Consider the following 288,358-nt stretch of genomic DNA (forward strand, 5'->3'; position numbering starts at 1 on the left):
TTCAAGGTCGGAATCGACGGCCAGATGGAAACATCCAGCTTCCCATGTGGAGGAGGAAACATTACATTTTTACAACAAACTACACGTTGGGAGACCGTAACGATGTAAGGAATTCCTGCCAGCACCCCACAACAATCTTCATTATTTAAAAGTAAATAACTACTGTTTGCTAGTAATGTGAATGTGGGTGTGATAGCAGGTGTCGGTGAACCTTTTAAGACACAGTCCAAAACAGGCGCATTCTGATTACACGAGCCATGCAATTGGATATTCCTACACACTAACAAGTGATCAGGTGTTCTTGTGCAATCTTCACCTTTCAAATAAACCTCTTTTTCCTCCCTCAGGCACCTATAGGTAAATGGTAGTGACCAAGCTTCATGGAGATAAGCAGTGCCCAGAGGTTCATACCTGCCAATAGCATAATACTTCATGCATGCTTCGGATTTGAACAAAGGAAAAGGTAACGTTATTAACCCATGGACGAGCCACACAGCAGAATTTGTCTCGGCCACTGAAAACGGCAAAGGTTCTAACTTTTCAATAAGTAACATAGAAAAAGTTGCATATTTCATAGACATAAATTGCTGCTTGTCAGTCAAATTGAAAGGGGCAAACAATGAGGATATGTTCATGTAGTCCCAAGGCACCTTCTCTGCCTTTAACGTTTGTAAAGTCCATGCAAAATGCATAATGGAATGCAATTGATTTTGACCACGGTACAAAACAGAGACATCTTCCTGCACAATATCAACAACAGACGAAACAATATTATCTAATGTGTAAATGCGGGAAGAAAGCGTGTTAATGCTGTTATCTACAACTGCTCGCACTTTTTCTAAATTTGCTTGATCTTAAGCTCTTAAGCGGGAAGCAGCCTCAATTTAGGACAGTTTCCAGACGTATTGATTGATGTTACATCCAAGGAATTGTCTGAGTGTTCAATAGACGAATTGATTTATGGACACCCGAAACATACTGTTATGAATTCGATATGGAGTAACGCATCTATGATGTTTTTATGACTACACACTGTTTTTTTGTTGTTCTCTCGTTTTTAATTGTTTTTTAATTGACATACAGAATCGCTTTTGCCCAATGAATATATTATGAATTCACTCATATGAATATTTTTAATCTTGTTGTATACCACATGTAATTTTATTAAAATTTTGTTTGGTTTTTGCACATTAGTTTTCTATCTGTTTTGCTTTATATAATTGATTGTGGGGATCCCGACGGTGTGTGAATGGTGCAATTTTAGCTGGCGTGGATGCCTCGGTTGGATTGGAAACCTTGATTAGATAGAGTTTTGACTAATTGATATCACTGATTTCAGTGTGGTGCAACTTTCCCCAGGAGAAATCTGATTTCTTTAACCCCTCCCATGCTGGTGACGAACCCCAGCCGTCACGCCCCGCGGTGGGCGTGTGCTGATGACGCTGGGGTTCGTCACGGCCCGCCCTGTTCTAATATTTACCGCACAGCGGAAAAATCGCGGCCGCAGCGAAGGGGTTAATAAACTGCATAATGGAATGCAATTGATTTTGACCATGGTGCAAAACGGAGACATCTTCCTGCACAATATCAACTACAGACAAAACAATATTATCTAATGTGTAAATGCGGGAAGAAAGCGTGTTAATGCTGTGATCTACAACTGCTCGCACTTTTTCTAAATTTGCTTGATCTTTAGCTCTTAAGCGGGAAGCAGCCTCAATTTGGGACAGTTTCCAAACTTCGTTGTAAATAGCATATATCCACCTTTTGGATCTGCCGGAGGCAGGGCCCTTGTCAAAGTCATTCAGATCAACATCGTCAGTCAATTTAGACAAATGAAGCTTAACTGACGCTAAAGTGGAGTGTTTGAGCCAATTCTGACACAGCTTGCCTACGGAATAGGTAGTTACAGAATCGTCACTCTCAAAACGGGGATCCACCCTAACCTATGTGTAGCCAGGGGCTAAACCCAGAAAATGATGTTGGCATGAATCTGCACTTCTGTGCCACAACAACCAACCCTTGGGATCCAAACTGGATATGTTAAAAGTAGAATTCAGCAACAGGGATTGTAGCTCTCTAATAGAAATACTGGTATTATTATCCCACCTGGGGTACTCTTCCAATTCTGGAAAAGAAGGAGCATTTAATTTTGTTGTAGTAGCCAATCCAAAGCAGGTGGTTTGTGAAATAGTTGAATTCAAAAACAACATATGGTTCGGGATGAGACATGCACGATGCAAAGCCTCTGTGCCCTGTACCTGCCAACTTTTAGAACCCCAAACAGATTTAAGACCAATTGTATCTTTCCACAGTTCATAGCCCCCAATAGCCAATTAGTCAAGAAAGGAATATAATAATTTTGTGTGGGTAAGTCTAACTTTGGAAGAGGACATTTCAGTCATCTTAAAATAAAATGCATTAGGATTTGACTGATTGAAATCAGTAAAAAAAAAGTAAATCTCTTTAAAAGAGAACTTGAGCTGCCTTCCACAGGAGCGGGGTAATGTTCCCATTGCGTATAATTAACCATATTCCTCCTTGTGTTTGCCTTATGTAGCTAGTGATTGCCATAGTGTTGATAACAGAACAAATCACCATAATTAGCCGAATCTAAATATAAATCCTCAGCATCAAAAGCAGAATTATATTTCAAATCTGAAAATAAAGCCTCTACGGCTTTAACATCCCAATCATCAGAGCGTATATTTTGTTTTATCACATCCCCCATAGAAACTCTTAGTACGTTTGGGACATTTATAACCTCTGTGGGACCATGAATTTGAAATTTAACAGCATCCCATACAATCCCATCTAAGACGGGCCAAGTAGTAATGTTTACAAAAGTCAGGTCCCTCTTTAATATGTGTGATGAGGAATGAGGTGCCAATGTTCCATTAATTAGTCAAATAGCAGTCCCCTCTACTACGTAGTGTCCATTCACGAGATGGAAAAAATACACCACAAATCCAATTGATATAAACAAAAAAATTGAAAAAAGCACCAACCAAATGTAAGTCCAAGGAGGAATCAAAAAATGTTTTTTAAACCATGTTGCAAAAACTGAAAGTTTTGAAGGGGACTTCGATATGGTAGAGTTAGTGTCAAATGAAAATCTGGACTCAGTGGCCAAATAGGTTTGTAAATCGGGCATCGACAAGTCTGTGGGGTACGTATATTCAGTCTCATCAAGATGAGCATCAGGCAGGGTATTCAATAAAGGACTAGAAACTGCAGGCATCTCGAAGGCAACGTCAGGCCTGTTGTTAGGAGCCGGAGCTAAAACAGAATTTCTCAGTATCGATGGACAGGAGACCGCAGGTGTCATACAAAGAAGAATCGGCCAGTCTGTGTAATTTGACATTGTCAATGGAGATGTACCTTTTTTCCTTTCGTCCTGGAAGTGGAGGTAAAATAATTGTTCTTGTGCCCTGCACGCCAAGTACAGGAACTGGAGCTCGATATGAGGGACCAAATTCTTTCTTGTTCTCGATCTTCTCTATGACCAGTTCTCCAACTCGGGGTAGCCAGCCAACTACCGGAATCTGCAACGCAGCATCAGATGTGGAGGGCATATGTTCCTTCGCAAGACTGTCTCTTGTCTCTTGTAGATTCTGTAATACATTACAATGTTCATCTACGTCAAAGGGGGCAGCAGCCGCCGCCTGGTCCAGACCTTCAAGGTCCGGGACACACATTTTGATACCAAAGAGCATCTCATAATGGGTCCGCCTACCCAGAGACCTTCTAGTTAGATTATTAAGTGCCGGCTGTACGCTATTGAGATGGGCCAGCCAGTTCCTGTCGGTAGAAATAACCCTAGCTATCAATGATTGCTTTAAGTCATGGTTCACCCGCTCCACAACACTATTACCCTCAGGTCGGTATGGAGATGAAAACTTGACTTGGACCCCCAATGAACTCATGGCATCCTTGTACCCCTTAGAGGCGTACGCTGGACCCTGGTCCGAATGGAAGGTGCCACACGCAAAAATTCCCACAGAGACACGCAAATCTCTTATGACAGTTCGTGAATCAGCACTTCGGTGGGGCCATACCCATGCAAAGCACGTGCAAGAATCAACTGCAACTAAGATGTACTTATATGCAGTATCAGAGGAAAAAGGACCGCAGTGATCCAAATAAACACAACCAAGTGGTTTATTGGAAATGTACAACTGTGTTTGGGGCAGACGTGTAGCAGACGAAGGCTTGATCTGCTGACATATGTCACATTGAAGGACATAATCACGCGTCTGTTTATACAGTCCCCGCCACCAAAAACGCTGTTGTAGCTGAGATACAGAAGCCGAGATGCCCGCATGCACGGATGCAACACCCTCGTGGACAGCTGTAATCAGCGCTGTCCTGCGGTCCGCGTTGGAAATCAATCTGTCACCGACGTCTGGTATTTTCACATAAGGAACTTTATCAGGACTTACATGATAAGAATACTTTGAAGTAAATCCAGTTGGATATTTACTTCCCTTCTCAGTAGCGGCAATTTCTGCCAAGATGTCATCATCAATCTTACTTTCGGAACGTGTAACTGCTGCAACCAAATATGTCGAAACTGCTGTCTTCGCGGCCTCATCGGCCAAACTATTGCTAACAGCGTGAACTCCCACTCGCTGATGACCAAGAGTATGAATTACATACACGAGTGGCAGTTGCTCTTTCAGTTCAGACAAGAAAATGAAAAGGGAGGTCTCCTCACAATCCGTTAGGGGACGAGGAGAAAAACAATAGTTACAGCGAACAAGTAGTCCCTAGTTGGCCTATAGGTAAGGCAAAGAGGGAAATTCCTCAGTTAGATTGACGATGGGGTAGGGGGGAGGGAGGGGGAAGCCAATCGGCCAGCAGATGCCATCACCACATGAAAAATAAATCACAAATAATGAGGGAAAATTTTAGAGACACACTTCAAAACACAAGGTATATGTATTTGCACAAATTTTTAATACACAGTATACAAATATTGATATAAAATGTCAGTTTAAAAAAAACATAAAAATGTACAATGAAATGTACATGGGTACCAAGCAATAATTTAAAAACACAAGAACACAAGATTGTCGACGCAGCGTTTCGGTTTCTAGGATTTGACCTTCATCAGGACAGGGTTTCTTGAAAAGGAGAAGACGAGATCCTCTCTGTTGGGTTCTATGATTGTGTTGTGACATCCAACCTTGTGGTGGCACGTTCCTTTGGATGATATAGTAATTCTTAATAATTAGTATTCATGGTGTATTCGTTAGTCTTAACACCGATAAGATGGTTCGAATACGAACTCTGTGGAGGCTACCTTCTTCAATTGGTAAGTCTCTATGAGGGTCCTGTACTCTTAAATCAATTTGGTATTCTTGGTGTATAGGGGTAGGGGAGAGCAGGTAACCACCGTTTATTCAATGTTCACTGGTCATTTCCAGGCATATATAATTTTAATGTATTCCTTGAAATAGTAGTCCAATTGCTGATGTCCCGTCGCAGGGAATAACTTGCTGCGGGGGACTGTGTTATCTCCACGCTGGGTACGTTGTATCACCAGGCTCATGAATGTAGTTCGGCCTCCCTGCTACCTCGCGTCTCTCTGGTCCCCTACCTTGCTTACGAATGACATAAGGACGCCCGAGGACTCCCACAGAGAACTACTAATTGATGAAAGTAACCTCTAAAGAGACCCATTTCATCAACCTCAGCGGTGTTTAAGATTTAAGCATACACCAAGAATACCAAATTGATTTAAGAGTACAGGACCCTCATAGAGACTTACCAATTGAAGAAGGTAGCCTCCACAGAGTTCGTATTCGAACCATCTTATCGGTGTTAAGACTAACGAATACACCATGAATACTAATTATTAAGAATTACTATATCATCCAAAGGAACGTGCCACCACAAGGTTGGATGTCACAACACAATCATAGAACCCAACAGAGAGGATCTCGTCTTCTCCTTTTCAAGAAACCCTGTCCTGATGAAGGTCAAATCCTAGAAACCGAAACGCTGCGTCGACAATCTTGTGTTCTTGTGTTTTTAAATTATTGCTTGGTACCCATGTACATTTCATTGTACATTTTTATGTTTTTTTTAAACTGACATTTTATATCAATATTTGTATACTGTGTATTAAAAATTTGTGCAAATACATATACCTTGTGTTTTGAAGTGTGTCTCTAAAATGTTCCCTCATTATTTGTGATTTATTTTTCATGTGGTGATGGCATCTGCTGGCCGATTGGCTTCCCCCTCCCTCCCCCCTACCCCATCGTCAATCTAACTGAGGAATTTCCCTCTTTGCCTTACCTATAGGCCAACTAGGGACTACTTGTTCGCTCTTTCAGTTCAGCCACTCGAACCCAGATCATTTTATGTTTTATTGTGCTGCCTTTGGAGTCACAAAAGTCATTTTGAGTCCAAAAGAACAGATTGTCATTGTAAGACTGGACACAGTAATAGGAGTCACTCACAAAAAGAGTAGTCACACCAGGGTCTGCATACTCCAATGCAAGCATCAGAGCACTGAGCTCCGCTAACTGGGCGGTACAGTCCCCTAATGTCTGTGTATGCATGACATCAGACTGGAATTCTCCAGCCACCATGGTACCAACCACAATTGCGCAAGCTGAGACATATGCAAGCTTAGACCCATGCGCGACTTGCGCCGAACCATCAGTGTAAAAGATACAATGGAAATCCTCCAAAGGGTGCATAGCCAAAGGGGCAGGATGAACAAATTCATACTGCAAGAACTCCTGCGACTGTAAGGAGGCATAAAAAAATGAACGTGACATCCGGAGAAGTCAATGATGTTGCCCATTGTATCCACCGTGGATGCAAAGCTTTAGAATTAGGTACACTGGCTTTCGTCACTGCCTCCAAGGCAGGATACGGGGTAACAACCAACATGCGTTTTCCCTGCAACAGTGCGCTTTTTTTCAGAATCGCCATTTGCACCGCTGTCAAAACTTTTTCCACAGTGGAAAACCGCATTTCAGCCGAAATGTACAAGTGTGACTTGTAAGCGATAGGTACTGTATCGCCTTCATTAAAAGTAAGGTACGTGAAACCCACCACCTCAGGGACGATTCTTATCACCAGGTTGGTGTGGTTATCACGAGTCAGTAAGAATTTAGATTCTAGCAGATCAGCCTGCAAGGATTGCAAAATGGCTGAATGTTCAGGCAGCCAGCACGATTTGGTAAAAGTTGGTTGTATCAAAGCATATAACGGCTTGATACGCTGGGCATATTCGGGAATGTAAGTACGCCCAAAATGAAAAAATCCCAGCAAGGATTGCAATTTTTTCAGTGTTGTAGGAGCGCACAGTTGTACTCATTTCTCCAAGAAGTGAGGAGCCAATCCTCGACCTTCATTGTTGAGCTTATAGCCCAGGAACAACACTGTGTACTCTGCAATGTGAGACTTTGCAAAGTTAAATTTGTAACCTAAGTCCGTAAAATTACAAATAATGCGGTCAACGCGGCACAGATACGCCCATATCTCGTCGTCTGTGAGATAAATGTCATCCACATACGAACACGCATCTGGGTCGATTCTCTCTTCTCTCTAAAAGAGAAACTATACGGGCAGCAAACACACCTGGACTATTCTTATAGCCCATTGCTAAACGTTTGAATTTTTTCTGTCTGCCACCACTGGTGAAAGGGGTCCATTGACTACTTAAGTCGGATAGATTGTGAGCAAAAAAAACATTGGATATGTCAAGTGTGGTTTTAAACCTTTTACGCACAAGACCATCCACCAGGGCAGAGCCGTGGGTATTCTGTACTGCACAGGTATGACAATGCGAGTTTAGATGCCGGTAATCCAAAACCAAACGGTAAGAACCATCAGGCTTGGTCACAGTAAAAAGAGGGTTATTCATCGGAGACACACAAGTTTCAATCACACCTTGATATTCCAATTGTTCAAGGATTTCTGCGACTGAAGCTTTCGCCTCACGCCGCATGGGATATTGGGGTTGAGGCTGTGGCATAGACCGTAAGGGAATCTCATGTTGGGGGGGAAATTTATCCCAACTACAGTGAGTAAGGTACAAAGCAGGCGCAAGGGCCTTAGCCCACTCTTCTGCAAAATTCAGCGCATGCTCCTTTTTACACGGTGTGCGTGAAACTAGGGAGGATTACCTCCTCCCCTCGCGGAGCTGCGAGAACAAAAGGTGGGGGCCATTCAGCCTCTGCTAACAAATGTCATACGTAGTTTTATGGTACGTTGTATGTCACCTTCAATTAAAAGGTCGATTTCAAATAATCTATCAGGTGGAGCTACTCTAGTGTCAGCTGTCTCAACAACAAATTTGTTAGTCGCTGTGACCTTCTGCCCAAGTCTGATTCCGAAGCTGCGTTCTCACTATCTGTGGCATATCTCGCTGTTAATGCGGCAACTTTCTTTTTCTGAAACTGGGGTCTTTTCTGAGAAGATTCGTCCTGCTTGCCTTTTCCGTCTTTCGGGCGGGGTTGGTAGTGACTCTGCTAGCCACCCCTTCCTCTGCCGCCACCTCCACCACCGGACGCTGAGGCCGATGTGTCCTGTAAAGAACGAGGAGAACGTTGATCAGGAACCTGAAATCGATCAGGGGACTTAATAGTAGCACGGTCGTGCAAGTCATAAAATCGCTCAGTATACGCAGGCACTGGTGACGCGGGACGTGAATCCTGTTTCTGTTGTTGTTTTCCCTGTTTTCTGTTTTTGTTCTAATTTTGCTTTGGAGCTTTGGGCTGATCGTCTTTTTCAGACTTTGATCCCTGAGTTTGTTTTTTATCTTTAGCAGAAAAGGGCTTGACACCTAAACTATTACGGCCTATGGTCTTATAAGCCGCGGTAATCATTATCGGTAACTGTCGGGGTTTGTCGGCATCGGGTACATCGCGCAAAGCATTCGTCACTTGGAAGTTTACCGCATCTCCCTTTATATTAGAAAGGACGAGATCGGAAACCACATAACGAGTCTCATTCCCAATTCAACCGCAGCCTCAGTTCCATGTTCATCCTGAACATGTTTAATGACCGTGGGCAGGACAGCCATTGACGGAGTGCCGAAGCACCTCGTGTACACTGCTGCAAAGATTCTACCCCATGACTCGCAGTCACCGGCTTCCGGTACCAAGTCCTTGGGTAAACTAATCGTAAGAATCCTGTGTTCTTTTACAGGACTCGAATTAGGAAAAACCACATCCAGCTGGTCAAATTTCTCGGCAAGCCAGAAAGGCATATCATCCTTATCCTGGGGACGCTTGCCCATAACCGCATTAACCATCACACGACTAAATTTCATCCTGCTCGGTCCAGGTGGGAGTGCCGCAACACCAGGGGCCCGCCCCTGGAAATTGCGGGTAATATATTGAACCAAGGCCCTAATAACTCCAATTGTGGAGGTATATAGGGGCCTCAACTCATTAACGGGGACTACCCCCGCATGAGGATGTGGGGTAAATCCAGCCAAAACAGACCAAGAAGCACCTAGAATGGACAAAGGACCTAATCTAATCGCCGTTAAACTGTGGGAAAGGGCGCCATTAAACCAAACACGGTGCTGCCTTGCAGAAATTGGAATTTCCTGTGTCCTATAAGGAACGTATTCCACGGGCACAACTGTGTGAGTGTAAGTGTAAAACACCTGAGTAGCTGCATACACTGCAGGAAAAGTCACCCATGAGTAGAAAATCTCAAACGGGTAAGCTATCTCAGCACTCACCACTAAAATAAACGCCATGCCCGCCAAGGCGACATTATAAGCCTGCAAATGATTGCAATGCAACTATGCTGCGGTATGTCAATTTCACCCATAACAACACAGACAGGAGAGGTACAATGCAAAACAATGTAGCACAACTGGGTAGTAATTCAAAAGGAAACCGTTTTGAAAAATTCAAGCTTGAAAAGACCTATGTAACTTCAGGTAGGTTTATCCGTCACCACTATTAGCCGGAAACAATAGTGAAGGGGTTAAGGACTGATATAAGCACTTCTCAAGCATCATGAAATAAGAACACCACTGTTAGGGCGTCATGTTGCAGGGATTCTGCTCAGTCACAGAACTGTGCACAGAGACTCAAGACCTCAGTGAATTAGGGTGTACCAAAAACTCACCTTAGTACCCAAAATCCCCTACCAGACTAGCATCACTGTCTCATTAGCTCTTCGTCCTATAGCAAAGTTACCAATGATTAGACAACCCAGAACATGCGACTAAAGATACCTCAGGTAAGGTGGGAAACATGAGCACTCTTTCGTTATACTCTCATACCAGTCCAGAACAGGGAGTAAAGGGAAACACGAGCAAGTTTAAAATGTTTATTTTAACGCCGTGATCTCAGGTGCAGCATCTTAGCTAATACAAGCAGACATATGATAAGAAATAAGATTGTCAGCATAGTTACTATTCCATAAAATACAAAGGGAGAAAGCATGTTATAATGCTAAATCGACACGGGTTACATATATACCTATATTTCACGTCCCTTGCTAGTAGGTTATTTTATAACTAAAGAAGGTCTCTTAGGCTTGCATAGGCAACCCCATAACTCAGAGATTAGCAGGAGGGAATCACACTGAGGTCAGCACAAGCTCTCAGCATACAAATGTTCTCCAAGTGTGTTCAATCATGCCTACACAGTGTATTATTAAAGGCACCAGTATCTGAGCTGTCCACAGCTGCATATATGTTATGTCTAGAACGTGTGCTGATCAGTTCAAACAACAGCAACAGTGTTGATATAACCTTGAAGGCCTCGGCACTCACTGTTCAGACTAAGCTTACGAAGCAAGTCTAGCAATGTAGAAAAACAAGCTATTCTCATGTGAAGCAAAACACTCAGCCTAACGCGAAACAATATCTAACATGTGTGCCGTGTGCAAAAGAAAGCAAAAGGTAAAATGGTGTTTAAACTTCTAATAAGCTCATGCTAACTCAACCTGTATGAATGCAAGGCTCAGCTCTACTACAGTACCCATGGTCGCGGTCTGACCGCCGTGAGCTCGGCGGTCCAACCTCCATATTATGAGATGGCCTTATTGCCTTTGCAACGACCTTGGCTGAACCGCTGACACCGCCAGCACACCACGACCACCAGGCTCATGGTCGGGGGAAAGTAGCTGTCATAGGGTGGTACATAAGAGCTACACTCCCGTCGCATTACGAGTTGGCTTCTCCATGAGCTAACCGCCACGGTGGGACGGGCGTCTAAAGGAAGGCGGAAACAAAGGATTTGCGGTCTATACTCATCCCTTCATGTTCTTTACAGCAGCAGTTGATGTGGATTCCTTTCTCCAGGTCACCCTTCACAGCAGCATCTTCACCCCGAGGAATAGAACTATGTCAGCGGCGATCTACAGGTAAGTCCCTTTTGTACTATATACCCATTGCCAAGACTCTCCACAAATGGGTCAGACTCCGGCAATGGGTAGGTGGTATTTTTCCACGTGTCATGCATATGTGTACATTCTAATAATGCAGTCAAAATACTCGTACATGTATCGATACATATGGAAAAATACTCGCAACTGACGCAAGACTGCCATAGAAACACCGCAGACACCACGGTCAACTTGTATTACTGCGGTCGGAAGACAGCTGGCATTGCGGTGCCCTGGAGGTCATGGCCGTGGTCTTCAGGCAGTCGGACTGAGAAACTCATAATCAGGCCCTAAGTGAGGTACTCAGATACTAGTCAGTTGGCATGCCATGCCAAGCACAGGATTCTACTTAGAGACTCTAACTCAGCTGTTTATGCACACCTTTAATTACATAGCCCAGGATTCTTGGAAATAAGTCTTAGTTACACTTTAGCCATGCATCTTTTAGAGACTTCCAAACTTATTCCATACCACTCAAAGCATTGACCCACCATGGTGATATGACCATCAGCATGACATCGAAATTATGGTTATAGAGCTTAGTCCTATGGGAAACCTCAGTAATGCCCCCAACATTAAAGCTAAAGGACCCCATGAAATTATTTGACCCTCACCTTCCAACCATTTGAGACAAGTAGCCTGAGCATGGGTAGAAGAAAACTCTTCATGCTGCTTTAAGGTAAGGTGAACCAAGGCACACCTGCAAAGAGATAATGCGTGCATCAGGGTGACATCTAGTGGTGGATTCAGATAACAGAAAAAGGTTCTGCTAATTTTCTTGCCTTCTGTGTATCAGAAGTGTTTTCAGAGGAAAATTGTCCAGAGCATTGAAGATTCTTGCATCGTTCTGTAGAGGTTAGCAGAAGAAGTGAAGTGTTTGTTTACTAATGTTTTGAAAGGCAATGACATGGCACAAAGCAGCACGCTGATTTACTTGCCATAAAAAGGATCAACAGGCGCAGCATAAAATTGTGAAGTGCCACACTATCAACCACACAATCCTCAGTAAGTCTAGGTCCTTGGATTGAACAAGGAGGGGCCACCAGTCAGAGGCCTCTAAATGTGCATGGAAATGCCGCAGGCCAGACCACTCAAAAATAATAGGGAGGGAGCTGCTGATTGTAGGAGAGTAGGGTCTGCTTTGCTATGATCACCCCACTTTTTGCATTGCTGGTTTTTGACTAAATGTGGCTGTGGGCCTGCTAATCAGACCCACAGCCCAGCTGTTCTCTCTCTAAATTGATACCATGTACTTTAGGTACATACCTAATTGGGTATTGGGTCGCCTTTGTGAGCCCCTGTATAGTGTACCATAGGTACCCAGGGCATAGGTGCATCCAAGGCCTACCAGGGACTGCAGAATGAATTATGCCACCCCTGGCTGGCCATCCAAACTGACACAACTGGCTGATTACTCAGCTGGGGCAAGGTCGTGTAATCACCCCTTGCTTAGATATAGTATTCCTATATCTAACATTATATATAGACACATACACCTATAAGTCACTCCTATGGCAGGCCTTAACAATCCTGGAGGCAGAGGGCTTAGTTTTATCTGAGATGGTGCTCTAGCATGAGCTGAGCCTGTCTGCAGCTTTCGGGACCATGTCCTTATAACTGTTCTATGATATAGCCATACCATATACTCTTAAGTGCGTTATGAACATAGCGGTTAAATGCTAACTCTGGTTTGGCTTTATCAAAACATGTCGTGTAAGGTGTCATACGCTTTGGAATACTACCCCCTCGCCAGTTCTGGTGACAGGGGTAGCCTTCCACCCTTCTAGAGGGAAAAGACATGTTGTTCCTGTTAATCCCGGTTAAAGTTAACCACAGCCTCAGCATCACAAAATGGATGCTGCTGCCACAGACACAAGTCTGACCTCCTGCTTCTGGGAGTCCTTCCAGCGATCCAGCGATCTGCGGTTTACTTTGTCGATGCTCTTGCCGGAGTCCGAGCACAGAGTCCGACAAGAGCCAGACTTCCAGACTTCTTTGACCCCGATCCACAGCCACAGCAAAGCTGAGACCCATGGAGGCGACGAGAGACGTGGGACCGGCCATCTTGAAAAGCCTGCTCTTCGCTACTTGTGCAGCTTCTGAGGCATCCTTGAAGTTGTGCATTGGAGATTGAGAAGCCCCAGCCCCGAGCACCTTCTGCACCGACGCCCAGCCCTCCACACTCCACGAGTGCCGCGTGGGGCCTGCTGGTGTTTTTGTGCTTGACGCATCTGTCCGGTTACTTGCCCGTTAGCTAGTTGCCTCTGTGACAACGAACCTTTAAATCTACACCACTAGCCTGGTTGCTCCAGGCTGGCCCCTGCTTCCCTAAAAAGGAGAAGCCCCTCAGACCTTGCTGGTCTGCAACAGACGCCATCTTTGATTCCTCCGTGGGGTGCCTTTGCCAAGGCTTGTTGACTCCAATCCGGAAGCCGACACCGCCGACAGCGAGAGTCTTTGTGGAACAGTCCCTATCCAGCTCCTGGTCATTGTCGACACCTCCTGGTCCACGTGGCTTCAAAGACAAGCTTCACGACATCACCTGATTGCTTCGCGACATCGCCTGGTTCCTTTCTGGTTCCTTCCTGGTCACTGGCTAGTGACCCAGACTCTGTCCCCTCTGCTTTCAGGTATTCTTCATCCTCGATCCAACCGGACACTTCTCTCCTGGTCGCCTGCAGCATCTTTTTACAGGTCTCCATAGGAATCAGCGACGAAACTCGACACACTTTGACACCTATGCACCCGGCTCCTGTGGGTGAGGTAACATGAGTATTTCGGTGCTCCTCTGGGTATTGACTATCCTAGTTTCCTAGTTTTAAGTAGCTTTCTCCTAGTCCATCCGGAAGTGTCTTTAAAGAACTAGTTTCCAATTCTTTCATTCCCATTGTATCCCTATGGTAACTCGCGTGTGTGTGTGTAGACACTACACACGCTTCCAGTGGGCCTCCTGCTTCCTAACTCTTGGTAGTACAGCATAGCCCCTGCGATTCCTTAGGCCCTAGGCCTGTTCCTTGTCTGTGACGTGGTTCTTATACCACTATTTTAGTATATGGTTTTCTGTTCCCCTAGGGCGCTACTGTACATTGTGCAATTTATTGTATGATAATTAAGTATCTTGTTATGTGCTTGTGCCTCTGACTTCATAAAGAGTTCAGAGGGGTTGTGTTAGTAATAAATACATATATATTTTATATATAACCTGTGTGGTGTCCTTTCATTTGGTATTCAAGTGGTTACATATGGTAAAACAGCTTGCTTCACATGCTCTCTGAAGTTTTAGCCTAAGACTGCTTTGTCCATGCCACCACTAGGATAGATGGTCTATAAGGTTGACTTTACAACCATCACCATAAGGGTTGTTTGGACTGGTGCAAGGTGCTCACTAGAATAGTGAACATCATATACCAGGCCAACTTCTCACACTGATGAAACCCCCCTCATCCCCCGCCCAGTCCCACATCATCCATTGTATTGTATTGCAATATTTATATCGGGCTTACTACACCTATGTGGGGTGCTGAAGCGCTTGCCTGCATGGCTAGTATGTTACACCGTGTATGGTGTTTGGTTGGAAGTGTGTTGCCTTTGTTTTGCTCCTGTGTGGAAAGTGTTTCCATGTTCTGTGTGAGGACCACTGGGGTGCAGTTATTGTGTTATGGGACACAGCGCTTTGTACTTTGATGGAGTAAGAAGTGTGAGGGACAGGCCCACAGTTTATGGTTTACAGTAATCTGGCAGTTTTGAGCAGCCCTTCTAGGCTCTTTTTTTATTTCTTATATTCATATGTTCATAGCCCACATAGCTGGTTACTGCACTGGCTTGTCCATTCTAAGATATTTTGTTTAAGATTCATGGTCTTGAGCAGGCATAGGTTAAAAGGTAGAAATAGTAGAAAGATCTGCTGGCATGGACTTTTTTTAAATTTCATTTTAAAATCTGATTATCATTGCGAGATGCCAAGAAGTGGCCGTAATATGTAGCGAGTTGGAACCTGCAGATAATAACTAAATTAGAGTCCTCCATTGGCCAGCAGCATGTGGGAGATCTCTCTTCAGTTATTCCATGTCTGATAAGATGTTAATGGTGGGTTTATTGCTGTGGACCGGTACACTACTGGGTGAGGGACACAACCCTTAGCAGTTTTATCATATGCGAGTGTAAAAGTGTCAACCAGTAAGGGATTCATTAGGCTGCCTGCATGAACTACCATTGACTGTCTGACTGCTGAATGTCATTGCATTTGTTTTAGGGTGGATTATATATTGCATTGTATTTTTATTTTTTTAAATTTTTTTATTGAAAGTTCATGACAATATAGTGTACATTAGGCACAACAATATAAATTACTATACAGATAGATATAAATACATATAAATACGCATTGTAAACAATAGGACACAGAAATTAAGGGAAAAGGAAGAAGAGGGAGTGAAGGGCAAACCAGGGTCAGACGATTGGAATGAGCTATGAGACCCCGGACCTAGACAACCTCCATATAGCCACAGGTGCCCAAATCCGTAGCCCCATTTCCCTAGATTTTATTCCCTTTAAAGCGTACAATTCTGACTCGATGTTATGAATCCCTAGCATCCTGCAGATCCACATTTGGAAGGTTGGGGCCTCGACGTCCTTCCATGCAGCAGCAATTAATATTCTAAAAACAGCTGATGATATAAAAACAAGCGCCTCTATCTCTGTACTTAAACCCAATTTGGCATCACAACCAATAATTATAAGTGTCGGGGATAGGTCTATTCTGACAGCTAGCAGCCCCTCTAAAAACCTTTCAATTTCCTTTTTTATGGGGCCTAATTTTCCACAACTACAGAACATGTGCAGAACATCGGCTGGCCCATTCCCACACCTAGGGCAGTTGTAGTCCACCCTCTTGCCCCAATCAAACAATTTGGCCGGTGTGTAATATAAATTAAAAAGGGTCTTAAAATGCTGTGCTCTTAGATTTGATGATCGCAGAAACCTTTTATCCATTAATATGGCTCTATCCAAGTCGATATCTGGGTCCCCCAGTTTAGAAGCCCAAACTGCCTCTGTCTTAACCATATCGTCGGGGAGCCTTTCCTGAAATAGCCCATATATTTCCCTAATTCTGCGACCTCCACCCTTCAAATAATCTAATAATGGACATCCTTTAGATATATTTATACACGGTCTTTTTGATTTTATTATATTGACCAACTGCATATACTTGAACTCTTGACAGCCTCGTAATGAATACCGTGACTTCAGCAATTCGAGGGGCCTACATACATTTTTTATCATTACTTGACCTAGTGTAGTGATTCCCTGTCTTTCCCAGTATCTCCAAGGGCCATCACAACTTAAATGCGGGAATAATTCTGAATTCCAAAGTAGAGGGTATCGATTATACCTTGGGATACTCTGATTTTTCTGTACAGAAGACCATATCCCCCAAATGTCTTCCAATATTCTATATCTTGGTGCCTTAAAGAAACGCTTATCATATTTCCTCAGCAATACCCCATGTGCTTCACTACCAAGAGCCAGCTGATAGATAGAGGGAATATCTCCCTGGCTGTGCCTAATATCCTCTGGAAAAAAGAGTATAGCCATTTCTGTGAGGAGACAAGCCCAATTGTAAAACCTAAGGTTTGGTATTCCCAGCCCACCCTTTTCCTGGGGAAGAGACATGAGTTTATTTGATCTCCTCACCTTGCCGTATTGCCAGACGAAGTTCATAAAGATCGACTCCATTTCCTTAATCAGATTATCTTCTATTTTAAAAGGAATAGACCTGAATTTGTATAGAATCTTAGGAAACATTGACATTTTAATGACATTAACCCTTCCTATAATTGATAGGTGGAGATTATCTATTCTTTTTAGGTCCTGTTTGATCTTATCCAATAACGGGACAAAATAATCTTTGATGATATCCCTTGGCTGAGCATTAATTGTTATGCCTAGGTATACTACTGTGTCCACGTAACTGTCATCCGATTTAACTATGTTTCTAGAGCATAATACCTGTGTCTTAGCTACATTTAAGCGGTATCCTGATAGTCTCCCGAAATCGGAGGTAATTCTAACTAATCCCCTCATGGCACTATTGGGATCTGTGGTGATTATAGCTAAATCGTCCGCGTACGCAAGAACCTTTGTGTGGAATCCATTGGTAACAACTGGCTTAATATTGCTATTCATTATGAGAGTTATTAGGGGGTCTATAAATAGTGCAAAAAGGATGGGTGAGCACGGGCACCCTTGCCTCGTGCCTCTTGATATATGAATCTGCCCGAAACACTCACCCATAAGATGGATACTGGCGGTTGGATTGCAGTACATAGCCTGGATTGCCTGCAGGAATCTGGGACCGAAACCTCTATCTTCCATTACTCTCCACAAGAAGCTCCATCTAACGCGGTCGAAAGCTTTTTCCACATCTAGGAGGACCATTGCGACCCCCCCCCCCCCGGCAGCATGGATGTCAAACAATGTGATGGCTCTTCTTATATGGTCGGTCGTACCCCTGCCCGGGACGAAACCATGCTGCCAGGGGGAGACCAGAGTCGCAATGATCCTCCCCAGCCGTATCGCCATAATTTTAGCATATAGTTTATTGTCACTATTTATTAACGATATTGGCCTATAAGAGCCGGGGCTTTCCTTAGGTTTCCCCCTCTTGTGGAAAACCACAATATTTGTTTTGGTCCAAGATTCCGGTATAACTCCGGTGGTCATAACCCCATTGAATAGATCCAAAAGAAGAGGTGACGTTTCTTCCTTCAGGCATTTATAAACCTCCAGAGGTATGGCATCAGGGCCTGCTGCCTTACCAGCTGCTAGATCTTGTAATGCCTCAGATAATTCGTCTATAGTAATACTCTGTTCCAGAACTTCTCTCTCGCTAGCGGTGAGTTTAGTACCCATTTCCGGCCAATTTATACCCAGATCGTCGATACCCGATTCTTCCTTATATAGATCTTGATAATATCTCCTAAAAACATCCAAAATTTCAGCTGGTTTATTATAGATTCGATCCCCTTCTTTGATTTCAGTAATGATGTTCTTAGAAGTAGCCTGCCTTATCCGTAGAGCTAAAACCCTACCAGCGTTTTCCCCTGTTTCGTACATTCTTGCTCTATGGGTTTGATATTCTGCTGCAGCTTTTTTAGCCAGTTGCCTCTGGATTTCGGCCTTCATACTGTTCAACCGTTCTAAACTTGAGATGCCCTGGCTCCCATGAAGTACGTCTCTCCTATGTTGCTCCTCTGCCTCTGCCAGTTTACCCAACAAACATTCTCTCTCTTCCTTGGATCATTTCCACGTTCGACCCACATAACTAATTGTCTCCCCCCTCAAGCCTGCCTTAAAACAATCCCAGACAGCGACACGAGAGGCACTGTATCTGTTCGCATCAAAAAATGACTGGGACCAATCCTTTACGTGCGCTATATAGTTACTATCCACTAAGAGCTTTCTATCGAAAGTCCAGGGTCTAGCTTTTTTCCCTTGTTTGTTGATAGCCAATGTTAAGACAAGAGGGTTGTGGTCTGATATCAACCTGGGAAGCTTAGCTATTTCCACTTTAGAGAGATAATTAGCCGATATCATAAAATAATCCAGTTTTGTATGCTTATTGAATGGATGTGAGAAATATGTAAACCCGGGGTCGTCTTTCTTTAGACTTCCCCACACATCCCTCAACCCATGGGATTGGATTATAGAAGACACTGCTCTGAATACCCGGGGCTTGCAACCTGTATATGGAAGTCCGTTTACAAAATCTGCTGAGATATTTAAATCTCCGCAAATTACGATGGCTGCTGGCCAGTTGGTTAGTTCCTGCTCTATTTGGTCCATCACCCCCGGGTCATCCAGGTTGGAACCGTATATTGAGCAAAATGTGATGCCTAGATTCATCTCGCATATTGCCCATCTTCCCGATATATCGGCCTTACATCTTTTTGCCCCCCCCAGCCCTACCCTGCCAATTATTGCTACCCCCTTTATCATTGATGTCTGTGAGGAGCAGGACAGAATTTCATACCCCCTTAATTTTAGCCAATGTCTCTTTTTCCAAGGTAGGCGAGTCTCTTGTAAACATAAAATATCTGCCCCTATTATTTTGATATACTCCTCAAACCTACCCCTCTTTTTCCAATTATTCAAACCGCCTATATTTAGGCTTAATACCCTAAGCTTAGACATAACCCTGAAGGGAACATAGCCATTGCATCAACCAATCAGATATTCTCCTGGACGTATCATACATATACAATTCTTCTTTCAGCATTTCAGATATATTGATATACACTTTAACTGCATGAACTTTCTTTTCTTTTGCTTTCCCCCCCCCGTCCCTCCCTCCCCCCCAAAACACACCCCCCCCTGACCCCGACCCCAACCCCCACCCTAGTGGAGTGCGCAGACTGAGTCTGTGCATGTGATGGATGCAGCGTAGCAGTGGACTCATTACATACATAAAAATTCAATAAAGATCCCAATCTAAAGAAAAAACCAAAAATCCTCTAATCAAAAACCCCGGAAATCAGAGAAACCTCAGAAATTCATACAATGCCCACAATAGCCACTATTCTGCCTCCCTGGGCTTATCATACCATACTTTTTAAATATCTCGTAAGAAAACTCGTAAGAAAACTAATAGGAGGGTATGATAGGGATTGCTTTTTTTTTAAACATAGTCCGATACTATACTGAGTCTAGATACTCTCGAGCTTTAATTTCTGAGGAGAAATATATAGTCTTGCCCAGGTGGATTACCTTTAGCTGGGCGGGATTGATAAGGTACACCTGTATCTTTTTGTCCTGGAAAGATTTGATTAACTGTCTTAACCTCCAACGCCGTTCGACGGTGGTATGACAGAAATCGGGCCTTACGAAGAAGGAACCCCCCTCGAAGGTCCTTTTGGCATCCGGCCTCGCTTTTTCTGCAATAGATTGTCGCAACAGAAAGTTCCCTATATAGATCAGGATTGCTCTGGGCTTATCATCTGCTCTGGCATTCTGCCTCAACTTAAACGGTGTCCGATGTGCTCTCTGGATTTCAGTGGTCCAGTTCCACCCGGCAATGTCTGGAAAGGCTTTCTCGAAGATTTTGACGATGAAGGCTTTGACATCTTGCCCTTCACAACCTTCCGGAATCCCGAGGACTCTAAGATTGTTTCTCCTTAGGCGATTTTCTAAGTCCTCCAGCTTCCACTGGACATCCTGTGCTTGTGCTCCGAAGGATTCCACTTTGCTTGTTGCTGCTGCCGCCTCCGCTTCAGTAGTGACTATCCTCTCTTCCAAGTTTGAAACCCTATCTCCTACGTTCACACAAGCTTTTGAAAGCTTTCTGACCACTCCTTTCATTTTTCTCATTGCAGCTTGGGCCTTGAGACTGTCTGATCTTGTCTCTTCCCGGTGCGCTGTGATGCCTTGATGGATTGATTCCATCATTGTCATCATTGAGGTCATTGAAAGTTGTGTGGCCTCCTGTGTGTTCTCCTGATTCTGTGCGTGACTCAACACCTGATTTGGATTTCCTTGTGGTTCGGTTGTTGGAGAATGATCCCATGTTAATTCAGCTTGACCTCTTTGAGGAAACATTGCTTTAACGGCCGTTGGTGGTAGCCCCACCTCAGGGTCTCTCTCTGTTTCTGGGTTGCTGCCGTCAATATCAGAACTACGCAGCTCCTCCTCCTCATCTTCTGACCAGTCGGCCTCCTCGGTTACGGAGAAAAAACACTCACTAGGGGTCTTCTCTTTCTCCTTCTCCCTATGGATCGGACCACTCTGATCGGTGTTTCTATTTGTTGTTAGTTGTCGTTGTCCTTGTCCTTGTCCTTGTCCTTGTCTTAGTTCACCCAGCGCCGTGAGAGCCGTGGTTATCTCTTTCACTGGATCGCCTGTGGCAAGAAGAGCAGAGTCTTTAGATCCTCCTGAGATATCCGCCCCTTGTCCGGCTTGAACACACTCGCTGTTGATGTTAGTGGCGGGAGGTGTGGCAAGCTGTGTCTCCTCACCATCTGGCGGCGTAGTTATCATGTCGTTGACTGACATAGTTTTTCCCTCCTTACTTATGCCTTTATCGGCTCCCACTCCCACTGCCACTGGGATTGACTTCGCCGAGGGGGCCATCTTGCCCTGAACACTATTTGAAACAGCATCCTCAGCTCCAAAATCCAGATAAGGCTGTGACTGTACTTGAAACTGAGGCTGTGGAACAGGCTCAGGCTCCGGCTCAGGCGCTAGCTCTGTTGCAAACGCCTCATCCTCAGTAGCTGATAATGATATTGTAGCTGTAACTGTGGCCATTTCTGTGTTTTTAAGCTTTTTTGCCTTTTCCTTGCGGTTCATCATTTCCACTACACTTATAGTCGCAGTAGCGGAGGCTGTGGCAGCAGCTTGTCTAGTTCTAACAGTTGGGGGCTTCATCGCTTTAGGGGTACCCTGTACTAATGCCAATTGACTTATCCGGCCCCCAGACTCTACTTCGAGTAACCCTGCCTCGGCTCCAACGCAATCTGCAGGAACACTTATAACATTCGTGGAGTTGTCTGCTAAGCCGGCATTCTCAGCTGCATTTACATTTTTCTTCTTGGAAGACGGCTTACCTCCGGTATTGATTTTCGGGGCCATCCGTGGGGAGAGCTGCCGCTTTGCTCTTGCCCTGCTCTGTCGGCTACTCTGTCGGCTGTCTCTACAGCCCCTGGATATCGCACTGCCGCTAGTGCTGATGCTGCCTCTACCACCACTCGGCTCCGCCTGACCTGTGCCGCACCGCCCCTTTGCTCCGTGAACTCTGCAGGAGATCCTACCGGCCAGCCCAATCCTTAGGAGCAGCACGGCGGCAACCCTTAGCAGTCCGGGTGGAAGCGTCTTGCGGTAAGGAGCGATCAGAAGCATCCAAGCACGCGATGTCGATTCTGGGCGTTTTCAAACGTTTAATCGCTTTGTTCCTCCACAGCTCTTATGTCCCGATTACTCCAGGATATCTCTCCGTCAGTATAATTTAAGTATTTTAGGCGTTTTTAGGCATTTAAAACAGCGAGTATTCCGAGGTTAACCCCAGCTGAGTCCTCACTGCTTGCGCTGCTTCTCAGCCGTGCATCACGGCCGCCATCTTGCTCCCAAATTATATATTGCATTGTAATTGAATTTATATATCGCTTAATACCACTGGCTGGGCATTTTTGTTGTTTAATCCGGGCAGCAGGCTGCTCCTAGTCCAAGGGTTAGCGCTTTGTAAATTTCTTTGTTATTGGGATCCGTCTGGTGCTCTACGGGTTCCATGCCTTTGCTCCACTTTCTATGTGGTAGATTACATAAGTAGGAAATTAGGTGTGATCTTTAGTGGGTTGAGAGTGGGTATGAGAATGTCATGCATTAGTTGGCTGCATTTATATATGAGCTACAGGAGATGAGGTACTGTAGGTTGCAAGAGTATGATATTTAAAAGAGAAGTTGTGATCTTTGAAATAAGGCATGGGCAAGTTGCAGATGTAGAATAATAGGGATTAAGGCAAACACACTTGTGTATTGGAGTAGGATGTACTCAGAGAGTGCAGTCATGTAGTGGATGGAAAGGAAGGAGAGAGTCATTTGAAAGAAAATTTTAGTCGACCATTGGAACAGGAATGTTGCATTTTATGTTTTTTTGCTCTATACGCTCCTCTGCTTTCCCTCTGCTGATCAGGGTGGGATGAAGGAAAACAGAGACTAAGTGAATTTGTGTAAAAGTAATGCTTCTCAGGGCAGATCGCACTGGGACGTTTTCAGACTAGAGCACCCACAACATAGGCACAATGAAGTGTGAGTTCCTGTATCTGGCTGTCACTCCGTCCTCCTGTAGCAGTAATCAGTCACACATAAGGAAAGGCCCTGCCTAGAAACATCCTCACCTGAGCAATAGAAACTGAGGCCTGACCCATCATACTTCCCATCTCCCAAACAGCAGTAGTGAGGAAGAACAAGTAATCACTAGCCTCTCCCCAACCTAGTGGCTTCAATTGGACAATTATGCTTTGGGGTGGACTGACAAACACCCAAAAACAGTGATGTTCTAGCATCACTCGTAATATATGCCATTTCTACAAAAGAGAAAAAGACTATGATGGGCCAGTTTTCTGAGTAGCGACGATCACACCTCATGATGACACACATGTGCTGCTACTATGACCAAGGCTTTCTTGAAGACACGAATAAGCACATTCACTTCAGAATACAAAGCTGAACATAGTCTAAAAAGTGGCTGTCTTTCACTGTTGGCATTTAATTACAGAGTATCTAGACATGGGTTTTTGCCCTAATTATGCCTAGGGGTTAAACCAGGGCTTGTTAGGAGGCCACTGTAGATTTGCACCACCCATTGCCCCTGCCTGCGCTGGCAATAACAGCTACTAAAAGTCAATACAAAAATGGGCACTGTTCCAACAAGGTTAATGAAGGGAAAAGGAGCGTTTTAGGTCGCGGACTCTATGTCAGAGAGTCAGTGTCCGCTCGAGCGTTAGAGTTCGAGGGCATTGCACCGCCGGCCCGAGGAGGAGCAAACGCCCGATGATGAAGCATGACATCCTGCGGGGTGTGTGAGGGCAACAAGAGACAAGATTTGTCTTGCCTAACACTACCCCTCACTCTCTGACAGGGAGTCCGCGACCTAAAACGCTCCTTTTCCCTTCATTAACCTTGTTGGAACAGTGCCCGTTTTTGTACTGACTTTAAGGTTAGTTTGGAGCACGGGCACTAGGCCATTAAAAAGCTCCCGGTCCCCACCTTCTCCTTTGATTACGCAATAACAGCTACTAACCATGACACTTCTACAAGGGTGACAATTTGGACTATTCCAGGCCGCCCAAAGCTATAAGAATGGCTTGAGCACTGGTATTAGTCATTTTATTGTATTACGCACCTGTTGTTGTGTTCATTAGACAGACAGTGCCACCATGTGGAGGATTGCTATAAGTACTGGTGCCGACACTTAACTGCAGGTACCTAGCACCAGAAACCACCAGCTAAAATTAAGCACTAGACTCAACCCACAAAACACTGACAGAGCTAAAAGTAGACAAATCGTGCCTGGGGTGCTTGCAGTTCTGAGGGCCAATGCCCCAGCAATAGGGGTTGTCTGCTACATTTGGAATGGTGCCTGACTGCCTTGCAAGCAGTTGATCTTTTATTCATGAGGTGCTGAGGAGAACAAGGGACATGGGATGAAATTCTGCACACTGGGTGGATCCTGCCTATAGACAGCAAATTTTTTTGTTCTAATCTGAAAAGGTTTAGAAAGTCCTTCCTGCTCTACCGAAGGTGCTAGAAGATCATACTAATAGCAGGCTGTGTGTTACATAAATGTCAAATAACTAACAACAATATAAGTGCTATGTCTACATCTAGATAAGTTCTAGTTGTCAGCATTCCCAACACAGTCTTTGGATTTCAGCTGAAAAGGTTACGGATATCTGCAGTAGATGACTGGAACATTTTTACTATGAAAAACACACAGACTCTCAAAAACTGTCATTTATGAGAACTATGGGCCCAATTCACGAAAGTAATCGGAGACAAAATCCTAACTTTATAACTAGGATTTTGTCTCAGTTAAACTTAAGTTTGTCTTAAGTTTAACTTAAGACCAAAACTTAAGATTGACTGAGAGAAAATCCCAACTTTAGCACTCCTAAATGCCTTCTGTGAATACCGAAAGTCGTAAAGTTAGGATTTTGTCTCAGATTACTTTGGTGAATCAGCCCTAAGTGGCTATATTTCCTTAAAGGAAATCCGGGCATTCCCTCACTGAATCACATCCATTCCTCTTATGAGTAAGCCAATGATAGTAGGAGAAACAGAACAATAAACAAATTATTGGCGTAGCAAATAAGCCTCACCCACGAGTGCTACCAACTCCGTCAAAGCCTCTCCTGACGTGTTGTACAGCAGCGCTTTCCATGCATAAGGATGGTACAGTAGCATGTGCAGTAAGTCCGGTTATCATCAGGGGTCCAGTGCTGTAATGAATGAAGCCAGATCATGGATGCAGCAGCTATTATTGAAGCAGACCCGTCTTGCTCCCGTGAAACGTGCTGAATTTCTCCTGGTGTAATTTGCCAACACCGGGACACAATTCAGCAGCACCGCATGTTGTCTGCTTTCTGGTCACAGCAGCAATGTGCAAGCATGGGTGGCGTGGGGGGGCTTTCTTATTTTACATTCCAACTGGACCCAAAACAAAGGCCAAATTTAAAGAACCATCAGATCTCCTTTTCTTCGAGCTTGACTCTGGCTGGGAGCTAACTGGAGCCTAACACCTAGATGCCCACAATGGAGTGGAAACAAAGGCACACAGCTCAACACTTCACAAGTACTTTGATTGGAGGCAAGCTATTGACTTTATTTGACTTTTCTCAATTCCTGTATATGAACTGGTTATTTACTCTTCACACCGAGTAAGAATGTCAGATAGAGCTTTCTATACAAGTATTTAAATGAATAACAATTTAAATAACACCTACTCATTTTTTTTATTTAATTCTTTCATAGCGCTACGCACCCCAGTTTTGGATGTCACAGCGCATTACTTAGCACACACACATTTTACATTGAATTTAAATCATACAAGTGTGTAAATTACAGTACAGGATGCTACTAGGGGCAATGAGGGTTTTAAAGTGTAGGAGTCACACATCAGCTTTAATAGTAGAGATTATATGTTAAGGGTGCATGGCTGGGAGAAACACAACATCAGGATTTACAATGTAACACAGTGCTGTGGTTGCCTGTGCTAATAAGGCGTTACTACTACCAACCCTTGTTAGAAGACTTATAATAACAACAGATCGAGAAAACACAATAAGGTTCTAAACCAATACATTTCGGTTTGCATGCAGGTCATTGATGCCGGTTCATAGCTCACTGTGCTATATTACAAGGAGAGCAATTTATGAATGGCAAGTAACAAAAGGATTTCTGCATTAAAAGCAGTAACCCACTTACCTATCTACGTAAAATAAAAATCTGTCATATGCATGTTACACACTGTGCTTTGCAGCATCTTTATGAGCAAATCATGACTAGACAAAACACAGATCTCTACAGCAAGCGGATTAACCACCAGAGTTATCTTACCATTATTATTATTCCCTGAGAGTCACTGGGCACACAAAGCTATTTGTAGCAGGTGCCTTAACCCCATGTCCCATTTTTCCTTGTTGCCAATTTCTTTGTGCCTGAGTTTTTGGATAAGTTGCCTGTCCGATTGCTTTTCATGACCCTGCCCAAGATCGGACTGGCCATACCGGGCATTGGGAGTTTCCCCATAAGGCTAGAATGGTGGTGGCGAGGTGGTGTTGATACTGGGGGCCGGATTTGTAGCAGTGCAGCAGTTTAAAAGCCCTGCAGAGTTACTTATATATCCATCAGTTTTCAGGCAAAGTGCCTAGATTACTCTGGTGATTAATGCACCTGCTGGAGAGAGATGTGGGTTTTGTCTAGTGGGAGGTTTGACTCATCTAGGCAGGCAGTGTAGAGGGCTAATATGCCTGCAGCAAAGAGTGTGTACTATGTAGGTCACAGAACAGTATTTTCTGGGCATAGCCCAGTTGTTTACTGCTTTTTTTACAGAGATCCTTTTGATACTGTGCAGTTCATAAATTACTATTGTAATCTAGGTTGGAAATGTATGTCTTTTTCACAGTCTTTCATTATCCTAATTTTACTAAAAAGAATTTGCTTGGGTAGAAATAAATTCTTATTAGTAAAGTCACCCCTAACCACTGTATTACGTTCTGAATCCTAAATCTGTGCTTCCCTGGACCAAGCACTCTTAAAGAATGCCCACCAGTATGGATGACTTGTGAATCATACACCTTGTGGTCTTCTTTGTCTTATGTAACTTTTTCTATACACTGATTTACACGAGAGAGAGATGTACACTGCATCAACACTCTACACTGGTATGAGACGTTTCTGGGTAATACCCTTCATTAGCCAGGCTAGCTTGAATCCAGTGAAACCTGAGGTGGCGAAGAGAGCTAAAGCACGATGATGGATTCAACCGAGATCTGTGACTGGGGGTGAGTGTCTGAAAAGTTTCAGCGCTCCATCCATCATCTCCTTGTGTTTGCTTTGCTTGCCCTAAGTTGGCAGGGTATGCCCAGACGTGGGTCCCTTGCTCACTTTGCCACTGGATTCAAGCTAGCCTGTCTGATGAAGGGTGTTACCAAGAAACCGCCCCCAGGATGCTTGTTTTTGGTTCAGGGAAGACGTGGCTTGGCAGATCGAGCTGGACTGTTCCAATGAGGCAGAGGGTCAAGACTGATTTGCATCTAGCTGGGTCTGAACTGAGGTGGGGAAGTGAGCTAAAGAATGATGAAGGATTCAACCCAGATCTGTGACTGGGGTGAGCGTCAGAAAAGTTTCAGTGCTCCGTCCATCATCTCCTTGTGTTTACTTGTGCTGCCAGACCTAGGCTAATTGTACTTCCTAATGTCTTGTTCCATGGGATAACCGGACTTGTGCTCTGTATCTGGAGATCTCCATTTTGCTGGGCGGGGGGGGGGTGGCTTATGCTGTTACATGCATTATGTGTAAGGCTCCCTGTTTTCCGTTTTTATGGATTTTTACAGATAAATACAGACAGAAAACAATGTGTTTTCCGTCTGCATTTATTTTTAAAAGTGGATAAATACAGAAAATTGTGCTCCTTTTAAGTGACTCTCCATGCTGTCTTTGAGGAATTATAGGTCAGCAGCTGAGCATATAGGAAGCATGGGAAATTAAAACAAGCATTTACAATGCAATAGGTCTCGCATTAGGAAAGTTTGAGCTATTGGTATTGTAAATGACAATTTTTTTATTTATGTTTTGTTTTGAAAATAGTGAAATTATTAGCTTTATCATTTACAATGCCAATAGTTATAACTTTCGCAAATGTGACACCTATAGCATTTGTAATGCAATATGTGTTGTATTTACGTGACTTACATGTATTGATATTACAAATAACAATGGCTTTTAATTTTTTTCAATAATTGATAATTAAATAAAAGTTATTGTAATTTATAATGGCAATAGCTTAAAGTTTTGTAAATAACTTTTGTGAAGATTATGTTCAGTGTATTTTATTGTGACGAAAATCTAAGAACAGAAGTGAAATATTAACATATTTTTGTTACATTTGTAATAAAGCTTGAATTATTGAGAGAACATTTGAACCAGGTGTTGTTCAATGGTTGCACAGATTGATGCTGTGGTGGCGCTGAGTGATGTTGTGATGGCGAACGAGTAATGCTGTGCCTTTCAGTGATGCTGTGGTAGCACATAGTGATGTTGTGGTGCCCCTGGGTGATGTTGTGGTGGTGCGGAGTGATGCTGTATGCTATGTTTTGTTTTGCTATCCTATGTTTTGTTTTGCTATGCTATGTTTTGCTATCCTATGCTTTGATTTATGTTATGCTATGCTGTGTTTTGTTATGCTATGTTTTGTTATGCTATGTTATGTTTCGCTATGCTATGGTTTGTTATGCTATGTTTTGTTGTGCTTTATTATGCTTTGTTTTGCTATGCTATGTTTTGTTATGCTATTCTATGTTTTGTTGTGTTTGGTATACTATGTTTTGCTATGCTATTATATGTTTTGTTTTGCTATGCTGTTTTGTTGTGTTTTGGTATCCTACGCTTTTTGTTATGCTATGCTTTGGTGTGTGTTGTTATGCTATGTTTTGTTGTGTTTTGCTATGCTATGCTTTGTTATGCTATGCTATGTTTTGTTAAGCTATGCTATGTTTTGGTGTGTTTTATTATGCTATGCTGTTTTGTTATGCTAAGCTTTGTTTTGTTATGCTTTGTTGTGTTTTGTTTTGCTATGCTTTGCAATGCTATGTTTAGTTATGTATGCTGTGTTTTGTTATGCTGTTTTGTTGTGTTTTTCTATGTTTTGTTATGCTATACTTTGTTTTATGTTATGCTATGTTTTGTTCTGCTATGTTTTGTTGTGTTTTGCTATGCTGTTTTGTTCTACTATGCTATGTTTTGCTATGCTTTGTTATGTTGTGCTATGTTTTGCTATGCTATTTTGTTTTGTTATTCTATGCTTTGTTGTGTTTTGCTATGCTATGTTTTGTTTTGCTATCCTATGCTTTGTTATGCTATGCTGGTGAGTGTGTGTGAGGGTGAGTGAGGGGGGAGAGGGTGAGGGTGTGTGAGGGAGGGTGTGTGAGTGAGGGGGTGTGAGGGTGATAGTGTGTGAGGGTGAGGGTGTGTGAGGGTGAGGGGATGTGAGGGTGAGGGGTGTGAGAGTGTGTGAGGGTGAGGTTGTAATGGTGGCGAGGGGGTGTGAGGGTGAGTGAGGGTGAGTGAGGGGGTGGGTGGGTGAGGGTGATGGAGTGTGATGGTGTGTGAGAGGGTGAGGGGGTGTGAGAGGGTGAGGGGGTGTGAGAGGGTGAGGGGGTGTGGCCGGGACGCCTGAGAAGCTCACTGAAACCTGGTTATTGCTGTATTTTATAATTCCAACATTGGCCAGGGGGTCCACTCCTTCCTTGCACTGGGGCCCATTACTCCATTGACTGTGCTATGGCATTTATTGGTCATGCTTGCTGGCTGAGGCACCCCGCCCTGACCTGCTGAGCTGCAAGTAGTCCTGGCACATGATGCACTCCATCTTTTCTGGTGAAAGCCTCTCCCATGCATAAACCTTTGCATAAGCCCCACAGGCTATCGTCCAGATTGTGTCGGTTTGTAAAGTGCACACCATACCCTTGGTGTGGCCTGGCAGCACCTTCGATAAACTGTGGTGACTTCTCAAACAGTTCCAGGATTTCCATCGCGGGCCACTGTTTGGATTCAGATTATGAATCTTTCCTACCAGACTGCCAGGTCTGATGGCAGAGATGACTTCTGCATCTATGGCAGGGATCTACATATGATTCAGATGGACACAGGTTCAAACCACAAATTCTCCTATGAGCGGTCAATCCTTTCGAGGATTTTTTTTTTGGGCAGTTTTAAATATAGTGTGAACATAGCAGGCGCGCAACACCCATTAGGCTCACCAGGCTTCAGCACCCACTACCTGTCATATCTGTCAGCCTCGATGAGAGAGCTTTGCGGGCTGGCGACCCTCTGATTGCAGCCGCACCAGAGTACTTCACTTGCTAATGAGACTTTTGTTGTGTTTTCACCCCTTCTTAGAGCCACTCTGCCTATGGCTGAAAGAATTAGATCCCCCCCTCTCTCTCTAAATCAAGCCCGATTTGCCCAAAATCATAGGATGTTGAGCCAACACTGGGATTGGAACCTGGTTCCTCAGTTTCAAAGTCAGCCGCTCTGGCCTATGGGCCCCTTCCCTTAGACCAAATGCATATCTTGAGCTGTGTAACACCAATAATCTGACATTAGCACCTAAACAACTTTTCATGGTGAGTGTGCGCTTTACAAATACACAAGTCCTATTAATAGTGCGCATGGATGCGTTCCTAGGGCAGATGAACGCAGTGGTGTTGGGAAAGTTTTCAGAGTGGGGTGCTGCCATCAATTTACATCACTGAAATCATAGGGATTGTGAAAAATGCAAGCATCACACAAAAGCCACGCCATTCAGCAAGAAAGTGGTAAGGTTGTAGCATGTAGCTGGCAGTGCATTTTGACGCAAATATAGTATTAAAGCATGGTGGGGTTGCACACGGTCATTTACAGCCAGTTTGTTTTGGTCACTAAACTTGCATAGACATGCAGTTTTACTGATACAACTACATAGTGCACAAACAATGTGTGAATATCGGGTTTCTGTGAATATTTATCATTTGCACAATTAGTCTTGATTTGGAAATCTTAGTTTCCATCGCACTTCAGAATTACACAAAAATGTGCCTCATGTTGTTTTATAACACATTTATATATAATTGTGCAGTTAATTTACAGGTACTTAAATGTTGTGCAATAGAATACAATTGACATCCTGCAACCTTTCCTTTCACACAGCCTCTAACCCACAAAGATTATCTCATAGCTCGCTTTAGAAAATCCTCTCACCTTGCAGACCGAGAAAGAACAGTAAACAGCAATCTGTGTAAAATGAAAAAGCAGCAATCGGTCAGAAGACAGACGGGCATTTAACTTTTGTGTTTGAAGGCACAGCAAATGTGACGAGATTAAAACATGTAAAGGACTCTTTATTGCCCATTCATCTTCTAAACTCCAGCATGGTCACGTTGGGGTTCTGCAAGACCTTCTACACCCCTACTCCCAGCGCCAATGGGTGAATGCATCATCTTCAGTGACCTTTGATTAGTGATCAATGGATCTTTCACTGTATGTGATTTTTAAGGTCTCACTTGGGTGTGGCAGCAAAGCTGCCCCGCCCTCGGAGCCATCTTGTAAACAAAAAGGGAGCCTATGCCCCGCCCCTCCTTTCTATTGGATAGCATCAGCGTTCATGGTAAACGCTGGCTTCCCATTAGAAAGGAGGGTTTTCTGTTGCCGCCCTGTCCGCTTTTGGAACGGCCCCTTTGTGTATGGGTAACGGAGAGAGGCAGCTGTGTATGCCTGAGGGAGTGTGTGTGCAAGGGAAAGATAAGTGTATGAGACATTGCTGTTTATCTCAGGGAGAGCGGCAGCAGAGGGAGAGCGACAGCAGAGGGAGAGCGGCAGCAGAGTGAGAGCGGCAGCAGAGGGAGAGCGGCAGCAGAGGGAGAGCGGCAGCAGAGGGAGAGCGGCAGCAGAGGGAGAGCGGCAGCAGAGGGAGAGCGGCAGCAGAGGGAGAGCGGCAGCAGAGGGAGAGCGGCAGCAGAGGGAGAGCGGCAGCAGAGGGAGAGCGGCAGCAGAGGGAGAGCGGCAGCAGAGGGAGAGCGGCAGCAGAGGGAGAGCGACAGCAGAGTGAGAGAGACAGCAGAGTGAGAGAGACAGCAGAGTGAGAGAGACAGCAGAGTGAGTGTGTTCCAAAGAGAGCAGGGTATGCTTGTGCGCTTACACGGTGCACTGACACACAGGAGCTAAAACAAAGAACAGCTGAACACGTGTCTTGGGAGCTTCATGGAGGCAGCCGGCCCTCTGTGAGGGGAGCAGCAAGGAGGGGACGCCCCAACCAATCAAGCGCAACTACTCACATGTGACGGTCTCAAGGGGTGGGTAGGGGGCAGATCCTCTAAGTGCTGGGGTCACTGTAAGACCCAGGTCTGAGGTCCTTGACACCCCGGGAGCTTACAGGTAGCCTGTGGAAAGCAAGACCTCCCCCCCCCCCCCTCCCCAATCGAAGCACCCCAACCCCGGAGCTGACAGGGAGCCCGTAGAAAGCATGAACCCCCCAATCGAAGCACCCCAACCCCAGAACTGACAGGGAGCACTCCCTCCGTCGGCTTCGATGTCTAGTGCACGACAAATAGGTTCGAAAATGAACTGGTGTGAACTCAGAGAACACGAATACATTAAAAAAAACAGCTGTGAACATTTAAGCCACACAATGCTATATTTCCTGTAAACCACACTTGAAAAGGTTAATCTAAGTAAAAGGGCTTGACCTCAACATAGTGTGAGGCATTTAAAACCAGCAACAAAAGATGAGAAAGGTAAGATCACACCACGTGCTCCCTTACATGGAAACACAACAAGATGAAAAGATGCGTGTTGTAGGTCTCAGCACTTCCATGAACACCTTACAGAGCATCAGAGGTAGCGCCTCATTTCATGAATCAGCCTGAATATTGTATGCTGTTCAAACCCGCCCCCACCCCAAGCTAGAGGAGCAGGCTAGTGAAGTAAAAGTTCTGCAATGACATCCTTTATCTGTTGACATTGCCAAGGTTGTACGGTCAGGGTAAACAAATGATAGACCCATGCACACGTGCTCGCAGAAGCCTGGAACATGTGAGAACTCGAGGTTGCCATAGCAAACCTTCATCCACTTTGCATCTTCTTACAAAGAGGGATTTCTGGCTTGTGGGTCCCGCCATTCCATGTTCCCGGATGCATTTTATTTAATGAATATACCTTGAAGGTACAATGAGTAAAACTAAAAAAACAATGCAATAGGTTTCGCAGTTATGTGAGTTTAAGCTATTGACATTGTAAATAACAATGCCTTTTATTTTTGTTTTCTTTTTACAAACTTAAATAAAAGCCATTGTTATTTACAATTCCAATAGCTTAAAGGTGCGTAACTGCGAGACCTATTGCATTGCAAATGCTTGTTTATGTGGAAAACCAAAGGGTTCGTCCGAATCGCTTGCACATCTTGGAAATCGGGTGAGCGAGATGCTTGATTCTGAATAGCGCCCCCTGCTGGGGAACGCTATTTACGAACCCATTGTTCAGCTACAACGAAAAGAAAATGGGGCGAACATTTGTTGAGGGTGCCACAATACATTGAGATGGCCCTACACCTGATAGAAAGGTCAGTAGCATGCCAGCTGTACTGCAGGGCCCGTCGCCCAAGTTCTCCCCAGCCTACACCCGGGTAGCAGAGATAACTGTGTGACCATCGAATAAGAAAGACAACGTCACCTTTTTTTAATTTATATATTCATAAAACGATCCCAACCCCTCGTCACTCAGCAGCGAGGACTCGTGAATATTTTATCAGCCCTCCTACAACCAATGCGAAAAACTACAACGGCGAACACGGGGGCGGCAATGGAAAAAGCGTCCCATCTGCTGCCCGTAACCACTTCCTGCTCCTGGGACGGGGAGCCGCCTCTCTGCGGCGGTGACCAGGAAACTGCGCCAGCGCCGACGCCTCTCTGACGATCCCGGGCCAACCATTTCCAATGAATTAGAAAGACACGAAAGGTTCTTTTGTGGATGGGTCCAAATGTCCCATTTCTTATGAAGTGGATGATATTTTGAATCATCGGTCTGAATCTAAAATTAGTTTGTGCTCAAATTTACTATAGTTTGGTTTAGCAAGGATGATGCAAAGCCGTGCAAACATAATTAGATATTAACTTTCCCGTTAAAAGATATATGTAGCCGAAAATTAATAGCCAAAGTGACCAAAACATCATACATTTCATAGGACCAGTCCCGTGGTAATAATGTAAGTTTATGGGACGGAGGCGCCAGCGCATAGAGAATTATGGTTTGACACAGTTATTCAACTAATGTAGCAGAGTTTGGCAATGTTTGGACTCCAACACAAACTCAATCAAGAAGCAATTATTTAAATATCGGAATATCGTATGATTTTCCCACACATACTGGGTAATTTCCCCTACTGCGTGTACACTGCCTTTTGCTCACGTGCTGCTGATGACATCACCATTCCACAACTTAGTCGATTTGCTGCTGCACCCCTTTCCCTTGTTCGAGCAATGCAGTGCACAGCACTCTGTTGCCTGAACCTAGGCAATATAGGCCTGAATATTTTATTTTATTTTTGCCTTAACTTTCCTCACATCAATCTTAACACGAACAGTTCTTTCCTTACCAATAACCCTTCCACTTATTTATACTCTTTCATTAACTATAAACCATTAGCACTTTATGCCTCATCTTAATCCTGTCCCTCAATTTAAATGCAACACTTACCATCACCCTAATGGTTTAACTCTAAGGCCAGTCCACAGTGCTTTCCTAGATGCAGAGATCCAAGTGGGTAGGCAATGGGGATACAACGTTCCAATGGTAAAATAGTTTGTTCAAAACAGTTCCTATGTTTTGTACTTCAAAAACAACCATTCTTGGATTGTGGAGTTGCCATAGGTTGAAAGGAGAGAACGGTTGGTGAGGGTGTAGCCTCATGGCTACAGCAGCAGACTTTGGAGCTGGGGAACTAGGCGGTTCAGCCTCTGCGTCAGCTCTACATCCAGTGTTTCTGGGCAAATCACTTGGGGCCAGATGTATGAAGCTCAAATGGGTTCGCAAACGCCGAAATTCGCACTCATTTGAGCAAAATGGTATGTATGTAGCAAATTTCAGTGCAAAATAAGGAATCGCAAATTTGCAATTCCTTATTTTGCGATTGCATTTAAGGAATCGCAAAATTTGCGATTCCTTAAATGCAATGTATGGTGCAAAAAAAAATTTGCTAATTGTCCCCAAGGAATCACAAATTACCACCAACTTCAAGTTGGTGGTAATTTGCGAATTTCTTGAAAAATGCCCATTTTGCATTTTTCAAAGTGCCATGTGATGCACATACATGCCCATAGGGCATGTATGTGCACCATATGTGCACCCATGCTTATTTCAGGGGTGCAACAGGGTGTCCTTTGGACACCCCTGCACCCTTGAAATTATTCTTAATTTGCGATTAGCAAATCGCAACTTGAGAATAATTTCACATTCATTCCTATGGGCCTCCTGGCCCATAGAAATGAATGGGAAATTATTCCTTAATTGCGATTAGTAATTTGCTAATCGCAATTAAGGAATTTTAAGAAATCACAAAAAGATAGAAAATTTCTACATACATACCATTTTGCAATTCTCAAATAGCGATTCCTTAAAAATCGCTATTTGAGAATCGCAAAAGTGTATCTTGATACATCTGGCCCTTAATCTCCCCCCGCCTACCAAATAATCAATGTATCCTTGTGCAAGGCAACTGGTGTTCATGTAAAGCGCTCCAATACCTTCAGGTCGAGTAATATAAATATGCATAAAAAAGGGGGCTCCTCTACCATCAAGGAAGAGACAGCTAGGTGCCTGCTATCGGACAAAAATTAGAACGTGGGCAATTGGTTAATCGGTAAATCTAAAGGCTTCGTGGGCGCCAGTGCAGGCTTTAATAGACGATAGAATCTGTAATTGGTCCTTTTAATGGGAGCCTATAAAAAAAGGTTTGCACTGGGTACAATCTGTAACCTAACTTAAAAAGCACTGTAAACATTTAACCAAACTCTTTTTGCCCATTTTGCGACAGCCAGTTTACAATCTATTCTATTTTGTGCGTTTTACATTGTTTAAACTAAAGACCTAAATATTCACAGTGCTTCGTCAAAGATTTAGACCTCTCGGCGCTACAAATACACATCAATAGAGCCCCAGTGCATCGACTGGGATTCAAATTAGTGACCCATGGATTACACCCACAGAGATCTTAAGTGATCCTATTAAGCAACTGAGATGTCCTTCAAGAAAAATGCATTTTCTACAGATAGATTTAGTTGTATTTAGGCTGTAGGTGAAAGGACAACAAAAACATGTACAGAATATTTAGTCTGAGCCGCCCCCACTCTTGCTGTATGAAATGACACTTTCTGCACAAGGACTAAGAAATATCCACACTCCTCTAGTAATAAAAAAAAAAGCTCAGAAAACACGAGACTCATGCCACAGACCAGATGTAAATATGGAAATTCAAGTTATTTCATTGATTTCAGTTTGTCTTTCGTAAACCGAAAAGTAAAAATACACCAACAGCGATGAGGACAAGTGCTTACAAAAACAGAGAGAGGAGAGACAGTGAAGGACAGAAAGGAGAGAAGGAGTGAGTTTAATTATTTGAGACAGGGACCGGAGGTCAGAATAGGAATAAACACCATGGGCCTGATTTAGAGTTTGCCAAATTCCTTGGCCACCACAACACTTGGGCCATATCTGAAATAGCCTGCCTTACTGGTGGATGTTTTGCTGCAACTGCTCCTACCAAACCAGACAGTAACTACTTCAGCGATAAATCAAAGTGACAGCGGGCCCACCATACAGTTGTGGCATAGCAGAATTGGAGACACTTTATCTGGCAAAGATAAACCCTCAAAGTGAGGCTTGGGGGGTGGGAGACACAGAATCTCCTTTTTCTTCCCAGCAAAAAAAAAAAAAAAGGCCAGTGTGAATGATGTTAAAAGGCCTGCCGCAAATAGAGTCAGCCATCTGACAATTTCCACTGGTGTGTAAGCAGCAGTGAGGGTTTTCCATCGTTTTGTCAAACACAACATTCCCAACCTCTAAATTTGGAGAGTGATGTTAGAGATATGGGGGGGGGGGGGGTAAGGAAAGCAGATCATTTTAGGTCTCTTCTACCAGACAGCCAAGCTGTTATGAAAAGACCGATTTTGCATTTACGAGTTTTGAGCCTGCCCATTGCCTACCATTGGTTGTTTTTTATTGCCACTCATTTGCTTGCTTATTTGGTAGCTTGTGTGGACTTGCTTTCCTCTTGTGCTGGTTTCTCCCCTGGAGCATAGCCCCATTACTTGTGTCATATCACTGCTTACTTTTCAGGCACTCATTTTTTTCTTTTTTGTTAAACACTCCAAAGTGCATGTGTTTTTCAGCTGTCTCCCTGGTGTACCTCTTTCTCCCTCTGCACTGTGTTTCTCTCGCTCACCTGTGCGATTCTACCCACAACCCTGTGTTGTGCGCTCCCATGTTTGCTTCTCCCCTCCATATTGCCTTTTTGCTTGTGTGCTTCAATCTTGAATGTTGCTTTTCCACCTTACTCGCCCGCTTCATATTGCTGCCCTCTTTCTCCCACCCATGCACTTCCTTGTTGACCCCTCCCACACTCCTACTTCTAGTTGAGGCCCCTGCTCCTTCCACTCTATTGCTCACCTCTCCCCAACCTCAGTCCTTTTTATTTATATATATTTTTTTCCTCATGACCAGGCTGCAAATTTGTGCTGGACCATATGCCTTAAAATCGCTATTGTGCCAATTCTAATTGTTTGTTTTATTTACCAACCAGTAAATGTAAGAAGATTTGCACCCACATAATTTTTCAAATGCCCATGCGTCATGATGCATGCACCTATAAAATGACTGCGGTGTCGTTACACCTTTATCTTTTTTTTTAGCTTTTCACCATACTGCACTACATTTTGCTGATGGCCACAGATAAGACCTATTGGTCTTGCAAATGCTTGTTGGTGGTTGTCTCCATGCTGCCAGGCTCACAATGACCCCCTAAAGCGGACATTCTGGGCAAGGCACTAATACAGCAGCTACAGAGGAGGTAAAAGGTTGCTATAGCCGCGACTGGGTATGATTTTGCACAAGGCTCTGGTACTGAAGAGGACACCGCACTAAGGGTGAAATGGTGGCAGAAACAAAATGGTTGGAGCTTGTTGAATGTGGTAAATAGTGAGATGTACTGCATCAAATGTAGGTGAGGTTTTATATGGCCCTTTGCACAATTCGGAGACAACAAAGGATTCGGAATCCAACAATAGCCAAACTATAGGGTATAGGCATCAAACATAGGGGCAGTGATATGCACAGAGCGCTTAGATAAATATGACCCATTCAGGTGGGCAGAACCATTTCGTTTCCTGGTGATCCTTGGTGTTTGGGCGTCCTCCTTTCTTTTAACCGTGAGCGACGGCCCCTGGCTAGTGTTATACAATGAAATGCTGCACCTCTTAAATCTCATTTGCAAACGTAGAGGCCTGACCAACAACACTTGACTCAATGGAAAGTAGGGGTGGAAAAAAGCCCACAGCACTCGAGGAGTAAAGTGAACCGTGCCCTGGCAATAGGACAAATCCTCGCTGACCCAAATGGGCTGAAATATACAAAGTGAGCTGATCACAAGTGACTATGGAAAGGGGTGAGCGTTACAATTGCACGAAGGGAGTACATATAGATTACCCAAAGCCTTTAGGGATATTGAGAAGAGACAGAAAAAAAACAGTGTTGATTGTGAACTGGGGAGGTGGTCATTGATAAAGCACTTTGCTGCCACTACTGTGGTTCGGAAACAGTTGCTTCGTTCTGAGGTATCCAGGTGCACGCGTTTGGGTGAGAAGGGTGTTGGTTTGGGTCGCATGTCCGTAGCTCGTAGTTTGGCAGAAGCTCTCTACTTTATTTCCAGCAGAACCATGAGAAGGAATGGTGTGTAGAGAAGTGCTTGGTAGGTAGTCCTCCTATTGCAATGAGAGGCATAGGGGCCGGTTTGGAAGGTGGATTATGTGATGGGCACGGTATGCGCATCTAAGTTGAAGGGTAGCTGTTCGAGGTTTGACAGGCTGCATGGTGGTGGTTTGCACATGGGAGTAGCATTGCAAATGGAGGACCAAGGCAAAGTGCTGCGGATGAAGACTGCAAATGTGCTTCAGCTATGGTACATCAAACAATGAGTGCTGCTAACAGGAGCCTAAGTAGGCAGTGACACAATGGTTAAATGCGGTCACATTTGTTCAATCAAGGGCATGTCACAGTAAGCGATTCCAGTGCATAGGAACGGTCAGATGTGAATTTGTTTTCAGTGATCTCATACTGGATGCAGGGTCAGGGTGCTGGCCAGCCTCGCTCCTCCAAGGGCTTGTCATACAGGATAACTCCGGTGTCTAGGATCGGCCAGGTTTTCAAAGCTTACAGAAGGCCAGTTGGTCAAGAAGAAAGATTGAACCCCCTGCCATGATCTGTTTTATGTACAGTTTTTGACTCAAAAATAAGCCTTTGAGCAGAGTGCATCTGCGATGTTAGGTCAATAATTCTCTGGAGAAAGAAGATCCTATTGGCATGGTGAGCGATGAAGCAGACACTGAGACACAATTGATCGACAGCAAGTGCTGAGCCAGGAGACATAGGCTAATGTGCTCCTCTGGGTGAAGATGCAGGAGAAGACTTGTTGCAGTCCACTGGAGTCTAAGACGTGGCAATTCAGGAGCGCCAAGGTAGAGGGCGATGGCATAGTCCAGATATGACAGCAGCAGGGCATCGGTTCCCTGGACGCAGTGAGCGAAACATAGAAATGGTAAGAGTCGGAGTTCTAGGTGATGGCAGGAGATCCTGACAAATGTGACAATTTGTGGCTTGAGTTAGACGTCCAAAGCAACTGATGCTTTTCACCGTTGGTCCTAAGGTCTCCAAGAGGGAGGGGCATCAGTCTGGGCTCGTCCTTTGTGCCACAGATCTGCAGGTCATGGTCGCTCTTTTGCCAGTCATTGGTTTGAGGTGGCAGCATCCACCACTGGATGAGCAGAAACAAAGGCAATGCAAAATCCGTAAATAGTTTCACTTGCAGCAGGATGCGAGTGACTACAGATCAGTTGTGCAGGCCACGCTAAAGAATTAAATGAGATGAGTGGCTTGAGGAGGGTGTTCAGCTGGACCAAGATGATGGAGCTTGGGTACACCAGAGTTGAGTGGATGAGGAAATGAGGAGACTGGTAGACAGGCGCGGTGCGTCCATTGGGGCGTAGGGGCGAAGCCCCACTAAGCCCCATGGACCCACCACGTCGTCACTAGAAGCCAAACACAATTATTTAAAAAAATCGCGCTATCTGCCGGCCGGGAAACCGGGAGACACCCGACCTTCCCGGAGTGCGCAAGGGGGGGGGGGGGGGGGGGAGGATCGGGCTGCTGCAGCTGCGCAAGTGTATTTTTGGGCACAAACATGCCCGCGCATGCGCAGATCGTTTTCTTGTGAATTCCCCCTTAGAGAGAGGACCAGGGGGCGGGCCGCAGCCCCCGGGGTTACACAGGGCGACGAGTCATGGTGCCCCCCCAGCCAATCCTGGCGCAGGATTGGCTGGTCACTACATAGCCCGGTTACATAACCCCTGACGGATAGCACGGCCGACTTTGGTGCTGGGAAACCAGGTTCGAGCCTCTTAACAAACCATATAAATGTATACATGACTTACTTTGGTGTTAAATAGAAATTTTAAAAAACAAATAAAAATGATGTTCCCACTAAGGTGTGAAATTGGTGTCGAATAAATACATGTTTTTAAAAACAATTAATATTAATCATGTATCATTGGTGCTGGAGTACAAGGTTCGAGACTGGTATTAAACACTGACAAGCTGTGTGCAAGTTATATGGTCATAAAAATACATGAATGATGGATGCAGGATGGGTGGATTGATGGATGAATGATGGGTGGCTGAATGGATGGGTGGATGCATGAATGAATTATGGATGCAGGATAGATGCAGGATGGGTGGATGAATGATGGATGCAGGATGGATGCAGGGTGAATGAATGATGGATGGGTGGATGCAGGAATGGATGCAGGATGGGTGGATGGATGCATGAATGAATGAATGATAGGTGGGTGGGTGGATGCATGAATGAATGATGGGTGGGTGGGTGGGTGCATGAATGATCGATGCAGGATGGGTGAATGCATGAATGAATGATGGATGCTGGGTGGATGCACGAATGAATGATAGATGCAGGATGGATGCAGAATTGGTGGGTGGGTGGATGGATGGGTGGATGCATGAATGATGTATGGATGGATGCAAGGTGGTTCGGGCTCGCTGCGGTGCAATATGCAAATTAGTTTACGCCTCACCACTTTCAAATGTCACCAGCCGCCCCTGCTGGTAGAGGCAACACTTTCTGTAGGCAGCTGGAGGTAAAGGAAAGCCGATCCAAGGCCTTGCCCTGAATTCCAGACTCAGGAAACGACGAGGGTAAGGGCAGCAGGCAGTTCAAACTGTGTGAGGTGCACAGCTCCATTCCAATCTACTGATGTCTTCAGTTCATGCCATGTTGTGATGGATGAGTCGGTCCTACCGCCCGCCAGATAAGTTGAAGACTTGTGAATCATCAAACAGCTCTTATGCGTCCATGTAGTCATTGTGTTGTGTGAACGTTGCGGTTTCAATCAGCTTTAGCAGCAAGTGTCCTTTGGCAGTTGTTCTGTGGTGGTCTGCAAACACGTGCAGGCGTCTTCAGCAGTGTCTTCCGGGAGGCAGGAAGATTCCACCTCGATCGGTTGATGACGTGGACAGCAAATGAGGTGAATGCACTGCAGCTCCCGCCCACGCGGAGCTCTATGCAGACCACAACAGAGCGGGTACACACAGCATAGCAGGCCGGGGCGAGGACAGGCAGACAGATTCTCGGAAAGCTTTGTTGGTTTCAGGTCGAGGCTGGAACCCGGAAGCAAAGCACAGCTGATTGCAAGCAGGCCGGAAGAGATAGCGGCCTCGCAGAGGTCGTTGTGAAGCCGCCCCCACTTCCAGGAAGATGATAAGGTCCAGAAGGGTAAACGGTTAGAGCGTGATGCGGGGCACAGAAATATATAACGCCCTACCAATGCAGAGATTATGCAAACAGAAGAATGCAGTGGAAAATGTAGCCGGGGGAGGCTTAGCTTTTCAGGTAGGCGGATGACTTAAGTGCTAATTTGGTGGAGCCCACAAGCACTTTGAGACTGGCACTTTCACCCAGAACAAAAGAGATAACACCAAAGGAGGAGGAAGTGACAGAGGGGGGGAAGGTGATAAAGGGCATAAGCAGGTATGAAAAAGCACCTGCAAGAGTGAAATAAAGAGTGCATGGCGGTGAATGACGTGCAATACACATTTTGCACCCTTGAGATTTAAGCGATCCTTGCATGGTCTCCTGTGGGTTTCAATAAAAATACCTTGGGCGCCAGCACTTTTTATTTTGCAAATTAAACACTGCCTCGGGTTGCCTCGGCCCAAGCAGGACCAACTGAGGTGAGAGTGCAATCAATACATTCTGCAATACCTGGGGTTTGCTTCCTTCTAAACTCCATTACTGCCCCCGCATCATTCCTTTCTCCAGAATGCCCGTCTGCTGGGCTCGAGGGACCAGCTGATGTACATGAATGTAAATCACCATCCCTCGTGTGGCACCTGCAAGGTGCTTCTGAGACTCAGAGCAGCAGGAACATTGGTTTCAGAAGCATTAACATACATGCCAACATTTCAGAAGAGCAAAGAGGGAAGTTACAAAAAAATAAATCGGGAGAATGGGACCTTGAATCGGGTTACTGGCATGTATGGGCTTTGGAAGTGTGCTGCTGCAGGATTGGACATTTGAAACGCAAATGCACTTTTTTTAACCTTTCAGGCAGTGCATCCTCCCCCCGCCCCACCCCCCTGTGTGACAGCCCAGCTGAAACAGCTTCCTGTGCGCACACACAGCCCCCCCCCCCCCCCCCCCCCAGTACTTTACTGGTCTATAACAGACCATTCCCTTGTTAATGATGCTACACTTTGTTGGTTTTTCACCCTTTCGAGAGCCCCTGCATGGCCACTGACTATTGCTGGAAGAATTAGCACTTTACACAATACCAAGCCTGGTCAGCTGAAACCCCGAGGAATCGGGTATTTGCTAGCAGGAATCGGGAGGCGGGAGACTAGCCTTGAAATCGGTAGTCTCACGCCTAAATCGGGAGGGTTGGCATGTCTGCATTAAGTAGTATCAATTGGAAACAAAATATGCAAGCCCACCGGAACAGCAGAAAGACACAATTAGTCGCTCCACCCAGGAGTGGAGGGTCAGGATTAAAGCTTGGGACAGGGACATGGACTCTGCTATTCTTCTCCCCCAGCGGCTTTGACAAGACTTGCCCCCAGCCAGGTAGCCATGGGCTGCAACTGGAATGGGTAATAAGCAACTGGGTCACAGTGAAAATAAGGAGGGTGCTGGCCATGATGCATCCTCACAGTGGCCCTCATCCTACTCGACCTCTCCGCCGCCTTCGACACTGTCTGTCACAACACCCTCATACAACGCCTCAACAACATCGGCATACAAGGAAAAGCCTTGGACTGGATCATCTCGTTCCTTGCCGGGAGAACCCAGAGAGTCCGACTCCCCCCTTTCTACTCAGAGCCCACCGAAGTCATCTGCAGCGTACCTCAAGGCTCCTCACTCAGTCCCACCCTCTTCGTCTACATGAGTCCCCTCGCCTCCATCGCACGTCAACACAACCTCAACATCATCTCCTACGCCGACGACACCCAGCTAATCCTTTCCCTCACCAAAGACCAACACCGCCAAAAACAACCTTCACAAAGGTATGAAAGTAGCCGAATGGATGAAACAGAGCCACTTAACTCAGACAAAACAGAGGTGCTCATCCTAGGATCCTCCCCCTCAGCTTGGGACGACTCCTGGTGGCCCTCCGCTTTGGGATCTGCGCCCACAGACCATGCACGTAACCTTGGCTTCATCCTAGACTCCTCCCTCTCAATGTCCAGACAAGTCAACGCCGTATCGTCCTCCTGCTTAAACGTCCTTCGCATTCTCAAAAAGATCTTCCGCTGGATCCCCCTCGAAACAAGAAAGACTGTCACCCATGCACTGGTCACGAGTCGACTGGACTATGGCAACACACTACGCCGGAATTACAACAAAATTGCAGAAAAAGCTCCAGCGCATCAGCGAGACTCATCTTAGACATCCCGCGCCAAGAGCACATCACCGGTCACTTAAAAAACCTCCACTGGCTTCCCGTCAACAAAAGAATTACTTTCCGCCTTCTTACCCACGCACACAAGGCCCTCTATAATCTAGGACCCGAATGCCTCAACACCCGACTGTCCTCCTACTATCCCACCCGCCAACTAAGATCATCCAACCAAGCCCTCGCCGCAGTCCCGCGCATCCGAAAAACCACCATGGGTGGCAGATCCTTCTCCTTCCTGGCTGCCAAGACCTGGAACTCACTCCCCACCCACCTCCGCCTTACTCAGAATCCCATCTCCTTCAGAAAAGAACTGAAAACATGGCTATTCGATAAACAATAAACCCCTCCCTCCAGCGCCTTGAGACCCTCTGGGTGAGTAGTGCGCTTTATAAATGCATGAACTTGAACTTGTCCGAGGAAAAGCACCCTATAAAAACAGACAAAATATGCAAAATAAAATATTAATGCAATCGAGGTGCTGTACAGCATCAAATTGCCATTCTCTTTGGGAGCCGGTTATTTAGTTGGAAGAGGGACGGGCCTGCAGATGGTCCCAGACTTCTAGTCATGCCTAGAGTACGCCTGAGGTTATTCAGGGTGAGACTGAGGGCACAAGTGCATTGTGCGAACTCTAATGAAGTGCTGTTACTTAATGTCCAGCGTACCGGTTTGTTCCAGAGATGTGCTGGTACTCTCCCATTATATGCAGTGTAGCAGTGCTGAGAAATGCAGGTACTCTCCCATTCACATTAAAGTAGCTCAGGTACTCCGTGGTGGTATGCGGCTCCTGAAGAATATAACACTGGTACGTTAGCCTAGGTTTCCAGGACTTGACTGATAACAGCTAAAGGAAATGTTACTTCACTAACCTTTAGTTTGTAGCTTGTTCTGTTGCCAAATCAATCTCCTGCTATGTATTATTAGAGCTACAATATTGTAATTTATTTAATCAGATTCAACCAGATTGACTACACTAGAAGTTGGGAAGGTCAGTACTATTTAAATTTTGAGAGAGAATTCACTAATACACTGAACAATGCGGAGCATGGCTTTACAAGAAGGTGGTGCAGTTTATATGTGAAAGCTTTGGATACGATTAAAAGCTAGCGGTGCTCCTTGTTTAGGAGCGTTTGATTTGAAGAGGTACACAATTCTTACTACAGACACTAAATTGAAAGCTTCAGTCGCATCATTGAACTAGACAGTGGATGGAAAAGAAAAAGTGAAACGTATGACAATGCAGTTTGTTTTTGGTTACAACCGGTTATCACCTCCAAGCATCCACCAGATGAAAGTTGAAACCGATAAGCATGTGCCACTAGAGGGCTAAGCCACATATCCTCCAGACCGGAGGTCAGGCCCAGGAAGAGAAGATTTGAAGTCTCCTCACTTCCTCCACCAATAACACCTTACCTATTGTTTGGCATAGTAAGTGGCGCTGGGGGTGGGAAGCGGGGAGGCAGGGAGTGTACCCTCCAGCCCTTAAAAGCCATGCTTCTGCCTGGACAACAGGTTAAAGCTGCCTATATATGCCTCCTACCACATACAATGCCAGTGGTTCCCAAACTTTTTTGGCCTGTGGCTCCCTTGACCTAATTGGCCGTGGCTCCCCACCATTTTTTTACTGGTGGGAGGGGATGTAAACCCAACCTCGGTAGTACTTCGTGCGGTCTTCCGTAAATTAATTCTGATGCAATGAAGGTATAATCGCATTTATAACAAAAATATAACGGTTGTTTAATAAAACCTTGTTAAGTGAGAAACGATACATATTCTGTTAATGTGTAGGGCTTTGTATGGGTTTGTAAAATGTTTGAATTGGCTGTGTTTGTATATAGGGAGCCAGTGAAGCTTTTTGAGGTGCAGTGTGATGTGTGTGCAGCGTAGGAAGTGGAGTTTGAATCTTGCAGCCGTATTCTGGATGGTCTACGAAGTTGTTGTTTAGTGATTCCGGCACAGAGAGTGCTGCAGTGGTCCAGCCTGCTGGTGACAAGTGCTAGCATGTAGGTCCGTCTGGTGTTCTGAGGCAACCATTTGAAGCTCTATAGGTGCACGAGACAGAGGACAGCATGTCCTCAGAGATGAGGCAGCAGAGGTGTGGTAATTTTTATTGCAAAATTACTAACATTCCAGCTCACCCATACATGGTCAGATGCAGAGGGCTAATATGCAGCGGTGCAGGTGTATGGGAATGTGAGACATGATTCTGATGAATGTGTATGCCCCATCAGTATAGTAGAAAGTGACGCTGCAAAATCAGGGCCGACTGCTGGTAATCATGCCCCCCACCCCTTACACTGCTAGGAGGCTACTTCAGACCAGTACTGAAATCTCATTTGGACAGGATGAACACTAAACCAGAGTGAGAGGTGACAGCAGGGATGCTAACGGTGTTCACACAAGCACATGGCTGGGAGATATTCAGCGCTCTCTACATGGACAGGAGAGAGGCTATTCTTTCTTCTCCAACACAAACAATATGCTGCTAGGTTAGACTGCTTCCTGACACAATTGGTCGCCATGCATAGGTTCACAGCAGCTAGGTATCTAACATGGGGGATCACTGAGCATTCCCACCTGCAGGTTTCTCCGACTTCAAATAGACCACTAGAGCCTAGTGAATGGAGGATGGCAGCCTGGAGACTTGGGAATAAACAGGAGGTGAAACACCTAGATAGGGCTAGCCAGCAATATTTCAATGATAATACAGGGTCAGTGGGAAGTGAATACACAGTCACCATTGGGGGAGTGATCATAGCGGGGGGGGGGGCTGGGGAAGTGATCATAGCGGGGGGTGTGGTGGGGGAGAAGAGAAGGATAATGCACTTGTCAGATTTGGAGCTAGAGTTGCTGAGGTTGGAATATGAGTATGTTGCCTCCCTGGTGCCCCTGCTGAACCTCAGTCTCACGAAAGCGTGAAGAATACCGTATAGTAGGGCACCAAGAGATCAAAACTGCATATTTAGCCAAACACAAAAGAATATCTGAGGCTTGTGACAAGGCTGGGAAATTGCTAGCTTGGTTGGAGAGCAGGGAGAGGGAAGGACTGCACGTTAGAGAGCTTAGGATGGAGAAATGGGACAGTGACTGGCAGCAGGAACACAGCAGAGGCATTTGTGGATTACATGATGGATTTCTTTGAGACCAGACTGGTTATACCAATGGCAGAGCTGAGGGAATTTGTGCAGGACTGCATGACAAGGAAACTGAACTCTGCTATTGGGAAGGAGTTGGAATTTCAAATTGGACAAGGGACTTGGCAGGGCTGCTCTCAATCACTGATGTTTGTCACACAGGAGGTGAAGGTGCTGGCAGAATGGGTATATGTTGCTGCACAGATATGGAAATTTACTGGGAAGAGATGATTGTCATTCTATGCAGATGACAGTTGTACATTGCAAACTCGGCCCAATCCCTTACCAGACTGTGGGATCTCTTCAGTATTGTGCGATACTCTGGATTTATGATAAATTGTGGTAAACCTCTGCTGTTTCCTATGGCTGTTAGGATGTCAGATGGGCAGCTGCCTCTGCTGCTTAGGCGGGAGCCCCATAGGTTGAAGTACCTTTGCATTTGGGTACCAACAGGAGCTGAAACCTAATGAGATGCAAACTAGAGACCAATGGTAAAAGCACTTGAGAAAAATGACACTTAACATGCTGCTGCTCTCCATACTTGCCAGGATGGCTATTTGTACGATGATTACATTGCCTAGACTCCTTTTTGTGTTACTGAACAGCTCATACCACCTTCCCCTTCAGACCCGTCTTGAACCAAATTATCTGATCTTTTAAAAACAAATTATAACCGTTCCTTTTCCCTAAATATCGCTCGGAGCTTGCACTGTTAGCAGCGCTGGGATGCCCTCTGTTAACCACAAGCTTTAGAAATGCAGATTCATACCATATCCCAGATGCCTTTTTCTAATATTTGTTTTATTAACATGCTCAGCATTCAGTAATTAACTTCAGTTACATTGCAGCACAGAACAAGTTACAGGTCTTCATTCTCAAATTTGTAATAAACATACGTTGAGACAACTAACTCAGTGCCAACCCACCCCACCACCTATCCTTAGTACATGTGTCAGTGATCCCCGCACCCAGGTGCCTTTTTTTACCAAGTTGGATACCCTGCTCAGAATGCTTCTGTGGGAGGGGCACAGCCCTGTATTGCAATGTCGGCGCTGCAGCGCTCCAAATTTGAGGGGTATAGTGCTACCAAATGTCAGGAAGTACGATGAAGCCTCCCAGGGTTGCCTGCTTTCTGAGTCTTTAATGAGCTCCGTGGAGTCTGCCTTTTTACACTAAAAATAATGCGGGTGATACAGGTCTAAAACCAAGGTTGGGCAGAAGATCGGCATGGCATTTGATTAATAATTCATGATAATCAAATACTGCCGATCTTCTGCCCAACCTTCGTTTTACAACTGTACCACCTGCATCAGTGTTAGTGTAAAAAAGCAGGCTCCACGGAGCTCATTAAGAACTCAGCTGCAATAAGCTTGATTTTTCCTAATGTGAGTGCGGCACAGTTGGGGAGACCACAGTACTATGCAATCACTGGGGAGGGGGGGGGGGGGGGGTCAGGATGTTTGCCAGGCATTTTGTCTGAAAAGCCATTTACTGCAGGTTTGGTGAGTGTGTGACTGCCGACAGCCCAGCCCACTTCACAGAACTGCTGCAAAAAAACGGCAGCGGCTAAAGTGTTAACACAATTTTGTTAAAACATCGACCGACACCAACAATGACGACTCAAGGCCAATACTAGGCAGAAACTTAACATGGCCCAGGGTCTGAATGCTCAGCTTACACAAGTTCCAAGTTTCCATTAGTCAAATTCTAGGACCAGTTGGCTGTTAAGTCATTTAAAAAGGTAGGAGATTCATGCGACAAAGTGAGCAAACGTCGAATTCAGTGTTTTAAGTATTTTTGTGCAATTCTCAGTTTGTACTGGCTATTAGTTTTAATCTCCCTTTTGAATTGCAAAATTCAGTATCTCTATTAAAGCTAATTTTGCCACAAGCTTTTTAGAAGAGATTTAAATCCTAATGGTGGGAGTGTTACCACTGGTTCTTCTTGTATACCAAAGGTTTTTAATGCCAGCGAGAAAATCACGCTAAAAAAGTGATTTCCTGCCTTAACATTGAAAATCTCATAACGCATGAAACTTCATGAATCTGGCTCACTATTTTTTTAGCCGATATCCCAAGTGTAGAACCCTGAATATAGGAGCTTATCAAGCAGAATTCCAATCTAATTGCCGCCGTTGGGACTAATGTGTTGAAATTACTTATTTTATGTAGAATCTGTACTTCAATCCTATCTAAAAAAAACTCCAGTCCTTAACAAGGATTGATTCGATCACAAAGCAGGGTTGGAGAGATTTGCCTTAAAACCAATCAGTAGATTTAAAAAGTGTCTTCTGCCCATAGCACTGTAAATATGCAAACCATTGTTGTGAGATGTAGCTTTTACAAGTGCTGCGTCATGAGTGATGCAATATGTGAAGTCATAAGCAGTGCATTGCAGGGGCGCGAGTTAGTTAGCTTAGCTAACTTGAACTGCTGAATCTCTGGTTTAGTACGAGTGAAATGTAAGCCTAACTAGAACATCCCTATAACCTTGGTTTTGTTTTTTACAGTGAATATATAACTGTTCACAGCTTTGCGTTATGGTGAAGTCCATTGAAAAGCACTTTGCTGAATGGATCAAGCAAGTGCCATATTTCTTGCAGATATATCCAACTGCACCACATTCATAAGCACATCAAAGTGTCAGAAGGTCAGGTTGCTCCAGACTCACCTGGTGCAAAACAAAAGCTGTGTTTGCGAAAGTTTGCTCACAGCTACAGCAAAAGCTGGTTTCCAGCCCACCATCGAACTGGTCATGGCACGAATAGTCTCTTTAAGTGGTTTGGTGAAAACCAGTTTAGTAGTGGCAAACATTTGATTTGCAGATCTTTGGCAGACTTTCAAAAACATTTCAGTTTGGGACAGGGCATTTCTAGCAACAATGACAGGGCATTTCAGGCATTTCTAGCAACAAGGTATCTCACAAGTACACAGTTTGCGCTGAGAATAGCAGCCGTTATTGGCCCAGTCCTCTGAACAAAAACCTGCAGGTCACAGCAAGTCACCTCTTCATCCAATCGTAGCCACCCTCAGTGACCCCCAAAAAACCAGAAGTATTGTGGTTCACTGAAAAGTGTAACAACTCTGCTACACCAACTCTTCTTTGGTTGTGAGGTACAACTCTCCTCACTCTTGGGAAGGTAGAAGGGTGAGAAGTGGCTCATAAGTCGCCACTCCCAGAATATACCCTGGAGCTAAAATGGAAATCCACCCCACCAAGCAGGTGTCAAATCTCCTTATCCTGTCCATCGTTGCTCAAGGAAAACAAATGTAAAGACCTAGAAGGAAGCTTTGAGAGGTACTGTGACCGGAGAATACTTTGGCAGCCTGCTCAGCAACCCCAAATATTTGATGCCTAATCTCACACGACAGATAATGATCCAAAAAACGTGTATAGAGAGGGCCAGTACAAGATAATTACTCAAGACAATCCTGCAAGCACACGCTTGGTGAACTTCATTTACCACAATGCTCAGGGGCGACCCGCTGGGAGGTGAATCAGTGTGCTTCCACATTGGTTCCCCGTTTAAAAAAGGCTCCCTAGTGTGGGTTGAGCTGACGAGCTTGTGGAGAGGAACCTGCGCGCCGAGAGGGAATGTGACCGGAGAATACTTTGGCAGCTTGCTCAGCAACCCCAAATATTTGAATCCTAATCTGACGGATAAGGATCCCGAAACACTTATATAGAGATGGCCAGTACAACTTTGTAATTACTAGAGACAATCCTGCAAGCACACATGCTTGGTGAACTGCATTGACAACAATGCTCAGGGGCGACCCGCTGGGAGGTGGAGCAGTATGCTCCCACATTGGTTACCTACAAGGAAGCTGTTGTAAATCTCCTGATGCTTGCGAGCAAAAAGGGGGCCCTCGAACTTGTACAAGGTATGGGGCAATGCTACCCCACACTGCTTTCTGCCACTTGGCAAGGCAGAAAGAATTAGTGCACAACCCCCCAAAACTGAAGTTATCAAAATTTGCTTTTACAACAAAAAAATAAACTAATAAAACCTGACAATTTAGTCTTATGTACACTCCACAGTTTTGAGACATTAAAGCAAGCCCTCAGCCAAGGCCGGGGGTAGTAAAAGAAAAACCCACCCTTTTGGGGTGAGGGGGCAAGAAGTGACCACCACTACCTGCCCTTTAAAAAGGGAAACAAATACACCACAATGCCCTTGTGCAAGGCTGGTATTGAATATCCCACCGCCTAGGGAGGGGCACCCCTAGTAAAGGGGCAACAAGGGTTGGCTACACCCGTGGGCATGGAGTGGGTGTGGGAATAAACCACTTACACCACACTGGGCTATGGTGTGGCAAACTCCTTTCCTGTAAAAAAAAGTGGGGCGGTGCTCCAAGAAGGGGGGTATTTTGTCAAAGGTAGGAGGAAGGGTAAACATTCCCACCATATGCAAGAACCGGTATAAAAAGACCAGCTGTCCAAGCCTCAACATGACCAGGGTTAAGACCAGTAGTCAAACCGCTCTTCAACGGGAGGCAGGGTAATGTGGGAGTCTTGCCATAATTTGTTATCTACTATCACTACCTCATTAATTATATAGTTGTTCACAGATTATAGTCGCGTAACTGGAGAGTCAAAGTACAAAAAGAATCAGGAAAAACTGTGCCAATTTTAGTCTTGGGCGGGTGTGGAGCTGCTGCGGTTGGGTGGGACGGAGGCGATGTGGTTGCATTTCAAGAAAGAAGCAGTTTTACATCATCTGAAAATAGTTTGCCTTCGTGTGACAACCTATAATTTAATTCTTAAAGCCAACCAGTGAACCCTGATGCTGCAATGAGTGCAGTGTTTTGACAATCATAGCTGTACAATACCAGCACTACTTTGGTGCACTGGGGTGCAGACACTAGTCCAGGACCTGGCACCCCAAAAGACCCCTGCCTTCCTGCTGTGCCAGGCGCGTGCTCTGCATTATAGGCTGCTTTATGTTGGCTCGGAAAGGCGGGAACAACGACGGAAAGGCGGGAACAACGACGGAAAGGCGGGAACAACTCTACCATGCCAGACTTAGTTTTTGCCCCCGGTCTGTTCCTGGATTACAGAGTCTGTAACCTGTTAAGAGACACCCATGCTCAAACTTCGCCATCTGCTGTCCTAGGAGGTTGCTTCAGAGCGCTGTTTAAGAACCAGAGATGTAAAAGAGGGTACAAGAATGGAAACCCAGACGAGAGGACACAATAGCGGTCCAGTGTCACATCACAGGGTCCGTCTCGAACATATCTGAAGTCCGTGCTTTCAGACAGACTACACGCCCAGCCAGAAGAGGCTCTTGTACTGAATGAAGGTTTAAGAGCTTCACAACCGTGCACCCCTCCCCACCACTACTGTCTGGACTCAGCCATCAGGCTTCCAGTACTAGTCTGGAGATGGTGTGCCACCAGAGGAATAAAGGTTTGACACAGGCTCCATTTGCCATTTTTGATCCGCAAACCACCCTTTCATTTGGACCCTCAACCAACTACAGAAAACACTACCACGAGAAAGTCTGTTGGGGTGTTGGTTTTTATTTCAGTTCAAATTTACACGTAATGCCATTTCAGTAGAAGCAAATACAAAAAAGGGGCAGATTTATACAAAACGAGGTGTGTGTAATGCGTACAGTAATCATTCCTGCCCCAACCACACATTTTTTTGACAAGGGCAGCTCAGAAAGCAAGGCACGAAACCAGCCTAAGGCAAGTGCTGGGGTCCCGGCATAACCCAGCCAAAAATATATATATTCTTATAACGTTTTAAACATTTAAAATCATAATAGGTCTTTTTACAAGGGGCAGTACGAGGGGTGCAGGAAGAGGGTCCCCAAAAGCAGAGTCACTAAGGAAAGCTTCAGAAATCCCTCTGCCCAACTCCTGGTAACAGACGACAGAAAGCAAGATTACAGAGTGATTGGTCTCAGAGGGCTTGGGTGGGGGCAAAGGAGCACTTCCAACAGGACGGTGTGAAACAAGACGTCCGAGATTCCCAGCAGCACAGTGTGGCAGGAGTGCAAGAAAAACAGTTTGGGGTCCATCTCCTAACGGTCCAGAGTCCGCAAGCGCTACATGACTTCATATCCACTGCGGATGCCCTTCATCAGGCAACAGGCGAAGATTATGCCAAGGAGCTGCAGGAGAAAACACATCAAGTCAGGGAGAGACGGCAGCAATGCAGGCAAACTGCGGTCTCTCCATTCCTCCCCGCACCCATTGCAACAGTTCCGCCATCCCTCACATCAGTGCCTGGGTACTAGTCACTGGATCTCAGTTACTCCTCAGCTCAATCACTGCAAGCACTCATTCGACATCTAGGATCAAGCACCAGGCAAGATCCAGAGAGACATGAGACAACCCCTGCCACTGTCAGGATAAGGATCGGCACAAAGGGACCATGATCCTTTAAGTGCAGCAAGGCAACGACACTGGAGCATGACTACAGAAAGGTGCCCACCACCAACTACAGAGCTGGCATTAGTCATTAGCTGATCTTAAGAGGTAAACACTGGGGTGGGGGTTGGGCAGGTGGCAAGGTGTACTTGCCAGTGGTGTTGGTGCCTGCAAACCAAATCAGGATCTAAGCACTACAGCCAGATAGTCAAGTTGCAGGAGAATAAACCCCATTTGGTGTGGAGCTACTACGAATCACCCTAGCATGTCCAGAAGGACAAGGTTTTAAATTGCACGTCTGCTGGCCGTCACTAGCAGCACTCCTACATACCCCCAGATGATTTTACATACTGCAATGCCAATTATAGCAAAGCCAGCCAGTAACCTTGCTTATTGCTCCTCCTGCTGCTTGCCAGGAGCATGGGCTGCAAGTCTACAAGGGAGAAAACCAAGCTTTTACCCCCCAGAAACTCGAAATACTAGTGTCTGATGGTTGAGACCAGCATCTGTTTTGGAAGAGAGTTCCAAAGACAAGGAGCTGGAGAGGGGTGAGAGACATTAAATGCTTAAAACTGGGCAGACTGGTTTGTCAGGGTTAATGCTTGCAGCAATCTAAACAGCTTTTGCCTTACAATGGGGATATTCTTAGAGGTTGGAGTGTTTGCTCTTCAAATCTGGGCTCAAACCAGTTTTGCAAAAGGTCTCTTAAGAAGCCTCCCAACTTAGAGCACACGGATTGGCCACACACCAAACTGGCAAAACTTACCACAATGTACCACCCATCCACCGACAGCCCACCCTCAACTCTTCACTTTGTAGTTCCTTCCCATTGCTCTGCAGTCCCACCTTACCTCAAAGGCTGCTATGCCGATGGCCACACCAGCAATCACCTTCAGGTTCTTCTCAAGCCAGGCCTTTATCCCAGCCACACAGCCCTAAAGAAAAGGGGGGGGGAAAAACTACCTTAAAGGGCCTTTTCCAATACAAACAGGACAAAGCTAGTACAATGAAAAACGTTACAACCGTTCAAACCCATTTCACCGTTCAGGCATCTCTATCAAATTCACAAGTGCCGAGGGCATCTTCAGGACTACTACGACAACTTTAATCCTCAAGCAGTGAGAAAAAAAAAAGTATTAAAAACCCATGGACCAGTTGATGAAAAGGACATTTCCTCTTCAAGTGGAGTTGTGAAGACCTAGAGGCAAAGTCAGAGCATTTAGCTTATTCTCTAGTGATAAAGAAATACCTCCCCGGCTGAATATGGACTTCATCTCAATGCTATCCATTTGCTTTATCAGAAAGCTAGGGGCTCATTTACTGTGACCTGCACTAGCCAGCTGACATGGACTGCTGTGATCGGCAGAAGTCTCACAATATGCCATTGGAGATGTACAGTGCGTTCACCAAGAAGGGTTCGACTCAAGGCGCTTGATGAGCAAGATTGAAGCAAAGGCTTCATGTGTAGCCCTTAACTCCAGCAGGTTGATAGTGGTTTCTCTACTTTTGAACATCTGCTGAAAGCTCGGATAGTTCACATGGCTGCCATGAAGACTGCTTTGGGTCTGGTTTCTGGAACCACTTACTGGATCATGTTTCTCCTATAGCCAACAGAGACGAAGAAAAAGCCACAAGGACTTAAGATTCCCTGTCCTCTTCCCCCAAGGCCCAGATTTCTGGCCGCTCTGGTCACAGAAGGGCTGCAGAGTTTCATGTATCAAAGGAGTAGGAGTCCATGCCCATGAAGGAAGCAGGTTATAGCCAGCAGTGATCCTGGGTCTCGCTGTACCGTCACACAAATACTCACAATTTGATCGGTAAGGGTTTTCAAGTGCATCCAAATCTTGTGTGCTGGCCTCGAGGCGTTAGTCAAGCTTTGGAAGGACAAAAACCTTCAGCATTCCAAGTAGTACTGCTAGCACATCCAGGCGCCTGGAAAGTGCCAGTGAAGCAGAGTTTTTGGAGCTTGACCTTCTTGGACATCCATTTAAGTGGGTTGAGCTAATTGCATCCACCCATTACCCTTCTCCACCCTCTATCTGAAGAGTTGTGGGGAAAGAGTTAGACAAAACTTGACTTTTAGAAAGCAGACATTTTCCTTGACCAGTCTAGGTCTGTAGTCAGTCCGTGCCAGCTGTCTGCTGGGGAGATGTACCCACGCTCTCTGGGGCATAGTCAATGCAATCTTGCTGACAGCTGGAAACAAACTGGCCAAAAACCTCAAACCATCCAAGAGTTCTGGACGCAGTGAACTAGATTATCCAGACAATACTGCATACATACAGTTTACAATTTACCAATAACTGCAAAGGTTAGACCTATTTACAACCGCCTCCCTGGCCTGCAGGGCCTTGGCAGACTACCATCTTCCTCAGTGTTTGCGCTCTCCTCCATGCAGAGGGTGGCGATGGTAGGGTACTCTGCATCTAAAGGGTGCTGCCGGGCCCCCACGAAGTCCCACATTTCTTCCCTGTGGCCTGCCATGCTCTAATCGGCGGGTTCTGTCCAAGAGACCAGGCCTTTCTGCACTCCTAGATATAGAACCATGGACACGTCTCAATCCTGGCTCAGAGCAGTCACAAACTGTCAAATTTCTATGGTTATTCTCACTGAAGGCCATGTTGTAGCGGACACCCCACAGCATTACCATACATTGAAATGGCGTGATGGTCTGGGGCATACAGCCTCATGAATTCACCGCATTAGCATAGTTCTCCAAGGCAGATACTCACATCTGTAAATTTAGCAGATGTTGGCTCCGTCCCACAATGTGGTTTCTCCGTAACACAGCAGGAATCCGGCAGGCTACCGTTTTCGAACGGTTTATAGTTTTTCCAGTCGGTGGTCGCATTGGCTCCACAGCATTTGAACTGTCACATAGGGAAACAAGGGGAAATAGCTTATATGCACAGTAAACGTCACTTCAAAGTCACAAGCACATAGCCAATACCCCACCAGACAAACGCTGCACCCTACCACCAGAACCAACCCACTTAAAAAGTAGTATTTTACTGGCATGCCTCCTCTGGGATTCGGAGCAAGAGGCATCTCACATACTAAATGCCACCTCTCCCCCACTAACATTCACCCTGCGCAACCCTAGGTTTGGGACAGTCTTAATCCTTGCTGCTTTCTACTTCCAAGAGCAGAATCTTGGACAGACTTTCCCTCTCCAAACCATAGAAAACCCACAAACTTCACCCCTTTCCCAACACAGTCAGAAGCGTTGCGCCAGTCCCAATGCACACCTTTTACTGCTGCAGTTTCCAAGAAACTTCAATTGTTGATTAACTGAATAAACGATTCAAATGAAGGCAATCTTGTGAGATTCTGATGTGCTGCTAACATCAGAATTCTGGACAAAACTCTAAATAGTACTAGTCTCACTGGAAAAGAACCCATCGCATTTTACTACAAGTCACTTTCTTGGTGTGGGCAACTTCCATTTTCTACGTTCTGCGCAGCATAAACTTTAGCAATGCTGGTGGTTGCCTCCCAGGCAAGGTTTTAACTTCCCCTTTTTTACTCAGGGCTATTAAAACATTTTTTAAATGAAGGGGCTGTAATTTTTTTGTGAACAAGTGAAATGGATCCGGGTTGAGTCCGAGACGAAACTTAATTCACATATTTACAAGGAACAATCAGACCTACAGGGATCCAAACCATGTTGCTAGAGGTGGAAATCTGTAAACTGTGCCAGTCCATACCGACCTACTGCAACCCCCAAGGCCAAGATAACCCAAGAGCAAAAACAAATCAAAAGGGTGGAGAAGTGAAGGGGGCCTGGGAGGTTAATTTGAATTAACAAACCTTCTGCAGAATGGGTAGATTTGGGTCACAGAGGGTGTACCCAGAAAAGGTTTGTGGGCCACCAGCCCATCTGCTGTTGCCAGCAACTGACTGCCACTCTGCCTTGCAGCACAGATGCTCTGGCCATCCCAGGTTTTTATACAACGTGCGAAGAATCATTGGGCTCTTCTGCCACATCTTACCAGGCCCTCATAACTACAAGGGCAGAGAGCAACACAAAACTGGGCTCGATTGGCACATGGATGCCAGGCGCAGCCAGTCAGCCAAAACAAGCCTCTTCGTTTAAAGATACCATCTAAGCATTACCAAATTCATGTGAACACCAATAGACCTCAAGCCTTGCAGCCACTGCCCAATCCCAATGGAAGGGCTAAAGGTGTGCAAACATAATTTATAACCACTCACATCTTGCTGGATTGTGTCCAAGGCGAGCCGCGTGTCGTTGTTGCTGCTGTAATCTGCCATGCTTTTGCGGAAGCCTTCATCAATGACCGCTTTAAACTGCAGAAAAATGGGGTGGGAAGAGAAGACAAATTACTCATCTAGTACCTGAACACTCATCTTCCATGACCGCGACACTCCTGCACTGCAGGTCGCATATATAGATAGAACAGTTATATTAGAGGCACTTTGGGGTCTATAGTTCAACACCGAGGACTATTTTAAAGCAGGTTACAGAAGACAAATGCTCAAGAGCATTATCGGATAAAGACTAAACACACTGAAGGACAACGCCTTACATGCAGAGTTTACCATTGCCATCTGGAATGCCTTCCTTTAACTTGAATTCTGCACGGGCCAAGTAAGAGGCAAACTGCCCCTCCACTCCCACATTTTCAACAGCAAAATACTTGCCATAAAAACAATATTGTTTTGTAGAGAGATTCTCATACCACAGACTCATTGTAAATTCATATTTTTTTAGTAAAATATCAACATTTACCCTGGGCCACAGGATGAAATAAATGCTTAGTGGTAATTGTAGTTGTGGAGTGCCAGTTTGCACATGTGAGGTCCTTGCAGGAAATGCACAGAACTTTGCCAGCAGTCCCTTCTTCCCACTGGAGGTCGGCGAGGGCCTTTCAGTGCAGGCAGTGCTTGGCCACATCTCCTCGCAGGCGGTATAACGCTGCGAAGCCGCATCATGGAGGGTCAAGAATTGCTTCTTCAGGGGCATGTGCTGAAGGTGGTGCAGTCATCCAGAGAAGAGTCGTTGTGGGAGCTGCTCCATCCACCATTGCGGTCACTTCCAGGAACGTTACTGTGCAGTTTTCAATCCACGTTCATGACATCAGTTTCCTTTTACCACTCGCTTACTGGTGTAGGAGCCCTCTACAGACCTCACATTGCCTTTTTCAGATTCAGGATTTGCATTGCGCTCTAGTTGGTGACCTCGTTTCAGTAGTGCTCTATTCCTGTTATTTCTCTTCTCCCCCCCCCCCTCTCCTCCCCCCAGGGGGGGGGTATCCAGGATGGATTGATGGTGGAACTGACCAGTCCTAAGAGTCGACAAGCTACTCCAAGCCATAACAAGCAGGTCACTAGAATCCGAGTCTTCTAGGATTTCTCTATAGTGATGGAGGGATAGTCATTCCACTTCAGTCAGTGCAAGGTCGGAAGGACTGGGTTAGCAGAAATCATTTAATCAGTGCATGAAAGAGTAGTGTTTGAGACTAACATTCACGTTGTGGGTGAAGCGGAGGGTCGGGCACGAGGCCCATCATGCAGGTTCACTAGTTGTTAAATTTCCAAGACCCTGAGAGTTGGTTAAATGCCCTCTTTGCCTACCAATATTATGAAGTCCCCTGGGTTAGGTTGTTCCTCTTGGACCTGTGTGGCCGAAGGGGAACAAGGCCAAGAAACAAAGACAAGTAAACACCAGAGGACTGCAAGTTGAATTGGCGGCAGTCCATCGAACATAGCAGGACCGTACTGGAAGAAGTTGTAGCGTGGTGCGGTGCAGTACTGCGCCATAAGACTTCTAGCAAGTCATTCACTGACCACAGGTTAAGAAGCAATTATAGCAATATAAAACGACACCACAAGACAGAAATCGAAAGCCCATTAAAATACAGTCAGCATGCGAGTCTCTTCACAGCACCAAGAGACACCAATGCTGGGTAAAGCGTTGGACACCATCTTACAATCCTGACTCAATGCCTTCACTGTCCAGGGACAGTGATTTGACTGAAGCAGTTCAGCAACAGCACATCTACTTCTTGCTCCAGGATGCCAGAGTGCAACAACCCCAGAATGCAAATCCACCACCCTCTCACCTTATCCTTGAAGATGTATCCAGCGATGGCAGCAGCGACCTCCACCAGGAAGATCAGAGTCAGTATGACGGCAAACTGCAAAGGGAGAGATTTGAATAAATTACTGCATTAGAATCAAATCCCCACACGTAGAATTAAGGTGTGACAAAGGACACAATTGACAGTTTTTCCCTTGCAAGGGAAAGAACAGCAGAGCTTGAATATTAATTTCACAACCTTGTGGTAGAAAGTGCTAGGTTAGCAGACAGAGCCCACACCCTAGTCATTGCTAAACCGGAGAGCGGCCCACAAAGCCTCTCCATGGACCAGTCTCGGGTTTTAAAGATCGCAGCCAGTAAGTTCATAACAATTCAAAGCACTCGGTCTTACTTACAAAGACCTACACAACTCTGGCCCAGATCATCTCAAACAATCCCTAGCCTGGTACGAACCCAGAAGAGACCTGCATCAAAAGCGTCTCTGCAGGTCACCCGCCCCAGATTCAAAAAGACAGAAATGGGGTAGCAGTTTTGCCTCAGAAGCCTCCAAACTTTGGAACACCTTACACCATCAGAGCCACTCCTTTATTAACCTTCAGACAACTGTTGAAAACCTGTTCGCCCTAAGTGTGGCAGGGTATGCTCAGACGTGAGTCCCTTGTTCACTGGATTCAAGATAGCCTGGCTGATGAGGATTATGAATCCGAAACCGGTCCCAGGATGCTTGTTTCCGGTCCAGGGAAGACATGGCTACAGCTACAGCTGATCCGTCTGACCTAAACAATTACCGGCCCATCACCAATATCCCCACCCTGGCCAAATTGCTGGAGAAATGTGTCCAACTCCAACTAACAAGACACATTGACCAATTTGACCTCCTCAACTCTCATCAATCAGGCTTCCGAGTGAAACATAGCACGGAAACAGCTATGACACATAATTGATGACGCCCTCCAAATTCTTGATCGCAATGAGTCCTGCCTCCTCATCCTTCTTGACCTCTCATCAGCATTTGACACGGTCAAACATGAGAACTTGCTGGAGCTGCTAAGCACTAGAATGGGTCTATCGGGAACTGTTCTCAAATGGTTTTCGTCCTTCCTTCACAACCGGTCTCAGAAGTTCAAGATCGATAATGTGCTATCCTCACCTGTGCCTGCAGATCTAGGTGTTCCACAAGGATCCTCCCTCTCCCCCACATTGTTCAACCTCGTCATGGAACCGCTCGCTACCTTGCTCCAAGCTTCTAATGTCCAATTCCATATGTACGCCGACGACACACAACTGTACCTAAAGCTTCAATCCCTGGAAGATATCAAACATCTGAATTCCACGCTTATTAACACTCAATCTTGGCTAGCCGATAATCACCTCAAACTAAATGCTCTGAAAATTGAATTCCTTCTCATCTCACCCCCGGTGAAAATTTCCACCACCCAAACATGGCTCAACAACCTAACAGCACTCAATGTCCAACCCACCATCGTGGACTCAGCAAAATCCCTAGGCATCACACTGGACGCCAAGCTCAACATGCAGCAGCACGTCAGCAAAGCCACAAAAGCAGCTAATTTCCAAATCAACACACTGAGGAAAAATTAAACCCTTCCTCCCTGCTGAAGACTTCCAAACTGCTGTACAAGCGTTAGTCATCCCTCGAATAGACTACGGTATTGTGGCCCTAAGCGGACTCCCGCTATCCACAACAGCACCCTTAAGAGCCTCCCTGAACGCTGCCGCAAGACTCATTACTGGCTCAAGAAAACATTCGCATATTTCCCCAGACTTAAAGTCCCTAAAATGGCTGCCTTTTGAAGCCAGAATACAACTAAAAATTGCAGTTATGACACACGCAGCCGTGCACCACAATGCACCCAACTACCTCGCTCAAAAGTTGGCTATATCAGGAGGTTCGAGATCCAATAGAAGCTCAAAAAATCTATTCCTGAAACCCCGTAGATTTCGGAAAGAGAAAACTTACAAGCGCTCCTTCTCAGGAATGGCACCCAGGACCTGGAATGCGCTCCCTCCTGAAACCAGGCGTATCTCCTCCACTGCACTCTTCAAGAAAGAGGTGAAAACCATCCTTCTGGCCAAGATCTCCTGAACCTTATAGGTGCTGGATCAGAGACTCTGCATTGCCTTGTGTCAATGCTCACCTTGTCCTTTGGCACTATACCTCTAGATGGAGACACTACTACGCTACTTTCTTACTACCGACCAATATAGGATACACGTTGGGTCACTGTTTCACCCTCCCGATGCCCCCATTCAGTGCTCTCTATACTAAAACACTGGTATAAGCCTTCAACACACCCACGGTGTACCTGAACACCGCTGTAGTGGGATCATTGACCTGTGCTGTCTTATATTACTTGTTTACCTGACTGTATATTGATATGCTTCATGTATGTTATTATCCTTTCATGTTAGTGACTACTACATTGCTCCCATTACCTCTGTTCATTCCTATTGCCCCTACCCTGTCATTGTGAAGCGCTCTGATATCTGTAAGGATCTTGTTTGCGCTATATAAAACTTTGAATGAATAAATAAATGGCTTGGCAGTTCGGGCTGGACTGTTCCAATGAGGCACAGGGTCAGACTGATTTGCATATAACCATGTCTGAACTGGGGTGGCTGAGTGAACTAAAGAATGGTGATGGATTAAACCCAGATCAGTTGACTGGGGGTGAGTGTTTGATTTGTTCAAATGCTCTGTCCATCATCCCCTTTTGTATCGCTTTGCATCAAACTGCGGCAGCAGCTCCTCCGCAATGGTGGAGGAGTGTTGCTCCACTGAAAATGAGAAAGACGACAACAACAGTCAGGTTATTTTCCACCGGTGGCTGACACAGCCAAGTGTAGGGTGAGTCCAGGCAATCCTCAACACTAGCGAGGGATTGGGCAGCGGAGTGGAAGGCACTTGTAAGCGTGCATGTCTGTTTAGCCAGCCGTTCACCTAGCTGTAAAGCTGGGTGGAGACGTGGCACATGCTCACAGTCCAATTATTCACACCCAACCAGGCCGCTCTGACCAATCCAGATGCTGCTCTCAGCAGGAGAGCAGCATTTGGATTGGTTGGGAGCCTGTGCTGGTCCAGGACTTCAGAAAGGGAAGCGCAGAGGCAACCTGCAGATGGAGTGTCCGCAGGAGAGTTAAAAAAAAAAAAAAAAAAAAAAATCTAATTTGCCCCACCATTTTATTTTTTTCAGCAGCCGCTGACGATTAAGAGGTCGGTACTACAGACCGCTAGAATAGTGCATGCTTACCGTGGTCACCATGCAGTAGTTCTCCTTCCAGGCACCGCAGCAGCCGAAGAATGACACCACGAAGATAACTGCACCAACAATGATGAGGACGATGGGTGCTCCGGACGATGACGCATTCTGGATGACAATGGTCTTGTTGAGTGCTACCTGTACATATATCCCCAGGCCGATGAGGGCAATGCCAGCGATCTGCAAGGGAGAGAGCATACAAATGGGAAAGGTTTACAGGAGGCAACGTAAGCAGGAGCGGCACAGCATCAATGGGGTGAAGTGGTGGAGATTATGGAAAGATGCAAAACACAGGCAGCAAAAGGAAAGTCTCCACAACAAAACATTGCCAACAGCGCTCAAGAAGGGACTATGGTGAAGAAGTTTGAATGGGGTAAAATGGGCAATCAAGGCATTTAGTACTTAACTGATGCACGTAGTCCAAGCTTCCATGTGGAAGCTTGGACTGTGCTAGTTCGATCCCTCACCTATCCCATTTAATGGCAACAACCTTCAAGAAACGAAAAGATGTGCAAGGGTAGTCATCTGCAGTTCTAGCATGGATGATTCACCACTGCAGGACAGGAGCTGGTGTAGTTAGGGGATGGAGAAAGGCAACACATCAATTGGCAGTGCCAGGGACTTCAGTAAGCACCCAATCATTGAAATGTTGGCTGCTGGTAGAAGGGAGACTAGGTAACCCCGGCACACGGTCAGGGCAATATTTAGTCTTTCCAAAGTAATGGCAAGAGGTGCTGCAAACAAGGGATCAGTAGAAGGGCAAATATGAGGGGCAGTGCCAACAATCATGATTGCCAGCCGGTGCATGCCCCCCCCCTGCAAAAAAAAAAAACTGGATTGTTCGTCAATGAAGAACTTCAAAAACCTCTCATGTAGGTGCTTGGATTTACCCCGTAATGTAATAAAGTCAGGGTTCAAAAGCAATATCTGAATACTCCATCCAACCCAGATGGGAAAAACACTTGAACCTTTCACAAAAAAATAACTCATTTAGTTTTTGCTTTTTGAAACAAATAAAAACTTATGGTCATTTACAATGCCAGTAGCTTAAACTTGCGTAAATGTTAGACCTATTGCAGTGCAAGTACTTTATTTTTCTTATTCCTTCCCGTTTAAGAACCAGAGGAGTCTCAGCTGGCCCCCTTGTTAGTGCATGAAATGGAGATGGAAAAATAGACGTGCCGGAGTAGCAGAGTACCAGCTTACTTCTGAGAAGTGACGGGTGCCAGTAATCTCCAATTAAAAGTATAGCATTTCTTAAGTGCCGGTACTCTGTCTCAAAATAAGTAGCGGTTCTCCACACCGGACAGTACTGGCCCATTTAAAGCACTGCCCATTGTGTAGTTCTCCTTCCTCAGTGTTCCTCTCTCAATCTATGTTGCTTCCTTGTGCGTGTTGCTGCTTGCCCCCACACTCCCTCCCTCACGATCATGCCCCTTGTGAGGGAGGCCCTAGGGCCGGTGTCTCCACTGGTCGATCGCGAGCTACCGGTAACTCTGAGACCCCGGGAGTAGCTAGTGTAGCCCTTCAGTAGTATTTGGTGGTATTTTGGGCTATTAGCCTTTCCGACTCCATTTGCCCGCCCTCACCAAACCAGCCGCTCGGATTGGAGCCAAGCTGGGGTGGGGCAGGCGAAGGATGACGCTCCTCTCCTGGAGCTGCAGACTCCTCTTGTGAGTGTGACTCTGGTGACAGTGTACTGAAAACGCGCTGGCATCGCACTGCCATTGTGCGACGGGTGCCTGCACTGAGCAGTAGGAGACGTGACTTCCACCGCCAGAAGATGCGCCTTTCACTGCAGGTAAGCTCAATGGTGGAATTAGGAATCCCGTGGGAGAGATAGCTGACAAGGCGTCAAAGCGCTAGTGGAACAGAGGGCACAAAAAAACCGAGTGGAACTGAGGGCAGTAAGGCACAAAAAATGAGGGGAAAAACGAGTGGGCACAAAAAGGTCTTAATTTTGGGCCTTAATTTTGGACCTATTAATTGAAATGTTTAAGCATCACAAATCCAAAGTCATTCCTTTTGGTGTTCTAGGGAACTCTAAGTCAGGCCTGTCTTGGGTATTTTGTTCAAACCACAGTATGGGCTCTGGACCTATTAATTGAAATGTTTAAGCGTCACAAATCCAAAGTCATTCCTTTTGGTGTTCTAGGGAACCCTAAGTCAGGGCTGTCTTGGGTATTTTGTTCAAACCACAGTATGGGCTCTGATGAAATTAGGCTTAAAGTCAATGAAACTGGGTGTGGGATGGGTCTCTCGGAAAAATGCGCGAGTTGCTTCAGTAGCTCACGACGATTTTCACTGGCCAGAAGTAGCTCTGACTACACAAAAAGTTGGAGACCCCCCTACCCTAGGACCTTGCCATCATGCTGAGGTGGCTCCCTGTAATGCGGCATCATTTTTAATTGGTCCGTTTGTTATCCGTCTCCTTGACGGACATGATGGTGCTGGATTCAGAGCATCTAATGTGAATCATAAGGAACGGACAAGACAAGGAGAGCGCAACATGTCTGACCGTGGAGGGGGGACTTACGCGACTTTTGGGCAGTCGCACCGTGGGAAGAGCGGGAGAATGCTGCAGTTGCACCGGGCCCCGCACAACTGCGGCAATGTCAATAGAAATCCAGAAGGGGCAGCCTTCCTTGCAGTGGGGGTTAACGACACCCTCGGTAAAGCACTGAGGGGGGCTGCATGGAAAGCAGTAGATTAGTGATCTGCTAAGAGGGGTGGGATGAAGCGACTGCTATTTGAGGGAATGGGGTGAAATTCTGTATCAGGTGGCGACAAGCTCCTCACTCCTACCTTGGCTGGGGCTCGCCACACTTTCAGACAACCTCAGTTCCTGCTCTCGGTCCCAGCTCTTTCCTCGCTCATTTTCCCCCCTCCTCATGTCTCAATAGTTTCCCCAGACACCTCAGCCATGTGGCCCCCCAAGACTCTGCCACTCCTTGGGATTCCAAGTTGCATAACTTTCTATTCTGCCCTCATAACTGGAGTGCAAAATAAAATAGAGCGCAAAGGCAACGTGACACCCGCAGCACCCAGAGTGGTGCATTGTAGAAATGCATTTACATGCTCCAACTATATGCTGCTATAGCACCCACTACCCTTGAGCGAACCACAGGCGTTGCCCAGACTCCTCGCTCTCCATGAGTCGCCTACCTGCACCCCTTCCCCCTCCCTTACAGTCCTTGGTCTCCCACTCCAGAGGTCCTGCCTCTCCATTTCCAGCCTCACTCTGCCCGTCTCCAGGCCCCCTTTTCCTATCACATCCTTACTCCCGAAAGTGTTCGCACCACTTTTCGCTCCTCCCAAACCAGATGGACTGCAAAGAACCACTGCGGTTATTGGAACCGAGGATCCACGCTGTAGCGAGTCGCGCCGATGGCTCCATCTATTCGAGGGGAAAGGCCAACAAGCCTCCCTAGTTAGAGATGGGGCTATTGGCGTTGTAAATATACAATGAATGTTACCGATGTGTTGGTAGTGGATATATGTGGAGTGAAAGTGGGTTGGATTTGACCTGGTTAGTTGTGGAATTGATTGTGTGCAGTGGAATTATGTGGATAGTAATTGTGTGGTATTTAATACTGGAATTCCGTGGAGTGGGACTCATGAAGTGTAATTATGTGGAATGGTTTCTGGTGGTGTGGAGATAAATTTTGTGGCATGATGTGGAATGGATGCCTGTGGTATAGTCTAGTTTTGTTGAATGGTGTGGTTTGGTGTCGAATTATGTGGTGTGGAATGGAAATGTGTGGAGTTGAATTGTAGGATGCGATATTGGTGATAAATGGAATTAGGCAGATTTGAATTGTGGCGTGGTCTGGATTGTATCCAAGTGGATTGTTGCTATGCAAGTTTGTGGGGTACATTTATGTTATAGAGTACAGTGTAATTATGGAGTTAAATCCTGTTGCGTTTAGTGGTATTGGTGTGTAATAAGTGGCAGGTAATTGTGGTGTCACACTAAACATCCAGGAGCAATATTACAATAAGTGCCCTGGGAGTGCAACTGGTGTTTGCGCCCGCTTAGCATGCCCCTGGGGCACTTTGGCGTTACAGAAGGGGGTGCAGACACTTGTGCATCCCCTTCTATAATACAGATAGCGCTGGGGCAGCTAAAGCGCCAGCGCTACCTTCAGGAGGTTCCCTCTTTTGCATAGGGGCGTGCCATATGCAAAAGAGGCTATTCCTTTGACTGCGCCCACGCCATATTAAGGAAGCAGGCGCAGAGTCAAAGGAGCCCTCAGGAGGTGACTGAGTGCGCCATTTCAAAGGTGGCACACTGTCAATGCGCCAGAGAGAAGCCCAATGCAGGCAGTAAATGGGGTCCCATGGACCCCCCAGACATCCCCGTACAGGCGGGTGTAGTCACTGAGTGAAGAAAAAAACTAGTACATAACTAAATCACACAGGCAGTTACCATGCCATTTAAACACTTTATAACAAGCTTTAGCAAGGAAAGTGTGTGCAGTGAGCTGGAGTATGACCATCGATGCAGGCAGTGAGGGCTAGGAGAGTGCAAGGAGGGTTGGAAAGGGACTGAAGCAGATGAGGTTAGAGCAGAGGTTGCAGTGAAGGATTCAGTGAGTTGGAGGCAAGTGTTGCAGGGAGTGCTGCAGTGGTTGTGTCTTAGTGAGTGGGAGCGTGTTGCAGTGGTTGTGTCTTAGTGAGTGGTGGAGTGGGAGCACGTTGCAGTGAGTGCTGCAGTGGTTGTGTCTTAGTGAGTGGTGGAGTGGGAGCACGTTGCAGTGAGTGCTGCAGTGGTTGTGTCTTAGTGAGTGGGAGCGTGTTGCAGTGGTTGTGTCTTAGTGAGTGGTGGAGTGGGAGCGTGTTGCAGTGAGTGCTGCAGTGGTTGTGTCTTAGTGAGTGGTGGAGTGGGAGCGTGTTGCAGTGAGTGCTGCAGTGGTTGTGTCTTAGTGAGTGGTGGAGTGGGAGCACGTTGCAGTGAGTGCTGCAGTGGTTGTGTCTTAGTGAGTGGTGGAGTGGGAGGATCTCAGTGAAGTTTTAGTGAGTACTTGAGTGGAGTGTGTCGCAGTGAGTGGGGGTGGTTAGTGAGTGGTAGGGCGTTGCAGCAAGGCTGTATGGAGTACTGGAAGGTTAGTGAGTCGTGATGAGGGTGTGACTGGCCAGACTCGAGCACGATCGGTTTCACTGGCGCCTTGTGCCCTCCAGTAATCTGAACTTTGGGGAGAAACTGGTTTGTTCCACGGCGTCAGTAAAGATATTCCAGTTAGTAAACAGCCACAAGATGGGCAGCGTTGCGTTTGGAACTCCTAATTGCTACTTTCCAAGTAGTGCCAGTCATCTTAAATGCCAAATGAGGATGTGGCGTAAGAGCCAGAGCAGTCTACCTCAGGCTACAGTGAATGGAGTATAGTGGGAGGATCTGAATAAAGTGCTCCTATACCTTGGAGTTGAGTTAAGAGTTTGCGGTAATTAAAAGTGGAGTTCAAAGGCACATACATTTGTATTATTGAAAGCCTTGTTTGGGAGCGAGGGGGCATGATATCTCCTGTTGTATGGGTGTGTTGTGTGAAGAATCAAATGAAAATGCCTTCTGCCAAGTGCAACACCTCATTCTGAAGAAATGATCTAACAATAAGTGCACCATAAGGAACAGAAAAACTGAAGGGAGCATGGCCAGTAGCCATGGAAGTTATCTAAACACCAAAGGCAGGACAAATAACCAATGCACCCGTGAAAGCCAAGGATTTCCAAAGGGCACACCAAAGAACTTAGATTAGCATGCTCGGAGCCCACAGAATAGACAGATGCAAAGATAATTGGACAGAAAGCTTAATGTTAAACATTCACCCCAGTACACAGATCTGGGCCTAAATCCAACCAGGATGCTTGTTTCTGATAAAGGGAGGACCTGACCTGACTGTTTCAATGAGGAGCACAGTCTAGACTAGTTTACATATGGCTAGGTTTGAAATTGGGTGGTAAAGTGCGCAAAAGAACGATTGTTGCAACTGATCTCTTCACTGGGGCGAGTGCTGAAGCTTTTCAACCACTCAGTCCACCATATTGTGTTTGCACAGAATAGACAGCCTGGAGAGACAAGCGCATGACCCAACACCCAAAACGCCAGGTTTGTCGCAATCCTTGGGGACCCAGTTTTAATTAAAGGCCCTTAAGATGACAAGCGCGGAGCTAGATTACTTAAAAGGCCTTTCATTGGAACATGGAGTGAGTCAAACAATACTTACCCATACCAGGCTTAGTTTCATTGCATACTTCCCCCCCCCCCCCCCCAAGGAAGAAAAAGCCTTACTCACAGTACTCAATACCACAGGTATAGGGCGGAAATAAATTTAACTACAGGGGCCCCGACTCTGCACTAGAATTAACATCCTCGTGTATGTGCAAGACTGACAGTTGCAAAAGCGGCACGCCCCATGCCCACAAGCCAGGAAAGGGACCACTCCTGCCTGTGGTTGCATAGTTTCACTACAGGGATCTGGGAAGCAGGGGGAACGTCTGGGATCGATTGCCTAGAAGTTTATTATTTTATTATTTTGCGACGATGTGTTTGGCTCTTGCGAAGTATAGCCTGTGATAGAGGCAACAGTACAGAATTGACAGGGTGATAATATTAATAAACTAAACTATGCTGAACTGTTGAAATCCGGGAAGGGCAAGGAAACATGCTCTACAATAAAAGCTTTGTTCCGGAGCCCGCAGAAAGGTGAGCCAGGAGTGCTCGAGCGAAATACCCAGGCTGTGGTTCTCACCAACCAAGAGTGCCCAGAAAAGCCACCGTGTGTACACGAGGCCCGCCAGCCTGGCTCCGGTCACCGCCACCCCTACTTGGCAAACAGAACGTGGCTTACCTCCTTATCGCGGTACGAACAGGTGTTGGGGCGAGAGGGTGTGAAACACCTTCCAGTACCAGGGACACGCCAAGGGAACACAGACAGGGCCCGGCTCACACATGGCATGCCCCACGTCACCTGCCCCGGGCTGTGCCAGGGCACTCGAGTCACGGGGTTAGGGTGGCATCACCGGGAAGATGTGTGCACAGTTCACAGCTGCGGTAAATTCTCCCTTCACCTGGCACGCAGCCAGGGCACAGGTGGCAGGGCCCTTCTCAAACATGCTTTTCAGCTTCTCGGCTCGCACAGATGGAGGGTGAAAAGTGCCGTAAAGGAAGTCAGGTGCACTTCAACTCCGCTCCCCCTTCATCTATTCCCTTCAGCGCCCTCAGCCAGCAGGAAAAGAGTTCAGCCCCAAGAAAAACAATGCAGCTGCAGAAAGGTGGAAATGCAAACACCCAATCAGACAGACCCGTTCCTAGCCCAATCTCAGCAGAATGAGTGTTCGAATGAAGGTATTTTTAAAGCGCCAGACTAAAAGTGCCCCGGCGCTGAAGCAGCTACAGGTCACTGAGGCACGTTATGAGCCAAATAGTGGTTTTAAGCAATTTAATACAGAGTCTCATATCATGGCATATAGTTGAAATGGATAACAAGCCTATAGTTCTCTAGAACCACCTCCCTGACGACAGCACGCGCGCCTCAGCTGAGTAATAACCCGGAGCAGATTTCCAGATCAATGTAAAGCTATTCACGCCCAACTCACGCCAGGCATCCAGGAAGTGACGGTCACAGGGCAGATGACCAGGCAAAGGATGTGAACTGAAGAGGAAAGTGGGCTTAAGGGTAGGGGGCCGTCGTCACGTGATTGGACTCGTGGGGCCAGGGTAAGAGCCTTGGAATGTGATCTGAGAGAACCTACGGTGCCAGCTAACACCGCATGTGATTTCAGCATGACTGATCTATTGAGAAATTCTCCCCCCTCACCCCCCACCAAACAGAAGCCACCTACGCTCCTGCGCCTTGCGGACACCCTCGCCCCTTCCAGGCGCTCTGAAGATGACGCGGGTCAAGTTGGCAATCTAACAGCTTTTTGTGGACTAGTTTTGACAAATGCCCCAAGCAAAAGGAACGCAGATATCTTCCACTGTGACGACTTCGCAGGCCCTGCCCTTCCCACAACCCTGGATGCAGCGAGATTGGTAGCAACGCCCCTTGGCTCAGCGAGTCAAGGGCTTGCTGCCATCTGTACCGGCAGGGCAAATCCTCGTTTCATCCTCGCGAGGTCGATTATAAAGTGTAATTTAATAGACGGATAGAAGATCGTTCTTTTAAGGGCACTTCACAGAAAAAGTGTGGTAGGAAGCGCTGTGTTGGCCGCTGAGCGGTGTGTGTAAGGGGGCTGGCTCGGAGCAGTCCTGCACCACTGGCCCCAATCTTGCAGTGAATAGGCGAGAGCATAGCTTGGAGGTGCTAGACTACTACTTCTGGGTCTGGCAGCGGGATAGAGCGAGGCGAAGCGACAGTCGCCTAGGCAGACCCCTCCGCGTTGCACGTTTTGTGGAAACACCCCACTGGTGGTAAGTACAATGGCAGGCTGGTAAAAATACACCAGAGTGTAAGAACAGCAAGACAATCTGCAGTAGTGTGGTGGAGAGTGAAACACGAAAGGTTAGAGACACGCAGGAGAACATACAGGCGTGCCTAGACAGCCCAAAAGTCACTGGTAACTACTACCCTCGCACAAGCCGCATCATCTCTTCTAAACAAGACGCCCCTTCTGTACTAATCCAGTTGTGCAGTTATATCCAACTAGACAACGTGCAACCGGTAACCCCCGCCCCCTTCAGAAGTACGAGACTGCAGGCGTTGGGTGATAAAGTGCTCCCTCGGATAGTGGTGTCCAACTGGAGTCCAGGATGTCACGTGTCCGGGAAAATGCACCATCCAATTAGTTACCCTAAAAATCTGGAATTCATGCACCCAGACATCACCTGACCGACAGCAAAGCAGTCTCACTAAGCAGTAAGCTTTAGGTCGCAGTCATAAGGTTTAATGACCTCGTGGGGACTTAAGGAAGCGTCCGTGGGAATGCAGTCTGCCAGTTGCTAGCCACTGGTAACTCACATTTTCCGGAATTTCTATTTGCTGAATATTTGTTTTAGGCTGTCCAGGTTCACCTCGTCCCTCCCAAGGACAAAGCCTTTTCACACCAACTCCTTGAGATCTTGTACGAGTGCTCCTTTCTGTAACAGAGCCTTTAATCTGGTTCCTAGATGGTCACATTTGCTGCGCATTCAAAGACAGATTCCAAATGCCAGGTTACGTCTTCCAGGCAGCTTGGTGTTCCGTCACAAACTTCAAAGTGAAGGGGGGGTTTGTGAATATTTTGCTAGATACTGGATGTAAAGTTCGCAGCTCTCATTTAAATTCTGTGCAAGCATTTCAGAATATATAAACACAAATAATGCACGCACTTTTGGTCAATTCAAAAGTGTGTTGAAAACCTACTTTAATATGATCCGGGCCACTGGAATTATGACTGGTCATTTTCAGATAATTATAGCTTCGCAGCATTTGCCACAATCAATCACAGCTGCATAATCAAAATATCAATATATAGTTTTTAGCTCAAAAAAGGTGCAAAAGTTACTAAATCACAGCAGCATGTGTTGCTGGGGCAGTGGGCAGCCTTTTGCCTGGTCACCATTCTGTTGCTTATTGCTAGAGTTGGGTATTAAAGTGGTAACGAGGGGCACCCAATGCCCAAATAGTGTTTACATGTATAAAGAGTATAAAACAAAGTAAAACTATTAAAAATACACCTCTTGCTGCATAATTTGGCCCTCCTTCCACATCATTCCAGCTGCCCTGAATAGGATACAAAAATGCACTACAGGATACAATTTCCTCATTTGTGTGCTGTATAGTTGCATTCACAAAACTTCAGTGCAAGTGTACTGGTCATTTTAATTGGAAAAGCTTTCTGTATAGTGTGCTAAATACACACCATGTACACTATGCTACATTAATCTATGCCACTGCATTCTACAGTGCTGCACTGTATGCTACCGAATTCTATCCACGCCAATATACTCTACACCAGTCCACTGTACACCATTCCACTTCACCCCAATAAGTTTTAGCCATGATGAACAGCTACGCTGGTGTACAACACGGCTAAAACACATTGGCAAAGCCAATCGCTCTTGCATAGGCGAGACACATTGGCTTTTCCACTGGTAATTCTTTAAGAGGACTTAGACTGAAGCAAGAGCCTGAGGGGCGAGGTGAATGCCATTCCAGAAACCCGCAGGAGAACCTTTGGCCTAAAAAGGAAGCTGCACCCTAAACGTCAGCACCCTGGTTAAACCGCAGCCGAGTAAACTCACTCATGGGCCTTTATCTTAACCTCCATTATCTTCCCAAGAGAAGCAAACATCAAGGTCTCACCCAAGTCCATGCACTGGGCCCCTGGGGGCACTTGTGCATGCAAGAGTGTGGCAGTTTCGCCCCCTTGGGTGATATCCCAATGGCTCACAGGATTTGACCCGGAGATGTGTCCCTCAGCATTGGGAATGGCTGGTGTAACATGATAGGGAATGGCTGGTGTAACATGACAGCCAAACTAGATTATAAATCAAAAAATCTAATCCTGATGAGGTATTTAGAAGGAGAATACGTGATGCCGCCCCGCAGAGGACAAAGCGATACAAAAGGGGATGATGGACGGAGCGTTTGAACAAATAAAATACTCACCCCCAGTCAACTGATCTGGGTTTAATCCATCACCATTCTTTAGTTCACTCAGCCACCCCAGTTCAGACATGGCTATAAGCAAATCAGTCTGACCCTGTGCCTGTGGCTGAGTGGGCTAAAGAATGGTGATGGATTAAACCCAGATCAGTTGACTGGGGGTGAGTGTTTGATTTGCTCAAACGCTCCGTCCATCATTCCTTTTGTATCGTTTTGTTTGCCCCAAGTGTGGCAGGGTATGCTCAGACATGAGTCCCTTGCTCACTGGATTCAAGATTGCCTGGCTGATGAGGATTATGAATCCGAAACCGGTCCCAGGATGTTTGTTTCCGGTCCATGGAAGACATGGCTTGGCAGTTTGGGCTGGACTGTTCCCATGAGGCACAGGGTCAGACTGATTTGCATATAGCCATGTCTGAACTGGGGTGGCTGAGTGGGCTAAAGAATGGTGATGGATTAAACCCAGATCAGTTGACTTGGGGTGAGTGTTTGATTTGCTCAAACGCTCCGTCCATCATTCCCTTTTGTATCGCTTTGTTCGTCCTGCAGAGGACGACACCAGTTGTACAATAACCTTACACCCATGGGAGTAGCATCTTTCCCGGTCCCAATCACAGCCCCCTTCACAGAAATTGTGTAGTAGGCGATACTGTTCCTTTAATTGGCTTACTACTTTGGCCCTACTCGATGGATGCCCATTTCGGTTCTCAAAAATTTGGACAAATTCGTACTTGCTTAAATTTTTGGCCGAATTGGACCGGGAGGTGCAGGAAAGTAAAAAGGAGAAATCCAGGAGTTACAGGAAGTCTTGGACCCAAATAAGTAAATTCTACTCAAGAGTTCATGGCTTTGAATGGGAAGAGGCACTCTAAAATGGATGCCACTAGATACCCACGACTGATGTACTGTGTGCGCGCTAGGGTAACGGTGGGGATGCTCGAGGATTCGGCATCATGACGCAGTGACAGAGGAGATGCGAGCTGAGAGGCCGACTCCATGGGAGACAGCATGCGCCTGTGAGGTCGCAGTTATCAGGGTAGACACAGGATGTGGTGTGCAAACAGAAGCTGTTCAGAGTTCACGCACATCACATGCTTCAATGCCTGTTAAACCAGTCGCACCAGCACGTCTTCTTACTGAAGAATTCGCACTTCATTTTAGACCCAACCGAAAAGGTGTTTAAGCAAGGGAGGTGGGGTGGGGGTGGGGGGAGGCACCATCAGCGCGATTACGACCTCCTGGCACATGGCCCAAGAACAGCTGATGCGGGGGCGGGCTCACGTTACATATTGGACCTTTACAAAGACTACAACAGGCTTTTTAAAAAAAAGCCACAAAGCCATAACTGTCTTAAAGTCTCCAGCACGACATACGGAGACTGTAAACTGTTTGCAAGAATCTTTCTCCAAAATAAACATCGGCAAAAATCTATAGGTCTTACATTTGTGACAGCGCTGCCAACTGGTTTTAGCCACGCTGCATGACGCGTGTGCACGTTTACAAGTGACCGGCGCTCTGTTACAGATCCGAGTAGGACTGGTCACTAAACTTTTTTTTTTTAGGGAGTATTGGATAGGGGGGTGGGGGGGTTGAGGATGTAAATGGGGTGGAGACACCAGGAAGGTGTAAGCAACTGGAGGGTTGGAGAAAAGCAACACAGGGGCGTGGGTGGGAGGAATCACTACAGAAGTTGTGGGTCACAACTGCAGCAGGGTGATACTCAGGTGACAACACAAGTGCCGGGGGAGAGAATGACACAAGGGAGACATGAATTCTAGTGAAGTGCCTAAAAAAAAGAAACATGCATTTGCAATGCAATAGGTCTTGCATTTACTAGTTTGAGCTATTGGAATTTAAATTGACACTGCCCTTCATCCGTTTTGATAATGAATACCTTTTATTTATGTGTCGTCATTTGCAATACCAAAAGCTCAAACTCTTGTAAATGAGACCTACTGCATTTTAAAGCGGCCGCCATTGTCCCGGGCTGCTTGGAAAGTGAGCATGGCATGCAGAATGCTCGTCATAAGCACGCAACGGATTAAGAAAATGGTGCTCACAGATGAAAGACATACCTAGTAACCAAAGTAAAAGGGCATGGCCTCATGGCAGGTTACAAAATACAAGGCTGTACTGAGTGACTAACAAGCCTAGTAACAAATCGAAGCTAGCATTTACGAAGGACAATGACAAGCCAATGAAAAATATGGGTGGAGTGTGGGCAGAGCTTCAAGTCCATACTCTAATATAGCATGCCTCACAGAGCAGCACACGCGTTGCCCAGGCTAGACCTAAAAAGTAGTGCTTGAAAAGCAAGCAATAGAAGCAGAGATATTCCAATATAGCAGAGTAAAGAGGCAATGCTTCATAGGAGGGACAAAAACTGAAACCTTGGGACGTGTATAAGCAGCCATGCAAGTGGCAGGAAAGCCATGCAAGTGGCAGGAAAGCCATGCAAGTGGCAGGAAAGCCATGCAAGTGGCAGGAAAGCCATGCAAGTGGCAGGAAAGCCATGCAAGTGGCAGGAAAGCCATGCAAGTGGCAGGAAAGCCATGCAAGTGGCAGGAAAGCCATGCAAGTGGCAGGTTTCAAGCCCTCATGTTCTTGGTAAGGCACAAAACCCCTCAGACAGAACTTGCGTTGTCTAGTAGGACCGACCTAATGGCCTGCAAGGGATGCTTTGATTGTACAAAATGAAACCTGGCACCCCCAAAATGGCAAGTCACTGAAAGGAGATTACCTTCTTTGGTACTTGGAAATTTGCTGTAAGAATAAATCACATAGTCAAAAGCCTTCCAGAAGGGACAGGTGACACGCGACCCCTTCTGTAAAGCATTACGCACAAGCACCATGGAGACGTGACCCCATGCAAAGGAGGTAACACTGCCTTGGTGCCCGCACTGCATTATGGCCACCGTTGTAGAGGCAAAGAGGCTGTCAAGCAGTACACCGATGGTGCGCCACACAAAAAATGGCCACATAGTCCGCATGCCTTCTTAAGACAGCCCTCTGGAAAGAGAATGGGTGGTCCCCAAGGACCCTCCCAGTCGTCCTTAAAAAGGTGCATACAGTTGCTCACTGCAGACTGAAATCTACCCCCACCTCCAAGTGCAGGTGGATGCCTCCTGCACAGAGATGGAGCAGCTGGTTCAATCATCCTCCCATTCTTTCACCAATACGCTGTCCTTGGGGTACCTGCAAGCAAGTGTGGCTCAAATGGTTAGAGCGGCAGACCCTAAAGCAGAGGTCTGGTCCGGGACCAGGGTTCAATACCAGTCTCGGCGGGTCTTGGGCTCAATTTCCTCGTACCTGATAATTCTCACCTCGGTGCCTATTCTAATCATGGGTCCCACTCTGCAACTCTGGGCAATAGCTTGCTTAATGCACAATGGCCCCAACAGCGCTGGGATGCCTGGCTTCACCCTGGGGGTGCCCAGGAGTGGACATTCCACAGGGAAAACTAGGAAGGGCTCCTAAGCGGTATATGGACAGCGCCGGGACACCTCCGTTGGAGGTAGCTGTGCGCTTTACAAATGGCATTTACATTTACAAGGTTCCATCCACCTTTGCAGCACGCTTTATAAAATGTGGCCACTGACAGCTTGTGCACGGCACGCCAACCTGAAGGCAACAGTGAATCAGATTAGTAACCTGGCCTTTGGTTCGCACATAGAGTGGGCTAAGACATGAGTCTGCTTGAGGAGGGGGGGGGGAACCGCCTGCATACAATGCATTTGTGAGATTCATTGGACAGAGCTCTCAGTACAACTTGATATGTACAATAGCACCTCACACAGTACAGTGCATGAAGTCTGTAGCCAACAGCATCAGATGAAGGGAAAATGCTCAGAGTTGAATAAAAGTCTATGACTATCTGAAAGCATAGATGACTGCCCGAATGACTCCCAACTTGGGGTAGAACAGTCAGGGGGTACTAGGGCCAAACTGTAGTAGTAGAACTATTGTGCAATGTGTCCTGGTGTCCGTCCGATGAGGTCTCTGCAAGACCGAACAAATGTCCTTCTGCAGCAGACTCAGGGTGGCAAGAGCGAGGTCAGACTTCACAAGGGTTGTGGTGGTGGCTCCAAGAGCTCAGGCTTCAAAAGTCAGGCAGGCCCAAAGGCAGTGTGTATCCAAGTGCTTATCTTGTGGTTTACAGAATGCACTTTAATCACATAGCACAACTTCGTTCTACAAGGCGCAATTCGGGGTTTCAGACAGGTTTGTAACCCAGATTATGACCTTCAGTAAAGCAATGCCCCCTTCTGGAATCCTCCTCCTGCCGAGTTACCTGGGCCTTCAATCCCCGGTGGGTGCAGGCCGGCTGGTACAAGTGCAGTGATCTGCATCCGCAGCCGGCTCCAAGGGCAGGAGTGGATTCCTACCCAGTCATTACTGGTCCCGCTTCTTTTGCAGTTGCAGCCTCCCAGCTGTTGGGGCTCCTGCCTTGGCAGTGAAGCGGCATCTCAGACTCCAGCAGCGGTGTCTTTGGCATCCACCCGAGGTGTGCCAATCAAAGAGTGTTTGGCAATTTCAAAGTCTTGGTGCCACAGTCTGAGAGGTACATACTGAACTGCACCGTCAGACACGGTTCACTCCGGTCAGCTCTTGTAGTCCTTCGCATTATCTGGTTTCTCCCCTCATCCTTAACACCCTGGGCTTCTCCTCTTGCAGGGCCCAGACACCCTCCATCCCTCAGCAGGCAAGCAGGCTTCCAGTCAATCCCACAGTTACTGCAGACTTCAGTCATTGTCCTCACCTCTGGACAATGGCTGTCATGCAGAAGCCAGCCCTGGTCACAGCGGTCTAATTCGCTGAAGAGCTCACCCCCATTTGGTCATGAAGATCTACGACCTTCCCAGTGGGGCAATGTGGATTCCACTTATATACCCAGGATGTTGGTTCACTGTCTAGGTTTTCAGAACCCATTTACGTTGGTTCTCTTCCAAGTGTCACTGTCTCGCAGCTTTGTGCAATGTGACGGAGCTCACAGCATGTGATAGTATCCAAAGCAACAGCACAATGAGGTGCAAGATCTCAACGCCTGGCGCCCTTCCCAAAGCTGTAATTGAGGACAGACCAGAATAAATCTTGCCTAGAATCTGCCTCACCTTGAACTGCAGTCTCACCCCTCAACCATACCCCAAATTGCAGTGCTCGGGAAGAACTAATCAGCAGAATTTTGCTAAGTTTCTATCAGCCTTGTCCCGGTTCCCCCTTCACTAGTGTCTGGTCTCAACCTCCCAGCTACAGAAAAGAAATCCATGCACCCTCTGTTTTCAGGGGGCTGAATCCACCCTCAGTCTTGGGCCAGGCTAAATTAGACTCCGCCTAAACGGTAGCCCACTGGCCCTAGTAACCAGACTCTGCGCACCCAGTACTACTGCAGGTGTGCCTCATACACACTGCATATGTGCATTCTGCATGCACATGCAATGTCCGCCCAAGTGTTTGGGGTTCACATAAAAGTGGGACTTTACATGGGAATCAAAAGGTCTAATCATTCAAGTGATGGACAAAACCTGGTTCGCTGCCACCTTCTCTTTACGCATCTTAGACAGGGAAGAGACGGTAGCCCTATATCTGCCTTGAGGGAAAGCTTGGTGAACCATTTAAGGTCTCAGAAAAGGCCCAAGCCTCTGCACATGTTATAATAGCCCGGTGCCAGGGGCAAACAAGTCAGGATACCAATTCACACAGCCAGGGACTTCAGGCAGTGGTACATGCCCATTTACCATGCAAAGGACATTCCCAACCTAACAGTAACGGATCCCGCAGACAGTTCCAGTATTAAGCCGGACCTAGATCGGTGGGCGAGAAGATTTTGACCCTCAAAATATTGAAAGAGGGACAGGTAGGCATTGTGGTCTTACTATAAAGATGGATACAGCACCACCTGCAGAATGCTCAAAATAGTATTTTCTTTTTCCTGTAAGTTTTCCTGAATTAATCCACTACTTTACTAATGCCCAGCATGTGAATTTACAATAAAGTCACTTCACAAAACAAAATTCACACCAATAAATCTAAAGAATAGTGTTAAATACAAGCCCTTAAGGCGAGGGCCATGTCTTCAGATGTTTGAAAATAAACTCCCAACTGAGAAGCCTTAACCCTGGGTCACGGTGCCAATTTAGACACCCACGGTCTAGAATCTGCAAAGTAGTCTGATACTCTAGGGAGCATATTACTAGGTTAGCCTATTGAAAGTAATGGCCTTTATACTCTAGTCCATAACACATAATGCACCAGACAGTGCCCCACTGCTGCCACCCATGGAATCACAGATTTCCCTTCAAGATCAAATATAGAATGAACCAAATAAACTAAGTAGCCTGATTCGGGAAAAAAAAAGTCACAGGGGTAAAAAAACCACTTCAATATGCAGATCTTGTGAAGCTTAGCAAACAATTGAGCCATTTAAAAGCTGACCTGCTGGTATGGGCCATTATCTTACCACTGACTCCCTCCACAAAGTGAGTCACACAGCAAACACTGCCTTGTAATCACACCATTGCATGACAAACACAATCACAGATAGTGCTCTATGTATAGACACATCCCCACCCACAATATCCACATCTAGAATAGTGTAACTGGTGAGTAACCGCTTCATCCACAGTGGATTAAACATGGTCTTTAACCACAAGAGATCACAAAATGTTGTGTGCCAACCAAGTAGACATGCACGAAGCAAGCTTACAACTAGTGACTTTTTGGCACTAAAGGAGGTACGTGGTGTACCAATCGGGAGACCAAAAACGACACCCAACCAAATTAGAGGATCCAGAAAGTTTTCCACGAAAAGCAAGCAAGCTTTGAGCTAAAAAGGGCAAGCTATCTGGATTTGTATAGCATGGCTAATCATCTGTGAGGGTATCCAGGGTCTGAGGTCTACCCCTCGCGTTTGATCTGAATGCCAGCCAAGAGACTGAGCTGAACTGATCCAGAGCCCAGCAAGATGTCCTGATGCACCAAGGAAGCCAGTCGCAATGCACAACTGTTTAACTGGCAGTCCATGAACTGTCACATTTTTAATTACCAAGAAAGTCCCCAGAACAAGTATTTTCACAAAAGCCATATTTCGGGTGTGACCAAGGTCTTGCCCGAACACAAGGCAAACACTGGTAAGCACTTGGATTCATTACTTAGAAGAAACTAGGAGGCTGCTGCAGCCAACCCGGCCACCTTCACCCAACACCTGAGGTGTGCACCTGGACAAATCTCTGGTACCCAAACCAAGGAATGGAGAGACATTGCAATCATATCCAACTAGTCACGGCGGGCCTTCAATCAACTGGAACAGATCTGCTTTCCGGTGTAGTCAATACAAAGCTGAACACAGACATGGCACTTTAAGCCATTAGGAGTTTGAAAAATCATTGACCGGCTAAGCTTAAGAAAAGCTTAAATAGTCTAACTGTTAAGCACTGGAAAAAGACTATAGTTCTTGCCTTTTGGCTCAGTTTATGCAGACCTAATGGCAACGCCTTTTGAAGATACTGTCCAAGAAAGCAATGGACAGGTACGGTTAGAAATTGGGAGCAGTACACATGGGAGAGAATGAAGACATGCACTCCTAGGGAAAAGGACAAGTGAGTCTGCCAATGGGAAACTGTGGAAGGATACAAGTCATCAATTCCAAGGGATGAAGAAACTTTGCTTCAGATGAAGCAACGCAAGAATTGAAAAGCAGGACAAATTGTTCAAACATCAACTGTAAAAATGGGTATTGTACAGCTCTTGGAGGGACTGACAAAACAAGTCTGCAGGCGAGACCTAAAGAATAGATGAAAAACCCAAGAGGACAACAGCAAATGAGGGCAGCACAAACAATAAGGGAGTCCACTGGAAGTGCCTAGCCAGGAGAGACTGTACTTAATCTAGAAAAGATTGATCTTCAAAGAAGCTTAAAGCAGAGGTAGCCCGTCAAGACACTGATAAGTTAAGCAATGGAACAAAAGGGAAAACAAAACACCACACAATCTCTGTAGATAAAGATGAACTGCTGCCATTATGCCTTCAGACAGGACACATACACCTTGAAAGCTATCCAACCTCTTGCTCCTCCTGGCATTTCGTTAACTGAATAAAATATTTGAGCTGAGCAGTCACAGCCTGCTCTAGGAGTTTAACTTGCAGGAGGCTGGGCGCCAAGCTGTTTAACAGAACTCCCGATTTCAATGAAATGTTGATCATGCCAGGTACTCCGTGAAGAAAATTTACGGACTTGTATTGCAGCATTTACTGTGCAACCCAAATTTAGTATACACACTAAAGCCTTCACTATACATTCTGGCATTTGGGGCTCTCCCTAGGATGCAAACAATTTATGTTATTGGGTGGGAGGGGGGTTGGGTTGACGATGAAGGTAGCCTGGGTGGTTAAACAAGATGGCCATTCCAAGTCAATAGAATGCATTAAAGATGAAGATTTATAGGAGCACGATGTCACAGGAAAGCGAGCAACGCAAATGATTCTAGGCCAATCAAATCAGTCCATGACGACTGAGCCATGTACAGTAGTATTCTCCAGTCTGGGGGTGAAATGGGGCGGTCAAAATAGACTAATGCTCCACTTGAAAGCTAACCCAGATAAGTGGGCTTTAGGAATGGACACCTGGACTACCTTACGTAGAGGGAAGGAGAGTCCGATCTTCTCTGGGCAATCATGTCTCGCTATAAGTAGGGAAGCAACTTGGCAACCCAACAATCAGCAGGGATGGTGGATAACAGAACACAAGACTGCAGGCCATGGACCAGGAATACCATTGAACAAGTCAAACCATTTATTTAAAAAAAATTAAATAAAGTTGCCCCCTGCCTCTAAGTTTCACAGCACAGGACAAACAAGGAATGGGACAAGCAAAAAGCCCCTTTGGGTATACATGTGACATCTGGTCTAACAATTTGTGGGGTGGTGGATGGGTAGGAGATGCTCATGGAAGGTAGAGGGGAACAAACTATATCAACATGTGTTGGGACCAGACCAGCGCGCTCAATTAGGGAGCCACAGTCACATATGCCGGGGTGTCTAGGGCACCCCAATTTTTAAGCTGCACGGGATTGAGAAGAACCACCATGGGTTTGAGGGGAAACTGCCCCCAAAAATGTATGGCAGTGAAATTAGAAACACAACAAGGAGTTATCCAGATCTGCTGCAGCAGGGACAAAGCAAGGAATATGAGTGCAACACCAAAGATGAAACGAAATTGTATAGGAGAACATTTCATGGTTGAAAAGTTTCTGATAACAATCCACTTTTTGTAGCCGCGAAATAGAAACGTTTACGGACAGTGGCACAAGATGTTCAAAAAGATACTGGGCTCAATTTAGTTGGGCAATGCTAAAATATAACGGATGTTGTCTTGAAGAAATCTAAAGTACTTCTTTCACTAAAAGGCTGCAGTGAATATCCAAAATAAAAAGCACCGACCACTGGCCAACATAATCTAGCAGGCAGGCACTAGCACAAGGGCCCAGTGTAGTTGGCAGAGACCATCGGAATCAAATTTAATAAAGTGCTTATTTCTGTCCAGCACTTCTAGAAGTAATATAGTAAAAGTTAAAACGAGGTATAGGTGTTGAAGAGCAAAGCTACAAATTTATCAAAGACTCCGTCCACTACTGGGAATCTAGGATGCTGCGAATAAGCCTTGTTCTCATTTTTGGGTTGTGCTCAAAGATCCCCCTCAAATTGAAAATACATAAACCAGGTATGGGCCAGAGTTGGTGGAAGTAACTTAGTAGTATCAGTGCATCTCAGAAGTCTGAAGATGGCGGTGCAACATGTGCTTACGAACAGAAGTTGCACATTGATTTTTCGCTCTGGTGTGTAGTGTAATGAGCAGCAAAGCATTTGAAGAGGGAGGGGGAGAGAAATAGTGGAACAGTGCCAGGTAAGTCCAGGTTTCAGACCATGACGAGATGGAGAAAGTGCAACAAGCGGACGGAAGCCAGTCACTAATAGAAGGGGCAACTTACGAGGACACATCGAACGTAACAAACAGAACTTCCTGAGGTTGTTACCACACGATGCAGCAACTTCCCTGAGTGAGGACATACACTGCCTTAATCAGATCTAGATTTGAGGCCACAAAGGTGATCACTGGCGGTGGGAGGGGATAGACTTTCAGAGGATGGGGGGGGGTGGGAAGGACAGAGGAAGCAAGCCATGCCAGTTAAGATAAACTGACAAAAAGTGCGCCCTTTGTCATGGTCACCCCCACCTTTTGGCCTAGCATGTATGCTTTTTAATTGAAAGTGCACTGGGTCCCTGTTAACCAGTCTCCAGTGCTCTTTTCTCAACCCAAGATACATATGCAATTGGTAAACCAATTGGCAAGGACTTAAGCACCCCTTTAAGTCCCTAGTAAAATCATACCCCTGGTACTTCGGGAACCGAACTAAAGAGTTCCAATGGGCTGCAGCATGCATTATGCCACCCTAAGGGACACAAATTACATGCAGCCTGCCATTGCAATCTGCGTGAAATGGTGCAAACCATTTTAAAAAGCACGACATGGCATTGTGTGCACTGCACATGCTATATGCAAGTCACCCATACAGCAGGCCTTGGAGCCTCAAGGCAGGGTGCCTTATATGGGAAGACTATCTGCATAAGCAGATATACCCCTGTGATGGCTGGTTCCATTGCCACGGTATTGAAAGTGTTCAGAAAGCTTAGGTATATGTAGTAGGCACTGGTCACCACAAGTTACCCCCCCCCCCACCATAATAGATTCACTGAAATTGTTTGGTATCAAACACCTAATCTTGTCAAATACACACAGATGAGTCAGATTTGTCCTGACATGCACCTAGAGAACCTTAGATGTGACCCCTCAAACCTAATGGTCTTAGTGTGCAGACTAGCTTAACCGGCCCCCACAGACCAGTTTAACCCCTTGCAGGAGAGAGCGGATATTCCAAGTTCAGAAATCATGCCTGCTCCGGTGGGAGGTGCTCAGTTCCTCCAGCAGGATGGCTAATGCTATAGTGCGTCAAGTCCACGTACTGCCTAGAGGCCCATTTGGCACTAGGACAGGTAGGAAAATGAGATTGCTAGGTGTCAACCCTCCTGCTAGAAACACCCCTAAGGTGTGCTATTGGAAGTGAACATTGAAAGAAGGGTTCCATCATCTTGTTTTAGTGTAACTAGGAACTCGGGGGGGGGGGGGGGTCGGGGGGGGGGGGAAGGAATATGTAGCCATCCCAGGGGTATGTATCCCATTGACTACTACCTTACATTCCCCCTTAAAGCCCCTACATTCATTCTATAGGTGGCCCCCCTGAAAGCAGGAACTCTAATTGGTCTACTGGGAACAGAAGAACTAGAAAGAGCCGAAAAAGCAAGCACTGGACAGGCCCAGACTTGGCACAAAACCCTGCCTGCTGCCGCCCAGACAACTGCAAAGACCCAACTTCTCCTGCAGCCGCGTCCTTCCAAAGCTTTGGAGGGCTGCCAGAACTATGCAAACAATCCGTCCAGGAGCTACAGCGCACCAATACCCTGGGTACCAGAGCCCTGCCAGCAGCCAAGGCTTGCTAAGTGTCCAGTCAGACACCAACCCTGCCAAGGCTGACCTACAAACACCTGCATCACTGAGGCCAGCACCAAGAGTGGCCCGGCCATCTTGTTTGCTCCCCAAAAATCACCAGGTAGAACCAATAAGTGAGAGCCTCAAATGCAAGCGACCTGCCAGCCAAAATACCTCTGAACTGAGCCCCAGAGCCAACTGACTGTGGCCCTAGCTCCAGAGACCCTCAAGAGCAGAGCCCCCCCCCCTCCTTTGGGTTCCACTGAACTCATCCTCCGGTCCCCACTTACACTTGGTTACAGGTTCTCTCAATAGACTTCAACGGGTAGCGTTTGAGGCAACCACCACAACAGCATCCATGCACCTAGACACACCAGAGCAGGTAAACCTGAACTGTTGGTGGTTCTGTAGACCATGGCCCCCAAGCACCCTAAAACCAGAACAGTAACCCTGACAATCATTTGCAAGTGTGCCTAAGCAGTGAATGTTTCTCCCATAAGATAACATTACTGCATTTGCGGCTAATGCCTCAAATCCGACAGCTGTGATTTTCTACTATTATATCTATAATGTCTAAAGTACTTACCCGATTCAGATTATCTTGGGGTCTAAAATTACATCAAATGTTTTCTAAATTGTTCTCAAGCGCATCTCATTTATTGACCGAGAGTACAACAAATTCTTAATACAACTCCGATAAGCTTAAACTGCTCGCCCACGATAACAAAGCACTTGGGATTATTATTTCAAGCCCTGTAAACAAATAAGCGTTGTCTGGACTGTCTGCATAATGAACCTCATGTTGGTGCACTACATAGAAAACCAGCTTTCTACACCCACAATACAAACATGCTGCCTGCAGGGTGGTAAGGGTTGTGTAACCTCTCATTAAGACTGGTGGAACAGGAGCAGCAGCACAGTTGGACTAAGCTGGTTTGTCAGGGTGGGGGTACAACCTATTTGGTAACTAGATTCATGGGGGGGGGGGGGGGGGGAGGAGAAGCAGGCCTCTAGTCCACACATATAGTCAAGCTTCAATCCTGATCACCTTGTGCCTACAACACCAGTATTAATCAGACCAGAGAGTACAAGTAAACAAAACTAAAAGTACATGAACATACCCTCAGATGGGCGGTTACTTTGAAAATGTAAACTTATATTTAAGTTTCAGCTTAACTCAGAGGAATACTTAACAATAATTTAAATACTCAATGTTATGAAAGATGTTAAGCAGGAAAACTGCCTACAAATTTGAGGGGCGGTGGGAATGTAACTGCCTCAAATTGAACATGCAGCTCTCGAGCAGATTTGTATTTATAGGTCTGGCCTTGGTTTTCTTTCAACAAAAAAAGCTGAAGTCTCATACATAATACCTAAACAGAGCAGCTTTGGGTCAGTAGGCTTCATCCATTGGTCTGCTAAGTTGTTCTTCACATGTTGCTTCCACCCAGTCCAGCTCGTTTAACGACGTAAAGGATGAGACCATTGACTTTTAGGGACTGCATTGCTCTTGTGCACATTAACATAAAGAGTTCCTGTCTCTTCTGTTACCAAGCACTTTCAAAGTGTCCTTTAAAATTAGGCTTCCATATGAACATAAAAACTCTATTTTGGTGCACTGTGTGTGCCTAGCTTGAGGGTTGTTTATTTCCAGTCTCCTTTTAAGGACAAGCCTACCAGCTGTCTGTGTGCAAATGATACTGTGGGTTTACCAAGACACAGTGGCTTGCAGACCATCCAATCCTTAACCATAGTTGGCTTTAATGCCACTCGGATTTGCTTGCCTTATATTTCGATGGCACTTTGTGTTTGCCAAGACAGCTTGTGTTTGCCACTCCCCTGGAATATAGGCTCTACCATCTGAATGCCTAGCTATCCTTCCACTGCTCACTTAGGTATATTTTTCTATTTGCCCATACAAATTCCATGTGAGTATTTTCACCCTTTCCTGTGCTCCCCAAATGCCCCCCCACCCCGAGTACCACGTTTCCCTTGTATACCTCTCGCTCCCCCACCCCCTTCTCGCTCTGTTAACTTCACACCACAAATGCACCCCAACCTTGAACAGCCAGCTCACTGGGAGAAACAAACATTTAAACTGAACCATGTTACACCTATGCCAGACCGATCGACTTTGCCAATGCTTGTTTGAAAGGTTGTCAAATCAAGGACGCCGGCAGAAGATGGACATCTCTAGAGCTCCAAGGACCGAGCACTGGGAACTGCAGTCCAAACGGAGACAACTGGTTGTTGGCGCAGAAGTTCACAAGCACTGGCAAATTCAATAGGTGTAGGTTTAATACGCTAAAGCATGTATTGGTACATTACAGTGAGACAGAAGGAGCCTCAAGGAATTACCAGAAAGTTAGTTGGAAGCTAGTCCCTCAAGCAGTTCAATGAGAGCAATCGAGCAGAGTTAAAGAATACACTCCAGCTTTAATTAGGAGATTGTGGCCACTGACTTTCCTGCATAAGTATTGCTTGTTCCACATTTGCCACAATCCATCTGCCCAATAATGTGCAGTGCGACAAAAAAAAATGTTTAGAGCCCAAACTGATCTAAAGTTTCTTAAAAAACGCTGTGACCTGTGCTGCCAGGCGGGGGGAAAGCTCTTTGCAAAAGGTTGACTTCTCGGTCATTTAGTTGCTACTGTATTTTGGTGTTAAGCTGGCAAAACCTTTGCCCCAACAGTAAATGTGCTGCAAAAGGTGTCCTCCCCTGCCACAATTCCAGTGGCCCAGTCTACAGCTTTAGGCGAGATTACTTCTGCAGTGGGGCAGATTAAGAGGTGATTGACAGTTAAGCCAATGGTTCAAAGGGGTGGATCCAAAGCTTAGTGTGCATATAGGTCACAAAAACTAGACCTTAAAGAGGGTCGATACAGAGCAAGACATCCATGCCCATTGTCACATTACGTAGTACCATTTAACCACAAACTAATGAAGTACGTGCTTCCATTCAATAAGTTCAGCAAACTGCTGACAAAGAACCATCTTGAAGCAATACAAAAGTTAGAAACTTGGAAAGGATTTTACTTTGAATGGTGGGGAGGGGGGTCTTCCATAAGTAGCATCTCAGGGTGATTGGGCATTTAGCTGATTTGGTGCAGTATGTTCAGGGATGTAGAAAAGGCCCAGGTCAGTTAGAAGGGTGCCCAGGGACACAATGCCCTACTTCACTTGAGATCCATTTTGTGGGGAGGCAGGGAGCTAGTCATTGGTGGGCAGCAGATAGCATGTGGATATTGAATTGAATAAATTGAGACCAGAGCTTCCTTAGCCCTAGCCTAGATCAGCAGTCACCCTAGCATGGTAGTGAGCCGACTAGTCCATAAAAAGGACATTGGAATGCTCATAAAATTGTCAAAATAACTATGTGGCCTGACCCACGGAGATACGAGGTTTGATGTGTAATCACCAGTTGCTAGAAGTGCCCCCTACAATTCAGTAGTCTGTGGTTATTCCCACCAATATCAAAACATGAACCATGGTGGGGCCATATGGGCAGACTAGTGCAAAAAATAAAAGTTTAAAAACGTGTTCAGGGCAGCTCTGAATGATTTTACGGTGGCTTTTTTGGGAGCAGGAAAAACAGTTGAATGCTAGCCATACAGTTTGTAATGGGTCATTTTCAAGGTGTCAATATACACACACACAGGACTCGAAGCCAGCCCATTGCTGAACATTTGTTGGCTTAATCACTTATTTGCAGCCTTCTAATTGGCCAGCACATGCTGGCTTCACTTCCTATTCTTTCGGCTGGGACATGGACCAAGTAATGGTAGCTTCAGCTTGATTTGCTGTCCTTCCGCTGATCACACTGGTCAAGGTACTGCTCTTATTTTTTTATTCACTTGTCCTTGATGAACCTCCTGGAATTTTAGCTAGGTTTTACTATAGCACATGTACTTCAAAGAACCTCTTTTCTCCTTTGAAATTAATGTTTGACATAGATTAACATATGGTTGAGGGGGGGGGGGGACACAGATTAGCCCCAGGTGCCTCATACCACTTTATAAAATTAGCCTTAGTCACAATGCAAAGCATTTGTGCTACTGCACAGCTTGGCTATATTGTCAAATCCAATAGCTCTCACAGGCGAGACAAGCTGATTTGCTAATGCTTGTTGGTATTGTACAGCATTTTCATCTTTAATTAATCCGGTTTTTGGAACGTCCTCATCCTTTAGACTTCAACTGTGTTGCTTTGGCAGAGCAGGTAGTCAATATCTAGGGGTCGTGAAGGCGGCTGGTGGTACCAAGGTGAGGGATGAGATGGCTTATTCAAACAGCAGAAGAGACCATTCATGGACAGTCATGCAATGGGATTGAATTCAGGCTGGTCTGATGCCAGCCCAGTCAACAGGAATGAAAACGATCAAGGGTGCTAAAGACATATCGGAGAAAAAGCAGGTCTAGTGCTCATCATATGCCAAAGAATCTTGGCTTTAGTGTTGAGGCTGGGGCGTGGCCTGTGGTCAGGACCAGGGACTGGGATGACTCATATCGGTGAGAATCACGGCCTGTGTCAGGGTGGCTGAAATTACGCCCATTATGAAGGAGGATTATGAAATACAATCCAAGCTAGCCACATGACCACACACAACTCATCTGAGGATGAATTTACCAAAAGTGGTCACAATTTGTAGAATCTAGAAGGGATATTTAATGACAGATACCCACACACTAAGTATTTTTGATAGGTCTTCCAAAACGTTGCTTTCCTACGTGTAATCACCAATTTGTTACTTTTACTAAACATTTGGCATCGTATATAGATAGTCCCTTCGCAAGCACACGCTAAACACATGTGACATTACCGGGGCGAGTCACATCATTGCTCAACTCACACACAAATCACAAGACCACAGGGCTGCAACGCGTAAGTTGTGCATGAGTCAAGAGAACAAAAAGCCACAATATGCAATACCAAAATAAAAAACACCAAACAAACAAGTTCAAAGCAAATATCTGCCTCCCACAATCCACCCATGTCCGGTGGGTATAATCTTTAACCAAAGCCTCCCAGCCCACGTATTACCTTAAGTACAGGCCTGTAATCTTTATTCACCTCCTCTGACAGGAGCCAAGCTGGCACAGACAGGTGTTCATTCTCAGCCAAAGAGCTGGAACGCAACCAAGGAACTAATGAAAACGCAAAGCACCAACAGAGGCAATTTTCGAAAGTTGGAAGGATTGCGTTTTGTACAGAATGCAGTCTAAGAAAGGGAAAAAAAATTCGCTCCCCAAAGTTTTGGCAAATAAACTTGAGTAGGTAAAACGCTCGCGCCCTTACAAAACAAATGCAGGGTTTGCCCAAATAGCTGTCTGGCAGCTTTGAAAATTCCCTGTGCCTAGGGCCAATAAAACACTGGGCGAGTTAACATGGTTGCGCCCATGTGACTCAACAGGTGAAGTAGGAATTTTTAGTCAGTCCTGACGGAAAGATAAGCATTGAAGCAACGTCATTAACCCAGCCTATTTGCTGGTGCCCTGGGCACGCTCCGCTTCTGGACACCACAAGAGGGGGAGTGCGCAAAATTCGTGTAATTTGCTGAAACACAAATAAATGTTGCTTTTGCATAGTTGCGCAAATAAAAAAAATAAAAAACTGTCATTTGGGCTGTATTTTAGCATGAAATGTTAACCTAAAATGTGTAGAAAAAAAAGGTCGTGCAAAAAAAATTATATATAATAAGAGGGAACAGCTGCTGTTACTATGCATTTTCGGTAAATTTTTATACCGCAAACGGCACACGGTGTAATGGCACAATTTCATGTAACGAAAGTCAAAGGGGAAATATTACATTAATTACGCTGGCGTAACACAAACTTCACCCAGGGCTACATTAGACCACCTTCCCAAAGTAGTGCGGGATCGTCCATGAGCAACGGAACCCCGGACACCACACGTCCCTCAATGGTTTACACACTGCAGCAGCCCCGAAATCCATGTACCCAATCTTCCACCTCTGAAGAGGGAGGCTTCTGGAGCCATCGTCTTCAACGCATTATACAGGGACGAAAGAGGACAGCGCCCAAAATTACACAGACTAATGATCAGCTCGGGGAAGTTCTAAGCTGATCAATACCCCTCTACAGAAGCGAGGCACAGGAGCCCTCTGGAAGGGAGAAGGCACCGGATTCTGGTCAGAGACTGGAGACGTGTTGCCTTATGCTCTTCCTAAGGAGACAGGCCACTCTCAGACAACTGACAAACTCCACTCAACCGCTCCTGATAATGACAAGCCACCCTCGGACCCTACCACCTTGCAGGAGCCCACTCCCTCCATCTTCTCCACCGGGGAGAGGGCATGGGTCAGAATCTTCTACAAATTTGCCAATACCTTTCCACCACTCGTCCCATGAGGGAGCACCAAGGATTTTAGTCAGAGGGCACCCACTCCTCAACTGGCACATTTGATTCCAAAGGGATTTAGCAGTCTACTCCCTCCAACTGCTAAATCCCCCTCCCTCCAAAAACCACCTCTTCCGACAGCTGGCACGAGCCCTCAGCTTCCTGCCAAGGGCAGGCTCAGACACCTACTTTTTTTCAGTACCACTTCAGGCACCTTTCGCAAGAGCCTTATGAAGGTTTCGAAATCAACAAGATTTGGAAATCTGTTGATCAGACAGATTACAGCTTCACCTCCTCCGGTTACAACAGCTCGTGACTTGGTTTGCCGGAATACAGGGAGGCATCCTGGGACATGTACATGACGATGTCACACCAACCGAGGGCATTGAGAAAACGGCCACCCGGATACACAGAACGCACCCCCATTTAAACCAGAGTCTCGAAAACTGCACACATGCCAGCTTCTCAGAAACGGCACAAATAATCAAGTCAGGGGCGCAACTGACTATTTTCTGGGGAGGAGGGGGGGGGGGGGGGGGGGGGAGAAGAGTGCTAAGACTCCCAGCCAGGGCTCTCTATAGCCCCTTTGAGAAACATCTAATTTTTTTCTAAAACACTACTCATACACACTTAGTCTGTGATCTGCATGGTACACGTTCTTTGTAGCAGTCACATTAACCCTCTGCACTGTGTGGGTGACAGGTGTGCCCATGTGAGTGCACAGTGAGTGATGTAACAGTGAGAGAGGAGTGACTTTAGGGTGAGTGAGTTGCCATATCAGTTTGGGTGTGGATGTAAATGCAGAATGGGACGAATGAATGTATCGTTAGTGATAGGCTTGTTTGAGTGAGATGCAGAGTGAGCAGTGAGGGGGATAGGTGAGTAAAGTGTCACAGGAGTGCGGGGAGAGCAGTGTGCCCGTGTGACTGTAGGGTGAGGTACAAGGTGAACAGCGCATGAGGACCGTGAGTGCAGAGTGCTCATGTGCCCGCAAGGTAAGTGGAGGGAGAACAGCGTGAGTTCATGGTGAGTGGCATAAGTGCAGTGTGGTCACGGAGTGCAAGATGAGCGGGTGGTGTGAGTGCAGGGTGATCAGTGAGCGTACATGGTGATCCCTGTGAGTGCAGGGTGAGTAAACAGCGAGTGCCGCAAGAAGGAGTAGCGAGTGGTCTGAATGCAGGGAGCTTTCCCAGACACTAAGAAGTAACTCAGCACGTTATTGAGAGCTGCAGTAGGGTTTCAGATACAAGTTAAACTATTGCTTTTATGGCATTATTCAGGATCAGGGTAGGAATGGCCATAGCAGGCACCAGGCGTTTTCAGTGGGCCGGAGGCCGGTTTGCAGCAGTGCTGCAATATCGCCCCCTGTACCAAAAGCTGCTGCAGTGTTTTCCATGCACCACTACCTCACCTCGCCCCCCCCCCACCCCCACACACAGTGGCCGGTCCATTGCCAAGGCTGGTTTTCGTTACCAGCCCGGCCCTGTTCAGGGATGGAGGGTGCAGGAAATAAATGCTGTGCTGATCCTGCAACAAACTTCCAGTCTTGTGATTAGGGTTGCCAACTCATATTGATGTCCCCGGCTGTACAAAAATACGCAGTGACCTAAAGCCTATTTTCAGCACTTATTTGTGTATACTTGGAACAGCAAATGAATAGAAAGCTTTTTTAAATTGTGTTCTAGGGCTGCCTAAATGATCCATGACTGATAAGACAGAAAAGCCACAAGGCAAATACATACTTTCTGTATTCTTAACGGAGGACTCTGACCCAGAGAGACGAAGCCTTCAAGTGCACCAGGGCACTTGGTACATCGGCACACGAGGTCTCCTGCCCACTCCTTGCCGCACCCGCTTCGCGGGTGCCGCATCGCTGCTCTGTAACAGCGCCAGCAGCCTTCCTGGAGGAGACGCAAGGACCCATAGCGGCAAGGCAGTAAGGGGCGCGAGACACCAGCAGGGCTGCGAGCGTGCGGGGACTTCATTTCCTAGAAGTCCCTGCGAGACCACGGAAGAGCTTCCGGTCCGCTCTCCCTGCTGGCCCGCCCCCCACCCATCAAAGTTGTTCAAAAAGCGTTCCCGTTCTCGCCTTCAGCGGGACACTTACTTTCTGTATTCTTAACAGAGGACTCTGACCCAGAGAGACGAAGCCTTCAAGTGCACCAGGGCACTTGGTACATCGGCACACGAGGTCTCCTGCCCACTCCTTGCCGCACCCGCTTCGCGGGTGCCGCATCGCTGCTCTGTAACAGCGCCAGCAGCCTTCCTGGAGGAGACGCAAGGACCCATAGCGGCAAGGGGTGCGAGACACCAGCAGGGCTGCGAGCGTGCGGGGACTTCATTTCCTAGAAGTCCCTGCGAGACCACGGAAGAGCTTCCGGTCCGCTCTCCCTGCTGGCCCGCCCCCCGCCCTTTCGGCGCTCACTACATAAAGGCAACTAACTCCCGCAGCGCGGGACGCAGCCCGGGCTAAGACTGGGCAAAGACAGGGCCGTTAGAGTACGGAAGAGTCCGGTCCGGCCCACTACCCTAACGTCTACCTCTCGGCCTCCTCAATACAGGTATTTACAAACAACCTGAGTCCCTCATTATCCGGTCAAGCTATCACCGACCCCAGGTGTACAACCTTCTGTAAAATGAACACGAGAACCACCAGGCAGAGAAAGAAATCTAAAAAAAATGGTATAGGTGATCAATTACTAGGTCCAATGGATGACTTTCTGGCCAAAGCGAATACTTTTATAGATCAGAGCATAACCTTAATCGAGGGCAGAGTTTCCACGGAACTGGCAATTGCGCGTCGCTCATCAATGGGATTACTTGCAACAGCAAAAACCCCGGAAGTAAACCCAGCCACAATGCAAACGGCGACGACAACTAACAGACTTAGTCTACCCAACAATGTCGATTTGTCAGCTTCACAAATATCCGTATCCCTCTCAGAAACTGATCTTGAGAATACCCCTGATATTTTTCCCGATCCCACACCCGAAGAAACCAGACAATTGAGAGGCAAGCGGGAGGGGGCTGTAAAAAAACGTAATACTAAAAACACATTGGACCATACTATAAACACCATAACATCTAAGCATCCAGTATTGCCTATTGACACAAACGTCCCAGTTGCAACTAATTACCCCGTTCCCTCAACTAATAACGTGGTAACAATCCATCACGTTCCGCGTGATCCCTCTGATTTTTTAATGCCAGTTTCACTAACTTCAGAACATATAGGAAGACAACGGGAAACAGCAAAATTAGTTACAGAGATAGCGTTTCTTTTAAACTCCCACATACGCCCACTAGAAACTAGACTTAGTAATAGAGAGGCAGCTAACAAAAATCTGTGGCTCTTTAAAATTCACATCCCCACAACCTCATACCAAGCCCACTGCAAACTCAGAACACACTGTTCCTAAGAAAACTTCAACTGTACCTCCCCCACAGTCTAAAAAACAAACCACATCGATTACTTCGACAAACCTTACTAATCATAAGAAGCCGACCCCCATGCCTTTGGTCATCCCTTCTCAAACTAGTCCCCAACCATTACCCACTGTAAACCCCACCTCCACAAAAAATCCTGCCCCCAAAACACCTGCACTTAAAACACCCGCGCCAACAAACCCTAAACCACCTCAAATAAAAAACGCCCCGAGACCGACAAGCGAACAAGTGCCCACCTTTAATTTACCACCTGAGGCCACCCCATATGTGGTAGTTATGACGGGGGTCCCCGAACTTATAGGTGAAGGGACAGAACCAAACTGGTCACTAAAGAACAAGGTCCAGTTTTGGTTGAATACTAATCGTCCTGTCCCGCCACCTTGGAAAAATAAAAGCAAAATCGCCTCAGTTTCCAGGACCTCGTGGGTAGGCTATAGGAAAAAAACAATCCGAGGAGACTGTATAGTCATTACGTTCGAGGATCCCAATATAGCCGACTATATCTGCTCATGGGATCATAACAATTCCTCCGGGGGGATTGTCACAAGACCCCTGTCTTACTTCTACCCGAAAAGGTTCAACAACAACAACTACCAAAGTACTTTTGATAACATGTAGAGGAAGCCTATCCCGCAACCATGGGAGCTTGAACCTGCCGTCCCCAATCCTGTAACACGATTTACCGAACCTATTAACTTTCGGTATCCATCAAATTCGAACTACCAGCAGAGAGAAGTCCCATGGCAGATCGTGGGCCCTCAAAACAGATTTGGAAACTGGGAGCAATGGGAGAGACCATCTTACCATCCCTTCGCTCCCAATTATGAAGGCACCAGTAACGGCCAACACTGGCTAGGCTTCCCGACCACGAACAGGTTCAGTGGCCTGGAAATGGTCGATTGACAAACATCTAAATCACAGGAGCCCTTATCAACTACAATAGCATTTTTACACCCAAACCCGGGGCCTACCCAATCCATACCACACAATTACAATGTCGCACAGCAATCTGAACCCACCCAGCTTTCCTTGATTTTCTGGAACGTTGCTGGACTCCGCAACAAGATTGAGGATGGTTCGGCAGCAGTCTTCTTGAACGATTATCAAATCATCTCCATTCAAGAAACATGGGCAATAGCTGCCCTCCACCTAGTGGGATATAGAACTTTTAACTCTCCCGCCCTTCCCAGTGTCTCAGGTAGACCCAAGGGGGGTCTGGTAATCTACATGGCCAACACTATTGTAGACATAAAGATCATCAAGACTGACCTTTTCCCGAACTTTCAGATCCTTACGCTCTCTGCAGGGAAAAAAACTCGCATATCAATAGTAAACATATATAACAACTTGGACCCCGACAAATTTCTGATCACTCTTGACCAAATTCAAGACAAGTTAACAGAGCATACCCACTATAAACAAAAAGCGGACACTTCCTATGTGATTTGGGGTGGTGACTTCAATTTGCATCCGTGCCTAAACATTGATGTCTGTGGAATAGTAGATGAGTCAGACAATCCTTTAACTCACTTTACCCACTCAGCAGTGGGGTCTGCTATGAACAAATTATCAGACTTGGATCTCCTTATTTTGAATCCTGTTCAACAAACTAACAATAAACTCGAGCCAACTTATAGAGGAAGGGGCCATGAGACCACCGTGGACTATATATTAATTACAGAAGCTTTAAAATCGCGAATTGGAACACTTAAAATCTTGGAAAACTGTCTCAGTGACCACTCCGCTCTTAGCCTTAGTCTTCAACTATATTACGCGAACCCTCTGATGGTAACAATAGCCAACACTTTATTACAGAATAGGCTCGAGCTGCATAAGACTAATGGCTTTACCATTAAATGGAACAAAGTGGACCCTAATATTCTTACGAAGAGACTTGTTACTCTTGCCTATAAAAACATCATGATCTGTCTTGATTCCCAAGCGGAGGCGAATCAAATCTTAGAAAACTTCAATACCATCATAGAATATGTCAAAAACCTGTTAACCAGATCTTATAACCAAAATAAGCAAAAGACCACAGGCTGGTTCAACAGAGATTGCACGAAAGCACAAACTAACTTGAGGAAAGCACTCGGAGAAACTAATAGAGACCCAATAAAGATCCAAGGCCTCAGAAGACGAGGAAAAAATACTATTGCCAGAAAGACGAGGAAAAAAGAACTAAAAACATCCCTTTGGAAAGCACTACACGAGAGTGCACTCGCGAAGGACTCCCAGGCTTTCTGGAAAATAGTCAAATCCCCTTCATTAACTGATCCCAGCGGACCAAAAATAGACGTGGCCATTGATGAGATCACATGGACGAGTCATTTTTCGAAAATCTTTCAATCTACATCCAACAATGAGTTGTATCAGGCTGCACACAATCCAGTCACCTTCCCTATCTCTGGAAGTCGATCTACAAGATTTCGAAAAAGCTTTATCCCTAAGTAGGCCCCGGAAAGCTCCTGGTCCCGATGGGGTCCCCGTTGATTTATTCAAATTTCTTCCCGACCTCTGGACCCCAATAATTACGAGAGTTTGCATGGCAACTATGGAACTCGGATTGTTGGACTCATGGTCATCATCAATAATGGTCCCCATTTTCAAGAAGGGGGACAGGCAAGACGTCAAGTGTTATCGCCCAATCTCCCTTCTTGATTCCCTAGGTAAAGTGGTTGGCAGAGTCCTCCTTGGCAAATTGCAACAGTGGGTAGCGGATGAAAACATTCTCTGACCTACAGTTCGGTTTCAGGGAGGGCTTTGGAACTATTGACCAAGTATTGAACCTCTCCTTGCTTACATCTAAGTATACCCTCGCAAAAACAGGGACAATTTTCATGACATATGTGGATTTGTCATCCGCATTTGACTGTGTCTCACATTCCAAGCTTTGGTTGCTGCTGAATAAGATGGGGGTCGACCCCCCCCTTTTGGACTATCTAAGGGAACTCTATAGCGGGGCCACAGCGAGAGTGAGGTTTGGTACAAGAGGAGAACTGACGGCACTGTTTGGGGTAGAGAGGGGTGTGAGGCAAGGCTGCGTCCTCGCCCCCTTTCTATTTTCATTATACACCAACAGTCTCGAAGAGTGTATGCTGAAGGGGGGGAAGAGACCTCCCAAAAGTAAAAGATCGCCTGATCCCCGCTCTGCTCTACGCGGATGATGCCGTCATTTTAGCCCGAACCCCAATTGAACTACAGAAACTACTGACCAAATACGCAGATTTCATGGCTGCCCTGGACCTGCACATAAATGTAAAAAAACCTTTGATATGGTGGCAGGTGGCGCAAAAAAACATGTAAAAACCATTTTTCAGAAAGAACAAAGAATTGAAAGAACCTCACAATACCCCTATTTGGGCATAATGATAGATGATGCCCTAAATTGGAAACCGGCGGCAGAGGCCAGGAGACATCTTTTTAAAAGAGCGATTATGGCACTTGTGAGATTCTCAAACAGACTAGGGAAAAAACCCCAAGTCGAACTGCTTCAAATATATGCCGCAAAGTGCCAATCCATTGCATTATATGGTGCTGGGATCTGGGGGCATATTAACACCAGCCCCATTCAAAAAGAGGAAAACTCCTTTATGCGATTCCTCCTATCAACACCACGAGGCACTTCCATCTATGCCTCGCACATTGAATTGGGAATCCCCTTCATTGAAGACCTGATTAAAATTCAACCTCTAATGCTTTGGAGAAGAGTCTGGTTATCCGAAGAAAATAACTTGACAAAAAATATTCTTCGAGATATCATGGAGTTGGACAACGCAAAAAAAATACCCTGGCTCACATACATTAGAAAATTCCTCTATGATCTAGGGATCGAGAAATACTATAACAACCCAGAACTAATGAGTGAAATTTCTAAAAAAGTTCTAAAACAACAGCATTGAGCCACCTTGACTCCCTGAGACTAGCAACGATGGCCACAAAAAAAACTGCCATGCATGCAATTTTGATTCAGCAGACCTTGAAAATTCAGCCATATCTCACACTGGAGATTTCCACCTACGAAAAGATGCTCCTAACAAGGTTCAGATTGAACCCATTTTTCAGACTGGTGACTTTTCCTGATAAAAACAACTGGAGCACCCAAATGGTCCTGTGCCCCTGCGATGATCATTCTCACCAGTCCACCATCCATACAGTACTTTTCTGTAAGTTCTATCACCCACATCGAAAGACATGGCTTATTCCTTTATTAAAAAAATGGGGTTATAGGCAGTGTCGCCCAGCGATGTTATCACTTCAACTTTTGGACTCTGAATGTACGGTATACCATGTACTAAACTTTTTAAAAAGTATCATGAGACATAGGAATAATTTGTAAAATCGTAATTCATTACCTTTTTTCTCTTCGTAATGTCTTAAAACATAAATGTAATCGCCTTTTAAACAAATGTTTTTAATATCATGTTATCTTTTATGGCTTTTTCAAACTGTAAAAACCGAATAAAGATTATTATTATTATTATTATTGTTACTATTTTGTTTATGCCCCTATCATGGTCAAGGCGAGGCCTTTGCAGACTCTTTAAACAAATGGCTGGTATTTTTTGTTTGGCAACATTACTATGTTCCTTTCCATGAAATGTATTGTCACACTATGGCAGTCAAAGTTAAATACAATCGTAAGGAATAGGAGTGGGGGCCCAGGGGGTACTGGAACCAGAAAAAAAGCAAGTCTCGTTAGCCAGTTAACGGTATGTAAATATGCTAATTGTCTTTAAAAGACGTGTGAAAAACTCGGGCGTGCAGGAGATAAGACTCCAGACACTGCACAGGAGAAAGACGGGGGAGTGGGGGCATGAAGCCCTTCCAGCTCTACGGGCGTAGCTCGCCTGCAGTGGCTTCAGCAGCATCAGCCCTCTGAGGCTGCACGCCCTTTGAGAGCTCAGCACCCATAGGTGGATAAGGGGCGCTTTACTTCGAGGCAGATTTAAGCTTCAGCGCGGTCAGCGGTGGGTGGTCCCAGTCACTGGGAAACTGGGTGCTGTAGGTCTGACTCGAGGAGCACCGGCAGAGCGGTGTGTGACGCACAGTGCTGAACAGCGGGGAGTGTTGTATGCCAGACAGGCCTGTGATGCACTGAGAGGTATGGGGCTCCAGGTAAGAGCCGGCATGGGCGCGGTTTTAAGTCTCCGGTTTGCATGTGTGGAGCAAAGCCGGCTTGCCGGAAGTTGCACAACTGTCCTCTTGCACGTCAGTGAACCGTGTGATACTCCCAAGTGGGTAACATTTCAGTCACATGACGCCACAGGGCGCGTGAGTCATGGGACATCCTCTGATGTCAGCTGTGCCACGGTGCAGCAAGGGCTGCCTCCAAGCAAAACTGTTTAAAACACAAAACATGCAGTGGATTAAAAAGTGATTACAAATACTTTAGAATACTGAGCCACGAACTTATACAAAGGGAAGAATGCAGGAGGAGAGGGCAGATTGTATGGTGAGGGCCAACTATGTGGTGGGGGGGCGGGGTGTCACAAAATGATCACTCGCTCCATAGTAAAATACCATCAACCAAACTCAGCCAGCTCAATGACACGCATCATCAGGTTTCACCACAGCAGCTCAATAGTGTCCACAGTTTGCACAGAAGGTGGAAAGATCACACACATCTCCCCTTGTCACCCCTCCATGTGGCGCACCACAATGTGACTGCTTTGGTCACATCCACCCAGTCGGGAAGTTGTCAGCTCAAAGTGGCCAACTACAACCTATTCACAGAACCGTGGAGATTGATGAATGGGTGGGTACCGACCTGAATTTCCGGCAACAGGGACAGGACCCACGTTTTTGGCTGGCACTTCTTAAAGTGCTTACACCCAAGAACCACTATATATAACAATTTAATGGAAGTGTGGTAGTGGGAAATTGTGCCCAAAAATTCAATCCTAATGTCCAGAATTAATGTAGCCCAAAATGCATTCTCTGGATTATATGTTTGTTTATTGGAAGCGAATCCAAAGGAAATAAAGTGAAAAAAACAGCAGACACGGGTTTGGCCTATGTGGCTAAATAGGCCATGGGCTCTCAAGACTATAATCTTGTAAAGTCATGCGACATGCACATCATTGCTCTTCCAGTCACTGCAGGCCTTGTGAAATGGCGATCAATGGGCGAAACACGTGTCGGCTGTTTTCACTATTTCCTTTGGATTTGCTTCAAATAAATTAACATAAATCCGAGAATGCATTTGGCACAACATTAACAGGACATTAGGATTGAATTTTTGGGTACAATTTCCCTATACCACACTTCCATTAAACTATTCATAGAATAGACCAGAGAAAGGACCCGCAGCTCCAGCGTAGTGTTTGGAGGAACCCCCACCAAGATCACAATCACACGGGTATGGTGTTTGGAAAAAGTTTAAGCCCCAAACACCCCTCGAAACAAACAGAAAGCACCTCCACTGGTCTGACCTCTAGAGAGAACAAAGGAACACGTGCAAGGCAGAAAGTTACAGGAACCAGGGGTCCGGTGCTGCATCAAGCACTGGAAACCCTTTCCATGCGGAACATCTGAACCCCATGACGCCCAGCGCCAAGAACTTAAATGGTGCGAGAGATGAACATCCCTTATTTGCCCCCCACGCGAGATCCAAGAACATTTGGCTGAACCACCACAGGCCCGCATTGTACTGTAGATGGCCGCAGAAAATGGGTACTGCAGTGGAAGAAAGGGGATGCTAGGAACCTTCTCCAAGTAGTAAAACTGGACCCTCCGAGAAACAACCAAAGAACATAGTACAGGATGCATTCCTAGTCCGGAAAGCAGCAACATTCTCCCTAACAAATTACTCAGAGAACTTGACCATGCCCTTGCTCCTTTTAGACCCCATCCTCCATCTGTTCGTTGCCCCCCTGTAATTTACCCGAGTCCAAGACTTATGTTACACTGCATACCTCACGTAAATCTGTACATAACTACCTCAGGGAAGATTATGCTCTGAAATGCCCATCCTTGCATCTCACTTCCTCCGAACATGTGCTCTAGCATTCGTATATACTTTTTCCACTTTGTTGATATGTACTCACATTTTATGCAACTCTGGTTTTTGGCTGCTTCTTGCTTTCATACCTCACAATATTTCATCTACTCCTTTCTTACAGAAAACTTATTTTATTGGCTCTCTATGTACCTCAAGTTTCTGCAGTTGTGCTTACTCTGTAAAGTGCTAGAGTCATGATCTTAAGTGCTATGTTGTCATGCTCGTTCACTAACTTGGGGCAATATGGTGCACCTACTCTGCCCTACCCTTACTACTCCCTACTATATCTACCTCAGAACTTTCAGCCTCACAACCCTCTATCGGATTCAGAACTTTATATACCCCTTTTATTTATGCTTTATGTAACTGGCACTTGTTGCTACTTTGCCTACATTTCCCGCTGTAGGCCATTTGCCCTTTTTTACAGTTACTATATATTTTTATCCATGCACGTCATGTGCTTGCTCTGTAAAGTGCTGATACCTTTGAGTCTAGGTCGCGCTATATAATACATACATCCTGCCAAAAAACCCACACATTACTAGGACGTACAACGGGAACCGGGCAAACGTAGACGCTAGAGGGGATGACCCATGCAGCAGGTTTGGTATAGGAAAAAGCAACTGGGCAAGGCCGGAATTAAGTAAGACCCAAAGTTCTGCAAAGAGGAACTCAAGTAGGACGACTAAACAGGGCTGTGGGTTGAAGGATCCGTCTCTACAACAGTCAGATTCTAGGAAAGTATGCTCAACAGCCAACATGTACGACAAACTAACCCCCGGGCGAGGAAACCACGGGGCGGAGGCATGGAGACTCAAGTTCACACAACTTCTGTACAGTGCTCAAGGAAACCACATTTCACAAGTGACGTTCCTGTGCTGCACAAGGCCACGCCCTCCAAGCAACCATTCCACCAATTTCTGACCCACACCTAGTTTGGTTTTCGAAACTGAAGGACTGACACCAGCATAACTCAAAAGCACCACGTCGGTGACTGACAGTTGGCACGACTAATCGCAAAGCTCCCTTTGGTTCCGGAAAATGGAAGCGCATGGCCAGAAGCGGAGGGGGCATGCCAAGATCTCATTGTCAGACATACATAAATAAGGGAACTACAACAATTCAGGGCGCATGCACGCATGAGAAATCAGATAAGGTAATTTCAGATGGGAAATATCCAACACCTTGATCAATCTCCACTCACTGAAGCGACAGGGTACTGAACAGGGAATAAGTATAAAACGAACTAACAGTGATCGAGGGAAGACAACGGTTTTGTAGAGGTCACAAGTGTGGGAAATTACATTCCAGACCTAGAGCAGACAGAGGTTCACATCTCCAGCACATTACTTGGAAAAACACGTTCTGAGCATTGGGCACTCTGCTCCCAGTCTGAATAGTCATCACCTCTGGGTAAAACAGGAAATAATCCAGGCAACAGAGTGATGACTGGACAAGGTAGACAAGTAAAGGCAGCTCATGAAAGGGTTGTTTAAGCCGAGGTAGCTACGAACCACACTACCCTCAGAAGGAAGAGAAGGCACAGCTATGAAAAGGAATTACCATCTAGTAGTATTGTATGTTGTCCTCCTAGACCACCACCATGTTTAAATTAGCCACCTACACCCCCCCCCCCCCCGAGTAGGTCAGCATGCATGTTTAGTCAGGCTCATCATCCAGTGCAAATCAAGAGCACTTACCAAGGATCAGCAGCTCACTGCCACCCCTGCCTGTCAGAACCACAAGTTCAAAGAAATCCACTAACTGAAGAACCTACCCCTGTGGCTGGGGTCAGACATGTGGGGTGTCTACAGCCAGACCCACCCAGCAAAACCATGGCATGGTGAAACAGGGTTCCAGACTCCTAGACTACCACTTACGGATCTACATTGCCCTTGGAGAACTAGAGGGAAAAATTAGATTCAGCCTCCGCCAGTACACACTGTTACTCCTGGAGGCACCAACATCCTGATCCTCAGGTTTGAACAAAATATCATCCCAGGAAATCGAGAATGCGACGGTAAAGCAAGCACCATCGAAGCCGCAGAGTAAAGGCGACAGCTACCAAACTGGTCGAGATACAGGTCTTTAAACATTTAAAGCAGTACACAGGGTTCTTTCAATCTCAATCCAGTCATCTTGTGATCCATGACGCTCTAACAGTAACTGATAATATCGCACAATACTGGTCATGGATAAAGCTGCTCATTGGCCAGCGGTCTAGACTAGGACTCACTAGCCACTCCTCTCCAAAATATGAGACAAGAGCGCAGAGCATGCTGGCAAGACGGGCAATGGGTCTCAGTCTTCAATGCACGACCTGCATTTTAAAGTCATCTGAAAAAGGACTTTAGTCAGGTAAAAAAAAAAAAAAGGAATCAGTGGGGTGGGAGCTGTAGAAGGATATCCCTTGCACCAGTCTGGCGCAATGAAAGCTTCGGAGGCCATGACACTGGTATGACCGCAGCATAAACTGAAATTAGTGATCCCACCGATTCCTTCACACCTCACCCCAGGACTACAGATTATTCCACCAAGAAGCCCACATACCCCCAGGTCACATCTATTACTATGTCACCACTAGCTTCAAAGAAGACAGCAAAACCAGTATGCTGGTGCCATTTCAGGTGGCTCTGGCTGCCAGTGGTAGACTGGCTACATGGGAAGCAATCTGCTCACAGGAAAACCGAACATTTTACACAACAGCTTCAACAAGACTACTGCAGAAGCAGCACCTTCATCTGCAGAGTCAAGGCACATGCAAAGGGGGAATGCAGAATAGTTCACTTCAACAACAAGAGGGCTCATTGTAGGATGAAGGGCTCATTGTAGGATGAAAGGCTATCTGATCAAATGTCAAGGATGGGTAACAATAGAATTTAAGGTCAAACCCATTCCATTGGTTTAAAATGACACCCAGCCAATAAGCAACCTCCAGAGAAGACTGCCGTCAAGCCACATGATTTCTACCACCCTACTCAGTCGGGCATGAGAGCCTCATACTCCATGGAATCTGCCCTTCTGCTAGCCACTGAAACACCAGGGAAAAAAGTGCAGATGTCGGACTAACTTCTGCATTGGTCCTCTTGGACCAAAGCGTGGCGTTCAACAGTCTCGCATAGCCTTCTCCTTCAAAGACTTGGTCAATGCGGTGTTGAAGGAAGTTCTTTCGATGGATACGCCCTTCTCTTCATGATTGGAGCTTTCAAGTCTCCCAGAGACTTTTCCTACCAGAAAGGATGCCTTTATTGCAAAGAGTTCCACAGGGCTCTATTTTAAGCCCCATTTTGTTCAATATTTATATTGGACACCTTGCGGGTATTGTGGAAAGACAATGTGACAATTGTGTAATAAGCAGATGACAGCTTTTGGTCACAAGATCGGGAAGCCTCAGCCATCCATTTCTCTTGATGCCTAGAAGAGCTAAGGCACTTGGATGGCCAACCAATGCCTTAACCCCTTCGATGCTGGCCCGTTTCTGCCGCTGTGCGGTAAACAAATGAAGAGGGCGGGGCCGTGACGAACCCCAGCCGCCATCCTCACACGAGCGCCGCAGAGCGTGACGGCTGGGGTTAGTCACCAGCATGGAAGGGGTTAAACTTAATGGCAACGAAGCAGATTTACTGATTGTAGGAAAAGTGCCCCCTATCTGGACCTCCACCTGGTGGCCCCGTCTCCCCAGTACAAACTCCTGCTCCCAAAGCAGTAACCAAAAATCTTGGGGTCTGGTTCAACTCAGAACTCTCCTTTGACAGTCAAGTCCGAAGAGGAGACTAGCCGATAAGTGTTTTGGAATCCTTAAAATCTTGAGGAAACGTATCGATCTCCCCGAAGCAGCCAGAAAGACTATTGTGCATGCCCTGGTCACGTCTCAACTGGACTACGGTAATGTACAATATTTGGGGCAGCCAAGGGAAGTCTGACCAGGCTCACATGCATTCAGAATGCCACAGCACACCTTGGTCTCCCAGAAGATACTCAGACTATAAAGCTTGGAATACTCTCCATTGGCTGCCTGTCAATAGAATAATTAAATGTGCTTCTGCTACAAAATTTGGTGGAATAGGAGACCCAGCCATCTTCGACCCTTTATCAGGCCTTCTATTCCTTCCTGCACCCTCTATCAAGTGGATCCTTTCAGGCTAAGGTTCCCAAAATTCATTAAGTGTGAATGAGTGCTCGCTCCTTCAGTTACCTGGCATCAAAAATCTGGAATTCTCTACCCTTGATGTAGAGATCTGACTCGGCAGAACAATTTCCACAAACAGAAAACTTTTATTTACAGCGTAACTCTGTACCTTTTTTTGTTACTAGCTTTGGGTCTGATCTAGTTCTTCTAGGTCAGATTCTTGCATGGGGACCTTTCTGTGTAACCAGGTGCTTTATAAATGGCATTTGATTGGATTGATGTGAGAGTGTTTTCAGGGGCCGAGCAGTAAACCTTTCCTGGGTTTGCTGCAAAGCCTGCACTTCAGCCCCTTAAGTTGTTCGAGAGGGAGGGGGGCGCAGGAGCTCATGTGACCAGTGCTGGTAGCACAGCACATGTGGAAACAGTCAAGGGTTTACCCCTGGCATCTTAATTTACAGTTTAGCCTTAGCACATCACATGCTCAAGCCTAGGGCTGGTGAGATGAGCACTCTCAAGAATGCGGGCTTTGGAGCAGGGGTGAGGGAGACAAGTTGTGCTGCAGTTTAAAGCAGCCTCTTATCCACAAATTTAGGGCGGGATTTAAAAAAAAAAATGTGTTATGCCACAAATAACCCTCAAGTCGAGACCAGTATGTGGAAACCAAAGTCAAAGGCGTTTATTTTTTGGATGGGGTTAGTAAAGGATTTCCTTTACACAAAGGGAACACGATATTCCCAACAAGCTTTAATGCATGCCTCAGAGCAGAGGAGTCTTGTAGACCACAGCCAGTCCCCATACCAAAGTAGCACTGACAATCAGTTTTAGACCCAACTGCTCCTCGCAGCCATAAGAAATGTGAATTTAAAGTGTGTTGAAAATAAATACCAGGTAAGTCTCACTGGCATGAGGCCTGTCAATCGGGGAGAGGATTTACAGAGTAGGTGTTTTAGTCCTAGTCTTTATAATAGTCTTATTTACAGAGCTCTGCTGAGAGATACTGAGGCTTTTACCCCCTGCCTGCAGACACTAAAAGTTTAATCAAATTAGTTTGGGCCATCATTATTGACCATGACTGAGGCGAGAGATCAGTCGGCAGTGCAAGGTCCTCCTCAACTGAGGAGCGGCAGAGGAGAGTACAGGTCATAAAAAGAGGACACTTGTTGCAAATACGAGAATAGGCACAGATGTCCGGAGATGCCACTGGACGAAGCTCGTGGGCATAGAAGGAGCTTTGCTCCCATTTGTACACAACATAGCTACTGTGTCTAGGTTAGCGCCGGTCAGGGCGATCTGTTAGATCAGCCAGAGGCATTTTATTGCGTGAAAGATGCCCTGGCAGACCTCAAGCTGCTGTACTAGCGGAGAGTTCCTATTTTTAATTTTAAACCGAGGTTATTTCCCCTTACAGAGTAGAAACTGAATGGAAATGTTAGGAGGGCAGGAGACTGCCTCTTGATGCAACAAGTGAAAGCGTCTGGGGAGATTGAGCAACACACCAAAAGCTCTACGTCTCACCAGCATGTGCAGGGTGCCAGCCAGGCCACAGCCATGCTATGGTTTACCACACTGACATGTTTCCTTCAGAGCTTCAGAAGGGATTGGGTGCAAAGCCCTGCACAAAAACGGAGGCTTTTTCGACCCTGTAGGAGTAGGCAATGTCTGGGCCTTTACCAAATGTGGAGTATCTGCTCGGGCTGCCATCCTGGATTACGACTCCCATACTTTCAACTTTCCTCCCTCAGGTGCGTTTGTACATCAGTGATCACAGTACACGCCCTGCTCTTATCAAAAGCCTGCTTTCCCGCTGCCAATCTTATTTCAGCCACCATTTTACAAGAGTGTTCCTGCCTTGCGCATTTTTTCAGAAGCGGATTACTCCGCCTTTTGTAATCACCAACCCTTTGAGTAAGGGCACAGCACCCCTCTTCCCTGGGTGACGCGATGCAGCCACCTGGGTCAGTCCCCACATCCCAGTATACCCCACCTACCCCAACCTAGATAACCTATAACCCCGGTGGCTTAAAAGACCCCCAGTGGTTTGTTTACTTCCGGGTTGGCCTTGCATATTATATATAGCCTGGTTGCTTTAAAAGTACAAGAAAGTCAACTCAATGTAAACCGAGTCTCCTCCACCTCACACTTGTACGCACAAACTATTAAACCCTGCACCCCAAAGCAAGAGTACCTATCAAGTCTCACAAACCAAAAAGCACCCCACACAGGCTCAGAACAACCCACAGCACTTGCAACCACACACCGCATGGTGTAGCCTGCTTCGCATGCAGGGCGAGCGCTTCACCACCACATAGGACTCTTAAGCACTTTAAATGCTGCAATACATAGCGCCAATGATCCTATAAGAATCAGCCCTGTCGGCTTAGGATGAGGAAACCTGCCCAGTGAAGCCCTGGTGCCGACCAGATCAGATACCGGGAAAGGCTTTTCTACACTTCCTGCTTCACTCCCTCCTCCGAGAGGGATTTATGGTCAGCTGCCAGACAGGTTGTTTGAACAACAGGCAAACATCACTGCTGTCCTTTTACAGCTTCCCTGGCTGTCCCCATCATATCTGCGCGGCTTACAGGCCACACCATAAAACTAGCAAGAACAATGAGCATTAAATAACCTGCACACTTAAATAGCGCCTGGGTGTTCAGGGAGTGCAGAGTGGAATTTACTTGCATTGATTGTAGAGTTCAGTAGTTCTAGAACTTCCATCTTTTTTATGATGAGTTGCACTTCTCGGAAACGCTTAGTTGAGGCACGTAATTTTCTTCTTTTAGGCAAAAAGTAGTATATCAGTAAGTACCGCACCCTAGTAACGGGCTGAGGAACGCACTTAAACTTGTAAAACAAAGTTATTCCAAAGGCTCTTGTGCGATGGCATCAAAATTCAACGTACCAAGACAGCTGGTGCTTCATAAAAGTTGCCACTCTGGGTCACGCAGTGTACCATGGGTAAGGCCTCCTGCCTGCACTGGTTCCATCAAACTAAGGATAGCTTCCGACCCAAACCAGATCCTGCTACACTTGCAAAGAGGGCAATTTCAGGAGAAAAAAAATAAAAAGGATGGCGAATTTGTTAAATACTTGCAGCTGTCCCTTCATCCAGCTCTAAACACATTTAAGGATTGAAAGAAGGGCAGGCCTACAAATGGAATGCGGAAGCACTTAGCTGCCACCCTGGAATGTCAGCTGGGTCTTGTACCCCCAACACCACATCTGCAGCATCAGTAAAGTGCCTAAGCCCCAAAGGTATCCTTTAGAGAGCACACTACAGGTGATATCAGTAATAGCGCTTCATTTGAACACCTTAACCACTGGGGCTTTCCACCCTTAGTGGAGGGCCCGTTTTGGTTATTCAAGGTAGTTTGGCTTCGGTCTCCCCACGGAAGGAAAAACAAAACTCATTGGCACTCCCAATCATGCATGCATCACCAGACACCCTCATTAGGAGCACAATACTGTTGCTCTCACGTAAAACAAGACTGTTGAAAAAATAATTCCCTTCGCATTGGCATTCTACACTTCGACAGAGTAGATCTCTTCACTTCCAGGGTCTGCTATATAGCAAAGTGTGCTTGGGGAGGCCAAAGAAAAATATTCATAGTTTTGCTTTTAAATAGTGTTTATATTTTATACTGGCCAATGTTGGGCAGTGCCTCAAAAATGAATTTATAAAAATCAAGACAAAGCAAGCATTGACGAAGCCAAAAGTCTGCAACAAACAAAACCTATCGGCTTTTCCAACATATTCTGGGTACATTTACTCCGACAGGACCAGCCCACCTCAAACAGACCCTCTGATTTGTTTGTTCTGCTTGATGAAACTGTAAAAGGGAGAAGAGGGAAAAACTGCGCCCTTGATATGTGCCACTTTATCAGAAGACTGCATACTTTAGGAAGTAGTATACACGCAGTGTTTAACACAAGATATTAGTTTAGAACATGTCCATGAAAAATGTATGCCACGTGTTTTTTTTATGTTGTGTATGATCATAAGAGGGGAGAAAACGTTCACTCTCCAAGGCGAAAGAGGGTCGCGAAGTGACGTTGGCAACCCCAGCACTAAACAAGGTTCCTAGGAAGGCAGGATGTGAACATTTGATACTCCCAAAACTTTCCTCGATACTCGCATTGTCAGTTGTTTCGTAGGGAGACAATGGAAACATTTTCCTCAAGCCCAAGAATTGTGCAATGTCCCGTATGCCGGGAAGGGAGCTCTGAGACTACTTCCGGAAAAGGGGGAATGCCTACTCCATTTTGTAGTCCGGCTGACTCACTCCAGGGGTGAGGCTTAGTTATTCCAAACCAGCCCCCAAAAAATGCTTAGTCAGGCAGAAGGCCTCTTTCCGGGGTACTTTCCCTGGGCACGGAAAATCACAGGTTGACGTGGAAGTGGTTTTGGGTGGAGTCGGTACGACCAATAAACCTGTCGCTAATTTATTATATGCAATTAAATCTCATACAGATACATCTAAGACATCATGAGCGATATGGATTTCACTGCTCGGTGGTCGATGAACCCATGCCTACTCAAGGGGGGGGGGGCGGCACAGAACCCTGACCAATCGGTAATTGCTTTCACGTGAAGTTAACCAGAATAGTCACGTTAAATTTACTTTGCATTCTCTAGTATTTCAGTCACTTGTACGCTATGTACCAGTAGCGCCAATGTCAATATCATGCACAATATATATGGCACACGGTCGCGACAAATGATTCTTCGCATTAGTCACACGTTTGGCACCCAAAAATGCTATTTGGGACGTTCCAGGCGGCGGCTCAACCCGAGCTTTGCCCTAGTCACATATACAGACGGCCCCTTCGCACCTGGACAGACACCCTACAGTTCCATACAACCCCTTTCGAAACCCCCGTTGTCCCAAATACAATTACACTCACCCAAAACAAGAAGTTAAAGATGAACACCAAGTATTTGACGCACTTCATGCCCCCGGAAACGGCCATTTTCTGTCCTTCTTTCGCCCCTGTAAGGAAAAAATCATAGTTAAAAAAAAAAAGTTCAAAGGCGCCCCGTGACACCACCACAATCAACAGCACACCTCGATGGTTGAGAAAGAACAGGTGAGGAAATATTTCAGACGTGAATGGAAACACACGGACCGTCCCCTTGCCTGCCCCCCCCCCCACACTTATACAAAATATATCTGAGTATAGGGGGGGGGGGGGGGGGGGGGGCAATGACGGTCCTGAAAACCTGCAAAGCACGTCAGGGTCGGGAACCTTTGAGAGCGGGTGCCCAATGACAAGTACTCGCCAAGGTATTGCCTCCCCAGAAACCCTCCCGGTCCCCAAAAATGCCCCCCACCCCGTCTCTCGGATCCCTTTCAACACGGTCTCCCCAGCTCACCCGCCCTTGAGCTCCCGCCTGGCCTCCAAACCTGGCTTCCCACTCACACCAAGAGCGGTCCTTCCCGTGCTGTCCCTGGATCACCCCCTGCCCTCCCCAGGCCCCTCCAGCGCCCCCGTTGTCTAGCTCCCCTTTTAAAGTTGTTTGCCCCCCCTCCTCGAAACTTTTCGACCCCTGTGCGCCTCACACCCCAATGCTGCCTCCCTCCTGCGCGTCACACTCGCCTGTTTTTACAGGAGAGGCTCTTCCTTGCCAGGCGTCAACCTGCCCCCCCCACCGTGTCACAGGCCCGAATGGTTACTGACCGGCCCCCTCCACTTCTCCCCCCCCCCCTTACACCCCGGCCCCCGCCACTTCAACCCCCCCTCAACACCACTTCCGAGCAGCTTTCTCGTGAGTGGAGGGGGGTTCGCCCTAAAATTCAACACCCCCCCTCCCTCTCCCTCTCCTGTGAGAGAGGGCTCTCCGTTTACCAGCACCCGCAGTCCCTGCCACTCCCCACCACCACTACTAAAGCCCACGTTCATCTCGACCCAGGACTCTGGTGAAAAGTTGGCCTCGGTCCTGCGCCCTCACCCTGCCCCTCGCACCTCTCTCTGTCAGGCCTCTCCTCGGGTTGCGACTGCGAACTCGGCTCCGTCTGGCTGTGTGAGCTGAACTGGCTGCTCCTCTCTCCCCCTTCCTCGTGTGCCCGCCGCCTCCTCCTCCTCCTCGCAGGAAACTTCCCCGGTAGCATGTGACCCTCCCACCGTGACGCAACCAACCACAGACACTGCGAGGCGGGGTGTGGGATCAGCCCAAAAGACCGCTCCCTGCGAGCGCGCACACACCGCTGACATTCACTCCAGTCTCTCTGCAAGCGCACAACACCAACATTCGCCCCAGTCCCTGCAAGCGCTCACAAACCACTGACAACATTCACTCCACTCCCTGCAAGCGCACACCACCAACATTCGCCCCAGTCCCTGCAAGCGCTCACAAACCACTGACAACATTCACTCCACTCCCTGCAAGCGCAGACCACCAACCTTCACTCCACTCCCTGCAAGCGCACACCACCAATAATACACTCCACTCCCTGCAAGCGCACACAAACCACTGACAACATTCACTCCAGTCCCTGCAAGCCAGACCACCAACATTCACTCCAGTCCCTGCAAGTACACACCACCAACATTCACTCCAGTCCCTGGAAGCACAGACCACCAACATTCACTCCAGTCCCTGCAAGCACACACCACCAACAGTCACTCCATGCACTGCAAACACATACCACCAACATTCACTCCACTCCCTGCAAGCGCACACCACCAATAATACACTCCACTCCCTGCAAGCGCACACAAACCACTGACAACATTCACTCCAGTCCCTGCAAGCCGGACCACCAGCGTTAACTCGAGTCCCTGCAAGTACACACCACCAACATTCACTCCAGTCCCTGGAAGCACAGACCACCAACATTCACTCCAGTCCCTGCAAGCACACACCACCAACAGTCACTCCATGCACTGCAAACACATACCACCAACATTCACTCCACTCCCTGCAAGCGCACACAAACCACTGACAATATTTACTCCAGTCCCTGCAAGCGTACACCACCAACATTCACTCCACTCCCTGCCAGTGCACACCACCAACATTCACGCTACTCCGTGTAAGCCAGTGCACACAAACCACTGACAACATTCACTCCAGTCCCTGCAAGCACACACCACCAACATTCACTCCACTCCCTTCCAGCGCACATCACCAACATTCACTCCACTCCCTGCAAGTACACACCACCAACATTCAGTCCACTCCCTGCAAGCGCACATCACTGACCACATTCACTCCACTCCCTGCAAGCGCACACCACAAACATTCACCCCACTCCCTGCAAGCGCACACCACCAACATTCACGCTACTCCCTGCAAGCGCACACCACCAACATTCACTCCACTCCCTGCAAGCGCACATCACTGACCACATTCACTCCACTCCCTGCAAGCGCAGACCACCAACTTTCACTCCACTCCCTGCAAGCGCACACCACCAATAATACACTCCACTCCCTGCAAGCACACACAAACCACTGACAACATTCACTCCAGTCCCTGCAAGCCAGACCACCAACATTCACTCCAGTCCCTGCAAGTACACACCACCAACATTCACTCCAGTCCCTAGAAGCACAGACCACCAACATTCACTCCAGTCCCTGCAAGCACACACCACCAACAGTCACTCCATGCACTGCAAACACATACCACCAACATTCACTCCACTCCCTGCAAGCGCACACCACCAATAATACACTCCACTCCCTGCAAGCGCACACAAACCACTGACAACATTCACTCCAGTCCCTGCAAGCCAGACCACCAGCATTCACTCCAGTCCCTGCAAGTACACACCACCAACATTCACTCCAGTCCCTGGAAGCACAGACCACCAACATTCACTCCAGTCCCTGCAAGCACACACCACCAACAGTCACTCCATGCCCTGCAAACACATACCACCAACATTCACTCCACTCCCTGCAAGCGCACACAAACCACTGACAACATTTACTCCAGTCCCTGCAAGCGTACACCACCAACATTCACTCCACTCCCTGCCAGTGCACACCACCAACATTCACGCTACTCCGTGTAAGCCAGTGCACACAAACCACTGACAACATTCACTCCAGTCCCTGCAAGCACACACCACCAACATTCACTCCACTCCCTTCCAGCGCACATCACCAACATTCACTCCACTCCCTGCAAGTACACACCACCAACATTCAGTCCACTCCCTGCAAGCGCACATCACTGACCACATTCACTCCACTCCCTGCAAGCGCACACCACAAACATTCACCCCACTCCCTGCAAGCGCACACCACCAACATTCACGCTACTCCCTGCAAGCGCACACCACCAACATTCACTCCACTCCCTGCAAGCGCACATCACTGACCACATTCACTCCAATCCCTGCAAGGACACACCACCAACATTCACTCCACTCCCTGCAAGCGCACACCACCAAATTCACGCTACTCCCTGCAAGCGCACACCGCCAACATTCGCTCCACTCCCTGCAAGCCCACATCACTGACCACATTCACTCCACTCCCTGCAAGCACCCACCACCAACATTCAACCCACTCCCTGCATACACACACCACTGATAACATGCAAGGCACACCACTCCCTGTGTGCACTCTACTACGCACAACACACGGGGATACTCTTTGCACATACATAACTACTCACAACGCAGGCGTCCTTAGCCACCCACTTTACCAGCTGGAGTTGGGGGAAAGAGGAGGAGGTGGTGCCAGAGGGTAGTTCTGTGTAACATATAACTTTTAAATTGGTGTTTAAGACGGCGTTGACTTTGATGATCATGAAAACCAGCTCTGGCAGTGGAAGGAAGGGAGAGATGATGGGAGGATAGAGAAAAGGATGGGGTGTAGGAGCGCTATAGAGGAGGATGGAGGGAATGATGGGTGGATGCAGAAAGGAATGGCTAGAGAAGAAAATGGATGGGTGGAGGTATGCCACGAGAGAAGGAGGTGTTGGGAAAAGGATGGATGGAAAGAAGAGTGGATGACTAGAGCCGAAATAATGGGATGATGGAAAGAAGGAAGAAAGACAGATGAAGGCTGTAAGGATGCACGGATAAACAGAAAAAGGATGGGTGTTTGGATGCAAGGCAAACAAGCATTGGCATAGCCAATAGGTCTAGCTTTTGGGACCTTATAAGTATTTAGTTATGCAGCACAATCTCCTCGGTGCAACAACATTAACTGTTGCATGGCTAAACAGTTATAAGGTCCCAAAGGCGGGACCTATTGGCTATGCCAATGCTCACAGAACAGTTTGGGGCATTGGGGTGGAAAAGCGTGTGAGAAGTTAGCCTGGCATATGATGTCCACTATTCTAGTGGGCACCTTGCACCAGTCTAAACGACCCTTATTGATGGTGGTTGTAAAGTCAACCTTATAGACAAGCTATCCTAGTGGTAGCATGGACCACCAGTCTTCGGCTAAAACTTCAGAGAGCATGTGAACAAGCTGTTTTACCAATTATAATCCCTTGAATACCAAATGAAAGGCTACCACACAAGGTATATATCAAATTTATATGTATTTATTTCTAACACAACCCCTCTGCACTCTTTATGAGGTCAGAGATCGAAGTACATCACAAGTTACTCAATTAGCATATGATAAGTTGCACAAATACAGTTATGCCCTAGGGGCCTCACAAACCATATACTAAGTAAGTGGTATAAGAACCACTTCAGAAATAGTGAATAGGCCTAGGGCCTAGGGAATCGCTGGGGCTATACTAAACAACCAAAGGTTAGGAAATAGGAGACCAGCGGGAGACGCGTGCAGTGTCTAAACACAGTCGCGAGTTACCATTGACTTATAATGGAGAACGAAGAAGTTACAAAGTTACTGTTTAAGGTCACTTCCGATGGACTACGACAAAACCCCTTTAGACTAGGACACTTCGAGAGTCAAGACCCACGGGAGCACCGGAGTACTCGTGTTACCTCACCCAGGGAAGCCGGGTGCATAGGTGCCTTTTGGTGTCGGGTTTCGTCGATGCTTTCAATGGAGATCTGCAAAGAAGTGCTGCAGGCGACCAGAGGAAGAGTGTCCGGGTGGATCCAAGGGTGGATCGAAGACGTGAAGGACCTGAAAGCAGGGGGGACAGAATCTGGGTCACTAGCCAGTGACCAGGAAGGAACCAGGAAGGAACCAGGCGATGTCGCGATGATCTCAGGTGAAGAGGTGAAGCTTGTCTCTGCAGCCACGAGGACCAGGAGGTGTTGACAATGACCAGGAGCTGGATTCAAGCAGTCCCACGAAGGATCTAGTTGACTGTGGTGTTGGTATCCAGACTGGACCCAACAAGCCTTGGCAAACGCAATCCACGCAGGAAGTAAAGATTGGCTTTGGAGCAGACCAGCAAAGTCTGAGGAGCTTCACCTTTGCAGGGAAGCTGGAGCAAGCCTGGAGCAACCAGGAAAGCAGTTTGGTTTCAAAGGTTTGTCTTCAGGGGGCTCACTAGCCAGCGGGCTAGAAACCAGGAAGATGCGTTGAGCTGAAATGCAAGAGCGGGCCCCACGCAGCACTCGTGGAGTGTGGAGGGCTGAGCTTCGGTGAAAATGGCGCTCGGGTCTGAGGCTTCTCGTATCCCAATGCACAACTAAGAGTTACCTAAGGAGTCGATGCAGTTAGCAAAATGCAAGATGTCCAGGGTGTCTGGTCCCACGTCTCTCGTGTCCGCCACAGGTCTCAGCTTTGCTGTGGATATGTGTCGGAGTCAGAGAGATCTGAGAGTCCAGTTCCTGTGTCGCTGAGTCTTTGGGTTCCGGCGGGAGCGTCGACAAAGCAGATCGTCAATTTACTGGTGGTGCCTGTTTGCACAGGGTGGTCACTCCTTGACCACAAGGGAGATGTCTTCAGTCTTCTAGTCAGAATAGAACGTCGAAGGTCCAAGAGTTTCGTATCAGAGTTTCGTTCCAGGATAATCTAAAGTCCTGAGGACACAGCACCTATCTTTATACTAAGAAAATGGGCTGGATTACCTTCTAGGTCCCTCCTATGGGTGGACCTGGGAAGGGGGTGGTTACACCCCTTTCCCTTTGTCCAGTTTCGCGCCAGAGCGGGGCTGGAGTGCCCCAGCAACTGGTTTGAACCGGGCTATGCATGGAGCACCTTGTGTGCCCCAGGCAGTGTCTGGAAAAGCATCTTTCCATTCAACCCACCCTGCCCCAATACACTACAGGCTGTCTGGGGAGGTGCTAGCACCTCCCTTGACAGGAAACCTATTGTCCAGGCCTCCCTTGCTGGAGTTTCCTCCAGCAGCAGGAGGTCAAACTTGTGTCTGTGGCAGCAGCATCCATTTTGTGATGCTGAGGCTCTGTTTAACTTTAACCGGGTAAAGCAGTAACATACATGTCTTTTCCCTCTAGAAGGGTGGAATGCTACCCCTGCCGCCAGAATTGGCAGGGTGTAGTATTCCAAAGTGTTTGACACCTTACACGACATGTTTTGATAAAGCCAAACCAAAGTTAGCATTAACCGCGAGGATTATAATGCACTTAAGAGTATATGGTATGGCTATATCACAGAACAGCTGTAAGGAGATGGTTCAGAAAACTGCAGAGGGGCTCAGCTCATGCTAGGGCACCCTCTCACATAAAACCAAGCACTCTGTCTCCAGGATTGTCGAGGCCTACCATAGGCGTGACTTATAGGTGCATATGTGTCTATATATAAGGTAGATATAGATATACTATATCTAAGTAAGGGGTGATAACACCACCTTACCCAAGCTGAGTGATCAGTCTGTGGTGTCAGTTTGGATGGCCAGCCAGGGGTGGCATAATACATGCGGCAGCCCCTGGTAGGCCTTGGATGCACCTATGCCTTGGGTACCTATGGTACACTATACAGGGGCTCACAAAGGTGACCCAATACCCAATGAGGTATGCACCTAAAGTACATGGCATCAATTTAGAGAGAGAACAGCTGGGCTGTGGGTCTGATTAGCAGGCCCACAGCCACACTAAAGTCGAAAAACCAGAAAATCACAGCAAAAAGTGGGGGTGACCATAGGAAGCAGACCCTAATCTCATACACAACCCCCCCCCAAAGCAGGGACATTAAACCAACCTTGACCAGTTGAGTCTTCATGTTCTAAGTGGAAATATCTGGAGAGTCCATCGGCATTGGCATGGTTAGTCCCAGGTCTATGTTCCACTGTAAAGTCCATCCCCTGTAGGGAAATGGACCACCTAAGCAGTTTGGGATTTTCACCCTTCATCTGATTTAGCCATAAGAGGGGCTTATGGTCTGTCTGAATCTTGAAGTGAGTACCAAACAAGTATGGCCTCAGCTTCTTCAGGGCCCAAACCACAGCAAAGGCCTCCCTCTCAATAGCTGACCAACGTTTCTCTCTAGGGGTCACTCTTCTGCTAATAAAAGCTATTGGCTGGTCTTGAACATCTTTATTCAGTTATGGAAGAACAGCACCCACACCCAATTCAGAAGCATCTGTTTGAACGATGAATTCCTTAGAGTAGTCTGGACTTTGCAGAATAGGTGCAGTGCACATGGCCTGCTTCAGGTCATCAAATGCCTTTTGACAGCTTACTGTCCACTGAATTTTCTTTGGCAATTTCTTGGAAGTTAAGTCATTAAGAGTAGTCACAATGGACCCATAGTTCTTAACAAACTTCCTGTAGTACCCAGTTAGGCCCAAGAACGCTCTGACCTGTGTCTGGGTGGTGGGAGCAGTCCAGTCCTTTATGGTCTGGATCTTGCTCTCCAATGGTTGAACCTGACCTCCACCTACCAGGTGGCCCAGGTACACAACCTTGCTCTGCCCTATCTGTCACTTGGTAGCCTTGATAGTTAGGCCTGCTTTTTGCAGGGCCTCCAAAACATTCTTAAGGTGGATCAGGTGATCTTCCCAAGTGGAGCTAAAGACAGCAATATCATCAAGATAAGCTGCACAGTAGTCATCCAGACCTGAGAGGACTTGGTTCACCAACCTTTGGAATGTGGCAGGTGCATTCTTCAGACCAAAGGGCATAACCACAAATTGATAATGACCTCCTGGGGTTGAGAATGCTGTTTTGGCTTTTGCATCATCAGCTAGTCTGATCTGCCAGTAGCCAGCTGTCAAGTCAAATGTACGCAAAAACTTGGCAGAAGCCAATCTGTCAGTGAACTCATCTGCTCTTGGTATTGGGTGGGCATCTGTCCTAGTGACAGCATTGAGGCCTCTGTAATCCATACAAAACCTCATTTCTCTCTTACCATCTTGGTTGTGAGGTTTAGGCACATGGACTACAGGACTGGCCCAAGGGCTCTCTGAGGGCTCAATGACTCCCAACTCCAAAGTCTTTTGGACCTCTGTCCTGATACAGTCCCTGACATGATCAGGTTGCCTGTAGATTTTACCCTTCACAGGCAGACTGTCACCAGTGTCCATCTCATGGGTGCACCAGCTAGTCTGACTTGGAGCCAGTGAAAACATATGTCTGTAGGTCTGCAGAACTTGTCTGCAGTCCCTCTGCTGCTGATCAGTGAGGCTGCCTACCAAGGCTACACCATCAACTGATCCATCATCAGGGTTCTGAGAGAGCAGGTCTGGGAGAGGGTCATTCTCTTCCTCCTGTCCTTCATCAATAGCCATGAGCAAGCCCATGTCTGCCCTGTCAACATATGGTTTCAATCTGTTGACATGAAGCACCCTGCGGGGGCTCCTGGGAGTTCCAAGATCAACCAGATAGGTTACCTCTCCCTTCTGTTCAACAATAGTGTGGGGACCAGACCATTTGTCTTGGAGTGCTGCTGGGGCCACTGGCTCCAACACCCACACTTTCTGCCCTGGCTGGTAAACAGTCAGCACAGCCTTTTGGTCATGCCAGGCTTTTTGGAGTTCCTGGCTAGCCTCAAAGTTTTTGGATGCCTTTTTCATATACTCAGCCATCCTGGAGCGGAGACCAAGTACATAACCCACTGTAGGAGAGTAGGGTCTGCAATCCTATGATCACCCAGATTTTTTGCTTTTTGCTGCACTGGTTTACGACTTTCCCTGGCTGTGGGCCTGCTAATCAGACCCACAGCCTAGCTGTTCTCTCTATCCAAATTGTACTCAGGTACTGAATTGGCACTGGGCCCTCTCCAAGTCCCTGTACCCAGGGCTGAGGTGTACCCAGAAGTCTCCCAGGGGCTGAAGCATGTATTATGCCACCCCTGGATTGACTAACTAAAACTGACACAACTGGCTGCACGACAGCTGGGGCAAGGTGGTGTACTCACCCTTTGCTTTAGATATAGTATACCTATATCTAACCCTAAAATGGACACACAGATCTCCTATCAGTCACTCCTATGGCAGGCCTTAACAATCCTGAAGGCAGAGTGCTTGGAATCGTGTGAGATGGTGCTCTGGCATGAGCTGAGCCTGTCTGCGGCTTTCGGGATCTATCCCTTAGCCGTTTCCATGATATCGCATACCATATACTCTTAAGTGCATTATAATCCTCGCGGTTATGTGCCAACTCTGGTATCGCTTTATCAAAACATGTCGAGTAAGGTGTCATACGAATTGGAATACTAACCCCTCGCCAATTCTGGCGACGGGGTTAGCATTCCACCCTTCTAGAGGGACACGACATGCCTGTAACCTATAACCCGGTTAAAAGTCAGACAGAGCCTTAGCATCCACAAAATGGATGCTGCCACCGAGACACAAGTCTGCCCTCCTGCTGCTGGGAGTCCTCCCAGAGCAGGAGATAAGGACAAAGGGTTTCCTGCCAGGGGCGGTGCCAGCACCGTCCCAGACAGGGTTTTGTGTATTGTAGGTAGGCAGGGCTTTAGAGGAAGGTGACTGCACGTGGCACCCCGGTGCTCACTGTGCATAGGCTGGCTGGAACCAGTTCCAGGGTCACTCCAGACCCTGTGCTGGGGAAAAGCCCGCCAAGGAAGTGGGTGTAACCACCCCCCTCCTGGTCCCACCCATAGGGCAGGACCTAGTCGCGTGCCAGCCCCTTTTTCCCAGATAAAGGTAGAGACTGGCCCCCTTCCAAATCAGATCATCTTTGGAATCAAGATACCACTTTCCACGAAAGGACTTCACGATTTCTTCCTCAAGATTCTCCCTTGTGGCTAAGGAGTAGTCACCCTGCATCCGCAGGCACCATCTAAGAACACTGCGGTCTGCTGCACGTCCTTCCTCCGGAATCCGACTGCCCAGCTCGACGAGACCCGGCTTCCCTGGCACCTCTGACCTCTACCCACCTCTACAGCCCAGCTGAGAACCGTGGGTGCGACGAGACCTCGAGGGACCGGCCATCGCCAAGACCGCACGACTTCTGCACAGCAAGCCCACCGAGTAATTTCCTGGTGAGTGCTTTGGGGTCCGAGAAGCCCCCACCCTGAGCAGCTCCAGCACCGAAGAGCAGCCCCCCAGCATCTCCACGATCTGCGTGGGGCCCTTCTGCTTTTTACTGCTCACCGCGTTGTTTGGCTACTAGCCCGCTGGCTTGTGGCCTTCCTGACGACGCCCGACGACATTTCTGCTGCTGGTCTGGTTGCTCCAGACTGGCCCTTGCTCCCTTCCAGAAGAGGAGCACCCCGGACCCTCCTGGTCCACTCAAGACGCCATTTTGAGTCCACCGCGTGGGCTTGAATTAGCCAAGGCTTGTTGCCCAATCCTGGGTAACTTCGACGCCAACGACTTCATCCTTCGTGGGACAGCTCGCACCTCCATCCTGGTCGCCGACAATGCCTCCTGGTCCGAGAGACTGCAGAGCCCAGCAGCGCCCACTCACCTGACTGCGGTGACTTCGCCCGGTGCCATCCTGGTGCCCACTTAATCACTGGCTAGTGATTCAAGAACTTGGTCCCCTCTGCTTTCAGGTTTCTTCTTCCTTGATCCAGGCTTGGATCCATCGAACTTTCCTTCACTGGTCGCCTGCCAGCAACTTCTTCCTTCCAGGCTCCCGGTCCGGCAACGAGATCCCCGACGTCTTTTCAGACCTATGCAGCTGCAGCCCCTGGGCTAGGTAACTTCGGCACTCCGGTGTCCCAGCATAGCCTCACTATCCAAGGGTCAGGATCCACTGTCATTTTCTTCCTACCAGGTCGGGTTCGCCCGTGAACACTAACTTTGCCTTTACTAGCCTCCATAGACTTTGTCCCGCATCCCGCGTGAGAGTGCACACTCTGCACCCGAGTCCCCTGGGCCTCCTAGTAGTAATCTAACGATTCCCTAGTCCAGTCCTAGCGATTCCAAAGCCTATTAGAACTGTTACTTACCTGCTAGTAATTCGCATTCCACTTTTAGTGTATATGGTTTTTCGTGCCCCTCGGGCATTTGTGTAACGTGCTAACTTAAAAGTATTTTCGTAAGAGTTTTGTTGTGTGCCTAGCACCCTGTCCTCATAAAGAGTACAGGGTTGTTGTGATTCTAATAAATACATTGTTTATTTTCATAACACTTGTGTGGTGTCCTTTCACTGGGTGTTCAAGGGGTAATGTGATGGTAAAACAGCTGGCTTAACACGCCCTCTAGAGTCTTAGCCTTAGACTGCTCGTATCCATGCTACTAGGATAGCTGGTCTATAAGGTTGACTTACAACCAATCATCAATAAGGGTTGTTTGGACTGATATATAGTGATCACTAGAATAGTGAGCACTGCACATCAGGCCAACTTCTCACATTGGTGAGCAGCGGTTGGGATTTGAGCTTGCTGTTGTTTTACCACACATGCCCTAAGAATATCTTGTGAAAGATCACATAAGTACTAAAGGTACATATAACTTAGCTTAGAATACTCTGAGTTCTACTGAACCAGCTGTTGTAGCTCCTAGGGCCTAGCACACCCTAAACTACAACTCTAGCAAGGGATCAGTAGGCAAACATATAGTGTAGGTAAGTGCACCACTTACACCTCACTAGAAAAGCATGTCGACTCAGGGGGACTCTACTGAGACTCCCCTGGTCAGTGTTGACCCTCCACAGGTCACTTCAAGATATGCAGCTCTCAATTTTCAGGAGATGAGGCAACTCTGTGTCTCCAGGAATTTGAAGCAGGGGTCTAACCCCACCCTTCCCTTTCTGATAGGTCTCTTAGAGACGTATGATGCCAGAAAGCTCTCTCAGTTACATGAGAGCATGCCAGCCTTAGAGGGAACCTCTGGGGATCCAGACCTCCCCAACACTGATTCAGCAGTTGAGGAGGAGGATGAGGAGGTACTCTCTGGGGATGAGGTAGACAAGGGTCTTGAGGTAGTCAGAAGGCTAACTAGGACCAACTTAGACTTACTTGGGCTAGGATCTGGGGGCCCCCCAGTACTAACCCGAAGTGGGCCTAACCTTGGAGTTAGGAGAGATAGATCTCTTTCTAGGGACTCCAATAGATCTCTGCACTCTAATGCCTCTTCTCAGGGGAGAAGGAATCCTCCACAGAGGAGATTTACTTCCCCTCAGAGAAAGGAGCATGAGGCTAGGATGAGACAAGCTGAACTGAGGATTGAAAGGGAAGAAATTGCCCTGGCCAAAGAGAAGCTTGCCCTGGCAAGAGAGCAGCAGATGAGTGGGCTAGCTCCCACTGGTGGCGGCAATCTCCCAAGAGATAGAGAGAAGGGTTTAGATACTAAACACCTGACTAAAATAGTGCCCCCCTTTAAGCAAGGGGATGACATCCAGAAATGGATGGCTGCTCTGGAGAGGGCCTGCACTGTGCAGAACATTCCCCAGAGTCAGTGGGCAGCTATACTGTGGCTCTCCTTTGATGGTAAAGGTAGAGATAAGCTCCTCACTACAAGAGTGGAGGATGCTAACAATTACCAGGTCCTGAAGAATACACTGGTTGATGGGTTTGGTTTAACCACTGAGCAGTACAGGTTGCTGTTCAGAGACACCCAGAAAACTCAGTCTCAGGACTGGTCTGATTTTGTGGATTGTGCCACTAAGGCTTTGGAGGGCTGGTTGCTGGGTAGCAAGGTTACAGATTACACAGGATTGTATAATCTAATGATGAGAGAACAAATTTTGAACAATTGTCAGAACCAGTTGCTGCACCAGCACCTTGTTGATTCAGATCTGACCTCTCCCCAAGAATTGGGAAAGAAGGCAGACAAATGGGTCAGGACAAGGATCAAGCAGAACCAGAACCAGAACCAGGGTGGTCAGAAGAAAGCAGACCAGAAGGGTAATGTTAAGAATGAGCAAAATGACCAGAAGTCTTCACCAGGTCCCCAACAAACCAAAGAGGGTGGGGGTCAGGCTTCCCAGAAAAAGAAGACTCAAGAAGGCCAGTCAAAAAGGTGGTGCCAGTACTGCAAAAGTAAATCTCACTGGTTTAGTGAGTGCACCAAAAGAGGAGGACAAACTCCTGCCACTACAGCCCCTAAGGCAACTGCACCCCCTAGTACAGTCAGTAGTGGTAGTGTACCTCCCAAGGCATTAGTTGGGTTAACCTTGGGTACTGAGGGGTCTGACAACTTAGTTGGCACACTCACTCAGGCTGTCCTTGTCTGTACAGGGGATATGGATATGTCCCCTGAAATAAGTCCCAATACTTTGGGCAAATACAGGCAGACACCTTTGATTAATGGCAAAATGGCTCAGGCCTATAGGGACACTTGTGCCAGTGTCACCATGGTGACACCTAACTTTGTGGACCCTGGACAGATCATGCCAGGTACTGATTTCCTGGTGACCAATGCCAGCAATGTCACTACTAGTCATAGTGTGGCAATTGTAGCTTTCTCCTGGGGTGGAGTGAAGGGACAAAAGAAAGTTGTAGTCAGTTCAGACCTCCCAGTTGATTGTTTGTTGGGCAATGATTTGGAGTCATCACAATGGTCAGAAGTGGAGCAGAGGACTCACATGGAGATGTTAGGCTTGCCAGCACATGTGCTTGCTGTGACTAGGTCACAGGCCAGAAGATGCCCCACTGAACAGGTGCTGGATCCTGAAATTATGGACCAGACACCTCCCAAGAAGAAGAGCAGTAAGGGTAAGGCTTTGCCTTCCCCCTTGCCCCAGGTTGAGGATCAAGTCTCTGAGGAGGCTGATCTAGAAGAGCTGAGGGAAACTGAGCCTAAAGAGCTTGAACTTGATCAAGTTGAGTTTCTGGGCTCAGGGGGACCCTCCAGAGCAGACCTGGGGAAGGAACAGTTGAGCTGCCCTTCCCTTGAACCCCTCAGACAGCAGGCTGCTGCTGAGGCTGCAGGGAATGCCACAGGTGCCCACAGGGTATACTGGGAAGATGGACTCCTGTACTCTGAGTCAAGAGACCCCAAGCCTGGTGCAACCAGGAGGCTGGTCATCCCCTTGTCTCTGAGAGGTTTCCTTCTCACCTTGGCCCATGAGATTCCCCTTGCAGGTCATTTAGGTCAGACAAAGACTTGGGACAGGCTTGTCTCACACTTTCACTGGCCCCATATGAATGAGAATACCAAGGAGTTTTGTCGCTCATGTGTCACTTGCCAAGCCAGTGGTAAGTCAGGTGGCACAACAAAGGCCCCCCTCATACCACTACCTGTGGTGGGGGTTCCCTTTGAAAGAGTGGGGATTGACATTGTTGGTCCAATGGAACCCCAGACAGCATCAGGACACAAGTTTATACTGGTGGTGGTGGACCATGCCACCAGGTATCCTGAGGCTATTCCCCTTAGGACCACTACAGCCCCTGTAGTGGCAAGAGCCCTAGTTGGAGTGTTCTCCAGAGTGGGTTTCCCTAAGGAGGTCGTTTCTGACAGAGGTACAAACTTCATGTCAGGATATCTGACTGCCATGTGGAAAGAGTGTGGTGTGAACTACAAGTTCACCACACCCTATCATCCACAATGCAATGGGCTTGTTGAGAGATTCAACAGGACCCTGAAAGGGATGATTCAGGGACTACCTGAACCTCTTAGGAGAAGATGGGATGTCCTGATCCCCTGCCTCTTGTTTGCTTACAGAGAGGTCCCACAGAAGGGGGTTGGCTACAGCCCTTTTGAGCTTCTGTATGGGCATCCTGTAAGGGGACCCCTGTGTTTGGTGAAGGAAGGATGGGAGAGACCTCTCAAAAAGCCTGCAACCAACATAGTGGACTATGTACTTGGTCTCCGCTCCAGGATGGCTGAGTATATGGAAAAGGCATCTAAAAACCTTGAGGCCAGCCAGGAACTTCAAAAAGCTTGGCATGACCAAAAGGCTGTACTGACTGTGTACCAGCCAGGACAGAAGGTGTGGGTGGTGGAGCCAGTGGCCCCAGCAGCTCTGAAAGACAAATGGTCTGGGCCCCACACCATCATTGAGCAAAAGGGAGAGGTTACCTACTTGGTGGACCTTGGAACTCCCAGGAGCCCTCTCAGAGTGCTCCATGTTAACAGGCTCAAGGCATATGTTGACAGGAAGGACATGAGCTTGCTCATGGCCACAGATGAGGGACAGGAGGAAGAGAGTGACCCTCTCCCAGACCTGCTCACTCAGAATCCTGATGATGGGTCAGTTGATGGTGTTGTCTTTTGTGGCAGCCTCACTGAACATCAGCAACAGGATTGCAGGCAAGTTCTGCAATCCTTTCGACATATGTTCTCTCTGACACCCAGCCAAACTGATTGGTGTACCCATGATGTTGACACTGGAGACAGTCTGCCTGTCAAGAGTAAAATCTACAGGCAGCCTGATCATGTTAGAGACTGCATCAAAACTGAAGTGCAGAAAATGTTGGAACTGGGAGTCATTGAGCCCTCAGATAGCCCTTGGGCTAGCCCAGTAGTTCTAGTGCCAAAGCCTCACACCCAGGGTGGTAAGAGAGAGATGAGGTTTTGCGTAGACTACAGAGGCCTCAATGCAGTCACTAAGACTGATGCCCACCCAATACCAAGAGCAGATGAGCTTATAGATAGATTGGCTTCTGCCAACTTCTTAAGCACATTTGATTTGACAGCTGGGTATTGGCAAATCAGGTTAGCTGAGGAAGCCAAACCTAAGACAGCATTTTCTACCCCTGGAGGGCATTATCAATTTGTGGTAATGCCCTTTGGACTGAAAAATGCACCTGCCACCTTCCAAAGGTTGGTGAATCAAGTCCTCACTGGGCTGGATGACTTCTGTGCAGCTTATCTTGACGATATTGCTGTCTTTAGCTCCACCTGGGAGGATCACCTGGTCCACCTAAGGAAAGTGTTAGAGGCCCTGCAAAAGGCAGGCCTCACTATCAAGGCCACCAAGTGCCAGATAGGGCAGTCACAGGTTGTATACCTGGGCCACCTTGTAGGTGGAGGCCAGGTTCAGCCACTGGAGAGTAAGATACAGGCCATCAAGGACTGGACTCCTCCAATCACCCAGACTCAGGTTCGAGCTTTCTTGGGCCTGACTGGGTACTATAGGAAGTTTGTCAGAAATTATGGGTCCATAGTGACCCCCCTTAATGACCTGACAAGCAAAAAGATGCCAAAGAAAGTTCAGTGGACAGCAAGCTGTCAGAAAGCATTCAATGACCTAAAGCAGGCCATGTGCACAGCACCTATCCTCAAGAGTCCAGATTACTCCAAGCCATTCATTGTCCAAACAGATGCTTCTGAGTTGGGTGTGGGAGCTGTTCTGTCTCAACTGAATTTTGATGGTAATGATCAGCCTATTGCTTTCATTAGTAGAAGGTTGACACCCAGAGAGAAAAATTGGTCAGCCATTGAGAGGGAGGCCTTTGCTGTGGTCTGGGCCCTGAAGAAGCTGAGGGCCTACTTGTTTGGCACTCACTTCACCATTCAGACAGACCATAAGCCCCTCTTGTGGCTAAATCAGATGAAGGGTGAAAACCCCAAACTGCTTAGGTGGTCCATTTCCCTACAGGGGATGGATTTTACAGTGGAGCATAGACCTGGGACTGATCACAGCAATGCTGATGGGCTCTCCAGGTATTTCCACTTAGAGCAAGAAGACTCACCTGGTCAAGGTTAGTTTATTGTCCCAAAGTTTGGGGGGGGGTCATGTAGGAGAGTAGGGTCTGCAATCCTATGATCACCCAGATTTTTTGCTTTTTGCTGCACTGGTTTACGACTTTCCCTGGCTGTGGGCCTGCTAATCAGACCCACAGCCTAGCTGTTCTCTCTATCCAAATTGTACTCAGGTACTGAATTGGCACTGGGCCCTCTCCAAGTCCCTGTACCCAGGGCTGAGGTGTACCCAGAAGTCTCCCAGGGGCTGAAGCATGTATTATGCCACCCCTGGATTGACTAACTAAAACTGACACAACTGGCTGCACGACAGCTGGGGCAAGGTGGTGTACTCACCCTTTGCTTTAGATATAGTATACCTATATCTAACCCTAAAATGGACACACAGATCTCCTATCAGTCACTCCTATGGCAGGCCTTAACAATCCTGAAGGCAGAGTGCTTGGAATCGTGTGAGATGGTGCTCTGGCATGAGCTGAGCCTGTCTGCGGCTTTCGGGATCTATCCCTTAGCCGTTTCCATGATATCGCATACCATATACTCTTAAGTGCATTATAATCCTCGCGGTTATGTGCCAACTCTGGTATCGCTTTATCAAAACATGTCGAGTAAGGTGTCATACGAATTGGAATACTAACCCCTCGCCAATTCTGGCGACGGGGTTAGCATTCCACCCTTCTAGAGGGACACGACATGCCTGTAACCTATAACCCGGTTAAAAGTCAGACAGAGCCTTAGCATCCACAAAATGGATGCTGCCACCGAGACACAAGTCTGCCCTCCTGCTGCTGGGAGTCCTCCCAGAGCAGGAGATAAGGACAAAGGGTTTCCTGCCAGGGGCGGTGCCAGCACCGTCCCAGACAGGGTTTTGTGTATTGTAGGTAGGCAGGGCTTTAGAGGAAGGTGACTGCACGTGGCACCCCGGTGCTCACTGTGCATAGGCTGGCTGGAACCAGTTCCAGGGTCACTCCAGACCCTGTGCTGGGGAAAAGCCCGCCAAGGAAGTGGGTGTAACCACCCCCCTCCTGGTCCCACCCATAGGGCAGGACCTAGTCGCGTGCCAGCCCCTTTTTCCCAGATAAAGGTAGAGACTGGCCCCCTTCCAAATCAGATCATCTTTGGAATCAAGATACCACTTTCCACGAAAGGACTTCACGATTTCTTCCTCAAGATTCTCCCTTGTGGCTAAGGAGTAGTCACCCTGCATCCGCAGGCACCATCTAAGAACACTGCGGTCTGCTGCACGTCCTTCCTCCGGAATCCGACTGCCCAGCTCGACGAGACCCGGCTTCCCTGGCACCTCTGACCTCTACCCACCTCTACAGCCCAGCTGAGAACCGTGGGTGCGACGAGACCTCGAGGGACCGGCCATCGCCAAGACCGCACGACTTCTGCACAGCAAGCCCACCGAGTAATTTCCTGGTGAGTGCTTTGGGGTCCGAGAAGCCCCCACCCTGAGCAGCTCCAGCACCGAAGAGCAGCCCCCCAGCATCTCCACGATCTGCGTGGGGCCCTTCTGCTTTTTACTGCTCACCGCGTTGTTTGGCTACTAGCCCGCTGGCTTGTGGCCTTCCTGACGACGCCCGACGACATTTCTGCTGCTGGTCTGGTTGCTCCAGACTGGCCCTTGCTCCCTTCCAGAAGAGGAGCACCCCGGACCCTCCTGGTCCACTCAAGACGCCATTTTGAGTCCACCGCGTGGGCTTGAATTAGCCAAGGCTTGTTGCCCAATCCTGGGTAACTTCGACGCCAACGACTTCATCCTTCGTGGGACAGCTCGCACCTCCATCCTGGTCGCCGACAACGCCTCCTGGTCCGAGAGACTGCAGAGCCCAGCAGCGCCCACTCACCTGACTGCGGTGACTTCGCCCGGTGCCATCCTGGTGCCCACTTAATCACTGGCTAGTGATTCAAGAACTTGGTCCCCTCTGCTTTCAGGTTTCTTCTTCCTTGATCCAGGCTTGGATCCATCGAACTTTCCTTCACTGGTCGCCTGCCAGCAACTTCTTCCTTCCAGGCTCCCGGTCCGGCAACGAGATCCCCGACGTCTTTTCAGACCTATGCAGCTGCAGCCCCTGGGCTAGGTAACTTCGGCACTCCGGTGTCCCAGCATAGCCTCACTATCCAAGGGTCAGGATCCACTGTCATTTTCTTCCTACCAGGTCGGGTTCGCCCGTGAACACTAACTTTGCCTTTACTAGCCTCCATAGACTTTGTCCCGCATCCCGCGTGAGAGTGCACACTCTGCACCCGAGTCCCCTGGGCCTCCTAGTAGTAATCTAACGATTCCCTAGTCCAGTCCTAGCGATTCCAAAGCCTATTAGAACTGTTACTTACCTGCTAGTAATTCGCATTCCACTTTTAGTGTATATGGTTTTTCGTGCCCCTCGGGCATTTGTGTAACGTGCTAACTTAAAAGTATTTTCGTAAGAGTTTTGTTGTGTGCCTAGCACCCTGTCCTCATAAAGAGTACAGGGTTGTTGTGATTCTAATAAATACATTGTTTATTTTCATAACACTTGTGTGGTGTCCTTTCACTGGGTGTTCAAGGGGTAATGTGATGGTAAAACAGCTGGCTTAACACGCCCTCTAGAGTCTTAGCCTTAGACTGCTCGTATCCATGCTACTAGGATAGCTGGTCTATAAGGTTGACTTACAACCAATCATCAATAAGGGTTGTTTGGACTGATATATAGTGATCACTAGAATAGTGAGCACTGCACATCAGGCCAACTTCTCACACCCACAATGTCTTATTTTGGAGCTTTGAGAGGTAACTCCCATCCCTCCTTCACCAGACAAAGGGGTCCTCTTACAGGGTGCCCAAACAGAAGTTCAAAAGGACTGTAGCCAACTCCCTTCTGTGGGACCACTCTGTAAGCAAACAAAAGGCAGGGCAGTAGGATATCCCATCTTCGCTTAAGCTTTTCAGGTAAACCCCTAATCATGCCCTTTAAGGTCTTGTTGAATCTGTCCACCAGACCATTGCACTGTGGATGATAGGGTGTGGTGAACTTGTAGTTCACTCCACACTCCATCCACATAGCAGTCAAATATCCAGACATAAAGTTTGCACCTCTGTCTGAGACAATCTCCTTTGGAAAACCCACTCTTGAGAAAACTCCCAGGAGGGCTCTTGCCACCACAGGTGCTGTTGTGGTCCTTAGGGGAATAGCTTATGGGTATCTGGTGGCATGATCCACTACCACCAGAATAAACCTGTGCCCAGATGCTGTTTGGGGATCAATTGGACCAACAATGTCTATCCCAACTCTTTCAAAGGGAACCCCCACCACAGGTAGTGGTATGAGGGGGGCCTTTGTGGTGCCACCTGATTTGCCACTGGCTTGGCAGGTGGCACAGGAGCGACAACACTCCTTGGTATCTTCTGACATGTGGGGCCAGTCAAAGTGAGGGACAAGCCTGTCCCAAGTCTTGTTCTGGCCAAGATGTCCTGCTAGGGGAATATCATGGGCTAATGTAAGAAGGAAGCCCCTGAATGCCAAAGGTATGACCAACCTCCTGGAAGCACCAGGCTTGGGGTCTCTAGCCTCTGAATACAGGAGCCCTTCGCCCCAATACACTCTATGGGTTCCATTAGCATTACCATCAGCCTCAGCAGCAGCTTGCTGTCTGAGGGGTTCAAGAGAATGGCAGTCCAACTGCGCCTGCCTCAGATCTGCCCTTGAAGGTCCCCCTGTCTGAAGAAACTCATCCTGATCAGACTCAAGCTCTTCTAGGACAGTTCCTCCTTGGGTCTCATAATCAGCTTCCTTGGAAGGCTGATCCTCATCCTGCGGCAAGGGGGAAGGCACTGCCTTAACCCTACTGCTTCTCCTCCTGGTAGGCAACTGGTCCATAGTTTCAGGTCCCATCGCCTGTTCAGTGTGGCACTTTTTGGCCTGTGACCTGGTCACAGCAAGGACATGTGCTGATATACCTAACATCTCTGCATGAGTCCTATACTATACTTCAGACCAGACTGAAGATTCTATGTTATTGCCAAGCAAACATTTTACAGGGAGGTCTGAACTAACAACAACTCTTTTGAGGCCAGTTACCCCTCCCCAGGAGAAATTAACAATTGCCATACTATGGGTGGTAGTGACATTGCTTGCATTGGTCACAAGGTAATTTTCACCTAGTATGAACTGTCCAGGGTTCACAAAGTTGAGTGAGTGTCACCATGGTGACACTTGCACATGTGTCCCTGTAGGCCTGAGCCACTTTGTTATTAATTAAAGGAGTCTGTCTGTACTTGCCCAAGTTACTGGGGCTCACAGTAGAGGACATAGCCATGTCCACATCACAGACAAGAACAGCTTGATTTGGTATTCTGACTAGGCCAGAATCCATCTCAGTTCCCAGGATCAACCCTACTACACCCTTTTGTTGAGAACCACAAGTATTAGCTGTACAAGGGGGACCAGTTGCCTGAGGGGCAATGGTGGTTGGAACTGCCTCCTTTTAGGTGCATTCACTGGACCAGTGAGTGTTAACCGTACAAAAGTTGCACCATGGTTTCTTTGGACCTTCTTTCTTTTTAGATTTCTGGGGACCCCCACCATTAGAAGCTTTTTGGGGACCTGGCGAAGACTTCTGGTCTTTTGCTTTCTCCCCACCCTTTTGGTCTTGTTTCTTCTGATCACCACCTTGGTTCTGTACCTTCTGCTTCACCCTGGTTCTGACCCATTTGTCTGCCCTCTTTCCCAATTCTTGGGGAGAGGTCAGATCAGAGTCAATCAGGTGTTGATGCAATAACTAGTTCTGTCAATTATTAAGAATCTGTTCTCTCATAATCAAATTATACAATCATGTATAGTCCTTGACCTTGCTGCCCAGTAACCAGCCCTCCAGAGCCTTAGTAGCACAATCTACAAAGTCAGTCCAGTCCTGAGTCTGTGTCTTCTGGGTGTCTCTGAACAGCAACCTATACTGCTCAGTGGTTAAGCCAACCCCATCTATCAGAGCACTCTTCAGGACAGTGTAGTTGTTAGCATCCTCATCACTATCTGCGAGGAGCTTGTCTCTTCCTTTATCTGAAAAGGAGAGCCATAAGATTGCTGCCCACGGACTCTAGGGACCTGTTGTACTTTGCAGGCCCTCTCCAAAGCAGTTATCCATTTGTGGATGCCATCCCCACTCTTGTAGGGAGGGACAATCTTATTTAGGTTTTTATGGTCATGAGACCTTTCCTTATCTCTAGGAATATTGCTGCCACCAGTGGGTTCTAACCCACTTAACTTTTTCTCTCTTTCAAGAGCCAGGGTCTCTTTTGCAAGGGCAACTTCTTGCCTCTTGATCCTAAGATTTACTTCCTTCATCCTAGTTTTGTGTTCTCTCCTCTGAGGGGAAGTCATCCTCCTCCTAGCAGATGCACTGGACCCTACTGAGGACTGGGAATGACCAGAAGCACTGGACAGTGATCTGTTCCTTCTGCTCCTCTGGTTAGGCCTAGCTGGGAGGTTAGGAGGGGGCCCACCAAGGCCCTCTTCACCTCCAGATAGTCCCGTGTTGCCCAGGATAGGTTCATTAACCTCATCCTGTTCAGCATCCACCTCCTCATCAGATAGTGCTGGATCCTCCCCAACATTCTCTTCTGTGGATGGATGCCCCCCTCTCTACTACCTTGGTTATCTATGTCTGATACATTCCCTGCATCATGAGCCACTAAGAGATCTACAAGGTGGTTAAAGGTTGGACTCTGTCCTTGCCTCAATCTTCTGACTGCACACAGGCTTCTAAGTTCATTAAAAGTTACTAGAGTCATACTTAGAGGGCACCCTCTGGGTGTCTTCTTGAAGAGGTCCACTAGGGACTGCTTCCAAGGACATTTTCTAGTGAGGTACGGGGTGTGCACCTACCTACACTAAATGGTTTCCTACTAGAACCTCTCTAAGAGCTGTAGTCAGGGTGTGCTAAGCCCTTTCCTATACAACTGCTAAGTTGAGTAGAACTTAAAGTATTATAAGAACTTGATTTATATGTACCTACAGGTACCTTAATGTGATCTTTCAAATGATATCTTAAGATTATATGGTAAAACAACAGCAAGCTGTTATCCCATCCGCTGCACACCAATGTGAGAAGTTAGCCTGGCATATGATGTCCACTATTCTAGTGGGCACCTTGCACCAGTCTAAACGACCGTTATAGATGGTGGTTGTAAAGTCAACCTTATAGACAAGCTATCCTAGTGGTAGCATGGACCAGTAGTCTTAGGCTAAAACTTCAGAGAGCATGTGAAGCAAGTTTTTTTACCAATTATAATCCCTTGAATAACCAATTGAAAGGACACCACAAAAGGTTTATATCGAATATATATGTATTTATTTTTAACACAACCCCTCTGCACTCTTAATGAGGTCAGAGGTCGAAGTACATCACATGTTACTCAATTAGCATACGATAAGTTGCACAAATACAGTTATGCCCTAGGGGCCTCACAAACCAAATACTAAGTAAGTGGTATAAGACCCACTCAGAAATAGTGAATAGGCCTAGGGCCTAGGGAATCGCTGGGGCTACACTAAACAACCAAAGCTTAGGAAGTAGGAGACCCACGGGAGACGCGTGCAGTGTCTGAACACAGTCGCGAGTTACCATTGACTTATAATGGAGAACGAAGAAGTTACAAAGTTACTGTTTAAGGGCACTTCCGGATGGATTACGACAAAACCCCTTTAGACTAGGACACTTCGAGAGTCAAGACCCACGGGAGCACCGGAGTACTCGTGTTACCTCACCCAGGGAAGCCGGGTGCATAGGTGCCTTTTGGTGTCGGGTTTCGTCGATGCTTTCAATGGAGATCTGCAAAGAAGTGCTGCAGGCGACCAGAGGAAGAGTGTCCGGGTGGATACAAGGGTGGATCGAAGATGTGAAGAACCTGAAAGCAGGGGGGACAGAATCTGAGTCACTAGCCAGTGACCAGGAAGGAACCAGGAAGGAACCAAGCGATGTCGCGATGATCTCAGGTGAAGAGGTGAAGCTTGTCTCTGCAGCCACGAGGATCAGGAGGTGTCGACAATGACCAGGAGCTGGATTCGAGCTGTCCCACAAAGGGTCTAGTTGACTGTGGTGTTGGTATCCAGACTGGACCCAACAAGCCTTGGCAAACGCAATCCACGCAGGAAGTAAAGATTGGCTTTGGAGCAGACCAGCAAAGTCTGAGTAGCTTCACCTTTGCAGGGAAGCTGGAGAAAGCCTGGAGCAATCAGGAAAGCAGTTTGGTTTCAAAGGTTTGTCTTCAGGGGGCTCACTAGCCAGCGGGCTAGAAACCAGGAAGACGCGTTGAGCTGAAATGCAAGAGCGGGCCCCACGCGGCACTCGTGGAGTGTGGAGGGCTGAGCTTCGGTGCAAATGGCGCTCGGGTCTGAGGCTTCTCCTACCCCAATGCACAACTGCGAGTTACCTAAGGAGTCGATGCAGTTAGCAAAATGCAGGATGTCCAGGGTGTCTGGTCCCACGTCTCTCGTGTCCACCACGGGTCTCAGCTTTGCTGTGGATATGGGTCGGAGTCAGAGAGGTCTGAGAGTCCAGTTCCTGTGTCGCTGAGTCTTTGGGTTCCGGCGGGAGCGTCGACAAAGCAGATCGGCAATTTACTGGTGGTGCCTGTTTGCACAGGGTGGTCACTCCTTGACCACAAGGGAGATGTCTTCAGTCTTCTAGTCAGAATAGAACGTCGAAGGTCCAAGAGTTTTGTATCAGAGTTTCGTTCCAGGATAATCTAAAGTCCTGAGAACACAGCACCTATCTTTATACTAAGAAAATGGGCTGGATTACCTGCTTGGTCCCTCCTATGGGTGGACCTGGGAAGGGGGTGGTTACACCCCTTTCCCTTTGTCCAGTTTCGCGCCAGAGCGGGTCCGGAGTGCCCCAGCAACTGGTTTGAACCGGGCTATGCATGGAGCACCTTGTGTGCCCCTAGCAGTGGCTGGAAAAGCATCTTTCCATTCAACCCACCCTGCCCCAATACACTACAGGCTGTCTGAGGAGGTGCTAGCACCTCCCTTGACAGGAAACCTATTGTCCAGGCCTCCTTTGCTGGAGTTTCCCCCAGCAGCAGGAGGTCAGACTCGTGTCTGTGGCAGCAGCATCCATTTTGTGATGCTGAGGCTCTGTTTAACTTTAACCGGGTAAAGCAGTAACATACATGTCTTTTCCCTCTAGAAGGGTGGAATGCTACCCCCGCTGCCAGAATTGGCGGGGGGGGGGGTGTAGTATTCCAAAGTGTTTGACACCTTACACGACATGTTGTGATGGCGCCAAACCAAAGTTAGCATTAACCGCGAGGATTATAAATAATGCACTTAAGAGTATATGGTTTGGCTATATCATAGAACAGCTATAAGGAGATGGTTCCGAAAGCTGCAGAGGGGCTCAGCTCATGCTAGGGCACCCTCTCACATAAAACCAAGCACTCTGCCTCCAGGATTGTCGAGGCCTACCATAGGAGTGACTTATAGGGGCATATGTGTCTATATATAAGGTAGATATTGATATACTATATCTAAGTAAGGGGTGATTACACCACCTTACCCAAGCTGAGTGATCAGCCTGTGGTGTCAGTTTGGATGGCCAGCCAGGGGTGGCATAATACATGCTGCAACCCCTGGTAGGCCTTGGATGCACCTATGCCCTGGGTACCTATGGTACACTATACAGGGGCTCACAAAGGTGACCCAATACCCAATGAGGTATGTACCTAAAGTACATGGCATCAATTTAGAGAGACCAGCTGGGCTGTGGGTCTGATTAGCAGGCCCACAGCTACACTAAATTCGAAAAACCAGAAAATCACAGCAAAAAGTGGGGGTGACCATAGGAAGCAGACCCTACTCTCCTACAAAGCGCACATCTAAAAAGGCTGCATTATAGTGCATACACTGACTTTCTAGAAAGCATTACAGAACACATTGAGTTTGAAAGTTGATCCCTAACTTAACAAATATGTTTAGAGAGAAAGAAATAAGGTAAACAATTTTTGTCAGGAAAGCCTTTTTTGTTGGCCATGCCTCTTAAGAGAATAGATATCTTTGGAAAACTAATTGTGATCAGAATGATTCTTAGCTCTTGCTAACTACTATCCAATTGCTGTGTCTCTACTGTAGGTTATTGATTTTTTAGGCAGTTTGACAAAAAATAATTACAGTTAAATGATATTCAGGTAAGCCCAGACTTACCTGTACACCGAAACATCTTGTTTAGCGAAATCAAGAGGCCCAAGCTAAATGGTGCACCCTGCTGCTCTCCTTTCTCTCCCACAGGTGATCAAACTAGTTTGAGTCAAGATAATACCATTTGAATTTTCTGAAACAATATCATATCTTCAAAGTAGCAGTTCTACCACGAAAAAACTTTGAACATACATTCCCACAATTGCAGTTTCTCCCATCTTGGAGAATTGACATCCCTCTTAAGGATGAGGGTATTTCATCTTCCATTGCTCCTTCAAAGCTTGATCTCTGCGCTGAGACTTCGAGCCGAGGCTCCAATTAATTTCAGTTGTGATGGTGCTTTCAGTGATGTGAACTTTGGCGTGCTAGTAACTGAGCTGAGACCAGTAGCTTATTCAGCACATGACAGTGCACAGCGCTCTGGTTGGGAATGGCTTCAGATTATGAACAATCCGAGTTTGGCTCCTTTTTCTTTAGGAACCTTAAAAAAAAGTTGCAACTAAGCCATGATTTGGAACATTCTGCCTCAGAGGTCATGTGCCAAAATTCACACATGCAAAACATCTTGTGATGTGAAGTAAAAAGAGCAGTAGTTGCATAGAAATATTTCGATGACACAAATTCCTTGATCAAGGAATATTTGACCTTATGTTAAGGATCATGCAGGCGCATCCACGGAGAGTGCATGATTTGAAGTGTTAGGCGTCATTGTGGGGATGCTGCGGAACCTGAGCACAGCGAACACGTTTACTGGAAACAAAAAATATATAAATTGAGGCCCTTAAAACTATAAGGCAGCCTGCGCTATTAACGGCGCAGACGAGACCTTAATGATGCTCTCTCCCGGCTCTCAGAGGTAACAAAGGCATGGATTCCAGTGAAGTTAACAAATGCATCGACCACGTGGCATTTGACGCTGGACATTTCTTTCTTTAATTTGGCCTCCTAATAGCCCTTAAAGTGCTTGCCTGGGTCATGTACACGCAGGGAACCTTTGAACGAGAACATCAAAGGGGCGCCGCAAAAGTGATCGAGGGCGAAAGCTAAAGGAAAGTGATCGCGGGCGCTTAATGAGCATGACGAGGTTTGCCATATGGCGCCTCTGCTCCTAAGCGCGTGCCCGCGCACATGCACTGTAGCTCTAGGCTGGCCATGGTAGCATTTTTTGAGCTCTCACTAAAAGTCTCGCCAGAACAGCATATGCGCTGGGTCAGGCAAGACCTAAAAAGGAAAGGTGGATGGCTAAAAAAGGAAGGAAATGCAAGAATGGAGAGAAAGAAGTATAGGTAAAAACGAAGGAAGGAAGGAAAGATTGAAAAACGTGAGAGAGAAAGATGGAAGGAAGGTCTAGAGACTGGCAGAAGGATGGGGGGACGGAAGGAATTTTTAGAGATTTTGAAGAAATCAAGGCACCAGATGCTTGTAAGGTTTGCTTGCCTCTTCCCCTGAAGGCCATGTTTGGTATGGTTCAAAGTGGGGATATTTTATTTTTATTTCAAAAGATTTTATTAGAGAAATTTTACATATACAGTACAGATATAGTGAAGGCCATAACTGCCCTTGAGACTCACAACGTACAGGAACAACTCATTTAAACGCACACAATCTCGGAACGCATGGGGGCCACCTTCTTCTGTAAGCACACATCCACTAACACCTGAAACCACTCCTTGCAAACGCACAACTCACCGCACACAGAAGCCACTCCTTGCACCCACACAACCTTTCACAACACACGGGGCCGCTCCCTGCAAGAAAACAACCACTAACAACAAATGGGCACCGTACTCTGAAAACACATAACGTCTCACAGCACACCAAGAGCTCTCCTTATAAACACATTGCCCCCTTCCTGCAAAAAACAACCTCTCACAGTGCAAGGGTCAATCCTTGCAGGCATACACCACTAACAGCTAGCAGGGTCTACGCCCTACAAACACACAACCTCCATGAAAGCATACAACCGCTCTAAAGTTACACATTGCATGAGAGAAGCACTTTGAAGGCAGGCACCACCACACACAAAATAGATGACCGTCTTTGGAATCGACACATATCAAGAGGATTACACTATACAGACACATGCCACCTCACAACCGGGCTCCCTACAACGTGGCCAAGAAAAACAAATGCACAACATACACTGATGACAATCAGCAACTAAAGATACAGAGCAGTTTACAATATTTACACAGATTTGACACCTGTAGACTACAGACAGACAGACATACACCTTTCTCCAACACACGTAATACATAGTCAGATACTGCAGCCACACAAACTCTTCCAAGACAGAGGGACGACTTCCTGAAAACAGACAAGCACTATCAAGTCCCAACATACATGTGCACCGTAAAGATACAACACCCTTGTGCCATGCACATACACTCTCAAGTCACATCATACAGGTATGGATCTCTGCGAAGCGTATCCAGACACAACCTCTAACAACCCAACAGAAACAAACAGGGCCACCCTGTGCAGCAGTCACCACTCACACAGGCGCCTCGCCCAAGAACTAGAAGAAACAAGCAACTTTTTGCAATCTAAACAGAGACATGTGGCTCACACCCTGGAACTACAGACATGTAACACTCACAAACCTAGGGTCACACCCACGATAAACCCTTGCACAACCAGAAACAACACATTTACCACACATAATGATTAGATACACGTTTCACATGTGTAAATGCATATGGTGGGAGGAGTTCACACCAAGGAAAGTTAGGCATACACTAACTTACAGCACCCACACAGAGATGCAAAATCCACCCTAGGAGGCACATACAAGTAGACCCTCAAAGCACATACAGACTCAAAAGCCACACCTGGAGGCGGTTATAGAGTCCTCACAGGAGTCTTAGGATGCAAGCAGGGAAGCAGGTCCGCTACTTTTTGGGAGGTCTTGGTTCTTGGGTGAAGTGCTGGCAGGTCTCCCGGGGTTTGGGTACTCAATATCTACAGTACAAGTCAACTTTTTGCGCAATTGTCGAAGTCAGCAGGTAGGTGATTAGGGCTGGCCCCTGGTCAGTTTCTGGATCTTTAGTTCTTGCAGGATGCAACTTTTCACGTCCTTTGTCTTTCAGGTCATCAGGAATTGCTGTTCTTCTTCCAGCGGCTCCCCTAAATACTGAATTTAGGGGCGTTTCAGGAGTAGTAACTATTGGACTACTGACTCATAGTCACTACGCCTCATATATTGCCACTTCCTGTGGGAAGTGGGCATACCCCTGTCCCAGAATTCCAAAATATGCCAGCAGTTTGTGGCTATTTCTGAAAAGTTGTGTCCACCTCAGTTTAGCCCACCTTAGGGGTCGAACTAGCATGAGGGTGGTATGCCTAGCTGACCAGCTAATTTTCCCAATTGTCTAGGTGCCAAAGGGGCTCTGGACAAAGGGGGTTGTTATCCTCTCCTGTGAGGGGAGCCAGATTCGCATTTGAAAGGCAGCAGCTCTCTGAAGCTTGCCTGCCTAGGATGGTTAATCAGCAGGTCATCTTTTGTGAGGGAGTGTGACACCCTATTCCGGACACTCTTTTGTTCTGGGTCTCCTGAGAGCGGAAGGCTTTCACCCTAGAAGGGCAGAACAATGTCTGGGGTTGCAGGCTGGCTGAATCCAGTCAGCGAGCACACCAGAGGCTGGTAGGTTTCCAGGGGGCACCTCTAAGGTGCTCTCTGTATACATCTGTTGGTAAACCCAAACTGGAATTGTGTTGGTTTATCAATACAAGATGTGTGATACCAAACATCCCTATTTTCAGTGAAACCATCATGTAGCTGAATAACTAATTTTCACAAGTGTCCAGCACATGTTCTAGAATGGCTTTCCTGTTCACTTGCAGAAATGGAACGGACCAGCTCAAGGGCTTATCTGCTCATGCAGGTATGCCCTCATATGTAATACCAAGTACCCTGCCTTAGTGGTATAAGGAACAAAATGGGCAACCCAAACTACCCTTGAGGGCTCGGGCAAAATTAAATGATAGGGTATATATGCCTTCAATGGATTTATTCAAGTGTTTAATTTAAAGTATTTGAATATTTAAATTACAAGGCCAGATAAATGGTAAGGAGGCAGACTAGTGCTGTCTCTTCCCCAAAACAAAAGTTTAAAAAAAAACCGATTTTCCCTTTCTGTGATTTCTGTCTTTGCCTGTGGTTGTTACAGTTTAAAAATTGTAGTTTTAACCTGCCTGTGATTGGATATTTTATCACCTGTTTTGTGTTTTAAACTTGTGTTTTTTCCTGCCCACGATTGCTTCCATTTAACGTGTTGAATTGTGGGATTTGCAGTCCAAACTCTGTAGTTTTTCCCCCTCATCGCTGATGACTTTCAGTTTTCCTTCCAAATTTCTCCTTTGCTCTCTGCTAAGACCTGTATTTTAAAACTGTGCACCCCCAGCCACCATTTTGTGTTCACAAGCCAGTGAAACCAGCCCCCCTGCCACCCCACCCCCCCAGCAACAGGGATATTCTACATCAGAGGGTGCTTCTGTGAGCGGTTTAAACTGTGTTTACCAGGGACTGTGCACTTGTGGAGAAGTGTGGCCCACTGGTTAGAGGAGGCAGACCTGGAAGCAGAGGTCAGCCTGGGACCAGGGTTCAATTCCCGGCTCGGCGGGGTCTTGAGTCCTAAAATGTCCATGGACTCGACAATTCTCACTCCGGTGCCTACTCGATTCACGGGTTCACACTCTGCGACTCTGGGCAATAGCTTGCTTAATCTCCACAACGGCCCCTCGCGGCGGGATGCCTGGCTTTCACCTTGCGGATACCCTGCCGGGGTTATCTCACAGGGGAATACCAGGACGGGTTCCCTAAGCAAGCGCTTAGAAACCGCTCGGTGATTTGCGCTATATAAATTCCTGTACATTTACATTTACATTTACTTCGTTTTTTGGCCAGTAGAGGGAGTAAAGTTTTGTTCAAACAGTATTGTTAGATTTCAAGTTAGTGAGGCCTTTACTTGCAGAAGTCCAACGTGTGGATTGAGCCTGTCTGTCTCCTAGGAGATTCTGAACAGGAAAAGCAGCTCCGCAGAAACCCCCCCCGCTCCCCCCCCCCCAGGCCAGCAGACCCAGGACTGTGGATTGGCTATTCAACTACCAGGCAACTCTGAGCCGTCCCCTCACACTAGCCCAGGCCCCTTAAGGCCTTGCTGGGTGCACCCCAAATCATTCTCCTCCATCTTGTGAGTTACAGCCTCCCTGTGCCCCAGATTGCAGTGAGCAGAGTCCAGGAAGTGGTAAGGAGGCAGACTAGTGCTGTCTCTTCCCCAAAAGAAAAGTTTTTTAAAAAAACGATTATCCCTTTCTGTGATTTCTGTCTTTGCCTGTGGTTTTTACAGTTTAAAAATTGTAGTTTTAACCTGCCTGTGATTGGATATTTTATCACCTGTTTTGTGTTTTAAACTTGTGTTTTTTGAATTGTGGGATTTGCAGTCCACACTCTGTAGTATTTCCCTCTCATTGCTGATGACTTTCAGTTTTCCCTCCAAATTTCTCCTTTGCTCTGTGCTAAGACCTGTATGTTAAAACAGTGCACAACCAGACACCATTTTGCGTTCACAAGCCAGTGAAACCAGCCCCGTGCCCCCCACCCCCCCAGCAACAGGGATATTCTACATCAGAGTGTGCTTCTGTGAGCTGTTTAAACTGTGTTTACCAGGGACTGTGCACTTCGTTTTTTGGCCAAGAGGGAGTAAAGTTTCATTCAAACAGTATTGTTAGATTTCAAGTTAGTGAGGCCTTTACCTGCAGAAGTCCAAAGTGTGGATTGAGCCTGTCTGTCTCCTAGGAGATTCTGAACAGGAAAAGCAGCTTCCAACTCTCTGGCCAGCAAACCTTGTCTGAGGTCACTGGGACCTTATATGGTCTGATATTGTTTGGTACATGTGTACACTCATTGGTGGTTGTATCTGATGTTTCTATTGGATTGGGGTTAGTGTCCTCATTGGTTGGGTATTTGAGTGTTCTGATTAGTTTCTGGCTCTGTGATTCAATCAATGTAGGGTTGGGACTAGGGCTAGGGTTAGGATTTCTATTGGAAGTAGGGACTAGGGTTTCCTGTGTTATTGGTTGTTGGGACTAGGGTGGGACTAGGGCTAGGGTTAGACTTTTAATTGGAAGCAGCGATTAGGGCTTTCGGTGTGATTGGTTGCTGGACTAGTTGTGGGACTAAGAGTAGGGTTAGGCTTTCTATTGGAAGTAGGGACAAGGGTTTCCTGTGCCATTGGTTGCTTGGACCTGGGATGGGACTACTGGTAGGGCTAGGGCCTCTATTGTACGTAGAGATTATTGATTTGAACTGATTGGGTGCTTGGACTAGGGCTAAGATTAGCTATAAGGTCCTGGTCTCCTATTGGTTCTAGATTTTTAGGGCTAGTGTTGTGATTGGATAGTGTTAGGGCTAGGGTTCCCATTGGCTGATGGGGTCACCTGATTACTAGGGCTATAAAAAGTTTAGGGCGTCTCAGCCCGGGCGTCGAGTCTAAGGGCGGAGAGGACAAGGGCAGTTGCCTGTTTGAGCCTGTTCGAGACTGTCCAGGGCCAGGACCAGAAATGCTGCCGAATATACATACCTCCATTATGCATCTATATACTTTCAATGCACTTATGGATCTATATATTTATCACTTTCTTCTAATTTAGCAGTTCCAATGCACTTCCCTATTTCTCAGCCTATACTTCGCTCAATATATCCTCTACATCCACTCTCATTTAACCCCAAACCCCATACCACTACTATGATCCCCAAAATAACCCTTCTAGACTCTCTCCTACTCTACCCCTTCTTGCATCATCTTACAACTCTATTACTATACCGATCCCCCAAAACAAACCTTTCTAAACTCTCTCTCTTTTCTACCCCTCCCCAACCCTTCTCTATCCAAATAACTGACTAACATATCCACCACTAAAATTACTTTCATGTTTCGCCATACTGATTCAACACTAATCCTGATGGGTTCCAGAGTAGCGTGCAACTTGCGCTTCAAAACCCCATCAGGGGTAGCAAGCGCTATATAAATACAAACCTCTTTCCCTTTACTATCCTGCCACCTACCCTTCTCTACCCAAATAACTGAATACCATATCCACTACTCAAATTACTTCATATTTTACTATACTAATTTTCAAAACTAATCCTTTATGAGTTGCGGAGTGGCGTGCTACTCGCCAGAAAAGCGTTTTAACATCCATCAGGGGTCACAAGTGCTATATGAATGCAAACATTTCTTCCCCTTTTATCCCTCCGCTATCCTTCTCACTACAAATAACTGACTAATATCAACCACTGAAATTACTTTCATAGAGGAGGAGCTTCGCGCGCAACCAAGATGGCCGCGTGAGCTTAGGGCTCCCGAGACCCTCGTAACCTCCCGTATTTATCCTGTCCATTATCCTGTTCCTCGTTGACGTTTCTGTGAAGGCGAACCGCGAGTGAGGCGAACTTCGCTTTCAGATCCTGAATCGGACCCCGAGAGCGGGAGTAACGGAGCTTCAAAGATTGAGGCCTACGTTTGCGTGAAGCCCGGCTGTGGAGTTGGCATGGTGCCCGAGCAGTAATTGAATAACATCGGCTGGCGGAGGCTGGGACGTCTGGTCCGGTTACTTTCACTTTCGATTCTGTTCCAGGGAAGACCTGGTACTGGTGAGGGGACCACCCCAAGCCCCGAGTATTGCCGCCCTGTATTGCACACCAGTGTTGCTCTTCGGCACCTTGCTGCTCTGTGAGACCATCTGGCCTGTGCCCTCCAGTTGTGATCCCTTTGGCCTGAGGTGGGACGAGGACCGCCATCTTTCTACATTGCCTTATTGGCCCGGATCCGACTTTCGCCCGATATGACTGGGAAACCGGAGAGTGCCACGCAGAAACTTAAGACCACTAGGCGAGGTGGCTATACGCAGTCTAATAGTATGGACCGATATGCCCAAGTTAAGGGTTCCCCCGGTGGATCGGGTAGGTCACAGGAAGAATTGAAAGACCCTCCGACTGCGGCGGCGGAGCTGACCTTAAAGGATGTAATGGCGGCGATTGAGGGGATCAAGTCCACATTGGGACAACAAATAGCGACTCTCGATCATAAACTGGATACTGTGGCGATTGACGTCAATTTGATCCGTACAGACTTGGCGAAGACCAATGAAAAGTCAAGTCTCTGGATCTTAAGACTTCCAGCTTGACGGGTGATGTCGCGGATCTACAGACTGAAGTTGGGCGCTCGAGAACTGCCGGTACCACCCTCACACGTCGCCTGGATGACTATGAAGGGAGAGCCAGGCGGAACAATGTTCGTATTATTGGGGTTCCGGAGAAGGCCACAGAACAGTCGGTGGACCTATTTGTGGAGGATCTCATCGTAAACCACCTTGCACCTAAGGGACTGAGTAAGTTCTTTATGGTTGAACGAGCCCACAGACTTCCGGGCGGCAGAACGAATCTGGGTGCGCCACCGAGGCCTATCATTGCGAGAATTTTCAAGTTTCGGGATAGAGACGCTATCCTGCAGGCCTCCCGGATTAATGGCCCCACAAAGTTCGAGAATGCTACTATCAGTTTTTACCCGGTCTTCACTCAATCGGTCCAGAAGCAAAGACTCGGATTTCTTGGGGTGAAGAGGCGATTGCGCGACATGGGTCTCAAGTACGCCATGCTTTTCCCAGCCAAACTACGAATCGAACATGCAGAGCGGACTTATTTTTTCGACAATCCGGAAGTGGTATCTGACTGGTTGGATGCTCTCCCGAAGTAGAGTTTACCGGAGGAGCGCCCTGGCGGGGATGAAGGTGGACTTATGGAACAGGAATGAACTCTGGTTGCATGGTACTCGGGGGTCTGTTGTGGGCCTCAAACTGTGGTTCGAAAATCCTGACAATTGATCAATGGGACATTGGGGGGGTTGCGGGGACATTGGTGGGGTCCTTTCCTCCTCTGAGTTTTCTTTTTGTAGCTTAGGTAGATGTGGGGGCGACAGGCACACTGCAAGTTGGGGTGTTTTTTTAGTCTTGAGCAGGGGAGCAGGGTGGGGGGGTTTGTAACGGGATGTTGGGGGGAGGGGGTCGGGTTTTTTGTTAGGGTCGGGTTTTTTGTTGGGGTGTGTGTCTGTTCTATTGCAAGGCTATGTATCCTTAGATTGTTTGATCGAAGTGCCGGGTTCTGTTAGGGGTTGGATTCTTTTTCTTTTTATGGATGGGGGTAGAGGACTGAAATTGATCAGTTGGAATGTGAATGGGCTCGGGGATAGGATAAAGCGTGGGGTGGTGGTGCAGATGTTGAAGCGTTTCTCTCTAGATGTTGTCCTTCTTCAAGAGACGCACTTGATTGGTAACACTTGTCATGCTCTTAACAGGAGGGGTTACCGTCTAGTCGCCCACTCCGGTTTTTCTTCTGGTTCCAGGGGAGTTGGTGTCCTCATTAAAAGCTCCCTCCCATTTGAGATTGACTCGGAAGTCATAGATGATCGGGGCGCTATGTCGCTCTCACGGGTAGGTGGGAGGGCCAGACTCTTTCCCTGGTCTCCGTGTATGTCCCCCCTGTCTTACAGTCCACCACCTTTACAGATTTGGGGAGAGTTATTCTCGCTCTCCCCGAGGGGTCTCTGATATTAGGAGGTGATTTTAACGCAGTGGTTTCCGGTCTGGAAGATCGACATCCTCCCAGGGACCTGAGGGGAGTGCAGAACTGGCTTCGTGATTTCCTTGATACTCTGGGGCTGGTTGGTTGTTAGAGGTTGTTGTACCCCACCCAGAAGCAATATACGTTCCTGTCGGGCGCTCACGGTAGTCTCTCTAGGATTGACTATGTATTGATGCCGTCTGCACAGGCCCTCACCATCGCTGAGGCCAGGCACTTGGCTCGGGGAATTTCAGACCACTCCCAACTGTGGCTCCGGGTGGAGTTGGGCCCGGGATCCGATTAACCCTTGGTATCTCCGTAACCCTAATACTCGTGTTGCCCTGATAAAAGCTTTGGACCTGTATTTTTCGGAAAATGAGGGTTCAGTTTCGCCTGCCGTATCGCTTTGGGAGGCCTTTAAGACCATCCTCAGGAGTCAGGCCCCATCGTTGATAGCAGAGGTTAAAAAACGACGTGATGAAGAGGTCGTTAGGATCAAGACGGAGATAGCGGACTTGGAGCTTGGCCTGGAGCGGGGGGTCACCCGTACTGCGACGCATGTACTAAGGCTCAAACAACTTGAATACAGGGCATTGGTTACCGACGCGGCTAAGGTCATGAGTAGGGAGCAGCAGGGACGTTTGTATGATGTGGGTGATAAGGCTGGTAAATTGATTGCATGGCTGGACAAGAAAGATAGAGCTAATCGAGTGGTCCCTGTGATCGAGCTGGCTGATGGCGCTCGGGTCTCGGATCCTGGGGAGATAGCTCGGTGTTTCGCGGAGCATTTCCGGACAGTATACTCCTCTGTGTCGGACAGACAAGAGGAGGACTCACAACTATTGTTGCGAGATATCGCTTTACCACGTCTCTCTGATATCGACAGGGAACATATGGACGCTGCAATAACGGCTGACGAGGTGGCTATTGCGATCCGTTCCCTGCGTTCGGGGAAAGCGATGGGTCCCAATGGCTTGCCTATTGAGCTATATAAGTTACGGCCAGATAAGATGGCGCCCTATCTACGAGACATGTTCTTGGAATCTCGGGAATGTGGTTCTCTTCCCCGCGATCAGCGTTTAGCGACTATTGTGGTCATTTACAAGGAAGGGAAACCGCGTGACCGATGTGCATCGTACCAACCTATTTCTCTTCTCAATGCTGAACCTAAGATTCTTGCGAAAGTGTTGGCTAACCGATTGATCACTGTTATAAGTGAGTTGATACATCCGGATCAATCCGGTTTCATCCCGCACAGGAACACTGCTCTTAATCTCCGACGTGTAAACGGAGTTCGCACGAGAGCCGCGATGTTGCGTGAGCCGGCCATCTTGGCGTCGCTGGATGCCACGATGGCCTTCGATACTGTGGAGTGGCCTTATTTGTGGTCCGCTTTGGCTAAATTTGGATTCGGTCCTTGCTTTATTGGTTGGGTGAGACTCCTCTATGAGGACCCCCTCGCACAAATTGTTGTTAACGGCCGAGTTTCTGCTCCGTTTAGTCTTGAGAGGGGAACTCGTCAGGGATGTCCTTTGTCGCCCCTCCTGTTCGCACTGGCGCTTGAGCCCCTTGCAGCGTGGATTCGATGGGAGCCCTCGATGAAGAGCATTCGGTGGTCCTCGGAATTTGAAGATCGCATCTCGCTGTATGCGGACGATATCTTATTGTATTTGACGTCATCCCGGAAATCACTGATAGTGTTGTGCGATGTCTTGACTTCATTCGGTAGGATTTCTGGCCTCATCATTAACTGGTCGAAATCCTATCTGTATGTCCTTTCCGGCAACGTTCCTCATCTTCCGAAAAACTGTCCTATCCAGATCGCACAAACGGGGTTTAAATACCTCGGTATTTACATAACATTGGACCCCGTAATTCGATATGAGCAAAATCTTCTCCCACCACTGTCTCGATTAAAGCAAGATGTCACGGGGTGGCGTAAGCTTCCGCTGTCCCCGCTTGGCCGTGCGACCCTCTTCAAAATGATGTCGCTGCCTCGTTTTCTTTATGCTCTCCAAAACACTCTTGATGTAGTGCCGGCTAGCTATTTCCGGGCCATTGAAGATCTTCAGAGGAAGTTGATATGGGACGGGAGGCCTCGCATTGCGCTAGCTAAATTAATGCTCCCTTGGTACGACGGAGGCATCGCTCTCCCCGATATAAAACGTTACTATTGGGCGTCTCAACTGAGTGCCATAAACCATAGTCTATATGGTCCAGAATTGAATCCTGCCTTTGCCATGGATAGATGGATGTTACCTGGGGGTAATTACTATAGAGGCTGTATTCTCACTCGGTAATTAAGGATCTGTCGGGACCCACCAGGACAGCTGTACGCCTGTGGGGGGACGCGAGTAGTACCATGGGATGGAAAGATCTCTTGACTCGAGCAACCCCGCTTTTTGAATCGGATGAATTCGGTAAACTGTGGAATACCAAGGGGTTCGATAAATGGGACCCTATTGGTATTAGTAAGGTGGGTGACCTCTGGGTTAAGGGTCAAGTTAAATCATTCGATTCATTGCAGACAGAGTTCGAGTTAGGTGCTTCGGAATACTTCCGGTATCTCCAGGTTCGTCACGCACTGCGATCTGTTTTCCCAGAGGGGGATATGGTCCCTGAATCGTCCCCGCTTGAATATAGGTTGCTGGACGGCTATGTGCCGGACAGCACAATCTCCCTAGTCTACAAGAAATTGATAAATGATAGATCAGGCCTCCTATCACACCTTCGTGATCTGTGGACCCGTGACGGCCTAGAGCTGGACGACGATGACTGGCAATCAGCAATCTCCTCCCCAAAGGAGGTAGCAATCCCAGCTCGACTCCGACTTGTTCAGCTAAAGATCCTCCATAGGATATACGTCACGGGCCCACGTTTGGTTCACATGGGCTTTTCCGAGGAGGGATTGTGTAAGCGAGGTTGTGGGCAGGTGGGGACATTTCTGCATATTATTTGGGAGTGTCGAGAGGTGGCTGCCTTCTGGGGTGAAGTGCATGCTATAATGAAGGATGTTACGAGGATTGCCCTCTTGCTGGAGGCCAGACGATGCCTACTGAATGTCTGGGAGCCCACAGATTACAATGCAGTTCAGACTCAGTGGGCGACCCTGGGGAACATGATTGCCAAACGAGACATTGCTCAATTGTGGGGCTCCCAAAGGCCACCCACAGTAGACGGGTGGAAAGAGAACGTGGACTGGTGCATGTTCAGAGAAAAAACTGTATACTTGGCCCGGGGCCGCCCCCGGAAGTGGTGTAGAGTGTGGGGTCCTTGGAACAGCTTTCGTGGAGATATATGTACGCCGCCTATTATGGACAGCCCTCACCCATCGCTTTCCCCCTGACCCTGCATTCTGATTATTCTATTGTATGAACATCTACTTTACTCTCGCCCCTCCCCCCTTCCCTTCCCTAACATCACTGTTGATTTCGTTGTATTGTTTTGCTTTTCCATCCCCGTCTGGAATTGGTGCTTCATGTAAAGTAATCCTTGCCTTGCTGTATGTGTACTTTTCTAAATTAAAAAATAAATAAATAAATAAATAAATAAATTACTTCCATATTTCACCATATTAATTCACCTCTAATCCTTTATGGCCTTCCTGAATAGCATGTTTCAACACCCCATCAGGGGTAACAAGCTCTATATAAATACAAACCTTTTTTCCTTCTGCTATCATTCCAAATCCAAATAACTGACTAACCTATCCACCACTTAAAACATACTTGCATGTTTTACTGTACTAATTCAACAATAATCCTCTATGGGTCCTGGAGTAGCGTACTACCCGCCGAAAAAGCGATTCAACGCCTCATCAGGGGTAGTAAGCGCTATATAAATGCAATTGCAATACAATACAATACAATACCACTGACGGTCTTAAAGTGCTCTGATTTGCATCGAGTTTCTGGGCACCATTTTTGTGTGCATGGGTGAACAGGATGTTGGTTGTGACATGACGTTAATGGGTGTTGTGGGTGAGGTGCATGAGGTAGTGTCACTGCACATAAGATTTAGGTTTTGGCAGCAGCGGCCTGTCCGTACGGGCTGAGGGGACATGCCCCACCCTTTTCCAGGCAAGAAGACTGCCAGGCTGAACAAGGGTCAGTTTGACAGACACTCTTCTTGTTCTGTCAGGCTGGCAGGAGCTGGACATGAGCTAGATGCGCAGGCTCCTGGCATCCTGAGTGGAACTTTACCAGGCTGAGGATTTCACAGCCCTCTGGGCGTGACCTCCTCAGCCTGGCAAAAGTGCCTCAAAGTGCTCCCCCTTATGACGAGGAGGAGCGTCACTGAATGCCTCAGGCCTGAGCGCTTCAGTTTTAAGCCCTGAAGTGCCCAAGGCTGAGTGTCAATCAGTGACACCTGGTCACCGAGTAAGTTGAGGTCAACAGACTCACTAAACCCATCCCTTTCTGTGATGAATGTGGGGGCATGGGCTGCTGCCTTCTCTCATTAGCTGATCTAACGTCAGTCAATAAGTGAAGGCAGCCGTCCCAACCCTCTTGGGACCTCCAAGGCTTTCCACTCTGAGATCTGCAATTAAGGTACGTTTTTTTTTTTTTAAATGTTTGGTGTGTTCATGTATGAATGCATGTGTATTTGTTAGTGAGTGTTGTGAATGGGTGTCTGTGCTTGTGTGAACGCATGGGTGTATGCAATGTGCATGTATGAATGTGTGTCCCCATGGCCCCCTCTCTAGTAAAAGTACCGTCCGCCACTCGGATGACCCGGAGCTGCACCCCCCACCCCAGCGCCTTGAGACCCTCACAGGTGAGTAGCGCGCTTCACAATTCTCTGATTGTTTGATTGATTGATTGAGTGCTCTCTGCAATTCGAGGTGGTTGTGAATATTTATTTGTACTCTCAGTGGGAGCAAGAGCCATAGCGTAGGTGTTTGAACTGAGAAAGTTTCCTCCAGTGCAAGATTATTTTGAGGAATTCACTGGTCAGCAGTGGAGTCAACCATGATGTAGGAGATCTGGTTTGGTGGGAGGTATTAGGCTTTATCTGAAGGAAGAGGGATGCACAGTGGTGAATGGCTTAGCATCATACGGTGCTTTTTGAAAGCAATACGTCTAGCCACGGACTGGCAGTTTAAAGGCTGAAGTCAGTTATGCTGTTAGTTCGGATAAAGTTGTGGTGAAGCTCTGCCACTATTTCATGCTTTGCATTACATGCACTAATTGTATTACACATACACATACATATCTAAAATCTGATTTTCATGTTAAGTTAACCATAGTTCATGTAGGCCTCAGCTTAAATGATTCACGCTAACAAGAACATTTACTTTAGGCTGCTATGTTCTTTCGCCTCTTCTCTTGTTTCAGGAGTCAAGCGGCAGTAGTTTGTGCTAATAAAAATGTTACAAATATTTTGGTTTCTGTGAGAATTGTTTATCTGTATGCGTTTCACAGAAAGTTGAATAATGAATCCCTGCATCTGTGCTGAGTATAGGCCTATATGATGTATTATCAGGCTACGAGATATTTCCTGAAGATAGTGCGGCAGAAAACTTGGGTTGTGTGATGGCTGGGAAGATGGGTAAAAATGCCATATCGGGGAACATTCAATCCTGATTTGCCTCCTCTCCAGGAGAATCATGGGGAGTGTTGCATCTTTTCCAGAATTGAGGGCCAGATGTACAACCGTTTTTTTGCGGTCGCAAATAGGAAGTCAGCCTCTTTGTGACCGCAAAATAGGTCTGCCCTATGTACAAACCCTATTTTGCAAGTTGGTAACCTATCACCGACTCCTAAAATAGGGTTTGTGACTCGCTATTAGGAAGGGGCATTCCAAGGATGTCCCATCCTAATACCGAGTCATACTTCAATGTAAGATTGTTTTGCGGGTCGCAGTTTACCACGCATTTCAAATGGGATGTAAGCCACTCGCAAACGGGAAGGGGTCCCCTTCCCCTATGTGACTGGCAGTGAAAATAGCCAATGTATTTTCTACCACTCTAAGATGGCCGCCATTAACATGTAATGTTTCCGTCAATTGGGTATCTCATTGTCTTTACAGCTCTATCTGTCAGCTTAATGGATCTGTTCTTTATAAAAAATGATGCCCACAATCTTTTTACTATCCTTTCATTACCTATAACCTTCTCTTACTTTCAATATTCATTTTTCTCAGCTAATTCTACCCTTCCAATATGGCAGCTACTGCTGAGTCACCAGGCACCTTCCTATCACGTGATTTGTCATATGACCCTCCCCACACTTCCTTATACACCCTCCTCCCGGCTCGCCCATTCCCCAAGCACACCGGAATACCGAAGGATACACAGGTAAGCCCCGTTACCGGTAAGACCCTACTTGCATAGATATCCTTTCTCACTCCCTTGACACGTTGTTATCTCCCCACACAGGTCATTGTACCGGCTCAGGAGTACTCGCATCAATGTTGCGTGACTCACAGCACCTTTCATATATTAACAAATTGGATTGGTTGCCGCTATTCGTGTCATTAGATAAGCCCTTCAGCAGCTGGCATTTTTATCCTTCACATGCCTACCTCCGCAGCACTCTCACTATCTGTGCGCCTTCTCTCATCTTACTAGGTTACCGCGCCTCTCCATACCAGTACCCTCAATTGGGAATTGCCCCAATCCCACCCTACCTCCTTTGCTATGTTAAGGGTTAACGTATTCCCGTATTGCTTTTAGGCCACACAAGTGGTGGCTATTCCTGAAATTTGTTTCTTTTTACCAGCGCCGAGATGCTCGAGTAATCTAACGTACCTCTGTGCGACCGCAGTAATCCCTTCCTGGCATTTTTGCAATTGACTCATTGCTTGCCAACTGCTATTACGCTTGGTAAGCTAAGCTACGCTAGAAAAGACTTAGCCCATCACAACTCACGCCATTATAGCACTTGTATGCATGGCTGCCATTTCACCTGTAGCACCCACACCATAACACTTTATGGTCTTGTTCCATTGTTGCACCCTGAGATCGTTGTTTCTTACCAATTTTCACCCAGCATGTGTATTGCATCAACACCTAGTACACGATGTCTGAATGGAAGAGTTGTACCACCTTTGTCTCTCACTAGCACTTTACAGACCATTTTTTCTAAAGTCGTTTTGATCTACTTATTTTTCTTTTGTCCCTTCTAACTTTCACTATTGTCTTTCAGGCTAAAATTTCCTCATGCATGTAATTTTCACATCCTGATGATGATCCCAAAATTGTTTCTACGGGATCGAAACGTCGTCAACCTTATATGGACCGTAAATGCAATTGAATTAATTACTGATCTGTGATGGTGTCTCTACATATTGTTTGCTTGTTACATTTCTTTATACAAGTTACAAGCATTTTTTGTCCTGCCTGAGACTTTTTCTGAATTTGTGAATTTCTGTTCATTTGTGTCTTTGTTATATATGTTGCTTTATTCTTGTGTTTTATGTGATTTGATACATTATTACATTTTCGGTCCGGCTAGACATCTTTAATATAGCACTGATTTCAAGCCTATATTCATTGTTTTCTTTGTGAACCTCCCTTGTCAGGGGCTATTTTGTAATTCTAACATACTACTACCCAAGGTTCCTGACCATTACAATTGTGTTCCTTTGTTAATTAAACACATTATTTAAAAAGCGGTCAGAGACTTGGTGGCCTGCTGACCCCAGCAGGCCACCATCCGTGGGAGTGCTAGCCATTCCCAATGGGGTCGTGAATTGCACCTGCCTCATGAATATTAATGAGGCAGACAATTTACAACTCCATTAGGAATCGCACATAGTGTCTGAGACACTGTTGTAATTTCCAATTTGTGAGTAGAAAAACAACGTAATTTGCGACTCGCAGATTGGAAGGGATCGTACATCTGACCCCTGTGATTTAATTGTACATTGCTGACCTATTGAGATTCAGATGGCCCTTTCTACCTTCTTGAGATTAAGCGTCTTTGCTCCTGCTCAAAGAGTTAGACTCCTGAGCAAATCCATTGTCACTGACCTGACTGAATCTTCATTTGATTCTGCCTTTAGCGGCTTTACTTGCTGACACCTTTCTTCTGCTTGAACTTCTCCCCAACTCACCTGACTCTTTAGTTTAGCACATGGATACCCCAAGGACGACTTGGGGCCGCATGGGCCCTCCAGACTTTTAATTGCGGCCCCTTGGTGAACAGCAGCACTGGGCTATTATTCACTTGACAAAGCAGGAACATTCAGGAAGCTGTGAAACGGCTGTATTTTATAACTAAATTAAAGGTAAAGAAGCAAAGAATGTTTTCTAGACAACTTATCTTTAGCATGCATCTGCTTTGCATCCCCCTAGGTCAACCTTTCAACACATGACCCTCCCCTGCTGGTATCGATGAGGCCCTCGGGAAGCAACAGACAGTACCGTGTGGTCCCCAGGGAAATGTTTTCGAGTATCCACGGCTTAGCATCTTTGGCAATGTATCCCTTTATGGGAAACTGAATTTGCTATATTCGATTATGATAACTTTAAACAGTTTGTCTTTATGTTTGATGTTTTGAATCACTTTGGATTATACTGACAAATGCATTTATACGATGATCATTGATTCATAACTAATTAGAATGTTTTGAGTCTGTAACTTTCTTGATCTGAAAATAAACCAGGATCATAGTATTAACGCACATAAAATAGCATGTGATGACACAGTGATCATGCCTATCCAACATGTATATGATTATTTTTTTTTAAATGAATCTATTTCTGTTTTTGTTACAGATCCTGTGCTACCTAATACCCTTTTGTACTTTTGTATCCACGACATATAATAGTTGTGTGGTCCTCCATTTTCTGTAAAATCAAGGTATGCCGGACACTTTTTGATAAATATAATGGCTTTTGTTTAATAACAAATGTATATCATGAGTTGAATTAATTTCCATTTATTATATTGACTTTCAGAAATTTTTCATTAAGGCTACTTCTTCTTGTATTCACTACATATATTAGTCGTGTGGTCTTGAATCGTTTGTAACACTAAGGTATGCCAGTCACTTTTTGATAAATGTAATGGCTTTTGTTTAATAATAACTGTATATCATGAGTTGAATTAACTTTTAATTACTGAATTGGCTTTTCAGAAATTTCTCGCTAGGATACCTCCTTTTGACTAGAAGCCTCATTGTGCACCTTTTGTACAGACCACTGAAAAACATAACAGGTATGCTAGGCATATTAAAACTTGCATAGGTAATTATAAAGATTCTGTCTTTTGCTCTCTTAAAAAAGTATGAGAATTAATTAGAATGTATAATTATATAGACATTGATATGCATTTAGAACAATGACACTTACATTCATGTAACATGATCAACAAGGATATCATGATTGCGTTTTCAATTGGTGCAAAAGTTTGCCTTTCTTTAAGATATATATGTTCTCATCCATATTGCGGTGCAATGATGCAGTGAATAATTGCTCTGATTTTTCCCGTTTTATCAAATCTCTCCCTGTATAAGAATTATCTAAGAGAGGTCTCCCCATGAACAAGTTGAATATGTTTTATCGTTTATTTTTGTCATTTAACACTTTTCTTAATAATCAGATTATTAGTTTGACTCAAAATGTTTTGCTATGTAAATATTGTACATACTGTGGTTTTAAACATCAATATTAATGTCTGTCCTGTATGTATCTTTATAGCCTTGAAGAAGTCCCGTTGGGACGAAACGCGACGCGTCAGCTATACATTTTGGTTTGTGGTTTTAACAAAAGAAGTTTGAACAAAAGAATATAAGAATAAAGGAAGGATGTATCTATAACAAATAGAAGTTCCATTTGATTCATTTGGGAGACGCTGCTCTGATGTCAAATTAATGACTTTCATTGTACTGTAAATTTGAAACCTGTATTTTGACCGTAGTTGTGTGCTGAGCCAATCTGTTTCTTGATAATAAACATTCATGCTTTGCAAATCTATTACTCTTTGTCATTACTGTGCGGCCTATTGAGTTTCACTATTATTTATGTGTTGTTGATCTGTTGATGTTAAACCTCAGCCCAGGACTAAAGGTCCATCCTCTTGAGTGCAGCTTGCACTTGAGTTTGCACCAATGATCTGCATGGTGCAAACCTCATCCCGCTGATTTCCCATTAGTTTTTGAATCACGTGGTGCAATGCCCTACTGGATACAACGTTGATGCAGTCCAGATGAAGACTACTAGGTTGACCTTGTTAAAACCCTTTAAAAAAAGCCTCAAAAAGGGTAAATTTGAGGTAGGCATCAAATCATATAATAAGATCTCCTTGTAACTTGATTCACTTGATGGGTCAGGAAGAGGTTTGAATCCATGATCATTACTAGGTTCTGTACTTGGTGGTGTTAGGTTAAGAGGTGAGTTCAGCTGTTTAGGCCAATGCTGGACGGGTGGCAGGTGGACCATTTACCAAAGACTAATATTTCAGTTTTTTGCGTGTTTAGCCGAAGATGATTCATTTATCATCCAGTTGTCAGCAGCTAAGAGGCATTAGACAAATGATGACTCAAGATCAGAAGGGTGCTCAAGTTGTAATGTAATTGCCAAGCCATCAGCATAACTGTAGCAACTGAGGGTGTGATGATTGACATACATGTAATTGTTTGCATCAATTTTTTTAACCTCTGTAACCACATATCAACAATTCCTTCGAAGAACACATACTCACAAACTAAAACCTCAGTTGCAAACTTGCCTGTTTTCTTGTGTAGTAAATGCAAAGGTGCTTGCAAGGGATTTATTTTGTGTATATGTTCAAACTCATTTGAAAACAGGAAGCTGATCAAATTTTACTGCTAGTGATTTTAGGATCAGTTTAAATTAATTAAAACACCTGTTTGATATCTGATACAACATTAACTTGGTAACAAAAGTGGTAATGACTCACTACAATGAAAAGCTACACAGGAAGTAGTTTTTGTAAAAAAAACTTTTTATAAATCAAATATGCATTTCATGGGGTACAATGTTTTAAAAAAAATCAAGAATATTCAATGATGTACAAGTGGACAAGATATAAATCAATTATTCTTTGAACACCACTTGCGTTGTAGTCCACTCTTTTTAAATTATAACACAATGTAACTGAGCCAAAATAACTTAAATAACATTGTGCAGGAATAATCGCACGAAAAGAATGTGGACCGATGTGTCGACGTTTCGGCCTTATAGTTGACTAATCTTCAAGGCCATCCTCAGGACTTTCAATCCTAAGACTATTGAGACCCCTGTGTCTCCTATTGGACAGCTTCAATAGCGTTTTTTGGTACAGGACCCTTATTTCTTTGTATCAACTGTACCTGTCTGTTTGGGCGAAGTATGTATTGCACTAAAATACAGATAATCCGCTGTCTCAGTGAGGATTTGTATCAACGAATCCTCCGGCGTGGCTCAGTCTCACGGAAGTGTTTGAAACTGTCCAATAGGAGACACAGGGGTCTTAATAGTCTTAAGATTGATTATTCCTGCACAATGTTATTTAAGTTATTTTGGCTCAGTTACGTTGTGTTATAATTTAAAAAGAGTGGACTACAACGCAAGTGGTGTTCAAGGAATAATTGATTTATATCTTGTCCACTTGTACATCATTGAATATTCTTGATTTTTTTTAAAACATTGTACCCGATGAAATGCATAATTGATTTATAAAAAGTTTTTTTTACAAAAACTACTTCCCGTGTAGCTTTTCATTATAGTGAGTCATTACCACTTTTGTTACCAAGTTAATGTTGTATCAGATATCAAACAGGTGTTTTAATTAATTTAAACTGATCCTAAAATCACTAGCAGTAAAATTTGATCAGCTTCCTGTTTTCAAATGAGTTTGAACATATACACAAAATAAATCCCTTGCAAGCACCTTTGCATTTACTAGACTTCAGCCCAAGCTCGCAAGGGTTTATTGGGTCACCCACCTATATTACTTTGTTTTCTTGTGTGACACCTTCAGCCAGCCCTGACTTTTCAGGATCCATAATGTTGCATTCTGGGACGTGTAGTCTTTTCATTAACATTGCAAGTAGAGGTTGGAAATCCCAACATGAAAACTGTTGCTTGCTTAAAACCAGGGCCCAGATATATAAAGGGCTTGCATTGTCCCTGCACCACTCAAGGTGACACAAGGCAGTGCAGGCCCTTAAGTCCGATTTAGTAAGCAATGCAGAACCACCTTGTGCGGCTCTGCATGTCTTAGTAAACCTGGAGTAACGCAAGGCTGAACAAGCCACTGCCTTACATTACTCTGCGTTGGGAGTTCCATGGGGGAGCATGGGTGATCCCACTCATCCTCCCACAGTGTTTGGTGCATTTCCAGATCTACTAAGTCTAGTAAACCTGGGGAATGCATCAAAATGTTACGCCTCCCCAATTGAGGCATAACCCAGAAAATTATTTTTATTTCTCCTCCTCATTTCATCTTTCTGAGGCATACATAGAAGTGGCGGCTGCTATTTACCGGAGGTGGCAGCGCATGGGGGCTGGGGTGGGAGGAGAGGTTTGTAAATAAAAAAAACACTTACCTTTGGGGCGGCCACCTGGCTGGCCATGGCCTTCAGTCTGCTCTCGCCACCTCTCTCTAAACCAAAGCAGGAAGCACCCAGCCTCCTGACTCCCCTTGCCAATCACAATGCTTCAGCGCAGTGTTATGACTGGTCTGAGCAACGTGGTTTGGAGCTCAGACAGGGAATGTGGGCCTGTGCATGTTCTACACCCAGGTTGTAATGCAGCCTGGGTGCAGAACAGACAAAGTGCGCATGACTGTTATGGTTGGCCCTAGTGGGCCGGCTAAACAGTTATGCACACTTTAGAGTGGAGCACCACTCCTCCTGGCCCCTGTTCTTCCAGTTTAGCCCCACCCTGCACCAGGAAATGCAAAACTAAAATGATAATAACGCTAGTTATCATCATTTTAGTTTTCTTTTAACTACTGCTCGTAGAGAAGTAGGGCAACGCTCCTCCACCATAGCGCCATAGCAGAGGAGCCGCCTCTGCTCTGAGGACAGTTTTGTTCATGTAGGGGCGCCTTCCTGCACAAAAACAATCCTGCCTATAATGCAGGCACCCTTACACTACGGTACAAGGGTGCACGTGTTGGCGCTTGGCAGCAAAAAGTGTGCCACCGCAGAGCAAAAAGTGTGCCACCGCAGAGTCAATCGTCAATACATTCAATCAATCAATCAATCAAAAACTTTTGTAAAGTGCACTACTCACCCGTGAGGGTCCCAAGGCACGGGGGGTGCTGCTACTGCACGAGTAGCCTCCTGAAGGTAAGTAGGTCCTGGGTCTGCCGTTAGTAAATGTGGCACATACCTGCTCTCTCCATTTGACATAGTGCAGCTCTTTGTCTTTTTGTTCATTCCATTGCGTCAAACGTTTACAAATCTGGGCCCACAACTTCCCGAAGGAGTTATGCAAGGATGAAATGTTTTGGAAGCAATATTTTTGTTTTTACAAAATGGCCCGGTCAATTTCCAATACAGTTCCAAATATGAACCATGTTAGCCAGTTTTATATAAGTCCACTATTTCATTCACAGCATGCATAAAAATAAGCACCGGTAATGCCACTTGTTTTGATATTTGAATAGTGTATAGTGAAAATGTTTTTAACAAACTTCATTAACCAGGAACATTGTTATTGCAGGGGCAGCAGTGGCGTAATGAAACTTGAGGGGGTCCCTTTGCAAAGTGCAGGGAGCCCTCCACTCTCCAGACACAGTCAGGAGCTCTCAGGCCCACCATGCACAATGGGGCTTGGGGGGGGTGGCTGACCAGTAGGGAGGCTCGCACCCCAGGGGTTTTTGGGACTGGCGGTGCAGCCGAGCCCAATTGGGCTTGCGTTGGGCTATATTTGGGCTTTGGGGCGGGGGGTACATATGCAGCCATTTCGGGAGTTGTGTCACCATTTTGGAAGGTGACACAACTGCCAACTGTACCGCCAGACAGGGAATGTTTTTTCTTTGCTCTAGGAAAAGCGTTTAGGTGTTAGCGGCCGGATTTCATTAGCAGGCATAGCACGCACTGATGCACATGTGCAGGAGGCCATGAGGCTCCTGTCCGAAGCCCGCTGCATGGACCTCTTCCAAGGCCCAGAGGAGAACGCCGCCGTGCCGCGTGGCGGGGGTCGTGGTCCCCGCGATTATTTTTTTTTAAACACATTTTATTTGTCAAACATCACATATAAAGCAGAGCTCTGTGCCCCAGAAATGTCTGCAACATCAACATACACCATTTTGACTAACTATTTTCATGTGTATACAGGAGAAAATGGAAAACAAATGAAATATTAACCAAATAACTGTAACCCCCCTAATCCACCCCCCCCCCCATCGCACTGTCGTCCATTCCAGAGCAACAAAGCAGAACAATAGCTTTATTTATACAGTTATGATGTGTCATCACCCAGGAAACAACTTTTCTGCTGCACACTAGCAAAAGGAGATTAAGCCGGTTTGAGGTGCCGGGCCAGCGGAGCAGGCTCTAGCTCCAGGCCACAGTAGTCTGCCCAGCGCTTCCAACTTTTAAAGTGCTTTCGCGGGCACCCCTGGCCACAAAGATAGGAGTCTCCAGGCCCATACAGAACTCCAGACCGTTTTTCCAGGCAGAGACAGAGGACGACGCCGCCGCCTTCCAGGCCCTGGCAGTATCCCTTTTAGCTACGGTAAATCTCAAAAGCATGAGATGGCGCTTGTAAATATTGCCCCCAATTCCATCCATAACATGCAGGAGAGTGGCCGCCGCCATTTTGGCGTGTTCGCCGCCCAGAGTCAGTCATAAACGAAAAAGTGCAGTGGTACATGGGGGGGGGGGGGGCTGCAGAGCTAAGGCTGCCCTGCAAAATGGGGAAAACATGGGGGGAGCGCCACGAGGCGAAGGTGCCTTCTAGGGCGGCGGTGAGAGTGGGTGAGCAAAAAGGGAATGCTGCGGCGGGCAGCATGGCAAACAACCTGGTAACAGAAAGGGTGGCACACAGTGAAATGGTCACGTTTGGGAGACAGCCCGGAGGGGCCGAGGGTCCCTCCAGGGCGGCAGTGACAATTTGCGAGCAAAAAAGGGAAGCAGAGGCCACGATAGACAGATTGTTGCAAGAGGCAAGGCAAACGTGGGTAAGAAGATTAGAAGAAGAGGGTGAGTGGCAGGACATCCCATCAGATTATGAGGATAGTCTAGAAGAGGGGGTGATAGTGGAGTATGAAATGTGGGGGAAAAGTAATTTTGTGCCGATTGTGTTACAGGAGGCAGGAACGGATGCGGAGTACACGGCTACGCCTCGGACGGCTCAACCATCTGCAACACTAGTTAGGCAGTTGGATCCGGTGAGGACACCGACCTTGATGCCAGGTAAGAAAGGGGGACAGGTTAATGCGGCTAGTCATCAATGGAGCGCACACCGCTAGCCCAAAACTGAGGGTTTCCACGGCGACGGATGCCAGAGAAGATGCCAGAGAAGATACGTTAGAGACATGGGGGTGGGTACAGAGGGGCAGAAGACAGAAAAGGTGGCAGAGAAGGGTAGTTCAGGAGGGACGATGGACGACAAGACACACAGGAGGGCTCTGACGCGACTAAGGATTCAGGGGACGATAAAAGCGATGGGAGGTCTGGTCAGTTGATGGAGGGCAAAGAGAGTAGGGAAGTCCGATTGCCCAAACTGCCATACATGGGGGTGACAAAACCATTGGGAGCACACCTCATGTTAGCCAAAAAAGAACAATTATAGAAGGGCGAGTATGTAGACATGTTGAAGCTGCTAGCAATTATGATGGGACCCCCTCAAAGGATTGATTATGGCCAAGGAACAGAGGGGAAGAAAAAAGACATTACTATGAAAAGGTTGTTCCACCACTGGCCCTAAATTTCAAATACTGATATACATCCTACTTTCAATATAACCTAGGTGACAGATACACGTCAATCATATTTTATTTAAACATTTTATTTTATTTTCAATTTATTCATGATTTTATGTTGTTCATTATTCTATATTTCGTAAAAGACATTTCATCATAAGTTCGTTTTTTAAAAACATTTTCAAAGTACATAATAAATACAAAAGATAATAAATATATACAAAAAAAGAATACAAAGTATTTCAAAAAGGTACCACCTGATCACATACACACAGTCTCCATACTACATTCAAACCACACCATCTAGGGAAAAAGGAAGAACTGAGTCTTTAGTTGGCAGAATCTTCACGCCAACTTGACGGTCTCAAGAACCAGCATGAGACCCCGCACCAGGTCGACGCGCGTTTCGGCGGCTCAGGGCCACCTTCCTCAGGACCTCTTTCGTATAGTCTAATCCAAGATGTCAGGGGACGGTTAAAAACAGTTTGGTCTTCCTAATCCGTAAATCATATTTCCATGCAAGACCACCAACTTAATTCATTCGTAAAAAAAAAGTCCTTTTCGAGACACCAAATCTAAAGGCAGCCGGGGGGCCAGATCTAGGCGTTGATTAGATTCTTTATGGAAGTACAATTCCGGTCTTCCACACGCTATCACAGCTAAAAAATTGTCCGTCATACAGATAAACACTCTTCTCTGTCTAGTCTTAGTTTAGTTGGGACAAAAATCGCCAGCTACGCCCATCGGGAATCAAAGAGTCGTTCGTCACACAGAAGCCCGCTCTCATCTGCCTGGTATCGTCGTTACAAACCAGGGGCAAAGAGAGTAAGGAAGTCCGATTGCCCAAACTGCCATACATGGGGGTGACAAAACCATTGGGAGCACACCTCATGTTAGCCAAAAAAGAACAATTATAGAAGGGCGAGTATGTAGACATGTTGAAGCTGCTGCATAGGGAATTGCGATCCAAGTAGGGATCGAAACAGGAGGAGCTAGAGCTATCCCGACGACCTAGGGTCCCCATGACCATAGAGAACTGGACGGCAGCCTTTTTAATTTTTGGTGGTTTATTGCGAGAAATACCCAGATAGGTCTGTGGCATTGTTTAAATACATGGATGTAGTCAGGAGGGCACATCTGACATATGTGGGTTACGCGTGGTCACACTATGACGAGGAGATCCAGAGGCAAATTGGGGGGGAGATCGACTCGGATGTCATTCAGCAGACAATGGGGGCAGTAAAATTTGGGAAGACAACGTACACAGCCAGTGGGTTTCCGTTAGTCTATCGCCCCTTTCAAAGCCGTCCCACCCGAGGGGGATACACTCAGAAGCCTGCAGGGGGAGGTCCAGAGGCCTGTTGAGACTATAACAAAGGCACTTGTGCCCGAAACTTTTTCAGATTTCGGCACAAATGCTCCAAATGCTCTGGGAGGCACCCTCTTGTACAGTGCTTCGGGCCAGGGTTCGCTGGACAGGGCCAGACAGGGGGGTAGGGGCTGCAGCATCAGAATGCCAGAGGCAGACAGCAGGGAATGGGAGACAGGGGAGGACGAGGGGCACAGGGTTATATGGGCAAAGGCTCCTACCCCCATTAAGCTGGATTGCTAGAGGCCTGGCTAGCACATTACCCATGACAACAGGAAGCATGAATTCTTAGTGCGGGTTTCAGAGATAGCTTTAAATTGGGACACAACGGACCGAGGTTTGCAAGATGGGCAGAGAACCTGAAATGAGTGGTGGCTCACATATAAGTCATGTGGGAGGAATTGCAAAAAAGAGGTCTGGGAAGGACGCATGGAGGGGCCATTTTCAGTTAGCCCGATAAAGGATTTGATTATTTCTCTTGTTGGGGTGGTCCCAAAGAAGGAGAGGGGCCAGTATCCTCTAATTCAGCACTTGACATGGCCGCAATGGGGGTCTGTAAACAATTTCATTCCTGATCACTTGACGTCAGTGTCGTACTCTTCCGTGGACATAGCCTGGGCACTGGTTGACAGGATTGGAAAAGGGGCTGAGGTGTCAAAAAGTGACATTAAGGCCGCCTTCAGGCTCTTGCCAGTACATCCAGAGGACTTTCAGTTGCTGGGCATTCAAGTGGACGCAAACATCTTTGTGGATAAGGCTTTACCCATGGGGTGTTCCATATCATGTGCGCTGTTTGAGAAGTTCAGTTAATTCGTGCAGTGGGTTTTCTCTTGGAAATCGGGAAAAGAGACAGTGACACACTACCTTGACGACTTCTTCTTGGTGACCCGCCTAGTTCGACGAACTACCAGCAGCAGCTAGACAGTTTCCAGAAGTTCATGGGGACACGGGGTGTACCTTTGGCACCAGAGAAGACACAAAGTCCGAGTACCGTGTTGTCATTTCTGGGGATTGAACTAGATTCGATGGCTATGGAGGCCAGGTTGCCGGAGGATAAAAAACTGCACATGAGGTTGTTGATCAATGATTTGTTGGACAGAAAGAAAGTGAGAGTAAGGATTATACAAGTGTTACTGGGGCATTTGAATTTGCATGCCGGGTAGTGAGAGGCGAACGGACATTTTGCAGGAGACTAAGCAGATCACTGGCAGGCCTCACACTACCACACCACCACATGCGTTTGTCGGCAGGGACAAAGGAAGACTTGAGAATGTGGTTAAGTTTTTGGAGAAATTCAATGGGATACCCATGTCCGCGCCAGAAGAGTGGGAATGGGGGTGCAGATATTCTCGGACGCAGCCAGAGTAGGTGGGTTTGGGTTATACTCACAGGGAAAATGGTGTGCGGAAGAGTGGCCACCTTATTGGAAGAATGGGGGCAGGAGCATTGCTTTCCTTGAATTGTTTCCACTAGTAGTTATGGTCACACTGTGGAGGCAAAGGCTAGCACACAAAAGGGTCACTTTCAGGGTAGACAACATGGCAGTGGTGCAGGTGGTCAACAGGCAGTCCGCAAGTGATGAGCAGGTCTTAAAGTTATTGTGAGTATTCATGTTGAGTTGCTTAAAGTATGACATTCAGTTCAGAGCAAAACACGTCCAGGGCATAGACAATGACATTGCGGATGCTTTGTCTCGTTTGCAGTGGGAGAGGTTCCATGGGCTGGCCACGGAGGTGGAAACTCACATGACGCCGGTGCCCGAAGGGATGTGGTCTGTAGGAGAAAAAGGATGCTGCAACTGGCGTTAGGATCATTAGCGCTTTCCACGAGGAAGGCCTAGGGACTAGCGTGGCAGGAATTTCTGCAGGGAGGTGCGAAGAGGAGGCCCGGGATGTGGGCCAGGGAAGAGGACGTCATTCAGTTCATCCTAACCTTTGATTGAGATGGGTTTGTTGAAGGTTACCATAGCGGCAAAGCTGGCAGGATTAGCTTTAATGGGCAAGTTACTGTGGGGTTATGCACCAACGGCAGGCAAGCTGAGTAACAGGTTGCTAGAGGGTTGGGCCAGGGAGACGGGTAGAGGACAGTGGGTTAGGTTGCCGGTGAATAATGTGCTGTTGGGCAGAAGGATAGAGGTGTTACCTCAGGTATGCTGCAGCCGGCAGGAGGCGATATGGTTTGCGGCGTTGAAATCTTGGTTAAATTGCTGAGCATTCAGAGCTTCAGAGCTGTTGGGAAGTAATAGGGTGCCAGGTCTGCAATGGATCGAGGTACAGGGATGCGAATAAGGGAGTAATACAGTCTCCATCTTCCTCAGGCGCTCTAAGACGGATCAAAGGGGGACGGGGAAGACAGTGGTGCTGTGGGCTAGAAAGGATCCCATGATCTGTCCGGTTCGATAGGGGTGCCTTTTGTGGGGAGGAGCAATGAGGGAGGGGGGGCGTTTTTTACAGGACCTCGGGGCGGGAAGTCACGGTGGCACAGCTTCTATGGGTCATGAGGTGGGTGTTAAAATTACTGGGGGAGGATACCCAGGGTGTGTGGCACTCCTTCTTTCAGGATTGGGGTGACTTCTGACGCGGCGAACATGGGGTGGGGCTAAAAGAGGTTGAAGCATCTGGGATGTTGGCCATCAGATTGTTATAAGCACTTTGTTAAAGCAGGACGGGGGAGGTTGGAAGGAAGGCGGGCATGTGAATTTTCTCACACATGTGTCTTTACAGGTGAAGTAGCGGGGCCAGAGTCAGAGGCGCATGCAATCTGGATTGTGGGGCATTCTTTTGTGAAATGGGAGGAAAGACATGAACAAGAAAAAGGAAAAGGCGTAAATCTAGGATTGGACCCGGGATTGTTTAAAGTCATTTGGCACTGAAAGGGGGGCATGCGTTGGCATGAACTTTTCCCCCTTTTAAATAAGTTACTGCGTCGACATGTTTGTCCAGATGTGCTGTTAATCCACTTGGGGGAGAATGGTTTAGTGGTGTGTAAGGGGTTGTCTCTGTTGCAACAGATGAAAAGTGATTCGTGGGAGATTAAGAGGCAGTGGTCTGGGAGTTTTGTAGTGTGGAATGAGCTTATTCCAAGAAGGCATTGGAGGGGGGCCGAGAGGCCTGTTGCCATTGATAAAGCCAGGAGGAATGTAAACAGGGAGATGAGGGTGTTTTGCAGAGAGTTTGGTTTGGCAGAGTAGAACATCCAGAACTAAAGTATTCGGTGGTGGATTACCCAGAGCGTAAGTATTCAGCAATAAGGATTTCAGGGATGATGGGGTGCATTTGTCTTGCTTCGAGATGCAGCTATACTTGATTCAAATAAAGGAGGTATTGGATTCAGCCCTGGATATAAGATGTTATCCTAGAAGGGGCTTAGAGGTTGGGGGTCAGAAAAGTCATAAGGACTATTTCTGAGTGGTGTTGGTTACCTTTTTTTGGCCAGTTGTTACTGTTTCATTTTACGGTTGGGAACAAGTAGGTAATGAGGTTAGGATAGGTTATACTTAGTAGATAGATGTGTAGAAGGGTAGATAAGAGGTTACAGGGTTTAAAGGGTTAACAGTTATTGATCGAGCAGATAGATCTTTAGATAGGTTGAGATTAGGTTATAAGGTTTTAAAGGGGCAAAAGTTATTGATCAAGTTGGGGTCTGTTAAATAAATTGCAATTGTGTTTTCGGGAAACATTAGGGGTGGGGGAGGAGAATGCGTATATGAAGTTTGTATAGCTAGCTATAGTTTTGTGAGGCAAAGGCGGAGGTTATGTTTTTGTGAGCTTCACCTGTCTTCAATAAAGCGGCCTTTTTCACACTTTTGCTGAATCAATTGTGGTTTGTTTGGTGCACTACGGCCCAATGGGGCTTTGAGGGGGCGGCCGACCGGTAGAGAGGCTTGCACTCTCTGGGTTTTTGGGTCAGGTGGGGCGGCCGAGCCCAATTTGGCTCGCAGTGGGCTACATTTGGGTTGTGGTGGGAGGGGTAAATATGCGGCAATTTCGGCAGCCGTGAAAGCATTTTGGAAGGTGACACGGCTGTCGTCTGTACTGTCAGACAGGGAAAGTTTTCCCACCCATTTTAAAAGAGGAGGGGGAGAGGTTTTTCTTGTTGTCGCTATTCTTCTGGCTTGTTTTCATTGGGTACAGGTGCATCAGGGTTTTTTAAATGATATGTACTTTGGTTGTCGCTTGAAGCAGGTGCGGGGAGCCGGTTACCTATTTTTGGCCAGTTGTTACTGTTTCATTTTATGTTTGAGGACAAGTAGGTAATGAGGTGGCAATAGGTTATACTTAATAGATAGATTTGTTGACAGGTAGATGAAGAGGTTACAGGGTTTGAAGGGTAAACAGTTATTGATCTAGTAGATAGATCTTTAGATAGGTTGAGATGAGATTACAAGGTTTTAAAGGGGCAAAAGTTAATGACCAAGTTGGGGTTTGTTAAATACATTGCCATTGTGTTTTGTGAAACATTAGGGGTGAGGGGAGGAGGATACATAGATGAAGTTTGTATAGTTAGCTATAGTTTTGTGAGGCAACGGCAGAGTCAATATTTTTGTAAGGTAAACCTGTCTTCAATAAAGCGGCCTTTTTCACACTTATGGTGATTCAATTGTGGTTTGTTCTGTACACTGTGGCCCAATGCCGGAGGAGGCCCCCTGGAGCTCGGGGGCCCCTCCCATGCACCAAAGGGGTAGCAGAGGCTATTGTTACGCCACTAGGCAGCAGCAGTGCAAGCTTTTTTAATACAACATAAATGGAGTGGAAACATGGTATTGTGTGCGACAGAGTATGTAAGTATGTCAGAATGTATGTGAATGTAGAGTGTGTGCATGTGGCAGTATGTCAGTTCGTTTGAGAGCTTGCGTATGATTGTGTGTGAGAATGTTTGTGTATTTTATAATTGCTAGCATGCGGATGGCCTTAGAATGCTAGAGGTAACTCTAGGTTTTTGGGAATGGCACGAACAACATATTGTTTGGGGGAGTTACAAATGGTAAAAGCAGGCTCTGGCAGAGCATAAGTAATTCTTGGCATTTAGAGGCACTCAGGGCAAATTGCTGGTGTTGACATACTGAGGATAATTATTGACATGCATGAGGTCATCCATAATATGGATGCATCCATGGAAACATGCTATGTCTTCCATACTGGAGGTAATTTGTGACTTTTGGAGCCTGCCATTGTATATGGGGAGCATCTATGGCAAAATGCTGTATTTTTGTGTATTTTTTCACATGATGACTACTCATGGCAAATGGGGAGCACCCATGACAAAATTCTGAACCTGGCACCCTGACACATACAGTGATATAATGAAAAATGTTGAAAATAAATGGGATCACATCCTGAGGAAGGTCTGGCTTCCTTGGCACACCATGAAAGTATTCAAATATTTCATAAATGCCCTTTCAAAATATATGGCTTGATAGCAAAGACTGTGCTTTAAAATGCACAATTTGATCCAATTTTTTCCAAAAGTGTATTGGGCTAATAATCCACAGAACCCTCCTAAAAGACCTCCAGCTCACTCACTTTACTCACTTGCTTCGGGCAAGCATTACACCCCACCAGGTTCAAAGTTCAACATCTACCACTGGTGAGCAGAAGTGGCAGGGAGCAGAGTGGGCACTTTGTGTGCAGAGGGGGCAGGAGATTTGGCAATGAAATTAAGAGCATTGTCCAGTCCTTGTAATTCTTCCCTATTCATTTTAAAAATTGGATCATATGACTATGGATGCCACAAATAATTTTGTGAACATGGCTCCCATCCTGAGGTAGACAATGAAATGGGAGAGCCAGTGCTTAATTTGAGCCACTGGTGTCCGGTGCTTGGCCCCGGCATCTTATTGTCAGCACCGGCACTAGTGTCAGTTCATCAAAGGGTGACACTGTCTATTTAATTTTGAGATGAGCACAACAACCGTATTTATTAAGTCAATTTGCAATAGTGGGTGTCATGTTGGTACTGTCATTGGCAGTGCTGGCAGGGTATGGGTGGTGCAGGCTGCAGTGGCCTTCCCATAAGTGCCCTGGCACTTAATTTTCTACAAGTCAAGGACTCGGGCGAGAAAATGTAGATCCTCAAGGAACTCTGTCGGCTGAGGTAAGAGGAGCATAGAAAAATCTGCTCAGTAGACAAAAGCTATATCCAGGGAGTTTATTTTTTTGTGTGCAAGATAGATTGTGCCAAATGTATATATGGACGTGAGTTCCTGGGGTATTTATTTAATTACAAAGAAAAAGCACAACAAAGAACAGCCGACACGTGTTTTGCCCGTATGGCTAACCAGCCAAGGGCTTTTTCAAGGCAAAGCGTCTTACAATTATAGATTTCAGTGATTGTGTGAAACTCGTTCGGTGAACTATGAGCTAGTATGTCTCTGCAGTCAACTTGGACTGCAGAGACAAACTAGCTCATAGTTCACCGAACGTGCGTCAGACAATCACTGAAATCTATAATTGAAAGACACTTTGCACTCACTACTCACTTTGCACTTACCCCTGGAACTCACGTGCATATATACATTTGGCACAACCTGTCTTGCACAAAAAATAATCTCTCCAATTTGGTGGACCTTGGGTGTAGCCACCTGACAGGCGTGTCCCACGCAAAGGCTTGGGTCCTGTCTGGTTGTGCGCAAACCCCAGCAACTCACCCTTTTGAGAACTTAATTACATCCAGGGAGTGCACACTTAACCCCCTCTTTGGGCCCGTGGGTAGTCCCAGAACCCCCAAAAAAAAGACTCAACCCAGACTCCGGCCCTTTCAAGCCAATCCATCTGGAAGTGCCAAAGTGCCACACCAGCCGGTCCAACACTGACAACAGAAGCCACTGTGCATTCCGATTCTCATATCGCACATGAGGTATATGAGGAATCATAAGCACACCCATTATCAAAACAACCACAAGAGCTAAACCTAGTAGATTGCAACGCACAGTTCCCACAACACAGGCAACCCCCAGCAAGACTGGTCAAACCGAGCAATTACAAGCACACACGCATTCAACACATGCATATGAGCCATGGCCAGAAAAGCTGGCTCATTACCTTTCACAACTCACACAAACACTTCAAGATTCAAACACAGGAATTGCAAGCACACAAACCATTTAACCCATGCATATGAGATACTCCAGGGAAAGCTGTCTCACTACCTCCCACAACATACAAAACCCTCCAAAAGTAATCCACAGAAATTACAAGCACACACCCTTTCAACAACCTTCAACACATACATCTGAGCCACGCCTGGGAAAGCTGGCCTACTAGTAACCTTTCACAACACACAAATCTTTCAAGAGTCGACCCCAGAAATTACAAACACACAGCCTTGCAACGACCTTTCAACACATCCAGAGGAGCCAAAACAAGGAAAAAGTTGGGTTACTACCTCACACCAACCCTTCATGAGTCAAGCACAGAAATTGAAAGCACACAACCTCTCAGCAACCTTTAAACACATGCATTTGGTGCAGCGCCCAGAAAAAGCTGGCACGGTATCTCCCATAATACACACAAAGACTTCAATCAATAGTCAAACACAGAATTAAAAACACACACCATTTCAACAACCTTATGACACATGTATTCGAGGCAAGCCAAGCTGACTCACTACCCATTCACAAGTAACACCCTGGAGGTGCAGCCGTGCCGCTTTCAACACTTAAAACCACACATGGTACAAAAAAATGATACAGATTCACAACCTCTCACAACACTAACGCATAAGCAGGAGACAAACTCAGGTGGGGCAAGCAAAGAGCTCCCACAGAACACTCACCCACAAGATTCTAACCTAGAGCCTCTCACAACACACACAGAGGGTAGAGGTGGAATCTGTCACAAAATACAGAATAGGCATCTCTGGGAGGTTCAGACATACAATGTCACACAAAATACCTAGGAGAGGCAGGGTCACCATCTCTCATACCTTACAAAAATTCTACACCCAAGAGTTAGACACATGCACACCCTATATCATCACACACTCACCATACGTAGAAGCCATACGTGGGAGATGCAAACACACAACTTCCACATGAACCCTGACACTGGGACATGAATACGTGGACACTCAGTTGATAACATATCTAAACATGGGGATACATACCTGTCAACTTGAAGAACAATTTCACAGTATGAGGAGGGGGTGGACCTTGAAGGGGAAGATCCTCATGCCAAGAAGTACCTACAAAGCACTTTTGAACCCCACTTTTCCCCCAAACACCCCCCCCCCCCCCAAAGAGCTTGCTGAGGAAGTTCGTTTTCACGCCCCTTAATGGACGTCGGCAGTTCAAAGACTCGGGAAATGAGCAGAAAAAGCCACTATTTACACTGATTTTCTGCTCCATTTCCCTGCCACCGTGTGATAACGGCTCCTCACTGGGAGACTGTGATGGGAGCCGATATCGTGTGTCACTGTGTGAGTTGGCATGCATGCAGGGAGAGACAAACACCGGCACTTGGAGACACAGGCACTGACAGAAGAAGGGTGCACATGGGCATGGAGGCCCTGGGACAGGGAGGCAGGACCCTCCAGACAGAATATATCTTATTATGGACACTGGGAGACTAAGGACCTGATTCGCGAAGGTTCTTGTAGCAAAGTTGCGAGTGCGGAATCTCCGTACTCGGGTGGAATCTCTGCACCGAGAACTGCAGTGCGGAGATTTCTCCCTGATTTCTGAGATTCGACATTTGAATTTTTTAAGACTACCGTGCAGACAAACATTAGCGAAGCCGACACCTTGGCACTCGTATCATAAAGGCGAGGCCTATTGGCTTTGCCAATGCTTGTTTCGTGTGAGTTCTTTGTATTCATTCTTTGCTGTTTTTTGCAGCTTCACTGCAGTATATGGTTACTAGCATTCCTGCTTCTTTCCGTTGACCGCCCTGTGCACAGTTCTGTCTGCAGAGCATGATGTCGGTGGCCGGGCTGTGCGGGCCTTTCTGCATGAACACTTGGGCCGGACACAAAACACCCCTTGGATCTCAGCAGGTTGTCTACCAAGGTCTGTGTTAGAAAAACCTGCCTAATATGTATATAATCAAAGGTCCAGTGGGCCCTTCCTGACAGAACAGAAAGCGACTAGAGTCCAATGTGTCCCGAGCGCCCAGTGTAAGCGAGTTAGTTTGTAGATTTATATAGCGCTGCTTATCACCTGTGGGTATCCAGGCGCTGTGCATGTGCAGATTCAGTGATCTGCCCAGAATCACAGGATGCTGCGCCGAAGCCGAGACTCGAACCCGGATTCCCAGCTCGAGTCGGCAGCTCAGGCTGCTGCGCCACATCCTCCCCCTTGATGTTACTGCAAAGGTGGGTAACAAATAGATTTAAAAACCAAAACATCTATCAAATAACGAGCAGGGGAGGGAAACAACCCGAAAGAGCTGCAAAGCTCCAGCAAAGTGCAGATCTGCCAAATAAATGTGGGAACGATCAGTAGCAGCAGCGGTCAAACCACCAAAGAATGTGAGCAATGTCTCAAGGCTTGCAGGAAATAGCAGGGGAAATGCTCCTCAAGAAAGATGGCGAGAAAAATAGGAAGGCTAATAAGGCACTTCAACACCTCACCTCTCTAATCATGAGGGGGGAAGTGGGAACACAAAACAGTAATGAGAAAGGACAGTGCAGGAAATACTTGATGGGAAAGAAAAAAATATGCAGTCAGGCCACAAATAATGGAGGTGGCAAACAACAGTAGGACTCTGGCAAGTGGTTGCCCTGGTACCAGCAACCATTTATTTATTTATTTATTGACAGAGAGTTATACAGTTTAGGTGTATAAATCAGTCCTTGAGGTAAGAGTTTGATTGGCAGTACATTATGCATCAGCACAACAGATATTGTAGTAGAAACATATTTAAGTATATGCATATTTAAAATCAACAGACTTGTGGGGTTGTAGCCAGTAGTTTGTTTCCAGGCTCCTTTGGGTCGGAGCTCCCCGCTTTTAACTGGTGGACACCTAAGATTTGTTAAAAGCGTGGATGGGAAGTGGTGACTCCTATATGACTGGGGTTTACTAGCGGGATGGGTCTCAACCTGGATCAGGAGAATGGTGATTTCTTGACTGTGAGGGGGTTCCGGGTGGTGGAACGTAGGGCCCGATTCACAGAACTAAATTAAGACAAAATCCTAAACTTGCTACCATTTACTCATTTTGGTATTCACAGAATGCACTTACTGATTGATGAGTAAGTGCCTTCTGTGAATATCAAAATGAGTAAGTGCACTTACTCATTTTGGTATTCACAGAAGGCACTTACTCATCAATGAGTAAGTGCCTTCTGTGAATAAAAAAATGAGTAAATGTCATCTGTGAATACCAAAATGAGTAAGTGCCTTTTGTGAATACCAAAATGGTAGTAAGTTTAGGATTTTGTCTTAAGTTAGTTCTGTGAATCGGCCCCAATGAGTTCAGGCAGAAACACTGGCTGATTCACAAAGGTAAGTTACACTTTGGCTACGTTTACACTATGTAGTAAGTTTTCTTCTTTTGTTATTCGTAAACGCCAAGTGTAAACTTACTACAAAAGTGTGGTTACAGGTCTCCAGAGGGGTACTCAATACGGCTGCTCAATATCCCCTATGTTATTTGCCCTGGCAGTGGAGTCCCTAGTGTGCTGGGTAAGAGGTTACCCCCTGATTAGCGGGCTGTGGTGCGAGGACGACTGGGTGGACAAAATTTAATTATATGCTGGTGATGTTCTACTATACTTCACGGATCCAAACGTATCCGTTGATAGGATAGTGCAGTTTATGCACATATTTGGGAACTACAGTGGCTGTAACGTTAATTGGTCCAAGTCCATCCTCTACACACTCACGATCTGGACGCCTGCCCTGCCGATCAGGGGTACCCTGTGAATCTCTCGACATGGATTCCGCTACATAGGGATTCATATTAATCGCTCTTGCAAGAGCTTTCTTACAGTAATAATCTATAAGTATATTGGAAAAATTCAAGAGGGCTGTCCCACACTGGCAAACACTTCCTCTCTTTTGCTAGTTAGAGCAGAGTTTTATAAAATTATAATTTGAGCAAATTTGTGTACATTTTAGAAAATACGCCGTATCTCAATCGGGGCAGCTTTTTCCAGTATGTGAACAGAGAATTGAGAAGGTTCCCCTGGAACTTGGGTGCCCTGCAGATTATGTTGGACTAGGTTCACCAGGGGGTGTATACGATAGAGGCATAACGCTCCCGGACCTCCGATTTTATTGGACCATGCAGCTGGTTGTGGTAAATGACTGGGGGCCAGATGTATCAAGATACACTTTTGCGATTCTCAAATAGCGATTTTTAAGGAATCGCTATTTGAGAATTGCAAAATGGTATGTATGTAGAAATTCGCTATGTTTTAGCGATTTCTTAAAATTCCTTAATTGCGATTAGCAAATTGCTAATCGCAATTAAGGAATAATTTCCCATTCATTTCTATGGGCCAGGAGGCCCATAGGAATGAATGTGAAATTATTCTCAATTTGCGATTCGTAATTTGCCAATCGCAAATTGAGAATAATTTCAAGGGTGCAGGGGTGTCCAAAGGACACCCTGTGGCACCGCTGAAATGAGCATGGGTGCACATGTGGTGCACATACATGCCCTAAGGGCATGTATGTGCATCACATGGCACTTTGAAAAATGCTAAAATTGGCATTTTTCAAGAAATTCGCAAATTACCACCAACTTGAAGTTGGTGGTAATTTGCGATTCCTTAGGGACAGTTAGCAATTTTTTTTGCATCATACATTGCATTTAAGGAATCGCAAATTTTGCGATTCCTTAAATGCAATCGCAAAATAAGGAATCGCAAATTTGCAATTCCTTATTTTGCACTGAAATTTGCTACATACATACCATTTTGCTCAAATGAGTTCGCAAACGCCGAATTTGCGAATTTCGGCGTTTGTGAACCCATTTGAGCTTCAGACATCTGGCCCTGGGTGTTAGCAGACCTACATGAGCCATCTGTGAAAGGAGACAGTGTACTAATGGGACCCAGGGACTTCCTAGTAGCCCTCTATGGGTGAAAGAAGAGATTGCGCTAGTCACCATACATCAGTGTGGTCTGTCAGATGGGATGGTTTGGGATCTTTACGGGAAGTGCCCCGCTATGACAATCCTGGAGGCTGCCTGAGACCCAAGGACTGTCTGGTTTTCAGCGCTGGGACCATATAGGAATCAGCGCGCTTCATGATGTTGGGTAGGCGTGACTAGGAACGAATTCCGTGACTTTAGGAAAGAGTATCAGATGCCAGAGGGTGAGGTCTTCCACTGTCTGTGCCACCGACATGTGCTAACTAAAGTCATTACAGATGACACCCAGGTACCAGAAGCTAATCCACTAGAGGATGGGATACTGGATGAAACCCTGAGGTGCAAGGGGATGTCACTCATTCATGGAAAGATCATGAATGACATACCAGATGCACTTGAGACGCTGAGTGGGCTACGGCAACAAGATCTCTGAGAACTCTCTGATGGCGAATGGACTGAGGCATATGGGAGACCATGGGAGGTGGCAATTAAGTTGGGGTTTCCATTTGTGTAGGTGAATATTCTTCACAGGACCTTCTATACCGGGGTGTTATTAGATAGAATTGGGAGGGCTGAGAGTGACAACTGTCTTCTGGGATGTGGACACAAAGGGACTTTTGTACACACATTATCGGATTACCCTCCTATACAACCTCATTGGACATGGGTGATTCAATCCCTAAAGAGGATCATGGGCCTGACAATGGCCCCTGGAGTGAAGCTCCGTGTTTCGGGTATATAGGGTTATACAGAAGATACTAGACAGCAAAGCCTGTTTTGCAGTTTGTGGTTAGCGGTGGCTTGACGCAATATAGCACAACATTGGGGATTGTCGGCCCCACCCCCGGTGGAATGCTGGGGTGCACTCCTGGACTGGTGTATACCTAATGAGCGTTCTATATATAAAGGGAGAGGATGTTCACATACACCCCGAAAGGTATGGGACCCAACGAGAGAATAGCCTGCCAGAGACATAGACGTGTAGTGAATACCATGCGGACTGTGTGTTACCCCATGATATCTTTGAAGAGACTCCCAGATTCACATTACTGTACCACTTGTCTAATGATTCAAGGATGTATATTTATTGCCACGCATTTCGGTCAACCTGCATAGTGGGAAGCATACTAAAGGATGCTGGCAGCATTGTTGTATCTTTTGTATACACTAATAAAGAGAGTTGACAAAAAAAGTAAAAGAAAAAGAATTATAAAAAAACTGGAGGCAAAGAAAATACATATCTTATTGTATCTCAAAACTGTACATTAAATTTAATGTTTTCAATTTTTGTAAATGGCATAGTTTACTGCATTCAAGAAATCCTGAACAGAATTAAAAAAGAAAAATGATGCGTCAGAATGGAAAAGGAAATGCTTGTCAAGGCCTAATTTACTGTGGACGGGATTCAGCCAATTGGTCCTCTGTAGTAGCCTAGGGAGCTGATTTAAGGGGATCCAGGAAAAGTGGCATGCTAAGTACACCTTCTACCTCAGATGCCAGAGGAGTGCAGCAAATGGCCCTTCCCACAGCACCAAAACAGACAAATCGTGTGCTTCCATGCAACATGTGGAAAGCAGTAGATAAAATAGAAAACCATAAAAGCCTGCGATTCAGCAATACCCCAGCAAAAAAATCCCTGTTGCTGTGCTTTTACAGACAAGCTGTTGGTTTGGGGAGCAGCATAGGGTGGGGGTGGTTGAGAAAGTAGGTAAACAGCAGAATCAGAGGGAGAGGGCTAAAACCACATGCGCTCTCAGTGAATGCTGAATGAAAAAGAAAAAAGTAGTTCTCTAAATGTGAGCAGTGGAAAGATACAATTCATCTAATCAAAGGATAGTAAAAAGGCTACACTTCAGGTTTGGGACAAACACAGGACATGAGAAAATGAGAGCAACAATAAAGCCAACTAATGGTTAGCATTCCACAATATGTCTATCATAATCAGATGGACCTATTGTGGACTTAACAAGCATTTACAGTGGTTTGCATCCCGCTCATTGATTACCATTGTTTGGCTTTATTGAAACTCTCATTTGCTTGCATTTTTCCTTTTCAATGGCTTTCCTTGGCCATCTTGTGTTTGTCCCTCCCCTGGAGGATAGCCTCTTTACCACCCTCTTGACTGCCTGACTTGTGTACTTCAACTGCTTACTTTTTGTGAAATACTTTTTTTCTTTTTTGGCCGGGGCAGAGAATAGGACAGGTCTATCTTTTTACGTGCAAATTCCCCACCATGAGAACAGAGTCTCTACACTGCCAAAACTACTATTAGTCAATTTTAACTTGTTGTTTGTGAGTACCAAAAAATAGTAAACTTACACAAAAGTAGAAGTTTACCTTTGTGAATCAGGCCCTTATTGTTTAGCTCTCTTTCTCCCTGCTACGGTAGGACAGTGTTACAATTGGTTGGACCCATTACAGATAACCACTGTCCAGTTGTTAAGAAAATACCTTCTCAAATCCCATTCAAACTCTTTTCGATGCCCACATGGCTCATCAGTAGCTCCATTGTCCTCAACCTTTATCTAGAACCTTGTGGCCTTTTCCACATCAAAATGTGGATAAAACACAAATATATGTAAAAATTCAAAATGATCTATCCATTGACTACATCAAAGGCTACCCCCAAAATATAGAACCAGATGCTTATCTGGCAACTGAAGCTTAACTAAAGTAAAAGGAAATCCTTCTTATCGGCTGTAACCCAAAAATCAGAATCGTGAAGGTCTCTGTTCAAAGCCATATACAATGCCTTAACCATCAACTTGTTTGTAGACATGAAAGTAAACCTAGAATCACACTTAAAAGTAGTAGTACGCGGGTTAGGGCCACTACCAGGCACAACTCCTGAAACCTATAAAAAATGTAATATCTATGGATGATTTAGAGCAAGCCGTACAAGCATTATTTACCCTAAAGTAGGACTATGGGATCGTGGATTTACCAGGAATGCCTTCTATCCAAACTGCATCACCAAAACCAACCATAAGTGCTGTAGTAAGCTGATTGCAAAATGTGATCCAACTCAAATGACTGCTTTTCCAAGCATGATGTATGTTGAGATGAACACGTATCATCTTTAAACCCTCAAACCAAACACTCCACCCTACCTGAGACGCAACTAACTCTATGAGGAAGCTGTAGAAACTCTCTGAGCATCAGCATTTATAAACTAAGAACTCAAACATTGCAAAAAGTCCTCTCCTGTATGCTGGACTTTCTCTGGCTTTTCCCTCAAGCTTTACAATATGCTAATGAAGGTAGAACCCCCACCTATTCGTCTTTTAAAGCCTTACTACAACACCACCCACTACTTACACAACTTACCACACCTGATTTACCCAACCTCTTTATTATGCCCTCATAGATTCTGCTCCTCCCCCAGGCAGCCTAACTATAATACTAGGCCCGGACTGGGGATAGAGGGCACCGGGCGTTTTCCCGGTAGGCCTCTAGGGTGGGTGCCAGTTTTGGGCCCCAGTCGGCAATATCGTCCCCCTGTAACAAAATCGGCCGATACCGGCTGTCGCAAACAGCTCCGCTACACTCCCCTTCACCCCGGGGGAGGGGAGTGGGGGGGGGACAGCTGAGCAGTTTGCCGGGCCGGTTTCTGTTCCTAGTCCGGCCCTGTCTGATACACGGGAGCCCAGAAAATGGCTGGTAACCCTTAAACCCTGGACTTCGTTGGAAAACACTACTAAGACTCATAATGTTATGTTATGCTACATTACAGGTATTTGGAAAGGATCAGCCGCGAGGGTATCCTGGCGACGTCCTCATCTCACTTCTCCCTCTTCCTTATGCAACCTTCCCCTACACTTCACCTACACCCTTTTCTTTCTTTTCTTTTTTTTTCTTAAAACTGCTACTGCATAAAATATTGTATAAGTAAAAAGGAACTCCCTCAAAAATTGAAGTTTACATTTGTTGAAAGTTTTATTAATATGGATTGAACTAAGAAGTACAAATTTTGTCCCTTTGAAGCGCTCAAACATCCCCTGGAATAATAGATACTCTACACAAAACACTAAGGGGCTAATTTATAAAAAACATCATACAAGTCACCTTGCTGCGCTGTACTGCATGACAGAGAAAGGGCTGGAATGTGCCGTATTTAAAGCAATAGGGCACATTTATGTCCTTTCCGTTGCGCTGGCCCCCTTTTGGCTGCCTAATGCCAACGATGCAAGAGTGCCTGTGTTGCATACTCAATTGTTTTTGTGAAGGAAGGGGCACCTTCCTGCACAAAAACAATCCTGGGAGGCATATTCCTCTTTCTAAGTGTGCTGCAGAATGCACTACACTACACATAGAGAGAAGAAGAAATGAGGAGTAATAGAGATATTTCTCTTTGTTACGCCTCCCTTGGGAAGGTGTAAGAGTTTGGAACATTTCCAGCTTCACAAGTTCTTGTAAATCTAGGAATGCGCCAAAAACCATGGTATTTGCGTGGGAACACCCAGGCAATGCCCATACAATGCCTTCTGAGGGCAGAGTTACGCAACGCAGTGATATGCGCGGCGTTGCATTTCTCCAGATTTTTGGAGCCACTCAGAGCCAGGCAAAGTGACTGTGTGGCTTCAAAAATCTGACTTAGAGGTTTGCGCCTACCTGTACCATTCTTCGTACCACAATTACAGCTGTTTGGCTACCTAAACAGGAATCGGGGGCTAATTTTCCTTTCTTGCATTGAGGTCCACTCCATGCCACCCTTGTTATGTCACAGCGCCTTCTCCATGAATTAGCAAGGGATCGTAAGTTCACAATAGGTTTTTCTCAGCCAGACATTTGGCTGTCTACTGGGCAAGACCTCAAAAGGGATACAGAATCCTGCTGGCTAGCAGACTACCATACTCTTGGCCATCGCATCAAGCCTTAAAATACCGCCAACACGAAGTGCGTAACACAAATCTAGGAGAGAGGATGTGGTCTCACGGCTAGACTGCCGACCTTGGAGCTGGGAAACCAATGTTCGAACCTTGGGGACAACTCCACATACTGTGATTCTAGGCACATCACTTAATCTCCCTGTGCCTACCAAAAAATGTATGTGTCCTTGTGTAATGTAACAGGTGCTCATATAAAGAGCTCCAATCCCTTCGGTTCGAGGTCGCGCTATATAAATATGCAAACAAAAAAAAAATATCCAAATGTTGTAAGTGATCATAACTGATGATATGAAATGACGAACAAAGTGCATTGCATAACAATCCACCATAGCAGATTGCAACTATTTCAGAGAAACACTTCGCAATCCAAGCTGTCTTCAGGAAAGCCATGCAATAGCTTGCAAAATATTTCCTAGAGTCCTCCATGACGTATTTTCTGTGGTTGCTTATTGAAGGACCTTGGTGGAAAGATAGTCCGTTGTCTGTTTCCACTGCCTACCTCGATCGATAGAGAGATCTTAAGAAAGCCATTCCGAGAAGAGTGACATTCTCATGAGGGGACAGTGTCACTGATTTTAACCCTATGGTCACTTTTCCAAATTTGGTTTAGGGATATGTATACATTTTGAAAACTTTGCATGTGAGCACTCCGTGAAGGTTTTCTTTTCAACTTTGCCAACGTTTTTAATTTCACCAAGATGAGAATTTCTGAAAAATAAAAACGCAGCTGAACAAACCCACAAAAAGCTGGGTTCGTATAAGAAACACCCTACAAAACCTGCTTTTCGAGTCATAATTCTCCTGCAAAAAATTATGGGATAAAACGTCTACGACTAAAATGTTATATGTTTACTGAAAATTTAACCCACTGGTGAATTCATGGAAGATTTAGAAACTTTGCAACTTCAAGAGGATGCAACGTATTGAAATTAATTCACACTGATACATAGATGCGAAAACATTTAACACATCCCTGATTTGATACCAACAATAGGTTCTTGAACACAAATTCTGCTTTATAGGACACCCTTTGTAGTGATCAGAGGAATGACTTGATACCCTTCAATGCCTGTATGTGAATAATTAGCATAATCAGACTGAGCTTGAATGAGTAACAACCACTGAATGGTTTCCAATGGAATACATGATAGGCTCTTTTATTGGAATGGTGGCCTGTAACATGAGGACTGGCTATAAGAAAAGGATACGCAGAGTTTGAACGTGGAATCCAAAGACATAGAGCTATGCATTTACAGATAATTTCGTAGATGTAAAATGAAAAACATGGGAGGTACCATGAAAACCAAGAGGGGACAAAGAAATAAACCAGTCGCTATACAGAGTGAAAACACAGAGGAAAGTCAACTTACCAGCAGTTTGGCTGATGTTCCACGGAGAACGCATAGCAAGGACTGGCGGCTGAAAGATGCTCTGAGCAAATGAATCATGGGCGAGAGTGATCAACATACACTCAAGTAGCCTTTGCTGAATCACTGTCACTGCGCAAAACACGCCCCAGTGAAAAGGGGAAACTGACCTCAGCCTACGCCTCACAAGCCCTCGCTGAATCACTCTGTGGTCCACCTACCACAACCCGGAAAATCAAGGTCTCATAGTACTGTGGGCACAGCTCAACCTACACACGGATGTGACCGGAAGCACAATTCAATCAGCGGCATCTTGACCCCCCCCCCACCCTTTAGCTGCCGGACTGACGTTTGGGTGCTACTGGGCAAGCTACTGGCAACACTGGAATTATGCAAATGTGAGGCGATTTTCTCTTAATTATAGATTTGCTGATTCTGTCACATGATCCATCATCTGCTGCATAATCTGCAAATTTTTTTTTTGAAAACAGATTTTATTTCTCATTGGTCACATATATTGCATAGCTCCGGGGGCCGGAGTCTTCTGCACACATCAATAAATCAACAATACAATCTTAGACATTTGTACTTAAACTAACAACACCCCCCTCCCTTCGTATGCGCCGATGCTGCCACTTATTTACAATAAAGGACCTTAAAATAGCATGCCAAGTCTAGCGAGACACTCCCTCCTCTCCACCCATGAGCCACCTGTCAAATTGTCGGGAGGGCGGCCCTCTCAGGCGACGGGCCTAGGTCCAACCCGCGACAGTCCGCCCATCTCTTCCAGATCTTAAAGTGTTTACGGGGGCACCCCCTGGCCATGAATATGGGTTGCTCGAGTCCCATACAAAAGTCCATCCCATTTTTCCAAGCAGTTAATGGAGGAGCTTGAGGCGCCTTCCACACCTTGGCAATGTCCCTCTTTGCCAGTGTAAAGCCCAACAATAGCAAGTGACGCTTGTACTTATTGCCCCCCATCCCTTCCATCACATGCAACAAAGCTAATTTCGGCGTGCGTGGGAGCTCCCATGCCAAAACCTCAGACAAACAGGCAAACACCCCACTCCAGAATCTTTGCAAAGCCGAGCACCCCCAGACCGTATGCAAAAGTGTACCCTCCTCTACTCCACAGCGGAGCCAATCGGGGGAGCTAATCATGCCCGCCCTCCAAAGGCGCTCTCGGGTAAAATATGTGCGATGTAGGTATTTAAATTGTATCAGGCGTAGGCGTGTGGAAATCGCAGCTCCCCTCGGACTCGCCAATGCCTCGGCCCAGTCCTCTTCTTCTAAGTCCCCTATGTCCCCCCACGCTGTCCTAAGTCTGTGTAGGTCAGTGGAGCAACGGTGGACTAGCGTTTTATAGATACGTGAAATTTTCTTGTCTGGAAGCTCGCCCATAAACACTTTGGCCTCTATCAGACTAAATTCGGGGAGGGGCCTAGGTCAGTCATGTATGGCGTCAGTGCGCACCTAAACTGTAGGTATTTAAAGAATTGGGAACGTGGCATCCCGTATTCGTCCTGCAGGTTCTGAAAGGACTTCAGGGTACAGCCCGCATTACATGGCCCAGTGAGGAAATCCCTATCGCATCCCAACCCCTGAAACCCTACAGGGCATCCAGACAGGGAAGACGACCATTGTGCAAAAGAGGAGTCTCTCGGGTCAGCACGTTCCACCACCCCATCCTACCCAGCGCTCGCCTCCAAACATAGAATACCACCTGCATGGCGGAAGGAAGACACTTCCGGAGCGATGCGGAGTACAGCAATGCATGCACGGAAACGGAGCCCATTAAGTGCTGCTCGACCGCGTAGGCCGGGTCTCCCCTATCCCCATACCACCACTCGTTAAGTACCAACAAGTGAGCGGCCTGATAATAGGAGAGAACATCGGATGTAGCGAACCCCCCGTGTAGGAGGATAAGAAACACGTTCGCAGAGCCACCCGTGCAGATAATCTGCAAATTTTAACGACAACAACAAATGTTGTTTCTAGCTCAAACTGATCAAAAGTTACAAAAAATGTGACGACGTGTGTTGCAGTGCAGTGGCAGGACCTTTGGAAAGCTGGACTGGTTGCCTTTCTGTTGCTTATTGATATATTTGAGTGTTAAATTGGTACTAATGTAATGCAACTAAGGCCCAGAGAGTGTTACCAAGTTTAAAAATGATGAAAGAATGAAGTAATACTACTAGGAAATGTGTCGCATTATGCAGCATAATTCCATGCAGTATTATTTACTCAACCCTGCGGCATAATTTGGCCCTCTCCTGCAGTATAATTCCAGTGGCCCTGGCTGTTGCACATAGAATCTTTTAAATGTTGTTTAGCTCACCTTTGGCTTCGATCCAAGACCCTGATCTCCAAGCATCAATACAACTGCAAGAAAATAATATGATGTAGCTGTCCATTGGGAAACATAACAAGGGAGCCTAGAACAAAGGGAGGGAGGGAAAGTTGGAAGGGTAGCTGGATAAAGAGAATGATGGAGAGAATGATGCAGAGGACACATGGATGAATGGAAGGGACCATGCATAGGAGGATGGATGAATAGATGAAGACGAGAGGAGGAAGGATGGAGAAAATTAAGCAATGATTGATGAATAAAGGAATGATGGATTGATGGATGGGTGTTAGAAGGATGAACTGAGAGATGGAAGTAAGGGTGGAGAATAGGATGAATGGATGACCACATTCAGTGAAAATTGAGGTGTAAATGAAAGAATGTACCCACATTGTTTTCATATATCCCTTGAGGGTGCAACCAATTGAGTGACAGCTAGGCGTGCTCCCCTCTTTTGCACAGTTGGTGTCATTCAGTATATGGTTCAGAGTGGGGCGAAGTTTATTTTTCTGGCTACTCCTTTGAGTTCGCTTGACCAGTGCAGTAGAACCCGAAGTGCAGATTAACTTCACAAGGGTGAAATCCAGGCAGCTTCTATTCAATGGCTGTGCGGGAGCATGGACCTGCCTAGGATGAGAAGGCAGGGCACATGGGGTGCCTCCAGTATAGAACCTTCAGATCCTTCCTTCCCTCCCTTCCTTCTGTTAGGTACCTTCAGTATTGTGCTACCCGTGGCCTTAGCCAGGCCGGCACTAGGGCTGTGCAATCGGACCACTGCACCGGCTGCTGATGCTGGGGGGGCGACATGTATTCAAGTACAGCATGGTTTGAAAAGCACTTGCTGCAGAGTCCCTTTCCCCCAGCAATTTTCAGGCAACCATAAAAATGTCAAGATAACTCTGGAGATTAATAGACCTGCTGCAGAGAGATCAGAGTTTTGTCTAGTTAAAGTTTTGACTCATCATAAAGTAGCACAGGTAGAAATGCCTGCTGCAAAGCTTATGTACAGTGCATGTCACAAAGTGTATAAATAGGTCAGTGCGTTACTGCTTCTGTCAGAGATACCCTATTGTTACTTGTAGTTTATAAGTTTAAATCCTAATACAGACCAGTGTTCTATTAATTGCATCAAAGAAGCTGTATGCAAACTCTAAGGTATAGAGCGTTATGATTTTTTCCCCAGTCTTTCATTAACTAAATGTTGTAAAAAGGTTTCCCTTGGGGAGGAATCAATTTGTATTAGAAAAGCCAACCCCCAACCGTTTTAAAATCTGCTTTTGTGCTTTTGCAGACCAAGCACTCTTAAACTAGACAGTCTACCAGTAGGGATGACTTGTGACTCCTACACCTTGTAGCCCTCTGTCTGATGTAACATTTCCTACACTGATTAAAACAGGTATGATTCTTTGTCTCTGTAATGGGGAAACATCCTTTACAACGCAACTTTTACTCCGCACTACCATTACGACGCAACTATTACAACGCAAGTCATTACAACGACTTGCGCTGGAGGGCGTTCTAGGATAAGGAATAGTTTAATTACTATCCAACACCTTCCCTACTATACACGGGGACTGGAGTTGGAATAGTAAATTAAACTATTCCATTATCCAGCGCCCTCCAACGCAAGTCGTTGTAACGACTTGCGTTGTAAAAGTTGCGTCATAATGGCATAAGGAGTGAAAGCATGCGTTGTAATGTCATACATCCCTGTAATGTGTATGTGATGTGAAGTGCTCTGAAGCCTTACACTGGTACGAGTGGCACTGTAAAACAAAAGAAATGCATGAGCGAGAGAGTTATTACGAGGAGCTGAGGGGCACTGCTAAGGGTGGTATTGAGAGAATCAGCGAAGAAGGAGCTCATTGGTGCAGCGCCAAAAAACATTGTCGCACCGGGTACTACCAACACTTTAGCTGGCCCTGGCCTCAATCTCAGAAAGTTGTCACAATAACTACTCCTTATATGGAGCGAGCTAAGAAACATATCCATGGTACCTGAGGGAAAGGACCTGCAGAAGGCCTGTGTTACAATAGACCTGCACACTGACAAATACAGGCAGAGCAATGCTAAAAACAATAGAATGAACCAAGCATGTTAGCACTCAAGCTAGAACAGTCCAACGGAAAAGGGAAACTGCAAATGTAGTTTCCTCTGTTTTACGAACCTAAGAGCTCGGGGAGTAAATAGAAACTGTTTTGAATTAAAACCAAGTACATTTGAGACAGGGTAACAACAGTCTCCACACCCAACTGACAAATCATCCACAGAAATGCACAGTTTCCATTTGTTGCAAAAGACTGACAAGCAAAGGTACCCCAAAACCTGTTTGCATCACGATATACGCATACCTTTGCCGATTTGTATATGGTTGGTCACTGCCTGCGGTGGCACAATCAGCAAAAAAGCGATGGCCTGGAACGTGGCCTGGAGTAATGTCCTATTACTTACCGGTAATCTTCATTACCCTCACCTCCATCCTCCTCTTCCCAGTCCTGACTTGCGAGGTGGAAACGCCTCACAAATCAGGACTGATGAGAAGGAGGATGGAGGTGAGGGGGTAGTGCAAACTGAGCACATTTTATAAGGTCAGGGCAGAAAACCAGCTCTTTATTTAGACGACAATGATTGCAAAATAAAGGTCCCACCAAATGAGGAAGGTTATGAGTTGATACAGACGAAAGTTAGAGTTTCATCTCAGTTTACCTTTGTGAATCTGGCCCACTATTTTTTTAGTATGCAGATTGCAGAGCAGGTGCAATCAGATGGAACTTTGGGGGCATTAACGTGGCGGATAATGGCCATATCAAAAACAACAAGAGAGGTAAGGAAAAAGGGCACTCCTATCCCCCACATAAATAATCTCAAAAACAACAAAGGAGTGACCAAGGGAAGTACAAACGAATTATCAATTCCAATGCTAAAATATGCACAAAAGAGAGAACTGAAATTCTCCCATTTGGTGCAAAAAAACAAATATGGCTACTTGCAATAAGGACACAGGAAACACGCTGTGGTTGGAATATTTAAAGCTTTTTACTAAAACCCTCACTCATCAACATAGTTGATGACATGCTTCATCATGGGGTTTTACCAAGGAGAAGAAAAATGTCTCCCTGGACTGCTGCTACAACTGAGTTACAGTTGAGCAGATTCCAACTATGTGAAAAAGAAAGGAAAAGTGTTAGATGTGTGACTTTAAAAAATGGCAAACTGTCCTCTATAACAATTTTAATAAAGGGTCAGATTGTCATTATTAAAAACAGTGATTCGGACATTTCCTGACAACTATTCAAGTCAAGTATGTCCTTTAAAAGGGCGTGGCCAGCAGCATGACGAGCTAGGTCGTGCTTCTCCGGAGCTCCTGCTGGATGCCTAGTGATCCGACTTAATAAACTACCCAAACTACGCAAAAACCGGAATCGGAGGTGCCTCTGACGGCCCTGACTTTGGCGGACTCGCCGGAAAGAGAGACTGGCCGCAGTGGACGGAGCAGCGTCGGCCGGACGGCGACCCCCCGGGTGATTTGGCGGTCCGCAAGATGGTGGCGTGACTTTGGAGCCGCGAGGGGAGCCGATCGGGACTCCTTCCCTGGACAGGCGGACGTCCTGCAGGTCTGTGGCACGCCTTCCCAGACTGCCCGAGGGGGTGCACGTACAGAGCTGTACCCGCCGGGAGCCGCAGGGGGGGACAGGGAGCCCCGTTGATTGACCCGCTCCTTTACCAACATGGCGGAGGCGCCGAAGACGTGAGACTGCAATTGCCCCTGAGCTTGTCGAGGGAGCTTAACCCGCGACACCTCGGAGGCGCAGACGAGGAGGAACGGGGCGGCTCCTGGAGCCCGCAAACGCTGAAAAGGTGGTCCCCCCAGCCTATCCTAGTGATTCGCCTACCTTACCAACATGGCGGCCATCCACGTCAGTTAGTGTGGGCCCTCCGGTAGCTACTGCCCAGACGAAGCCCCGACTACTACGGAGGGGCGCCTACAGGCACTAACGGAGGAGGGACCGGCGCAGCGGGGAGCAGGCTACTAGCGAGTGGAGGCGCTGGGTGAGTCCCAGAACCGGGCAGAGTACGCCTTGGGGGCCACGGAGGGAGAGCGTCCGGGGACGCGGGACAGGCCAACTGGCTGGACCACTGCCCCGCATGAGTGGGGACCCCTGGATCCCGAAGTGATTCTCTGGGCAGTGGCACGCTTATCCGTCCCTGTGCTAGGCACGGCTCCTGTACCCTGAAGTTGGACTACCAACCGAAGACGCTGAAGGCGGCCAGTCCTCCAGGCCGCAGCTTGCCAGAGACGGTCGGCCCGGTGGTCCAGTGGCACGAGCTGGGACTCCCCTCACCTCCACCCCCCCCCCCCGCCTGACTTCCTTGGGGGGGGTGAGACACCGAATACATACTCCCCGGTGACCGGGTGAGACCAGCAGCTGGTGGGACTTCGAGAGCCTCTCGGGCACTTCCGCCTGTATCGGCGAGACATGGGGAAAGGGGACAGGCTACCTAAAGTGCCCAAGCAGGGAACAATGGACAGATTCACTGCTCCGCGCACGGCCGCAGTGGGACCCAGCGAGACGTCTGGTGCGCGCTCCGACACAGCGCTACTAATGGAGGCCATCCAAGCGTCCCGAACGGATATTCAGGAATCGAGGGCTGCACTGGAAGTGAAAATAGGTGAGGTGTGCTCGGAGGTGACACTTCTGCGACAGGACTTTCGGAACCTCTCCGACAGGGTCAGTTCCGCTGAGACGCGAATAGGTGAGGCGGAGGACTCCATCACTACCCTACGCAAGGACATGGCGGAACTGAAAGCGTCTCACCGCCAACTACTGTGGAAGGTGGATGATGCTGTAAATAGAGCGCGACGGAACAACCTCCGCTTCGTCGGCTTTAGGCAAGGGATCGAGAAAATGGACATGGTATCCTTCCTGCGCACGTGGCTCCTGGAGACATTCCCTATGGCGCAATTCTCCCCCTGCTTCATCATTGAGAGAGCACATAGGGCTCTACTGGCGAAACCTCCGGAGGGAGCTTGACCACGACCAGTCATTGCGCGTTTTCTCAACTTCGCGGATAGGGACCTCATCCTCAGGGAGGCAAGGAAGATGGGGGAGATGCGATTGGAAAACGCTCATATTATGGTCTTCCCGTACTACAGCCAGGAGGTGCAAAAACAACGCCTCGCCTTCGACTCCGTCAAAGCGAAACTCAGAGATCTACGGATCACATATATGCTCCTCTTCCCAGCCAAGCTCAAGGTGATCTATAAAGACCAGTCGCTTTTCTTCACTCACCCGGAAGACGCATGGCAATGGCTGGAGGAACGCCCAATCCTGAACAGCAGGGACAGAGTCAGCAGAGACGTAGCGGAGAGAGCCCAACATGGTGTAGCCCAATGGGACCTTCCTAAGACGCAAAGACAGAGAATTGCGAGGAAGTCGAGGAGACAATTCCAGGCGACATCCTACCATGGCCGGGATATGAGACCCACGCGCAAGGGACGCTCGGCCTCGCCGACTGGGACGGCCAGGACGGACTCCCTGTCCGCGAGGTTGCGATCGCGCGCTCGATCGGAGAATGACGAGGAGGGAGACCTGACAGAACACACTTCTGAAGAAGATCTAGGGGGAGGAAGCCAATCCGCACACCCGCTTGTGGAAGAGATTCGTGTGATGGAACAGGACATCTCTGGACAATTGAGCGCGCCGGAATCGGAGACACAGGACTCTACATCGTGAATCACAGGGCTACGGATCATTGATTGCCAATCAGGGAGGAGCAGACGTCCCCTATCGGCCATGTCCTTTGAACAAAGATGGATACGGGTCCTGGGAGTGGCATCCGGCCAGAGGACTGGAGAGCATGCAAGTTGACACGCTTCTTTGTTACACAAGTTCAATAGTTATTTGACTCTTTGTTCCCTGGGTATCTAACAGGGAGGGTGTTTGTGGGTGGGCGACAGGCCTACTCCTGCCGAAAGTCATGTCCCGTATAGGGACAGTACTGGAAGGGGAGGGAGGTGGGGAGGGGGGGAAGAAAGGGAGTTATCTTGTTTGTTCGGAAGAAGGTCCGGGGGGGAAAGTTGGGGGAAACACGTTTTCATTGAACACAGACAGCAGCACGCGCTAACCACACGCTTCACCAATACAGGCCGGGGTCCGGGAGATGGTAGATCCTATGCATACCAATGGCGAGCACCGTAATCACTCCACAAGGGGGAGATAGGAGATTGAGCATCCTGACGTGGAATGTCAATGGGCTGGGAGCCAAAATCAAAAGAGGTCTAGTGAATGCCTACATTAAAAGGGTGGACCCAGACTTCACTTTTTTTCAGGAAACGCACCTCAAGGGCAATCAGTGCGCCTTCATCGCTCGGGGGAGGCACAGGGTGTTAGCGCATGCAGGATACACTTCAGACTCTAGAGGGGTGGCAGTCATTGTTAAAAAAATGTCCCCATTCTGCGTCACACGCACCTGGCTGGATCCCCAGGGAACCTACGCGGGAGTGCGGGGTACTTGGAATAGACGTACCTTTACGCTTGTCTCGGTATATGCACCGCCCAAACTACAACCCCGTACACTCACGGCGCTTACACACATACTCCTAGAAACCTCGGATACGATACAAATAGTGGGAGGGGACTTTAACGATGTCATGCATACAGACAGGGACAGATCTGGTGATGTGGCTAGGAGTGGACACCAAACTACACTCTACAGCAAGATGTCAGCCATAGGTCTCACAGACGTCTGGCGGTGGCTCCATCCAACACAACAAGCGTACTCATACTATTCAGGGGCACATGGGGTGTTTTCGAGACTTGACTATGTCTTTATGTCCCGCCAATACCTGAAGGCGGACGACACTGCAGAATACAGAGCCAGGGGTATATCGGACCACTCTCCGTTATATGTTGGGGTGGGACAGGCCCAGGGGAGGCATCCTGGATCGTGGCGCCTGGCGGCATGGGATTTACAGAACACTAACATACTCAGGGGCATACGGGCCGACATTAAGGTATACCTGGCCGAAAACATGGGCACGGTGGACTCCAGTGTTACCCTATGGGAAGCCATGAAGCCGGTACTTAGGGATAGGATAAAATCTAGGTTGGGTGAGGAAAGACGGAAACTTCAGACTGACGTGGCCGCATTGGAACAGGACATCCTAGAGAGGGAAAGGGACCACTTGGAGCGGGCTAACACCGAGACCCTCAGGAGGCTTCTGGACGTACAGAAACAATACAGGGAACTAGTGACCGACGAGGCGAAGACCCAATCCCTTGCCACGCTACACAGGTTATACGACGTGGGGGACAAGTCAGGGAAGCTACTGGCTTGGCTCAGCAGGAAAGAAAGGGCGGAGAGATGGATAGATAGTGTTAGAACCATTTGGGGCGAAAAGGTCAATAATGACACGGAGATTGCCGAATCTTTCGCCACACATTTTGAGGCATTCTACGCGGCCCGCGACTTGGCAACACCAGAAGAGGCGCTCCGGTATCTCGACGGAACGCCCCTACCGACCCTGCCACCCGAATCCAGAGACGCCCTGGAGGCGGACATTTCGGTGGACGACATTACTGAGGCTCTCGCTAGAGTGAGGCCAGGAAAAACCCCGGGCCCCAACGGTTTCCCGGCGGACCTACTAACGCGACACCTTAAGGGCCTCTTTGTTGGCACCCTTGGAGAAGGAGCACTACCCCCAGACTTGACCAGGGCCACCATTGTCCCAATATACAAGGAAGGCAGACCGCGGGATGAATGCGCCTCGTACTGACTCATTTCCCTCCTGAACACGGAGGTGAAGGTCCTAGCCACCATCTTGGCAGCCCGCCTGAGGACTGTCATCACGGGTCTGATACATATGGACCAGTCGGGTTTCCTACCTGACAGAGCCACTAAATTGAATCTCAGGCGAACCCATAATTGGCTCCAGGAAGTCAGAGGCCGTAGCGACCCTCACTGGTTCCTGTCCCTAGAAGCTGAAAAGGCGTTCGACGCAGTACATTGGCCCTTCCTCTTTGCAGTTCTAAGTAGGTTTGGTTTTGGGCCGAATTTCATCCAATGGGTGCGACTCCTCTACACTGCCCCGAAAGCCAGGGTACGAGTGAACGGGACGATATCACGTGAGTTCCAGATTCAGAGAGGCACTCGACAAGGATGCCCCCTGTCCCCCCTTTTGTTCACCCTTACGATAGAGGTGCTTGCCGCCAGGGTGCGGCACAACGTGGCAATAAACGGCTTTAGGAGCAGTGCCACGGACCCGCAGTCTGAAAAAATCTCACTATACGCAGACGATGTTCTGCTTTATGTCACCAAGCCGGAATCCTCGATCCCGGAGCTATTCCGAGAAATAGAACGATATGGTAGCATGGCGGGACACAAAATAAACTGGCATAAATCGGTACTCTACGACCCGAGGGGCCAGAACCACTGGGGCCCGATACCTGCCAACCTCCGGACAACCTCGGAGGGCTTCCAGTATCTCGGGATCTATATAACCACGGATGAGCCTCTTTCCTTCAGTAAGAATTTAGAACGGATCATACTTGCTGCGGTGGCATATATGAACCGGTGGAGGCAGCTCCCGTTGACACTCCTAGGCAGGGCGGCCATGTTTAAAATGGTCACACTGCCGAAATACCTATATGCTCTGCAAAATGAATACTACCCGTTTCCAGCAGCGGTCTTTCGTAGGATACATGCGGACATGCGCTCCCTCCTCTGGCTGGGCAAGCATGCCAGAGTGGCCCTGTCGACGCTCCAGAGGCACCAGTACAGTGGGGGATCTCACTCCCTAATCTGGAGGCGTACTATTGGGCTGAACATCTCACACCAATAAATGATTGGCTCCATGCACCGGCTGACCACCCAACATACGCTCTGGAAAGAGCGAAAATGGCATCCAAACACCTACTATCATATCTATATGGACCCTCTCGTAGTACCTCACTCCTCCCGGCGACAGCCTTAACGATAGCTGCCTGGACGAAGGCCAACCGTCGTATAGGATGGGATAAAAGGCCTACACGACAGACTCCACTGTGGCACTGCCAGTGGCTAGTGGAACTCCACAAATTACGGGGCTTTCGGAGATGGGACGACATAGGCATCTCCATGATAGGGGACGTAATTGCCAAGGGTGAGCTCAAATCGTTCCAGGTACTTAAACCTGACTTTGGGCTCCATAACACGCAACACTTTAAATACATACAACTACGCCACGCATGGAATGCCCAACGCATTACACTCACAGACATTCCCGAGTATGCCCCTCTGGAAGGGCGGCTCCTTCAGGAACAGATTACAGAAAAGGCGGTCTCACTGACATATAAAACACTAACTAACCACATGTTGGGTGACTTAGTAAAGTTGAGGGCTACTTGGGAGGCAGATGTGGGAATGATGGAGGATCTGGACTGGGACACGGTTCTGATGCATCCACGGGAGGTTGCGGTCAAGTCCCGGTTACGTTTGATTCAGTTCAATGTACTCCATAGAACTTACTATGACAGACAACGGCTTTGTAGAATGGGGAAAATAGAGGACCCAGGGTGTCTTAGGTGTCATAGCGAGGTGGGCGACTTCTTCCATACGATATGGTCCTGTAGTGTCATACAAACATATTGGACCCAGATATTCAAAGAACTGGAGGAGGCCCTAGAGGTCCCTATCCTACAAGACCCCAAGATAGCGTTATTGGGCATGACTAATGACGTAGATCTGACGCGCCCCCTCCTTATTTTCCTGGTTCTAGCATTGGTGGTGGCGAAAAGGGACATCGCAAAACATTGGGGGGCGCCGGACTCACCGTCCCTTGAGGAATGGAGGAGAGGGCTTGACCTCTACATGGCAGCGGAAAGGGTGACTTACAAGGCCAAGGGCTGTCCCAAAAAATTCCGCAGAGTTTGGTCCAAATGGAGACAATACCACGGACTGGATGGGGGGTTGTGAGGGTGGGCGTCTTTGTCGGGGGCGGGACGGGTCAGCGTGGTACAAAGGACGTCGACATTGACAAAGCTGTAAATCATTATTGTGTTGATGGGCCGATATGGGGCAAGGGAGACTTGTCACGTGGAAAATGTAGTGTGCTGGTGGCGCGGGCGAGAGGGGGAGCGGGTGGGAAGGGGCAGCTGCTACAAGGTTCTAGGTTCACAATCTGAAAGGAAGGTTAAAACGTGTTTCTGGGTGTTTAAGGAGGGTGGGGGGGAGTTTAGTTTACGGAAAAGCAGAGGCTTGGAACGCTCTTTGATTGCTCAGAACTGTATGTGGGACAAGTCAAAGACACCCTATCGAATTCGCCGCCCAACCTCCGGGATGTGGGCTGAATGGCCGTGTGTCCACTTGATAATGGGGTGAGGTACTATTTGTGTCTTATGTCAGAAATATCTGAGTGTTAGTTACCGATTCACAGAGATTCTGCAATAAAACCAAATAAAAAAAAAAAAAGTATGTCCTTTAAAAGGTCAACATGTTTCTGCTTTTAAGTTGCTTTATTCAGTGAAGCATTCATCAGGACCATAAAGTGAAAGAAAAGGAAAAAATTTGAAAATAAATAAACTCCCAGATGGTTTACGCACACTAAGGCGTACCCTAACCTTGGTGAGTTGCGTACAATCGTAGGTAAACTCACGGTTTTACCCGGTTGTAGGTCATGCTTGGGTTTTCCAGCACCTACCAATTATTAATTTGATAGGGGAATGTTCCCTGGGACTTGCGGCAGGGGTAATCTTCACGACTCGAGAAATTTTCGTCGAGCCGGCTCCCCGCTCGATACTTAGAATTTCCACGTCCGCAGCCCGAATGGATAATGGCCATACTCAATGTCAGTGTAGAAAACCGCCGACGGGAAGGTGCACCTGCAGGTGGTGTTATAAAGAATTCTTGCTAAGAGAATCTGTTCACAGCCCAAGAGCTAAGGAAGCAGATACAATACTTTCTGGATGAACAATAGGGGCGCTCCACATCTCTGGTTTCTAACTGGGATGCTATTAAAGCAACCACTAGAGGTGGGTTGATGGCTCATGAATGATGCAAGAGCGAATAAGCAGCAGAGGTTAGAACTAGATAAAATACAAGCAGAGCTGAGTGCACCGGAGAAGGCTTATAATAAATATGCAACCATATTATGACTAAGGAAAATTAATAGGTTGATAGAGCAACTAATCCTATTTCAGACCAATAAATCTGAGCACACTTTTCTGCAACTTTAACAAAAATTCAATGATAAGGGGAATATAGCAGTAAAATCAGTCGGAACAGAACAAGGCACATATACGTGAACTACCAGAGGAGGAAGGCCAGCAGTTTTAAGAAGAAAAGGGGAAGAATTAAGCACTTTAATAAAAACGTTATGCAGATAGTACAGAACTGATAGGGTCGACAGAGATTGACATGAATTATGTCATCCTTCTGATTAACTGAGCTTCAGGGGGGAGACCTAAACTTCCCAATAAGTGTGGCAGAAGTGGTGGCAGCTATAGACACTCTTAAGATGGTATAATGCTAGAGCCCAGATCACCAGAATTTTGTAGACAGTTCAAACTGCTAACCAAACTTTTTATTTCCTTTATTCCAGACAATGGGGTCACTCCAATGAGGTGCGGATGGCAACATTTCAGCTATCTTAACGCCAGTGAAAATCCTAAAGGATGCAAATAATTTAGGCTAATTGCTCTCATAAATACTGATGTTAATCATTTCACAGGAGAGTAAGTGACTCGTTTTGATAGTTAGTTACTGATATTGATTGAGGCAGATCAATTCAGATTCATAAGTAAGCACTATACAGACTTATGATAACATTCGAAGAATCGCACACTTGATTGAAAAAATAACAAGGAAGCAGATCCTGGCGACTATGATTTTGCTTGATGCTGTTTGATGCCAAAGGGGGTTGGCCAGATAAGTTCAAACTTTTTAAGGCTAGTGCTGAAAAGGATGGGTTCTGGACCACACTTTAGAAGTTGTATATTCTTGACTTACAAAGAACCTTCAGCATGGATACTGGTAAGAAGTGGTAGGTTAAGCAGGTTTATGTTGCACAGGGGAAGACACCAGGGATGTCCCCTGTTTCCATTTCGTCACAATAGAACTATTTGCAGGAATCGTTAGGCAATGTCCTGCCATCACAGGACTGACCTATGACCGTGATCATCAAGGGATTACTGTTTCTGTGGAGGATGTCCTCTTGATGGTAACAAGCCATGATGGATTTCTGCCAGCTGTCCTGCAGTATATTGAAGGGTTTTACAGCCACGCAGGATTTAAAATAAACGCAGATAAAAAGGAAATCTTAAATTTTAACCTGCCATACCCCCGAGTTCATTTGCTTCAGAGACTAGGCCATTTCGTTGGGCAGGAAGCTCTATTCGCTATCTTGACATTTTCCTCCCCATCTCTTTACCTGCTTGAATCTGGCTGCTCCCCAAGGTCTGGGATACAAGCTGACCTGGATAAATTGTGGCAGCTTCCTTCTAATCAGTGGGTAGAGTAGCCATAGGATTTACTATGCTTCCAAAACTCGTATATGTTTTCCAGGCACTATCAGACTTCAATCCTCCATTCTCAAGGAAAGGATGTTGGACTTCCAGGGAGACTATCATGGCCCCAAGAAGGTAAGGGTGGACTATCCTGTCCTGACCTTTGTGTAAATATAATCTAGCTGCTCATTTGAGGTTGCTACAACTTTTAACTGATTGGTAAAGGACAGAAAGTGGGTCCACACGGATTGGGGTGTGATGGAGAGAGACCTCTGGAACCCCATGTGGATCCATAAACATCTTAGTCCAGAAAGTGCCTAGTTAGCTCTTTAACAGGCGCTCTATTGACCAGTGGGCCCTTATGGCAAATAGATTGGGTCACTCTACACTCCTGGTACCCTTCTCTCTGTTTCACCTTAATCCCAAATTCTCTTTAGCTCTGCATGGGGGAATGTTTTGAAGGTGTAGAGCAAGGGAGACAGTTGAATTGTAAGAGACATGTTCAATAAAGGACAAGTGAAACTTTATCCAGTGTAAGCACAAATAACATCCCAGAGATATTGAAAGATTATTTTATGACCAGAGGAGACAGTGGGTTATTCAACCAGGCTAGAAAGAACCATTGATCAGGGAACTATAGAAATTTGAAACAAGTGTGGTAATATGTTGCCCACCTAGAGGGATCATTCACAAACTTTATAGACTGATGAAGGGAGGAAAGAGGGGTAAATAGACATATCAGGATGAATAGAACCAAACCACCCAGAGAGAACATGGAGACATGAATATGCTTAATTCATTAATAAAAAATAAGTGGCAGTCCTTAAATTGTTTTAAGGAGGCTACCACATTGTTCCACCCCTGATTTAGCCCACTTTCATAATGGGCGTGGCCCACTTTCACATTGGGCACTCTGACCTCTCCATCCTCTACCATTCTTGTGCTCTCTGCTCCCTCTAGCCTTCCTCTGCTGTCTATTCTCCCTTCATTCATTTTATCTCTTTTGTCTCCCTGTCTGTCACCTCTTTCTCTCTATGTCTGCATGCTCTCTCTATTTATTTATTTATTTATTTATTCAAGAGTTTTATATAGCGCTGGCTAGACCCGGAGGTATCAGAGCGCTTTACATGAGGTTCCACAAAAATTACAATTACAATATTACATCAGTTCCAATTTACATCAGCTGCTAGACAAACAATTGCAAGAGACATAGAAGACGAGATAATTGAAGAGTAGAGGGGAAGGGTAAAGGGATAGGAGGGAGATAAGGCAGAGAGATGAAAGGAAAGTCTGTCCAAAGTCTGGCTGGGTAAGTGACGGCTGAGGGGGAGACCCAAAACCCATCTCTCCTTCGATCTTACCTCAGCTCTTACCTTTCCCTTTCTATTAGCTGAAATGTCCAACACTCAAAAGGGATCTGTGACAAGGGAGTATCCAGAAAAATAAAATACCCCCACTTTGAACCAAAGCTCTGCCCGAACTAAGCAAGTCATTGCAACCCTCCACAGAAGTGCTCTCTTGTTTCTTCCATCCTAGCATTTATCCATCATCATCAATGACTTTATTCAATTTAAAAAATATAAAATCATAAAAAACATTGCATCACCAGTGCTCAAGGTTAGAAAAATGACACAGTAACACCATTATAAAACTAAAATAAAGTCATACGGTACAAGATAAAATTCAACATAACCCCCTCCCTCCCAACTGTAAACATCATCAATGTTACCACATCCACTAAGATAGTCCATCTTTTTGAAAATCCGTTCAGGGAAGGAGAGCAGGGCCTAGTGTCTAGAGCCAAGTACTCCTGAAATGTACTGTGGCACATAAAAACTGATCATGGGTATCTCTAAGAGCTGTAAATATAGTAGGGCAGGTCAGACCTGTCTAACATCCATCGTAAAAAAAAGTGCTCTTAAAAACATTTAGTGAAGAGTCTTATAAAACGGGTATAATAGTACAACATGCAAGGTCTCTCAAATGGAGACCTGATCACAAGTACATGGCGGCATATCATCATTCTTCTACCAGGTTCCCTCAGAGAAAAGCAGCTGGCAGATTGTACTCAACCTAAAATAGATCAGTAAACGCCACTGGTGGTTTGTCATATTAAGGAGGAGTTAAGGTTCTATCCCGGCAACTGTCTTAATCATAGCAAAATGGCGAAATGTCTGTTTGGCCAAGACTGAAGCTTCCCTCTAGATTTCCACCCTAAGGTGAAATGCCTGCCTTAACCAAACAATGTCTTGTTTTAAAATCCTATCAGGGCTAGAGAATAACTCAGACCTCCAAAAGGTCTTGAAAGATTTCCTTCAAGTAGTGCAACCAGGGAATATTGGATATATTGTCCAAGTTCAAGCAGTTCCGAATAACTAACCTATTAAGGCTCAGTTCCTCCTTTAGCCAGGCTGCATATCATAGTAAAAGCAGTCGCTGATGAATAAAATCATCAATTTTGCTCAAACCGAGCTCTTCGCATAAAATCCCTGAAGGGGTACATTGTCCTACTCATAAAAAGGTCCCTTAATAATTTATTCTCCGCCACCAAAATTGGGTCTATATTAATATAACCCCAGATCTCACATTCAAACCTAGAAATAGATTTCAATGGCTTCTGACCTAGCCGGGACAAAAAGTCATTGACAATGGCACATGCCCTCTTAAGGCTCTCAATTTTTTTTTTTAAATAAGGGTTGCCAGCTGAGACCGGATTCAATTAAAAATCCCTAAATAAGTAAAGTTATCCGCCTTGATTAAGACCTGACCCTGCAAAATAAAGGAAGAGCTTTTGGTATTTTTCGGGCTCAGGACCATAACGTGATTTATTAAAATTGGTAAATAGATCCAAGTTTTCCATAACATCAATAAAAAGTCTAACAACTGCTGCCAGCTTCTGGCAGTACGAGCAATCAAGACTGCATCATCTGCATATAAAAGCTGAGAGCAATCTTCTCCCAGCTCTAGGGACATCTAAACTCTGGAATGAAAGCACCCTCACTAAAGGATTAATGCACACAATAAAAAGAAAAGGTGCCAAAATACAGCCCTGCCGAACGCCCCTGTTTAAATTGAAGTGATTAGTGCGTTCCCTGTTACTTCCATATCTAACAGAACCTGTGAGGCCATCATAAAGGTCTTTAAAAAAGACCACCGGTAAATGTTCCACCCCCATGGACCCCAACTCAGCCCAAAGCTTATCTCTGTTACCCTTGTCAAAGGCAGAGCTGAGGTTCATGAAAGCGAGGTGTAAAGAACCCCTTTTGGCACTAGTATATTTGATTATAACTATGGGGAAAATTAAGGTTCTGCTCCACAAAATCAAACACTATGTTATGCTCATCTGCCCATTGGTTAGTCTCTTCAGGATAACCCGCCCAATACTTTTCACCTCAATGGCGCTTAACGAGATAGGTCTGTAGCAAGCGGGGTCACTCCTGTGCCCCTTCTTTAATACAGGTACTATCAAGGAATGACGCCACGCCTCAGGAAAAGCGCAACTGATGGGGCCATAAATATTAAGGGTAAGAAGAGGAGCCCAAAAGTTCACTAGGGACTTAAACAGATCCATTGGGACCCCATTGGCACCCGGGCTTTGTCCACTGGAAGAGACATAATAGCATCCCTAATCTTGACCTAGTGAAGCATCATCTTGTCGCCTTGTACCAGGGTTGGCAAAGGTAATTCTGGGTCCTCCCCCTGGTAAAGGGCAGAAAAATGGTCTCCCAAACCTGAGCAGGGACTAACGCTGCCAGATCAGACACCTGGTCCTCTTTAAAAAAGGGATGATTAACCACCTTCCAGAATATAGTACTATCTTTCAGGGTACTAGCTGTAAGACCCGCTAATGATTTCCATATTATTTATCTAAATAATATGGAAATCATTAGCGGGTCTTACAGTCCAACCAAGTCAATCTTGGTTGTTCAGTGTGCTAAAATGTTCATAATGGTTAGACAAGGCAAGGTTAAGATCAAGATTCGAGGCGCAAGTGTTAACAGGTTTCGTGATGTCGCCTTAGTGAGGGCCCCCTTAGAGAATCATCCGCTCTGGCAAGGGTTTGTAAAAATAACCCAAAGGAAATACAAAGATTCCATTAGGGGCTGTTAAACCTGCACAAAAATTGGCTAGGATGTACCCTGCCCTGTGGGCATTACAAAAATTGACAACAATCTAATTACCCTCAAAGATTTAGGCGCACTACCAATCCACCCCCCTCTTCGTACCATAATTATTTCGTCAAATAGCATCTGTCTGGCATAAGGTGGGACCCTCCCAGCAAGCCAATGAACAGCCTTGTTCTTAAGCTGCTGAAAGTCTCCTTGGGCAGGTTGCAGCAACAGCGGGACATTCGCCAGGACAAAGGCATAGAGAATACACACAGGAGGAAACTGGAGGGGAGCAATGGAGATGAAGACCCCTCAGGAAGCCCAGTTGGGACTTTCTGTTTATGTATAGGTCCCCCTGTCTCTATACTCAAGCATGTATAACTATCCCCAGAGCCCACACTATCATCTCTTTCCTCAAGGTGCTACCGTGTGCTAGAAGCGGGACCTGTGGCGTAGCATGTGTCTCTCCGACTGCTCCTATGGCTTCTGATGAGCTTTTATGGCAAAACACAAGACCTGATCTGATGCTGGATGAGGATGCATACTATTATGAATAATTATGTTGCGGGAGGATCATTCCCATGTAGAATTTTAGTTTGGGGATTCCAAATGAAAGCTATTTTACCTATGATACTATCAAGCAGTTCCCTAAGAGACCCAACAGAGTTTCCCAGAAAACCCACCCTGTCTCCAAGCAAATCAAGTCTGTGACTGGTGTTCTCTAAGGCAGTATGAGTTTTAGTTTCCTATTTACTAAATCACTTTTGAATGGACACTGCTCAATCATAACAGCCTATTGCCCCCTTTTGAGCTTCCTGGTACTGCAATTTCTGGGTTGCGGGGAATTTGAGGGTAACCCATTTCTGCTTTTGCCTTTGGACCTAACTCAACCCACAGCGTCACCAGTCTCCTAAAGTCAAACTTTGGAATCTGGGCTTGTATGTCTTGCTGGTCATCCTGAGCTTCAGAGTCTGATATGGCTCCAAGGCTCCATTCAATAGGAGCTTTCTGTGTGCTGCCGGCCCGCTCTGTACTTAGAGCATTGCCCAGGCGAGGCCAGTGCGGTGGGACGAGAAGACACGCTTGATATTGTGTGTTAGGCACAGGTGGTGGAAGCATTAGGGACAACCTTCCGGGGCCCTGGGAAGTGGGTACTTGTAGTCCCCTGTTACGATCAGCGCAAACAGTACGATACACTGCCCGGTATCCCAAGAAGACGTGTTTTATAGCGTTTGTTAGGCACAGGTGGTGGTAGCACCAAGGACTGCCTTCTTGGATCCTGAGTAGCTGGTCCTTGTAGTCCATTGTTAAGACCCGCATAAAACAGCATGAAACAGTGTCTGGTATCCCACATGGCGGGACAAGAAGACAAGCTTCAAGTCGCTAGTATGGTACAGGTGGTGGAAGCACCAAGGACCACCTCCTGGGGCCTTGGGAAGCAGGTCCTTGCAATCCCCGCTTAAAAACAGCACAAAACATTATGAAACAGTGTCTGGTAACCATTCATCCTTTCAGCCTTTCACCTATCTGCTGATATCCACTATTTCACCTTTACGTTCTGTCATCCATTGATTCTTTCAACCATCATTCAGTCTTTCACCATTCTGTCTGTCCAGCCATCCATCTGCCCTTCCATATCCAAACTTATCCATCCATCTCCAAACCCATCAATCTATCTATCCATGCATCCATCTTTTCAGTCATCCTCCCACCATCCATTATTTCCCTCATCCATCCATCCACCTTTTCACTCCATCCATCCATCCATCATCCATTCATTCTCTCTTTTAACCATCCATCCATTTATCCATCCACCCATCCATCCATCTATGCATCCATTTATCCATCCATTCACCCTTTTAACCATCCATCCATCATTCCATCCATCCATCAATCCATCCATTCACTATCCATCCTACCTTGTAACCATCCATCCATCAATACATCCCTACACCCATCCATTCATTAATCCATCCATGCACCCTTTCACTCAGCCATTCACCCTTTTACTCATTCAATTACCCTTCCACCCAACCTTCCATCCATCCACTCATTCATCCATCCATCCTTTAACTCACTCATCCACCCATTCACCCTTTCACTTATCCTTCTACCCTTTCATCCATCCATCCACTTTCCCTTACATGAATCAATCTATTTCTTCAGTCATCCATCCTTAAATCATCCATCCACCAATCAATCCATCTCTTCACTCACCCATCCATCCTTCCACCCTTTCATCCTGCCTATCATCTACCCTAGCACTTTATCCATCCATCTATCCATAGATCCATCCATTCACCCAGTGATCTACCCTTTCACTCATAAATCCATCAATTCATCCTTTTATCCATCCATCAGTCTGCCCATCCATCCAGCCCTTTTATTCATCCACTCTTACATCCATTCTTTTACTCATTCATCTATTCATCCTTCCTCTATTTCACTCACCCACCCATCCATCCACTTTTTCACTTGCACGTTCATCCATCCATCCATCCATCCACTGACACACCTATCCTTTCACGTTAATTATGAGTCTATGTCTGCTGAGTAGCAGACACGACAGGCCCATCAATAACTCCACCCCAACTATAGCTGGTAACCGGGGGAGTGTGTGTGTGTTTGTGGGGGGATCACGCCGGTCCTGATCTGAGATATCAAGTATTTAGAAAATAATATCTAATGACTTCACCGAACGTCATTAGGACACATCACCACGGCTCACCCTGAGCCCAGCAAAGCACCCTCTTTTACCAAAAAGGTGCCACTGTCTGCATTGCACTCTCGCCTTTGCCGATGCGCCCTGAGGCTGCCGGCAGGCAACATGCTAACACTATAATTTAAAGTCATGAACACAGGGACTATGGTTAGTAAATCGACTGCATTACCCAATTAGCCACCAGACGTGATAGTTGTCCAGTACACGAAGTCTTGAAAATGAAATGCACAAACTTCATTTGGTTTTTTAAATAATTAATCTCCCCCCCCCTCCCCCGACATCGTCCCTCGAAACCCCCCACCGGGCCCCACCGCTGTTACCTGCACGGACAGAGGCTGGGACAGGCCCCTCAAATGGCTCCATATTTTTAGGACTGCAGAATGCAGTCTTAGAGCACCTGGGTGTGAGAAATAAGTGCCGGCTACTGGCAACCACCGGCTCAAATTAAGTACTGGGTATGGATGGGGGAACATTTGGGAGTCGATAATCCTTGTACTAAAAATGTCATACACAGAAAACTGTGCGGGTGCTAAAAGTTGATGTACAATTGGTACTTTACCCAACTGAAACTGTGACCCAGTGACCTCTGACTTGTATTAGAGGTGTGAACGAAAGGGACCCCAATATTTACATTTTTTGAGTGTGTCTGAAACTGACGATCTTCTTGAAGGAAACCCTTGGTAGAATTAATCTAGGGACTACCAGTTTAAAGAAGCGCCTGAGGTGACACTGTTTGGAATCTGCGACCCCGGTCCCCAGTGCAATATTCTTGTCAAGTGCAGACAGGGTTTTGACAAAACATATACTATTGGCGGCGAAGCAACTGCTAGCAGCAGCAAGGAAGCAACCCGACCCGCTCTCGCTTATGAAATAGGGATTCTCTTCCCATGGAGAAGCCATACTCTGGCGCAATTTATTTGGCCAACACAAACACTTCCTCTCTATTGGGCAACCACTAATTAATCATTCCACACAGGAGGACTTCGTTCGCACGTGAGCCTTCCGGTCCCGGGGCTGCAGCCCTGAAGAGCTGACTGGTGAGAGATCGAACTCCCATTGGGACATGGCTCTGGCTATTGGCCAATAATTTCTCTCCTTTACTGTGCCTGGGTTCCTCATTTTTTATACGTCATAGTGTGCTGATTGGCGGGTGAGTCGTGAGAGTATTTGTTAGTACTGTTTTTCTCTTTTTTAAATTCTCTTCCTCATGGCACAGGTTGAGGAAGTGACCACAATGAGGCTGAGCTGATGCTTTCTTTATTTTATGTACTTCCACATTAGAAGCGACGTCACTGAGAGAGCTTTCAACCATGTATGATTGTGCCAAAATGTATTTTCAATACAGTTTCTTTAACTTAAGAGTGCGCTGATCTCAGTGGCACTCTAAATACAGACGGCAGGACATTTGCCACGTGCACTTCGCCAAACTCTAGATAAGATCCCAAGGCCCAGATTTCTCAAGGGCTTGCGTTGCCTTCGTGCTACACAAGGCGGTGCAAGGCTAATGCAAGCGCTTAAGCTAGATTTCCTATGCCACGCAGAGCCGTGGCTTAGTGAATCTGGAGCAATGCAAGGCAGCGTTACTCTGCCCTGGGAAGGCGTTCTACTGGTGCTCATGCATCTACCCATGGTTTGTGGCGCATTCTCAGTTTTACTAACACCAGTAAACCTCGGAATGGGTCAAAATGGTAGGCCTCCCCAGGGCCTCCCCTGGGGAGGCGTAACAAGGAGAAATATGTTTATTTCTTCCTTCATATTTTCCTCTTTCTACATCTGCTGCATTCTTCAGCACACATAGAAAGAGAGAACAGACTTAGAGAACAGAAAAGTATCCCTTACTGCACAAAAACAATCCTGGCTATAACGCAGGCACCCTTACACCATGTTGCAAGGGTGCCTGCATTGGTACTTGGCAGTCACAAGTTCGCCAGGTCGGAGGGAAAGCAGGAATGCGTCATATCCTAGTAGATTTGGCATATTCCTTCCCTCTCTATTAGGAAGTTGTCTTGCTGCTTTGTATTGCATCAAATGCATCAAATATTAGTAAATTTGACCCCAAATGTCAAATTGTTGTAAGCTTCCCAAATTGAACCTACTCATAGGACAGTTGCATACTTCCAAACCAAAGTGACAAACATGAAAAACAGGCAAATTATAGACCCACAAGTGTGACTAAGGGGCCTTTTAGACAATGTTGAAGGCTCCTCTGCCTCTTTAGACATCCCTGGCTCTTTGTCAGAGACCGCCCTGCTTTGAAGGGAGCTGCCACCAGAGGGACTCTCTTCACAACATTGATGGTTTGTACAGAGAGCATAAGTGGAAGTTTGTTTTCTCAATGCAAAAAAAGAGAGGCCCTGATAAGCAGGAACCTTATATCTGTTGTGAGGACCTTTCTACATTTTTCCTACCCTTCATGGAGGACGTGGGCAGGGAAAATAAGTGATGGCAGGAAAGGGTGACAATTATTGTGACTTGGCAGAGACCACGGAGGTTCCATCGATGTAAACATAGCGCCTCTTCTGACTCTACATACAGAGATGGAGGTACAACTTTGATGGCGTGGGAGCTTCACCAAAGTCTTATTAAGGCCCAAAGTGTCTGAGGTTGTAAGCATCCCGAGTAGCAGGCTGCTGGCCATCTACAAAGCGCTTTGACTCCTCATCAGATATTGAAAGCTGTGAGAACAAGCTGCTACGGCACTCAATAGCCAGACAATAGCTCTGAAGAAAGATGCACAACTCACACATACAAACTAGTGACAGCCACTGCCAGGACTGGCAGACAATCACTCAAAGTTAAGTCGCCACATGAGTTTTTGAGAGAAGACACGATGGGTAATTAGGTTTTACACGTTCTGGTCAGACAAAACGAAGTTTCTATGAACAAGAAACTAAAGTTGGTGAACTGAAGTCTGAAGGAACAGGCCAAAACTAGGAAATTTGGAATGGAAGACTGAAATGGTGGGCTCCATTTAGATATAAATGCCATTGGCATGAAATCTTGCTGGGCAGCAAGCAGAAGCAGTTCAAACTTTACAAATAAATGCGTGAAAACCTGGAAAAACATATAAAGTAGGACAAATGTGAAGTGTCAGAGGACTACCTACAAATTCTGCGAGAACCACAGTGAAAATTCAATGTGCCTTAATTTGATTGAAAAATAAAGGGGAACACCACATGAAACCGAAGTGGCTCTTTTTATTTTTAACATTTCTTTTTTTTTAAATATCTTTTTATTATCAAAGAACAACATAACAATATAAAAGCATCAGGCGAGCGAATCATGACAGCATGGCAGGGTTAATACTGTCAATCATGCTAAATAGTAGTAACAGTGTACAGAATATTTGGGATCACGGGGATTACAGCGTTGCACCTTCTCTCAGTGTCTTCGGGGGTGTACATAAATCGCCGCAGTGGCTATTCCAAGCCCCCCAAATCTTCCCCTATTTCCCAGGACAACCCCTAGCCACATATACCGCCCTCTCGCTAAACATGCACCAGTCTAGATCCTGAGCCCACTTGGCATGGTGGGGTGATTGGCTGGCTCCCCACAATTTGAGCACTGTTACGCTTCGCCACCATACACGCCAACGTCACCCACTGTTTCTGATAGCCGTTTAAGTCCGTGGGTTCCCACACATTCTTTTTTTTTGTAAACACTTTTTATTGTATTAAGGAAAAAAGGGCATTTCGAGATTACATGGTCACGACATTGTACAATACAAAGCAAGACAAACATCCGTAGCACCATTCACATTTCCAATATACATTGCATTACAGTCATCATTGTTGCCATATTATTACTATCATATTGCTTCACCTCCACCCCCCCACCCCCTCACTCAGACATGTCCTCCATCTCATGCATGGGAGGGTCACAGATAGAGCCCATGAATGTGTTCCAAGCCCCCCATATCTTCTCCCATTTCCGGGGGCACCCACGGTGTGTGTATACAGCCCTCTCAGCTAACATAGCCTCGTCCATATCTCCGCACCAGTCTGTAAGTGTTAGTGCATCTTCGGATCCCCATTTCTTAGCCGTATTACGTTTGGCAAACATCATCCCCAACACCACCCAGTCCTGAGCCGGGTGTGAAAGATCATTTGGTTCCCACTGGTTTAGGAGACAGCGTCTCGGCTCCGGGACAAGGGACACCCCCGTAACCTGTGGCATTGTGCGCATCACTTGGAGCCAGTAAGCTGCAATATGCGGGCAGTGCCATATGGTGTGATAAAAAGTCTCCTCTTCTCCGCATTTGCGTAGGCAAAACCGATGTGCGGCTCTCCCCAATGTAAAAAGAAGTACTCTAGTGTAGTATGTACGGTGTAGTATTTTTAACTGCACTAGGCGTAGTCTGGATGGTATGGTCACTTCCTGGGGAGACGATAGTGCTGCCTGCCAGTCTGCTTCCTTAATATCTCCAAGATCAGTGGACCATTTATGTTTAAGGGCCAGCATCGGGTCCGGTATGTTGTTAATTAGTTTGCGTTAAGTGAAGGAGGTAGCAAGTTTAGACATGTGTTCAGTCAGTAGTCTGTCCTCCAAGGGAGTGGCTTCTGGAATGTCAGTACCAGGCACAAGAACCGCGTGTAGTGCATGCCTAATTTGTATGTATCGGAACTACTCCGTGGGCGCTAACTCATAATGGATCCTGAGTTGTTCGAACGGAATCACTTCTCCCCTCTTCCACAAGTCTCCCACCGTGGAGATACCTCTGTGATCCCAAGCCTAGAATCCCTTACTGTTTTGAAGCCGTCCGAGTTGCCGTGCGGACCACAATGGTGTCATCTGCGTGATAACACCCTTGCATTTTAATCGCACTTGCGCTGCGTACCATATACGGACTGTGTGTGCGGTCGGCCCGAGAAGGGAGGCTGACCTACGCTTGTCGTATATCTCCGACATTATTATTATTATTATTATTTGGAATCTTATATAGCGCGTAGTTACCCTCGGGCATCCCAGCGCTCGTACATGACTCAGAGGCAAGGGGCTGAAGGACAACGTTAGACAGGGAATAGGTGGGTCTTAAGCAGCTTTCGGAATTGAATAGTACCAGTCTCTGTCCGTAAATTCAAGGGCAATGCATTCCATAACTTAGACACATTCACTGAGAATCTTCTACCGCCCGTGACTACCGCCATGACTCCTGGTTCCCCCAGCCCCTGTCTGTCCGCCTGGAATGCTGGTTCTGTCTGAGGAGCGTGTATCCACTGATTAATTATTTTTAACTGGGCCACCCAGTAGTATAGTTGTATATCTGGGAGAGCTATCCCGCCATCATACCAGCTCCTCACCAACTTTCTTTGAGCTATGCGTGCTGGTTTATGTCCCCAGAGCAGATTGGAGACAGTCGCTGCTATCTTTTTAAAATATCTTGGCGGCACATCAAATGGGGTGTTTTCCAGAACATATAAAAACTGGGGAAGCAACATCAATTTTAAAAAGGGCTGCCTTACCCATCAACGTCAGTGGTAGGCTGTGCCAATGTGCCACGTCTCATCTGAACCGCTCCAGGGGGGGCCACACATTTCTCTGAAAAAATTCTTCTGCTTGGGGTGTGACATAAGTGTCCAGATATTTAAAGCTATTGTCCCCAATTTTAAGTGGACAGTCCACTGGAAGCAGCGGGGGCAAGCCCGCATTATTTTAAACATTTCTTGAATGTTAAGAAAGCACTAATTAAAATATATATGATTTCTGCCCCACTTTCTCAAATTGTTAAGCCTTTTTGCTCATCATGGTGTTAAGCAATGTGTGCCTCTTATACAAAAATCTTTTTTCAGTCTCTTTCTGTCTTTGTGCTGAGGGCTCTATATAATCTTGGTAAAGATTGAGACCCTAGTCCTCCTCCCATGGTCACAAAAAATTTCTTAGAGCTCATGTTTTCCGATAGAACCCCTGACAGCTGCATAGTCAGAAGGTGACCAAGGGCCTGGATTAGTGTTTGGTGGATGGGTTATTCTGTCACAAACATGACGTATACCCTGGCTGTCTTTTACAAGTGCCATGGCATATAATCAATCAATCAATCAATCAATCATGGCATTTATATAGTGCACTACTCACCCGGAGGGTCTCAAGGCGCTAGGGGAGGGGGGTCCGCTACTGCTCGAACATCCAGGTCTTGAGTTGCTTCCTGAAGGCGAGGTGGTCCTGGGTCAGGCGGAGGTGGGTCGGGAGGGAGTTCCAAGTCTTGGCGGCGAGGTAGGAGAAGGACCGTCCTCCTGTGGTGGCTCTTCGGATGCGGGGGACGGCGGCGAGGGCATGGCTGGTCGATCGAAGCTGGCGTTTGGGAGCGTAGAAGTTGAGGCGGCTGTTGAGGTATCCTGGGCCTTGGTTGTGTAGGGCTTTGTGTGCGTCGGTGAGGAGACGGAAGGTGATGTCCAGGATGAGTCGTGCTGAGGCGTTCTGGATCCGCTGGAGTCTTTTCTGGAGTTTGGCGGTGGTTCCGGCGTAGACGGAGTTGCCATAGTCCAGACGGCTGGTGACGAGGGCCTGGGTGACCGTCTTCCTGGTTTCGGTGGGGATCCACCGGAAGATCTTACGTAGCATGCGCAGGATGTTGAAGCACGACAAGGAGACGGCGTTGACTTGTCTGGTCATGGAGAGGGAGGAGTCCAGGATGAAGCCTAGGTTGCGTGCGTGGTCTGTTGGTTTGGGTGCGCTGCCTAGGGCGGGGGGCCACCAGGAGTCGTCCCAGGCGGAGGGTGAGGATCCCAGGATGAGGACTTCCGTCTTGTCCGAGTTCAGTTTCAGGCGGCTGTTCTTCATCTATTCGGCTACCTCTTTCATCCCTTCGTGAAGGTTGGCTCTGGCGGTGGTGGGGTCGTTGGTGAGGGAGAGGATCAGCTGGGTGTCGTCGGCGTAGGAGATGATGTTGAGGTTGTGCTGGCGTGTGATGTTGGCGAGGGGGCTCATGTAGACGTTGAAGAGGGTCGGACTGAGCGAGGAGCCTTGAGGGACGCCGCAGATGACTTCGGTGGCTTCTGATCTGAACGGGGGGAGGCGGACTCTCTGTGTCCTTCTGGCGAGGAAGGAGGTGATCCACTCCAGTGCCTTCTCCTGGATTCCGACGTTGCTGAGGCACTGCACTAGTGTGCGGTGGCAGACAGTGTCGAAGGCCGCGGAGAGGTCCAGGAGGATGAGGGCCGGCGTTTCTCCGTTGTCGAGCAGGGCTCGGATGTCATCGGTGGCTGCGATCAGGGCGGTCTCGGTGCTGTGGTTGGCCCGGAAGCCGGACTGCGAGAGGTCGAGGGATCCGTTCGTCTCGAGGAAGGCGGCCAGCTGCTTGTTGACGGTCTTCTCGATGACTTTTGCAGGGAACGGGAGCAGCGAGATGGGGCGGTAGTTCTTGAGGTCGGTGGGGTCGGCTGAAGGCTTCTTTAGTAGAGCTCTGAGTTCGGCGTGCTTCCAGCTCTCCGGGAAGGTGGCGGTGTCGAAGGAGGGGTTGATGATGTCCCGCAGGTGGGGTGCGATGACAGCGTCGGCCTTGTTGAAGACGTGGTGGGGGCAAGGGTCGGTCGGGGATCCGGAGTGGATGGAGTTCATCGTGCGGGCGGTGTCTTCGGTGCTGATCGGGGTACAGGCGCTGAGGGTGGTGGTGGGGGGCGGTGGTTCGGTCGTGGCGTGCGTCGGTTGAGTGCTGAAGCTGTTGTGTATGTCCGCAATCTTGTTGTGGAATTGGGTGGCGAGGGAGTTGCAGAGGTCTTGCGAAGGGGTGATGTCGTTGTTTTCAGCGTTGGGGTTGGAGAGCTCTTTAACGATGTTGAAGAGTTCCTTGCTGTTGTGTGCGTTGTTGTCCAGTCGTTCCTTGAATGCAGTTTTCTTGGTGGCGTGGATCAGTTGGTGGTGTTTTCGGGTGGCGAGCTTGAGTGCAGTCATGTTGTCTGGTGTTGGGTCTCTGCGCCAGGCTCTCTCGAGGGCTCGGCAGTTCTTTTTGGAGCTCTTGAGTTCGTCGGTGAACCATGGGGCTGTCTTGCTGCAGGGTTTGCTAGGCGGGGTCCTCAGGGGGGCGAGGTCATCTGCGCAGTCGCTGATCCACTTCGTGAGGTTGGTGGCCGCTTGGCTGGGGTTCGTTGCGCTGGTGGGTGGGTTCTTGCTCAGGGAGGTCGCAAGTTGGTTGGTTGTGATCTTGTTCCAGCTTCTACGTGCAGCTTGTTGCTGGTGGTGGTGGGTCGTGGTCCTTCTGAAGCTGAAGTGGACGCAGCTGTGGTCCGTCCAGTGGAGTCCGGTGGCGTGGCTGAAGGCGATGTCCTTGCTGGATGAGAAGACTGGGTCGAGTGTGTGTCCGGCGTAGTGGGTGGGGGTGGTCACCAGCTGCTTGAGTCCGAGGTTTGCAAGGTTGTCTAGCAGGGTGGTGGTGTTGCGGTCGTTGTTGTTCTCCAGGTGGAAGTTGAGGTCCCCGAGGAGGATGTAGTCAGCGGAGGGGAGGGCGTGCGGGCTGATGAAGTCGGCGATGTCTTCGCTGAATTGTGTGCATGGTCCCGGGGTTCTGTAGATGAGGGTGCCTCTGAGGGTGGTCTTGGGGTTGATGTGGACCTGGAAGTGCAGGTGCTCAGCGGGTGCGAGGGTGTCGTCGGTGTTGGTCGTGACGCGGATGGTGTTCTTGTGGATGATGGCGATGCCTCCTCCAGTCTGGTTGATGCGGTCCCTCCGGATGATCTTGTAGCCGTCTGGGATGGCGATGGCGATGTCGGGCGCTGAGGAGGCGTTCATCCAGGTTTCCGCGAGGAAGGCAACATCTGGGGCTGTGGTGTCGAGCAGGTTCCAGAGCTCGACGGCGTGTCTGTGGACGGAGCGGGTGTTGAGCAGGATGCACTTCAGGTGGTTGCTGCTGTTGTGCGTCTTGGTCTTAGTTGGTGCTGGAGTAGTGCAGGTCCGGGTGCAGGCGAACTTGCAGGAGTGGCAGCAGAAGGGTCCGTGACGCGGATGGTGTTCTTGTGGATGATGGCGATGCCTCCTCCAGTCTGGTTGATGCGGTCCCTCCGGATGATCTTGTAGCCGTCTGGGATGGCGATGGCGATGTCGGGCGCTGAGGAGGCGTTCATCCAGGTTTTCGCGAGGAAGGCAACATCTGGGGCTGTGGTGTCGAGCAGGTTCCAGAGCTCGACGGCGTGTCTGTGGACGGAGCGGGTGTTGAGCAGGATGCACTTCAGGTGGTTGCTGCTGTTGTGCGTCTTGGTCTTAGTTGGTGCTGGAGTAGTGCAGGTCCGGGTGCAGGCGAACTTGCAGGAGTGGCAGCAGAAGGGTCCGTGAGTGCGTCTCGGGGTGGCTCGGAAGCATCCTGGGATTCGGCCGGCGTTGAGTGCGTAGAGTTCGGTGGCGTCGTAGGTCCGGCGGGTGGGCTGGTCTCTGCGGGAGCCAGGGGTCCTGGCACTGGGCGCGGTCCAGGCGCGGACGGGCGCAGACGGGCTTACCTTTGGCACGCCTTCGGCGCACAATCGGCGCGCCCGCTGCGCGGGCACGCTGCGCGTTGACCACTCTGCCATATGTGGAGAGTGGGGGGGGCCGAGCGAGGGAGGGGCAGCTGGGAGGCGGGAGCGGGGCGGCGAATGGGAAGGGCTGCCGAGGGGAGGGGCAGGGCCGCAGGGGGCAGCGGTGGGGAGCGGGGAGGTGGCGGGAAGCGCGGCAGGGGCCGGGGGCGACAAGTCACAGGGGTACAATAATACAATACGGGGGAAACAGAAAATAAACAGGGAGCAGAAACTACACAGGGGGTAAAAAAGCAATCGGAGTTACAGAGGAACAAAGTACATCAACACGGGGAGTGTAAAATGACAGGGAGCAGAGAACACACGGGGGGAAGAGAAACAATCGGATACGAAAATACAGACGCGGCGCAGGCGGGGCAAGAGCGCCAACAGCGGTGTCACAGGGTCACGAGCGCCAACAGCGGTGTCACAGGGTCACAGGACCCAGCTGCGAGCGGCGGCGGCACTTGGCGGGAACGGGGGGCAGCCTGGGCTCACTCACGAGGAGTGTGCGTGGTGCGTGGGGGTGACCAGCCCAGAAGGACTGTAATTAGGTAGACAGGATGTGCGTCAACTTTGAAGTCTCAATCAGACCCTTAGAGATTGGATGGGGTGGCTTTCCTGAAAAGACCAACAATGCAGATCTACACTACTCCGTATAGACTGCTACTCAGCTGAACTGCAGTTACAGTACATTAGACCCTTCGTAGATGCCAGCAGTGTAATTACCATATGTCGATAACTGCCCTACATGCATGGCTCTTGTCTTTCCGCCTCACTTTCTGATGCTCGCCCACTCTTCCACTCCATCTGAAAATTCAAGCAGAGATGCAAAATCTGGGAATCATTTCCAAAATCTGGCCAGAATTTGCTATAGATAGTCTGTCTGCCTACAGTCCTATGACTCACATTTCTATATGAAAGGTGGATACATTTAACCTATGGATAGAGAGGACGAGTGGTGCTAATACTCAGACATTCCTATATTGGAGATCTAATGTAAGTGGTGACCTCTTGAAGCCACTTCCCATATGCAGGTCTTGTGCACACAAGATGAATCAGAATTTCAACACTTATCTGTAAAGGGCAGGAAAGAAGGTCCTTTCTGCTTCTAGGAACGTTCATTGAAAGAAGGAAATTGTGATATTTTTTCTAGAAAAGAGGAAACGTATGTCCTTTGAGTGATGAGATTATCCGCCTTTCGAATTAAGCAGGCAGAATACTCTGTCACAATATTGTGTCTTCTTATTACAAGTGCCACAGGACATAATGCACTTATAATAAGGTGGACAGGATTTTCCTTCACTTTTGTCACTGTGTAACCTGCCTACCAAACTCTAAATCAGACCCTAAACTGTCATTTGTTTTCAGAAAAAAGGTTCATTTCACAGGGGGGATATCAGGCCAGATCCCGCTGGAGCTCCACGTAACATCTTGGGGGAGAGTCTACAAAAGAGGCGGTTCTTTGTAAAAAAAAGTCACCCCATAGGCAAGGGCTAGGAAAGATTGGAGTTCAACATGTTGTTCACCCGTCAATCTAAAACTCAAGGGGAGTAACAAACGAAGGCTAAGAACACACTGTTAATAACTAAACTCATCCACTTCTTGAAGTTGACCCTGTGAAGGAGTAAGGACTCGTATAGGTTGAAATGGCCTATAGGGCAATCAGGCTGTGCCAGAAGGTGACAGCAAGGGTCAGGCTGGGACACAAAATAGGCCCAGGCACCAAAATAAAAGTGTCCGCCTGTAGTTAATTAGCTTGCTAAAAAAAGTGGGCCATGTTTGCAAATTGTAGCAGTTTTGTACGAGTAGGGACATATTAGTATTTTACAAGGTATGGAAGGTTGCATGGATTTGAGTTTTAAGAGGGCAATGTTTTTTTATATCAGGGAAATCAGCAGTAAACTACAGCCCAGTAGACCATGAAATAGTGCTTCAGACAGCCTAAAAAATGGCCTATACTCTAACTTGTCAGAACAACCTGTCGGCTGCTGCCTATATGTCCTATAGTCCAATCCAACCCTGGACAGATGGCACAGGTCAGTGTGTGGGCTGTTTTTGGGCTGTTTGTGGGCCTGTTTTATGGTTTGGGGGGAGGGTGGTTTTTACTGTTGACTTTGCGATATTACCAGCAGGCGCAGATGTATGCAATTCCCCATACCTTACAAAACACCAATACAGAGTCTTTACATGTTCAAAGCTATCCCGTGGCAAATGTGGGATACATTTAGCTATATGACTCACTAAGGAGGGCACTCTTATTTTGGTGCATGGGCCTATTTCCTGTCTCAGTGTGACCCAGCAGGAACCTTTTACTTAATACTTTCTAGTGGGGTCAACTCATGATGACAAAAACCGGAAAAGGACCGGGAAATTCTGTGTCCCTATCTATTGGTGCACTCAAGAATTGTGTTTCATATTATTTCCTCACACAAAGTGGTGCACCTGGAATATGACATTAGCGGAGCAGGTTGCACAGGAAATGTCTCAAAGGGTCCCTGGCCCTTTTCTTATTTTGTGAAGATTTTAGTCTCTAGTGTTTTATGTATGGTGCATGGTAGAGGGACTGTAGCAAAGTGCCAGCAGTTAAAGCGACATTCTTTTAATATCTTTTCAGGGTCTAGCCTCCGAATTAGGCCACATAATCGGGTCTATGTTATGAGGTATGCATTTATTTACATATGTATGCAGTGAGCACGAGAGTGTACCTTGACAAATAATGTTAGGGGTGTGAGTGTGAGAAAAAAGGGCGCTGGGGTTGGCAACGGGCAAATATGGGGGTGATATTATAATTATTATTATTTTTTTTGAAAACCTTTATTGATACATAAAGCAGTTACAAATCCGGGCCTAAAACCATCACAGCCGGCCATTAATACAGAGTCGGGCAGAGCAAATCAATCAAGCCATAAGAGTGCATCAACCCGCCTCCCGAATGCCTCGTTGCAACTCAGGATATTCTCTGTGCCATATTGGTACCAGGATAAAAGAGGTTTCTTTTAAAGTTTTAGGAAGGAACAGGATCTGATGCCGCACAATCCAATAATACAAAAGCAAGGGGTCATCACAGCTCAGGATATTTACAGTCAGGACTACTGCAGGCAGGACGTTGGCGTCGACGCACCTTAAGCAGGATAAACAATGAGCAATACAATTCGCCCACCAATACAGTATATGCCCGCTGCAACATAAAAACGTTATAGAAACATCCACCCCTGTAATCCGTACCACTAGGACGTATAGAGAGCAGCCTATTACACCGTTCCCAAAAGAAATAAAAAGGAGGAAAAGTGAAAGAAAGCCAAGAGAGACAAAGGATAAGAAAGAGGCCCTAGAAACATAAAGAGGAATTAACAATAGCACCCCTCCCCTAACCCCCCACCCTGCACCTCTGCCAATGGCTACGGCCTCCCCCTTAACAGCGTGCCTGTCGCCCGGTGTACGGAACCCTAAATATAGAAGAAAGGGGAAATAGAAAAGAAGAAAATAGAAAAGAAAAAAATTAATTGGGGGTTCCCCAATACAGGCCCCCGCCCCCCCCGCGTAGCTTACAGGTACATCAGCGCTGTTGCAAAATATCCAAGGCACCTATCGAATCAGAACAGTAATCGCCCCGCCAGCTCACCCAGTCACCCAACCTCAATGAGGGCCCCCCCTTTCAGCATTTGAAGGATACGATCACCATTTTGTAACCCAGCCCCATCCGGCCTTAATCAGAGACGTGTCCCAGTCCGCACAATGCGTAGTCAACAAAACACCAAAAGTACAATAAACAAGGATATCCAAAGAAGGGCAGGAAATCTTGCAATACACCAGGACACGACACATTTCACAGCCGTTCACAGCCCACGACCGCATCCCATGCAGCAAGACAAAGTCCGGTTCAGGAAGAGTAGGCAGTTCAATTTGTCTGGGTTACACAACGATGTCGGCCACAAGGGAACGGGCAACAAAGGAGTCACCACAAGTCGCACATCCGATGGAATCCCCGAACACTCCATGAGTCCATGGACCAAGTTCCATGCCAACGATGCCCTTTGTAACGATCGAGAAGACCCCACGCAACAACTTCCACTCATCAGCAACGTGTAGGGTCCCGTAGAGACACCCATCCGGGCCTTACCACAGATTGTAGAGGGAGGCACTGAACAAAGGCACACAGTGAAAATACCGACGTCAGGCTCTCTCGTACTTCCACTTATGTCAGGGTCTGATCGCCACGCGAACCCGACCCACGCGCTGTGCTGCCAAAACACGGGAAGGGGCTTCCGAACTCCGCGCTCCTGTTGAGATGCGCATCGCCATCGCCTCGGGTGGGCAGGGGTCCATGAGGGTATCACCACCAAATAGGGCGCACAGCATAAATGCCACCGGAGTTCACACCAGAGCCGCCATTATTTGCACCAACCGAGCGTCCCCCCAGTTGCACACTTTGTAATAGCCCTCTCAACCGCCACACCGAAGGTCTCATCTGTGCCACCCAATGTGTCCGAAAGGCTCCAAATCGCCATGCATCAATCGGCCCCGATCAGCCGAGTCACGGGACACAGACAGTAGCAAACGGGTCGTATCAATCTCCAGCAGAGAGATAAATAGCTGCGTCACACGTTCACATGTAGCAAGGCAACATTCGGGTGGGGGGGGGCGCCGTCTGATATGAGGGGACGGCATTCAGCAACGGACGCTAGGTTGTAGTTCAGGGCGGGTTCGGGCGCCCCGGCGGGTAACCGGTCCTTTCCGGGTCTTCCCGGCCGTTGTTGTTCCACTCATGGCAGGCTACAGTATCACGCGAGGTCCCGGCTCCGGGACCCGCGTAGGCCACACCGACCGGGAAGCATATCTCAGTCCCTGAAGCTCGGAGAGCCTCTGGAGTAACTCTCGGCGGGACAGGTCCTTTTCAGACATCCAGGAGAGTGGCAGCAGCGCCGCCCCGACAGCTAGATCCAGCAGCAAGGGGAGAGGGTCGAGGGAGCCGGGAGCCCGGGCGACCATCTTGGCCGCCGGCCTGGCTCCGCCCCGGGGGTGATATTTCTGAGTAATTGGAAGCCAAACCATACACAAAAAAGAAACCCCCAAAGTGACTTGTCCTTGTTCTCCATTTGAAAATTTCTACCGTACGAGTAAAATAAACTTCCTCCGTGCACATGTCACTGTGCACAACTTAAGTTACAATCCTCCAGATCTCATGAAAAATATACTATCGTGGCACAGTCCTTAATCTAACCCATAACATAGCATATGTATTTGTAAAGCGCGCGCTCACCCGTAGGCATCTTGGCGCTGAATAACAGATGTTTATTGTTACCCAACTCAACATAAGATTATCTATGTATGAAAAAGCCTCTCTGTTGAGCCTACCTTTTTTCAATGCTCCATCTGGGGCCCTATTACAAACAGGTGCGCTGTGGGCAAACAGGGAGAGTGCACCCTATTAGCTTGAATGCGCTGCCCTCCAGACAGCCGCAAACTTGTGCTACTCTGGGGGCCGTGCATTCATGTAAAATGAGGAGTGGCTGCTTCAACGTTGCTCTGTGTTTCACAGTGCAGATGACACCCCATTTGCACTTTAAAGAGGGTAGAGAGATCCCCTTGCAGACGGGAGCATGGAGTGACTGCACCTGCCTCTAAGGGGATGTCTGGTGAAGTCCATTGGACCTCCAAAGGGTTGCCATCTAAGGGTGCGAGATGACAGTACGCAACCTTTTTGTAGCACGCCTCCTAACAGCTTCTTCGTATTATGTGTGGCCACGTCTCTAATACGGCACGGGCACAGAGGTAAAGAGATTCCCTCATTTCCAAGGGACCACACCTCCATGCAAATGAGGGAATGCCCTTTTGAGATAGCGCTGGTGGAACACGTACACCAGCGTATCTGTATTAGAGAAGGGCCCGCACAAGCTTCTGCAGCCCTTTATGTAATACCAAAGTGCCCCGGGGGCGCACAAAGCTTACGCTAATGCTCATTGTGTCCTCAGGGTGCTTCTGTAATACAGACCCTGAACTACTGTCTCATTACACCCCAAGCCTGTAAGACAAGCCTCCCCACCCTCCCATTGCTCCATTGGAGTCTCTTCATAACACCAGGAAAAAGTACTTCAGGAACTCTTCACATAAGCTACAACACTGAGGGAAACACATTTTTAGGCCTTTGTTACCCTCCTTAAATTCAGCCACAAACAATACTCTAATCCCTATTTTTTTTTCTTTAATTTTTATTTATAAGTTTGCAATAATAACATCCAACATAGCACTCAGGTGCAGCCAAGTTGTACGCGTTACAATCCAATCACCAGTGTTACTAAAGGTAGATAATGCATCACAATCACAAAAAAAAAATTAATTAGGCAAAACCAATACCGCAGGTGGATGTGAAACAGTACCCCAGCAGCTATACAGATGGTCAGTACAGTAGCAGCATTTACAAAATTCGGCACATTGCATGGGAGCATTGGGAGTGAGCTAAAACGAATTTCAGAAGCTATCATATAGAATTAATTGGGATCCGTCCGGGACAGCATATACGCAGTGTAAGGACCCCAAATGTCATGCGGTTTAGATGCCGATGGCGGACCCTCATGATAACAAGCTAGTTGATCACGGCAATATGCCAGGTCCTGCAGCCAGATCTTAACCTCAGGTGCCCTCCTCCCCCCCAGCACATGGCCACCCTACGCTTGGCCAGCTGCAGGGATAGCACTACTAATTTGCGTACTCTCACCGGTATCATGGACACTATCCCTAGCAAGCACACCTTGGGATCACAGCTGATCTGAACCTCGGTCATGTCAGACAATGCCTCAGTCACACCCATCCAGAACGTACAAATTCGGGCGCAGACCCATGCCAAATGGATAAAGTCGGCTCCGTCCCTCCCACACCGCACACAACAATCCGTGTCTCGCAGACCATACTTATGTAGCTGTGTAGGAGAGTAGTACCACTGGTGAAGATACATATAATGTATTAGTTTGAAATTGCCATTGACTGCAAAACTGCCAGTCATGGCGCAACTTTCATCCCATTCTGCATCTGTTAACGGTTGTGGAAGGCAAGCATCCCACCTACCCCTGGCGCGCAAGGCCACAGCACCTTCATCCAATTGCAAGGCATGATATAGTCGGGAAACCAGCTTCATTCGAGTATTAGTCATGTACACCAACTGCAAGGCCCCTAAAGCGGCCGGTTCTTCAGGAAAGGTTGGGTAGAGACTACGCACAGCAGCTCGGAGCCTTCCGTAAATAAAAGTGGCCATAGTCGTATTGCCTCCATTTTCTAAAAAGCTGTGCAGTGTGATGAAGGTTCCCATATTGAAGATATCCCCCATTGCCTGTACCCCGGCAGCATGTAAGATCTGAAGCGCCCCTTTCTCACTTGACACCGATATGTCAGCATGATACAATATAGGTATTGCAGGGGCATACAGTGGTAGCCTACCCGCACGCCTACCCAGTTCAGGCCACGCTCGAGCTGTGCACTGCACCGTGTCCACTTCGCCCTTCTCATACACTGAGTGCGGGTTCACTATCATGGATCGTAGGGGCAATGGATGGACCGCACCGGCCTCAACCGCCACATGGGGCGTGTATGGTGGCGCGAATAGCCAATAGTAAGCAAAGTGCGCTTGGGCGCATAAATAATATAAATGCATATCCGGTACAGAGAATCCGCCCTGTTCATAAGGTTTTGTCAGTGTGTCCCACCCTATACGTGGTTTTTTACCTCCCCAGGCAAGGGTGATCAGCAGAGAGCGGAACTCAGTAAAAAAGTGGGTTGTTAGGGTGATCGGAACGTTCACAAATAAATATAAGAACTTAGGCAACACCACCATTTTGATCAGGGCAACTCTGTAAATGTAAATGTTTTTGTACTTGTATAGCGCACAGCTACCCGCAGTGGGTTTCCCGGCGCTTGTACGAATACCGCAAGGGAACCCTTCCTGGCTTTCCCTGTGAAGTGTCCACTCCTGGGCACCCCCATGGTGCAGACCAGGCATCCCTCGCATTGTGGGGGCCGTTGTGGAGACTAAGCAAGCTATTGCCAAGAGTTGCAGAGCGGGTGACCCTTGATCAGAATAGGCACTGAGGCGAGAATATCCGGTCAGGGGAATTAATGAGCCCGAGACCCGCCGAGGCAGGAATCGAACCCTGGTCCCTGGCCAGAGCCCTGCATCGAGGTCTGCCTGCTCTAACCATTGAGCCACACTTCTCTACCCTGTCTGCAAACGACAACGGTAGTTTTGTCCATCTGGACACCTGGTCTTCGAGTTTGGACACAGCCACCCCGTAATTAGCCCGTATTACTTCCTGTGGGTCCCTGTGCTCCCAGATGACAGGTTCAGTGGCCCACTCCAACTGGAAATTTAGCTCAAATTGTCTGGTGCAGTTAGTGAGCGGTAGTATTATCGATTTGTCCCAGTTGATAGCTAGCCCTGAAAACCACTCAAAGCGGACATATTCTCTGATTACCCCTTCCAAATACCGTTCCGGCTCCCTGACGTATAGGACAATATCGTCTGCGTACAGTGAGACTGCCAATGGTCGCTGATGAAACCGGAGTGCTGACTCCGCATGCCTTTGCCTCAATATACACGCCAACGGCTCCAGAACAAGAGCAAAAAGCAAGGGTGAGAGCGGGCACCCCCGCCGAGTGCCCCTCGGGACGGGAAATGTACATGACACACGGCCGTTAACCCGCACCCGAGCCAACGGGTCCGAATACAGTAATTTAAGCCAAGCAGTGAAAAGGGAAGGGACGCCCATTCTGTGAAGCACCGCCAGCATGTAGCGCCACGCAATTGAATCAAATGCTTTGGCAGCCTCCAGCAGGACTGCTGCCGCAGCTAGAGCAGGCTTAAGCAGATGTAATACTGCAAACAATGCCCTCAGATTGTGGGTCGTAGAACGTGCGGGAACAAACCCAGACTGGTCCGGAAGACCCAATACAGGGAGCAGCAGTCGTAAGCGCGCCGCCAAAACCTTGGCAAGAATTTTAACGTCTGTATTCATAAGGGACAATGGTCGATATGACTCACAATGAACTGGCGACTTGCCTGGTTTCGGCAGAACAACAATTAACGCCTCTCTTAACGTATCTGGCAGCCGCCCCTGCTCCAAAGCCTCAGCAAACATGGCAGTGAGATGAGGTAATATCAACTCAGTATATTCTTTATAAAATTCAGAGGGAAGACCATCTGTTCCTGCAGCTTTACCATTAGGTAGTGCGGCGATTGCATCCTTAAGTTCACCCTCCGTTATATGATGCATTAAAAAATCCTGCTGCCCCTTCGACAACCAGACCAGACCTACATCGTCCAAGTACTGTGCTATCTCTTCCTCAGTGGCTGTCTCCCGATGACCGTACATATGCTTGTAAAAGCTTGCAAACTTATCCAATATGCCATCGCTATCAGTCACAGACCTATCACCCTCCTTGATTTCCTGCACGCCACAGTATTTAGCCCAGGGCTCCCTGATCCTGTCAGCCAGTCCGCGCCCCGGTCTACCCCCCTCTCCGTAATATCTCGCCCTACTCCGCTTGGACATGTGCTTTACCTCTTGCTCCGCTAACTCGTTATACTCAGTCACTTTGGACCTTATGCTAGCCAGAAGAGAGGGCGTTGGCGCTCCCTCGTATTGCCGCTCCAATCCTACCAGATCACGCTCCAATCGGCTCATTGCGTCCCTTAGTGAGTGAAGTACCCCGGATCTTAAGCCTATGCACACCCCACGTATTGTCACCTTGAACGCCTCCCAGACGGTACCCGCGTCCTCCACCGAGCCAACATTTGTTGTAAAGTAATTTTCTATAGCTTCGTGTACGCCCTCGCGGAACACTTGGTCTAATAGTGCCGTGGGTTGTAGTTTCCACGAAAACGGTGCAGGAGCATATGTGGGAAGGATCATGTCTATCAATACTGGCGCGTGATCGGACAGTGTGCAGAGAAGATGTACAGCTCTCGTCACCCAACCACTGACATCCTGAGTCGTCAACCAATAGTCCAATCCGGACCAGGTGTCATGCGCATAGGTATAGCAAGTCCCCTCCTTCACACCCGGATGCTGCATGCGCCACAAATCAACCAAACTCAACTCAATCATGCCATCTCTCACCGCCTGCCCCGCTTTCTTGTAAGAAGTTGGACGATATATCTTCCTGTCCACGTCCCGATCCAATACTACATTCAAATCCCCCCCACATATAATAGCGGACGCCGGTAATGCATAAACCTTATTCCACAATATTGTATAAAATTCAGGGTTGTCCACATTGGCCCGTCCACATTTACCATTGTAATCAAGGGACCACAAAGCTTCCCCTGCAGTATGATGTACCGACCATCCTTATCAATTTCCTCATGCATGCTCACAAATGGGACATTCTTTTTAATCAATATCATTACCCCCCTAGCATAAGACGAATAGTTAGAGGCTACGCAAACCCCAGTCCATTGCTTAGCCACAGAGGCGGCAGTATGCCCTGTAAGATGTGTTTCTTGTAGAAAGGCCACTTGTACATTGTGTCGAGTTAAATACGCTAATACTTGTCTGTTTTTTTGCGGCCTGTTCAATCCCCGCACATTCCACGTGAGCCAAGTGATTTTGCCTACTCTAGCCATGACAGAGAAAAATAAATCGTAACATGTAGTAGATATCTGAGTAACACACCTTCATAGACCAATAGTGAACCTGACACGCACACTTTGCACAGCTGCACCCATACAACCACTCCCGCCCCCAACAGAGAGGCAGTGAACAGACCTCAATCCCGGTACCCATCCCCACCAACCCGCCACCCACTTTAGCAACCCCAACCTGCCAAAGCCGTCCCCAACCCCCATCAGCCCCCCCCCCCAACTCAACAGCATTCAACATTTGGGGTACACCCATTAGGAGGGGCGCAGATGCGTAAGCCTCCATATAAGAAGGTGACCGAGCAACAAGTTATAACATCCATTGCAGCCACTGGAGACTGACGTCCCGTAGCATGGAAATCCGCCCCTGACTGTCACATATAGAGGAACCGGAGACCACCCCCCCGGTCCGAGATAGACAAGTGGGCAAATAAACTCAAGGGAATCCTACAGTACAACCATGGCGGCCCTTAGCATTGCACCGTAAATGAGGGAGGTTCAGTCATTCCAACTCATATCCCCAACAATGTGTATCAGCATAAGCGCACCACCCAATCCTAAGCAGTAGAGCGAGACAAATTCACAGTGCATAACAGATCATTATAACAATTAAGCAATCCATAATGTCCATATCAGCCTGAGTACAACACTCAATTTTCTTCCTCCCCCTGATTCTCTTCCTCTTGTGCGCCAGCCGAATCACGCTTCCGATGTTTCAGTTTTTTAGCATAATCCATTGCGGCTTTTGGGGAGGTGAAAATCTTATTATCCGTAACTGCACCAATTCGTAGCCGGGCCGGGTACAACATAACATACAGGACTTCCTCTTTACGTAGAAATTGCTTCACATTGCCAAATTCCCTCTGCGCAGCCTCAACTGCTACAGTAAAGTCCGGAAAGAATGCCAGTTTATTCCCTTGATATTCAATAGTCCCTTTCTCACGTGCCATCCTCAAAATTACATCACTATCCCTATAATTCAGGATGTGAGCTATGATAGAACGCGGAGGCGTACCCCGCACCGGCCGCGCAGCGAGGGAGCGATGTGCACGCTCAACAATGAACATGCTAGACAGCTGGTCGGCTCCAAAAATGTCCACAATCAGGCGATCCATAAACTCCTCCATTCTACCCACATTCGTGAACTCCGGCAGCCCCGTGACGCGGATATTATTGAGCCGGGATCGCGCTTCTAAATCCTCATTCTTTGCTTGAATAAGCAAGAGGACCCGCTCCATATTAAGCGTCTTATCTGAAACCGTCGTGAGACCATCCTCCGTGGCGGACACCCTCTGCTCCACCTCTCCCATGCGCGTATTCTGTCTCTCCAATTGCGTGGACATATGGTCAAGCCTATGATTAACCGCCGCCATAGTACCCTCGATGGATTGCAACGTCTTCTGCATAGCTATCAGCGTGGCTTCCAGATTTGTAGAGCTCCCCGCCATCCCTGCAGTCCCAGAGTCCGATGCGGCCTGTTGCGTGGACGTAGTCTGCTTACGCCCCTCGAACGTTAGTTTAGGCTGACTTCTATCCGCCCGGCCCATATTGTGACCTACATCGCAAAGCAGCAGCAGCTGAAAGCAGAGCGCCTCTAGTATGGTATATGAATGTAGTGCAGCCCTCCTATACCAGTTTGGAAGTCTCTCGGCGATGTAGAATTCAAATCAGTGCAGCCAATATCGTACTATGAGGCACAGCTATCCCACTTATCGTGCCTTAGCAACAGGTCCCCAGGGCTGCACACTCAGGTCTCTGCTTCATGGATCTGTTGAGAACACTACTCTGCCAATCCAACTGCGCCACAAAGGGCGCCCCGCTGCCACAAGAGATCAGCCACTAGAGTCCAACACGTTGCATGTAGGGCCCAACACCCTGGAGCCTGCTGCAGCGAGGCCAAACAGTTCAATGCAGCGTAGCGGCCGCTCGCCAACAATTGAGTCCGGGGATCTGCGGCCCACCTCTCGCAGTCCCGCACGCACACCTCCACAGCCGGAGCACCCCACCCGGCGCTGCAGCCTCACAAGCAGCCCGATCCCCTTAGCCGCCACCAGCAATGCCGCCGCCACCAACGCCCCCCCCGACCACAGCTCGCAGAGGCGAGACCCAGCACCCGGCTCCGCGCCGCCTCCACAGCCCCGGCCGCGTACAGGTCTCGGCCCCACTCACCGCGGTCAGCCCGGGAAGAGCGACAAGCCTACAGCAGCAGGAGATGGTCGGTTCACCGCTGCAGCCGGCAGCTCCTAGCAGGTGCGCCGCCGGCCCTCCGTCTCTTCACTCGCGGCCGTGCTCGGCCCGGCCGCTCCGACAGTCGCCTCCCACGCCAGGCCAGTAGTCGGGTCCGCTCTTCACCGCCTCACCTCGGCAGCCGCTCCGGCTCGGCCACCCAGCCGCAGCTACACAGATGTCCAATTCGGTGGCAGCCAGGGGGATCTACACAGCCAGGCCAGGGCAGTCCGCCATTTTGTAGGAGCCCCGCGGCACACAGGTCAGGTCTCCAGTCACCGGCCCACAAGGATCACGGGCCCCGCAACAGCACCATTCGGCAGCACAGGCTACAGGGCAGATTCTGCCATCAATTGTCAATAAAGCAGCATATGGATGTGGCGGATGTTAGTCGGATGATGGCTCGGTCTGGCAGAGCCTCACAGGAGTGCGGCCATCTTGCCGTGCGCCCTCTAGTGCCGCCCTCTAATCCCTATTGTAGACAGAAAACCTAAGTGTTCTGTTTTTCCTTGCCTGAGGCAGCACCCCCTAACGTGGCTTCCTAAAATAGAAACCCTTTGACTAAGTCACTGGGGCTTCTGAATCTACCTCAAATCAGTCAATTACAAGGTCTCTTCTGCTCTAAGTCTTTCCAAACCATTATGTTAGTGGTGGTCTTCATGTCGGTTTTCATCTCCTCCATAGAGGAAAGAGGCAGCAATATTTACATGCAACAATCTATGCGTCTATACGAGGTGTCAGAGTGGCACAATAGAAGTAGTGTATGATGGTGTCACGGTAATTCCTCCTCAGGATCAGGGTGATGCTAAAAGGGGTTCACCTCCTGATTTCCCCGCACTCTGACTATTATAACTCACAGAGCACAAAGGTAATCAAGCGAGGGAAAGGTAAGGGAAGGGACAGGAACGGAAGGGATAGCTGAAACGACAAAAGGAGAGCATTAAAACATATACATCCTAACTACTCTCGTTTCATTCTCGCTAATGAATCTCTACCTACCACTTGAATCAGGAGGTGAGCCCTTCCTCTCTTCGTCAATACGTCTCTATATTTTACACTTGCTTCCTATAAACCAAACTAAGAATTACTGTTGGTTCACATTCACACTGAATGATACTACCACAAATATACATATAGAGAACGCACCCTTAATTCCGTTCCCTTGAAATTATAACAGGACTCTCTCCAGTAACCCGGAAGTTCTCACTTCTCTGTAGAAAACCAAATGTCATTCCAGGGCTCTGAAGCTGAAGGATTCAGTACAGTAATGTAAAACTATACCAGTTCATCCAAAAGAGAGCAATACAAATGAACCAAAAATACACTATTCCTAGCTGGGCCCAACTAAACGGAACACATAAAAATAAGTTCTGTATAGGAACAAGTTCAACCTCCTCCGAGGCTTACCAGCTTGAAGTCTTGGTTCCCATTAGTGCAAACCCTCAAACCATTGTTTTGAAGGGTCCAGTGGAAACAGTGCTCTGGAGCTCCTCAAGGTAAAATCGCACTGTTTCCCAAAGTAACCAAGAAACTTCACAATACCCTAAGTACTGCTGGTACCGGATTCTAGTATTTGCACCACTGCAAATTCAAAAGGCTGCTCTTCCTCTCCGTCACAGCCAACGATGATTCAGAAGCTCAAAGTAACAGCCGCTTAATGCCACTGGACTTCACTTTCCTACTCGTGTCCCATCCGGCATAACACGCAACAAAACCCTTCCTCGCAGCAGCCACCAGCGAGAAGGATAAGAAGAGCGAAGTAATATCTATGTAAACTCCGCTTCCTGAGTCTCCACACAAACGCGTCTTAGCCGAGAACACGCTACTTTTTTCCCGCTGCAGCCGCTAGCGGGAAAACACGATAACAAAGTTTGAATATGCAGGAAAGGATTATCCTTGCAACTCTCTGGTACCAAATGTAGAAATCACGGACTTGTGTTCCTATTTTCTCCGGGATTCTGAAATGAGCAGCTCCTCTCCACGGAACCGTTGTGAAACAAACAAATTCAGAATTCACAATCACATACAGCGCGCCCCGGTGGTAAGCAGTGGTATATACTCCAAACACCTCCCACTAAGATTGTATTCTGGGAGATGTAGTTGGTAGGCGCCTATGCCAGATCATGACAGTATATCCTCCCCCCCTAGCGCTTCCTAGCACCAGGCTTGGCCGGGTTCCGGGCATAAAACAACCGTACTGCTCTAGGGGCATGCACTCCGGTACTGGGTTCCCACGAATCATCCTCCGATGAGTACCCTATCCAGGATACCAGATACCACACCTTTCCTTTCCTGATACGAGAATCCAGGATTCGCCTCACATCGTACTCCAGCTGGCCATCCCTCATCACAGGGGGAACCCATTTCGGCCTACCAGCTCTAGCAGGTTTGAGCAGGCTACAATGAAAAACCGGATGGATTCTCAAAGAGGCAGGCAACTTCAATTTATACGCCACCGGGTTCACCACACAAACAACTTCATAAGGCCCAATAAAGCGCGGATGGAATATACTGCGAAGGCGGAAGCGAATGTTCTTAGTAGACAACCATACCAGATCACCCACTTGATACACCGGGCCTTCTTGCCTATATCGGTCTTCCCATTTCTTGTAAGAGGTTTTTGCTCTCACCAAATGCCTCTGAATACGCTTATGGATCTGCAGCAGGGCCTTCATATGGGCTGTCACAGTGGGGTGGTTCAGCACGTCGCTAGGAATGGCCACAGGCAGTGTGTGTGCATGATATCCGGTATTTGCTCGGAACGGTGTTTCTCCGGTTGAACAATGTCATGCATTGTTGTAGGACAGTTCGGCTAACCACAACAAAGATACCCACGATTCTTACGCCTCTTCAGCGTAGCATCGCAGATATTTCTTAAGTGTCTGATTTAACCTCTCTGTCTGACCATCAGGCTGAGGATGGAAACAGGTTGATAACGCATCCTTCATGTGTAAAGCCTTACACCACATATGCCAGAAGCGAACTACGAATTGTGGCCCTCTGTCAGAAATTATGGTTTTCGGGATTCCATGTAACCGAACCACCTGCGTCAACAAAAATTGAGCGGTTTGTGCAGCCGTAGGAAGATTCCTGCAGGGGATGAAATGTCCCATTTTTGTCATGCTATCCACCACCACCAGGATAGCATCACAGCCCTTATCCAATGGCAACCCCAAGACAAAGTCAATACTAATCACTTGCCATGGTCTCGAAGGGGTCGGAAGTGGCATCAGAAGACCCTTACTCCTTGTTTGTTCACCTTTCGCTCTAGCACATGTTTCACACTGGTCAATCCAGTTCTTCACATCTCTGATCATACGTTCCCACCAAAACTGTCTCTGTAGAGCATGAATCGTTTTTTGAAGACCCGGATGACCTGCCACCATAGCGTTGTGACACCAATTGAAGGCCATCAGACGGAGAGCATGAGTGGGAAGAAACAATTTGTTCGCACGCATCGGTAAACCATGTTTAAGGGTCCTGTGTTTTTCCTTTACGGCCCACTGCTGCCATTGGATCAATGAACGAAAATTACGGACTGTATCCAAGAACTGTTCTACTTGCGAAGAACACAGCACCATCTCTGGGGATAAGATCGGCTGTGGCACTCTTTTTACCATCGTTTCAGAGTCTGATTGTCTGGATAGGGAGTCTGCTTTTCTATTTTCCGCTCCAGGGCGAAAAGGGATGGTAAAGTCGTACTCCGAAAAAACAACATTCAGCGCATTTGCCGTTGTGAAAGGTGCCTGGCTGTCTTCAGATACTGTAAGTTGCGATGGTCGGAATAGACAGTAACAGGGTGTTGACCCCTCCAAAGATAATGACGCCACTCTTGGAATGCTCTCTTCACCGCAAGCAGTTCTTTCTCAGCCACCGTGTAATTCACCTCTGCGGGATTAGGTTTCTTCGACAGGAATGCCACGGGATGTAATTGGCTGGTGCCCTTGTCTCTTTGCGACAGAACAGCCCCTATTGCCATATCAGAGGCGTCTGCCTCCACCACAAAGGGAACATCAACTTGAGGGTGTCTGAGAATGGGAGCTGAGCAGAAAGCCTCTTTCAATTGTTCAAACGACACCATGGCTTCAGGGGTCCAACAAAAAGATACCCCTTTTCGTAACAACCGGGTTACAGGAGAGGCCAGCTGCGAGAAATGTGAGATAAACCTCCTATAGTAATTGGAGAATCCTAGAAAACATTGGACATCTCTCACACTCCTAGGAATAGGCCACTCTCGCAAAGCTGCCACCTTTCTATCTGCCATCCGGAAACCCTGGGGACTCAAAATAACACCCAAGAATTCAACTTCAGTGACCCCAAACTCGCACTTACTGAGTTTACAGTACAAGCTATGTTCCTGCAGTCTTTTCAGAATTAGAATAACCTGACTGACATGCTGCGCTGGGGTATTTGAGTAAATCAAGATGTCCTCTATATAGATAACTACAAATTGGTCAATGTAGTCTTTGATAATGTCATTAAGAAAGAACTTAAATGCCGCAGGGGCATTACATAGCCCAAACGGCATTACTAGATACTCGAACAGGCCAAAACGTGTTTTAAACGCGGTTTTCCACTCATCCCCGGCCCGAACGCGCACCAAATGGTACGCGCCTCGCAAATCCAAACGGGTGTAAATACTGGCTTCCTTTACCTGATCTAGCAGGACTGGGATGAGTGGAAGAGGATAGCGATTTTTGATAGTGATCTTATTCAGCTGTCTAAAATCGATACATGCCCTTAATTCACCATTAGCTTTTGAAATAAAGAAAAGGGGTGAAGCTGCCGGGGAGCGTGATGGACTAATAAACCCCAGTGAACAGAGATGATCCAAATAGCCCTTCAGATGTTTTGTTTCAGAATCCAACAACGCATATACTCGGCATGATGGTATATTAGCCCCTTCTACCAAATCGATGCGACAATCATAGTCGTGGTGAGGCGGGAGCCTCTCCGCCTCCACTTCACTGAACACGTTCTGATACTCATGGTATTCCACGGGCAAAACAACCTCCTTCTCTACTGCCGTAGCTATCTGGAAGGCCTGAGCCAATGACAGCGTGTGTGATTCAACATTTCCTTTCAGACAATGAGATATACACTGATCTGATTCAAACCGGATGGTTTTTAACTGCCAATCCATGGTTGGGTTGTGTTGCCACAACCAGGGCATCCCTAATATGATTTCATATTGTGGAGCCGCTATCATGTTTAACCTGATGTTCTCCACATGATCCCAAGGTTGGCCCACAAGAGACAATTCCAACAATTCAGTATGCTCAACAATAGGACCAGATTTCAAAGGAGTGCCATCTACTGACCAGAACTTTTTCGGGTCTAGGTGTAGGCACTCTAACAAGACCCAAACGCTTCACTAAGCCATAGTCAATAAAGTTCCCGGTGGCACCAGAGTCTACCATCGAGCGTACCGAGTGTTGTTGCTGACCGATAGTCAAAAACATGGGCAGCACCACATGTGACTCTTTACCCACCTTATTCGGCACCTCTAGTGAAGGTATCCTCCACTCTGTAACAGACTGTTCATCTCTTGCCACCCTCTCACTGTTTTCCTGTTCTCCAGAAGTACCCCTAGTGGACGCCACAGCCACTTTCTTGACGGGAAAAGGATAACTCCTGTTCTTTGGTTTCATAGGGCAATCGCGCACATAGTGCCCCTTCTTCCCGCAGTACATGCACAAACCTTGTGCACGTCTGCTTTCTCTTTCTGCCTTTGTCAGAGGGGGACGAACAGCCCCAACCTTCATAGCTTCTGGACCAGTGTCTTTCCTAACAGGTGAACTGGCAACCTCAATACCACCCTTGATGTTACCACCCCTCCTACGCTCACCGCTCCTCTCCAATAGACGATGATCCAACCGCAAGGTGAGATTGATAAGATCAATACAGCTCGTGGGCTGAGGGTCAATCTGGGCTAACACATCCTTGATATCTTCATTCAATCCCTGGTAGTACAACGCCATCCTCTTCTCTTCAGGACATGCCGTTTCCACTACCAGACGATTGAAGGTGGTCATGTAAGTCACAAGGTCCTTTCTTCCCTGACGCAAGCACAACAGATCGCGATCTGCACTGAGAGTGGTCGCCCGCCTATCGAACACCCTCTCGAACTCCCTCCGAAAAGCTACCCAGTCTGACAACAACGGATCATCGTTCCGAACCAAAGGATCCGCCCAGTTAGCCGCATCTCCTGTAAGATATGAGATAGCAAAAGCTACCCTAGACAGATTGGTGGGAAAAGAAGCGGGCCTGCATGAAAAATGTAAGGTTATCTGGGTCAAAAATGTTTGTATTTTAAGAGGATCCCCAGCATAACGTTTAGGGCTGGCCAACGGGATAGGAGGGGGCACAGTAACCTGTATTGGAAGAGCACCACCAGAAACATCAAAAGGATTACGCGCCTGCTTATCTACCCTCTCCCTAAGAGCCGCAGTTTCAGCCAGGGAATTCACCAATTCCTGCAGTACTACCAACAAGGCCTGCATCACATCGTCCAGGGTAGTCATCTTTCAACACCCCCTGACCGGGAGGAGTATGATTTCTTGGGTATGTGATTCTGTCACGGTAATTCCTCCTCAGGATCAGTGTGATGCTAAAAGGGGTCCACCTCCTGATTTCCCCGCGCTCTGACTATTATAACTCACAGAGCACAAAGGTAATCAAGCGAGGGAAATGTAAGGGAAGGGACAGGAACGGAAGGGATAGCTGAAACGACAAAAGGAGAGCATTAAAACATATATATCCTAACTACTCTCGTTTCATTCTCGCTAATGAATCTCTACCTACCATTTGAAAAAGGAGGTGAGCCCTTCCTCTCTTCGTCAATACGTCTCTATATTTTACACTTGCTTCCTATAAACCAAACCAAGAATTACTGTTGGTTCACATTCACACTGAATGATACTACCACAAATATACATATAGAGAAGGCACCCTTAATTCCGTTCCCTTGAAATTATAACAGGACTCTCTCCAGTAACCCGGAAGTTCTCACTTCTCTGTAGAAAACGAAATGTCATTCCGGGGCTCTGAAGCTGAAGGATTCAGTACAGTAATGTAAAACTATACCAGTTCATCCAAAAGAGAGCAATACAAGTGAACCAAAAATACAATATTCCTAGCTGGGCCCAACTAAACGGAACACATAAAAATAAGTTCTGTATAGGAACAAGTTCAACCTCCTCCGAGGCTTACCAGCTTGAAGTCTTGTTTCCCATTAGCGCAAACCCTCAAACCATTGTTTTGAAGGGTCCAGTGGAAATAGTGCTCTGGAGCTCCTCAAGGTAAAATCGCACTGTTTCCCAAAGTAACCAACAAACTTCACAATACCCTAAGTACTGCTGGTACCGGATTCTAGTATTTGCACCACTGCAAATTCAAAAGGCTGCTCTTCCTCTCCGTCATAGCCAACGATGATTCAGAAGCTCAAAGTAACAGCCGCTTAATGCCACTGGACTTCACTTTCCTACTCGTGTCCCATCCGGCATAACACGCAACAAATCCCTTCCTCGCAGCAGCCACCAGCGAGAAGGATAAGAAGAGCGAAGTAATATCTATGTAAACTCCGCTTCCTGAGTCTCCACACAAACGCGTCTCAGCCGAGAACACGCTACTTTTTTCCCGCTGCAGCCGCTAGCGGGAAAACACGATAACAAAGTTCGAATATGCAGGAAAGGATTATCCTTGCAACTCTCTGGTACCAAATGTAGAAATCACGGACTCGTGTTCCTATTTTCTCCGGGATTCTGAAACGAGCAGCTCCTCTCCACGGAACCGTTGTGAAACAAACAAATTTAGAATTCACAATCACATACAGCGCGCCCCGGTGGTAAGCAGTGGTATATACTCCAAACACCTCCCACTAAGATTGTATTCTGGGAGATGTAGTTGGTAGGCGCCTATGCCAGATCATGACAGATGGTCCATGGACCACATGACGAAGCGGATAATCTAAAGTTAAATTAGATGCTCTATCGCAAACACCTCTTTAGGGCCTGGAGTGATACTGATGTGACCAAGAAGTAATTGGGCCCATTCGCACGTCCGGGAGGAAGCTGACAGGTCTTGAATTTGAGATTTGTCACATAACTGCGAGGTACCTCGTGACCCACAGTTTAAATACGGATTATCGTGCGTGCATTATGGGCCACATTTGCCATGAATATAGAGCTCTGCTGAGCCCACTTCCCTTGACCATACAGCCTGACTCTCCGTGCTGTTGGCGAGATTAGGTGCTCTTTTCAGACAGTCCCACCCTAAGGATTGAATCACCTTAACTTTTCAAGGGGTCGAAACGTAGACTACAACCACCCATTACACAAGCCCTGAGATAGGCTCTGGAAAGGTCTCAGTATATGAATTTGAAGTATCTATGTCACACTACCTCTCCCTTGTCTGTTACCCTCACTTACTCACTTTGACCCAGAACACTCCCACTATCCTTTCTCAACATCAGAGCACCTTTGTTACAAGTTGATGATTTCAGATGTAAGAGCAACTGCTTTGCCAAAATAATGTGATTAATGCTTTGAAACTAAATTGCATTCACCACAGATGATACCAATGCTTTGACAATAAATTGCATTTATTGCAGAATGTGCAAAATTAGTGTTGATAATGCTGCAATTTCTTTTGTTTTGTTTTATGTTTACTACTGTGACCAATTGTTTATTGTACTGCAATAAGTAATTAAGAAAATGTCCTGATCAAAGAGGTGGAGGGGTAGCAGCTTGCGTTCAGAATTTTAAGTGCTCCTGGTGTAAACTACTTAGCAGGGCTTTCCAGTTTAAGTCCTTTTGCAAACTGCGGGTAGTTAACTTTGTATGCACACATGGGGTATCTGTAAAGCTTGAGCCTAGCCAAAAGGCGGTGGAGGGCTGTACAGGGTTAAAGGCAAGCATAAAACCAATGAGTCATAAGAGAGATAGATGTTTTGTGAAGTGTTAATGCAGAAAAGCAAGCACAACGAGGGAATGGGGGAGGCAGTCAAGCAAGCACAACAAGGGAACAGGGGGGCAGAAAAGCAATCCCAACAGGGGAGCATGGGGGCAGAAAAGCAAGCACAACGAGGGAACAGGGGGGGCAGAAAAGCAAGCACAACGAGGGAACGGGGGGCAGAAAAGCAAGCACAACGAGGGAACAGGGGGCAGAAAAGCAAGCACAACGAGGGAACAAGGGAGGCAGAAAAGCAAGCACAACGAGGGAACAGGGGGCAGAAAAGCAAGCACAACGAGGGAACGGGGGCAGAAAAGCAAGCACAACGAGGGAACAGGGGGCAGAAAAGCAAGCACAACGAGGGAAGGGGGGCAGAAAAGCAAGCACAACGAGGGAACAGGGGAGGCAGAAAAGCAAGCACAACAAGGGAACGGGTCAGAAAAGCAAGCACAACGAGGGAACAGGGGGGGGCAGAAAAGCAAGCACAACGAGGGAACAGGGGGCAGAAAAGCAAGCACAACAAGGGAGCAGGGGGGACAGAAAAGCAAACACAACAATGGAACAGGGGGCAGAAAAGCAAGCACAACGAGGGAACAGCGGGGGCATAAAAGCAAGCACAACGAGGGAACGGGGGGCAGAAAATCAAGCACAACGAGAGAACGGGGGGCAGAAAAGCAAGCACAACGAGGGAACAGGGGCATAAAAGCAAGCACAACGAGGGAACGGGGGCAGAAAAGCAAACACAACGAGGGAACAGGGGGCAGAAAAGCAAGCACAATGAGGGAACAGGGGGGCAGAAAAGCAAGCACAATGAGGGAACAGGGGGCAGAAAAGCAAGCACAACGAGGGAACAGACGTCAGAAAAGCAAGCACAACGAGGGAACAGACGCCAGAAAAGCAATCCCAATGAGGGAACTGGGGGGCATAAAAGCAAGCACAATGAGGGAACAGAGGGCAGAAAAACAATAACAACGAGGGAACAGAGGCAAGAAGAGGCAAGAAAACGGGCACAATGTGGTAAATAAATAAATAATACCCTATTTTTGAATGCATAAATGAATAACAGATAGCTCAATAAATAAGAGTCAAGATTCGAGGTAGTAGGAGTTTGCAGGTTTATTACAGCATAAAGGACAGGAACAGGACCACCTGCACAGGAATAGGATGGCAGCGCTGCCGGGGGCAGAATCGGGACAAGGAGGAGACCTTTTAATAACAGTGCACGATCATATATACATAACGCAAACACATAGCATTACATTGCAATAGGCGTAGCAGTGGGTGGAGCAATAGGCGTGATGCGCAGCAGTCGCGAAAGATAAGGATGAAAAATGGGTGTAACAGGGCGTATACATAGACATGTGATGCAAACGTAACAGAATATGTCATGAATGGGGCGGAAACCATGGAGGGGGCTACCTGAGGAGCCGGGACCTCTAACCTGATGGTGCGCGCAAACTGGCAATGACGTATCACTAGGAGAAGCTGGGGGCTATGAACTCTGTGCTAGGAGCAGAGACTGAAGTCTGGAGAGTCAGGGCGACATGTACCTAAGCAGTATCTAGTATCTGATGTTTAGAGAACATGTTGATATAAACTAGAAGTCAGGAGGGGAAAAGCTAACAGACTCTAAGACTGGAGCATGCATTATTCCACATGTAGTGCGTGAGGAAGAATATTAAATGACCATTAAATGCAGTATTTCTCTTACATGGAGACGTAAAAGCTAGACAATGACGGAAACTATTGATGCGATTCAGTAGCTTTAAGAATGCAGAGGAGGAGGACTGAACTGATAACTGGAATCATAACATACTCTTGGCAGACTCAGAGGCAGAGCCAGGCTGAACCAGGCACTGCGAGGCAGGAAGTAAGTGAAGGGTCGAGGATACAGGTGGGGGCTGTATCGCTCCTCAGCGAGGCTTCAGGAGACAGGAGACAGGAGCTGAATCTGATGTCCGGGCCCTTTTGAGGCCTAGAAACGGGGACTTTACAATGAAATAACGTGCACACTGAGAAACGTGGCAACGTAGCTTTACATGGGCCTGATATTCGTAGTATTCACGAGAACTGGGAACTGGCATACTAGAGGCGGACACAACTGTAATTGCGTCTTTAATCGAACATAGGGAATGCATATGCATATTTAATCATGCACACATAACATATGATGGATGACACGTAGGGACACAGAACATGACAAAATTTACTTTTCCACATTCCCTCCTTGTCACTACGTTTCATCAGGAAACATCAATATTCATGATACCATCTATCATTTCATACAGTATCATTTGCTCGTCTCGAATTGTCCTGGAACGGGATTTAGAACGGGGCTTGGGACTAGGAATACAAGAGGTAGCACAAATGCCGCAAATCGCAGGGCCACATTGTATACAGAGGCAGCAGCTGAATATGATCGCTACTGCAATACCTAGAAAGGACAAGACTTTCCATCCCCAGGCGGAAATTATATTCCAGAACCAACCGGACCATGTCCAGGTGCCTGGCTCTTGGTGCAACAGATGGGCAATTTTATGGAGTCTGGTTATAGCTGAATAAACAGACGGCGCGTTATTTGGAATGAAAATGCAGCAACTAGATCCGATGACTCTACAGGCCCCGCCCCTATCGGCCAGTATGACGTCAAGGACGAGACGATTCTGTAAAACGACAAATCTCATAGCAGATTGCTCTTCGGTTAAGTTACCTAGAGCAGAGGCAGTCTCATTTACTACAGCTTCGAGGGTTCTTGTTAACCTACGGATCAGCTTACTATTCTGGATAGGTCCTATAAAGAAGAAGAAACCTCTATTGAAATCTGTGTACTGTTCTAGAGCAGTTTCAGTATAATCGACAATGGGGGACTCGATCTCCCTTCTATGTCTAATGTGTACTAGATGTGTGTTTCTATGATAATCAGGTGGGGCTAGGAAAACAGGTGGCAGTAGGAAGGCAATGTAACAGGTTCCCTCCCAATCGAGGGGCAGACGAACATATGCAGTTTGACCACAAATAAAATAAGAATGGCGTGAAGCTTTGAAAATAGATTTCCCACTGTCACTATACTTGATAATAGTAGTACAATCACTATGTCCTACGTGTACGGAACCATTATTTCGGACACATAATTCGCCTTTGACTGGTAGTACTGAAATAGCAGGTAAGTCTGGAGTAGTATCAGACTGAACATTCAGGACCATGAGATTCGAAGAATAGTTACCTAAATTATACACTTCATTTTCTAGATCTAACCCGGTTCTGTGGGGGAGACCTTGCTTGTCTGGAAAACATGTACTGTTAAGAAAAGACATATCTGTTGAGGATGACGTTAACGTGGACCATGCTCCACACGAACCATTATGTGAAAAAGGATAAGGAAAGAGTGGCAGAACTCCCTTCGGCGTCTGGAAAGGGGGGAGTCGACCACACACCCAACAATTAGTGGCATTGCTGGTCTGATGTGAGTAATGTAACATGCGGGTGAAAGAATTATTTCGCATAGCGAGGCGGTAAGAGAGTTCATGAGGAGGTAGATCACTAAACGTGTGCTCTACTGTAGCATTAGCAGACTTATTTACATGAGAAACTAGAAAATACAGGTAAAATGCATAACTGGTGCAGGAAATCATAATGCTGAGAAATAATATGAAACATAGAAAAACGATACATCGGATTGAGTTTTGACTAACTCTCTCACTATGGGGGTCTATTTTATACATGTCAGAAACAGTCTAACCGTTTCACCTAGGGGAGGACTTAGACAATCAAACTGGCTGACTTATTTTACTAGACCGGAGTTTCAACTTATACTCCTGTTGCGGAGTTTTCTCTAACGGGGAGGGTGCAGTATCATTGTTCTTTGCGGGACAGTCCTTGAGAATAGTACTTTGGCAATCCTTCAAATCCTGGGAAATAATCTTTGAGACGGGTTTCAGTCCATAAAATTTCTTTACGTGCGAAAGGTGCACCCAGCCTTTGCGTCCCTCCAACTTCACGGCTGTGCGGGTGGCCAGGAGGACCTGTCGGGGCTCCTTCCAGCGAGGCTCCAGTGGACTTGAGCGGTCAAAATTGCGAACAAGAACCATGGATCCTGGAACGATTTCATGCGGTGCCACCTCGGTATTGTCTGGAAATGCGGCGGCAACCTGTGAACGACAAGAATTGAGGGCAGACATCAAGGAAGCTAGGTAATCTGTCAGCATATTACTTGAAACATCGGTAATACTTCGGGGTCTAGGAGTACCCCACATGTTAGGGGGGCGGCCGAAAACGACCTCATACGGGGACAGACCTGATCTGGAATGTGCGACCATGCGCATATAGAACAAAGCGACTGGCAGAGCTACTAGCCAGTCTACACCTTTCTCTTGACAAACTTTTGCAATACGGATTTTCAAAGTCTGGTTATGTCTCTCTACGAGACCGGCTGCTTCAGGATGGCGTACACAATGAAACTTCCACTGGTATCCTAACAATAGGGAAACATGCTTCATGAGTTCAGATGAGAATGGCTGGCCGTTGTCAGAATATACGACTCTAGGGAGTCCATAACGGGGGAAGAACTCACGAACCAACTGCTTGGCAGTGGTCGCGGCTGTGTAATCTGGAACTGGATATGCTTCTGTCCACCTGGACAAAGCGCATACAACTACAAGGACATACTTGAAATCTCGACATCGCTCCATCTGAATATAATCCATCTGGAGGACTTCAAAAGGGTGGTCAGGGGGCTGGAATCCACCTTGTTCCACCGGGACACTTTTACCTGGATTGAACTGGCAACATATCATACAGGTACGGACTTTCTGCTTGGCTGCAGCTCGTAAATGCTTGTTGAACCAAATGTTCTGGATACTGTCTAACATAGCTTTTTCTCCTAAATGTGCTGGACTATGTGCAGTATTAATAATGACTTGAACCATAGAGTCGGGGAGAAACCATGTGGCTTTTCCCTTCGTTAACCATCCTTGATCTGTCTGGACCCCTCCTTGTTCGGACCATTTCTTGATTTCTTCGGGAGTAGCATGTAACTGTATGTCTATGACATCTTGTGTAGGGTCCTTAACTGTCATACATGTAGTCGGATCTGGAGCATGTGTCTGTGTTGGGTCAACTGGAATGTCTGGAGTCTGTGCTGTAAGCTTGGCTGTGCGATCTGCTAGATCATTACCTTGGGAAATGGTGTCAGTAACTTTCGTATGTGCTTTGCACTTCATGATAGCAATGGATGTCGGTAAATGTATGGCATCTAACAGAGCTTGAATAAGGAGACCATGCTGAATCTTGGTTCCATGAGAAGTCATGAAACCTCTCTCTTGCCAGAGCACTCCGAAGTCGTGTACGACTCCAAATGCGTAGCGTGAATTTGTGTAAACATTAACCTTCAAGTTCTTGGCGTGTATGCAGGCTTGTGTCAGAGCAACTAGCTCTGCTGCTTGAGCGGACAGGGTGTCAATACGGTGTGTCTCAATAACTTCAGTATCAGTAGTCACTGCATACGCGGCGACTAGTTCTCCTGTACTTGTTCTCATACATGAACCATCCACATAAAGTGTCAGGTCGGGGTCTGGTAACGGAATATCTGTCAGATCTTGTCTTGGCTTTGTCGTAATGTTAACTACTTCCACACAGTCATGTGTGGCAGAATTCGAAGTAACTGATGGTAACAGTGTAGCAGGATTTAAAACGTTGCAGCGTCTGATTTCTATGTGTGGCTGGAACAGTGTCAATTCATAACCTGTTAAACGTGCAATTGTCAAGTGCTGAGTCTGTGTTCGGTTTAAAAGAACTTCCACGGAGTGTGGAACTTGTACTGTCAGGGAGTGTCCTAAGACTATGGAATCACTTTGTCTGATAGCTAGTGCTGTGGCTGCAACTGACTTAAGGCACACAGGCAGAGCCTGGGCTACAGGATCTAATGTGCTCGAAAAATAAGCACAGGGCTTGTATTGTCCTGCTTGATCTTGTGTGAGAACAGATAATGCTGTACCTTCACGTTCTGTGACGAAAAGTGTAAAAGGCTTACTGTAGTTTGGTGTAGCTAGAACTGGAGCTTGACATAAAGCTTTCTTTAACTCATTGAAGCTAAGTGTATGTTCAGATGTCCAAGGGAGGACAGTCGGTACGGCTGCCTCCTGTGTCGTTAACTGTATCAGTGGCTTGGCTAGAAATGCATACTGAGGAATCCATTGTCTGCAATAAGAAGTGAGGCCGATAAAGGCACGTACCTCCTTCTGGGTCTTGGGCTGAGGAAGACTCGCTATTAACTGGATACGGTCTGGTGTCAACTGCCTACCCCTCTTGGACAGTAAGTGTCCTAAGTAGACCACTTGCTGGACACAGAATTGAAGCTTAGAAGGGGACACCTTGTGCCCCATCTCGGCTAGGAAATACAAGACTATAAGGGATGCTCGCTCGCAAGCACGTTCAGAACGGGCTGTGATCAGTAGATCATCGACATACTGGAGCAGGGCAGTGTCAGTTGGCATGTGAATGTTGTCTAGTTGTCTCTTAAGTGCTTGACTATAAATACTAGGGCTTTCTGTGAAACCTTGAGGAGCTCGTGTGAACATATAGCTCCTTCCATTTAAACAGAATCCGAAAAGAAACTGGCTGTCTGGATGAATGAGAACACTGAAAAACGCGTTCTTGAGGTCGATTACAGTAAAGAACATGGCTTCGGAATCAATGGCTGTCAATAGGGAAGAGATATCTGGGACAACTGGATACTGGGGAATAATACATTTATTAAGTTCTCGTAGGTCAATCACTAATCGATATACTGGAGGTGCATTCGGATCAGTACGTTTCATGACTGGAATGATCGGAGAATTGCATACATTGGAGTCAGTTTCTACAACTACTCCTTGAGCGATGAGCTCGTCAATAATTTTGGATAAGGCTGCTACAGCCTCAGGTGGCAATCTGTACTGTCTGATTCGTGGTAACACTACACCTGACTTGAGAGTCACACGATGGGGTGTGATTTGCATGTACCCTACATCAGTTGGACCTTGCGCCCATAGATGCTGCGGAACATTAGACAATCTGGGATCAAAATCTCGTAATACATAGTGACCCTTAAAGTCACGTAGGAACAGACGTATTCCCTCTGGGGAACAGCATATAACTGCACCTAATTCTTTCAGTGTTTTAATGCCTAATAGGTTTTCTGGACATGACTTAGTAAGTAACAGATCAGTAGTACGGGACAATGGACCTACTTCTAGAGTAACTGGCTTTGATATCTCATTTACGATAGGTTTTCCTGAAAATCCAAGGGAAACATTTCTTGAGCCTGAGAGCGGAGCCCCTGGAACTTCGGCGTGGCTAATTGTGGTCCTACTTGCCCCTGTATCGATCAAAAACTTTCTGTCTTTCCCTAATACTTGACTGTGAACATAGGGACCTTCTTGATCTACAGGTATCTCGATGAGAGGCAAGCCTACCTCCCTCTCTAGGCTGTTTCATGAGTACTGTTGGTACTCTGGATACTCAGACTGTGCATACTGGTACATCTGCTGTGTGACGTGCTGTGTTGCAGCGATAGGCTGCGGTGCTGTAACTGTCTGTGGTGCATTCTGTGGCTGAGGAGTCTGTGAAACTTGTTCTTGTCTAGGCGGACGTGGTCTTTCTTTAGTCTTACCGGTAGCTATGTTATGTTTCAGAACTGCACACTCGTTTATAAAATGACCTGGCTGTTTACAATAATTGCAGTTCCCTTTAACGGGAGCTGCAGGATGACTGGCTTGATTCGGACCCCTCTTCTGACTGTCTTGAGGAACTGATTGTGCAACTAGTACTTTCATTTTCGTGTCTTTCATACGTTTTCTTTCATGTTCTTGTTCTTCTCTGATTCTATTCTGGTGGTATTGGAGCATCTGCAACATCTGGGACGGGGTATTAGCTTGCCAGGTACTTTCGACTTTCAAAACTCGATTTTTAATTGGTGGACTTGAATTCTCGACTAATTTAGTAACAAAAAGATGAGGGTATGACTCACTACTTGTCTTGAGGCCACTGTTGATGCTAAAACATTTCTCAAATCTGGAATAATAATCACTAATATCTTCGTCTTGTTTCTGTTTACAGGCTGAGATTGCATCCCAGTCTTCTTTTCTAGTTGTCAATAATCTGGGTAAAACTTGTATTAATAATTCTGGTAATTCTTTACATTTCGCTCCAAGACCGGTACCTGGTACTCGTGCCTTGTCTTCGGCTTCTAGAACTGCCCAATCGATCTTTTTCTCTCCCACCTCCCATTCTTTTTCCTTGAGCTTTTCATACACCCCTGCGGGCAGCAGAACCTTTAACATTTTAATTATATCTGGATACGTGTATTCTCCCATACGGAGCATGTCTTTTAATTCTCTATGGAACCCCGCTGGATCTTTATCATGACAGGGAATTAATTTCTTCATCTCTAGGAGTTCCATCTTTGTAATCGGAGTGTAAACAAACACTCGTTCTAGTTCGCCACCCGTTCCTCTAACTGGGTGGACTTCTCGTAACGGATTCTGTCTCTCCATGTAAAATGGTTTACTTTCCGGGGGTGAGACATGAACAAAATGCGGATTCAAAAACGTTCTATATTTGTGACGCTGTTCTAGAATGACACTAATTAAATCGGTACCTAAACCTTTCCATCTATACTGGAGTAACTCGTTCAGGATATCATGTAACGGGCCTGGATCAGAGTGCTGACCCTCATACAATGTAATGAGGTGCTGGATCATATACATACCCGCCAGTCGTTGCTCGGCTGGGGGCATTTTCAGAAACATTTGTGCCACTATTTCGTCTGGAAAAGTGGTAGAATCAGTAATCCATCGGACTGCTGATCGGACTAGTTCTTGTTCATGCATGGTACTTAACTCACTGTAACCGATTCGTGATTTCAGAATGTGATCGGTAGCTTGGAATACTTGTTCTAGAGAACCTTGTTCTGGTGCTGGATGATGGAAAGTAGACTTGTGTTCTAGGCGTAAATGGCGATCTGGAAATCTAGATTTTCCTACATACGCTATTCTGTCGGGATTCTCGTCCTCAACCTCTTCAGTATCAGAGTTACTTTCTTTCTCGCTTACTTGTGCTGCTTTACGTTGTTCGTGTATCCTTATTATTTCTTTACGAATCTTCTTATACATACTCTCTATAGCACCGATAGTCTTGTGCTTACCCTCGGCTATATTATCACTCCACTTTGTCAGGGTTCTCATTTCGGCTTGATCTTTGGACGGGTAATCTTGTTCTCTTATTAGACAATTGATCAGAAACTTTAATATCATGAGCTGGGTCTCAGCTTTCCTTTGAGACATGGCCTCGCCAATGCTTTCTGGATCATCCCCTGTACGGATGAAACGATATATTCTGTCTAGGTCTTCTTTCATATTCGGTAGGGTGACTAGATACTCGGTCACCTTTCTTACGCGTAATGAATATAACACCATACTATCCTCGCCTGGGACTGGATCATAGCCACATTCGTTAAGGGCTTTTCTTATTTCTGCAACAGACTGATACCTGGGCGTACGCTGTGACGCTTGCATATGTAATTCGGCTGTCGTTAAACGCTTGTGTGGCGGCGGGGTTTGAGGAGGACCTCCTCCTGCGGCCCCTAAACTAGAGTCGTCTACTGATCCTCTTCGTACTAGTGTGGCAGGAAATTGAGATGCGGGCTGAACTGGTATGGCGGACTGGACCGGGGGGACCGTAACAGGTACTGCAAGGGGTGCCCCGGTGTCTGGAGGAGCAGGTAGTGCCTGATTTACGGGGACTGGTGGAGCGGGAACAGGATTTGCATATTCTGGGACTATGTCGTCCAAATAGGACGAAATAAAAATATCAGCTGCGGTCGGTTTGTGACGTAGCTTGGTCGGAGCTAGTGGTGCCGGAAAATTACTGGATGCCTCCGGGGTCGCTTTTGGCAAGCCCTCGGCAAGAAGAGGGTACATACCCTTAATGAGGGCATTCCTCTGTCTCTCTGATTGTTCAGTTCTAATTCGTTCACCTATCTCGATTAATTCTTTTTCTTGTGCTCGTTCTGAGGATTCTCTACTTAATTCTGACTTTCTGATTTCTTTTTCGGTTCTTTTATGAGCTTCTTTGCGCCATAACTCGATGGCATCTTTCTGTGACTGTCTGGCTTTCTTTTTCCATAATGCTTCTTCTACTCTCATGATGCACTCGGCATCCCATGTACCCGATACGGGCCATCTATACTTTTCTTCTAACTGTTTGGTATAATCTACCCATAAATCTAGATATAATATGGCACTTATGCCATGCTTCTGATACATAAAATGACCTGGACTGTCCCTAGGCGGAACTGGAACTGCTTCTTCGAACAAACACTTTCTAGTTTTTAACTGACGTAATCTCGAAAAGAGAGACATTGTAAACTTGAATCGGAACACAATACAATAGACGAGGAACAATAACAATTGGGAGAACAATTCAGGCATACCACGACATTGGAAATACATTGAACAACATCATAACATAACAGTTCGGACAGAATATTACCTGGAATACTGAGAACAGAAACACAAGAATTTCTCGAGAACGGAACAGACTAGAGTTACTGGATGCACTGCTGAAACAGTACGGAACATACCGGTCCCATAAAGGGACGCATCAAGACCCGTATCCACCTAGGTGAACACTTCGTTTGTGGGTCTGTGTACCACCAACCCACAGACCAGAGTCAATTTAGATTGACCCTGTCTAGATACTACCCCAGCGACGGTACTCACCGGGCAGCAAGAACGGAAGGCCTCGGATCGGACTGGACTGCTACGACGACGGACGACGAACTTCGGACTTCAGTTACGGGTGGACCTCCGGATACCTCGGACCTTGGACTCTCGGCTTGGGCTCTGGTCGGGACTCGCCGCGTTCCTCCACCGTCTCGTCTGGATGCTGGACCGCCTCCTCCGTCTCCTCCGTGGGCCTGAGGGATACTTGAAGCAGAAATATCTGCCGGTGCGCAGAAGAGTTCCGTCACGACTGCAGAGGGTCAGGGGGTCGGCGTGGCTTCACCGACGCGTGGGGAAAGGGCAAGTCCCTATTCGGGCGCCATTATGTGGTAAATAAATAAATAATACCCTATTTTTGAATGCATAAATGAATAACAGATAGCTCAATAAATAAGAGTCAAGATTCGAGGTAGTAGGAGTTTGCAGGTTTATTACAGCATAAAGGACAGGAACAGGACCACCTGCACAGGAATAGGATGGCAGCGCTGCCGGGGGCAGAATCGGGACAAGGAGGAGACCTTTTAATAACAGTGCACGATCATATATACATAACGCAAACACATAGCATTACATTGCAATAGGCGTAGCAGTGGGTGGAGCAATAGGCGTGATGCGCAGCAGTCGCGAAAGATAAGGATGAAAAATGGGTGTAACAGGGCGTATACATAGACATGTGATGCAAACGTAACAGAATATGTCATGAATGGGGCGGAAACCATGGAGGGGGCTACCTGAGGAGCCGGGACCTCTAACCTGATGGTGCGCGCAAACTGGCAATGACGTATCACTAGGAGAAGCTGGGGGCTATGAACTCTGTGCTAGGAGCAGAGACTGAAGTCTGGAGAGTCAGGGCGACATGTACCTAAGCAGTATCTAGTATCTGATGTTTAGAGAACATGTTGATATAAACTAGAAGTCAGGAGGGGAAAAGCTAACAGACTCTAAGACTGGAGCATGCATTATTCCACATGTAGTGCGTGATGAAGAATATTAAATGACCATTAAATGCAGTATTTCTCTTACATGGAGACGTAAAAGCTAGACAATGACGGAAACTATTGATGCGATTCAGTAGCTTTAAGAATGCAGAGGAGGAGGACTGAACTGATAACTGGAATCATAACATACTCTTGGCAGACTCAGAGGCAGAGCCAGGCTGAACCAGGCACTGCGAGGCAGGAAGTAAGTGAAGGGTCGAGGATACAGGTGGGGGCTGTATCGCTCCTCAGCGAGGCTTCAGGAGACAGGAGACAGGAGCTGAATCTGATGTCCGGGCCCTTTTGAGGCCTAGAAACGGGGACTTTACAATGAAATAACGTGCACACTGAGAAACGTGGCAACGTAGCTTTACATGGGCCTGATATTCGTAGTATTCACGAGAACTGGGAACTGGCATAGTAGAGGCGGACACAACTGTAATTGCGTCTTTAATCGAACATAGGGAATGCATATGCATATTTAATCATGCACACATAACATATGATGGATGACACGTAGGGACACAGAACATGACAAAATTTACTTTTCCACAAAGGAACAGAGGCAAGAAAAGCGAGCACTCACTGGCTGGGGCGGAGGTCTCGGCAGCTTCTCTACTTCTTCCGGCGGCGGTCCAGCAGAAATGGCTCTCCGAAAAGCCCCGACATTTTCAGACTGGGGGGCGTGTTTTTCTTTCTGTTCTCTTCCCATTGGCTGGAATGTAAAATTCCAGCCAATGGGAAGAGGAGAGAAAGAATATGAAAAAACACACCCCCGAATCCCAAAATGATGGGGCTTAAACGGACAGACGCCCCTCTTCTCCAATGGCTGGCCTCCATTTAGGAAGCCAGCCAATAGAGAAGAGGGGCGGGTTCAAGTCCCACACTCCAAAACATAAGATCTCCCAGGCGAGACTGCCAAGCGCAGCCTACGCAGGCGGAGACCTAAAAAGGGCTGTGGTCAGAGCTTGCAAAGGTATGAGGTACGGGTTGCTCATCATATCCTGGGGAACATTATAGGATTGACCAGCATATGATGGGGGCGCATGCCCCACCTGCAGGATATACCACTGGTGGAGGTTACAGCGGTGCACACAGCACAAATGCCAGTCGTGTCACTGGCATCAATGATAAGGTGTGAGTGACAGAGAGGGGCATGTGGCCCACAATTTTAAATGAGACCTGTGCTCACCTGACATGGGCCCTTCCTACACAACGTCCCTTCTGAAGATATTTCTTACTAGTAGGCATACTCTCCAGCCGGGAGTGACACACTGATAACCATTCTCTAGCATCACCAACCTGTGGGACTTAACTAAGAAATCTTTGGGGAAGGAGGGGTTGTTTCACCCCTAAAGACCCCCCTGAACCTTCGTGCCTGAGTGAGGACAGTGGCAGAAAGGACGCACAGCCACGGGTGGGGTCGGCCAGCCTCGGTGGAGTAGCGCGGCCATGGATAGGGTAGGACTGCCTCAGCTGGAATAGCGCAGTCATGGGTGGGGTAGAACAGCCACGGGCAGGGTAGTAGACCGTCATGAAGAAGAGTGCACACATCAAATTCTTTATTGTTTTGAATCCCTGCCAGGTTCTTCCTCTTATATTAAGCTATGTTTTGGATTCTGAATTCAGGTTTCACCCTTGCAATACTCACCAACTCCTTATGTAGGATTCTGGCTTCAACCTTCTGCCAGAATAACAGATTTAGGAGCAGATTTAACATTCTTTCACACAGCGCACCACAGAAAGACAGCTTGCTGCGCTGCGTGAAAGGGAGAGGGCAGGAATGCGTCATACCTTTCAAGCTATTGCACATTCATGTTCTCTGCCTGCACTGGTGCACAATCAGCAGCCAAGTGCCAATGCAGTACACTAGGCAAGAGAAAACAAGGAGGAGAAATAAAGATATTTCTCCTTGTTGCACCTCTGGTAGGAAGTCATACAATTCCAAGGTTTACCAGTGTTGTGAAATCTTGGAATGCCTCAGAATACTTAAGTGGATGTCTAGGGAACCCCCATGTGCCACCCATATAATGCCCCCAACATGTACAGTAACACAAGGCAACACTTCAGATTTACCAAGCCACACAGGAGGTCTTCCGTGGCTTGGTAAATCTCATGTAGGTTTTCCACCGCCCTTGTGTTACTTTGCATGACGCAAGGGCAATGCACAACTTTAATAAATCTGGCCCCTAATCTTTAGTCTCTTCCCTACATTTCTGAAAGCTTTAGAGGGCCACCTTGACCCCAGTCTTCTATTTATTTTAATTTCTTCTATAGCGCTGGAACCAATCCCGTAAGGGTATCTCCGCGCTTTGCCAGCTGAGAATCATCAGATAGTGTGACATGAGAGGTTAAAAGGACAGAAATGCTTCTTGATAGAGAAGGGTCTTTAATGTCTTTCTAAAAGACATATGGTCAGGTGCTTCCTGGGAGTCACCTATTACCCTACATTTTGAACAGGGACAATCAATTACAGCTTCACTCAGCTCTTTTGATTTAATAATGAAAGTCCATTCCGAAGATATTTCATACTGAAGTTATTTTCTCTGTTGAGATGTTGTAGGTTGTTAGTTCTTATGTTCCTCTGGCCCCATTTCCATATCTTAGTGACACCAACTGAGTTTTACAGGTAAGTGCTGCAGGAGCGTCTCACATTCCTGGTCCATAACAGTATTGAACTTGGGAGATAATAATCAGATATAACATGTTCCTTCCTTTGGCTAACAGGGCTCAAGAACCCTCATTTTACTCAAGCTCCAAAACATCTTGAATTCAGAAGGTTGGATATCAAGACCTCCCAGGGCCATTTTAAATAGCAAGGCAGCCACTGTTATGAGCAAATTACGTATATTGTCAACTCATACATATAGGCCCTTGGAGCTGACACACCTGATGTCTCTCCCATCACGTTGACAGAGACTCTTCCTCTTTCACTCGTGGACCATAACCCAAAATTCCCTATTCCTACTCCAAGGCAATAGCACTGTGAGTAGTAGTCGAGGCAGCAGGAGCAGCAGTGGCGTGGCGGCGGGGAGGGGGGGCGGTAAGGCGCTTGAATTAAAAACATGAAATGAAAAGAAAACGTACCTGAAACTGCGCTGAAACTGTGCTCCAATGCTCCTCCTTTCTCTTACTGCTCCCAGCAGTCCCTGGGATAGACTCCCCATCCAATCCAGACGCTGCTCTCATTCTATGAGAGCAGCGCGGGTATTGGCCTGAGCGGGCTGGTTTGACGCTCTGCTAAGGCACAGGGAGCCTGTGCAGTTTCTCCACCCACTGTAGAATACAACCAGGTGAGAGAAACCTAAATGCGCATAGCATTTTGTTCCACCTCCCTCCCATGGCCCGGCCCAGCCCCTCCCTTCACACGCTGGCTCAACTAGCAGCTGAAAAAATAAAACAATAATAAAATATAATTTTATTTTCCTTCTGCTGGGTCTGTGCTAGTGGGTTGATGCTTCTCTGCCATTGCAGAGGAGCTGCCGCTGTTGAGTAGTGAGGCGAGATGGGAACATGTGAGCAGGTGTGAGGCACATCCATCCGGGGTCCCATAAGAGATAATAGGCTTTACCTAGAGTTCCTTTCTGGAAAACAAAAACAACCACATATATTAAAGAGTTTTGTGGTCGTAAAGCATGTGAATTGTAAAATCACTCATTCTGCAACTGCAAAACCATCAGTGGCAATGCAGAAGAAGTACATCACGATTTGCATGTGCACATGGTACTCCTTGCCATATGGAAGGAATAGTGGTTGTGAAAGACACATCTCCGTTCCTTATGAATCACACAGACTTATCAATGCTTTACAACTGCAATAGAATTCATAAATAACTGTTATCAAACCAGCGCCTCAAAGGAAGTGGCATTTGATTCACAAAGATGAAGCCGTCCCTCAGGAACAACGTCCACATTGTGAATGTAGGCTCAGAAATTGGGAGAGCAAGCAAGGAGTCTGAAAGACTGCTGCAAGCTCCACTAGATGCCCTTCGCATCCCTCCAGATGACTACTTTTTAGGTCGTAGCCTACCAGACAGCGCAGATGTCTGGTTTGCTAAGACATCTTGGGGACATTCGGAAGGCTTCCTTGGGAATGCATTCTGCTGGTTGCTTGCCATTGACTTTGTGATTTTTAACTCACATTTTCTTGCTTTCCATTTGCTGGCTTTACTTGTTTTCGACTATCCAGCTTGATTCCTACCTTCCTTTGCCCAAAAAATGTTTACAGCATCCTCCCAAGTGCTTCCTTTTTGCAAACAGGCCTGCAAATCTTGTTCTTATCTTCTCACAATTGCTCTGCATTCAAAGACTGAGGTCAAATGTCAGGCGCTGTCCTCAGAGGGCACTTGTTAATTTTCCTTTCTCTGACTTCAAAGTGAGAGGATTTATGCGACAATCTTGCTGGGAAAAATGGGTGTATGAAAACGGGTTTTCTAGCATATAGCAACATTTAAATGAACTGTGTAAGTATTTCAGAGTACATCAGAATTAGGAATTGAAATGAAGCACACTTTTTGTTATTTCTGAAGTGTGTTTGAAACAAATACTTTAATATGATTAACACAAATCATTACACTAGGTGATACAATTTCCACAGATTTTCGTTTGTGCACTGTAGGAAACTGTACGGTTTTGGAGATGCCCCCCTAATTTTTGTGCCCATTTGAACTGCTAGATGCTGGTTTCTGACTGACAGGGCACTGAAGCTTGCTAACCAGGCTCAAGTGTCCGCGTTGTTTCCTCTAAAGTGAAATGTTAATTGGTACACCCAATTGGCAAGATGCCTTAACCCCCCTCATAAGTTCCTTGTAGATGGTACCAGTGGTACCCAGGGCGAGGGTGTTAAAGGGGTCACCAGGTCTGCAGCACTATTTGTGCTACTCTGAGTGACCCGAGTAAAATTAAAGTCATCAAGGTGGCTAATGCAGGCTGCAAGAGCAGCTTCTCTGCTCGAGTTTGATGCTGCACACACCATGTGGCATGGAGTCCCCTCACTGCCTTGATATATGTAAGTCACCCCTAAGGTAGGCCTTCTAAAGCCCAAGAGGCAGGGTACATTATATTAATGTCGACATATGTACCCATACAGTAACCTTGCCATTCAAGTTTACTGTAAGTGAATGGCGGTCTATAATGTTAACGCAGACTAGATACTGGACAAAACCAAGATAGCCAGCTCCATGAGGGTACCACCAAATTTAGTGGTCTCTGGTATCAAACACTATGCTTTTTTCACCAGAACACAATTTTTGTGTTGAGGGAGAACTGGTATACACCCAGGTGGCATTCTTAGTGGGTGCCCAATAAGTTACAGAGTCCCCTTGCGCCTGGGCGGCTTTCTGAGCTGTTTTCAGACATGACAGAAGTCTACCTCCTGGTGGTGAGTGCTATCACTCTCTGTGGTTGTGAGACAAAAGGCCTGGGCAGGAAGGAGTTCACACATCCGCCCTCCCAGGATGGCTAGTGAAAGACCCATCAAGGCAGTGAGCCTCAAAGACTTCACCACCTCTGATATGTAAGTAACTTTTACCCAGTGGAGACAAAGGCCCCCAGGCACTTGTGTTTGTGGGTAGGTGGGAGATTTCGTATGCAGGAGGCGTGCGACTCTCAAAGGCTAGCCACACCTCTGGGGTGGGCCAGCTGGTCTGTACAGCCGAGGATGGCTCGTGCAATCTTGAAATGTCCCAAGAAAAGTGAGTTCTGAGTAGTTTGGTGACATACAACCCTGATGTGGTCACCTCGTGGGCAGATTAGTCACAGGACTGGTAGCCCATTGGCTACTAACCCTCACACCCATAAACACCCCCGAAAACTAGGATTTAAAGGGCATCCCTGACACCAGAACTCCGGATCTGCTCTGAAGAAGAAAAGGACAAAGAAGAGACCGTGTCAGCTCAAGGCAGGGCTCCACAAAGAAGAGGCATGAGGTAATGCACGCCAGTGACGGCCGGCACTGTTCGGGGGTCGTGGGGCAGGGGGTGTAAAAAAAGAAGAAAGTTAGAACGTACTTCCTAAACGCATCTCTCTTCTGTAGTCCCTCCCTCTGACCGGAACTGGAAGTACACCCAGGCTCCCCTAAGCTAATCACAACGTTGCAATGCAGCATTGTGATTGGTCTGAAGGCTGTGGTTCAGTGCTCAGACAGACAGTGGGAGGCTGGGCATGTTCTCCACTCAGGCTGCAATACAGCTTGGATGGAGAACATGCAAAGTGCGCATGAATGCTTGGCCGGCCAGAGACTGCTGGCCAAACATTAATGCTCACTTACAGAGTATGCCCACCACCCCTCCCCTGCTCTGAGAGGAGAGCAGCCCCACCCCACCCACCCTGTAAAGCTGCAGCAGCAGGACACAATAAAATAGTAAAATAACATCAAGTTATTATCATTTTATTTTTCCTTTAATTTACTGCTGCAAATTAGTGTGGCAACGATCCTCCGCATTAGTGGAGGAGCTGCCACTGAATGCACCTGTGGCAGCCCCCTGCACCTGCTAGACTGTGACTCTTCCAGGACCAGAGACCGGTTCCAAAAGGAAGGTGAAGCTCTCAGCGATCCAAAGAATTCGCCTGGACCCCCTAGAACTAGAGGTACTGGTCTCTGGTAGTTGGCAGGCACAAACCGCACTTCCAAGATCCAAAGGACTGCCCACCGGGCTCTGTTAAGGACCAGCCAAAAAGTAATCAGCCAGATGCCTTCTGGGAAGTATAGTCCTGAACCTAAGTGAGTCTCATCCCCCTACAGCGTTCCCCAGGCTTGTGCAAGAGGATTTTCTTCATTGCTGCATTTGCCGTGGCCAAGGTTTGTTGGTGGTTTTGTTAACTACTGACAACTTTACTTGATGCTCCAAAGAGTGAATCTTTTGCTCCATCACCCTTCTCCTTTTGTTGAGCATTTGCATCACGCACTTGGTGGCATTGCCACACCTGGTAAAGTCAGCTCCTGCAGTCCCGTTCAGCATCACTGATAGTCAGATACACCTCTGAACCGGAGACGCTCAAGCTAGGCAGAGCTGCTCTGCCTTGTGATTTTGGTCAAGTGGTCCCTCCAAACATTACCCCCAAGGGGCTCCCATGAACTCCACCTGCAAGTATTGTTTTGCTAAGTACTGCTTTTGCAGCACCAGTTGCTCCCATTCAGCACCAAGGACAGCAAGTCACCTCTGCACCCAGACTCCCTGGGCAAGGTAAAATTGTTCTGACTATCGAAGCTTGGTCTATGGACCTACAAGACCCTAACTCCAAGTGGGTTCTGTTGAACTCCCCCCTGCAAGTGACTAAGTGTCACCCAAGATTTTCTCCATTGACTGCAATGGTAAAGTTTGTCAGCTCTGCAAAGTATTCATTTCTTGAACACTTTAAAATCGATAACTTGTGTCTGATTTTTTCATGTCAATTACATGTTGTCAATGGTGGTACTGTAAAATGCTTTACACGTGTTCCTCTAAGTAAGACTGTCTGCTCTTTGCTACTCTACCAGAACTGAACTGAGAGAAGGATTACTAATGTGAATATGAGTTCCACTTTTGGGTATCATGTTAATATTTTATGGTGAGGCATCCAAGCCATACCACATAATATTGACACCTTGATACATGCACTGCATAGTTTTATTAGTAAAATTGTATGTCTGTGCAAATGTAAAGGTCATTTCAATTGAAAATGTGTTGACGGTAATGGCAAAGTGCTACCACACCATGAATACTCCACTCTACGCCACTCCACTCTACTTCACACCACACCACAACACACTACTCCTCACCACTCTTCTTTACACCATTCTCTGCCACTCCACTCTGCCACACACTATTTTACCTTACAACATGCCATACCATGTTCCTATGTGCCACTAACTTTTATCCATGCTGAACAGCAGCTAAGCTGGTGTATAACATGGCTACAACACATTGGCAAAGCCAATAGCTCTTACATAGGAGCGACCTGTTGGCTTTGCCAGTTCTTGTTTTTTTATTCATATCCCTGTCTATACAGAGCCAGGGACCTCATGGGCTAGCAAGTGAGCAAGAAGTGGCCACTCCTATTGACTGCCTAACTTCCTTTTGGCCCATCAGAAATATAACATATTTAGGCAGAGCCGTGGAGGCTGGGGGAGGCGCAGATCAAGGCCAGGACAGACCATTTTTCAGCGTAGCTCTCGTAAATCCAAAGTCCTCATATTACTAACTGAGGCAAAGTAAGCACACCATTTAAAAAAAAAATATTTTAACCTAAGTTTTTAGGCAAGAATGGCCACCCACTGTTACAGTTGCCGTGAAAACTAGCGTGCACGAGTCTTCCTGCACCGGAATGGATAGCCGCTGGAGCCACACACCTTGTCTGAAGCTTCCTGCGGCCTCTTCCTAAGCTTTCTATACTCAACTCGCATTGCATGGAACAGGAACACAAATTCAAAGGTGCCCGTCCAGTGCAAGCTCTGTGCTGGCATATTTTATGCCCACATCTTGTCCCTCACTATGTAAGCAGAGATTGGGAGATGGGTCTCATTCACAGCAGGATACCCACATCCCCTTGAAAATGGCAGAGGCAGGTAAGCGAATACAAAAAACGCGTGTGGTTAGCGTGAAATAATTTAACACCAGAAGTATCTGGTGGCATGTTAAAAATGTTAAAGTAGGCCCCATGTGGAGTATTGGAACAATACGCTAACAGTTTTTGATTGCTAAAATAATTTACTTTCATTCTCATGTTTTAACAACATAGTTCTATTCTATTCTATTCTATTTTATTCTTTAGGATTTTGGTCGAGCGCATGGCTACCCATAAGGGCCTTCCAGCGCTAACAGCCAAAGGTAGAGATGCTAATTCCAGAGAATTAGAAAAGAATTGATTTCTGAATTTTGATTTTGACTCAGTTTTCCTTACATATTCAGGGAGAGCGTTTCACAGCTTGGGGATCAGAAACACAAAGGAGAGTCCCCAACTCCTGGATTTCCTCTTGGTTACTTTGAACAATTGCTGGCTAGTGGAGCGAAGCGAAATAGTAGAGTTGTAAGAGGTGAGAAATCTCTGAATCACTCTGGGACCTCTTTGGTGAATATATGAAGTTACTACGACATACATTACCACGCAATAGGTTACAACGCTGATGTTACATCGTCCGCGTTGTTACCACGCATGGTTTTACATCGCAAGTCGTTTCTACGACTTGTACTAGATAACCATTAGCATATTTACATGCCTTTGTAAACTGGTTACAGAGGCTTAATGTTTTTTATGGTTCCAGTACCCCCTGGGCCCCCACTCTGCCTATTCCTTACATTTGTATTTTTACACTTACTGCTGTAGTGTGAGAATGCATTTAATGAAAGGGAATATAAAATTGGGTTGTCAAAAGAAAAATGCCTGCTCTTGACACTAAATAGAGTTATATATTAAAAAAGTATGTATTAATTCGTTATTTGACTTTTCTGTCTTTGTTCTCTTTAATTTTCAGTCAAGGATCATTGAGGCAGCCCTAGAACACAATTAAAAGTGACACAATTAAAAGTGCTTTCTATTTCTATTTGCTGTTCTAAGTATTCACAGATAAGTGCTAAAAATACAGCTTTAGGTAACTGCTTATTTCTGGGCATTCAAAATAATGAGCTGGTAACCCTAATCATAAGACTGGAAGTTTGTTGCAGGATCAGCACATTATTTATTTCCTCCACCCTCAATCCCTGATTAATGCCATTGTAGCAACAGTTTAACTTATATCTGAAACCCTACACTTCAATTTCTGGGAATGCACCCTGCTTTCAGACAACTCACTTCTCATTCTTGCTTTCACTATCACGCTCACCCTGCATTCGCATCGATCACAATGCACTCACACTGATCACCATGCACTCATAGTGATCACAATGCACTCACACTGATTGCCATGTACTCACAGCGATCGCCATGCACTCACAGCGATCACAATGCACTCACACTGATCACAATGCACTCACACAGATCACCATGCACTCACACTATTCACCCGCTCACCCTGCACTCACACTGATCACCGTGCACTCACACTGATCCCCATGCACTCACACCAATCAATCACCATGCACTCACACCATTCACCCGCTCACCCTGCTCTCTCAGTGACCACAATGAACTCACACTGATCACAATGCACTCACACTGATCACCATGCACTCACACCATTCACCCGCTCACCCTGCTCTCACAGTGATCACTCTGCACTAAAAAAGGTGCTTGCATTGTTCACTCTGTACCTCACCCTGCAGTCACACGAGCACACTTCTCATCCTGCACTCATGTGACACTTCACTCACCTGTCCCTCCACTGCTCAATCTGTAGCTCACTCAAACAAGGCCATCACTAACCATGCACTAATTCGTCCCACTCTGCACTTACAGCCGAATCCAAATTCATATGGTCACCTCACTCAACCTGTAGTCACTCCTTTTACCCTACTCTCACACTGTTGCATTGCTCTCCGTGCAGTCACATGGGCATTCTTCCCCACACAGTGCAGAAGGTTAAAGTACCTGGTACACAGAAGATGTACCATTCACATCACAGAAATGAGTGTGAGTAAACTATGAGTATTTTGTCAGACAGGTGCTAGAGAGAGATGAGGTGTATTGTTGGTGAGTGGTAGTGAGGGAATTCATGGAGAAGGTAGAAAGACTGTTTCATCGTGTGCGACCAGTACTAGGGCCAGCCCTGGCTGGGAGTGTTAAACCCCCCCGAAGTTCGGGTCTAGTGGATCCCCTGCTTCTGCCTATTATTATTTAAATTTGTAGTGCGCTACTGTTACCAAAAGGTGTCCTGGGGCTAATAAACATCTGCCTGCAATGTGAGAGAGGGACCCGGGGTTGGGAGAGGAGAGAAGAGAGGGATGGAATGAAGGGGTGAGAGGAAAGGGGCATGGGTAAACTGCTTAACTCTGCACAAGACTGCCAGGGTTTGAAGGGACCCTTGCTGCTCCCGGCCATAGCCAGGTGAGCTTCTAATGTGGCAGCGTGTGTTCCTGCGGAGTGGGAGGCCCTTCACAAAGGTTGACTAGACATCTTTCTGATGTTAATTGCTGTATTTTGCTTATAAACTGGTACTGATGGGGTGAAATCTTTCCTCAGTGTTACTGTGTTTAAAACATTTCAAAATAATAAAGCAATGCTATCCCAAAATACGCAGCATCACAGAACATTATTTAAATGTTCTACTGACACAATTTAGTCAAGCCTGTCGCATAATTTGGTCCACACCTGCCTCATAATTCCAGTAACCCTGCCTATATGTTTAGAAATGTTTGTCAGGAGGGGGTCCTCACGCCTGTAAATGCTGACAGGGGGGTCTTGGCATCCAAAAGTTTGAAGACCTCTGAGTTAGAATAATATAAGGTTTTTTCAAAGTTCTTTAACGAGCAGAAGCATTTTACCTTAGTGAGTATATCAGATCACATCACTGCATTTAGAAGCATTTATTCAAAGTGATTGTTTTTTAACATGAACTTAGAAATATTCATGCTCCTCACCCTTGACAACAATGCCGTTAGTAGACTAATAGGCAAGTCAGTTGTGAAGAACAACTAATATGTGGCACAGACCCATATTAAACAACAATAAAAAGGTCCCTCTTGTGTCACATATATGTATTATTACCTTCAGCCTTTTCCCATACACACCATATTCATCAATGCTCTTACGTACTCTCAATCATACGATGAAGCCTGTTAATTGCAAAGATATCTCTCCTTTTATTGAAAATACTATTTTTGTTCTACAATAAAATCTCATAAAAACAATATCAACAATTCATTACATACAATTATCATAAAAAAGGGGTTTGTGAACCAAAATTACATATAAACAGATCACTAATGTTTTCTTACTGTATTACTTCAATATTGTCCTTTATCACAGTTTCACTGCATTGTTTAGGTAGAACGTCATTGTTTTATACATATACTCAAACAAAGTATTCTCCTTCTAAAGCAGCACATCTAGATCTCACCTGCAAAATTATCGAAAATAATATGAAACACTACAAAAATATCGACACCACTATTATCGACTTACATACAGCCTATTAACAAATACAAAAAATATCGACAATTTTATTTAACATTAAATACACACTCCTCTCAACAACATAACAATTTAATTAATAATAGCTTTTAAATAAATACTAAATAAACATATATAAATATAGTATATATTTAAAATACGTATAAATAAATTATTAGAGAAGGTGACCACCGCGTTTCAGAGCGCTTAGAGCGATACCTTTACTAGCGCTGTGCTGTGGATTGCGCTGCACATTTTAAAATCCCATTTTGTATTTTTGTTGTTTTGTGTTGCATTCTGCCCTGATTTTAACTCGCCATCGCCGCGACCCCCCCTGACCCCTTACCGCATATAATATAAATTCCAGCACCGCTGCTTAGCGGGTCCGGGCTCCTGGGTTCCTGGATCACGTGGTTTCGACGTGACGACGACGCCATCTTGGGAAGGCTGGTTCCTTCCTTGCCGGGGGTTAGCGCGCTAGCGCTTGTTGCCGCCACTCGCCTACATAAGGTGAGCTTAGACACGGGGTCAGCCTGGAGAAGGTGACCACCGCGTTTCAGAGCGCTTAGAGCGATACCTTTACTAGCGCTGTGCTGTGGATTGCGCTGCACATTTTAAAATCCCATTTTGTATTTTTGTTGTTTTGTGTTGCATTCTGCCCTGATTTTAACTCGCCATCGCCGCGACCCCCCCTGACCCCTTACCGCATATAATATAAATTCCAGCACCGCTGCTTAGCGGGTCCGGGCTCCTGGGTTCCTGGATCACGTGGTTTCGACGTGACGACGACGCCATCTTGGGAAGGCTGGTTCCTTCCTTGCCGGGGGTTAGCGCGCTAGCGCTTGTTGCCACCACTCGCCTACATAAGGTGAGCTTAGACACGGGGTCAGCCTGGAGAAGGTGACCACCGCGTTTCAGAGCGCTTAGAGCGATACCTTTACTAGCGCTGTGCTGTGGATTGCGCTGCACATTTTAAAATCCCATTTTGTATTTTTGTTGTTTTGTGTTGCATTCTGCCCTGATTTTAACTCGCCATCGCCGCGACCCCCCCTGACCCCTTACCGCATATAATATAAATTCCAGCACCGCTGCTTAGCGGGTCCGGGCTCCTGGGTTCCTGGATCACGTGGTTTCGACGTGACGACGACGCCATCTTGGGAAGGCTGGTTCCTTCCTTGCCGGGGGTTAGCGCGCTAGCGCTTGTTGCCGCCACTCGCCTACATAAGGTGAGCTTAGACACGGGGTCAGCCTGGAGAAGGTGACCACCGCGTTTCAGAGCGCTTAGAGCGATACCTTTACTAGCGCTGTGCTGTGGATTGCGCTGCACATTTTAAAATCCCATTTTGTATTTTTGTTGTTTTGTGTTGCATTCTGCCCTGATTTTAACTCGCCATCGCCGCGACCCCCCTGACCCTTTACCGCATATAATATAAATTCCAGCACCGCTGCTTAGCGGGTCCGGGCTCCTGGGTTCCTGGATCACGTGGTTTCGACGTGACGACGACGCCATCTTGGGAAGGCTGGTTCCTTCCTTGCCGGGGGTTAGCGCGCTAGCGCTTGTTGCCGCCACTCGCCTATATAATGCTCGCTCTCAGCGTAGCGGTCTAGCGTAGCGGTCGCGCCTTCGCTACGCCGGAGTCTCGCCAGAGTCCTGCCCGTCTGCGCCCGTCAGCGTCCCGGAGGCGATCGGAGCGGCGGGTGGTTCTCTTCCACTAGGGATGTGTCCTCCTGGGGGACTGGTGCTGCACTACTCCTCTGCGGACCTTCGCTCTTTTGACACTCGGCTCACAGGCTGCTGCACTGTCTTTCCCGGACGTCATCGCGGGAAATCCTGTTGCCCGGGTTGTGGCTGGCGCCCTAATCGCTCTCAGCTTTCTTGCCCTACCTATAATACTCTTAGTGTGGGCTACCGCTGTTTACTACTTAACACCAGGTCAGCGGGCAAACATGCGCTGGACATTTTTGAGCTCTTAGATACCGTGAAGCCGCTATGTCTTATGCTAACTGAGACGTGGTGGGGTGATTCTTCCAACCCTGATGTCGTTACGGCAATTCCGCCTGATTACAACATCTTCAGGAAGGATAGAGCTAAGGGCAGGGGAGGTGGAGTGGCTTTGGTGGTCAGGAAGGGCACCCCGTGTGCGATTTTGCCAGTAAGGGACATTCGAGGTTCGGAGAGCCTTGCTTTCTTTATTACTCTGTCTCCACACCAATCTGTTAAGGGATTGCTCGTGTATAGACCCCCGGGCTCACCCGGCACGTTCTTTGAAGATCTGGACTCCGTGCTGTTGGGGCTGGCCCTGAAAACGGAACATTGCATCGTGGCAGGAGATTTTAACTTCCGGATGGATGATCCATCCGACCCTGCGGCCATCAAACTTTCCGAGGCAATGACCCCGTTGGGACTGACCCCTTATTTGCTGGGGCCTACGCACGAGAAGGGGCACACTCTGGACCAGGTATTCTCGTCTTCCCCTCTTGAGGAGATTGAGATTACACCTGTACTCTGGTCAGACCATCTGCTTGCCAAATATACGATCAAAGGCATAGCTAAACCGAGGGTTGCCTTGGCACAGCAACAGGGCCGTGTCCATAGGGCTTATCACCGAGTGACCCCAGAGTCGTTGGCCCTGGCCACTGTGGATCACCCGTGTTCCCTCTCGGGCGATCTGGACAGGGATCTGGAGACCTTGCAAGATTGGCTTCTAGACAGGCTAAATGATCTGGCCCCGGAATTGACACCACGCCTGACACCGAAACGGGTCTCTGCACCTTGGTTTACCGCTGCACTGTGGGCTTCGCGGCAGCAGTGTAAGGTAGCCGAAAGAGCTTGGCGGGCGCATTATGATACGGCAGCCAAGCTGGCCTATCAGACGGTAGTCAAAGCTTATCACCGGGACATTCGCCTGGAAAAGAAAGCATATCTTGCTAGGAGAATAGAAGCCGCTTCTAACTCCTGCAAGGAGATTTTCTCCATTGTGAGAGAATTTATCTCCCCATGGTCTAATACCTCGGATGATAAACCTTCTGGCACCTGGGCTTCGGACCTTGCTAATTTCTTTACGAGCAAGATTCAGCGCATACAGGATTCTTTTCCATCGCCTGGACCTTTGGTCCAGACTAATCCTGAGATTACCTTATTCCCGCCGGCTCTGCCAGCTGCGACGCTGAATGTGTTTCCACCGATGTCTGTCTTGGACTCTTTAGCGATAATGGGCAATCTTAAATCGGGGTCGCCCCTCGACCCTTGCCCAGCTAAATTTTTAGCGAAAGTTGCGGAGGTGATTAACCCTCTGGCAAACCCGCTGTTAAATCTTTCGTTGAGTCGGGGAGTGGTCCCGCAAGCCTGGAAACAGGCGATGGTGATTCCATTGTTGAAAAAATCTGGCCTGGATCCGAAGGCCCCGGTCAATTACAGGCCTATTTCTCTGCTGCCGGCTTTCTCGAAGATTGTGGAAAAGCACGTTCAGGCTGTGCTTTCCAACTTTCTTGAAACCAATGAGATCTTGCACGCTACCCAGTCTGGTTTTCGTCCCCATCTAAGCACAGAGACTGCGCTCCTTGAGGTCTCAGAAACCATTAAGGGTGTTCTGGACTCGGGGGACAAAGTCATGCTGGTGATGCTGGACTTGTCGGCGGCATTCGACACCGTCCCCCATGACGGCCTTCTCGCAAGACTTTTTGAGATAGGTCTACGGGGGACGGTGCTCGATTGGTTTTCTTCCTTCCTAGCCAGCCGCCGGCAAACGGTCTGGGCGCCACCAGACTCCGCCGTGATGCCGCCTCTGGGAGTCGGGGTTCCACAGGGCTCTATTTTGAGCCCAACCCTTTTCAACATCTTCATGACCCCATTGGCGGCGTTGGCGGAGTCGTATGGCGCCCGGATCGTGTCTTACGCTGATGACACCCAGCTCCTCTTCTCTTGTCAGAGAGGAGGAGACTTTGTGGAGGAGAGTATCCGGGATTGCCTTGGGGCTGTTTTTCACTGGTTCCATCTGAACAGCCTCAAGTGCAATTCCGATAAGTCCGAGGTACTCTTCTTCGGGTGTGACACAGAGCCAGACTGGCAGGCCTGGTGGCCGATTAATATGTTTCCCCCATCCTGTTCTTCTCATGTTGCTAAAAATCTGGGGGTCAAGATGGACAATGGATTAACATTGAAATCCCAGATCCTGGGGGTGGCGGGCACCTGCTTCGGCATCCTCAGGATGCTGCGGAGGTTCCTCCCCCTGTTGTCCGAGGAGCACAGGAAAGTGACAGTGCAGGCTCTGATTGGGTCCAGGTTGGATTATTCCAACATTCTTTACCTGGGCCTTCCAGAGTACCTGCTGCAGCGGCTCCAAGTGGTGCAGAACGCTGCCGCGAGAGCAATCTTTGGATTAAACAGGCGGGCCAGTGCATCTGGCCTGCTGATAACTCTGCACTGGCTTCCCATCCGGAAACGGATTGCCTTCAAGGCTTTGACTCTGGCCTACAAAGCTCTCCACATGGTGGGAGCTAAATACCTTCAAAAGAGACTGGTCTTTTATCAACCGACCAGGTCCTTGAGGTCAGAATCTCTGTTTTTGGCGGTTGTCCCGCGTGTACAGAGAGCGCGCCTGGGAGGCTGTGGAATTCTTTGCCGCTTGCCCTCCGGGGAGCTTCTAGTCTCCTTGCTTTTAGAAAGGGTTTGAAAACCTGGTTGTTTACTCAGTAGCCGGTTTTTCTGTTTGTTTGTTTCCTGTATTCCTGTTCTCTCTTTTATCTGTGTTATGTTATTGTATGGCAGCCTTCCTTCTCCAATAAAGCGCCGGGACACTCTTTTTGAGTAGCCGTGCGCTATATAAAAGAATAAATAACATAACATAACATAACATTAATATATCAATAAATATAAACATACTTAATAATTCAAATATGCTCAATATAACATTTATTCTCACACATTACATATATAAACATTTTTTAAATTATTAACCAAACGTATAAATTTAAATATAAACACATACAAAACATATTTAATTATATACTAATACTAAATAACAAATAAAACAACCTCATTAAAAAATAACGGATACCAAATTCAAAGTAAACTTCTCAACCAATAAATTAAAAATAAATCTCCATTAACCAATCAAAATGCAGAAGTACCTAACTAACTACTATAAAAACTATTACATAATTAACTAAAATTACCATTTTTAGAACAAACACAAAGAAAAACGGTTACTTTACTGAAGAGAAAAGAAAACTAACCTAAACAACTACTACAACAGATTATACAACAACACAAGTAAGTACATTACCCTTTTATGTACTATTAAAGACTCAAGAAACTTAGCTAAACTCCCTAAAATAGATAAATGCTCTCTTTTTTTATTTAAAACAAAACTTCCTATCAGCAACAGCAAAAATGAATAAATGTACAAAAAACAATGTCCAACCTTATCAATGCCTACATAGAAATGTAGCAAATAAATAAAGATTTAGCAAACTAAAAGTTAAAATGATATTACATTGTTTACGCTGTAAATAAATACAAATATAATACACAACTAATACAAATACTTATTATTTCAGCTTCAACAAACTTCATCTGCCAACGTACATCTACGCAAACAAAAGCTTCTACCAAATGAAGTAAGTATACTCACAGTTTAAATAAATAATAACAAAAGAGAAATAACTAAGTATCAAACAATATTATTAATTACAACTATTTTCTACCACCACTACAGGAATTACAACAGTGCAACTCCAATAAAAAGAAATAAAGACAACAGGAAAAAAGAAAGAACAACATCGTAAGTATAATTTTAAAATTACTAATTAAACCTAGAAATTGAAATAAATGTATTGCATATTTACGAAAAACACATATATATGTCTTCACAGATATACCCTAGAAATGGCAGAAGGAGCTACTTTTATAACATCTCAAAAAGGCAAAATAATGCTCAGCTACATGGGTTATACCTACACCCAAGAAAAAGTAAAAGATAACAAAACACAATGGAAATGTAGCAAATACTATTCAACTGCATGCTATGGTAGAGCTACAACTGTAGATAACAATGTTGTAAATGTATGAGAGCATAACCACCCACCCAATGTGACCGAAGTAGAAGTAAGGCAAGCATTAGAAACACTTAGAGAAGCAAGTACAGGCTCCCAACAAACAAGCACTACAATTTTGAAAAACGTATTGACCAAAGTACCAGAACACGTAACAGGACAGTTACCCTCAATCCCAAACTTGAAACGATTAATAGCTAAAACTGAAAGAGCATCTGATCCAACTCCACCTCCACCCCAAACGTTTCAAGAAATTAAAATATATTCTGAATATACTATTAGCGATAAAGAAGACAAATTCTTGATGTATGATAACGAAAGCCATGATAAAAGAATTCTACTTTTTGCAACAAATAACAACTTCCAAAACCTTTTTATCAACTTTATATCATCCAAGGTGAATACCAGGAAACTAATATCCCCTTAATTTATACATTGCTGCCAAATAAAACAAACGCAACCTACATAGAAATATTAACAACAATCAAAGAATTAACAGATAATTACTATCCACAAAGAATCATAATAGACTTTGAAATAGCTATGAAACAAGCTATACTAAAAATATACCCACACTCTGCCATACAAGGGTGTTATTATCACTACAATCAAAGTATATGGAGACACTTACAAAAATCTACCTTACGTATAGACTACTCTACAAACAGCAACTTTGCTTACCAGATCAAAAAATTAATAGCACTAGCATACGTCCCAACAACAGAAGTGGCAAATTACTACAATTTATTAATTGACAGTCCTTTCTACCGCACTAATGAAGAAAAACTTAAGTCCCTTGTTAGACTATTTCGAAGACACCTGGGTAGGAAGATTACATCGTTCAGGTCACCGCAGACAACCTAAATTCCAAATTCCCTGGTGGAATGTCTATGCTAGCACTATAGCACAAAAAGCCAAAACAAATAACGCGGTAGAAGGATGGCATAATGCCTTCCAAGCCACAATAGGGAGAGGACAACCAACACTTCACAAACTCATCCAATGCATCAAAAAAGAACAAAGCTACCAAGAGCTAAGAATAGAACAATCTTTATCAAAAATCTGACCAAAACTAAGCAAACAAACAATAAATATGTACGAATACCGCCAACAAAAAACAAGAATGTACCCAAGTATACAAGGTCTAGAATACATAGACCTAATAGCAAAATCCATCCTTTAATAAAATACAAATAGCAAACCATAAAACATATATAACACAGATCAATTTTTTTAATATTAGTTAAATTATGTCATGTAATGTAAAATAGAAATTAATATCACAAGACATAATATAACTAATAAAAATACAAATCCACAAATAAACATGACCCACCCCAAAAAAATATTAATAATAACTTACGGTTCTGTAGCTGTAGAATATGTCCGAAATAGATGCTTTAAAAACCAATCCAAGCAAAAAACAATCCACATAGTGATGACCAACCCCAAAAAATGTAAAAATACAACTGTATAAAAAGAATCCAACGTAGCAATCCTCTCGATAAGGAAACCATAAAAACCCGAGAATAATCCACTATAAAAAACGCACCGAAATCCCGAAAAACACAGAAATGTATGTAAACTAGTAAAAAACACTAGTAGCAACAATTTCCTTTATTTAAAAAAAAGAAGCGAGAGCAATTCCGTCCGTTCACCAAAACCGGCACCTGTAAATAAAGTACATACAAAACCCACCCATAACAAATAATAAACCCACAAATTGAATAAACAACATATAAAACGTATTAATATACATAAAGTAATGATTAAAAGCAAAACATTAACATTACATTAATATTAGTTAGTAAACAAACTACGCTATCACTAACGTACTTAAATAAAACGTTCATTTTACATAAACTGTTAAATAACACACATAGCAACACAAATAGACTACTACTAACTAAAAAATACCTTAACACTAACTTAAAAGTAATTAAAATCAAACTTACATTAAGAAACACGAAGCAGCTCCCAACCGCGAGGTTCCGTCTTCACAAATGACCCAAACAACGATGTAGATAGTCTAAAAAGTGAACTAAGGAAAACAAAATGGCGGCATAATTAAAACAAAAATAGGACTAAATCCCCATAGAAATGAATAGAAACAAATAAAAAATTGTTTACATTTTTGTTTAAAAATTGTTATTATTTTTAAAATGTGTAAAATAAACATATTAATATTGTAAAATATACATAACTTACTTTATGTTAAAATATATAAAATAAAAAAATGTATGTATATTAAAAATATGTTTATAACATTAACTCTTTATTTAGTTATAATAAACAAATGTTAAAAATTTATGTATATACTTTTGTAAATGCAAAATATTTGTAAATTATTTAACATATTACATTTTATTTAAATAACATAAAATATAATATGCTAATTAATAAAACATATTTAAAAATGTACAATGTATATATTACAAATACTGCAATGTTATACATCATTAAATACAAATGTTTTTTTTTTAATGTGTTAATGTTTTCATTTACAAACAGAAACAACACAATAAAGACTGTTTATTCAGGAATTTATTTTACTATGTTACTTTATAATGATACATGCATGTGAAGTAAATAATAAAATGTTACAAAAATGTGTAATTCATTTGTATACATACGTTATTAAATATGATCTATTAAATACTTCAAAATACATTACAGAATATTGAAATAAAAGAATTAAAACAATAATAATTTGTATTTATTTATAATATTGTAATGAATGAATTATTCACAAAACATAATTCAGTATTATAATTCCAAATACTATTAAAGTAAAAGAAAACACTATATAGTAAATACAAAAAAAATACTATTTTAATTCCAAACTCTATATAAATCACTGAGAATGCTGGACAGTAAACCATAATAATTTACTATTCTAACAAAAAAATCCAACAAAACTCGGGAAAGTGCTGGACAGTAAACCATAATAATTTACTATTCTAACTCCAAATGTAACATAACTCAGGGAAAGTGCTGGACAGTAAACCATAATAATTTACTATTCTAACTCCAAATCTAATATAACTCAGGGAAAGTGCTGGACAGTAAACCATAATAATTTTATTTTCTAACTCCAAATCTAACATAACTCAGGGAAAGTGCTGGACAGTAAACCATAATAATTTACTATTCTAACCCCAAATCTAACATAACTCAGGGAAAGTGCTGGACAGTAAACCATAATAATTTACTATTCTAACTCCAAATTTAACATAACTCAGGGAAAGTGCTGGACAGTAAACCATAATAATTTTATATTCTAACTCCAAGGGGCCGATTCCGATCCAGTAAAAAGCGCTCTGAATTGCCGTTCGGAGCGTTTTTCCCCGTACGAATCGTACCCGTAAGCGTCCCCGTACGAATCAGCAAGTACGATCACGACCTAAAGCGTCACTCCGTACGCCTCGTAAACAATGCCGTACAAATCGAAAGTCCATACGAATTGCTGTCGGCTGACGCTCCATGCTACGTCCGAACGTAAATAGACCGCGTCTTCCGAACCAGGAAGTACGATCCGTGTTGAACACAATCCGTACGGCTCTTTTTCTACGAGAGCTCAAAACTACCGTAAAACCACAGTCCGGCACGAACCGCACCCGGTACGCGACAAGCAGGACATGAACGCCATCGTCCGTCTCATCACAATCCTGTACGGCCACCACCTCGTACTTTGAAACTGACGACGGCGCAGAAGGTGAGTACAACGAAGTCCAACATACCTGTACGTGTTGGCACACGCGCACATCTCCATTGCACGACTGTAATGTCTGGGTACGTTGCGCCACACACTCCCGCACATCACCAGTGTAATACGGAGACGTGCCGCACCTACGTCATCGACCTCGGGGCACGGTACGTCACCGCACAACACCAGTGTAATACGGAGATGTGCCGCACCTACGTCATCGCCCTCGGGCTACGGTACGTCACCGCACAACACCAGTGTAACACGGAGACGTGCCGCACCTATGTCATCGCCCTCGGGGTACGGTATGTCACCGCACAACACCAGTGTAATACGGAGACGTGCCGCACCTACGTCATCGCCCTCAGGTACGGTACGTCACCGCACAACACCAGTGCAATACGGAGATGTGCCGCACCTACGTCATCGCCCTCGGGCTACGGTACGTCACCGCACAACACCAGTGTAATACGGAGACGTGCCACACCTACGTCATCCACCTCGGGTACGGTACGTCACCGCACAACACCAGTGTAATACGGAGATGTGCCGCACCTACGTCATCGCCCTCGGGCTACGGTACGTCACCGCACAACACCAGTGTAAAACGGAGACGTGCCACACCTACGTCATCCACCTCGGGTACGGTACGTCACCGCACAACACCAGTGTAATACGGAGACGTGCCGCACCTATGTCATCGCCCTCAGGCTACGGTACGTCCCCGCACAACACCAGTGTAATACGGAGACGTGCCGCACCTATGTCATCCACCTCGGGTACGGTACGTCACCGCACAACACCAGTGTAATACGGAGACGTGCCGCACCTATGTCATCGCCCTCGGGCTACGGTACGTCACCGCACAACACCAGTGTAATATGGAGACGTGCCGCACCTACGTCATCCACCTCGGGGTACGGTACGTCACCGCACAACACCAGTGTAATACGGAGACGTGTCGCACCTACGTCATCCACCTCGGGGTACGGTACGCCACCGCACAACACCAGTTTAATAGACGTATGGGACATTTGTCTGCTATGTCAGTGTAAGTGTAAGAGGTGTGTTGAAAACACACCCAGCAGTGCCCAGCATTAGAGTGTGTGTGTGGCTAAGACCCTCACCACTGCCCACCACTGCCCAGCAGTGCCCAGCATCAGAGTGTGTGTGTGGCTAAGACCCCCACAACTGCCCACCAGTGCCCAGCATCAGAGTGTGTGTGATAAGACCCCCACCAGTGCCCAGCAGTGCCCAGCATCAGAGTGTGTGTGTGGCTAAGACCCCCACCACTGCCCACCAGTGCCCAGCAGTGCCCAGCATTAGAGTGTGTGTGTGGCTAAGACCTCCACCACTGCCCACCACTGCCCACCACTGTCCAGCAGTGCCCAGCATTAGAGTGTGTGTGTGGCTAAGACCCTCACCACTGCCCACCAGTGCCCAGCAGTGCCCAGCATTAGAGTGTGTGTGTGGCTAAGACCCCCACCACTGCTCACCAGTGCCCAGCAGTGCCCAGCATCAGAGTGTGTGTGTGGCTAAGACCCCCACCACTGCCCACCAGTGCCCAGCATTAGAGTGTGTGTGTGGCTAAGACCCCCACCACTGCCCACCGGTGGCCAGCATCAGAGTGTGTGTGTGTGGCTAAGACCCCCATCACTGCCCACCCTGCCCACCAGTGCCCAGTATCAGAGTGTGTGTGTGGCTAAGACCCCCACCACTGCCCACCACTGTCCAGCAGTGCCCAGCATTAGAGTGTGTGTGTGGCTAAGACCCCCACCACTGCCCACCAGTGCCCAGCAGTGCCCAGCATTAGAGTGTGTGTGTGGCTAAGACCCCCACCACTGCCCAGCAGTGCCCAGCATCAGAGTGTGTGTGTGGCTAACACCCCCACCAATGCCCACCAGTGCCCACCAGTGCCCAGAATCAGAGAGTGTGTGTGGCTAAGACCCCCACCACTGCCCACCAGTGCCCAGCATTAGAGTGTGTGTGGGGCTAAGACCCCCACCACTGCCCACCAGTGGCCAGCATCAGAGTGTGTGTGTGTGGCTAAGACCCCCATCACTGCCCACCAGTGCCCACCAGTGCCCAGTATCAGAGTGTGTGTGTGGCTAAGACCCCCACCACTGCCCACCAGTGCCCAGCAGTGCCCAGCATTCGAGTGTGTGTGTGGCTAAGACCCCCACCGCTGCCCAGCAGTGCCCAGCAGTGCCCAGCATCAGAGTGTGTGTGTGGCTAAGACCCCCACCACTGCCCACCAGTGCCCAGCATCAGAGTGTGTGTGTGGCTAAGACCCCCACCACTGCCCACCAGTGCCCAGCAGTGCCCAGCATTAGAGTTTGTGTGTGGCTAAGACCCCCACCACTGCCCACCAGTGCCCAGCATTAGAGTGTGTATGTGGCTAAGACCCCCACCACTGCCCAGCAGTGCCCAGCATTAGAGTGTGTGTGTGGCTAAGACCCCCACCACTGCCCACCACTGTCCACCAGTGCCCAGTATCAGAGTGTGTGTGTGGCTAAGACCCACACCACTGCCCAGCAGTGCCCAGCATTAGAGTGTGTGTGTGGCTAAGACCCCCACCACTGCCCAGCAGTGCCCAGCATCAGAGTGTGTGTGTGGCTAAGACCCCACCACTGCCCACCAGTGCCCAGCATCAGAGTGTGTGTGTGGCTAAGACCCCCACCACTGCCCACCAGTGCCCAGCAGTGCCCAGCATTAGAGTGTGTGTGTGGCTAAGACCCCCACCACTGCCCGCCGGTGGCCAGCCGTTAAATCAGAAACATACCATTGTTAACCTCATTACCATCAGGAGATAGACACATGTTAACATACCCAAATGTGAACATCACACCAGCTCCCAGGCACACAGCAGTCACAGACATCACCACACAAACTAAAGTTCAGAAAAAGAAATAAATAGCTTTATTCAGCTTGTTCAAATGAGAAAAAGCAAATAAGAGTCCTTGCTCATAAAAGGCCAATGGCCAGTCCAAAAACGTCTGATCAACAGTTTGTGCCTCCATGGGTGTGCTCACACCCAAACTTGTCTGCACATGGATTTTAATCCGCAGTGGAAACTATGGGGGCACCATCTGTGGAATCCTCCGGCACCGCAGGGACAGGAGAGGGAATGACAGGTGGAGTGGGTGCAGGTGTAGTGGATCCATCCACACTGGTTGGTGCATCGCCGAAAGTAGCTTCAAATACCTGGCTGCACACCTCAGCCAGTGCGGAAAAACTACCACCTGAACCCGGGGACACATTGGGGGTGGAGGTAGAGGGCTGTGAGTCTGTTCTTCTGGGTGTGTGGATGCGTGTGTGAGCTGTGTCCCCTCTCCCTGTGGGTGTGCCTACATCCCCTTGAGATTGTTTACGTGGAGCTTTGAGTTTTTTCTGGCGTGTGGGTGTGACGGGTGTGTCTGACCTATGGCGTCTGTGCGTATGTTGGGCAGGTATGTGAGAGGCAGAGGTGGATGGGTCTGAAGGAAGGGAGGGGACAGATGCTGCTGGGTGTACATAGCTGCCATCAGTGTTGACTCTATGGCAGCCACACTCCGACGTAGATCAGACATGGCCGATGACATGCCCTCCATGAACGACACCAACTGTGTAATGAGTCGTGTATGTCCATGGAGGACTGTCAACATGGATGTCTGACCTACTGCAATCTGCCAGAGTAGGTCCACAGACTCAGCACTGAGGGCAGCAGGGGACACAGGGGCAGGGGCAGGGGCTGCGGTGCCGGGAACAAAGGAGACACGGGGGCTAGCACGGACCCTAGGGACACTAACGACTGGGAGGGTGGATATGGTACTGGAGGAGGGGAGGCCAGCCAAAGATGGAGAAGTGACCATTGCTGCATATTCCCCCTCCTCCTGAGAGTCTGACTCGGAGTTGTCTGCATGGTAGGATGTGTCTGTCACATGTCGTCCGGCCTGCACACTCTCCTCACCCTCCGTGCCACTGCCTCCCTCTGACTCCTCAAAGCAGGTGGCACTGTCGGTGTGTCCCTCTGCCTGGTCCGTGCCTGTGTCTCCTCCAGATTCAGATAATGATGCTGTTGGCAAGAAGATTAAGAAAAACATATCAGTCACTTGTACACATCAGACATATCATCTAGAAATCATTTGGGCACATTTCTAAACATGGCATGCATTAAGAGTTACATGACACTGAACTCTGCACAATGCTAAGTCTAGTCTTGGCCAATTGTGAGAGACACAACGCTCAATGTATAGTAGGATACAAGCAACAGGCAAGGCAAAAACGTGACACAAAGATGATCCACTGCCTGACAACAGGATAGCTGATGATGCATCACAGTTCATTTTCCAACCCTGCCACCCAATCCGAGACCTGGTCATGTTTGAATTGCTTTCGCCTTGTGCCACATGGGAAAAGTCCTGCCTGAACTGCCATGTGATGCCATCCTGGGACCTGAACCAAGTGTACCATCACCTCACACTGGCATCACAGCTGGCTACACCCAAAGCCACATTGTGTGGCTGCCCATCAATAATATTTCCAACCAACATGCAACATATTTGGAGAATATGCACACACGCACTGCCCAGTGTGAGCATGCATAAGCCCAAAAATTAGCACATGTACATTGTGCACCTGTAGCTAACACATTACAATTAGAAAGTGTACCATGGACAAAGTCCACTGAGGCTGACTTGTGCAGAAAACACATGTTGAGACTCAAGATCATTGCCAAGGGCAGACACAGTGCACATGTGGTGCTACATGTAAGGTACCAACAGGTGTCACAGACCCCCCTCCAACATGATGATGTGCAAAGGAAGATGCACACTGAGACATTGCACCCTAGGAGTACATGTGAAAAACAATCATCAGCCTAAGCGCAGGTCAAACGTGGAGTAGGGCAAGGCATGTAAAGAAGCATATGCAGAAACTGGGAGGTTCAAATGCCAATGCATAAAGTGCCTGTCTGACCACACCACTCAAACTATGGGAGTGTTAGCAAGCCTTGGAGCACTGCAGGTAGCATGTGACACACATGACAACAAACAGACATGTACCTACCCCCTACTAGCTGCTGTCCCTCCTGCAACTGCCTATGGATGTCTGGGAACACCACTTCCAGGACCCGGAGCATGTGGGGGGTGAGGTGGCGGGTGCCGCCATGCCGGCGTGGAGCTTCCAGCTTCAGCTGTACTCTGGCAATGCGGCGGGTCCAGCACCGGATGTCCTGCCACCTCTTCTTGATGTTTCTGAGCCTCCTGCGAGGGCCCCCCTCACTCCTGACAGCCCTGGCGATGTCCACCCAGATTTCACCCTTCTCATAGGCAGATACCTGTCACAAATGTAAAGTAAAAGACCATCAGTACACTCGGTCCATGTTCCAAAGACACACATATGTTCACAAAATACTTGATGACAACAGGGCATCGTATGCTCCACACGTTTGCATCATTGTCCAGGAGTATGTGGCCTGTGGGCAAACACTACTGCATTACATGCCATTGAAAGGCTACAGATGACATGAGGGATGCAAAACACTCTTTGAGCATGGCACTCACTGAGCTATATATGCTACATCCGGGTGCACTGCAGCACGTGACATGCTGTCACACACCACACTACAACAAAGAACTCTCTTGTAACAACACTGTACACCCTGGCACTCACTCACAACAACGTTGCATCTATCCACTATACATACACAGTGGCTATAATGTCACACACACAACAGGTGCACACTCCAAGGTACTGCACACATCACTCACCTGATCTTCTGGTCTCCCATACAGCTTGCTGTAGTTTGGCAGGAGGGCATCCAGCAGGGCCTTGTTCTCACCATCAGTGAATGCAGGTGCCCTCTCCATGCTCAGCTAATTAGGGTCCAGAGGATACAGAGACAGCAGCTGTGGTTACCACTCCAATGTTGTGCAGGCAAGTGCCCTCCCACAGCCACATGCTGCCTTATATCCGTGCTGCAGACGGTCTGTGAGTCCAAGGAGTAGTGTGTGATAGGCCACCATAGTTAGCATCCTATGTTCCATCCAATCACATCACATCACACAGAAGGCCATGACACACATATGCATGGTTTGAAAACTGAGCAAGAGCTGAACAACAACTTTAGCAACATTGTATACTTTTGCCCAACTAAACTTTCTAGAACACCTGTAGGAGGCTCAAAACTCTCTGTATCCATGACAACCTGATTGCATTTTTATCATTCCACTGTTCCCCTAGATGTTCCCTACATATTTATTTGAATACCCACACAAGTATGGTGCCATTGCCGTTGCTAATGCAACCCATTCAATGGTGTAACGAGGCGTACACACGCATGTACCATTGGGGTACGCTATGCTCGCGTATGCTCAAAATGCAATAGGCAAATAAGGCGTACACACGCACGTACCATTGGGGTACGCTGTGCTCGCATATGGCTAACATGCAATAGTGAAACGAGGCGTACACACGCACGTACCATCGGGGTACGCTGTGTTCACGTATGCTCAAAATGCAATAGGCAAACGAGGCGTACACACGCACGTACCATTGGAGTACGCTGTGCTCGCGTATGGCTAACATGCAATTGTGAAACGAGGCGTACACACGCACGTACCATTGGGGTACGCTATCCTCGCGTATGCTCAAAATGCAATAGGCAAACGATGCGTACACACGCACGTACCATTGGGGCACGCTGTGCTCGCGTATGGCTAACATGCAATAGTGAAACGAGGCGTACACACGCACGTACCATTGGGGTACGCTATCCTCGCGTATGCTCAAAATGCAATAGGCAAACGAGGCGTACACACGCACGTACCATTGGGGTACGCTGTGCTCGCGTATCGGCTAACATGCAATAGTGAAACGAGGCGTACACACGCACGTACCATTGGGGTACGCTATGCTCGCGTATGCTCAAAATGCAATAGGCAAACGAGGCGTACACACGCACGTACCATTGGGGTACGCTGTACTCGCGTATGGCTAACATGCAATAGTGAAACAAGGCGTACACACGCACGTACCATTGGGGTACGCTGTGTTCGCGTATGCTCAAAATGCAATAAGCAAACGCGGTGTACACACGCACGTACCATTGGGGTACGCTGTGCTCACGTATGGCTAACATGCAATAGTGAACCGAGGCCTACACATGCACGTACCATTGGGGTACGCTGTGCTCGCGTATGGCTAACATGCAATAGTGAAACGAGGCCTACACATGCACGTACCATTGGGGTACGCTGCGCTGTGCTCGCGTATGGCTAACATGCAATAGGGAAACGAGGCCTACACACGCACGTACCATTGGGGTACAGTGCGTCAGACATGCACAAGTGAACGATTGTGTAGGCTGCGTTCCTGACCTCCTTCATGTCACCATTGGGAGCGTGACTCCAGGAAATCACATTGCAGGGATGTAGTCTACACTCATGTTGATGATGTGGATGCATACATCAGCATGGTATCCTTACATCAGCATGCCCCAGGTGTGGCAGACATTGAAGAAGCACAGGGACTGTGACCTTGTGGCTCAGTTGATGTGTGAAGAGCTGTTGAGACATGTCATTAATCATTTTGCACATGTGTATCACATACATTCAACACTTCGCACCTGAGTAACGTCAGCAACACATTGAGAGGCACATCAACACTGGAATGGCACACCATTCAGTACAGGGAACTGTCACATGATGACAGCAACATGCACACTGTCACAGAGGCCGAATTGACGCACAGCATTACCCTGTGTGACCACGTCATGTGTGTGCCATGTGCGACATTGTGCATGCTGTTTGCATATGAAATGAACTGGTCAGTATTATATTCCTCACCTTAGAATATCCCCAAGTGTCATCCTGGATATGGCAATTTTCGCTTAGCAGTACACTTGTGTGTAGGTAGGCATCTCCTGCGGCTCTGCGTGTGTCATTGGCGTTGTGTGCGCCGCGATGAAGTTGTGTGAGTACTCATACGTTGCCTCTGCGTGCTCATGTCAGGTCCTCTTTTTTCACACCACCAGCGCTGTTCCCGTATAAATGTAATCTTACTCAATTTGTAACCCAAATCATATTACGATCACTTCTGACCATTTCACTTGGATTGTCTGACTCAGGACGGTGCCAATAGGGATGTCCGTTTCATAGCCTGTGAGGATTGTGAACGACTCATGTCGGTGACTGACCCTCACCGTCGGTGTCTCCACTGTTTTGGCATCAAGCACGACAACAAGAGCTGCTCCAACTGCCGGGAGCAGACATATGAAGCCAGGTGTGAGTGGTCCCACAAGCCGCTCAGACACCAGCAGTTGGCCCTGCACCACAATAGCTCATGGTCTGTGTTAGAAGCAGCTGTCTCTAGTTGGCAGAGGTATACACTTCTGACAAATAGGGACACACCTTTTCTAGTCAGGGCAAGGGGATCACACACTTAGATAACCCCTGCTCACCCCCTTGGTAGCTTGGCAAAGCAGACAGGCTTATCTCAGAGGCAGTGCGTTAAGCATTTATGACCACATACAGTAATAAAGTGAATACACTACAAATGGACACGACACAGTAGTATTATAAAAATAAGAATGTTTATATAAGGCTTAGCACAAGACCAAATAACGACAAAAATATACCACAATCTTAATAAATACTCTTGGAAGGAAAAATAATAGTTCAAGTACGGTTTCTTCTTAGCACAAAGTCTTTAGTAACAAAAGCAACTCTTCTTCTTTAAAACACAGTTCTTGGCAACAATGTAACCCACACGGGAGTCACACGACGTCGAGGCAAAGTTAATCCAAAGGTTCGGCGTCGACCGCGAGGAGCGCTACGTCGAGCCCGGAGTCGCACAGACCCCAACAACACAGTACCTTGGAAAAGTGAAGCACTCGATGATCAGCGGCGTCGAGATGTCCGGCGTCGCGTCTTCGGCGTCGATCGGGCCTCGGAGTCGGGGCGATCTGCAGCGGCGTCGACCGAAGTCAGGCGGGAGCAGCGCTCACGGGATGAAGCAGGATACGGCGTTGGCGTCGCTGTCGATGTTGCAAGAGTGAGCAGCGCTCACGGCGCCGAGAGGGCTCGGGGTCGATGCGATCAGCGGCGGCGTCGACACAGGGTCACTTGTAGCTGGAGCCGAACTCGCTACTCACTGGCGTCGCTACTGGCGTCGATCGGGCCCGGCGGCCGGCGTCGAAGGTACGGGACACTGGAGCCGTTACTCACGATGTCGAGCTGGATTCGGCGACGTCCGTCGGCGTCGAGATTGCTGGATTCTTCAGAGGTGCTGGATTTCAGGTTCCAGCAACAAGCACTTTCAGCAAATAAATGAAGTCCTTTGACCCTGTGACTTCAACAGGAGGCTGGCACTTCTTCCAGCCCTTGGAGATTTTCTAAGCAAGTTTGAGAGTACACACTCAGTTCCTCTCTCCTGGTTCCTTGGCAAAAATAAAGAAGCAACTGCAGGATTCCCCCAACAAACAGCACTCTGGCAGAAGGGGTAGACAGTCCTTGGATCAGCAGGCTTCTTGTCCTTGGTTCAGGTTTCCTTGTCAGAAGTGATCTAAATTCTTGGTTCAGGGGTCCTTCTCTTATACCCCTTTTTGGCGTTGATCCCTTTGTCCATGCAGGGGAATTTCCCCCGATCTTGGGTTTGTTGTGGGTGTTGCCAGGCCAAGGCACCTGGCCTATTCACTGTGCAGGGCAGAGTCCTGAGCCGCCCAGCAGGAGCGGAGCCAGCATTGTCACTGGCAGGGGCAGGGCCATCAGTTGCCCGGCAGGAGGTGGGGCCAGGAAAGTCCCTGGCAGGCACAGGGTCATCAGTCGCCTGGCAGGGGGGCGGAGCCAGCATTGTATCAGGCAGGGCAGGCTATCAGGAGCTACTCTTCCCCTACTCTCAATGCAAATGCCCCACTCATCCCACACTGACTCATTCAGACCTCTGGAGCCACCCAGCTCCTGTCACACGCACACCAGAACCAGCAGAGACCGGTAGACAGTTAGACAAGAAAATAGCTACTTTCTAAAAGTGCTATTTTCAAACACAGAGTCCAAAAACCATCCACACAAACGGGTGCGTTATTAAACCCTGAGTTCAGGGATACCAAACTCGACATTGCACCATGCTCCCCGAGCCCGCTAGGATTATAGCATTAATAATCCTGGCAGTCCATTCTAACTGATGGAGAGCAGGTTACCTTACAATAGTGAAAAACGAATATGGCTGTAATTCACTATTAGGACATGCCAACCTTGTCAGGCTTGTCCTACCTTATGCTTACAATGCACCCTGCCCTTGGGCCTACCATAGGGGTGACTAACATGAAGTTAAGGGAAGGTTTAGGGATTGGCAAGTAGGTGTACTTGCGCAGTCCTCGTGACAGTCAGACTGCACGTGGTCTAGCAATGGTAGACCTTCAGACATACTTTTACTAGGCAGCTCTTGAGGGTGGCACAACACGTGCTGCAAGCCCACTAGCAGCATTTGTATTTACAAGCCCTGGCACTCCTGGTGCACTCTACTAGGGACTGACAGTAAACCAAATAAGCCAAACATGGAAGTCAATCAATACAGCAATTTCACATAGGGAGCACTTGCACTGTGGCACTGATCAGCAGTGGCACAGTGCCCAAAGCATTATACCAGCAAAAACATCGTAAACAGAGGAGGCACACAGAAAAAATGGAGGAGAGACTCATGCCAATGATGCCAGGTCTAACAGTCTGGACGTAGGACGAGTGCCTGGGCGTCGGTGTTGAGACATCAGAGGCCCGGGATTTGACATCAGTCCTCCAGGGCTAAGTCGTCAGGTAACCCCAAAAAGTCAAAGAGACGTAATCGCACTTCAAAATCACCACAATGCACGTGCAATGCTGCATGGGATTCGGGTGACACCGGCCACGCGGCTCCGTCAGATTAGCAGCCGTCATAGCCTGCACCGCGACCTCCGGTCCCTGCCCTGCATGCGACGCAGGAGGACTAAGTGCTCTTCCTCATGGCCATGATGTCCCTCACTCCACCAACGGCCTACGCGACGGCATCTGGCTCAGCGGGCCCGTCTGGGGGGACTAGCGGGTCTGGGCCGTTGCCCCTGACACCGTCACTCCCTTTGGCTCTGACGCAGGCGGCGCATTCGTCCCGGCCCCGCTGGGACAGACAGGAACTGATTGTTGATCCTGGTCCTCGCTGGTCCACCTCACAACCTCACCGGCAACAGTCCCCCAGGTATCAGCCTTGGCGCCGTCCTCGGGTGGTGCTGTCCCCGATACCACACACTATACGGCTCCGGTGTGGGAACTGCGCGGCAGAACACCGCTGTTAATGCTGCATGGGGAGTTAAACTTCAACGAGCCTTGCACAGATTATGACAACCCTGATTATCTGGGAATGGGTGATAAGGAGTATTGGGAGGGTTATGAAGACCCACTGACACATGAGTGTCAGTCCCAAGACGACAGGACAGGTGGACTGGGGGATGCGAGTGGTCTGGACACCTTGCCAGACACTGGTGATGTCTCTACTCCAAATGTGTCTTTGGATGAGCGGGCAACGTACAGTGTTGTGTTGACGTGGGCGGCCAAAACCTTGCGCCTTCTTCTCCCCTTTGCGGCCGTGAGGACCAACCTCCTCACTTAGGTCCTTAAACTGCAGTCAAGCTCCGCTGAGCCTCTGCAGCCGTTTAATTCGGAATTAACTGAATCTATATTGGCCAGCATGTACAGCCACGCAGCAGGTTTTGCTGTATATAGGCACGTTGCTAGACGCCCACAACCCTCCCCGGACGAACCATGTTTCCTGTCCTCCCACCCCACCCCAGAGAGCATGGCCATCCAGGCCTCAAAATCACAGACCACATTCCCGTTTGCGCCGCTGGACAGGGTATCCAAGAGGTATGAGCAGTACAGAAAGATGTCATCATCCTCCCAGAGTCTGGGACTGAGGTCTTCCAACATCACATGCCTCTTTGTCCGCTCCACACACTCTCCGGGGGACACGGTTGTGGAACTGCTGCCAGAGTGTGCGTTGTAGGTACGGGCAATACTTGGCCAAGCCCTTGTAGAATGCCAATCAGCGACACGGTATTTGATCCGGTGTGGGCTGGATAGCACCGACTCACTGTGCAGAACGATGGCACCCACGGAGCCAAATTTGTCAAAAGCCTGGTATGTATTCAGATTTAGGAATATGCTACAAACTACTGTCCCTTACCGATGCTTAGTTACAAAAGGTAAGTAACTAGTTCATACTGTTCAGTATATCTGCTGTAGGAGCATCTATGTTGGGTCCTTGCCGTGATGACAGGGTTTGTAATGTACGCACACCTTGCCACTTGTGCTAATGAACCGCTCATATGTGTGATGGCATCACAGACCATTTGTCACAAATCAAACATTTATGCTGTATGATGATGTCCATGTAATAGTTTGTGAAATTTCACACCGCAATATGGATATGTCAGATCTGTGCAAATGATGGCACATGTGATATGTGTGTGTGTGTATTGCTGTCAGCTGTCCGGATGTGCAGACAACCTCCTAATGCCATTCTCATGACGTGTGTCACTGACATGATACATTCTCATGCTCACTCAGACCTTTCCATCAGATCCTTTGTATGCATGTCATATGATCCATACCACAGACCACAGGTCTTATACTTTTCACGGAGGAGTGGCTGGCAGCTGGCACATGTTTCCTCAGTGTGTCTCCCAGGCCAGACTCAAAATTGTCTACATTAGTTGAAGCAGTGTTGCTTGTGCCATGTACATTGTTATTGTCTTAGTCAGACAGTTCAACAAATTTTCTCTGTTTTGCAGGGCACCCCCTCTGGAAAGGCCGTTGCCAGACTTGGAAGCCATGAGGGAACGTAATTGCATTCGGCGTTACCGCTTCACCAGACAGTTGATCAAGGACCTGACGGACAGGCTGGAGGTTCACCTGCAACCACGACATAGGTATCCAACTGCGCTGACACCCAAGGTAAAGGTGATGGCAGCCCTACATTTCTTTGCCACAGGTACGTTCCAATTCACCATAGCTGATGTGGGAGGGATGTCTCAGACAATGTTAAGCCGTGTATTGACGGATGTTTTGGCAGCTATGTTGCTCCACCTTGATGAGTTCATTACATTCCCTACTCCAGAACAGTTGACAGATGTCAAGGGGGAATTCTATGCCCTGGGACGCATGCCACATGTAATTGGTGCAATTGATGGTACACATGTTACTCTGGTGCCAGCACAGTCTCAGGAGCAAGCGTATCGCAACAGGAAACACTACCACTCGATAAATGCCCTGGTGGTGTGTCTTGCCAACATGATTATTTCACATGTTTCTGGACATTTTCCAAGGATCGCGCCACGATGCTTTCATCATGAGGCGTAGCAGGATACCACAGATGATGCTGCAGCTGCACAACCACCGGGCATGTCTTGTTGGTGAGTAAACTCTGTCAGCTATGTATGTCAGTATGTCACAACTTCATGAACTGCATCATATTACACACTCATTTCCATGATGTCAATTTGCAGGAGACGCAGGATATCCAAACATGCCGTGGCTAATGACTCTGCTACGCAACCCCAGGACAGCTACAGACCAGCGGTACAACAATGCTCATGGGAAGACCAGGCGGGTGATCGAGCGAACATTTGGACTCCTGAAGAGCCGGTTCAGATGCCTGGACAAGACAGGCGGAGCCCTATAATACAGCCCACGCAAGGTGTGTGACATCTTCACCGTGTGCTGCATGCTACACAACATGACAGTGGAGAAGGCCGTGCCACTCTACCTTGATCCTGATGAGCTGGAACACCCGCCCGTTGAGGATGAAGGCCTTGACCAGGATGCCAGTGACGAGGAGGGTGAAGATGATATCCGGAGTCACCTCATCCGCAACTTCTTTTCATAATGGTGAGTCACAGTTGCATTTTGGTAATTAATGTACTATAGAGTTGCATGGTTAGCATGCTGTGTATGCAACTGACTGTATGCAATGCCACTTGGATGTTTGTTGTGCAGTGCCACATAGGTGCAGATGTAATGACACACACGTATGTGCTATGTGTGTACTTGGAATGTACAGGTGTACTACTACATCAGGCTATTCAACAGGACAATGTCAGAATGACATCATACGGAACTTGACCCCTTGTGTGCCTCTCATCCCCAGCTCGCCCTGCCTGTTGTCCGTTGGTGTCATCGTGGTCAGCCTGCTATTGCTCATTATGATTGCAACGTCAGCCGAATCAACGGAGCCTGCATGGACATGTTGAAAAGTCAATTTGGGTAAGGACTCATATGAGGCTGTTTAGCGTTGGTATGGTTTCTAATGTGTGGTACATGTTCATGCGCATGTTGTTAGACCATGCATACATGCAACAACATCATGTTTCTCATTACATGTAGGCCCACTCCCATGACAGGATAGTCACCCCATCTGACAGTCATCTGTTGTAGTTGTCGACTCTGGTGAATGCATCAATGTGTGTAGACATTGACACTGCAACATTGCATATACCATGGTTTGTCATTGTGTTAGAGGTCACAACCACGGACTTTGTGGTGGATTGCAGCCTCACTGTGTGCAATAGAATGTGTCTGGTTCCTCACATCCACCTTCTGGCACAGTCCAGTTAGTTTACCACAAAACCATGTCGTGTTGGTGTTGCCCAGTGTATGTTCCACATGTTAGGACAACTGTCCTGTGATTCTGTTTGCAAGGATGCCTTGCCCCTTGTTGCAGTTTGTCATGTCACTGTCATGTCGTTACCTCAGTACAGGTTGAGAATACTGCCTCGCCAGCCTTCACAGTGAGTAGCAGTTCTGTCTAAAATCACATGATGCCATGTATGTATTGCTTCAGACATGACAATGTTGTGATGATGCATTTGTGAAATATTTTGTTGCACCAGTGCAGTGCGGTCATTCACATGATTCTCTAGTCCCGTGCAGCATTTCTGTGCGACGGTAGGGTATCATTATGTTGGTTGGATCAACGTTACTTGCTGTTGAGTAATTTTAAAACTGCTTGTCATGTTTAGCATAGTGATGCAAAGTTGATAGAGCAAAAGACTGGCTACAGAGTGCCTTCATTGCATGTAGGTCATTAGCTTCCTCATCATATGTGATTCTTACAGCTGTTGTGGGTGATGTCAAGTTTGGCTACATGTCCCATACGGGTACACATTATCAAATACAGCTATTACAATTTGCGTAAGTAGCATTGCCATATGTTTTAATTTGTTTGTTTTGTCCACATCATCAGAGACAGTGAATTAGTATTTGTACACATAGATCTCATTGCAATGGTAGATGACTTGTGAGCATTGCAAAAGACTCTAATAGATGACAGACTGTCCTAGGTTGTATGTGTCCGTGTCACAGCATTGGATCTCATGTGATTTCATAATCAGTGATCTCAAATTGGCTACAGCCGTTACACTTCACAAGTGTGACTGGTACAGTGTATCTCATGAGGTATTTTTAGTGTCAGTGACATGAGAAAGTACTCCTAATGGGTCTTTGCCTCTGTTTCAGGTCTCGCTCCCTGCAGTTCCCATCCTCTCCTTCCCTCGCCTGATCACCCTTTTGTGTCTGTCATTTAAAATCAGACCAAGGGGCTATTTGGAGGTGGAACCCTATGAGCATCACACCACTCTGATGAAGAAAGGTACGGCCATTCCCTGGCAGGGTTTAAGTGAATAGTTATGCTGCATTAAAGGTGACATCATTCATATAGTTATTTATTTGTCTTCTTGCCAATGCCAATGACCATGTATATTGGATAATGCTCCATGGCCTCAGAAGGTAAATCATCATGTTGTGCATGATGTGTGATTTCAAATGAATATTGTGCCTCCTTGATGTCAACGCACATGTCCTTCTATTGTACATGTATACTATATGGCATGAAGTAAGCTCATGCTTGTTATGTCTTTACGTGTACAGTGACTACATGCATGGTGTTGATTAAGGCTAAAATACTATACTGTGTGTGAGGTAGATGGCTGTGTAGCTGCTGGTTAGCTTGGAACACACTAGCTGTAGTCTACACCTGCTGACGCTGTGTGTCCTGTGCCCCACTTGTCCCTAAGGGGCCTGATCCCGTGACCGTGATCTTTGGTGATTACTGTGCCACATTATTTGGTGTAACCCTGAGTGAAGCAGAGACTCCTGCATTCACATGCACATGTCACTTTGTGGCTTGCCAATGCCCTTGCGGTATGTGCTTGTTTTGCTAGTTGTCACACCCCTCCTGCCGTCATGTCTTCCCTCATTCCTGGTGCTGCATACACAGCCACAATGCAGCGCACACTATCCAGGACCACACACGCCTACTGGATACCCCTCCTTCCATCAATTTGTAGAGCATGCTCCAGCCACCCTACACACTGAGAACACCAGACAATCATCCTCCTGGTATCACGATGCCTCAAACTCACCCATTACAGCTTCTATGCCTGTGTGTGCAACACATACTGGCAAGACTATGCTGAGCCACATGACATTGTGTCTACGTACCACCAGGTCATGTGCCTTGTACAGCACACACACACCTTCCATAGGAACAATATTGTACAGTGTTACCTTGTCAACACCACAGCATGAAAAATTGCCTTCCTTACAGTCATGTGGCAGTACACGACCTGGTCACACCACTTCAACATAGCCGTCACAGTCAGTCAAGTAGCCACAGGGGACACACACCATGACCACGTCTCTTGGGTGTGGGCTGATTTGGCCGTTCTGGTGTAGATAATTGTCAGACGTGGGTAGTTGTTCTGGATGCGTAGCACCCATCACAGGAGTATAGTACTTGTAGCGCCATAGGGGGAGGTCACCTCATCAGGTGAGCTTGGGCAGAGTGCTACAGCCCATTTCCCACAGTCTGTCCTGCCACCCTTGTCCTGTGCACAATTCATCACATCAACAGTACAGCATCATGATGATGATAGTTCACATACCCGATGACACAGATGTAGGTACTCCCTACGTGGACAACAAGTTTTGTCACACTGATCTATACACCTCAAAGTGACTTTCCTGTCCTGGGCCTGGCTGTTATTGCAGTTTTGTGATCCAAAAACCCCTTCAGCATTTACAATCCCTCACAGGTGTGTCTTTCCATCCCTGTATCTAGTTATTAGGAATTTGTGACAAATGTGTGTCCTCACCCGGACTCTGACCCAAGTGTGTGGATGGCTGCAGTTTGTTGAATACCCTTGCATTTCATACATTTGCACACACATATCATTTTATACTGTGGGTACAAGATAACTCACCAAATGCGTTTGATGTTTAAGATATTTATTGTGTGATCTTGTGCAGGAAACGTGAATAGGTGCTGTACAGAAAGGGGTGGAATCCAAAGTTCACTGCTGGAGATGAGATGCCTTACAGTTTCAGTCAACAGAGTCCAGGCCGCAGTGCTTGGCATCATTGGGCAGACTGTGACCAGCAAGTCCATGTGGGAGAGTCTCATAGGTGATGCTGTTGCACCCAAGGGCAATATGCCAGGTCCGGTGTCCTGGGAGTTGTGCATGGCCCACTGCCACTCAGCGTCTTAGCCGTGGACGACCCACCTTCCTTGGGGGACCCTCACGTGCAGGCATGGACGATGCATGGGACGCTACGTCAGACAGTTCCTCCTCCTCCTCATCCCTCCCTGTGGCTGGGGTTGCACTTTGCCTAGATGTAGCTGGCCTGGTGACACAGGGAGGGTGCTGCATGTTGGCAGCAATCGGACGTAGCGATTGTCTCATTTCCCGATGCACCGTCAAGAGCTGAGCCAGACTTGCCTCCACCCGTCCATAATGTAGGTCTTGCCTGGCTATTTGCTCTGCCTGCTGTTGTTTCACCTGGTTGAGGGCCTCCACAAGCTGGCTTACCTCCCTGGTGTCCCGCCGGTATGCCTCCAGGATGTTAGTCAGTTCAGGCATACCGGGCCCTGCAGATGACTGGCCAGAATCTCACCTCCGCCTTGCGCCACTCCCACCACCCTGACCCACACGAGCACGGCCTGCGCTTGTGGGCACATCCGATCGACGGGCCCCCTGAGTGCTGGCAGGGTGGAGGTTGTCTGCCACCTCACGGGTGCCCGACAAAGGGTGTCCCTCATTTTTAGACAGGCTCTCTGGTGGATCATGGGCAGGGCTCTGACCTGTCTGCTGGGATGTGGTGGGGAATGGTTCCGGTGGTTGGCAGAGATGTAGCTGGTACAGTTGCTGCAGGGGTTTGGGATCCAGAGGAGCCAGGTTGGTTGGGGTCATCCACAGTGCGTTGAGTGGCGTCGCTGTTGGTGGGGTCTGGGTCCTGGTGAGCCTGGGCCTGGGATCCTTCTCCCCCCTGGTTGGGGGGGGGCTCCACACGTTGCCCTGTGTGTGGGAGAGACAGACACTGTTAACGCACTATCAAGTGACATCTTAATTATTTAACCATTATCAGCATCACAGTTCCACAAGCTTTACATTGATGTCATTGTTCAGTTGTGTATGTAGTGGTAGTAAATTTACATGTACTCTGGAGTATCTTCATTCTTCCATTCTCTTGACAAAGACTGACACAGCCATTGCTGTGTCTTGTCTTGGCGACACAACACATATACAGCAGTGCTCAGGTTCACGCAACATCCAGGATACGGTGTTAATCCTTATGTCTGCGTCAAGCATGCACAGAGTTTAGATGCAGCATGTTCACGTAAGAGACAGAGCATTATCTGTTCTTCTATTATAAAGTGAGAACTGTGTCCTTTGAGCCAGGTAAACTCAAAAATAGTACACCACCAATCACAACACCCAATGCAGCGTTGGAAAGGGGAGGTCCAGAAGATGGACATAGGCTATATAAATTGACACCATATACACTAAAAAGGGGGGGCACCATCAGTGGTAAAGTAGTCCCTTCTGGCCGTTAGATGTGGGCGTTAACATTCAGAGAGGCAAGTTGTGGGCGTTAGATGGCGAGGAGAACATTGAGATGCGAGGAGATGTCACTGTGCAAAACCAAACACACAATTTGCACTCACAGTGCAGAGTATTTCAGACGCACAATAATCACAGTGCAGCATATTGCAAACAAGAAATATTCACTCACACACACATCTTCGGGTAGGCAGAATCATTGACCTGGGCATTACCGTTGTACGCTGACATCAGGGACGGTGCACGGCTTGCATTCACAGGCAACCAATCACGCCACATAACTCGCATAACACATGTAAGCCTTGCAATGAATATTTTAGTATAGATTTCACCGTTGGACACGCTCCTGTTTGTCACAGGGGGGAGACCTCAAGCAATAGAGGTGCAGCTTACACAGCGTTTCAGGGCTTAGACAAGTCTGCGTACTGCCGGACTGAAGCTGCAATATTTTTCGCACAGAGATATCATACATCAATAAACAGGCTTTTGCATGGCCCCTAAGCCAGTCAGCTTTCACCACAGTTCTTG

General features: G+C 47.0%; 1 protein-coding gene across 2 annotated transcripts; it reads right to left on the reverse strand.

Moving 5' to 3' along the window:
- Positions 1–53,054: 53,054 nt before the first annotated feature.
- CD63 (CD63 molecule) lies at positions 53,055–182,526 on the reverse strand. Of its 2 annotated transcripts, none has more exons than XM_078689183.1 (8): positions 182,469–182,526; positions 111,237–111,322; positions 63,265–63,453; positions 60,015–60,089; positions 58,144–58,239; positions 56,661–56,798; positions 54,780–54,863; positions 53,055–53,669 (listed from the first exon to the last, which is right to left on the reverse strand). In XM_078689183.1, exons 1-8 carry the CDS (start codon positions 182,500–182,502, stop codon positions 53,604–53,606), a joined length of 768 nt encoding a protein of 255 aa, XP_078545309.1. In that variant the 5' UTR covers positions 182,503–182,526; the 3' UTR covers positions 53,055–53,603. The 2 variants fall into 2 exon arrangements, with proteins under 2 accessions (XP_078545309.1, XP_078545310.1); XM_078689184.1 differs by lacking the exon at positions 182,469–182,526 and adding an exon at positions 112,296–112,427.
- Between the last annotated feature and the right edge of the window lie 105,832 nt (positions 182,527–288,358).

This window comes from Lissotriton helveticus, chromosome 1_1 (genome assembly GCF_964261635.1).
Source record: "Lissotriton helveticus chromosome 1_1, aLisHel1.1, whole genome shotgun sequence".
Classification (NCBI taxonomy): domain Eukaryota; kingdom Metazoa; phylum Chordata; class Amphibia; order Caudata; family Salamandridae; genus Lissotriton; species Lissotriton helveticus.

What these genes read in the sequence shown, in the direction of transcription:
- CD63 (XM_078689183.1), bottom strand. Translation starts at nt 182,502, where the DNA reads ATGCGTTCTCCGTGGAACATCAGCCAAACTGCTG. An exon ending in GAACATCAGCCAAACTGCTG is followed by an intron (nt 111,323 to 182,468) that starts GTAAGTTGACTT and finishes TTTTCCTTACAG; the next exon opens with GGGCGAAAGAAGGACAGAAA. An exon ending in GATACATCTTCAAGGATAAG is followed by an intron (nt 58,240 to 60,014) that starts GTGAGAGGGTGG and finishes ATTTTTCTGCAG; the next exon opens with TTTAAAGCGGTCATTGATGA.